Source organism: Schistocerca nitens, chromosome 1, assembly GCF_023898315.1.
Source record: "Schistocerca nitens isolate TAMUIC-IGC-003100 chromosome 1, iqSchNite1.1, whole genome shotgun sequence".
Taxonomy (NCBI): domain Eukaryota; kingdom Metazoa; phylum Arthropoda; class Insecta; order Orthoptera; family Acrididae; genus Schistocerca; species Schistocerca nitens.
The window spans coordinates 515,406,820-515,695,177 of record NC_064614.1 but is presented as its reverse complement, the minus strand read 5'-3'; the positions used below and the strand labels follow the sequence as shown (position 1 = coordinate 515,695,177).

The window sequence follows — 288,358 nt, the reverse complement described above, 5'->3', positions numbered from 1 at the left end:
TGCCTGGCGGCCGATCCATCGCCTCGGGTAGTTGACGTTCAGGTAGTTACGGACAGATAAGTGCCAATGTGGTGGCGCTCCATCCTGCTGAAATATGAATTATTGTGCTTCTTGTTCGAGCTGAGGGAACAGCCAATTCTCTAACATCTCCAGATACTGTAGTCCAGTTACAGTTGCACCTTCGAAGAAAAAGGGACCAAAAACTTTTCCCTTTGCACAAACACCCATTCTCTGTAAACTGTTTATACCAACGTTTAATACACCACCTATCAGGAGGTTTAACACCATACTTCGTTCGAAATGCACGCTGAACAACTGTCGTCGATTCACTTCTGCCGTACTCAATAACACAAAAAGCTTTCTGTTGAGCGGTCGCCATCTTAGCATCAACTGACGCTGACGCCTATTCAACTGCGCCTCAAGCGAACAAATGTACAACTAAATGAAACTTTATAGCTTCCTTAATTCGCCGACAGATAGTGCTTAGTTCTGCCTTTTGTCGTTGCAGAGTTTTAAATTCCTAAAGTTGTGGTATTCTTTTTGAATCACCCTGTATATTAGTGTTGTTAATTTACACCTTATTCACAGTTATAGGTAAGTGTAGCACATACATTAGTTCTAATGGAAACAGTTTTGGTAAATTTGTGAAATGATTTTCCATTGCAGTTTTATCTTAGCTCTCTCCAGCATACTGGAGGCCTCGGGTTGTGTGGTGTCACATATCGATAGCACCCCGCAGGCGCCGTAGGAACAGAATTGCAAGTTTCCTTCAGACGCCGATAGCGGTCGTGGAGGATGTGGGGTACCCAGTGATGCGCCACCACTAAGCCATGCCTCCAACGACTCTGGATTATGACCGCGCTCTGAAGTCCTTTGAATGGCCCAAATCTCAAACACCTTGGCAACGTTGTATATGGATCCCTGGAATACACGTTGGCTCATCGCCGTTTACACTTTCAGCAAGTTTACCTTCGTGGCTCTTGTGCACTGTACTATGGCTCGTTTAACAATCCAGGCTTTATCGTTGATCTTCTGCTTCGAGGAATTGCCTGAAGTGAATGTGACTGACAACGGACCTCCACTTTGTTGCCACTGAGTTTGAACAATTTTGCACCGCCATCGGAACCAAGCACATCATCTGTGTACGGTTCCACCCTCAATCCATTGGCGAATCTGATAGCGTTGTAAGGACATTTAGGCAACAGATGGACAAACTCCGTGCCTCCCACACAAGCGATAAAGCCATGTTGCTATTTTTGTCTTCCTGTCGCTCGCAGCCACGCATTGGGTCATCGCCGGCGGAGTTGTTATATGGATGGCGGCACCACACTTTGCTTCGGTTGCTACTCCCTCAACGATTGGTGGCGCCCTCTCCGCCCAGACAGGCAAAGTACACTATGTGATCAGAGTATCTGGACACCCCCAAAAACATACGTTTTTCATATTAGGTGCATTGTGCTGCCACCTATTGCCAGGTGCTACATACCAACGACCTCAGCAGTCATTAAACACCGTGAGAGAGCAGAATGGGGCGCTCCGCAGGACTCACTGACTTCGAACGTGGCCAGGTGATTGGGTGTCACTTGTGTCATACGTCTGTACGCGAGATTTACACACTTCTAAACATCTCTAGGTCCACTGTTTCCGATGTGACAGTGAAGTGGAAGCGTGAAGGGACAGTTACAGTACAAAAGTGTACAGGCCGATCTCGTCTGTTGACTGACAGAGACCAGCGACAGCTGAAGAGGGTCGATATGTATAATAGGCAGACATCTATCCAGACCATCGGACAGGAATTTCAAACTGCATCAGGATCCACTGCAAGTACGATGACAGTTTGGCGGGAGGTGAGAAAACTTGGATTTCATGGTCGAGCGGCTGCTCATAAGCCATACATCACGCCGGTAAATGCCAAACGGCGTCTCGCTTGGTGTAAGGAGCGTTGACATTGGACGATTGAACAGTGGGTAAAAGTTGTGTGGAGTGACGAATCACGGTACACAATGTGGCGATCGGATGGCAGGGTGTGGGTGTGGCGAATGCCCGGCGAACGTGTGTAGTGCCAACAGTAACATTCGTAGGCGGTGGTGTTATGACGTGGTCATGTTTCTCATGGAGGGGGCTTGCACCCCTTGTTGTTTTGCGTGGCACTATCACAGCACATGCCTAATTGATGTTTTAAGCACCTTCTTGCTTCTCACTGTTGAGGATCAATTCGGGGATGGCGATTGCATCTTTCAACACGATCGAGCAGCTGTTCATAATGCACGGCCTGTGGCGGAGTGGTTATACGACAATAACATCCCTGTAATGGACTGACTTGCACAGAGTCCTGACCTGAATCCTATAGAACACCTTTGGAATGTTTTGGAACGCCGACTTCGTGTCAGTCCTCACCGACCGACATCGATACCTCTCCTCAGTGCAGCACTCCGTGAAGAATGATCTGTCATTCCTCAAGAAATCTTCCAGCACCTGATTGAACGTATGCCTGCGAGAGTGGAAGCTGTCATCAAGGCTATTGGTGGGCTATGACCGTACTGAATTCCAGCATTACTGATGGAAGGCGCCACGAAGTTGTAAGTCATTTTCAGTCAGGTATCCGGATACATTTGATAACATAGTACTGCCTGAGTGGAAAAGTGCACAAACCTGTTCTTTATTTGCGGTAACAGAAGGGGACTGAACACGAGTAGATGATGCTCCGATCATTCTATCAGTTCTTTGTAAATAGATTGCCACTGTCTCGCACCGCTACACGTCCAGGCCTCCCTTGTTTTCACGTAGGAACGTTCTGGCAGTCCTGGCTTGGGTGGTTGGCACTAACGCACCTCAACATTTCCGCCAAAGTCTGGGAATAATGTTGTTATTAATCTTATCTCTTACTAGTTTCTCTACATTCTGCTTATTAGTATTTGCCTTAGTTCCTCATTACTGCTACGGTCGCAGGTTCGAATCCTGCCTCGGGCATGGATGTGTGTGATGTCCTTAGGTTAGTTAGGTTTAAGTAGTTCTAAGTTCTAGGGGACTGATGACCACAGCAGTTGAGTCCCGTAGTGCTCAGAGCCATTTTTGAACCTCATTACTCCTCCGCATATGTAATTTTTCTTCTTGTCGGATCATTTCATCAAGTTCCAGGCAGAATATGGGTCTCGCCATTAACAACGCTCGCGAGCTACGACTGGGGAGAATGCTCTCTGGTATACTAATAATAATATCTAACTCAGAAAAGCCTTAAGACAATGCTTGGACAATAGGTGCACTACTCCTAGCATACTGAGGCAAGGATTCTTCTCGTCTTTCACTCTCTTCAAATGCCCATGAACCAACTCTTGTAGCGCCTGAACCGGTCTAACACGAAGTCAGCGGAGAAGCAGTAATTTTTTCGCTTTCGCAACGTGCATACTTCTTTCTAAAGATGAAGACTAATCGTCTAAGCCTGTGTATAACCGGTTCCCCACAGGAAGAGCTGTGGCGGTTGGAGGAGCACAGTTTGTTCGCGGTGCTGCTGGGAGCAGACTGCATCCCACGCGGGCTGGCCGGGAAGGCGGTGGTGCTGCAGTTCGCCATGGGCGACCAGGCCGGCGGCGGGCTCGCCTCCATAGCGACGCAGGCGCCTCTGGGTGAGACACAGTCACCTAATGTTTCCTAAATCATTCTACTGACTGGTTATCGAAATCGGAGGCAGTATGATAGTCAAATATGGAACAAATGAATCTATTGATTGACACATGTAGTCCATCATATTATTTAACTGTTTGGTCTAAATAATACTTTCTCACGATTGTGTTCCTTTCTTCACTGTAAAACGAAATAATTCAGTTAATTAAAGCTTGTACTGTGGTGAAAAGATCTTCGGTTTCCAGCTGGATGGCAGTAATAAAGTAGCGCGGTGCTTTAACACTGCCACCCGAGATCTCTTCACCAATAGGATACTCCGGGAGTGCCTGTATTCACATAGAACTAGTACCGCTTGCCCATTCGTGATGTACATAGTTTCATCATAAAATGTAGAGGAAATTTTTGTTGTTATTTGTGTGACCTTCTCTAAGTATTGGTCCCTTATACGGCGAAGGAACTGATATTTTTTTCATGGTTTGTGGCCCTGTAGCCCTGTTACGTAGTAATATATGCTTGAGCGAGTGAGGAAAATTTGAAATAGAAAAAATATAGCGATGTTTTTTGAGAAAAACATTGTGTATTAAATGTCTCGTGTTCATTTAGTTTATTTATACATAATGGATAAGATCTAAATAGTTTATTCTATTTTATGCAACGGCATTGAGAGTGCTGGATGGCGACGACCCCGTTGGAGGGCGACAGATCAGTAGTAGACTTGTCAGGACAGGTGCTTCGACCTCGTCAACCAAGGCGTACTTTTTCTCCAGAAGGAAGCAACAGCAACAGATACGTACGTACCTCCCACTTGTTCTACACAGGTACCACATGTTGTGCCTCTTGCGTTCCGTTTTGGAAGTGTTGACTCTTGAATTTCTTTGTTGTAACATAGTTCTGACCCTTTTATTTGTTCTTTTCATTTCTGTGAGAAGTCTATGCGGCATCTCGCCTGCTCTCACTATTCACCGCAGAACACGAATCATATGGTAGGAATACGTTACCGTCGCAAGTAAATGTGAGTGAGAGAATATGAATCATGTGACAGGAATACATTACTGTCGCAAGTAAATGTCATGAATAGTGAGAGCAGGCGAGATGCAGCATAGACATCTCACAGAAAGTGAAGGGATTCAAGATTCAAAATGTCTCGTGTTCATTTGAGAGCTGCATCGAACCAGTCTCTGGACTGAAGACCACAACAACAACAACGTGTTCATTTAATTTTTTTATACATAATTGATAAAATCTAAATAGTTTATACGGAACGGAAGCTGCATGAGATATGCTACGTGTCTAGAACAAATAGGGGGTACGTACTTCTGGAGGTCCCTTCATTACATGTCGCCGTTGCAAACTGACATTACGCCACGACACATACACAAATCAGAATACAGTGAACAGACACGTCAATGACCGGACGGAAAGTTTGTCACTTTGTGGGAAAAAAAATTGGACTAAGTGAGATCTGAACTCGGATCTCCCGCTGCCTAGTCCAACGCCATGACCACACAACCACGACACAACGGTCATTTGTGTTGTTCAACAGTGCGTAGATTACATTTGCACCGTTCACTGTTTCTGTTTTTCTTCATTTTTCCACAGTTCAGTACACCTTCTTCCTATTTTCATGCTTGATCTGTGTTCAGTTTTTGACGGGCTATGACATGGGCTAACTTACCACTAAATCTGAAGGGAATGCGATGGGGAGTTTTCCTTGTTAGTTTGGAACTAGTTGTTTTATTTATCTCGTACAGCATACAGGGGTGATTCAATATCCGTGTCCAGGAGATGGGGTTGGGAAGGGGGACTTCGGATATACGGTCTTTGGTGACTGTGTGTTGTATCGTCAGTCCCGGTCGACATGATTCAGTGTGGCAAGAAAGTAGAGCGACCTTGTGAGGTAAGCATTGCTGGTCGGCGACCGTAGTTGAAACACTTGCTGGTGATGCAGTCCGACACAACTTTGCCATAGCAGGGTGTGCGGCGGCCTACCACAGCAGTGATTGGTGTAGCCACTGACATCCTGTAAGTGATAACCAATCCTCAACGATTACCTGGCAGTATCTGCCAGCTGTAGTCGCTAAACGGATCTGTGTGTAGAAGGGTCCTGTTATTTCGACCCTCAGCCCATCAGAGCTAATGCTGGACCGCAAGCCAGGCAGTCCTTAGGGTGACGTACGTTGATGAGTGCACTAGGGTATGGAGTTAGAGTGACTGTGCTTCTCCGGTCCATACACCAGTAGCCTGCTACAACTCAGTCACCGGGACGGCTGGGAGGCCATTACTAAATTCCCCAGACGTCTTGTGCTTCACTTGTCGCTATGCTGGAGGTAAATCCTGGATTTTCGTAACATCGCTAGCTGCTGACAGTGTAGTTGCACCAACTCACTGAGCCCGACTGAGATGGCAGAGTGCTGTTCCAGCTATCTGTTGCAATCGACACGGCTATGGCAGCGGTGGCTTGAGCAAGCCAGCGACGCTTCGTGTATAAGGCAATATAATAACTGTTTTCAAAACATTAATCACTCACTAGGCGAGAGTTGATGTAAGTAAATTCATAATCACTGAGCTGACAGAATAAGATATAAAACTGAAAAGAAGAAATGATTAAGGCATCGAAAATACATATGGACGAACTTTCTTGTGAAATAGTAAAATGAAACGCCGTTGTACTCTTTGTGCAGTTAAAAGCAATGATGTTGTCCTATACCGTTGTGGCATCAGAAAAGTATATAAAGATTAGACTTGCACACTGATTGACGATTTGGACTTACTGTCGTAACTAACCATATAACATATTTGAGTACTTTAAGTACTTTAGAGAGATCGCTGGGTGTAGGCTGACTGATTTATTTCGATCGTAAACTATTTCTGAGCTGTAATGTTGAATTGGTACTTTGAAAAGATTAGCAAGTATTATTAGTTGCTTATTCTTCGCATATAGCAATAGTAGATTCTTTGTTTTTTTGGTCGTCACACTATACTGAATTAGCAGAATACGGAGGCAGATTGCACGCGAAGTGTAATTTAGTGTAATTTATATTTAAGTGTATGTTAAATTTAATTTAAAATATGTTGAGCTTCGCGACACTGTTCCTACACACTGCAGGTGTTCATCGTTGTGTCGTGATAACTGATAGTTAATTATGTTTAAATAAACAGTGTGGAATCGTAATAGAAAACGATGGTCATTCAGAGAGGCAGATAAACATTTGATGAATACACAGTGATCAGCCAGAACATTGTGACCACCTACCTAATAGCCGGTAAATCCACCACGGATAACAGCGGCGACGCGTAGTGGTATGGAAACAATGAGGCCTTGGTAGATCGCTGGAGAGAACTGCACGACATCTGCCCACGCAGGTCGCCTAAATACCGTAAATTACGGGGAGGGGGCGATGAGCTCTGACACCACGTTCAATCACATCCCAGATGTATTCGATCGGGTTCAGAACTGGCAAGCTGCGGGGCCAGCACATCAATTGGAACTCGCCTCTGTGTTCCTCTAAGCACTCCGTTACACTTATGGCCTTGCGACATGGCGCATTATCTTGTTGAAAAATGCCACTGCCATCGGGAAACATGGTAGTCTCAAAGGTGTGTTCGTGGTCTGCAACCAGCCTACGATACTCGTTAGTCGTCATGGTGCCTTGTACGACCTCCACTGGACCCATGGACGCCCACGTGCATGTTTCCCAGAGCATAACAGAGCCGCTAACAGCTTGTTTCCATCCCGCAATACAGATGTCAAGGAGCTGTTTTCCTGGAAGACGACACGTTAGCACCCTCCCATCGGAATGATGAAGAAGGTATCGGGATTCATCAGACCATGTAACACTCTGCCACAGTGCCAACGTGCATGGGTCGTTGCCTGCGGAGGCCCAGTGTTAGGAGTGTTCGATGCACTGTGTCTTCAAACACACTTCTACCCTGCCCAGCATTATAGTCTCATGTTAGTTCCGCCACAGTTCGCTACCTGTCCTGTTTTACCAGTCTGCCCAGCCTACGACGTCTGACATCTGTAATGAGGGATGGACGCCCATCCCCACGACGTCTGGACGTGGTTTCACCTCGGTTTCGCTTCGTGTTGAAGACACTCACTACTGCACAGCAGTTCCGTAAATTCTTGTGCCAAACCTCTGGGCCATCACAGTCGGCCCTCGGTCAAAGTCAAATAGATCGTGCGGCTTCCCCATTCTACACTTGGACAGAAAACTCACTCATACTATGTGCAACGTTCTTGAGTCTTTCTTTCTTTCTTTCGCTTACGGCATAGTCCCGCAGCGATCGCAGGGTCGACGCGGTTAGAACGGATTTGGCAAGGTTAGTTTTAGGGGTGGCCGGATGCCCTTCCTGCCGCCACCCCGTACCCCAGGGATGGAATCAGTGTACCCCAGCTGTCTGCATCTAGTGCAAATTGTGAAATAGTGCGAACGTGTTGTTTCAAATGTCTGCGACGCGTGTAACTGAGGCGGAACGTGGGGATCAGCCCGATATTCACCCAGCGGGATGTGGGAAACCGCCTAAAAACCACATACGTTAATCCGCCGGGCGGATTCGATCCGGGGCCGGCGCGCCTACCCCAGTCCAGGAAGCTCTCGGCTACCCTAGCGGGTGTGCAACGTTCTTGAGTCCGACCAACAGTAATTCCTCGCCAGTTAACACTGCTATCGCCGGGTCGGCTTTATATCGACATTAGGTCACTGGTCATAATGTAATGGCTGATCAATGTATGCAGTACAGGAATTTTGAATATTCATGACTGTCTTTGATCAATTTTGGGCATTTTGAACCCTTATTAGAAGGTTTTATGCAGTTAAAATAATAAGTGGGAATATTTCGATCGAAATAAAACGTAATTCTTGAGAGAATTACTGCTTCTGCCCCCTTGTGACAGAGTTCACCACACGGATCCTTTGTGTAAATTTTTCATCGTCGTTAGTCAAGGCAGCTTAAAGTTTTATTCTCTTTAGATCTCTGCGTAGATGTCTATCCAACACTCCCTGTTTCCATCGAGTTTTACCGTTGTGTCATCTTAAGTGCGCAGAACCTTCTTAGACTGTTTCCTGATATTTGTTCACATATCAGCACAGTACTGAAGCGTTTCCAAATGTCATTATTTTAAACGACACTAACTTTAACCTATATATCTTTGTTTCCATGATGCTTAGTCTAAGGAGGGCCCCAAAATTGGGCGCAGTGGAATGCGACAATGCGGATGAGGCTGCCATTGGGTTTCTACTCCAGATGACGTTTCATGTGACGGTTACAGGTGATGCTAGTTGTTGTTCACATTGGCTACAAAATCCTTGCGTTAATACTGTCACTAATTTGACCATCGTCGTTGATTAATATTTCTAGCGCAAGAGTGTTTAGATAGGGAATATGCGCTCATAAACAATATTACAGTCCGCAGCTCGTGGTCGTGCGGTAGCGTTCTCGCTTCCCACGCCCGGGTTCCCGCGTTCGATTCCCGGCGGGGTCAGGGATTTTCTCTGCCTCGTGATGACTGGGTGTTGTGTGATGTCCTTAGGTTAGTTAGGTTTAAGTAGTTCTAAGTTCTAGGGGACTGATGACCTCAGAAGTTGAGTCCCATAATACTCAGAGCCATTTTTTTTATACAATATTACAGGTAGCTAATGTACTCGTATTGGAGAGAAGAAGCGCTTCTGTCTCCACGGTGAATGAACTATCATGTGTTATGTGACTGGAATGTCATTAGACCTTTAACTGGCCATAGGATTGGCAGCAGAGCGAAGGATGAGATCCGAGCATTTATTTGCAGGTAGATTCTGGGTACACGACGCTTGGTACACTCTATGTCCGATATCTTGCAGGCACTGGGCTCTTACGTGCTGCCGTGAAAGCTGTTCGTCCAGTATCTCCATTCGAGGTAAATTGCTATCTCCAGAGTCAACGGAGGTGGGCAATAACGTATTGATGACAGAGATTGCCATTGACTATTGTGGATTGTTATAGCGAATAGATGAACTACGCTGCAGCTACTTTAATGCTGGATGTGAATTACTAGTGAATAGCCATACCATCCAGAACCACTTCCACCAATGAAGCGCTTTTTTTTTCAAACAATCACGACAGCCCTACAAATTTATCTTATAAGACGTAATTACAATGAGTTTAAACCGGAACGATCACATAGATAATGTTGTGGGGATGGCAAAGCAAAGACTGCGTTTTGTTGGCAAACACTTGAAACATGCAGTGGGTATACGAAAGAGACTGGCTACACTACGCTTGTCGGTCCACTGCTAGAGGATTGCTATGCGATGTGGAATCGTTACCAGATAGGACTGACGGAGGACGTCGAAAAAGTTGAAAGAAGGGCAGTTAGTTTTGTTTTATCTTGAAATAGTGGATACAGTTTCACGGACATGATAAGCGAATAGGGGTGGCATCTAATAACAGAGGCGTTTTTCATTGCGGCGAGACCTTTTCGCGACGTTTCAATCATCAATTTTCTCTTCAGAAAGTGCAGATGTTCTGTTGGCGGCCACCTACGTAGGGTGAAATGATCATCATAATAAAATAAAAGAAATCAGAGCTGGCACGGAAAGATTTAAGTGTTCGTTTTCCCTGCGTGCTTTTCGAGAATGGAACGACGGAGAAATAGCTTGAGGAGGCACTTAATTGTAAATTGCATAGTAATTATGTAGATGTAAGACTCTTGAAGAGGAACACGTTTTTATGTTCTACATATTTTATCTGCGTAGGGTTGGAAGACATTAAAAATCTCGCGAGACACACCAAAGAGTCGCGACACAGCTCTTTAGAAACACTGCAGCGACTTCCTAATACGTGTACCTCTCCGGCGCACAAGCCGCAAGGCACAGAGTTGAACGCACGGCTTAAGGATGACGCATGAAGTAAGCAAAACGTCGTCTGGACTGATGAGTTGCGGTACTTGTGTTATGCACCAAGAGCACCGCACAAGTATGCATGCAGCAGTGCATGCCACAAACCAATATACTGCCGTTCACCTGGTGGAGACATTGTCTTCTGCGAGATTTTACATTGCCATAAATTAATGACGGTGATGATGATTGATTTTTGGGGCGCTCAACTGCGCGGTTACCAGCCCCCGTACAAATTCCCAACCTTTGCTCAGTCCAATCTCGCCACTTACATGAATGATGATGAAATGATGAGGACAACACAAACAGCCAGTCATCTCGAGGCAGGTGAAAATCCCTTACCCCGCCGGGGAATCGAACCCCGGAACCCCGTGCTCGGGAAGCGAGAACGCGACCGCGAGACCACGAGCTGCGGACGCCATGAATTGAGCCTGTGATGTGTTTGTCACTGTCTCTCATCTACGATCAATTCAGAAACACACTGCTTTAAAATATTGTTTGAGAACACCCTAAGAACATAAGAATGCTTACATGACCACCACTCCCAGTCCTCCACCCAGAACATTCGACCTCAATCTTATTGAGCATGTCTGTAACTGCATCGTCGAGTTGTTTTCGTCTTGCACCTCTATCCGGCTACCACACGCCATTGCTACGCGGTACTATTTGGTGTCTCTAGATCGACTTCTCGTGTGTGTATAACTCTTATGGCTGCCCCAAATGCGGTAGAAGTATTTCTAGGGATGTTACGCAGTGAGACTTCAGCGCTGTACTCGTTCAAATGGCGACGCCTTTGCTGGTGCAGAGTCTGTGGTGACGGAGAGCGCCGCCATGTCGAGCCCGCTGCGGGCGGCGCCCTCGCGCGACGGCGACGCTTACTGCAGGCTGCGGCTGGGAAGCCGCAAGCCGTGCGCCGTGGTGCGCCGCCGCTGGCCGCGCTTCCACACCAGGATGGCGCTCTCCAACGCGCTCGCCTCGCTGGCCGCCTCTCTCGTAAGCTGCAGCAATAACACAGTTACACCAATTACGGTGTGCATCACACTACTAACTTCCGAAGACACATCATTCACAGCAATTACGCTTCTCTCTGTCTTCATTTGGTCTTATACGTAGATTGCCTTGGTGATCGTGGGAGCAACGGCTTCTTTAGACGGCAGTATATTTATATCTACGTACACACTCCGTAAGCCACCATATGAAGTATGGACGAGGGTATCCTATACCACTAGTCGCCACTCTCATTCCTCTTCCACTCGCAAATGGAGCGAGGGAAAATTGTCTGTTTACAGTCCAGCCGACCAGCTTTAATTTCTCTTACCTTATCTTTGGGGTGCTTATGCGAGATATACGTTGACGGCAGTAGAATTGTCTGCTGTCAACTGAAAACGCCATTTTCCTAGGTTTTCCGAAGAGTGTTTCGCGGAAAGAACGTCGTCTTCCCTCTACGAATTCCCAATTAAGTTCACGACGCAGCTCCATAATACTCGCGCTTTGAACAAACCCACCGGTAACAAATCTAACATCACGCCTCTGAACTGCTTCGTTGTCTTCCTTTAATCCGACCTAGGAGTGGCGTCCCAAACACTAGAGCAGTACTCAAGAATGGGTCACACTGGTCTCCTATACGCATTCTCCTCTGTAGATAAACCACGCTTTCCTAAAATTCTCTGAATAAACCAAAGTCGACCATTCCCATTCCTTACCGCCGCCATTACGAACTCGTTCGATGTCATATTGCTTTGTAACGTTAGACCCAGATATCTAACCGACTTGACTGAGTCAAGCAGCACATCACTAATACTGTATTATTACACAATTGTTTCTCCTAATCATCTGCATTAACTTACATTTTTCCTAACTTTAGGGGAAACAGCCGTTCATCACACCAAGTAGAAATTCCATCAGTCATCCTACATCCTTCAGCAGTCACTCAACGACGATACTTTTCCGTATACGACAGAGGCATCAGTAAACAGTCGCAGATTGCTGCTCACACTAAGGCAACAGTAAATACACTACTGGCCATTAAAACTGTTACACCACGAAGATGACGTGCTACAGACGCGAAATTTAACCGACACGAAGAAGATGCTGTGATATGCAACTGATTAGCTTTTCAGAGCATTCACACAAGGTCGGCGCCGGTGGCGACACCTACAACGTGCTGACATGAGGAAAGTTTCCAACCGATTTCTCATACACAAACAGCAGTTGATCGGTGTTGCCTGTGAAACGTTGCTGTGATGTCTCGTGTAAGGAGGAGAAATGCGTACCATCACGTTTCCGACTTTGATAAAGGTCGGATTGTAGCCTAACGCGAATGCGGTTTATCGTATCGCGACATTTCTGCTCGAGTTGGTCGACATCCAATGACTGTTGGCAGAATGTGGAATCGGTGGGTTCAGGAGGGTAATACTGAACGCCGTGCTGGATCCCGACGGTCTCGTATCACTAGCAGTCGAGATGACAGGCATGTTATCCGCATGGCTGTAACAGATCGTGCAGCCACGTCTCGATCCCTGAGTCAACAGATGGGGACGTTTGCAAGACAATAACCATCTGCACGAACAGTTCGACAACGTTTGCAGCAGCATGGACTATCAGCTCGGAGACCACGGCTGCGGTTACCCTTGACGCTGCATCACAGACAGGAGCGCCTGCGATGGTGTACTCAACGACGAACCTGCGTGCACGAATAGCAAAATAACATTTTTGCGGATGAATCCAGGTTCTGTTTACAGCATCATGATGGTCGCATCCGTGTTTGGCGCCAATGCGGTGAATGCACATTGGCAGCGTGTATTCATCATCGCCATACTGGCATGTCACCAGGCGTGATGGTATGGGGTGTCATTGGTTACAGGTCTCGGTCACCACTTGTCCGCATTGACGGCACTTTGAGCAGTGGACGTTACATTTGAGATGTGTAACGACCCGTGGCTCTACCATTCATTCGATCCCTGCGAAACCCTACATGTCAGCAGGATAATGCTCGACCGCACGTTGCAGGTCATGTACGGGCCTTTCTGGATACAGAAAATGTTCGACTGCTGCCCTGGCCAGCACATTCTCCAGATCTCTCACCAATTGAAAACGTCTGGTCAATGGTGGCCGAGCAACTGGCTCGTCACAATACGCCAGTCACTACTCCTGATGAACTGTGGTTCGTGTTGAAGCTGCATGGGCAGCTGTACCTGTACACTCCATCCAAGCTGTTTTTGACTCAATGCCCAGGCGTATCAAGGCCGTTATTACGGTCTGAGGTGGTTGTTCTGGGTACTGATTTCTCAGGATCTATGCACCCAAATTGCGTGAAAATGTAATCACACGCCAGTTCTATTATAATATATTTGTCCAATGAATACCCGTTTATCAACTGCATTTCTTCATGGTGTAGCAATTTTAATGGCCATTAGTGTACCAAGAAGGACAGCACGAATGGTCACAGGCGCTTTTTTGACCCATAGGAGAGCGTCTCACGGAAATGATAAAAAACTTAACTGGCAGGCTCTTGAACGTACCTGTAGACTTGAAAGCCTAGATATAAAATTTCGAAAACCAGCTTTATGTAAGGTATCTAGGAACATACTACAAAGCCCTAGTATCACTCTCTTATGGATCGCGAGGGAAAGATTAGACTAATAGCAGGAGCGTACTGAGGCGATTAAGCTATGGTCTTTCCCTTCATTATATAAGCTAATGGAACGAGAAAAAGCCGTAATAACTGGTACAATTTAAATACCCTCTGCCACGCACTTCACAGTGCTTTGCAGAATAGATGCAGATGTAGGTTTCACCTGCTACATATTGGGTGCAGTACATACAGCAATCACTACATCAGTTAGATGTTCGAGTGTGGAGGTCCTGCTTTCCCTTCAGGCAACTCTACATACATATTTCAGTAGGACAGTGTCTGTCCAGTAGTTGAAGGAAAGGTACAAGTCGATAATAAGAGGGGCCGACAGTTTACTCGTCACTATTCTTAAACTTGACGCGAGGTTTCTGTACTTGTATTCATCACCAGGACCAACAATAGGAATTCTGACGGGCGTTCGCAGTTTAGCTACAAGTGATAACATGTATGTTATCAGCCATGTAGGCGAGGCAACATAGAAAGGAAGTAACAAAGCCATCAAACTGGGTTAGCTGTTGTGCCTGACTACAACTGATACCGAGGCAACGGAAAAGAATCACCATGCCGCAACAGCGGCAGTAACACAGGACTGGACGAGCTTCATGAAAAAAAAAAAAACATAATAATAATAAAATGTGAAATCTAGGTGCAATGTTGCATTATGCATTTTCCCTAAGTAGATAATTTCGTTGAAATGGGTGGTATCTGGTGTACGATATGTATGGTTTTAATTATTTTAGCCGGGGCTCGTCAGCAACCGAGTGGTACCGAACCTTAGCCGGAGCAAGAGGGGTAGCCCCAGCACATGGTCCAGGCCGATCGCGTGGCTGGGAATTCCATGTTGACGCTGTGACGAGTACTGGGCTGTGTGTCGATATCAGAGGTTTGCATGCCGGAAGTGCCAAAGATGGAGGACTTTGTGAAACCATAATGGTAGACATTTCACAACTCATGTAGAAATAGCCAGAGGAATCATGATACCGTGAAAAAAAAAACATGTACACTACCATTATTTGCACGATGATTCTGATGGTGTTATCAGATTTTCAATTTCTTTATTAGTTTAAAGTTTAGTATCTGACTGTAAATTATACAAGTAATATGCAACATTAGATTTCCAAAATCTAAACGATTCATCCGATTTCGTCGATCAACATATCTTTAGAAAGCTATTAGTGTAAACCTAAATTGGTATAAAGTACAGACATGTAACTCCAATAGTACATGAGTTATTGGAGGTGAAGGTGACCGATTGCTATTAATCGCGTCAGGCCATAAGTGCTCCACAGTTACACGAAAGAACGGTAGCAGCATGCTTATAAATATATTTATTCGTCTATGGCTTTGTTTATATCTGATATATACTATTCATGAAGAAATTGGTCAAATATCTAGTGTGTTTTAGAAAGGACAGAGACATTAGGCTACTGGCCTACTTTTAGTTTCTATTCCTTTGATATATGTTTATTTGATTTGTTTAAGTATTTAATAATGTGTGTTAGAGAGTGTTTATGGCCCAGCCGTAGAACTATTTATTTAATTTCATGTTATTTAAATGTAAATCCAGTATTTCGTATGTGTTTCAATATGTTTGTGAGTGTACGTTGGCTTGAAGAAATGGCGGGAGCGCTCTAGCCAATCATAGCGTTCGTTAATGGGGAGGCTGTATGAAAGAGGGGGAGGAGGATCGGGTCGCACAGGACACTGGAGTGCTGGACAGGAAGTAGTGATGGACGGTTGCAGAAAAGACTTGGAGAGTGGAGCAGTTTTGCACGTGGTCACGGGAGATAGAAATATTTCGCAGTGCCGACTTGTGCACTTCTGAGAATTCCGTGGCTTCTGCAGTGAAGACGTAGTATGCGTTTAGAAGTTAATATCTCGCGAGCTATGTTGTTGTTCATAGCTAATTACGTGAAGTAGAAATCTATTGTTTCTCTGTTATTCAACTTATATTTTATTTAATTGCTGGACCATCGACACCTATACGTGTTTTGCAGTAATAAACGTCATTCTTAAAGATACTTCTGCTATCGTACTCATCATTTAAAGTCGTTAAAAATTGTACCTGCAGATTTTATTTGATTGCAATCTTTCATTTATAAATTTCTATGTAACATTCAAAATTCGCAATTTCTAAGTGATAGGAACCTTCGACAATTCGATTCATGTGTATATTCATGTTGTATACTGTAAACTCAACAGTATTTGGCTTGTAATGCGACAACTACGTATCCCAGCCAATAGACAACGTAACCAGCCAAATCTTTTAATATTTCAACTCTGAGGGTAGGTCAGATTTCATTCTTTTATATTTGAAAGCCATCAGTATGAATGTAATGGGAAGGTATTCTCACTTCCATATCTCAGGCTCAGAAGGAGAAACGGGTAAAATTTATGACAAAAGCTTTCATGAGTGGAATGGAGAGAGAGCACTGGTGCACAAAGTTAACACTTGTACAAGATTTCATGGCAGGACGACGGTAAGAAAAGAGAGAACGCGGCCGACACCAATAAATATGAATTACTTCTTAGTACAAATAGTGGCTGGTGTAATCGAAAACAAGAAAGACGCCACGAGTTGAACAAGATCATGAAGAGCCAAAAACCAAACAATCTCAATTACCAAAACATGGAATCAAGAGTAGGAGGCGATGTGTAAACAAAACAGTACGATGGATAAATTTTGAGAGCATTGTAAAGAGCAACGTAAACTCAACACAATGCTTCAGTATGTTTAAACGAAGGTAGATGAAGTCGAAAGTATGGTCAGAGAAATACAAAGACGCAGTGAAACTACCATGAATTCGATCATGCAATAGATGAATGCAAAAATAGCCACTGCAGAAGACAAAATAGCATCTGTCTCGCAAGACTTGGATTTCAACAAATCAACCCCAGAACCCTGCTACGCTATTTTTTATTTTGAACATATGCATATTTTTTTTACTTCGAGTATATGGACGAGACAAGGCTGAGACGCAGGTCAGCAAAGGCAAATAGCATTGCTCATGAGAAGAAGTCTACTAGTATCAAATGTAGGTCTTAAACTGGGAAATGAGTTTCTGAGAATGTACATCTGGCATTGTATGGAAACGAAACATGGTATGTGGGAAAACCGTAAAACAAGAGAATCGAAGAGCTTGATTACGCCGTTACGGATCGGTGCAGAAAATCAAATGACCGAACTGAATGAAAGATGAGTATGTTCTCCGCAGAACGTGCGTGGAAAGGAATATGTAGAAAGCTAATTACGAGAAGCAGTCAAATGGAAACGAGACTTATGGAAAAAGCTATGTAAAGTGTTTATTATTTCAAAAGTAATGGGCATAACTGTTAATACATTTATCTGTCTTGTGAGACAAGACTGTCAGGATCTTCATTGCAAAATGTTTCCGGCTTTCTACGGAACCATGATTGTACCCAGGCGCGCAGTTCTTTATCCTAAGCAAATCGGCGACCACAAATGTCTTTCAAAAATGGTTCAAATGGCTCTGAGCACTATGGGACTCAACATCTTAGGTCATAAGTCCCCTAGAACTTAGAACTAATTAAACCGAACTAACCTAAGGACATCACACACACCCATGCCCGAGGCAGGATTCGAACCTGCGACCGTAGCAGTCCCGCGGTTCCGGACTGCAGCGCCAGAACCGCTAGACCACCGCGGCCGGCACACAAATGTCTTTCTTCGGGGCTTCAAAAATATTAAAATCGCAAGGGGAAAGATCGGTGCTGTGTGGAGGATGTGTAAGGGATTCCTAGCGAAAATTCTGCATCATATTCGAAACAACCTTGGAAACATATGGTCGTCCAATATTCTGCAACTATCCAATTATCAATGAGAAAAAAAAGTCATCATGACTTTCTCGGAGCTGGGTGCCTTTTGTTTCGATAACGCTGCAGAAGTTTCGCTGGCTGAGACCAGTGAAGTTTCAATTCTCTGGGAAGCTCTTACACATCCTCCATACAGTCCCGATCTCTTTCCATGTGATTTCCATATTTTTCGAGACCTAAAGAAAGACATTCGTTTTCTTCGATTTGTTTCGGACGATCAGTTGCACGCCTGGGTACTATCATGATTCCGTAGGCAACAGCAAACATTTTTCGATGGAGGTATTGACCGTCTCTTCTCACAGTGGGATGAATGTATTAAAGGCTAAGGCGATTACTTCTGAAATGATAAACAATTTACTTACTTTATTTCCGTCTGTCTAGTTTTCACTTGACTTCCCCTTAAAGAAGAATATGTTGATACGACGTGCGTTAAAACACCAGGGAAAAAATTTTCATAAACTAGAGGTACTCGTAGAGAGCTAAAATTGTTGCATATAAAAAAAATAATTCAAGATGCTGGTTGTACGTATTACTTAGAAATGAAGAAATTGGCACATGAGAGGAAATCGTGGTGGGCTGCAACAATATTTTCTCGGATTTGGAGGTTCAAAAATGGCTCTGAGCACTATGGGACTTAACATCTATGGTCATCAGTCCCCTAGAACTTAGAACTACTTAAACCTAACTAACCGAAAGACGTCACACCACACCCAGTCATCGCCGGCCGGAGTGGCCGTGCGGTTCTAGGCGCTACAGTCTGGAGCCGAGCGACCGCTACGGTCGCAGGTTTGAATCCTGCCTCGGGCGTGGATGTGTGTGATGTCCTTAGGTTAGTTAGGTTTAATTAGTTCTAAGTTCTAGGCGACTGATGACCTCAGAAGTTAAGTCGCATAGTGCTCAGAGCCATTTTGAACACCCAGTCATCAGGAGGCAGAGAAGGATTTGAATGGAAATTAAAATAAAACTGTGATGCGCTAATGTGACCGAGGTGTCAATATTCGTAATCACTAATTCATTGTCAATTTCTGAATCCTAGCCACGCCTCCACTGCTCGTGTCCTAACAACAAGAATCCGGAAAGTTGATAATTGAAAGGATACTCATGGAGTGTATGGAAGGGATTGTTCATGGGGCTCTTCTGAAACTGATGATCGTTACGATGAAACCCTTGGTCAGAAAGTAATTGTATGGCACAGGGCAATCGCATTAACTCTTTTTCCTCCTTCGTCTGGTCTTGGGGTCATATGTCTACGAAGTAAGAAAAGAAGGAGAGAACATTGTTTGCGAAATATGCAAAACTGTTGGAATTTAAGTCGCAGTGGATTAGCTTCGGTGCCTGTTAGATTATTAAGAGAAGCAATTTCGGGTAGTGTCCTGCAGTTGGCCAATGGAATATATCCTATCGAATGCAAGACATGACTTGAACTTTGCGACGTATTCTTGTGCAGGCATCAGCAGAGAAAACATTATTTTATTTTATTTTTTTGAGTCATCAGTCTTCTGACTGGTTTGATTCGGTTCGTCACATATTCCTCTCCTGTGCCAACATCTTCATCTCAAAGTAACACTTGCAGCCTACGTCCTCAATTATTTGCTGGATGTATTCCAATCTCTGTCTTCCTCTACAGCTTTAACCCTCTACAGCTTCCTCCAGTTCCATGGAAATTAATCCCTGATGTCTTAACAGATGTCCTGTTACCCTGTCCCTTGTCCTTTCCATTGTTTTCCACATACTCCTCTCCTCTCCGATTCTACGCAGAACCTCCTCATTCCCTCCATCTAATTTTCAACTTACGTATGTAGCACCACATCTCAAATGCTTCTCTTCTGTTCCTATTTTCCCCAATGTCCATGTTTCACTACCATACAATGCTGTGCTCCAAACGTACATTCTCAGAAATTTCTTCCTCAAATTAAGGCCCATGTTTGATACTAGTAGACTTCTCTTGATCAGGAATGCCGGTTTTGCCAGTGCTAATCTGCTTTTGATGTCTTCTTTGCTCCGTCCGTCATTGATTATTTTGCTGCATGGGTAATAGAATTCCTTAACTTTATCTACTTGTTGACCACTGATCCTGATGTCAAGCTTTTCGCCGTTCTCATTTTGCTACTTCTCATTACTTCCGTCTTTCTTCGATTTACTCTCAATCCATATTCTGTACCCGTTAGGCTGTTCATTCCATTCAGCAGATCGTATAATTATTTTTCACTTTCACTCATGTTTGCAATGGCATCAGCGAATCGTATCATTGATGTCCTTTCACCTTGAATTTTAATTCCACTCCTGAACCTTTCTTTTATTTCCATCATTGCTTCTTCGATGTGAACAGCAGGGCGAAAGACTACATCCCTGTCTACACCCGTTTCAATCCGAGACCTTTGTTGTTGGTCTTCCTAGCTTAATGTTCCCTCTTGACTCTTGTATGTATTGTGTATTACCTGTCTCTGCCTTTACCTTACACCTATTTTTCTTAAAATTTAACATCTTACACCATTTGACACTGTCGAAAGCCTATTCCAAGTCGACAAATCCTATGAACATGTCTTGATTTTTCTCTGTATTTCTTGTATTCATCTCAGAAAAGAGAGGAATCTCGTTTCCAACTACACTCCTGGAAATGGAAAAAAGAACACATTGACACCGGTGTGTCAGACCCACCATACTTGCTCCGGACACTGCGAGAGGGCTGTACAAGCAATGATCACACGCACGGCACAGCGGACACACCAGGAACCGCGGTGTTGGCCGTCGAATGCCGCTAGCTGCGCAGCATTTGTGCACCGCCGCCGTCAGTGTCAGCCAGTTTGCCGTGGCATACGGAGCTCCATCGCAGTCTTTAACACTGGTAGCATGCCGCGACAGCGTGGACGTGAACCGTATGTGCAGTTGACGGACTTTGAGCGAGGGCGTATAGTGGGCATGCGGGAGGCCGGGTGGTCGTACCGCCGAATTGCTCAACACGTGGGGCGTGAGGTCTCCACAGTACATCGATGTTGTCGCCAGTGGTCGGCGGAAGGTGCACGTGCCCGTCGACCTGGGACCGGACCGCAGCGACGCACGGATGCACGCCAAGACCGTAGGATCCTACGCAGTGCCGTAGGGGACCGCACCGCCACTTCCCAGCAAATTAGGGACACTGTTGCTCCTGGGGTATCGGCGAGGACCATTCGCAACCGTCTCCATGAAGCTGGGCTACGGTCCCGCACACCGTTAGGCCGTCTTCCGCTAACGCCCCAACATCGTGCAGCCCGCCTCCAGTGGTGTCGCGACAGGCGTGAATGGAGGGACGAATGGAGACGTGTCGTCTTCAGCGATGAGAGTCGCTTCTGCCTTGGTGCCAATGATGGTCGTATGCGTGTTTGGCGCCGTGCAGGTGAGCGCCACAATCAGGACTGCATACGACCGAGGCACACAGGGCCAACACCCGGCATCATGGTGTGGGGAGCGATCTCCTACACTGGCCGTACACCACTGGTGATCGTCGAGGGGACACTGAATAGTGCACGGTACATCCAAACCGTCATCGAACCCATCGTTCTACCATTCCTAGACCGGCAAGGGAACTTGCTGTTCCAACAGGACAATGCACGTCCGCATGTCCCGTGCCACCCAACGTGCTCTAGAAGGTGTAAGTCAACTACCCTGGCCAGCAAGATCTCCGGATCTGTCCCCCATTGAGCATGTTTGGGACTGGATGAAGCGTCGTCTCACGCGGTCTGCACGTCCAGCACGAACGCTGGTCCAACTGAGGCGCCAGGTGGAAATGGCATGGCAAGCCGTTCCACAGGACTACATCCAGCATCTCTACGATCGTCTCCATGGGAGAATAGCAGCCTGCATTGCTGCGAAAGGTGGATATACACTGTACTAGTGCCGACATTGTGCATGCTCTGTTGCCTGTGTCTATGTGCCTGTGGTTCTGTCAGTGTGATCATGTGATGTATCTGACCCCAGGAATGTGTCAATAAAGTTTCCCCTTCCTGGGACAATGAATTCACGGTGTTCTTATTTCAATTTCCAGGAGTGTATAATCGACTTTATCCAAGTGAATAAGTAAGATAGACTTATCTGTTATTTATGAGGTTCTTTGACTGTTGAAATGCTTTTACTTGCAGGAATCTGGACTTTCAGAACTAGAAAAAGGAAAGAGCAGACCAACAGCCGGCGGTGATGCCGACCAGATATCAACTTTGATTAACGTGGGTGCAAAACTGAGAGAAGATGCCACCAGGCTCATGAAGACCACCGACATCTGGGCGGCAGCCTACACACCACTAGACATCTATAGAGCCAGCAAATGCAAGAAGCTTGTGGTACATTCAGCATCCCATCTTACCGTAATAGTCATAAAATTAGAGTTGGTGCAGATGTTGAGAGTGGAATTTTATTCAGAAAGATCATTCTTCAAATCCTCGACTTGTTATCCATTGGGTTCCTGTACCGAAAATCTGCCAAATATTATTTTAGTTGATACTGTATGCTGCTTTCTATTGGTTCTCAGCAACTCATATGAGCTTTTGCCGTTTCTTCTCTTACAATTTCCCAGATGTTTGTTTTTGGGTTCTGTTGGACAGAGATTTCATATAATTTGCATCTTCATTGTTATTAAGAATAAGTGTAAATCGTTTTGTTACCTAACACCTCGGCTTACAAAATTTACGTTTCTATTCATAATTGCCTTCCAGACGATATCTTTTCTTGTTATGTATAAGGGGTAGTCAAATGATAACGATACAGATATAAAAACATAAATAAACTGTTCATTATTTCAAAAGTAATGGTCATAAGTGTTAATAAGTTTATCTCTCTATGAGACAAGACGGTCAATGCCTTCATGCAAAAATGTTTTCGGTTGCCTACGGAACTATAAGTGACCCAGGCGTGCACCTCGTCGTCCCAAGCTTCCAAAAGTATATAAATCTCATGGGGAGAGATCGGGCCAACATTCCTGACCGTTTGGACTTGATGGTGCGCGTCAGTTTTTGCAAAGTGTCCACGTACCGCCGTGCGTTAGTTGTGGCACCGTGTCCCAGAAAGTCAATGAGCAGCGGGCCCTTTCAGTCAAAGAAAATGGTCATCGAGTCTTTCTCAGAACTGACGTGGCTGTTGTTTCGACAAGGCTGCAGAAGTGTCGCTGGGAAGCCATTACACATCCTCCATAGAATCTCTATCTCTTCCCATACGATTCCCAGATTTTTGGTATCCTGAAGAAAGGCATGCTTTGCTGTCGATTTGCTTCGGACGAAGAAGTGCACTCCACGATGCAGTATGGTTCCGTAGGCTATCACAGACATTTTTCCATGAAGGTACTGACTCTCTTGTTTCGCAATGGCATAAGTATATTAACGGTTATGATGATCACTTCTGAAACAATAAAGAGTTTATTTACTTTTTTCCATCTGTTTTGTTTTCATTTCACTGTCCTTTATATTATCTATTGTGTCTCCTTACGTTACTGTGTCGTTCTTGTTGCCGTTTTCAGTCTGAAAACTGGTATAAGTCAGCTCCACACAATAATCTATCCTGCGGAGGTTTTTTTTTCTAAAAATAGCTCTGAGCACTATGGGTCTTAACATCTGAGGTCATCAGTCTCCTAGAACTTAAAACTACTTAAACCTAACCAACCTAAGGACATCACACACATCCATCCCCGAGGCAGGATTCGAACCTGCGACCGTAGTGGTCGCGCGATTCCAGACTGAAGCGCCTATAACTGCTCGGACACGGTCTTTCCTTCTCTGCATAACTGCTGCTACCTACATTAGTTTCCGTCTATAATTTTTATTGCACACACTTCCATCTGTAACCAAATAAATCATCCATTGATGCCTCATAATATGTCATATAAGTGTATCCCTTCTTTTATTACTGTTTTGAACCTCTTTTCTGCCCATCTCAGTTCAATACATCTTCATTAGTAACTCTATCTATCCACTTAATGGTCAGCATTTTTCTATAGCACCACATTTCAAAAGCTTCTATACTCTTCTTATCTGTATTGTGTATCGTTCAAGTTTTACACAAGGTTACGCTACACACAAATAATTTCATAAAATACATTTTTACGTTTAAATTTATGGTCGATGTTACATATTTTACTTTTCCAGGAACACCTTGCTTGCTATTTCCAGTCTGCGTTTCATGTACTCTCTAATTAGGACATCATCAGCTACTTTGCTGCTCAAATAACAAAACGCATGTACTACTTTTAGTGTCGCGTTTCCTAATATAATTCCTTCACCATCACCTGATTTTAGATTACATTCCATTATTCTTTCTTCATATTTGTCCATATTCCTCTTATAACCTCTTTTCAAGACACTATCCATTGCATTCAGTTGATCTTAAACTTATTTTGTTATCTCTGACAAAATTACAGTGTCACTGGCAAAATTTAAAGTTTTTATTTCCTACTGATGAACTTTAATTTCCTTTCCAGTTATCTCCGTGGATTACTTTAGCACTTGCTGTATTCTTCTACTTTTTTCTGTCTGGCTGCTGAAGGACTCGAAGCTCCAGTGTCGATCTCACCTGTTAACTCCAACTGCTTCTATATTGTGCTACTTCCTGCCAATTACTTATGCCCATCGTCGTGCACATCCTTTTTGATTTCATTTTTCCACGTACTCATCGGTCTCCCCATTACCAAGTGACTCCTCCATGAATATTTTTGAAACCACTTGATCCACTTTCATTCTTATCAGATGGCCTGCCTATTGAAGTCTTCTGGAATTTATTATGATCATTATTGTCGCTTCTTGTGATAGCATTTGGATTTCTTTGTTGTCTCTTCTCTTCCATCTTTGCGATTCATTATGATAGCATGAACCAAAAATTTTCCTACAAACTTTGTTTTCAAATATTTGTGACTAGTGTCCTTCCCTTTTAGTTAAACCTTATGTTTCTGTTCCACGGGTCATGATTGATCTAATGATTGTGCTATATAGCGCGTTTTGTAGTACTTGGCTGTGGTTCTGTTCGCCTATCATTGCGTCCAGAAATTTGAACTCTTCAGTGCATTCGAATTTATGTTTGACGGTTATTAGATGAAATTGGTTGTCTTGTTCATCTCTACATCTTTGAACTAACGTGTATTTTATTTCAGATGGTTTAGTTTTAGTCCAAGTTTGGATGCTTCTTCTACGAGCTCCCCAAATAACTGCCTAATCACTATTTCGCGTCTTCCAATGAACACTACATCACCTGCATACGCAAAAACGTTAACTTTATTTCTTTGGACACTCCCACAAAGTAATAGTTTGAGTTTCCTCACGATTTTCTCCGAGGCTACACTAACGAGAAGATGGGACATAGCATCTCCCTGTGCTAGTCCAGTTTTGTTTTAAAAGTGGTTAGATTTTATTCCATTTAGCAAATCTCTGCTTATATTATCATTCAGGCACATTTTACAAAGATTTATAAGTTCAATTCGAAATACCAAGACCTTCATTAAGTTCCATAGGCTTCGCATGTGAATGGAGTCGTAAGCTTTCATATAATCGATCAGCAAGTAATGTATTTTTTGTTTACATTCTGATACTTTTTGATTTATTATTTTGATTACAAATATACTAGGCGTATTCGGAAAGTAAGATCCGATTAGGCGCGAAATGGAAACAACTTTGAAAATCCTATGGAACTTTGCACAGATGTGTTAGGCAGTGTCTTTAGTGTCCTGTCGAGTTCTTCACGTTGCTCTTTTTTAAGTTGAGAGTGCAAAGTGATCACATGGAAATGCCTAAAACAACAGTGTCTACCGCCAAGTATGTGGATATGGTGAGAGATTTCGCCCGAAGCTATGCAGCCCACAAAACATAAATGTCATGCCTTTCTTTCTTCAAGACAATTTTCAGCGGCATTCTGCAGGGGCAATGGAGGCACTCCTGCAGCGTTTTCGATGGGAAGTGTTTGATCACCCACAATACAGCCCTTAATTCGCTCCCTCCGTTGTTCATCTCCGCTCTCATGAACCGCTGGCTACAAAGACAACATTTTGGCACAAACAATGGAAGGAAGACAAGTGTAGAGAATTGGCGGAAAACACAGGCGGCTGCTTTCTGTGACGAGGGTACTGGGAAGTCTGTACAACGCCACGACAAATGTCTAAGTCGGAGCGGCGACTGTTTAGAGAAGTAGCTGAAGGTGTGGCTAACTGTTGCCAATAAAATATTTTTGATTTTCGCAACCTTACTTTCCAAACAGCCCTCTTATTGTCAGTAGTGCATCCATTTCTCCGAAATCTAGTTTGACAATCCCTGATTATATTTTCTGCGTATGGTTTCAAGCGGTTCAGCAATCAGCAGAATAAATTCTTTCAGGTTCCGTTAACTAATGATATTCCCCTGTAGTATCTGATATCTTTCCTGTTTCCTTTTTTTTATGTTCGGGACTATTGATGATTCTTTCCATTCTCTTGGTATGGTCTCAGTTTTCCAGATTACATGTGGGTCTAGCAAACTTCTGTGCAGCGTTTCTCCTCCATATTTTAGTATCTCACCTGGAATTCCGTTACTCTCAGTTACCGTATCATTTTTCATGTGTCTGATATTCCCAGCACCTCTTCATATGTTTATTCTGGAAGCTGGCAATTATTGTGAATGTTACTGGAATTAGTAATTGATGATTCTGTATCAGAACGGTTCAGTAGATTGTCAAAATATTCCTTGATTTATGATGGAATTGTGCATGGTTCTATGCTCATATTGTCATCTTCATCCTTCATCAACTTACATTGGTAATTAAAGCCTCTTTTATTTTTGATGACTGTACCATACATTTTCCGAATGTTGTTATTTTGGTGATACTCGTGAAGAGATTCAATCTGTTGATTTAGGTAGCGTTTCTTTTTCTTACGAGTTATTTTATTACCTTATTTATGCGCCTGCCGGAGAGTAGCTTCTATTTCAGGAGTTTTACATGCTTGTAGCCATTTCTTGTGTAATTTCATAACCTTGTCTTCAGTTTCCTCACATTCTTCATCGAAGCACGTCTTCCTGTCTTTTTTCACTCTCTCTAATTTATGGCTTGCAGCTGTGAGGATAATTTTTTTTTAATTCTATGCCAGCGCTCATTACTGGTCATTTCATGACTTTCTCGCATACCTATTGGAACATCCAAACGGTTTGAAACTTCAGCTTTATATTTTAGTTTTTCTTCTGTTCCTATTACATTTTCCAGATCATATCTGGTCTTTTTTTGTTTTAGGTGCATCCTTCAACGTGATTCTCACTGTATTTATTACTACACTGTGGTATGACCCCTTTCCTGCTCCTCGGAAGGGTCGTATATATGTAACTGTCTTTCTATGTTATGTAGGGGAACACGGTCAATTTCATATGCTATTTTCTTGTCACTTGAATTCCGTTGTTCTTTATGTTTCCTTTTTTGAGGGAATATAGTGCTGCTAATAACCATATCCGTTGATGTAGCAAAGTTTATCAGCCGAATTGCATTGTCATTACTTTTCTAATGCAAACTTTCCTTTCCAATAATAGGTTTAAAACCACCCTCTTTCGCAATTTTTGCATTAAATCCCTTACTACTATAATGACAGATTTTTTTAGTATTTTGTTCAATAGGTCTGATAAGTTTTCGTTAAGTTATCCTTTTGTGCACCATCTTTATCATTAGTTAGTGCATGGCAGTTTATTAGCGACGGGATGAACCATTTCGATCTTACTCTAATATAGCATAAGCTTTCATCAGCTGCTTCAAATGATATTACTGTGGACAGGAAATCATTTCGTACGCAGAAGACTGCTCCAGATTAATGGGAACCGTATACTGTACCGCTGTTAAAACTGTATACTTATCAATATCTTGTATACTTCTACGCAACAGCCTTGTTTCCTGCAGTGCTGCTATTTTTACATTATAAAGGTTATGCTGTTTACTGTGTTCCCAATCTTACATCCACTTTCCAGCTAAAGATCGACGTATTTTGGGGCCCATGTGTCATCTGAGGCATATGTGAGATATTCATTGTATTTCAGTTTTCACGTACCCGGGTTGTTAGTCCTGCGTACAACCCCCAACCTGGAGGACTGGGTCTTTTCCTGTAGATATAGCCTTTGCTTATCTTTTGCAGATTCCTTTACCCACCGGAAGGCAGTACTTGCTCTATGTGCAGGTTAAATAATATGGGGGATGGACTGCAACCCTGTTTCACTTCCTTCTCAACTCCTGTCCCACTTTCATGTCGTTCGACTCTTATAACTGCAGTTAAGTTCCTGTAAAATTTGAAGTTAACCTTTCACACCCTGAATTTTAACCCTGATAATTGCTCCATCGTGCCAAATCCTGCGTGGCTCATACCTTGGGTGTTATACAATCATTTTTATTTGAGTTCACTCTAATGTCAATTTCAGTTGAATGCCTACACAGAAAGTTAATCCATGATTTTTTTTTCCCTTCAGGAGAAGTTGCGGAACATGGCAGAGGTCTGGCAGTCCGGTGGTCCGATCTTAGGGTTTGACGCCGCGCTCTCCGCGGGAAGTCTACTTCTAGAGGAGCTCCGTGACGCTATTGAAGACGTGAGTTGTTGTCTCTCAACCACGTCGGCTCTAAATTCTATTGATTAGAAGATTGTATTGGTAACTCTAGTCACCTGAGAAGATGCCAGAACAGAAGGAGAAAATTGCAGTAAATCTTTCTTATACAGCCACACATTATAATAATGAAGAAAATCTATCATTGCCGCAATTGCTGATCAGCATATCACCACGATGCATAATTACACACAGTCCCAAGTCCGCGTTTCAGAGTGATTTGACAGCTACTACCGATATTCGTCTCGGTGACTACAATCATGAAACTGTTTAACCACCAGCGGAAAATGCTTCTGTCGGTGCACAAAAAAGGCGAATATGTTCCTCTTTAAAATACCGACAGAGAAGTGGAAAACCAGCTGCTTCAATTTTCATTCCATCTTCCTCATCAACAATTTTGGCATGCCAACATACTCCCGTTCTTTTAACACACAACATACTAAAATATAAATCATTTTATCCAGTCTCTCTTTGTACTCATAGTTAAGGCTTCATATTCAGCATCTCCCTCTCACTGTCACTGCCTACATATAAGTGGTGATCAAGAAGTTTCCTTTTGAGGCCGTTGATACAATGTGTACTCAACCAGGCTCATCTCCGGTGCTAGTATAGAAGCATCGACGTACAGGCATGGGGTTAGTCTGACCTTCGAAAGGAAACATTTGGTCAGCCCCTTATATATCTCCCTCTCAGTGACTCCTTTTTTCTCAATGACTTACAGTATATCCCACTGGCGCTGTCTTCTCTCTCACTTACACTCTCGTTCAACCTGTTTTTCGTACCGCCGCTGTCTCCGCCGTACCTTTGCAGATCAAAAAATCTGGGGGGCCCAACTTATATTTTCCTCTATACCCACGTTTTTAAATCACGATCGAAAATGATCCCTCCCCTACACCTATGTGTTAAAGTTCGCTGGCCTGGGAGAGTCCAGACCCCCAATCGTATGTGTGGTATTCACTTATCTGTCTTTTCATCTCCACTATCTCCTCTCTTTTGCTCCCACTGTTTCTATCTCCATCCATCTGTGTCTCTCTTTTACTGCCACTGTCTCTCACTGACCATCAGTGTCTCCTCTGTCTTTGGCTCCCACCGCAAATGTCTTCACCCACCTCTCTTTCTCTTTCACTGTCACTTGCTCTCTCCATCACTGTTCACTATCTCTGTCTCTCTCATTGGCACTGTCTCCTTTCTCTTCCAGCGTCACTGTCCCTTTGCTACTCTCTTTCAGCACAAAAGATCGCCAAAATTTTTAGTAAGGAAGGTGGAATTAGGATGGAGGCAACCAGTTACCGACTGGTTAAAGTGTAACATATCTGTCTTTTTGTGCTCCAACAGGAACATTTTTCCACTTGTTGTCTTCTTTTGCGTGATGCAGCAGTGTGTGCTGCTTATATAAAACGAGTTTCGACATTTTATTTATATACTTTGACACATTTCTATGCTTTGACACATATAAACAACACAAAAGGACGCATAATGTAAGGTTAACTGAAAATCGCTTGCTTTACATTTCTTCTGGACACTTGGTCATCGATCACTGTTCACTAAAACCGCCTGACTTATGATTTGTGTCTTAACAGGGCGAAAATATTATTCGAAACATTTTACTGAATTTCCAACCTTTCCAGTTTTGCATAGTTTTTATCAGCCATTTTCAGTTCTCTTCAGGCATGTGAAGTTTTTTTTTAGCCCGTTTTTATCACTGCAGTACCACTTTGGCCGTACACAGAGATAGTGCGTCATTAAATTTTATTGGTGAAAAAATTCTGACTGGAAACATATTCTGATGACTTCAGAGCCCTAGAATCTTTGTCATGTGTTTACTACGTCAGCTGAAACTACATTTACGCCTCAGACTGATATTACTTGCATATTTTAATTGCGTAAGTACAGTAACTTTGATCCTCTGGATCCTGATAACGAATGATGATGTTTCAAGGTTCATCGAGAGCATTATCGTAAGAAAAAATGATAAAAATATCAATGATTTGTCATGAATAGGAATTATAGAAGTAGCCATCCTTACAAATGATAGTTTTCGTATCCAAAAATTGTTGTTTTTCGAGGTTTCCTCGGAAAAAATGGTGCTTCTGACTCTCCAGTGTAGTATAGCTACAGTATACCCGTTCTTTCTAAATGGATCGCGAGGCCAAGGCCTACCTGAAACACTTGATCCCTTATCTCCGTGTCAATAGAACCCAAGATCTGACTGCCTGAAAAATCGCGTTTCCGCATGCGAATTTTTGAAATATATTGGTATCGTGCATTGCCTTGCACGAACTGATTAATACAAAATACGTTAATTCATCTTATTTCATTACTACTGCGACTCACAAATGATGAACAGTGTCCATCCACAGCAGGCGAAAGTTGAGGCACTGTTGCGAAGTAATTTCCCAGTGGACTTCAAAAACTTAAAACCTATGAAATGCTCCTTAGTCACACCATCTAAGACTCACCCTCTTAGAAAACTTTAGATAGCTGGTCATTTCTGTTAAATGACAATAGTAAACAACTTAAGAATCGTGTTGCTATCGGGCATCATCCATTTAGCATTATGCTTTAATTTCAGTTTCGTTTGCGACTCATTTTCTAGCAGTTTACGTTTACGAAAGATTGAGATAAATCTGTCAGGCTTGAAACACAACGAATTAAAAATTTAACGTGAAAGTTCATCACCAGTTTCTTAATCATGTCACACGTAAAAGTTCGTGGAGCATGACATACTGTGAATTTTTAATACGGTATAGTTCGCTTACTACGTTTGGTTCTAGTCGTCTGGGTAGCGTTGAAATTATTTTTCTGTCGGAGATGGGATACTGGGCTATAAAAAATCTGTTGGTATCATACACAAGGAAGACTTACTCATCAGATCCTAGAAGACATGAAGCAGATTAAAATCGTTAAAAGACAGTTATTTTGCAGTTGAAAATACTGTGTCGAAACCTGTCAAGCTCTTTTCTCAGTGACCTAGTAGATAGTGTCGGAAGTTCCATGTGGCTTTTCGCGGGTGATGCTGTAGTATAGAAACAAGTTGCAGCATTAGAAAATTGCAGCGAAATGCAGGAAGATCTGCAGCGGATAGGCACTTGGTGCAGGGAGTGGCAACTGATTCTTAACATAGACAAATGTAATGTATTGCGAATACATAGAAAGAAGGATCCTTTATTGTATGATTATATGATAGCGGAACAAACACTGGTAGCAGTTACTTCTGTAAAATATCTGGGAGTATGCGTGCGGAGCGATTTGAAGTGGAATGATCATATAAAATTAATTGTTGGTAAGGCGGGTACCAGGTTGAGATTCATTGGGAGAGTCCTTAGAAAATGTAGTCCATCAACAAATGAGGTGGCTTACAAAACACTCGTTCGACCTATACTTGAGTTTTGCTCAACAGTGTGGGATCCGTACCAGATCGGTTTGACGGAGAAGATAGAGAAGATCCAAAGAAGAGCGGCACGTTTCGCCACAGGGATATTTGGTAACCGTGATAGCGTTACGGAGATGTTTAACAAACTCAAGTGGCAGACTCTGCAAGAGAGGCGCTCTGCATCGCGGTGTAGCTTGCTCGCCAGGTTTCGAGAGGGTGCGTTTCTGGATGAGGTATCGAATATATTGCTTCCCCCTACTTATAACTCGCGAGGAGATCACGAATGTAAAATTAGAGAGATTCGAGCGCGCACGGCGGCTTTCCGGCAGTCGTTCTTCCCGCGAACCATACGCGACTGGAACAGGAAAGGGAGGTAATGACAGTGGCATGTACAGTGCCCTCCGCCACACACCGTTGGGTGGCTTGCGGAGTATAAATGTAGATGTAGATGAAGAATCAGATCACCATTAGAGAACACAGTGTCTTAGTCACGTAGATTGTCAGTTTACTTTCTAATGAGGCCTGGACGGACATCCACAGCCGCAGCCTGCCCTGCCTGACGTGGTGGTGCGGCTGGTGTTGGCGACCGGCGGCAGCGTGGGATACGCCCGCCTCAAGGCGCGTGACCTCTGCTACACGGAAGAGCCGGGCCTCCGTGGCTCCATGTGTGGCAAAGTCTCCACAGCCATACTGAAGGTAGCAACAAATGTCACGATAAAGTCTGTCGCCTGCCATGACTCGCCTTTAGTATTCCTCTATTACAACACAGACATCTTGTATTCAATCGGACGACTGGTTGATACAACTCTCCACTCTAGAACATCTTCTGCAAGACTCTTTATAATTACGGAACCTACATTTAAAATATTTTTTCGAGTCAAGCCTTGGTCCTCTCTACAATTTTTACCCCACACACTTTCTTCCATTACGAAATTGACGATTCCTTGATGCAGATTAAACTGATGTGCCAAAAGTCATCGGATACCTCGTAATATCGTATCGGACCTCCTATTTCCCGGCATAGTGCACCAGCTCAATGTGGCATAATTCAACACGTCCTTGGAAGACCCTCGCAGAAATATGAGCTATGCTGCTCCTATAGCCGTTAGTAATTGCGAAAGCGTTGCCAATGAAGGATTTTGTGCAGAAATTGACCTCTCGATTACGTCCAGTAAATGTTCGATGGGATTTGTGTAGGGCGATCCCGATGGCCAAATCATTCACTCGAACTGTCTAGAATGTTCTTCAAACCAGTCGCAAACAGTTGTGTCCCAGTGACATGACATTGTTGTCTGGGAATATGAAGTTCACGAATGGCTGCGGACGGTCTCCATGTAGCCGAACATAACCATTTCCAGACAACGATCGCTTCAGTTGGACCATAGCATCCAGTCCATTTAATGTAAACACAGCCGACACCGTTATCGAGGCACCAACAGCTAGCACAGGGCCTTGTTGTCAAATTGGGTCCATAATTTCGTGGGGTCTGCGGCACACTCGAACCTTACCCTACCATCAGCTCTTATCATCTAAAATCCGGACTCATTTCACCAGTCGTCTAGGGTCCAACCGATATTGTCACAAGCCCCCAGAAGAGGCACTGCAGACAGTATTGTGAATTAGCAAACCCACTCTGTCGGTCGTCTGCAGCCATAGCCCATTAACGCCAGATTTCGCGGCACTGTCGTAACAGATACGTTCGTCGTACGTCCCACATAGATTTCTGCCGTTATTTCACCCAGTGTTGCTTGTCTGTTAGCACTGACAACTCTACGCAATTGTAATGGCTCTCGTTTGTTTAGTGAAGACTGTCGACCACTGCGTTGTTTGTGGCGAGAGTTAACACCTGATATTTGGTGTTCTCGGCACACACTTGGTACTATGGATCTCAGTATATTGAATTCCCTCACGGTTTCCGAAATGGAATGTCCTATGCGCAGAGCTCCAACTACCATTTGTGTGTTCAAAGTCTGTTCATTCCCGTTGTGCGGAAATAATCACGTCGGAAACCATTTCACATGAATCACACGAACACAAATGACAGCTCCGCCAATGCACTGCCCTTTTATACCTCGCGTATGCAACACTACTGCCATCTAGATATATGCATATCGCTATCCCATGACTTTGGTGACCTCAGTGTCAGCCACACAATGAAGCTGCATGTCCACGGTGAGTGCAACAACGGTTTACTTTCCGCTTGTTTGTTGTCAAATCAGCCAATTATCCAGACTGTTACCCCTCCTCTACTAAATGGCTCCTGCCCCTCTTCGTGAAACGCCCGCAGCTCGTGGTCTAGTGAATAGCGTTGCTACCTCTGGATCACGGGGTCTCGGGTTCGATTGCCGGCCGAGTTGGGGATTTTCTCTGCCCGGGGACTGGATTGTTGTGCTGTCATCATTCGTGACTGTGAAAAAAATTGGATTGTGGAAAAATTGGGACTTTGTACGGGCGCTGATGACCGCGCAGTTGAGCGCCCCACAAACCAAAACATGATCATCCTCATCATCTTCAGGAACCGTAAGTTATTCTAGCTTCTCCACAAATGTTGCTTCTATGTGGTTCAGTCTACGGCACACCTATTTGATTTAGGTACCTTGGAAGCACACACTGAATTCTTCAATCAAAAACAAACTCGACGGTAAATACTTCGAGTCTAGTGCCTTGCTGGAACAAAATTTTTACTGGTCGTAGGTCTTCTGCCACATTTCGTATCAGTGAGAACAGTAGTGTTTTTTGTAAGCATAATGTTTCTATTAAAACCTTAGTATTAGGACATGTACGACTCCAATATTACAAGAGGACCTCTATGGATTCTGTGGTACTAGCAGGAGGCACCCGCAGCCTGAAACTTGGTAAATATCGATGAAGGCTAATCAGATTGCTTAAATGGAAGAGAATATCCTGAGAAAGACAGTTATCTGGTTACAACTAAAAGTTTTGGAGAAATTATATTTCATTTACGAAACTTAGCAACAATGTTGTACTGCTGTAATGTTTGGACAGCACCTCATAGTGGTGATTAACGGGAAAGTAACGAGAAAAGTGGCTCAATGGAATCTGTAAATGTTGAGATGAGGAACAGAGAAAGTGATCGACTTCCTTCCCCACGATTCCTTACTCCCATGGGACCGATGACATCACTGTTTGGTCTCCGCCCCCTAATCAGTCAATTAACCAACCAAATGTGAACATGTATTTCTGAGGAAGTGTTTAAAGTAATCATTTTCTGAAAATACCGTTACTGGATAATCGAGTGAGCTGTTTCGTAGATGGTATTCTTAGTACTGGCATGATTGATTTCGAAATTATGCAATTTCTTCCTCACATGTGCTGATAACAGTGCAGCCGACTGGACTTTCTATCTGCCTTAATCTTAGCTTGTGCTTCGTCTATAATGACCTTGTTCTTGACGGGATGTTAAACACTAATCTTGCTTCCTTTTCTCCGCGACAGTCTAGTTCAGCTGAAACACTGAAGCGGATGAAGTAGCCGAAAAAGCAGCCAGATAAAAAATCTGTGATTTTGATTGGGAATGCGTGGATTTTTGGTTACTTTACGTTTGAGCTTCATATTTGGCGCCTACAAAAACTGACATATTTTATGTAATGATCTTCGGTGTGGTTAATTTTTGATCACTTTGTGTACTTCATTGTTTCTGTTGAACTGGACTGCCACAGTCACGTCCAGAGATGAAATTGTAGTTTCGAAATCGATCGTGTGAACTGAATATCAACAACAAAATAGGTGAATGAATTATCCATTTATAGCATACTAATCAGAAACAGCTGAAGGCCGTAAAGGTTCCACCCGTCATATTGATCCGTCGCTAATTGGTGCAAATCTGTGTGCAGTAACGTACGTGACGATCACGATACTGGTAAATGAGAGTTGAGGACATGACGGAGCACGCCTGCTGTACTGATGCCGGCAGAGCGGGCAAGACGAGTGGTGCGCGGTGACGCTGCTGCTGTGGCTGGGCGCCAGCCGCGACGCGGCCGCCTGCCTGCGCGGCCTGCCGCCGGGCTGCTCCCCCCAGCAGGACGGGGCGCACCCACTGCCCGCCACCGTCACCTGCTCCCAGCAGCAGGTCAGCCCAGTCTGCACGTCCACTCTTGTAATAGCGCGCGATAAGAATGGACACCTGTATCTTCCGGTGCGAGCTCTGATTTCCCTAGTTTATCGTGGTGATCGTTTCTCCCTATGTAGGTCAGTGTCAACAAAATATTTTCGCACTCTGAGGAGAAAGTTGGTGATTGGAATTTCGTGAGAAGATTCCGTCGCAACAAAAAACGCCTTTCTTTTAATTATTTCAAGCCCAAATCCTGTATCATTTCTGTGACACTCTCTCCCATATCTCGCGATAGAACCATACGAGCTGCCTTTCTTTGAACTTTTTCGATGTACTCCGTCAGTCCTATATGGTAAGGATCCCACACCGCGCAGCAGTATTCTAAAAGAGGACGGACAAGCGTAGCGTAGGCTGTCTCCTTAGTAGGTCTGTTACTTTTTCAAAGTGTCCTGCCAATAACACGCAGTCTTTGGTTAGCTTTCCCCACAACATTTTCTATGTGTTCCTTCCAATTTAAGTTGTTCGTAATTGTAATACCTAGGTATTTAGTTGAATTTACGGCTTTTAGATTAGACTGATTTATCTTGTAACCGAAGTTCAACGAGTGGATGACCTTATACTTTTCGTTATTTAGGGTCAAATGCCACTTTTCGCACCATTCAGATATCTGTTCTAAATCGTTTTGCAGTTTGATTTGATCTTCCGATGACTTTATTAGTCGATAAACGACAGCGTCATCTGCAAAAAAACCGAAGACGGCTGCTCAAATTGTCTCCCAAACCGTTTATATATATAAGGAACAGCAAAGGGTCTATAGCAGTACCTTGGGGGATGCCAGAAATCACTTCTGTTTTACTCGATGACATTCCGTCAATTACTACGAACTGTGACCTCCCTGACAGGAAATCACAAATCCAGTCACATAACTGAGACGATATTCCATAAGCACGCAATTTCACTACGAGTTGCTTGTGTGGTATAGTGTCAAAAGCCTTCCGGAAATCCAAAAATACTGAATCGATCTGAAACCCTTATCAATAGCACTCAACACTTCATCTGAATAAAGAGCTGGTTGTGTTTCATAGGAACGATGTTTTCTAAACCCATGTTGACTGTATGTCAATAGACCGTTTCTTCCACGTAATTCATAATCTTCGAACACAATACATGTTCTAAATTCCTGCTGCATATCGACGTTAACGATATGGGCCTGTAATTTAGTGGATTACTCCTACTACCTTCCTTGAATATTGGTGTAACCTGTGCAACTTTCCAGTGTTTGGGCGCACTATGTGACCAAAAGTACCCTAGCACCTGGCTGAAAATGACTTACAAGTTCGTGGCGCCCTCCATCATGCTGCAATTCAGTATGATTTTGGCCCGTTCTTAGCCTTGACGACAGCTTCCACTCTCGCAGGCATACGTTCAGTCAGGTGCTGAAAGGATTCTTGGGGAATCGCACTACATTCTTCACAGAGTGCTGCGCTGAGAAGTATCGATGTTGGTCGGTGAGGCCTGGCACGAAGTAGGCATTCCAAAACGTCCCAAAGGTGTTCTATAGGATTCAGGTCAGGACTCTGTACAGGCCAATCCATTACAGGGATGTTATTGTCGTGGAACCACTCCACCACAGGCCTTGCATTATGAACAGGTGCTCGATCGTGTCGAAAGATGCAATCGCCATCCCAGAATTGCTCTTCGACAGTGGGAAGCAAGAAGGTGCATAAAACACTAATGTAGGCCTGTGCTGTGATAGTGCGACGCAAAACAACAAGGGGTGCAAGCCCCTTCCATAAAAACACGACCACACCATAACACCACTGACTCCGAATTTTTCTGTTGGCACTACAAAAGCTGGCAATGAAGTTCACCACTCATTCGCATTACCCACACCCTGCCATCGGACCGCCACATTGTGTACCGTGTTTCGTCACTCCACACAACGTTTTCCCACTGTTCAATCGTCCAATGTTTACGCTTCTTACACCAAGCGAGGCGTCGTTTGGCATTTACCGGCGTGATGTGTGGCTTTTGAGCAGCTGCTCGACCATGAAATCCAAGTTTTCTCACCTTCCGCCTAACTGTCATAGTACTTGCAGTGGATATTGATGCAGTTTGGAATTCCTGTGTGATGGTCTGAATAGATGTCTGCCTAGTACACATTACGACCCTCTTTAACTGTCAGTGGTCTCTGTCAGTCAACAGACGAGGTCGGCCTGTACGCTTTTGTGCTGTACGTGTCCCTTCATGTTTCCACTTCACTATCACATGGGAAACAGTGGACCTAGGGATGTTTAGAGTGTGGAAATCACGAGTACAGACGTATGACACAAGTGACACCTATTCACCTGACTACGCTCGAAGTCTGTGAGTTCTGTGGAGCGCCCCATTCTGCTCTCTCAGGATGTCTAATGACTACTGAGATTGAAAGGTAACTCTGGTGAGACTATTTAAATGATTTAGAATATAGGCAAAATTTAGTGTAACAACATTTATTTTCCCAAAACAGACATAAATTAAGCTAAACAAGTTATTGATCGAATACCGTAAACAACTAACAGGTGATTCAAGACTACACTGCACAAGGATCCTGGGTGGCAGAGATAGTTTAACTAGTGGAGTGAGTCAAGTACTCCGGCCCTAAAGGTATAGATAACGCAATCTGAATTAATCTGACGCTGAGCAGAGTTTGGCTGATCAAATCTACTGACTGCAGCTGAGAGCAAGTGGCGATTGAGATCTGTACGTCATGCTGGAGTGGCAGTACGTTACCGTCTTTACTTTGTGCGCCGATGTAACTTGCAGCTGGTGAGAAATGTACAGAGGAGGTGAGACGCTGGAGCGGCACCTGTGAGTAGATCGCGATCGCGAAAGAAATACAATAATCTCACGGTCTAGCGATCAAGAAGAAGGATCGCAAATTACGCTCTACCAGAGCCCTGAAAACGCTGTAGATTTCAGTGTGTGACACCCTTTTTGCTGGTCGTACTGAGGAGCAATTTGGCTCACTTATACGACAGAGTGTACAAGGATTCCAAACGTCAAGACTGGTAAACCAGAAACGAATAAGTATGCCCTCGGCAATCGGGTAGTCCGATATGTTTGAAGTCACACTGTCTGGACAGTTAGAACATCACCACAGGCTCCCCACTCTAAACTACTCGCAAATGAAGGTAGTCTCAGGATAGGTCCCAAGTACCAACCACACATGCCAGAGTTGCGACCAGAAGAGCTTACCAGACCAAAGTCCTGCACCCGAGCGCTTCGCAGCTCTCCAGAAAAAAAATCCGTTTTCCTGCAAAGTGCACGAACGACACCGCTTTCACCCCATCTTGAGCCAATCACAGGGCTCTGGAGGTTCTAAATCTCCCCTCTCACACGACAGCACAAACTCATGTCGAAACAGGGCAAGAGTTAAGTTACCTGCGTCTGTGAAAAAAGAAATTGTCAATTACTGGCTTTTTTAAGTTTTTGCATAGGAGGAAGAGATGATTCTTCAAAGTCATGTCACTTACCAGGGCAACAAGCGAACAGATAAAATCTCAAAGATCTTTATCTAAATCGCCTGTTCCTTGGAGCTTGTTAGTCGTAGCTATGAGGTCTAATAAAGATTCTAACTCTAAACGTTTCTGAGACGTCAGTGTTTCTTATACAACCAAGCCAGTCAATGGAAGTGGTTCACTGGCCTATTTGCACTATCAGCAAACATGAAAACATGTGAATTTTTCTTACACGTGGCTCAGCACACACTGCCCGGTTTATGACTCACTGTGTAGACGCGTTCCTTCAGACTGTCGCCCCAGCCCAGGCTTCTGCTGGCGCCACAGCAGGTAGCGTGGCATCGTTCTGCTTTTGTCCTGTCTCGATGAGGGTCTGCCTTGTATGGCTGTGGGCCTGTCCGGCAAGATTTACTAAGGGACAGGCTCGTCGCCAATTGCTTTCAACTCCTGACGAGTTGTTTCTACGAGCTAAGAATCAAAAATACCTCATGCTCGTAGTTTCCTACCAGGCTCCATCAACATCTACTCAGGCCATAACGTTCTCGAGTCTCACTCAAGGTGTATCAGGTTGTAACAAAATCTTTAATAATTTTCCGTATGCGAAAAATAGGTGAGAGAGTAACTTGTCCTTTTTCAAGGTCGCTGATAAGGAGTACCTGCCAGTATGTGGCATCACAATGAACCTAATATGAAAAACTTACGTTTTGCGGGTGTCTGGATACTTTTGATCACTTGGTGTATATATGCAGACTGAAATGACGAATGAAAATTTGCACTAAACAAAACCAGGATTCCAATTCGAGCCTCCCGCTCACTAAGGAGATTTATGAGACTTGAAAAGGTCTCTGCAAACATATAGTTTCATTTGATTACAAAAATGGCCCAAATGGCTCTGAGCACTATGGGACTTAACATCTGAGGTCAACGGTCCCCTAGAACTTTGAACCACTTAAACCTAACTAACCTAAAGACATCACACACATCCATGACCGAGGCAGGATTCGAACCTGCGACCGTAGCAGTCTCGCGGTTCCAGACTGACGCGCCTAGAACCGCTTGGCCACACCGGCCGGCCATTTGATTACAGTACCAACACCTGCGCTTCAGGTTTTATCCCCGTTACATTCGATGCTGAGGTGCTGTTCCAGTACAGATGGAGAGCCTCTGCAATTCTGTTCGAGATTAGGGATACTACCAAGTGGGCTGCGGCGTGAATGAGAATTTGCATTGAGGAGGGAGGCGTGCTCAGGTAGTCTGTGCAGTTGTGCAAAGCCACTGCGCCAGGCTGTCGTAGTGGTTAGCGCATCTGCCTAGCGAGCAGGAGACCCATATTCGAATCCCAGCATTGATATAAATTTTCATTCTATATGTATAACTCGTAGATGTTTGAGACTTGAAAAGGTCTCTGGAACAATATTGTTTCATTTATATTTTCGAATTATTCACTAATTTTCGTTTCAGCCATTAAAAGTTTCAGTTGTTAACTATCGTCACCATCAACCAGTAGACGGCGTCTTTAACAAGTTTCTGCTAAACGTTGGTAAAAACGTGCAGCGTTCGAAAAATTAGGTTGTGTATTGCAAGCTTAGGATGTCCAGTATGTGTGCTGCAGTCTGCAGCTGAGATTCGAATACGGTTCTCACTAGCAATCAGTCACACAACGTTGTTGTCATGCAGAAAAGAAGTTACTTTTTTGTAGATGAGTTTGAAGCCAAAGAATTTATATAACAGAATCGTAGTAAACTCAAAATTGGTTAAGACATGTAGTTAAAGTTATGTGATTGTGGCACAGTCACAAGGAAAATTTTTTGTACATCTTTAAGAACAGGAGGAACTGATTAAACTTAATTTGAATGTCGCACTGTTGCGTTGTTACAAATCAGTTCCTACTGATCTTCAATGTATCTAAAAAAACTAGCTGACAAACCTGGTGTTGACCGGATATTTATTTAAACCAATCTTCTATAAGTCTGTCTCCTACTCCCTCTTCTCTCTGTCAATGTCCTCCTCCTCCTTCTAAATCAATCTTCTCCTCCTTCTCTCTTTGTCAGTCTCCTCCCCACACACTCTGTCCATCTCTTCTCTTCCTTCCCTTTCTCTGTCCATTCGCCCCTCCCTATCTGCCTCATCATCTTCTCCTCCCCCATCTCTATGCCAGTCTCTTCCTCCCCCTATCGCTGTCCATCTCCTCCTTTTTTCTCTGTCCATCTCCTTGTCCCCCCTCTGTATCTATTTCTCCCCTATCGCTGTCCATCTCCTTCTCGTCCTATCTGTGCTTGTCTTCACCTTTCCCTGCTGTCTGTTCATCTCCTCGTCTTTCCTTCTCTCTCCACATAGTCACGCTCACCTTAGTAGGAGGCTATTGATTCTTACCCCTATAGTATTTTAACTAATATGTCGAGCAAATTTGACTGAAATCCTTCCAGGAATTTATGAGGAGCTTCTTACTCGTGGCTTTACTGGCATACGCACATACCGAATGTACACTGACGAAAAAAATCGCAGCACCAAGAAGCAGTTGTGCGACATAAACGAAAGTTGGCAAGCGTGTTTCTACATCTGAAAGATGATGTCTATACATATTTCTCACCAGTTCCATAAGAATGGCGCTAGTAGCACCACTATGAGGATGCAAACCAGGATTCCTTTAAATACACGCTGTAACGCTCGTGAGCGTTAGTTACCTTTGAGATTGGACGTTGTGAGTTGGTGTTAGCCAAGCATGCATCTAAAGTGACAAAGAAGCCATTATGAAAACCTCGCTGAGCTTGAATGGGGCTGCGTAATAGCGCTACTAGAAACTGGATGTTCCTTCTGTGATATTGCATATACACTTGACAGGAATGTAGCCAATATATATGACTGCTGGCAGGGCGCTCACGAGAGTGTACGGTTGCAGGAAGATCGGGCTCCGGACTGCCACATGGTACTACAGAGAGGGAAGATTGTCGTGCTCGGCGTATCGCCCTGCCGCATCGTACTGCATTTGCAGCGGCATCGTACTGCATTTGCAGTTGGCACTACAGTGACAGAACGAACTGTTACAGGTCAGTTACTACGAGGACAGCTCCGAGCCAGACGCTTTGTAGCCTGCATTGCACTGACGCCAAACCACCACCATTCGAGACTTCAGTGGCTAAGCGCGAGAGCTCGCTGGAGAGCGGGATGGAGGTCAGTTGTATGACAGCTGTTTCTGAATCTGTACCAGTGATGGCTGCGTGTTGGTTAGGAGGCGCCCAGTTGATGCCGTGCAACCAGCCTGTCTATGTGCTGGTCACACTGGAACTACACATCATGTTATGATCTGGGGTGCGATTTCATATGACAGCAGGAGCACTCTCATCGTTATCCCATGCACCCTGATTGCAAATTTGTACGTCAGTGTGATGATTCGACCTGTTATGGTGGCATTTTAGAACAGCATTCTAGGGGTGTTTTCCAATACGATAACGCTTGCTGCCGTACCGCTTTTGTAACCCAACAGGCTCCCCAGAGTGCCGACGTGTTGCCTTGGCCTGCTCGATCACCGGATCAGTCCCCAGTCGAGAACATATGGGACATCACCGACGACAACTCCATTGTCATTCACAATGAGCATTAAGCGTCCCTATACTGACCGACCAAGTGCATCAGGCATGGAGATCCATCCCCAAAAACTGATATCCGCCACCTGTAAAGCACAATGCGTGCACGTGTGCATGCTTGCATTCAGCCTTCTAACGGTTACGCCGGTTTTTAATGTACCAGAGTTTCACATTTGCATTGACGTATGACGCACTTACATTAAACTCTGATCTGGCGATGTTAATCACGTAAATATGTTACCTAGACAAGATTATGCCAAGTATTTCATTATTCTGCATTAACTAATTATTGGTGTTGTGATTTTTTTCCGCCAGTGTATTTCACTGATATTTAACATACAGGGTGATTCAAAAAGAATACCACAACTTTAGGAATTTAAAACTCTGCAACGACAAAAGGCAGAGCTAAGCACTATCTGTCGGCGAATTAAGGGAGCTATAAAGTTTCATTTAGTTGTACATTTGTTCGCTTGAGGCGCTGTTGACTAGGCGTCAGCGTCAGTTGATGCTAAGATGGCGACCGCTCAACAGAAAGCTTTTTGTGTTATTGAGTACGGCAGAAGTGAATCGACGACAGTTGTTCAGCGTGCATTTCGAACGAAGTATGGTGTTAAACCTCCTGATAGGTGGTGTATTAAACGTTGGTATAAACAGTTTACAGAGAATGGGTGTTTGTGCAAAGGGAAAAGTTCTGGACGGCCGAGAACGAGTGATGAAAATGTAGCACGCATCCAGCAAGCATTTGTTCGCAGCCCAGGAAAATCGACTCGCAGAGCTAGCAGAGAGCTGCAAATTCCACAATCAACTGTATGGAGAGTCCTACGAAAAAGGTTAGTTATGAAACCTTATCGTCTGAAATTGGTTCAAGCACTGTCTGCAGCTGATAAGATTAAAAGAATCGATTTCTGTGATTTTATCCTTGCTCAAATGGAAAGAGATCAATCTTTCGTTTCAAAGATTGTGTTTAGTGATGAAGCAACTTTCCACACTAACGGGAAAGTCAACCGTCACAATGTCTGTATACGGGGCACTGAGAATCCGCGGGAAACAACTCAGTATGAACGTGACTCGCTTAAGGTGAATGTTTTCTGTGCCATTTCAGCCAATAAAGTTTTTGGTCCCTTTTTCTTCGAAGGTGCTACTGTAACTGGACTACAGTATCTGGAGATGTTAGAGAATGGGCTGTTCCCTCAGCTCGAACAAGAAGCACAACAATTCATATTTCAGGAGGATGGAGCGCCACCACATTGACACTTATCTGTCCGTAACTACCTGAACGTCAACTACCCGAGGCGATGGATCGGCCGCCAGGCAGCCCGTGACAGAGCACTTCATCACTGGCCTCCAAGAAGCCCTGATCTTACCCCCTGCGATTTTTTCTTATGGGTGTATGTTAAGGATATGGTGTTTCGGCCACCTCTCCCAGCCACCATTGATGATTTGAAACGAGAAATAACAGCAGCTATCCAAACTGTTACGCCTGATATGCTACAGAGAGTGTGGAACGAGTTGGAGTATCGGGTTGATATTGCTCGTGTGTCTGGAGGGGGCCATATTGAACATCTCTGAACTTGTTTTTGAGTAAAAAAAAACCTTTTTAAATACTCTTTGTAATGATGTATAACAGAAGGTTATATTATGTTTCTTTCATTAAATACACATTTTTAAAGTTGTGGTATTCTTTTTGAATCACCCTGTATTTTGCGCGTTTTTGTACACATACTTCACCTTTATGTCTAGCGAATTTCCATTTTCACCCTGTTTAGTGTTTATGACATCATATGTCCTGATTTATGTGCTGCGAAGTGATATAATTTTGCAAGTACATCCAGGAGTATATGTGCCTACTGTTTGCGAAATGTGTTGTGAAGAGAGTTAGTAGATTAAAACGTCATGCATGATGCAGCATTTTCTCGGGCACCACATTGTTTATGACGTCGTATCTCCTTAACGATGTGTCTTACAATGATTTACTGTTTTAGTACATTCAGCGGCACGTATGGATACTGTCTCCAAAGTATGTTTTGAGTGGAGTTAGTAGTAAAGAACTAGTAAATTTAAACGTCGTGCTTCATGTGACAGTTTTAATGCATGAGTAGCAGAAATGTAGTAAGCAACGAAATTTTTTACCTTCATCTTTTTGTGGGAATTGTCTGCGAGTAAAGTTTCGCAAAGGTTTGAAATTATGCGTAAAGATTTTTGCAACTGTGTAAGTGCTCTCATTCTCAAATACCGGATACTGGGCAAGTAGGCGTGAATAACAAATTTGTTTGCATGGCCATCATCTGCAGCAAGCACAGTAATATTCCTTTTGCAAATAAAAACCTCCTTTTCTTGCTACAGTGTATTTAATTTCTTCCAGACGCGTTTCCTCTTTAACTTTAAGGCATCTTCAGTGGAAAATAGAATGATACAGTTTTGTTTTGATAGGCGAGATTTGCAGATTATAAAACAGCTCACCACTTATTTCATACGTAAATAAGTTGTTACAGTTACTCGCGTTTTTGGTTGGCATCTGCGTTTCCTCTCACCTGGTCACATTCTGGAGGTCGCATTATAACTTCAATTACGAAACACAAGCGCGTTCATTTTACGAAGTCTTTCCTTCACAATTTAAAATTTGTTGCACTAATTACTGTGGAACAGTATTAGTCTTCTGTCAGTAGTTGTAGATATTTCGTCGGAAACTGTGATTTGAAGTCGTAACTACTGTGTCTTCACTCTGTGTGTCTTCCTGTGCAGTTTGTTTACGTACATGTTACCAGCCTAACTAAGTATGTGCTGGAAACTAAAGGCTGGTCGTTTCTGTTCACTTTATATCTGTGTGTGTGTGTGTGTGTGTGTGTGTGTGTGTGTGTGTGTGTGCGTGCGTGCGTGCGTGCGCGTGTGTGGGTGTGCACGCTCATAGCGCAGCTACTGAAGTGGACAGGAAAGATAGTTGAAGGCAATGGTATAAGCAGTGTGTATTACCAGTTTTGACTTGTGGCAAAAAGAGACCAACTTTTAATGTTAAACCATTCAAAAGTAAGGATTACTGAGCAAGCCATTGAGAAATACAGAATTGGAATACTATGGGAGATATGCAGAAAGAAATGGGTAATGGACCAGATGGATTGGAAGATGTAGTTATAACTGTAATGATATAAAGAAAAGTAAATGGAAGTTGTCGTTGCATAGCCAAGCGGATCAGTGGTCGAAACCGCGCGGATAGCCGCGCGATCTGAGGCGACTTCCCACGGTTCGCGCGGCTCCCCCCGTCGGAGGTTCGAGTCCTCTCTTGCGCATAGGTGTGTGTGCTGTCCTTACAGTAAGTTAGTTTAAGTTAAATTAAGTAGTGTGTAAGTCCAGGGACCGATGACCTCAGCAGTTTGGTACCATAGGAACTTACCACAAATTTCCAAAATCAGTGGTCGATGTGCCAATAAAGTTATTTCCTCCATTCCAGGAGGTAATAAAATACCTAGGTTGTGAATTATTAGAGGTATGAGATGGAAGCGTAGAGCTTAGGACAGTATTCCGTGGAAAAATCTAGATGAAGCGTTGTCCTAAACTGAAAAATCTCTTTAAACTTGTGCAGCTCTTTGGTTGTATCAGAATGAAAATCACGTCTACAACCTGGATATAATTATAGCTGCTATGTTTATAAAGCAAATGGAAGAATTCAATTTACTACGAAACATCCTGAATTACAAACTATCATAATGTAAACAACGCAGGATTAATTAAATTGGTGGCAGGAAAGGGCCGGATCCATATATTCTCGTTGATAGGTTCCAAAAGGCGACGAAAATACATCTGGATCAAATTCGGTTTTATTGGTTATGCGGAAGCAGAAAACTTTTCTGTCTATACTATCCACTGCTTTCTACTCCGGTGTATACGATGTAATATATCTAAGAAGAGGCGTTCGTACATGGAAGGAACTGTGTTCCGTGCTACTACTCACTTCAGTGAAGATGGTTCACCGGAAACTTGGACTTAATGGGAAATCATAACAGCGCAAAACAGTGTTCTTCTGAAAATACGCATTGTTATATTCATGATTTTTTCTCAGTTTGTGGTACTGTCGTTAATGCAGGTTGAGATTATCTTCGTTTCTTTCTTTATTAGCTGAACCACTACTTCGTTTGTTCCTTATTCCTCCGCAGTGGCTAGCACACTGGACTCGCATTCGGGAGGACGACGGTTCAATCCCTTGTCCGGCCATCCTGATTTAGGTTTTACGTGATTTCCCTAAATCGCTCCAGTTAAATGCCGCGATGGTTCCTTTTAAAGGGCACGGCCGACTTCCTTCCCTAATCCGATGAGACCGATGACCTCGCTGTCTGGTCTCCTTCCCCAAGTAACCCAACCCTTATTCCTCCTCTAAAGCGCAAACAAAGTACTTCAAAATTTAAGAAATACGCAGACGTTTATCTAGCAAATCCACTTAGTGTGATGTCTGTGTTGCAGACGCTGTTGGGACTGGCACACGTGTATGGCGGCCGCTTCTTCCCCGGAGATGACGAATCCGGCCTGTGCGACCCTTTTGTCAGGGTTACCATCGCTGGAGGACACACTTTGCAGACTGAGGTACGCCTTGCAACTTCTCATTCGTCACTGCTTATTACACTTATTGGTTTACGAACCACCCGTATGTAACATCGAAAAATCAGTGTGTATCTGCCAGGGCAATAGCTTGTAGTACAATGTACTGCCTACGCCATGACCTTGTACCTATTCTTATGTGTTCCTTGATTCAACCTGAAACACAAAATACTAACATACTGAAGTGATGAAGGATTTTGATTATATCGTTCCGGTCACGAATATATTTACTGATATTTCGGTTTTTGAAGCACCTTTGATTTTAACTATGTGATATTTCGCCATCTTCAGGAATTTGTCATGTATGTACTAAGGAAATAGTAGAGAGTTGCTTTTTGTGAGGTTATAGTATGGTATATGGAATCAAACACAGTTGAAGAATATCGTGAAAAGCTTGATAATTCCAGTCTTTAATCACAAACAACTCCAATTTCTAATACTTTGCTGTAAGAGAGAGAAATAAAAAAGAACACATCCAACAAATATCGACTGCTAACATACTCCACAGTGGCGCTGTTAGTCTTCATCGAGGATGTCATCTGGATTCTAAAAACTTTCTAATTTCTCATTTCTCTTTGAATAGCAACGGGACCCTCAAGCGAATGGATTTTCATCTTTGGCAGTCATATCGCTTCTGCACGAGTGCTTTCATGTATTTATGTGGTGTGTGTAATACTGTCTGAAAATTATCGATCAGTAGGATTTACTTGGTCTTATTAAAAGTCTAATGTATAACAAGACGAGCAAATATCTCACAGTATCTCACAATAAATAGCATATTATTCAACTAAAGACCTTGCAGGGAAGTCTTTTGAGACTGGCTTCTTAAATCAGTTCTTAATGTTTTCTAAGCTCATTTGCGATTTTTCTAAACACTATTCTTTTTGTACCTAAGTCTTATACTATACACAAAATTAAAGCTGTACACTGGACTCGAAACACGTCTTGTTGTGCCTTTCGATATGGCTCTTGTTTTATGATTGATTTTTGGAGCTCTTGATATCTAAAACTGTTCTTGTACAACCAGGTGCAGTTTGGAAAACTGGATCCGGTGTGGGACCAGACGCTGCCCTTCCATGATGTGGTCGTATGCTGCTCTTCCGGAAAATTCATCAAGAAACATCCACCCCTCGTTATTGTGGAAGTGTTCGACTTGGATAAAAGTGTAAGATATTTCCATGGTTAATTTCGGGATAAGATATAAACCTAAGCAAGTTGTCATTTCAAAAGAGGCAGCGCTTGCTTTCTCAATAAACCCCAGAGTGTTACATGTGTACGGGGTGTGTCGTAATTAATAGCGTAAACGCGTACAGTTGAATGAAGACGATACTAGAAGCAAAAAAATCTCAGTACACATGAGCTCTAAAGCGCATACCTTATGAGCTACTAGCACTTCTTCATCTTCGATACTGTGAAAAAAATCTCTTCTTATGAAAGCTCTTACTTTCGATATTTTGAAAGTTGGTAGTATGGAGCCGAACACGAAAAAAAGTCCAGTAACCATGGCCTCCAACCTTAAGAGCTGTGAGAACTTCTTCATCTTCACTACTGTGAAACATATTTATTTTACTGAACAAGTGATTGTAGCTCTTAAGGTATGAAATTCTGAGCCCATGTTCAATGGACATTTTTTCTCATTTTGGTCCATGGAAAGCAAAGAGCTTGCAGTAGATAAGATTAGTTCCACAGTATCGAAGGTTATGAAGTGTTGATAGCTTGTAAGATATGCGGTTTAGGGCCTATATTTACTGAGACGTTTTGCTTCTGTTATCGTGTACTTTCGTCTGTTCGTGTTGACGCTATTACTTATGATATACATTGCGTATGTTTTATGCAAGTATTTTTAGTTGTATTTTAATTTTCTGAGTTGGCACTGGCTGAACAACTTTAGTAGGAATGTCCGTGATACCATGCAGCCACTTGAAGTTTTATTGTTTAATACCGCAGCATGAAGATGGTTTATTTAACAGATTATCTGAGGAAAACAAAATTAGGTTGTTTAGAGCAATCTGTAGAGCGGTTGATATTTCATCAACGCCTTGCAACTTCTCATTCGTCACTGCTCATTACACTCATTGGATTACGAACCACCCCTATGTAACATCTAAAAATCAGTGTGTATTTGCCAATGAAGTCCAATACAGAAAGGAGATGTAATAATCAGACAAATCACCTCGTATTTAATACAGATATCCACAACAACAACAAAAGTTGTTTTGCAAGTCTGAGTGGGCTCATTCCATTTCTCCAACCAAGAACAAATCCTTGGCACTAGTGGCTCGCTAAAATGGCGCGGGTGCCAAGGGGTGAATCATAGCGGACGTCGCCTCCTGACGGAGAAACAGGCCACGGTCTTTGCATGCACAACGCGGGAACCATCTTACGTGTTAGTAGATTTCTATGTGGTCTCTCTGTTCACAATGAGTTCTTCTGGTGGAGTCACTAGAACTCATAAGATCAAAGCTTACATCACAAGGGGTGCCGACTTATAAAAAATATTGGGGGGCGGGGGGCATACTAGCGATCATGCCCCGGGAAATTTTTAAAATTTTAGATGAAAAATAGTGAGTTTTAAGTTTTTTTAAAGAATTTTAGAGTCATATGATCAACCTTAGAACCCCGAAAACTGGACTCTCGATAACTCGACGCTTCGGGAAACTCGACAAGCCTGACATATTTTTTTGGTTTTGAAAAAAGAAACAAAACATAAACACACTCGGTATTTTCGTAAAACGCTAATTTAATTTCCAGTGAAAATCATGCTTATAGACTATTACAGAGCAGTGAATATATAGCTCTGAAAAGACTGAAATTATATTTAAATAAATCCTAAACTATCATTAAAAGATAATCAAAATATCCACGGGTGTACTGCCGGTCTACAGTGTCCAACGGGCACAATATTTCGGCGATCATACATGTCGCCATCATCAGATGACATGTATGATCGCCGAAATATTGTGCCCGTTGGACACTGTAGACCGGCAGTACACCCGTGGATATTTTGATTATCAAATACGCCGGGAGAAACTCAAGAATCACACCATTAAAAGAGTAAAACATAAAATATTGCTGCCGCACATTAATAGCACTTTGATTAATAAGTGAAATAACTAATTTAAAGTTACTTTGAATAAGGCTCAGGGTTCATTAAATAAAACAATATCTCAAAGTTAATGCTTTAATACAGTTAATGAAGTTAATACAGTATGCCTAATACTTTCGGTCAAAACGTATGTAAATAGCGGGTGTTAATTGGGTCTTACACCCTAAAAATATTTAAGTATTTGAAAATAACTAGTACAGTACTATAGTAATACAGTAATAAACTAGCACTAACATTTCTATACTGAAAATTTAACATTATGTATGTCTTTAATTCTCTATTTTATAACGATTTTTAGTATTGTTCTAAATGCCATTATTAGGGATAGAGTGTCTTTACAAAGGTGCAAATGTCGACCGCCTGATTGGATTACTGAATATGAAATCGTTGATGACTAGTCGGATATCCAATTCTCCCAAAACATTTCGGTGGGCATGAAGAACAGCCAAGTTGTTCAATCGCTTCTGTCCCATTGTTGATCGGAGATATGACTTCAGTCGTCTAAGGGCGCCAAATGACCGTTCTGCTGTTGCTGTCGTGATTGGAACTACTTGGAGAAGCTTAATTCACTCCACTACATCACATAACATTTCTCCAACTGCAGGCAATTGTGTAATGTACTTCCTTACATCACGCATGTTTTTTAAGACCAGTTGTTTTTTATTAGCGATATTGCCCAACATATTCAATTGTAAGCGCAGTCTCTCAATGACTAGGTCATTTTTGGAAAACTCAGTTATTTTTCTACATTTGTTTCACCTCTGTTTACTAAAACCAAGCACTCTTGTTCAACTGCGATGACCTGTGTGAGTCCAGATGAAGCAAACAACTCAGTAATGCAAGATTGCACCATTTCACAAACTTCAATGTAAATAGCTTTGTAGTATTCCTTTGGGGCTTTGAAAGTGTGTGGTGAGCTGGCTTCGTTGTTTTCATACTTCTTTGGTATACTTCAATTCCGAGGAATTGAAGGATCATCAACTCTAGTGAAGATTTTTCTTTTAAACACAATTCCCAAAAGTGTTCAAAACTATCAGGCCTTCCATTCAAGCCGGCCGCGGTGGCCGAGCGGTTCTATGCGCTTCAGTACGGAACCGCGTGACCGCTACGATCGCAGGTTCGAATCCTGCCTCGGGCATGGATGTGTGTGATGTCCTTAGTTTAGTTTGGTTTAAGTAGTTCTAAGTTCTAGGGGACTGATGACCTCAGATGTTAAGTCCCATAGTGCTCAGAGCCATTTGAACCTTCCATTCAATGTACAAATGAAGCCCTCATATATTTTCCCAGATCAGCAACACCTAGATGAGGGTATTGAATTTTTTCATTGACATCCTCTACTGGGTTCATTGCATGGCAATAAAGACGAAAAAAGAAGTAAATCTTGAATTGTAACACTGACTCAAGAGAGCCTGCACATTTGTAACCTGCCTCTGTTTTGTCGTCTGCAGAAAATGTTTCCAAAAACTCTAGAAGTTCTTGAAAGTTTTTCAATATTCTCAAAATACTAGAAGCTGGCATAGTCCATCGAGTCGGGCAAAGAGGTCGTAGACCAGCTTGGTCGTTGGCGCTCTCACAACGTATGCTTCTGAAAAGTCCCATCCTTTTGTTGGATTCCCTTAGGTGTTTATTAAGTCCTTGGCTAAAGCCATAATATCCCTCATAGACGTAAGATGGCGGAGACTGTCTACAACTGCCAAGTCTAGAATGTGAGCAGTGCAGTGCACCTAACGTGCTTTTGGTTGTATATCCAAAACTAACTTTTTTTAATCCTTTGAACTTACCCCACATATTCGAGGCACCATCATAGCACTGTCCTCTTAAGTTATCCATTGACAATTCAAGACGAGCAAAAACGTGTTTTAAAATGCTAAATAGAGTTTATGATTCAGTGTTGGGGGTCTCGTATAACCAAATAAAGTCTTCATTGATGATTAAGGAATCATCGACAGTACAAATATAAAATGACACTTGTTCGTGAATCAAAGAATCACTTGTTTCGTCAACCATAACAGAAAAATATTCAGTCTTCTTGACTGAAGCCAATACCTTTCTCAACAAGGACTTTCCTATTAGATCAAAGATCTCGTTTTGAATATCGTGGAACGTCCACTTATACCGCAAACGCCCTAACCAATCTTTAAACTTAGGTGTGCCATTCTTTCGGAGTTCCAACAATTGAAAAAAAAAATTGAGTTTACATCTTCGTTCCTTCTATTATATAGTCCTTGTCGGCATAGAAATTGCACGGTAGTAAAAATTGTCTCAAGAGCTAAACGGCCCTTCTTCATATCACTATCTAACTGTGCATTCAATTGGGAGGCCACACTTCGGTTAGTGACAGAATTTAGTTTCAGAACACTTTATTTATGAGTAAACGTATTTTCATGAATATGGAAATTTTCTGAAGCCTTTTTCCAGTTAGAGAACCCTATGGAAGTAAATGCAACTTCTTTTTTTGAAGAAAATTGTAATAGATTTTCAGCATCTGCCTCTTTGCCAGATTTGCAAAAAACTTTTTTGGTAGATGCTTCATATTCTAACCATGTATATTTGATCATCCAAGACTTCTGAAATTATATTCCCTTACCGGATTGTCCATGTTTCGGCTGTGAACAGTTTTCGCCTCAAGATGACGAAGCAATTGATGAAACAATAATTGTTGAAGGTTGACTTGCAGTATCATCAGCTTCCAAGCTCGCCTTTTTGGTGACAAATTTATCCATTGGAAACTTAATTCACAATACACTAAGAGACTGAAGTAAACGAATAAAATATAGTCATACAAAATAATCCACTAGACATGAAAGTCGGAACACTAAACACGTCTGCAGCATGCACTGAACGAAACTATCCACACTGAATGACTGCGACAGCAGGGTGGGCTTTATATAGCCGCGGCGTCATAATGTCTCGAAGCGTCAAGGCGACGCGAGGCAGAGGGTTCCAGGCGCTTCTGCTCCAGTTATTTTGATGTCGCCGCGGCTGCAGCGCAGACCGCTAGCGCCAGACTTTACCCGAAGGTTTGCGCAGCGGGACAAATTGTAAGTGTGCCCGCAGCACCGTAACACTACCAGGATTCACACCACTCGTTTTCAGTTAAACTGCCTTCTACCGTAATAATTAAATAATTATTTGTTTTAACTCATTACTGAATTTATTTTAAGAGGTAACTATCGTCAAACAAGGAAAATAAAAAAAATCCAACATAATTTGTGATTTTACAAAGCATAATATAACTAATAACTTTATTAAATTATTGGGGGGGGGCTTCACCCACACAAACGAATTTTTGAGGGGGCTTGGGCCCCATGAGGGCCCATGGAGTCGGCGCCTGTGTACATCATACATCTTTTCAAACGTACACTTGACCTCCACTTAATTTTTATTTAACGAACAATATTTTGAAAAAAACTGATGGTGTTGCTACGGGGCGGCCCTTTGTCTCCCCTAGTAGCTAACCTTTCTATAGAAGATTTGGAGGACAAAATTGGAGGCTTTGAAACCTTAATATTTCTGGAGATACCACCTTTGTGGTATGGTCACATAGGACAGTAAGGCTTCCTTAATTTCTGGAACACCATAACTCCTTCCATCCGAGTATCTGTTTCACCAGAAGTGGAGAAAAATCCAGACCTCCCGTCTTGGATGTGATGGTCCATAGAAAAGAAAACTTTTCCTTGGATCACGTGTTCCGACTCATGCTGGCCTATGTCTACGAGCTACGAGCTGCCATCACCCATCCCATTTCGTTCAGAGGGTTTTCTCAGTCCTTGAGAGCTTACCCAACGTCGCTCTGTGTTTGTCCAGAGCGGGTACTCTGAGAAAGAGATTCGAAATTCATTTCAACCTGCGCGCCCTAAAAGTCAAGGACAGCCAGAAGGTACGAAGAACTTTACGGGGATGATATTCCTATCTTTTGCTGATAGCGTGTCCCTTAAGGTCGACAGGCTATTCAAGAAACATCTTCCGTCCTCCAGGGCTAGTGCAAACGATTCTGTGATCTATTAAAGATAACCTAGGTCTAAGGAGACCAGGAAAATACAAAATCATCCACCAGTGTGGGAAACCAAACATTGGCCAAACGAGTCGCGCTGTTAAAGATAGATAAGAAAAATATCGACGTCACACCAAATTAGGTCAGCCAGAAAAGCCTGCTGTTTCTGAACACTGTCTTGACACGGGACATAGCATTAATACGAAAAGACAAAGATCCTTTAGTCCACTTCCAAGTATTGCGACTCCATGATTAAGGAAGCAGTCAAAATAAGTATGAGTAACGGAGAATCAGAAAACAGTCTGGGCGCCAACAATCTGATCTCGCGCTCTGGGCCGCGACTTGCAGCCGCGTTTTTCCCGCGTCGCGCATGCGTAGACCGTTGCTCATTTCTTCGGCGTGGTACTCTGGATTCGACGTCCGCTAGGATTCGTCTACGATGACGTTATATGCCCATTCCTTGGCACCTACGTATATCTAGTGAGTCAGCGCATATATTGGTAAGCCACTCCAGCAACACGTCAGTAAGCACCTGAAAATGAGGGGCAGCTGTCTAGTTGAAATATTGTGCAACTTTCACAACAATATCCGACGCGACGCTCGTGAACCACTGAACCAGTTATTACGTCGGGAAAGTCTGAACAGCACATGTCATTGGCTTTTATTATAACGATAACGAAAAATGCTCCTGTCACAGCACAAAAAAGACGAGTATGTCTTGGGCAGAATTAAGGATGTAAAAGTAGGGAACTAGCTTTAAGACTTAACTGTCAGCTTCGAAAGCATTCAAATTAAAACATTTTGACGTATTCGCACTTTTTTACTTGTTAGTATTAGTATTCATGTCATGTAATATAATGCATCATGTCAATTAAAGTAGTGTGATACATGATATCATGTCGTATAAAAAGACACATGTCATCCTACATGGCATTTGTCATGACGTGCACTATGACACAGCGGGTCATTAAATCTTAGGGTGCATACATCCCCAATTCTGGGGTACTTCCTGTTATAGATGCATCTACACTCTCGGATACTTCCTATTATACACTCCTGGAAATTGAAATAAGAACACCGTGAATTCATTGTCCCAGGAAGGGGAAACTTTATTGACACATTCCTGGGGTCACATACATCACATGATCACACTGACAGAACCACAGGCACATAGACACAGGCAACAGAGCATGCACAATGTCGGCACTAGTACAGTGTATATCCACCTTTCGCAGCAATGCAGGCTGCTATTCTCCCATGGAGACGATCGTAGAGATGCTGGATGTAGTCCTGTGGAACGGCTTGCCATGCCATTTCCACCTGGCGCCTCAGTTGGACCAGCGTTCGTGCTGGACGTGCAGACCGCGTGAGACGACGCTTCATCCAGTCCCAAACATGCTCAATGGGGGACAGATCCGGAGATCTTGCTGGCCAGGGTAGTTGACTTACACCTTCTAGAGCACGTTGGGTGGCCCAGGATACATGCGGACGTGCATTGTCCTGTTGGAACAGCAAGTTCCCTTGCCGGTCTAGGAATGGTAGAACGATGGGTTCGATGACGGTTTGGATGTACCGTGCACTATTCAGTGTCCCCTCGACGATCACCAGTGGTGTACGGCCAGTGTAGGAGATCGTTCCCCACACCATGATGCCGGGTGTTGGCCCTGTGTGCCTCGGTCGTATGCAGTCCTGATTGTGGCGCTCACCTGCACGGCGCCAAACACGCATACGACCATCATTGGCACCAAGGCAGAAGCGACTCTCATCGCTGAAGACGACACGTCTTCATTCGTCCCTCCATTCACGCCTGTCGCGACACCACTGGAGGCGGGCTGCACGATGTTGGGGCGTGAGCGGAAGACGGCCTAACGGTGTGCGGCACCGTAGCCCAGCTTCATGGAGACGGTTGCGAATGGTCCTCGCCGATACCCCAGGAGCAACAGTGTCCCTAATTTGCTGGGAAGTGGCGGTGCGGTCCCCTACGGCACTGCGTAGGATCCTACGGTCTTGGCGTGCATCCGTGCGTCGCTGCGGTCCGGTCCCAGGTCGACGGGCACGTGCACCTTCCGCCGACCACTGGCGACAACATCAATGTACTGTGGAGACCTCACGCCCCACGTGTTGAGCAATTCGGCGGTACGTCCACCCGGCCTCCCGCATGCCCACTATACGCCCTCGCTCAAAGTCCGTTAACTGCACATACGGTTCACGTCCACGCTGTCGCGGCATGCTACCAGTGTTAAAGACTGCGATGGAGCTCCGTATGCCACGGCAAACTGGCTGACACTGACGGCGGCGGTGCACAAATGCTGTGCAGCTAGCGCCATTCGACGGCCAACACCGCGGTTCCTGGTGTGTCCGCTGTGCCGTGCGTGTGATCATTGCTTGTACAGCCCTCTCGCAGTGTCCGGAGCAAGTATGGTGGGTCTGACACACCGGTGTCAATGTGTTCTTTTTTCCATTTCCAGGAGTGTAGATGAATCCCACTCTCCACAAGCACATACATTTTTGTCTATTTGTTATTACATCACACACCATATATGTAATGTGGGAAATAAAAAAAAATTATTTTAGCGCCGTCCCTCCCTCCCTCACCCCCCCCTCCCCCCCCTAGGATCAAATGCACTCTCAGAAATTATATCCCCCATAAAAAGGTCTTTAGCTATGACATGTATGTTCTTGAGCCATATAATATTATATACGATAGCTAGCGAATCATAAGGGTTTTGGACACAGGATCAGGGACTTTAGCCTATAAATCTTATGATAAAGATGTGCCAACAACTTGTAGCTAAGGGAGCTCACTCCTCTGGGAAAGTAGGGTTAACTCGTAAAGCAATGCGAATATGTCAAGATGTTTTGATTTAAACTTTTTTGCAGCTGCCAGATAAGTCGAAAAGCTAGTTCCTGTCTTTTATATCCGTAAATCTGCCCAGGACATATTCACTTTTTTGTGCTATGGTGGGAGAATTTTTCGTTCTAGTTCCCAGCTTTTACTGTGGCATAATTTTGATATTACACGGCCGGCCTCGGTGGCCGAGCGGTTCTACGCGCTTCAGTCCGGAACCGCGCTGCTGCTACGGTCGCAGGTTCGAATCCTGCCTCGGGCATGGATGTGTGTGATGTCCTTAGGTTAGTTAGGTTTAAGTAGTTCTAAGTCTAGGGGACTGATGACCTCAGATGTTAAGTCCCGTAGTGCTTAGAGCCATTTGAACCATTTTTGATATTACACCGTGACAGCTTGGCAACCGATGTAGATTTTTGTTGACTGGGGTACTTTTTACGAGTATTGTCTCCCGAACCATATTCTTATGTCGTGGCATTAACTACATGTATTTGTCTACTTACTAATGTTGTAATAATATGTAATTATAAGAGACACGAATTAACAGTTTTCACGTGTCATATACTCTCATCGTTTCTGTACCAGTCATGGATAATTTGTTGTTCCTCTACTGCAGCAGCTTTACGTAAAACAGTTTAGCTGTTTGCATTTGTAGTGATTATAAGAATCAAAGTAAATCAAAAGGCTCTTTCATCAAGCAAAGAGGAGAGCGTTGCACACGTCATATGACTCCTTTGTTCATGAAGCAAGAAAACGGAATATTTTCGGATAGGAATTTTACTTCCCGCTACAAGTTAGCAGTGGGTGTAATGACGGTTTAAAAACGCTCTCTATAATTCATGATGGCAGAAATAGATTTTTGAGGTATTTACATTCAAAGCCAGTGGACTTGTTTCAATGTTTTTGCAGTGAGTAAAACACATTCCATATTCTTAAAGCGGTAACTTGGAAGATAAGCAACACATCTATATAAGACTACCATAACCTTTTCTATCGGACGCAAAACGCCGTTCAACCACAAATTCGTTTAGAACACCTTTGTGGACAGGTGCATTGTCCCGTGAATATTGGTAGTCCGCTTTACAAGTCCAGGCGTATTCTCAAGTATTTCTTCAAACGTTTGGTCCAGAAGACATGTGTACTTTGCACAATTTTTTATTGTGCTATTTGCAGGTAACTGCTAGGAAGAGAATCAATTTTCTAATCAAGAAAGTACTGGCGTCACTGTTTCCAAGAGATGAAATCGGCACTTTTCTCTACTGTTTCATTTCTGGCGTAACGTGATGAGCTCATGTGTCATCTTCAATGAACAAATGACATACAAAATCAGTTGACTCATTTTTAAAATGATACAGGTATTGCAGAAAAATTCGATGTCGCAGTTACTTTTTATCAGAATTGAATAAATGCTACACACTTTCACAAATTATCTTTTAGCTAATCTTTCACGTAAAAATACAGTACTGTTTCCTCTCATGTGCATATGCACTTATCTGTATCACATGTCCTCCTTGACCCGACGTCGAGTCTGATATTTTGCACACTCTCGAAGTTTTCGTCCGTTATTTACGTGGATGAGAAAGTCACTTACCAATAAATTCAGTCATTCGTTTCGTAAGTGTCAAAAATGAGGGGTCATACTCTTTATGAGCTTTCGCCAACTTTGGATGAATTTTAGATGGTGATAAACCATAAAAAAGAATGAGTCTTATGACGGCGTTCCAATTTATCCAGTTGAACTAAATATATAAACATAACTATTCCGCAGCTCCTGTTCTTAATGATGATATAAAAACTAACCGTCTCTGTACCTAGCGGAGTAATTTCGTGGCACCACACCTGGTCTGCCCCTCCCCCCCCCCCCTCCCCCCCCAACCACGTTTTGGATGTTGTTGGATGTTGTTATATAAACAGACAACCTCAGCAGCCGTCGGATCTAACACCCCGTTGTAAAAAACTTAGAATCAGGTACTTATAATAAGTCAGCTTGACGGTTTCAGACTTCCCTTCTAGATGGATGCCAGAACGAATCTGAACTACTTCAATGAATTCGTTAAATTAACTTTCTACAGGCTCGGAAGTAGAGATAGGCAAAAATTCAATCATTTGCATAGCACCAGCTTCATGAAAGTCCCGTGGCTTTTCATAAGTTGACATTCGGGATACTATCTCAACTCTTGTCTTTAAATATCGATTACTCGTTCACTTCAAGCTTCAATAATTCCAGTATTCTCAACAAAACTCAATCATGAAAAATATCAGTCTCCTCCCATGAAAAATTATTTTTCATAGCTGGAGAAAGTCAGCGATAGCAATTCAGTATTTGAAATTAATTATAAAACAGTGTACATCGTAAGGCACGTTAATGACAAGGTGACCGGTTTTCATCATTACATAATAATAAAACTTATTAACATCGAGTATATATCTAAGTGTCAGGAGGTCGTTTCTCAAAGTATTTGCATGGAGTGTAGCCATGTATGGAAGTGAAACATGGACGATAAATAGTTTGGACAAGAATAGAATAGAAGCTATCGAAATGTGGTGCTACAGAATATTGCTGAAGATTAGATGGGTAGATCACATAACTAATGAGGAGTTACTGAATAGAATTGGTGAGAAGAGAAATTTATGACACAACTTGACCAGAAGAAGGGATCGGTTGGGAGAGCATATTCTGAGGCATCAAGGGATCACCAGTTTAGTATTGGAGGGCAGCGTGGAGGGTAAAATTCGTAGAGGGAGACCAAGAGATGAATACATTAAACAGATTCAGAAGGATGTAGGTTGGAGTAGGTACTGGGAGATGAAGAAGCTTGCAGAGGATAGAGTAGCATGGAGAGCTGCATCAAACCAGTCTCTGGACTGTTATGTAGTGAATTGCAGATTCTCCTGAGGAAATCAGATGCAAATGCCATCTGCTACTTCCACACAGACATTCACTTTAGAATTCTGGAATGATAATAGAATTTCTTCTCATATTCAACGGAATGTTTTATTAGAACGTAGTTTTCCATAACATCGATGTTGACCATAGCCGGCCGGAGTGGCCGAGTGGTTCTAGGCGCTACAGTCTGGAATCGCGCGACCGCTACGGTCGCAGGTTGGAAGCCTGCCTCGGGGCATGGGTGTGTGTGATGTCCTTAGGTTAGTTAGGTTTAAGTACTTCTAAGTTCTAGGGGACTGATGACCTCAGTAGTTAAGTCCCATAGTTCTCAGAGCCATTTGAACCATTTTTGACCATAAGCGGTCAACACAGGCCGACATGAGCTTCTACCGCGCGATGAGTTTCGCTTGGTGGACAATAGCAGTCAGCTCTGGTTTGGCGGCTGCGCGGAAAATGCTGCCTTCGTAGTGTTAATGCGCACTCACGACATGAAACGGATACAAACTAACCTCTTAAATACACAATTACAACTTTACAAAACCACAAATCTTACTAAGTACCTAACATTATGCTCGTAGAATACATAAGACATATGATTAGCAGCAAAATGAGCGGTAGGAGACATGGTGTAACTGTTCAAAATGGTTGAAATGGCTCTGACCACTATGGGTCTTAACTTCTATAGTCATCAGTCCCCTAGAACTTAGAACTACTTAAACCTAACTAACCTAAGGACATCACACACATCCATGCTCGAGGCAGGATTCGAACCTGTGACCGTAGCAGTCCCGCGGTTCCAGACTATAGCGCTTAGAACCGCTCGGCCGCCCTGGTCGGCGGTGTAACTGTCTTGATATTTAGTTACTCTATAGTTCTCACTATGACAGTTGATAAAAGCTCCATATAACGATACATCGATATTTCTCCAATTGTTCTCGATATCTATCTAAGCGATATATCATTGTACATTATGAGTAAATATCTATATCGAATTGGCAATATTTTTATTTTATATTTCTTTCGTCATTTTCGGTAATATTTGAACCTGTTCTTTTGAAATTGTAGTGGATCATAATTTTAGTTTCACTGTGTGAAGGAGTCTTACTACTTTCTGAGCTTTCATCATGTCCAGTGTTTCTCTTTGACTGTGTGAAGCAAGTATACGTGACACAAAGAAGAAGGCCGATTTTACTGGGGGTTGCGGTGTGAATGGAATAACAAGATACCTGATGTGAAGAAATAGCAAAACCGTTCCGTTAAAACAGTGTGCTATTTCTTGATATCATCATTCTTCTAAAACAGTTCCTAAAAATGACGAACAAAAATCTAAATGACAAGATTGGTTTTTGCAGTAAGTAGAGACGTGTGAGGGGAAATGCTGATGTAATCGGTGCTCGGCGCTACCAACAGAAACTCAAACGCTTAACTTCACCGCGCAATTTTGACATTACGACTGCTAGGTCACTGGCATCAAATGTTCTAGACAGATCCAATATGTGACGAAACCGACCGATGGACACCTTTTATTGCACCACTTACTTGCAGTTACCATTATTAGCAAAGTGGTTATCGCCAAGCGTGAATTTGTATCGTTTTCCTTTCAGTTCTTGCTCTAAGGGGGATAGGCAGGCTCCTAGCTTGTTGAAGTACAGAATATCTAGTAAATAATAAATCAGTAATTAAATATGCATCTCTAAAACTGACAATGTGCAGCCGATATTTTCATAAGCTAGTACGTCGGTATGTTTCCATCGATACATCGATACGCTTCTCGATATATCGAGATGTGATAATAACATTATATTAAATATGGCGTCCTCTTGGGTAAAATATTCCGGAGGTAAAATAGTCCCCCATTCGGATCTCCGGGCGGGGACTACTCAAGAGGACGGCGTTATCAGGAGAAAGAAAACTGGCGTTCTACGGATCGGAGCGTGGAATGTCACATCTCTTAATCGGGCAGGTAGGTTAGAAAATTTAAAAAGGGAAATGGATAGGTTAAAGTTAGATATAGTGGGAATCAGTGAAGTTCGGTGGCAGGAGGAACAAGACTTTTGGTCAGGTGAATACAGGGTTATAAATACAAAATCAAATAGAGGTAATGCAGGAGTAGGTTTAATAATGAATAAAAAAATAGGAATGCGGGTAAGCTACTACAAACAGTATAGTGAACGCATTATTGTGGCTAAGATAGACACGAAACCCATGCCTACTACAGTAGTACAAGTTTATATGCCAACTAGCTCTGCAGAGGATGAAGAAATTGATGAAATGTATGATGAGATAAAAGAAATTATTCAGGTAGTGAAGGGAAACGAAAATTTAATAGTCAAGGGTGACTGGAATTCGCGAGTAGGAAAAGGGAGAGAAGGAAACATAGGTGAATATGGATTGGGGGAGAGAAATGAAAGAGGAAGCCGCCTGGTAGAATTTTGCATAGAGCATAACTTAATCATAGCTAACACTTGGTTCAAGAATCATAAAAGAATGTTGTATACATGGAAGAATCCTGGAGATACTAGTAGGTATCAGATAGATTATATAATAGTAAGACAGAGATTTAGGAACCAGGTTTTAAATTGTAAGACATTTCCAGGGGCAGATGTGGACTCTGACCACAATCTATTGGTTATGAACTGTAGATTAAAACTGAAGAAACTGCAAAAAGGTAGGAATTTAAGGAGATGGGAACTGGATAAACTGACTAAACCAGAGGTTGTACAGAGTTTCAGGGAGAGCATAAGGGAACAATTGACAGGAATGGGGGATGAAGTAGTGAAGGCACCAGAGGATCAAGTAGGTAAAAAGACAAGGGCTAGTCGAAATCCTTGGGTAACAGAAGAAATATTGAATTTAATTGATGAAAGGAGAAAATATAAAAATGCAGTAAATGAAGCAGGCAAAAAGGAATACAAACGTCTCAAAAATGAGATCGACAGGAAGTGCAAAAAGGCGAAGCATGGATGGCTAGAGGACAAATGTAAGGATGTAGAGGTTTATCTCACTAGGGGCAAGATAGATACTGCCTACATGAAAATTAAAGAGACCTTTGGAGAAAAGAGAACCACTTGCATGAATATCAAGAGCTCAGATGGAAACCCAGTTCTAAGCAAAGAAGGGAAAGCAGAAAGGTGGAAGGAGTATATAGAGGGTCTATACAAGGGCGATGTACTTCAGGACAATATTATAGAAATGGAAGAGGATGTAGATGAAGATGAAATGGGAGATATGATACTGCGTGAAGAGTTTGACAAAGCACTGAAAGACCTAAGTCGAAACAAGGCCCCGGGAGTAGACAACATTCCATTAGAAGTACTGACGGCCTTGGGAGAGCCAGTCCTGACAAAACTCTACCATCTGGTGAGCAAGATGTATGACACAGCCGAAATTCCCTCAGACTTCAAGAAGAATATAGTAATTCCAATCCCAAAGAAAGCAGGTGTTGACAGATATGAAAATTACTGAACCATCAGTTTAATAAGTCACAGCTGCAAAATACCAACGCAAATTCTTTACAGACAAATGGAAAAACTGGTAGAAGCCGACCTCGGGGAAGATCAGTTTGGATTCCGCAGAAATGTTGGAACACGTGAGGCAATACTGACCCTACGACTTATCTTACAAGAAAGATTAAGGAAAGGAAAACCTACGGTTCTAGCATTTGTAGACTTAGAGAAAGCTTTTGATAATGTTGACTGGAATACTCTCTTTCAAATACTGAAAGTGGCAGGGGTAAAATACAGGGAGCGAAAGGCTATTTACAATTTTTACAGAAACGAGATGGCAGTTATAAGAGTCGATGGACATGAAAGGGAAGCAGTGGTTGGGATGGGAGTGAGACAGGGTTGTTGCCTCTCTCCGATGCTATTCAATCTGTATATTGAGCAAGCAGTAAAGGAAACAAAAGAAAATTTCGGAGTAGGTATTAAAATCCATGGAGAAGGAATAAAAACTTTGAGGTTTGCCGATGACATTGTAATTCTGTCAGAGAAAGCAAAGGACTTGGAAGAGCAGTTGAACGGAATGGACAGTGTCTTGAAAGGAGGATATAAGATGAACATCAACAAAAGCAAAACGAGGATAATGGAATGTAGTCGAATTAAGTCGGGTGATGCTGCGGGAATTAGATGAGGAAACGGGACACTTAAAGTAGTGAAGGAGTTTTGCTATTTGGGGAGCAAAATAACTGATGGTGGTCGAAGTAGAGAGGATATAAAATGTAGACTGGCAATGACAAGGAAAGCGTTTCTGAAGAAGAGAAATTTGTTAACATCGAGTATAGATTTAAGTGTCAGGAAGTCGTTTCTGAAAGTATTTGTATGGAGTGCAACCATGTATGGAAGTGAAACATGGACGATAAATAGTTTGGACAAGAAGAGAATAGAAGCCTTCGAAATGTGGTGCTACAGAAGAATGTTGAAGATGAGATGGGTAGATCACATGACTAATAAGGAGATATTGAATAGAATTGGGGAGAAGAGGAGTTTGTGGCACAACTTGACAAGAAGAAGGGACCGGTTGGTAGGACATGTGCTGAGGCATCAAGGGATCACAAATTTGGCATTGGAGGGCAGTGTGGATGGTAAAAATCGTAGAGGGAGACCCAGAGATGAATACACTAAGCAGATTCAGAAGGATGTTGGTTGCAGTAAGTACTGGGAGATGAAGAAGCTTGCACAGGATAGAGTAGCATGAAGAGCTGCATCAAACCAGTCTCAGGACAACAAATATCGATATAGGTTACCCGACATATTTAAAAATATCTGCAGTTGTAGTTCTCATCTTGCCCTGGCACATTGTTACAGTAAATGGGCAGTCTGAAAGTCAACTGTTGTTGTATGTCTGAGGCTTGCTGCGGTGAAGAGGCGAGACGGTGCCTGTGTGATTGCGTTGCCAGGTGGTGGGGCGGCGACGCGAGGAACTGGTGGGCCGCGCGCTGACGTCAGCGGCGGTGCGCCTGCAGGGCGAGCCCCACCGGCCGCCGCCGCTGCGCTGGCTGGCGCTGCACCGCGCACAGCTGCACGCAGGAGACCTGCTCTTCTCTGCAGAAGTGCTGCAGGTGAGCCGAGCACTACACCTGCAAGTACAGCCGCGGCTAATCAAACGTCAGGCGATAGGACTGCATCTACAACTGTAAAAATTTACGCCTATTCAGCAAACAGAGATTTTCCGCAACTCAGCTTGCTCTGTTCCTTCATCAGATCCGTAGCGCTGTAGACGATTGCCTGGCATTTGACACACTTCCGCACTGCTATTTAGAAAGAAAAAATAAAGAAAAAACGAACTTACCAAATATCGGTAAAGATTTACGACTGGAGACAGGGCTACCTTACAGACAGAACACACCACATCGCTCTTAAATCGACTGATGTAAACGTAATATCCGGAGTACCCAAAGGAAGTGTGATAAGACCGTTACAAACCCCCGTGGTGTTTGTAACATATAGCGTGTGTTTATGTGATTTCCTAATATTTTCTCCACAGTGGAATTTTGACGCAACAAATGATTAAGATGACCCTGCCGTTAAGAACTTATACCTAGAGATTTCCATAAGTATCGTGTTTTAGTTTTCTGCAGTTCAGTTTAGCATGTCATACCCATTATTCCTACCGGAATGCTGCTATAATGAATCACAACGTGGATCCGTAGACTATTTATTTTCAGAAAACATACAGAGAGCGAAGAATTGTATAAATATGAAGCACACAATGTCAGAGTCTACCCCAAATGTCATCTTAAGATTGTCGAAACGTATGTTTGACCTTCTTTAGACCCAACCCCATCTCCTCCCCTCTCTCTTCCTCCCCTTTATTAGTCAAACACAAGTAGGCTTATACTGATTACCGGAGGGAAACCTCCTCGCTGGTATTTTCTGACAGCGCTCAGTGGGCCAGCAAATGGAACTCAACACATTTACTGTGAGTGTTTCACTCTATGCCCAGCCAGAGTGTGCATATCACGTAGTGAAGTACAGACAGAAACTGTACTGCACCGCCGGCCAGTGTGGCCGAGCGGTTCTAGGCACTACAGTCTGGAACCGCGCGACCGCTCCGGTCGCAGGTTCGAATCCTGCCTCGGGCATGGATGTGTGTGATGTCCTTAGGTTAGTTAGGTGTAAGTAGTTCTAAGCTCTAGGTGACTGATGACCTCAGAAGCTAAGTCCATAGTGCTCAGAGCCAATTGCACTGCACCGATGATATGCTCACTGGGGCATTGGCCACTGTGCAGTTCACGTACGTGGCGTACCTGGAATTCTCTGCCTACACAGAGGATACAATATGCCGACCACAATCTCCTAGTGCTGAAATTACGATTCAAGATTTACGTTTGATTACTAACCAGAAACATAAATTCCACTCAAGTATTCTCCCGTTAGGAAGCATTTCAGTGTGTGTCAGGATCCATAGACAGCTAAAGAATCGTCACCCGGGTAACCTGAATAAAAACTCTGTCACAGAGACGCGACTTCACGCGCTCTCAGTGTCGAAAGCAACATTTTGTAAAATATAATCGCCTGATGCCCTCTTCTTTCTCTCACCAGCGAAATCTCTAGGTCGATCCCCAGGGGGAACGGGCCTAGACTGATCGCGGCTGGTAAGTGCCCTCAATCGAACCCCAGAGGGAAGTGTATCTCCATGCCACACCCCACTTTCTCCTGCACACCTTGCGTTTACATTTTCCATCAGGCGATGATTTCCAGAGGCCATTACAAAAACTTCACTTGCCAATAAATGGATCATCAAACTGCCAGCAAGTCACCTGAAGCTCGTACTCCTTTTACAAGATTTTCTGGAAGTTCCTATTTTCCTTCCTATATCCTTAGCACTCCACCAATAAAAAACTCATCTTTGCTTTTCAGCAGGAAGGGCTCCGTGGTGCTTCCCATGAGAAAATTCAACTCGTGACCATCATTTATGATCCCGCCCTTTCCTTCACACTAAAAGGGATATCTTTCGCCTTGTTCCGCTCCCGATGTTATTTCTGCATTTATGATAGTCTGAAATTTTTTGGTCCACCAGATAGGAACCTCCCGCCTGCTCAGTCCACACTACGGGAGGTCTGTCGCCTCCAGCATTGTAAACCTCTGCCTCCAACCTCCGCTCTCCCTAAGGGCAGTAAATGTCCACCTCTGCAGAACACAAGTCTCTCAGCCCAGTAGAGATAACTCTGAAAAAGGAGCTTGATTGCAAAAAATGGAGTAATTTTGATTTTCATGTATCTCACATGTATTACCCCTCTCACGAAAAATTCAAGTTTTAAACCTTCTCCCCCTTGTGTGCTATCCATCAACTTGAAAAAACCGCTAAGAAATGACACATCCTTCAGTCTTTTCTGAGTAGCTCGCTTCAGATGCATTTTAGGCAAAAAATATCAGTATCATTTTTAAAGAGGGTTAAATTTTCTCCATGTTTCGTACAGAACATGTTGCAAAATTTAGAACATCTACTGAGATACGATGCTCTGGAAATCTACAAAAATGTCAAAAAATCGTAAAACATTAGAAATGTCAGTGGTTTCACGTTAGTAAGTTTTTTTAGTGCACGCAATGCGCTGTACTGTAGAAGATTTAATTTGCTTTTAGGTACATACACAATAATTCTAATTACTCCCTATAGATGCGGAGAAATGTTGCGTTAACTATTTTAATAAAAGTGTACTTGAAGCTGAAAATACCATCCACAGTCATAAATCGTATTCCTCGATGTAATATCATCTTTAAGCCATTATGTATCACTTCATTCCCTCTCCAGCATCCCCCCTTCCACTGAACAGCCCTTGGAGTTTTGAAAAGTTTCTGTCAGTTACTATTTAATTGCTGTGAATGCGCTTTCGTGCTGTATTGTAGAATGTGCTCGTTCTTTCGAAATGTCGGACTCATATCGGGCTGCGTGCTTTATCTGTGCTGGAAGTCTTGGTGAAGGTGAAATGTCGTTAGTGAAAGAGAGGGGTGTAAATAGACTACGTGAGACGAGTGCAAGGCGTAAACTTACAGCACGCTCTGATTTTGTAAATAGCTTGAACGAAGTCAAATTTCATTCTTCATAGCTAACGAGATATAATAATGACAAGCTGACAGCAACTTACCTCCGAAGAGAGGCTTCCCAGCCTGCGCCTGGACCGTTACTTACATCGTTGAATGAACATGTTTTTAATTTCAAAGATTACTGCATTCTCTGCATCTAAGGATGTTGAGGAGAAACGGAAAAAACTGTCTTTGCCTAGACGTAATCGAGTGTTTTTGTGTAAAAAAAAAAAAAAAAAAAAAACAACTGTCCATGAAATAATCAGTTCTCAATATTGTCAGTGCACGAAGGAGGGACCAATGGGCACAAGGAATTCTTCAGCGCATTTCCACCTTACGTGAGGGAACTGATGTAGTAGCAGCTGATGCAGCACACCATTAATAATGCTACAAAAAATTGTACAGTACCTAATACGATGGAAAGTAACGCTTATGAAGCCAAGGAATTCATTTTCTCCTATCTGGAAGAGAAGTCTGAAGAGTGGCAGTTCCCATCTCAAGACTTGATTGATCAGACTGAAAGAGAGTTTCGTGCGAACATTAGAGCCATAAAAGCAATACTATAAAAAACCATGGAGATGATATGTTGGCTAACTCACGTTGGCAAACACCATTTTTATCTTTCAAAAAACTAGTTACAAGATTCTCAGTAATAGCTGGTGCAGAAAAAGGAAAAGTAAAATGGAAGAATACCATCTTCGAATTCTCAAGGCTGCAGCCGACAAAATTGTTGAAGATATTCGTTCTCAAGTTCATGACAACACCATGTATACACCTTCAATTGACTTCCTTGAGTGTATGGAATCTGTGATACCACCTTCTTTACTTTGTTTCATGGAGAAGTGTGGATCTGAAACACAAGGAAGGCGAGCTGGATTCTTGGAGGAAAAAGTGTGTGTCATTGTCGCATTCAGTAATATCCATAGTAAGACAACGATCATTTTTGTTTTCACTTCTCACTGGAGTTGGTAGTTATTTATACAAAAGACTTTGATCACAAATTCTCGCAAATATGTTTTCATCTCTGGGATTTTCTCACAGTTATGATGAGGTTTCAAAATTTGAGGTACCCGTTGCGCTTTACCCGGATGCATGCCTAAAGAGGAATGCAGTCTGTCAATTCAGATTTGATAATGCTGACTTCGAGATTAACACCTTGAATGGAGAAGGTACATTTCGAGCATAGAGTAAGATCATGTCCGTTACTCCAAGCATCTCTGTGGTTCGATGTATGTGTTCATTGCAGATTCGAATCATGTGGTAATGCACCAGAGGTTTAATTCAACATGGAAGAAGACGACTTAGTTGATCCACCGCCTACTGGTCGAAGTTGTAAATTGTACACATCAACCACATCTGAGCCAAAACAACAGAAATTGATGATTTTTCAACTTAAAATTTTTTGTATACCATTAAAATAAAATGTAAGCACTATTTTTAAACTGTAGTTTGTTGAAATATAATAAAGTGTCGAAAATTTGTGTTCTTCTTTTTCAGAAATACTTATTCCCCAGAAATATCATGGCTCTCATGAACTACATGTATATATTGTATACATAATGGCTTAAAGATGATATTATATTCAGGAATACTATTTTTGACTGAGGATGATATTTTCAGTTTAGAGTCCACTTTCACAAAAATTGTTGACGCAGCACTTCTCCACATGTATAGAGAGTAATTGGCAACGGCCTTGCAGCAATGGTAACACCGTTTCCCGTCAGATCACCGAAGTTACGCATCGCCAGGCGTAGCCAGAGTTTGGATGAGTTACCGCTCGGGTACATTACGTGCTGTTGACGATTTTCCCTTTGCCGTTTCGGCAAAGCTGTGGAGGGGTGGGGGCGTAAAGTTCCTAATCACCAGACTTTGCGCCGTGTCCTGATTTAAATTTTAAACCTCTTAGCAGTGTCTCATGAACTGAGGACATGTCACAGTGTTGGCGGGTGTCGTCTGTCGGATGGAGACGTCGAGGCCCGGCGGCCCGCTTGCTGCTGTTTAAGAGTAGTCTGTGTGCCGGCACTGCGTTTCATCGTCTCCCTTCTCTCATCATCACGCAACGAAAAGAAGGCACAACGCTACACAGCCGCCCATTACAGTCACCTACAAGAATCAGCTACAATTAACATACAAATCTCAAACATCACGAAAGAAAAGGCCAGTGTGTTTTACGGACAGGAGAAAACGTTCCAGTTAGGCAGCTGAACCTGCCCTTCGGGATCTTCCAGCCATTCCTGTCATATGGCTTTACTTTTTATTGATGTTATCTGGTATGGCTCACACGCATTTCAGAAAATGCTAAGATGGAACGCATACCTGTTTTATAAGCCTCGTCTTTTACAGACTGACTGCATTTTCCTAGTACAAGGTAATGAACCAAAATCTGCCGCCTGCTTTAATTACGATTGAGTTTATGTGAACATTCGAGTTCATATCCACAGAAATTGTTACATCCAGGTCTTTCTATGAGTTCACAGATTCTAATTTTGGCTCATGAATATTGTGGTCATATCACAATACTTCCCTTCATTTTGTGAAGCGCATAATTTTGCTTTCGCGTACATTAAAATTAAGTTGCCAACCTTTGCAACACGTTGAAATCTTATCAGTGCATGAGTGCATATTTGTGCATTTTTTCAGGTGGTGCGTCATTATTGATAACTGCAGGCACTGAGGTGGCAAAACTCATATGGGTACCGATATGCACATATAGAGATGGTGGAACTATCATTGGCACTCAGGTGGTTCATGTGAAAAGGTTTCCGACGTGAATGTGGCCGACGACGGGAATTAATAGACTTTGAACGCAGAATGGTAGTTGGAGCTAAACGCATGGGGCATTCTATTTAGGAAATCATTAGAGCATTCAATATTCCGAGGTCCACAGTATAAATAGTGTACAGAGAATACCAGCGACCGAGAGCAGCGGCGTTTGCGTAGAGTTGTCAGTGCGAAGAGACAAGCAACACTGCGTGAAATAACCGCAGAAATCAGTGTGGAGCGTGCGACAAACGTATCCGTTAGGACAGTGGCACAGACCCTAAGAAGCCATGGAGCCAGGTTGCCAACAAGGCAATCTGAGAGTTAAGTAAAATTATTAATTCGAAAGTTGATGGTGGCTCCATAATGGCGTGGACTTTGTTTACTTGGAATGGAATGGGTCCTCAGGTCCCACTGAACTGATCACTGAATGGGAACGGTTATGTTCGGCTTCTTGGAAGCCATTTGCAGCCATTCATGGACTCCATGTTCCCAAACAACAATGGAGGATGACAATGAGCCGTTCACTAGTCCACAATCGTTCGCAGTTAGTTTGAAGAACGTTCTGGACAATTCGAGCGAATGATTTGGCCATCCAGATTCCCACCGAATGTTAATGGGGTTTAATCGAGAGGTCAGTTCGTGCACAAAATCCTGCACCGGCAACTCTTTCACGGCTTTAGAGGCAGCACGGATCAGTATTTTTGCAGGGGACTTCCAACGATTTTTTGAGTCAGTGCCACGTCGAGTTGCTGCACTGCTACGGGAAAAAGAAGGTCCGATACGATATTAGTAGGTATCCCACGACATTCGTCATCTCAGTTTAATCTGAGGTTGGTATTAATATTGCATCGCTGGTTATTAATATACAAAACGAACGGCAAAGGCTCCATTTCCTGGGAGACGCCTGAACTTACCTCTACTTTTGCTGATCACTCTCCATTCAAAAAAACGTTCTGCATCCTCCCTAGCAAGAAATCCTCAAGGACATAATTTTCTCTGATAATCCATAAGTTCGCACTTCTGTTAATAAGCGTTGGTGTGGTCAGTAATAAAACGTTTTAGAGAATTAAGAAATACAGCATCGAGCTAACTGACTCGATCTGTGTGGTCTTTCAGTATTCCATGAGAAAAGGCACTTATTGGGTTTCGTTTGATCTATGTTTTCGGAATCCATGCTGGCTGGAATGGAAGAGGTAGTTCTGTTCGAGATATCTCACTAAAGGGTTCACCAACAGACTGGTCGTCTGTGAGATCGGACGGTAGTGTTGTGGGTTACTTTTGCTGCCCTTCTTGTAGAGCTACGTGATCCGTGTTTCTTTCGAACCACAGGGCACAGTGTTTCGCGTATTCTGCTTTGAAAACATGCAGTTGGAAACGGAGATCAGCAGTTCTGCTTTTGCTTTTCTACTCTCAGATACGATTCCTGTGCCATCGTTGAGTGCCTAGGCGCTAAGTTTTGTGCCACTAACAGTCTTCATTCGTGCCATAATTTCTGTGATTTCCGTGTGAGTTTTTTTTAATGAGATTCTGCTACGGTGCTTATAGAAGATGCCCCTTTTAAAAGACAAGGGGGTCTCATTCAGGATCCCTCTGTTTACATGGTGATATGTAAGCTTTTGGTTATTTATTCCCTAGTATTGTTATTACAGTATCACAGCAAATAGTAGGTAGTTGTTTTGCATTTGCAATTAGAAATGAGACTTTCTTTAAATATGTAAGTTCCTTTTTAGCTTAACAGTTTCATATGTTAATACACTCCTGGAAATTGAAATAAGAACACCGTGAATTCATTGTCCCAGGAAGGGGAAACTTTATTGACACATTCCTGGGGTCAGATACATCACATGATCACACTGACAGAACCACAGGCACATAGACACAGGCAACATAGCATGCACAATGTCGGCACTAGTACAGTGTATATCCACCTTTCGCAGCAATGCAGGCTGCTATTCTCCCATGGAGACGATCGTAGAGATGCTGGATGTAGTCCTGTGGAACGGCTTGCCATGCCATTTCCACCTGGCGCCTCAGTTGGACCAGCGTTCGTGCTGGACGTGCAGACCGCGTGAGACGACGCTTCATCCAGTCCCAAACATGCTCAATGGGGGACAGATCCGGAGATCTTGCTGGCCAGGGTAGTTGACTTACACCTTCTAGAGCACGTTGGGTGGCACGGGATACATGCGGACGTGCATTGTCCTGTTGGAACAGCAAGTTCCCTTGCCGGTCTAGGAATGGTAGAACGATGGGTTCGATGACGGTTTGGATGTACCGTGCACTATTCAGTGTCCCCTCGACGATCACCAGTGGTGTACGGCCAGTGTAGGAGATCGCTCCCCACACCATGATGCCGGGTGTTGGCCCTGTGTGCCTCGGTCGTATGCAGTCCTGATTGTGGCGCTCACCTGTACGGCTCCAAACACGCATACGACTATCATTGGCACCAAGGCAGAAGCGACTCTCATCGCTGAAGACGACACGTCTCCATTCGTCCCTCCATTCACGCCTGTCGCGACACCACTGGAGGCGGGCTGCACGATGTTGGGGCGTGAGCGGAAGACGGCCTAACGGTGTGCGGGACCGTAGCCCAGCTTCATGGAGACGGTTGCGAATGGTCCTCGCCGATACCCCAGGAGCAACAGTGTCCCTAATTTGCTGGGAAGTGGCGGTGCGGTCCCCTACGGCACTGCGTAGGATCCTACGGTCTTGGCGTGCATCCGTGCGTCGCTGCGGTCCGGTCCCAGGTCGACGGGCACGTGCACCTTCCGCCGACCACTGGCGACAACATCGATGTACTGTGGAGACCTCACGCCCCACGTGTTGAGCAATTCGGCGGTACGTCCACCTGGCCTCCCGCATGCCCACTATACGCCCTCGCTCAAAGTCCGTCAACTGCACATACGGTTGACGTCCACGCTGTCGCGGCATGCTACCAGTGTTAAAGACTGCGATGGAGCTCGGTATGCCATGGCAAACTGGCTGACACTGACGGCGGCGGTGCACAAATGCTGCGCAGTTAGCGCCATTCGACGGCCAACACCGCGGTTCCTGGTGTGTCCGCTGTGCCGTGCGTGTGATCATTGCTTGTACAGCCCTCTCGCAGTGTCCGGAGCAAGTATGGTGGGTCTGACACACCGGTGTCAATGTGTTCTTTTTTCCATTTCCAGGAGTGTATTTAAGTTGAAGGAATACATGTTGTGGGAAACACAACACACTCCTGCAATAATTTATCCGCCTCATGTACTAAAAATTCGAGACATGTCTTTCAAGGCGCAGCCTTTACGCCTGCATCACACGCTACCGTGCAACCTCTGTAGTATGTACGGTTGTTTCTTCGTCGGCGCACAGAGGACGCCAGCGCAGTGCCTTGCTATAGACCAACAGAATTTTTGAATGCACTGGAGTTACCTCAGTGTGAATGTCACTAGGTCGTAAGTCAATTTCTCATTCGTATCAGTGCCCTTTTTTCTGGCAGAAGATGTCTAACGTACGTGCTATTCCCATGCTGTGACATTATTTGCGAGAGTTAGGTTTATAATGAACTACTTCCGTTTCCTGCCCTTCTGCGTATGAGTCTCCAAATCTGCGATAGAAAGGACTGCAATAGTTTGCAAGCGACAGGCAGCGCTCGTTCTTAGTTTGGGCAGTAATAATTTGTTATTGGAGCATTTTTCAAACTTTAGAAAATCCGAATGTCTTGATTATCACATTACTACAAAAATTAAACATGAAGCTGCTCTTTACTTAAGTATGAGATACCACAAGTGCTGATAGGAATACAATCAATCAATACCTCTGACCAATCTGTCAAATTTTAGTACAGCTTGCTGCCATAGTGTACACAGTTGCATGTCTACATGTGCCTCATGCGAACAACTAGTGTAATATATATATATATATATATATATATATATATATATATATGGAAATAGTAAAAGTTCTTGTATTTTGTGAAGTTTACCCGGCAGATTGAATATTTAATCAGTTTGCGGGTGTGCATCTGTGACATCAGTGCCGGCCGAAGTGGCCGCGCGGTTCTGGCGCTGCAGTCTGGAACCGCGAGACCGCTACGGTCGCAGGTTCGAATCCTGCCTCGGGCATGGATGTGTGTGGTGTCCTTAGGTTAGTTAGGTTTAACTAGTTCTAAGTTCTAGGGGACTAATGACCTCAGCAGTTGAGTCCCATAGTGCTCAGAGCCATTTTTTTGTGACATCAGTATTTATATATTAGATGTTTCAGCTGATAAATGTACAGGCATCTTCAGGGCGACTCGACGGCTGAATTAAAACCATTTGAAGATGGTTGTACGAGTAACAGCCGAAACAACGGAAGAAGAAATAAAGAGTGTTTCAAAACGATATTTACAACTTTCATCACAAATATTTCAGAAATGGGTGTAGGTGGAAAGCCACGGGTTGCGGCATAATGATCACACACACTTCAAGTTTTAACACTGTTTAACACCGTTCAATGTAAACGCTATCAGCAGCACGTAGGCTGTCTAAACGATATTCCAGTTCCTTCTATATCGGATCTAGCATGTCATCATTAACGCGTGCAGATGCCGTTCCGATGCGAGCTCGCATTTTCTGCAGATCCCACATCGGGACTGGTAGACTGCGTCCTCCACAATGCCCCAAAGAAGAATGCCTAGTGGGGTTATGCCTGGAGACCTTGTGGGACGGGAAATGAGTCCTCCTCTGAGAATCCAGCGACCTGGAAATGTGTCGTCCAAAGCTTTCCTAACGATCGAGGCCCACTGAGGAGGGTTATCATCTTGCTGCAGCATTATGTAGGGTTTCAGTTCTTCGACCTGTGGAAATGCAAACTGTTTCAACATGTCCAGATAATAAGTCGGGTATTCTCAGAGCCCAATTCCTAACACTTTGTCCATTTACCTTCCTGGGCACATAAAAGCAGGCTTCGTTCGTGAACGTCACCTTTTTCAGTTAGTCTGTGTCATCGACGATGCGACTCAGTCTCTCAGCTGCAGATTGCGCTTTGACTTGTCATCACGTTGAAGTGCATGCAGCAGCTGCACCTCTTAGACCTGAAGCCTTCATTCTTTTTTGGAGCACTCTGTGCACCGTGGTCGGTGATAACTGCAACTGTCGAGACGCTTGACATCCTAGTTTGTTTAGGCTCCGGATAAATGCTTGTTGCACCTGTTCCACATCTGTATCACTCGTACTCGAATACCCAGAACGCGTTCCCTTTATGAATGATACTTCCCGATTCCTTTAGCATTCGCGCACCATTGTCTGATGGTCCAACGTGGTGGTGGCGTGGTTCTGTAACATGTCCGGAAATTTAGCAGGACCTGAATGTCGGCTATAGCCTCTATCAACTATTCCAAACACTGTCGCATCTGCTGCGGGGTAGCCATTGTCTCCAATAACTAACCTGCAAAAACAAAACTGTTTGGGTGTGTGTGTGTGAACATCACGCCGCAAACTTCCTCTTTCTATCTATCCCCATTTCTTGAATATACGTGATTAAAATAGTAGACAATGCGGTCGAGAACAGTATACGTCAGCCCTCCAAGCCGGCCACACATAAAGCTCTATAAGCAAGATTGTACGGCCGTAGTATACTTGGCATTGTATTCCTGGTTCCACGTTCCGTAATGCTTTTATTCATCCCATGACGATCAGATAATTGTTCCTTCTAAAATTTTGTCTTAATGCCATATGTGGGGTATGATTGGACGAATGTTGGTTTTCCACATAAATTTTGAAGTAATTCACAGTTATGATCAATTGTAGAGACGGCTGCACAGCCTGGACCTTTGCTTCTTTTGTGCTTTTATATTTACTCCATTGCCTTACTTTAATCCGCATATGCCTCACTATTGCCATTTCTCACCCATTTTAGGCCAATCTGATGACGCCCAAGAAGGGCGAAACGCGTCATCTCTTGTAAATAAAAATGATTTTGTAACTGAGACTGTCTTATTTGAAGAACTTCATAACCGGTTGCTGTAAAAGGGGTCCAGTTCGGAATGGAACCAATTTTGATAATTCGGAATTATATCGTATATTGTATTGGTAACTAAATTATCGAAAATCAACTTAATCTTTTGGAACTTTAGATAAAGATTCGTTCGTTGTGATGAAAATTTATCGACAGTTTCATCAAATCTGTGCTTTCGAAAGAATTTTTAATTAGCGAAATCCCCTGAAATTTTTTTTTTATCTCTGCAGGCGAACATCATCTGTGGCTGTCATCTTCTTGAGATCAGGAGTTCTGTCGGTGGTCCACGTCTTTTCAACACGATATTTCGACACCGCATATCGATGTCTTCATCAAGTGTTCCCTGACCGTGTCAGCCAGGAAGCCAACCTCAGGGAACGCTTGATGAGGACATCGAGCTATGGCGTCGTAATACCGTGCTGGGAAGACGCGGCCACCGACAGGATACCCAGTTTCAACTAGATAACAATGAACTGCCGGGAAAGTCTAATAGATTGTATCATCTGTCACGATTAAGAAAAACTGTTAATGACCTTTCTTCGTATATAGTGCTTCTCGTTTCCTCTTATTCAATTACAATCATCAGCTGTAGGAGGGTCATTGACCGAAGAGTAACTGTTACTGGGTAGGTCATACTGAAATTACCTAAAAAATCAGAAATCACCGTATATTCTTAAAATTACTTGCCTGTAACGAAAGTAATAACTGTATCCTTAGATTATAAATTCGATTCGTTAAGAATGGCATATGGCATACAAATTATAATGAAATTAATTCATTATCTCAAAACTGTTTATATAAAATGAAATTTGGAAGAACTATTCGGTTAATATTTTTAAGGATCAGATGTCAGCACCTAACGAAAAACGTAATATGCGTCATTTTGAAAGGTCAACAAAATATCATATTTTCTTTTATCAGACATTTTATGTTATTCAGTTTTAGTTATGGAGCGTAATACTTCATTTAGATATGGTACGTTATTTGATCACTTATGGCCTGTGCTCCTCAGTTGTGAGTTGAGAGGTAACTGCATGTTTGTAAAAACTAAAATAAAATTATTATTCGCAGATTGTGAATACAATGACTTAGTTTCAAGTAAAGTGTTAATAATTATGCCCATTATGGAAGAAATTCCGATCAGGGATGCACATCATGGATTAATGGCCAGGAGGTAATTGATTTTCAATGTAAGAAAAGTAATGAATTTTTCATGCATTTGTTTATACGTCCAGAGGCGATTTTGGTGTTTTATTGATTCATTTATCTGATGCTGTTGGGCTGTTCTTTATATGTATTCATATTTCCGTAGGTGGGAGCTAACGAAGACGTGGCGGTAGAGACGTGGTCGACTCGTGAAGGCGTGGTGGTACCCATTCCAGTGGAGATTCGTCCGCGCATCATCACCTACAAGTAAGAACAACGTAAGAACTAACAATGCGTTTGTCAGTCTCTAAACTATAGGAACGAGAGGCAATTCTTAGTGATAATTCACTAAAGAGCCAAAGAAACTGGTACACCTGCCTAATATCGTGTAGGGCACCGCGATCACGAAGAAATGCCGGAAAACGACGTGGCATGGACTAGACTAATGTCCGAAGTAGTTCTGGAGAGAAATGACACCATGAATCCTGCAGGGCTGTTCACAGATCATAGTACGAGGGGGTGGACATCTCTTTTGAACTGCACGTTGGAAGGCGTCCCAGATATGTTCAATAATGTTGATGTGTGGGGACTTTGGTGTCCAGCAGAAGGTTGTGCCTGGCACCACCTGTAGCAATTATGGACATGTGGGGTGTCGCATTGTCGTGCTGGAATTGCCCAAGCACAATGGACATGAGCGGGCGCAGGTGATCAGACAGGATGCTTACGTACGTGTCACCTGTCAGAGTCGTTTCTAGACGTTTCAGCGGCCCATATCACTACATATGCACACGCCCCACACTATTACAGAGCCTGAATCAGCTTGAACAGTTCCCTCTAACATGCAGGCTCCATGGATTCATGGGGTTGTCTCCATACCCGTACACCTCCATCCGCTCGATACAATTTGAAACGCGACTTTCCGACCAGGCAACATGTCATCAACAGTCCAATGTCGGTGTTGACGGGCCCAGCAGAGGCATAAAGATTTGTGTCGTGCAGTTATCAAGGGTACACGAGAGGACCTTCGGCTCCGAAAGCCCATACTGATATTTTGTTGAATTATTTGCACGCTGTCACTTGTTGATGGGCCAGCACTGAAATCTGCAGAAATTTGCTTAAGGGTTGCACTTGTGACACGTTGAACGATTCTCTTGAGTTGTCGTTCGTCCTGTTCTTGCTGGATCTTTTTTCTGGCCGCAGCGATGTCGGACACTTGATGTTTTACCGGATTCCGGAGAGTCACGCTACACGCGCGAAATGGTCGTACGGGAAAATCCCCTCTTCATTGCCACCTCAGAGATGCTGTGTCCCATAGCTCGTGCGCCGACTATAACATCAGGTTCAAAATCGCTTAAACCTTGATAACCTGCCATTGTAGCAGCAGTAAGCGATCTAACAATTGCACGAGACACTTGTATTACACTACTGGCCATTAAAATTGCTACACCATGAAGATGACGTGCTACAGACGCGAAATTTAACCGACACGAAGAAGATGCTGTGGTATGCAAATGATTAGCTTTTCAGAGCATTCACACAAGGTTGGCGCCGGTGGCGACACATACACCATGCTGACATGAGGAAAGTTTCAAACCGATTTCTCATACACAAACAGCAGTTGACCCGCGTTGCCTGGTGAAACGTTGTTGTGATGCCTCGTGTAAGGAGGAGAAATGCGTACCATCACGTTTCCGACTTTGATAAAGGTTGGATTGTAGCCTATCGCGATTGCGGTTTATCGTATCGTGACATTGCTGCTCGCGTTGGTCGTGATCCAATGACTGTTAGCAGAATATGAAATCCGTGGTTTCAGGAGGGTAGTACGGAACGCCGTACTGGATCCCAACGGCCTCGTATCACTATCAGTCGAGATGACAGGCATCTTATCCGCATGGCTGTAACGGATCGTGCAGCCACGTCGCGATCCCTCAGTCAACAGATGGGGACGTTTGCAAGACAACAACCATCTGCACGAACAGTTTATGGAGTTTGATGACGTTTGCAGCAGCATGGACTGTCAACTCGGAGACCGTGGCTGCGATTACCTATGGCGCTGCATCACAGACAGGAGCGCCTACGATGGTGTACTCAATGACGAACCTGCGTGCACGAATGGCAAAACGTCATTATTTTCGGATGAATCCAGGTTTTGTTTACAGCATCATGATGGTCGCATCCGTGTTTGGCGACATCGCAGTGAATGCACATTGGAAGCGTGTATTTCTCATCGCCATACTGGCGTATCACCCGGCGCGATGGTATGGGGTGCCATTGGTTAAACGTCTCGGTCACCTCTTGTTCGCATTGACGGCACTTTGAACAGTGGACGTTACATTTCAGATGTGTTACGACCCGTGGCTCTACCCTTCATTCGATCCCTGCGAAAGCCTACATTTCAGCAGGATAATGCGCGACCGCATGTTGCAGGTCCTGTACGGGCCTTTCTGGATACAGAAAATGTTCGACTGCTGCCCTGGCCAGCACATTCTCCAGATCTCTCACCAATTGAAAACGTCTGGTCAATGGTGGCCGAGCAACTGGCTCGTCACAATACACCAGTCACTACTCTTGATGAACTGTGGTATCATGTTGAAGCTGCATGGGCAGCTGTACCTGTACACGCCATCCAAGCTCTGTTTGACTCAATGCCCAGGCGTATCAAGACCGTTATTACGGCCAGAGGTGGTTGTTGTGGGTACTGATTTCTCAGGATCTATGCACCCAAATTGCGTGAAAATGTAATCGCATGTCAGTTCTAGTATAATATATTTGTCCAACGCATACCCGTTTTTCATCTGCATTTCTTCTTTGTGTAGCACTTTTAATGGCCAGTAGTGTATGTAGGCACTGCCGATGGCAGTGTGGTATTCTGTCTGTTTACTTATCTCTGTATTTGAATACTCATGCCTGTACCAGTTTCTTTGGCGCTTCGCTTTAATTGAGGACTCTGGGAGCAAGTGCTACTCTTGGATGAAGAGAGCGGCACAGGAGACGAAGTGGCGGCTGTGGCCTTGCAGGCTGGAGGCGGTGTTCTGGGGCGTGCGGCGGCTGCGGCGCGTGCAGCTGCTGCCGGTGTCCCGGCCGCGAGTCGCGCTGCAAGTCGCGGGCCGCCGTCTCTGCTCCGCCGTCATCCCGGACACCGCCGCCAACCCCAACTTCCCCAGCCCGCACATGGTCTTCACTCTGGTGCGTTCCTCATTACCCTACAGTGGGCAATTCCGTGTGGCACGAGACAAACTTCTCTATTTCTCTGCAAGAATCACTCTTTATGCCGGATTTTCGCAGAAGCAGGCATTTTGCACTGCCTAGTACGTAATGCACCGCCGTAGTGTGTCGTCCCCTCGACAGTGACAAAACAGTGAAGGCGTTTTCCGACAGAACGTAATGCATGGTCCGCTAGTCCACTACGTCAAGCTGTGCGGCTAGCCCTGGCGGCCGGCCGGTGTGGCCGTGCGGTTCTAGCCGCTTCTGTCTGGAACCGCGTGACCGCTACGGTCGTAGGTTCGAATCCTGCCTCGGGCATGGATGTGTGCGATGTCCTTAGGATAGTTAGGTTTAAGTAGTTCCAAGTTCTAGGGGACTGATGACCACAGATGTTAAGTTCCATAGTGCTCGGAGCTAGTCCTGGCAGAGGTTCGTGTCCTCCCTCGGGCATGGGTGTCTGTGTCTGTCCTTAGGATAATTTCGATTAAGTAGTGTGTAAGCGTAGGGACTGATGACCTTAGCAGTTAAGTCCCATAAGATTTCACACACATTTGAACATTTTGAACACTATGTCAGGCGTGACAGGCCAACTCGTTCTGGACGTGTCTACTGCGTTCTGCGCTACATCCTAAACAAGCACCTGCTGCATTTCAGGTAAAGTTTGAATGGAAAGACCCTACAAAGTTTGCTAGTAAGCTACAAGTGCCGTTCAGATCCAAGGAAAACGAAGTGTTAACTGACGCAGTGTCAAAAACATGTTGCTGACTGCTACTCTGCGCTTGGCATAAAACTGTAGCAAATAATTGTATTCGCCATCGCCCTTTACATGTTTAGCTGTCAGCAAACCCAGAAGTTTCCTAATCTTTTCTCGCACAAAATACTGTACTGTATATCAGCACTTCGTTTACAGTAACATTCTTCCCAGAAAGCACACGCTGACTGAATAGTTAATGTACTCGCGGTTTCATTTTCTGGAAAATCATAAATACGCAACCTATTTAGGTTTTGCGTCCTTGCCGTCGAAAACTCCCTGACCTGTTCACACGGCGCAGAATTCCTGTTCCTAGAAAAACCCGGCATTAGGCACGGTTTTCAGCATTATGTATATCTAAATTACCATTATACCTTTAGAAGGAGGATGAAACATGAAAAGTATTAACGCTACAGCTTTCAAAAATGGTTGAAATGGCTCTGAGCACTATGGGACTTAACTTCTGAGCTCACCAGTCCCCTAAAACTTAGAACTACTTAAACCTAACTAACCTAACGCCATCACACACATCCATGCCCGAGGCAGGATTCGAACTTGCGACCGTAGCGGTCGCGCGGTTCCAGACTGTAGCGCCTAGAACTGCACGGCCACTCCGGCCGGCCTCTTTCCCTTATACTATCACTACTTAAGACTTATGCAGGGATTTCCATTTACACATCTAATGTTTCAAAAATGCTACACTCTAAGTGACTTCGCATATAACTGATTATATGAAAGACTTTTTGCGTTATACACGGTAACCGTGGAATAGTATCTTGGAGATTTTTCGGTATGGCTTCAGTGTTTCATTTCCTGCGTGCGATCTGTTACTCTCTGATTTTTTAGATCCGTAGCTTCATTTAATAATAATCGTTTTCGTAGCCTTCTGTGTTTGCTGGGTGAGCTTGGTAATCAGTTCCAGCCAACGGTGCAATTTTTTAGTACTTCCTCTCTTTGTGAGTGGATGGGTGCTGAAAGAGAGCGTTAATTGTACTCCAAGCTACTTGAATGACGTAAATAACTGAATTTTAAACTTTATGTGTTCACACTTTTTTTAGAAGAACACAGTCGAGTTTACTAAGTGGGTTGACAGATCGTCTTATACATACGTAGCTTGTGCAAAAGCAAGCCAAGAACTAAGTTTTACTTCACCCAATTCGACAGTCATTTTTCTCTGCATCCATCGTAGCCATGATGTTTCCCCTTTTTCTCCTTATCTTCAAAACGTATTCAAAGCATGGCGCCAAAGAACAAGAGGCACCGTACCGTACAGCAGGTGCAGACGCTCACACGCCGTCTCGTCATATAGAAGTGATGAGTTCAAGACGTCGACCATCTGCACATATCGTAATAAACTTTCGCACAGTGAGATGTTCCCATACTTGCTTACTACTGAACGTCACGAGCATCTCTCGTCATCACGGAAGTTTTTAAGTGGGACATGCCGTCCTAAAATGTCATGTCACTGTTCAACCATAACAGCACCGGGAAAATTTCAGAAGTCGTTCACGGATATTTTCGGACTATTTTGATATAAGGAACATGTACTCTCTGGTGTCTCGTTAGAGAGTAATTAGATTTGATTTGATTTCTTACACCACTTTATCTTTTCACCTGTATTGCACTGAAAATGTCGGCCCAACACTGCAAATGTTGACTTATGCGTTGTGTTCCTTGCTTGGAAACAAACTTGTTCCATTCAGTTACAAGACCTGCTTTTGTCAACGGGAGTAGCCACCTTTCTCTTTCACTTCAAGCTGGCATTCGGTACTGCTCGGTTCTGCCTCGGATTTCTTTTCATAAGCAGTAGGATGAATTTTTTACCGATGAAAATATGGAACGGGTGCGCGTCATGTATGAGTGTAGTGAATGCAATGGAAGAGAGTGACGTCATGCTATTCTGACCTGTTCCCGCAGCGACGTTAACTACATCTCTGTGTTTTGGGATATAAGGATTGTTACATTACATTCTGTTCTGAACTGCGCGTGTACATGAATTCATGTTACAGATATTTTCACAGGAGCACAGGAAGAATGAGGTAACAAACCGAATAAATCATCATTGCATTATTTCACTGTACCATGCCACTGGAGCTACAGGTTCTTTGTACCAGAGTATTCACATCATATCCCGGAACAAACGCCGAAAATTTGTCGAGGGAGTTCACTGAGAATAGCAATAGCATCAGCGAGTATTATCACTGATATCCTTTCACTTTGAATTTTAATCCCACTCTTGAACCTCCCATTTTTCCGTCATTGATTTTTCGGTGTATATATAATTTATAAATATTTTTGCACATTGGCTGAAGGATGATAACTTTAAGTCTCCTGCTGTGTTTTTCTGTTTCTCTAGGAATGCTAATCTCAGGATTTACTGTAGTGATTTTGATACGGTTTTCACTCACACAAAGACTGTCAGATGAAGAAGGTCTGTGAGTATAATTTATTAACTCTACACTAGGCAAATCGTCCAGTCGTATATACTTAGTTCTACCCGAGTAAAGGCGGAGCACTTCGCTAGTATCATGACTGATGGAAAAAAAACCGCAGCACCAAGAAAAGAGTTGTGTGACGTAAACGGAAGCTGGTAGGCATACTTCTACATCTGAAAGATGCCTATTGAAACTTCGCACCAGTCTCATACGAGTGGCGCTAGTAGCCTTAGTTACCTTTGAGATTGGACTGATGAGTTGATGTTAGTCAAGAATGCTTTTACAGCGACAAAAATACCATTATCAGCACCTCACTGAGTTTGAACTGGGTCGTATAATAGGGCTATGAAGAGCTGGATGTACCTTCTGCGTTATTGTACAAAGACTTGGTAGAAATGCAGCCACCTTATATGATTGCTAGCAATGGCGGTCACGAAAAAGTACGGTCGCAAGGAGGCCGGTCTCTGGACAACCAAGTGGCACTACTGAGAGGGAAGACCATGGAGTTCGCCATATGCCGCTGACGCATCGTACTGCACCTGCAGTAGCAACCTGGACAGCAGCTGGCACCGCAGTGACACAACGAAGGCTTACTAATCGATTGTTTCAAGGACAGCTCCGAGCCGTACGCCCATAGCCTTCATTCCACTGACCCCAAACCACCGACTTTACGACTTCAGTGGTGTCAAGCGATAGCTTACAGGATGGCTAGGTGGAGGCCTGTTGTATTTTCTGATGGAAGTTGGCTCTCTCTCGGTGCCAGTGATGGCCATATGTTGCTTAGGAGTCAGTTGAGGACCTGCAACGAACCTGTTGGCGTGCTAGAAACCTTGGACCTATCGTGGAGGTATGCTCTGGGATGCGATTCCGTATGACACCAGCAGCACTCCCGTGTTTATTACACGCACAGTGACTACAAGATTGTACGATAATCTGGTGGTTCGACCTTTTGCACTGCCATTCATGAACAACATTATAGAGGGTGTTTTCGAACACGATAACGCTGGACCATTTACCGCTGTTGTAGGCTAACATGTTCTACAGAGTTTTGGCATGTTGCCTTGGCCTGCTCGATCACCAGATCTGTCCCCTATGGAGCACATAATGGACATCATCGAACGACAACTCAAATGTCATCCATAAAGTGCATTAACCGTCCCCGTACTGACAGACCAAGTGCAACAGGGATAGGACTCCATCCCAAAACCGACATGCCGCACTTGTACAACACAATACATGCAGAATGAAATTTTCACTCTACAGCGGAGTGTGCGCTGATATGAAACTTCCTGGCAGATTAAAACTGTGTGCCCCACCGAGACTCGAACTCGGGACCTTTGCCTTTCGCGGGCAAGTGCTCTACCAACTGTTTGTTTGGAAGGTAGGAGACGAGGTACTGGCAGAAGTAAAGCTGTGAGGACGGGGCGTGAGTCGTGCTTGGGTAGCTCAGTTGGTAGAGCACTTGCCAGCGAAAGGCAAAGGTCCCGAGTTCGAGTCTCGGTACGGCACACAGTTTTAATCTGCCAGGAAGTTACAATACATGCACATTTGGATGCTTACATTCAACATTCTGGCGTCTACACTGGTTATTAATGTACCAGAATTTCCATTTGAAATGGCTTATCTCACACTTACATTAATCTGTGATCTTGCGATGTTAATCACTTAAATATGTTACCTAGAAAAATGTATTTCCGGTATTTCATTACTCTACATTGATTATTTTTGGTGGTGCGATTTTTTCCGTCAATGTGTAAACTGAAGCACAAAACTAATATTAACTAACTAATATTAACTAAACTGAATGCACATAATTTTGCTAATGGCGTCACGACAAAGTATAAAAAATTATTTTGCATGTGCTAGTGGGCAGCAGGATGAGTATTCTGTCCTATAATTAGTACTCATCACTTATTTCACTTATTTTTCTACAAAGATAATAATGTAATTTGTTTAAGTGGGTGATATATTTCAGGATGAAAATAACTGATGATGGTCGTAGTAGAGAGGGTATAAAATGTAGACTGGCAATGGCAAGGAAATCGTTTCTGAAGAAGAGAAATTTGTTAACATCGAGTATAGATTTAAGTGTCAGGAAGTCGTTTCTGAAAGTATTTGTATGGAGTGTAGCCATGTATGGAAGTGAAACATGGACGATAACCAGTTTGGACAAGAAGAGAATAGAAACTTTCGAAATGTGGTGCTACAGAAGAATGCTGAAGATAAGGTGGGTAGATCACGTAACTAATGAGGAGGTATTGAATAGGATTGGGGAGAAGAGAAGTTTGTGGCACAACTTGACTAGAAGAAGGGATCGGTTGGTAGGGCATATTCTGAGGCATCAAGGGATCACCAATTTAGTATTGGAGGGCAGCGTGGAGGGTAAAAATCGTAGTGGGAGACTAAGAGATGAATACACTAAACAGATTCAGAAGGATGTAGGTTGCAGTAAGTACTGGGAGATGAAGAAGCTTGCACAGGATAGAGTAGCATGGAGAGCTGCATCAAACCAGTCTCTGGACTGAAGACCACAATATTTCTTTGATGGATACAGTTCAACGCGGTGGAAGCTGGGTTGAGGTGACATGTCATCTCTTTGCTGAAGAGCTCATATAGTTTACCTTAAAAATGTTTCACACAAACTTTAACAATCATTGCACCACTGTACATTTTTTCAAGAGCTCTCGATGCCATTCTCATTTCGGATAAAAGTGTGTATCATTCCAGTTTAAAACACTAACTCTATCTTTTTCTCGGTATATGTTGATAACCTGCGTAACTGTTTCAGTCACTATAATGGGATACGCAGACACCTTTAGAACAGCTTAATCAATATGACGCAAACTTTTTTTCTGTTAAATGGAGTCTCTATTCGTACGTATAGTTTAGTCTGTACTTAATATCCTCATTACAACTGTATGTCTAACGGTCACTAATGCAGTCCGCTGACAGAATAAAAGGACATAACGTAACTAGATGTAGGTCTGGCAGTCTTCGCTTCGGTTATTCGGACTTTGTTAGGATGTTGTAACACAGTTCATTGTCACATGTTTGCCTGTTGATGTTTCAGTAACCACAGAGGTTAATGTATTATCTAGCATCGTAGGGTAGGCAGCAGAAACGCTACGCACGCAGCGGAAGTGTCTTGACGCCGCACTTGGTTGTCGCCAGGAGCTGCCGGAGCAGGAGGAGTACCTGCCTCCGCTGCAGGTGGAGGTGCACGACTGCCGCAGCTTCGGCCGCGAGGTGCTGGCCGGCGTGCACGCACTGCACAGCCTCGCCGACTTCGTCGTGCCGCCTCCGCCTTATCTCACTGATAAACAGGTAAACAACAGTGGACGACTGTGTTCAGTACACGAGGATCTGCATGCCGCGAAACTATGTACGTGTCACACCTGAATGATCAGTTGTATGAGGATATTATTCAGTATTCCTGGCAAAGAATTACATTTCGCGGTTCATCCTGATATGACAGCCGGTGTGACTCTGGACTCCTCCGAAACAATAGACCGATATTGGTATCGATGGTGAGAGGGCTTCAGCCGGCGTTCGGAGATTCATGAATGTTCAGTTGTAGGTGCTGTTTCTCTCCTCCGTGCGTGCGGTTCTTCGATTCACAGGGGAAATCACAGACATTAAAAACAATGTCTTTACAGGCGAAGCACAAGCTTCGATTCGAAAAGGGTGCGAAAGGAGATCGGCAATGCCCTTTAAAGAAACTATATCGAAGTTATTCTTGAACGACTTACGGAAATCATAGAAATCCTAAATCTAGCCCGGCTAGGCGGAGATCTGAACGACCGTCCTCCCCAATAGAGAGTCCATTGCGCCACGTCGCTCGCTGGCCTGCAGTAAAATCTAACGGGACCCAAGCCTCCAACTCTTGCTTCAGAAGAGACATAGTTGCTAGCAGTGTCCGATATTCTCCTGGAGTAGGTAGCATATTTCATAGCTTTCAGTGGCATCCCGACGCAGAGCTGCTACCATACTAGGCCAGGGATACGGTTCTCGTGACTGTACTGCGATAAGGTATATTCTTAATTAGTATGTTACACAGTGATTTTAAAGATGTGTCCATCCTCGCAAGACACCGAGACTCATTTCTGATATATAGTAAGGGAACCTAATATCGTCCCTGTTCCTAATTTCGTACTACAATTTTCCGGTTTCCGGAGTTGGTAACAAATGATTAGTTGCCAGATCATACGTCACCTGACCTCATTATTTTGTCGAAAGAGCCTATTGCGAACAGCACGTTTAGCTTCCATGTACAAGGGAATTCACCATTTTACGCTGACGTAAGCTAGCGCAGCAGTCAAAGTAACAGCTTGATAGTTCTAATGTGAGCACTGATTTGTATTCAAATATTGGCCTTTATTAGAGTCGTCTGTTTTAGCATCTGGTGTGTGTTTACTACAGTCAAGTGTTTGGCCTAGGTTGCTGTAGCGGACGTCATAAGTCTGGGGATGTTCGAAATTTCGTATCTCTTGCAGTTCCGATTTTCGTCCCGGGGACGAAATATGGAACTGTTATTAAAAATTGATTTCATTTTCTGTTTATAGAAATTATTTTATTTTCTTCATATGAGAAGACGGAAGAGGAGAGAAATAGATTCATTACACGAAATGCTTCATTTATTATCACGAACATGCTCTTCGTCTACACCGACAAACGAATTCATATGTGGCAGATGTTTATAAAGGAGAAAGGACTTGGAAACGTTATACATTCATGGCCTTCATGTGATTTATAATAGCGAAAGTGTTTGACAACACCATACTGGAAAAATACATTTAAATTAATTTTACTTTTGAGAATTTTTATAAGGGACGAAATAATGAACACTTTTTTTGTATTTACTTTTCTTCCATGTTAACTTTTACGTCAAATACTGACTTCAGTTTGTTATAACAATTTAACTGCATCTTGCCTAAAGTAGAGAATAAACTGAGGACTGAATTTACCAATTTTTGGCCTTTTCCATAACCTTTCAGGACTGATATCTTCCCTAAACCACAAAGTGACGAAATTTGAACCCCCTACCCTAATTACGTGTGCCTCAAAGGCCTGGTGCAAGTATTCCAGCTGGATGGCACTTCGGCGACTTGAGTATTTCTGATCTACCCCATTTATTCCACCAGGGAAAGGGAACCTATAGTTTAACATGAAATCCGAACCAAGTATCATTGAGTGGTGAATGAAGGCTAAAAACCAGGTTGAAAAATCATTGTTCCGACTGGAATTCGATCCCGCAACCTTTCGGTTCCCATTCACGCAGTTTACCGCTGGAAAATGGGCCCGACATTTATTGTGAGGAGGCTATATTATTTATAAATTACGTTGATGGTAAGACAAACCGGTGAGACTCTATGAATGTTGTACGCCAGGAATAGGACTAACCGTCTGTATTGGAATACAATCATTCGTTGAAATACTATTACAGAAATGACACTGAAGCACATTATGTACAATTAACAATTCAAAAAATGATGCATATGTTGGCACACGAATAATACGCGGTCGTGTCACATTAATGTGAGAACCTGTCAAAAGCCTGAATAACTACCTTTTGCAGCGTGGACGTGCTGGAAGGGAGTCAGTGAGGTTCTGGAAGGGATGCGAGGCCATGCCGACTCCAGTGCTGTGCCCAGCTGAGCTAAGTTTCTCGACTGAGGATCCATGGCACAAACGGCCCGATCGAGGTGGTCCCACAAACAGTCGATTGTGTTTAAATCGGGGAGTTTGGTGGGAACGAGAGTATGGTAAACTCATCCTGGTGCTCTTCGAACCACGCACGTACATCGCGAACTATGTGACACTTTGCATTGTACTGCTGGTAGATGCCATCGTGCTGAGGAAAAACAAACTACAGCTAGGGGTGGACATGATCCTCAAGGGTGGAAGCATACTTGTGTTGATCCATTGTACCTATCAGAAGGAGGAAAACATTCTCCAGAACGCTCCCTCTTCCGTGCTGGACCCTTCTGACGATAAAACGTGATTCATCTGAAAAGGCCACCTAAGCATGGGTGCGTGAACCAGGCACTTGCTGTGGATCCCATACGCAGTAATGTGCGCTGAACGGTCGTTGAGGAGACACTGTTGCTAGCCCCTCAGTTCAACCTCGTGGTCAGTTGCCCAACAGTTGACTGTCTATTCGCCCGCACATCTCCGCAGCCTTCATTTACGCCCCGTTGTGCGCCACAGTTGCCTCGGCACCGGTTTTGAATAGCGCCATTTTTCCATGCACCGTATGCTGTACTTTCACGACGGCGTCAGGCGAACAGTTTACAAACTTAGCCGTATCAGAAATGCTCTCGCCCTAGGCCAGGAAGCGCATGATTATTGCCTTTCGGACGTCAGATAAATCACTGTGCTTCTGCATTACGACGATTGCACTGTCTTCCACGTACTCCGACATGCTTCATATACCGTCCTCTGCTAGTGTTGACACCTACCGTCTGTGAGTGGTTATTGCGCGTTGACGTGAAACAAAGGCGATGCTCACATTAATGTGGGCCGTGTAGGAAAGCAGATTTAGTTCCGTATAGCCATGTTCGTCTAGCACAACCAAGAACAAAATGTTGTTGACTTCGAACTTCAAAGAAGAGATAATATTGTTAACTATCTATTCACGTTGTCAAAACGAAATTCCAATAATTAAGCATCTTAATAGAAAAAAATGTAAACGACAAATACATTCAAGAAACGATGCAGGTAGTAGGTACTATGTGAAATTGAATGTAGCTACGTAGCGTGAGTCGTTGTAGACTAGTCTATTGTCAACAGAGGTGTGATCTGCTGAAATCAATGACACTTCTCAATTATCAATAAGAGAGTACAGAAAAACATCTCCTCTTTACTCAATACCTTTGAGAGTGTAGTTTCTTCTTTTCAGAAAAACTTACCACGTCCAAGTATGCGATAAAATGTGCCGGACAAAAGTTTCTGAATCTGATCGCGCATGAACAAACCCACTCTATAACTTTATCCAATCTGATAATCGTAACGAGAAACTAATATAATCTGTGGTATTAAAACCTACGTTCAAAATCACTCATTTTCTTTCATCACTGAAATCATTTTTATTTCCTGATGCAATCGTGTGTATATTTTTATATTACCGGTTTGAACCGTAAAGAACGATCTTCTTCAGATTTTACTGAGTTTCCTGTGTTTTTTTAGCTGATGCGTTTCATTCCGAACACCATTTGTTGCATGCCACAGCTAGTCAGATGCAGAATTGCACTGATTGTCTTTTGCAGCTAGCAGAGATCCAACAGGGTCTGGAAAAAGGCCGTGATGTAGAGGAACTACCAGCGATTGCTGTGAAGAGAGAGATTCGAAAGACAATGACAGCAGTACGCCATTCGGACATCGAAGATGTTCCCGCCACGCCTGCAACCTACAAAGAAGGTATTGCTATTAAAAAACAATATTAACTTAACATCAAATGTATATTGTGTGTTTCGAAGTTTTGCTTGTGAAAGTATGTCCAGATTCTTTAAAGTAGCAGCCGAGTTAATTTTGTTACTCGATATTGCACCTGCTGTATGGTTCCAGTATGCCGAGCACAGACCTCATCGTCTCGCTAGGGAACGCCAGCGAAGGTGTGAACTGGACAAGCCGTATGCTCCTTTATACGAGGGCTATTGTTGTTTCAACTTCCGATAGATCGCGAAAGTAAAATGCCAACGAAAATATAGTGAAACATTGTGGAGATGTTTTGCGACTTGTCTATCGCGCCATGTCGCACTTTTCAGTTCTGAGTGCACAGTAAGCACGTGAAGATGTGTGTCTCCCGACACGTGTGAAATGCCTGCTGAATGGTTCGCCTAATTTCATGCAGCCCACCTAATGAAACTGTCATGCGTTTCCTGCTTTGTGCCAATTCGGCCGCAGGTGCAACGAAGACGCTCTTGCAGCGTTCTCGATGGGAAGTTTTTCATCGTCCACCATAGAGCCCGAACTTTTCCCTTTAATTTTCATCTCTTAGCTTACATGAACCGCTGACTGTGGGGACAGTATTTTGGCACAAACAAAGACCTGCAGACCAACGTGAGGAACTGGAAGAAGCGCATATGGCTGCCTTCTACGACGAGGGCATTAGCCTGTTTATACATGGCTACGACAATTGTCTAAGTCATATCTAACATTTTTGATGGTTCAAATGGCTCTGAGCACTATGGGACTTAAAATCTGAGGTTATGAGTCCCCTATAACTTAGAACTACACTCCTGGAAATTGAAATAAGAACACCGTGAATTCATTGTCCCAGGAAGGGGAAACTTTATTGACACATTCCTGGGGTCAGATACATCACATGATCACACTGACAGAACCACAGGCACATAGACACAGGCAACAGAGCATGCACAATGTCGGCACTAGTACAGTGTATATCCACCTTTCGCAGCAATGCAGGCTGCTATTCTCCCATGGAGACGATCGTAGAGATGCTGGATGTAGTCCTGTGGAACGGCTTGCCATGCCATTTCCACCTGGCGCCTCAGTTGGACCAGCGTTCGTGCTGGACGTGCAGACCGCGTGAGACGACGCTTCATCCAGTCCCAAACATGCTCAATGGGGGACAGATCCGGAGATCTTGCTGGCCAGGGTAGTTGACTTACACCTTCTAGAGCACGTTGGGTGGCACGGGATACATGCGGACGTGCATTGTCCTGTTGGAACAGCAAGTTCCCTTGCCGGTCTAGGAATGGTAGAACGATGGGTTCGATGACGGTTTGGATGTACCGTGCACTATTCAGTGTCCCCTCGACGATCACCAGTGGTGTACGGCCAGTGTAGGAGATCGCTCCCCACACCATGATGCCGGGTGTTGGCCTTGTGTGCCTCGGTCGTATGCAGTCCTGATTGTGGCTCTCACCTGCACGGCGCCAAACACGCATACGACCATCATTGGCACCAAGGCGGAAGCGACTCTCATCGCTGAAGACGACACGTCTCCATTCGTCCCTCCATTCACGCCTGTCGCGACACCACTGGAGGCGGGCTGCACGATGTTGGGGCGTGAGCGGAAGACGGCCTAACGGTGTGCGGGACCGTAGCCCAGCTTCATGGAGACGGTTGCGAATGGTCCTCGCCGATACCCCAGGAGCAACAGTGTCCCTAATTTGCTGGGAAGTGGCGGTGCGGTCCCCTACGGCACTGCGTAGGATCCTACGGTCTTGGCGTGCATCCGTGCGTCGCTGCGGTCCGGTCCCAGGTCGACGGGCACGTGCACCTTCCGCCGACCACTGGCGACAACATCGATGTACTGTGGAGACCTCACGCCCCACGTGTTGAGCAATTCGGCGGTACGTCCACCCGGCCTCCCGCATGCCCACTATACGCCCTCGCTCAAAGTCCGTCAACTGCACATACGGTTCACGTCCACGCTGTCGCGGCATGCTACCAGTGTTAAAGACTGCGATGGAGCTCCGTATGCCACGGCAAACTGGCTGACACTGACGGCGGCGGTGCACAAATGCTGCGCAGCTAGCGCCATTCGACGGCCAACACCGCGGTTCCTGGTGTGTCCGCTGTGCCGTGCGTGTGAGCATTCCTTGTACAGCCCTCTCGCAGTGTCCGGAGCAAGTATGGTGGGTCTGACACACCGGTGTCAATGTGTTCTTTTTTCCATTTCCAGGAGTGTACTTAAACCTAACTAATCTAAGGACATCACATACATCCATGTCCGAGGAAGGATTCGAACCTGCGACCGTAGTGGTCGCGCGGTTCCAGAATGAAGCGCCTAGAACCGCTCGGTCACGCCGGCCAGCAACAGTTTTGATTTTCACTGTCTTTTCAATTTCGCTACCTATCGTAGCTTGAAAAAGGAAACCGTCATAAGGTACTCGTAGTTTCATAACGCTGCGGAAGCAGATTTGCAAAGAAACATCACTGCCAGGGACGAGAAATAAGCTCTATTATAAATGGCGGCAGGGGGGCTATCTAGAAGACTAGCTACAGTGAGCTACCAAGGTCTGCACATGGGCAATCTGAAGAAGACACTTTTAAAGAAAATGATAATATTAACTCGAATGAAAACTCGGAAATCTAGAAGTAACGGACATATTTGTTGTCCGTATTATATAAGGAAGAAATTCCGCTATAGTGTTCATCACATACCAAGAAATGTAGCCCGGATACCCTCAGGGACGTACAGAGTTCAGTGAACGATCATACCGTGTTAAGACCGTGAGTCTGAGCCTCTTTGTCTAGCATCGGGCCCACGTGTATTGTGCCACCACAGACAGTTAGAAGTTACTATAAAGGGTGAGACAGCTAACATGAGAACCACAATGTTCACAAGCCGCTACATTTCTTGAAACAGCGTTTTAAGGGCACATTAATACACAGTGGGGTGAATGTATTAATGGCTGTAATTATCTACCAAAATAGTCATTACTTACACTTGCAGTCATTGCATTTGCTGAGTCTGCAGTTGAAATTATTGGATATAAGACCGCCTCGTATACAAAACACTGCATTTTTTTTCATGGCCCAAACATATTTCAACAGTTCTGTTTCTTCATTCAAATCTGCGACATGTGAACATATTTTAAGTGATAAATAATATACGACAATTAGGCATAAAGAGAGCTATTGTTAATGATGGCAAAAACAAACAAAAATTGTCTTTAGGCCAAATTTTCGCAGATTAGTTATCACGATATGGGTCTGTAATTTACTGGATTACTCTTACTACCTTTCTTGAATACTGGTGTGACCTGCGCAACTTTCTAGTCTTTGGGTACGGATCTTTCGTCGAGCGAACGGTCGTATATGACTGTTGAGTATGGAGCTAATGCGTGAGCATACTCCGTAAGGAACCTAATTGGTATACAGTCTGGACCAGAAGACTTGCTTTTATTAAGTGATTTAAGTTGCTTCACTGCTCCGAGGACATTTACTTCTACGTTACTCATGTTAGCAGCTGTTCTCGATTCGAATTCTAGAATATTTACTTCCTCTTTTGTGAAGGCATTTCTGAAGGCTGTGTTTAGTAACTCTGCTTTGGCAGCACCGTCTTCGATAGTATCTCCATTGCTATCGCGCAGAGAAGGCATTGGTTATACTTGCCGCTAACATACTTCAAATACGACTAGAATCTCTTTTGATTTTATGCCAGGTTTCGAGACAAAGTTTCGTTATGGGAACTGTTATCAGCATCTTGCATTGAGGTCCGTGCTAAATTTCGAGTTTCTGTTAAAGTTCGCCAATCTTGGGGATTTTTCGTCTGTTTAAATTTGGCATGTTTGTTTCGTTGTTTCTGCAACCGTGTTCTAACCCGTTTTGTGTACCAAGGAGGATCAGCTCCGTCGTTTGTTAATTTATTTGGTATAAATCTCTCAATTGCTGCCGATACTATAAATAAGTACTCTTGATCACGTTGACGGACGACTGCCTCGAATAACTGGTTAGACAACCCACACGCAATGGAGATATTTTAAACCTTGTAGCTACAAACATGCCTGACCTATCAGTGTAGAGACAGCGATAGCGACTGCGGTTACTAAAGTTAATAAATCTATCAAGAACGCTAGGAACTATTTATGGCAGAAAAAAGCAGATAAGCAGGTGTTAGCATCCCCTTAGACAATGAATGGACATAATTTTGCTACAATATGACGGGCGTAGAGGAACTGTGTGCCAAGTTTATATTGATTACTCTCACGCTCTGGATACGTATGTACTAAGTAAGTGGGTTAAGGATGGAAGAGACCCTCTGTGGTTTAATAATCATATTTGGAAAATTCTGAGGAAACAGAAATTGGTGCACTCTCGCTTCGAAAATGGAAGCGTAAATGTCGGCAGAAAAACTTAATAGAAATTCGTTCGTCCAAAAGAAGATCAATGCGTGACTCGTGCAGCTTCCACCATTTTACCTTTGCGAAAGATATTGCCGAGAAACGGAGAAATTTATGATCATACAGAAAGTCACTAATCGGTTAGAAGGCTTCTATCCAGTCACTTGACGATCAATCTTGGGGGGCATTAGAAGACAGCAAAAGGAAAGGTGACGTTCTGAATTTCGCTTTTAATAAATAATTCATGCAGGAGGGTAGTAGAAAGAAAACGCCGTTTGACTGTCGCATAGAGTCCCGAAATTAGCATCCCTGACGTAGAGAAGCAACTGAAGGAGGTGAAAGGAAATAAATCGTTAGATCCAAAAGGAATCCCAAGTCGGTTTTACGGGTAGTACTCTATGGCACTGGCACCTTCCTTACCTTGTATTTATTGTTAATCTCTCGTCCGTCGCAAAGGCCCAAGCTAAGAACGGAGCCGCATAATTACAGGCCAATACTCTTAACATTGGTTTTTCTGCAGAGTTATTGATCACATTGTGTGTTCGAATATAATAAATTTCCGTGAGACAGAAAAGTTTTTGTCCGCATATGAGCACTGATTTAGAAAGCGTCTCGCGTGCGAAATTGAGCTTGCCCTTTCTTTCATGATATCTTGAAACCTTGAATGAAGTGCAACATGCAGATTTAACAGTCATTGATTTTCGGAAAGCGTTCAATACGTTGCTCCACTGCAAACTGTTGACGAAGGACCGAGCAAACGGATTAGGTCCCCAGATAAGAGAATATCTCGGAGGCTTTCTAAATAACCCAGTACGTTTTCCTCGACGGCGAGTGTTCATCTGAGACAAGGCTCTATACATAAATGATCCGACGGACAGGGTGGGCAACAATCGGCAGCTGTTTGCTTATGATGCTGTGGTGTATGGGAAGATGTCGAAGTTGAGTGACTGTGGGATACAAGACGACTTAGACAAATTTCCAGTAGGTGTGATGAGTGGCAGCTTGCTCTAAATGTAGAGAAATGTAAGTTAATGGGGTTGAGTAGGAAGAAAAATCCTTTAACGTTCAAGTACAGCATTAGTAGCGTGCAACTTGACACAGTTACACCGATTAAATATCTAGGCGTGAAGGTGAAAAACGTTAGGAAATGGAATGAGCACCTTAGGTCTGTAGTAGGGAAGGCGAATTCTCGACTTTGTTTTATTGACAGAATTTCGGAAAACTGTAGCTCATCTTAAAAGGCGATGGCATATGTAACGCTGATGTGACCTATTGTTGAGCACTGCTGGAGTGGTTGGGATAACGACCAGGTCGAATTACAAGAAGACATCGACATAATTCAGAGCCGTGCTGCTAGATTTGTTATCGGTAAGTTCGATCAGCAAACAAGTATTAAGGAGATTCTTCGTGAACTCAAATGGGAATCCCTGGAGGGAAGGTGACGTTATTTTCGAGGAACACTATTGAGAAAATTTAGAGAACCGGCATCTGAAGCTGATAGCAGAATGGTTTTACGGCCGCCAACATAGATTTAGTGTAAGGACCACGAAGATAAGATGAGAGAAATTAGGGCTCGTACATAGGCTTTTAGACAATCGTTTTTCCGTCACTCTGTTTGCCTCACATTTGCACTCCATTCTTGTGTATATAAAGCATTTAAGGAGTTTTTCAGTGATATTATGTGGCATTCAAATATCTTTTTTTCCATTGCTTTAGAAAAAAAGAAACTGTGGGACTTCTTTCGGTGTAGAAAAACTCCGCTGGACGATAAGGAGAAACTTCTACAAGAAATACAGGTATTTAATTTTTTACTACGAAGAGACACAACTGTTCCTATCCGTAGAGTATTAAAACAAATTTTCTCTATCCCATCTACAAGTACGCTAATGATATTCTGAAAATGCAATATCTGTAACTCGTTTGGTATGGTCTAATGAAACAGTCACTATCAGAAGTGTTGTACTGAGCAGCCCTTACGTATATCGTACATGAAATATGACAGAGTATTATCTTATTTACATTCATTTCTTACATTACTTAGAATAAACGGTGAATATACCGTTATATTTTCGCTAGTGTGGCAAGACTTTCTGACATCCGTGAAAATGCTCGTGGTACACAACTGATACATAGTCGTCACATATTACAGATTTAGGTATTGTTTTAGAACAAAATATTATTAATAACTACGTTGCTTCGGTGCTGTCGTCGTTGGTACTGAAGTAGTTTATGTCTTTGAGCTCTGGGGTGTTTTTATGAAGGATCGTGTGAACGTGAAACATAACATTTGACTACACGAATACTTTGGCAGTGACTGCACGAATATTTTCGCAATCATGATAATATTTCATGGTGTAACAAATGTAGGAAAGGGCAAAGGAATGCATTTTACGAAACGCGGTCTATATAGTTCCTTCTAACGGCAAGATTAATAAACCTTAACTACAGTTCATTATGTAACAATAAAAGCTTAGTGCCTGAGAATATAAACTAATCGTCACATATTCCAGTCATGCATTCAGCAAGGGTCTGCAGCTTCAGACCTAAGGTTTCTCTTCGAAAAATATATTAGCTTGGATAGATGAATCAGACGAGTCAACGGACTGAAGATCACAGCATCAGCAACGACAATTTAAAAAAGTAAAGATTATTTTATTTGCAAATATTAGGAATAGAAGTAGTTGGTAAAGGTCTCATGTGTTTTCAGAGATTTTCAGAGATTAGATCTCTGTCGAAATGATACAAAAGTTGGTTTACCTGGACACTCTAGACAATTCTGATTTGCAGGATTGATTTTGAGTTCGTTTCTTCAGACCACTGTGAGTAACTATATGTGTTTGGCCACATGCAAAAAAATTCAAGCGTAAAGGTTTACACTGATTCGGCATGAGAAAGAAGCAAGTTATATAACTGTCCACAGAGACGATTTACATGCAAACCGTACGGACGTACACTTAGTGACAAAAGTCGTCGAATAGCGATGTGCATGTATACAGATGCGGTGGTATCACGTACACAAGGTATACAAGGGCAGTGCATTGGCGGAGGTGTAATTTGTACCAGGTGATTCATGTGAAAATGTTTCCAACGTGATGACGGCAGTTAAAGACTTTGAACGCGGAATCGTAGTTGTGACTAGATTCATGGGACATTCCATTTCGGAAATCGCTAGGGAATCAAATATTCTGAGATCCATAGCGTCAAGAGTGTACCGAGAATACCACGTTTCAGGAATTACCTCTCACCACGGAAAAAGCAGTGGCCGATGGCCTTCACTTACCGACCGAGAGCCGCAGCGGGTGAGTGAAGTTGTCAGTGCTAACAGAAAAATAACACTGCGTGAAATAACACCAGAACTCAATGTGGAACATAGGACTAACATTTCTCTTAGGACAGTGCAGCAAAATTTGGTGTTAGTGGGCTATGGCAGCAGACGACCGACGGGAGTACCTTTACTAACAGCATGAGATCTCTTGCAGCACCTCTCCTGCGCTCGAGAGCATATCCGTTGGACCCTAGATACTGGAAAACCGTGGCCTGGTCATATGACTTCCGATTTCAGTTGGTAAGACCTGATGGTAGGGTTCGAGTGTGGCGGAGACCCCATGGACCAAAGTTGTCACCAAGGCACTGTGGAAGCTGGTGGTGGCTCCATAATGATGCTGCGTGGTGTGTTTAAATGGAATGGACTGGGTCCTCTGGCCCAGGTGAGCCGATCATTGACTCAAAATGGTTATATTCGGCAACTTGGATATCATTTCAGCTATTTGTGGACTTCATGTTCCCAGACAACAACTTAATCTTTATGGATAACAAAGCGCCGTGCCACCGGGCCACAATTATTCGCGATTGGTTTCGAGAACATTCTGTACAATTCGAGTGAATCATGTGGCCACGCAGATCGCCCGACATGTATCACGTCGGACATTTATAAGGCGTAATCGTTAGGTCAGTTCGTGCAAAAAACCTGCACTGGCAACAATTTCGCAATTACGCACTGCTATAGAGGCAGTATGGCTCAATATTTTTGTAGGCAACTTACAACGACTTGCTGAGTCCATGCCATGTCGAGTTGCTGCAATACGCCGAGAAAAATGAGGTCCGACACGATATTAGAAAGTATACCATGACGTTTGTCACCTCAGTGTATAGTGTATAGGTATGGCAATTTCCATAATGGCAAAGACTAGAATATTTTAGAATCTGAACAGAGAGAATGAACCTTTGACTCCAACTGATAAAACTACAGTCTGAGACGCGTTGACGTCGCAGCACGTCTGACTTAGTGTGTCTGGTACCAATAACGCAGGCATGAGATCGTGCATTTATTGTTCCATAGGTTGTAACCTCCCCCTCACTTATCGACCTTCATGACAGTGAAACATTAAACCACGTGTACCTAATGGAAATTTGGGAAAAGCAATCGTCACCGAAGTTAATCTGTCGGTAAGGAGGGAGGGAAGGGTTACATCTAAATGAAGGGAAAAATGCAAATGAAATTGGTGAAAATTAATTATGAAAAAGGGTAAAGTTAGTAAAGAAAGTAAATGTGCGGCCGTTACGTTAACAGTTAACTAGCGGTAATTAGATATTTGAGATTTGGGGAAAATTACGGTCGCCAGTCCTATGGACAATTACTATAGTAACTGAAAAAGAAAGGTTATTGCACATATAATTAGCACTAAAAGCGTGGCAACTGAAGGTTGACACGTGTTGCGTGAAAACTGAATGTTTGTCAGAAGTAATAAATTTCGCTACACTCTGACTTAATTTAGCAAAAGAATTAATAAAACCGGAAAATTGAAAGTTAATTTAGTGACTGGAATTAATAGTGAACTTTGTTTCTGAAGCACTACGAAATTCAATAAAATAAGGTTAGTCTTGGGCTACCTCAACAATCATTTCAAAAGCTACTTGAATCTACGCAATTTAGAAATAAGAGATTTAACTTTGAACTTGAATTAAATGATTCTGAACAATTAACAATAGTAAAATTTAGTACGTACCAAGCTGAGCTGCAGTGACAGGTAAGCTAAAATATGGTAACAAAACTCGCACTCTTAATTTGTGCTTGTGTAATCTAAATATTGTAGCCAGCTATGAATACTTTAACTCAACTTTGAAATTAAAGCAGTGAAATGGAATGATATTACTTTAATGCTGGCTTTTGAATTTCAACGAGACTCAGGTTCATTCCGGAAAAAGAAGGGACCTTTCTTGGTAATGCACTTGGGACAATGAGCAACAAATGTTCATGCTAAGTTGCTGTAATTTTAGTTATGGAACAGTTTGAAAAGCTGAGATCTGCCATACAGTTCTAAAACTTTACGTGCTTCCAGTCTTCCTTGTTGGTTGATTGAAGGTTTGAAGCCGTCGATCGAGGAGGTGGCGACAGTCACTCATTGTCGGCCGTCGCTGTTGCAGAAGCTGGATGTTGGCGCGCCTTGTTCTCGACACGGTCTCCGGCCGAAACGGGCTCTTGATGTGTGCCAGCTAACGCTTCCCGTCCGCGACACCATGTCAGAAAGTAACATAGCAAGTCGAGCGCAATTACATGCTGCCAAACCCTGAAAGCGCGGCAACTCGCGGGAGCATCGCTCAACACGCCTGCTCCACTGCCCTACTCCAGCCAGACTCTCTCTACTCGGCTCCACGAGGCAGAATTAACCCTATCAAAGATCCTAAACACTTTGGTTCTCCACACGACCTATCGATGTAATCGTTCGATAGCATAGTTTTCCCTAGGCAAGACCCAGCGTAAAAATACAAGTAATATTTGCAAAACAAACCAATTATACATCGACATAAATGCATAAATATATATATATACAAATAGTAAAACAATTACAATATATAAAGACACAGAAATATCATATCTTCAGGAAACAAATATAGGAAAAGAATTTATAGTACAATAGATGGAAATAGGAGGATATGCATTTCCGGCGTTACACGTGCCCCACATGTTCGTGTAACCTAAACAGACTCAGAAAATGTCCCAAAAAGAAAAAAATAAACAGCGGAAATGCATATGCTCAAAATATCAAGAAAATTTAGCATTAGGCTAATTAACCATAAACCAATTTTTAGACAATAGTAATTGAGTGGAGACCTTCCTAACTTTATTACGCTCTGTCATCTTACACAAAAGAAAACAGATTGAGAATATATCAAAATTCATAGAAAACATAGAAAATGGTTTAGCCATTCTAAAATCATCAAAATGCCTAACAGTATCAAGAAATGGAATACCATATACAAAATTAATCAGAGTACATGGTCATAAAAACAGGTAGATCAAAATACGCAAATTAATAATTAATGACATAGAATACACATTTTTATATAACCTTTTCATAGTTAATTTTCTTGTCATGAGAGCCCACTTAACGCCAAACATAAAAATAATACACAGCAGATCGAAAAAAATATGAGAGCCCACTTAACGCTAAACAAGAAAATAATATACAGCAGATCGAAAAAAAACATGCATATTGACAACAGAATTCTTTCACATCAGCTGTCCGCGAAGAAAAACGACTCCGCCTTCCGTACCCGCAAGTACAAAGAATGCCGACAGCGGCACAAGAGCCGACAGCAGCTCCGCTACGCCAGTACTGTTGCGCCCGCCTGTGCGGCACGCTTGGTCTCACTCGCCTGTATAACGGCATTTCCAGAACGTCCGTTTCACTGAATTCTTTCGGAAAAACTCACTCCCGAGTAATCTCAAGGAGTCTATTAGCACTATACTGATAACTCAACACTGTCCATCATCACACGCATGTACTAGCCTGAAACTTAAAACAGCGTCTAAGTACATGGGCAATGACTAGCAAATCACATATTCATGAAATCTTACAGCTACTTACAAAATCATATTTACATTCCTTAATCTACTGTGACTCAGCTGAAAACTTAAACTAGCAGCTTGGATTTTTCAATTGATTAGTAATCAGTTACTCTTAAATTATTTAGTCAAAATCACTTATTAATTACAACTTCTTTAATGTCCTCTTGGTCAGGCAAAAGCATGACAATCTAGGAAATCGTTAAATCTTACACTCTATATTTGCATACTGTACAAATTACCCATTCTGTGGTATTAATCAATCCTTGGTAGGTACAATTTCAATTCTACAATGTTCTGTATACCTAATAGTTTTCCAGAACTTGGATACTCTAAGCAATAAGCATTTGTGTGAGGTATACCAATGACTTTATATGGTCCTTTATAAACAAACTTAAATTTAGAGATTTCATTGTCTATCTCGCTCAATTTCTCATGAGCTTTTAGTAGTACTAAGTCTCCAATTGCAAACTTAGCAAAAAGCGCTTTAGCGTCATGACGACGTATGCGAGCATCGTCTTTTAGCTTCATTACTTCTCGCAAACGATCTTTTTTCACACCAAAACTAATGTCAATCCGTGGAGGGAATTTGATTATTTCTTCCACTAAACTTTTACTTATGTCATCCAACAGGATTTCCTCTGGAGAAAATCCCGTGGATTCATATCTCAAGGTATTCATAATTCTCTCAAATACTGCTACATATTTGCCCCATGCCCTATTGTTGTGATGGCAATAGGTACGGCAAAGTCGGCCTAGCTCGCGCATATACCTCTCAGCGGGATTTCCAGCCGGCCAGTAAGCTGAAATATGGATCACTTCGTCCCCATTACTTGCCATGCCTTCATTCCACAACTTAGAAGTAAATTGTGCCCCATTGTCTGATAGAATCGCCTTGGGCTTACCAATATGAACAAAATAATCGTTCACAAGCTTGCTATAGACCGCTTTGGCTGTAGCTTTCCTAATCGGGTATAGTTTGATGAACTTGGAAAAAGCTTCTAGCACTACTAAAATGTAGGCAAAGTTTCCTGATGACTTGGGCAAAGGTCCGTACAAGTCCACGCATAGTAATTCAAAGGTGTCGTTAGGCCTTATACTTTGCATAGGACCACGACTCGTACAGTTGGTAACCTTCACCTTTTGACACAAATCGCAAGTTTTCACTCTGTCAGTAACGCGTTTTAACATGTTAAAATGTACTATTTCACTCAGCTTTTCCGTATATTTTTTTTTGGTCCACAGTGACCATACGCCAAATGGTAGTAGTCTATTACTTCCGTGACGTATTTGGTGGGCCAGCATACCCGCCAAATATTACTATCTTCACCCTTACGTATGTACAAGATATGATCGTATATCTTGTAATACTTCCTTAATTTCTCTCCTTCTGGACTGCTTTCGTCGTATCGGGTTTGCACCATATTTAAACAACTGTCCTCGTTCTGATGACGACGTAGATTCTTACAGATGTTCACTATTAATTTACGTCCCTCAACTTCTTTAAAATAGTATAATTTGACCACTCCATCGGCCCATTTTCAATACATCTTGATTAGACTCGGGCAACCGCGACAGCGCATCTGCTACGCAATTGTGGGTCCCTTTTACGTAACAGATGTCATAGTTAAATTGCTGTAAATACAGCGACCACCTAGTCAATCTTTCGTGAAGTAGTTTACAATCCTTCAGATAAGTGAGCGCCTTATGGTCCGTACGAATAATCACCTTACGGTCCCATAGGTAACCCTTGAACTTCTTGAATCCCCACACGATAGTGAGACACTCTTTCTCAGAAATCGTGTAGTTTCGCTCACTTTTTGATAAAGTTCGACTCGCGAACGCTATCGTCCGGTGTTCCTTATCCTCTCCTTTACCAACTTCTTGGAACAGTTCTATTCCCACCCCGGAATTCGACGAATCCGTTCCCAGATGGAAGGGTAGCGATAAATCAGGATGAAATAGTATGTTAGAGCTTAGCAACTCATCTTTTAATCTCTCGAAAGCGGCCTGACACCCGTCAGTCCACACAAACGGAACATTTTTGCGTAAGAGGTTATTCAAATTTTCATCATTAAACACTTGTCCTTTTACAAATTTACTGTAAAATCCTGTGAGCCCTAGAAAACTTTTTAACTGTTTCCTAGACTTGGGTGGAGGACAATTCCTTATTGCCTCTAGTTTCTCTGGGTCTTTCGTAATACCAGCAGTGGTAATTACATGCCCTAAAAATTTCAGTTCCTGCTTCACAAATTCACATTTCTTTAGCTTTAGAGTCATTCCGCCACGGCGCAATGCTCTAAAAACTTCATCTAACAGGTCGCAATGGTCATGCCAAGTGGCATTGGCCAACAATAGGTCGTCAACATATACAGTTAATCTTGAACTCAAAACCGGGCCGAGCACTTTATCTAGGGCCCTGATGAATACGGACACAGATATATTAAGTCCAAACAGCAGTACTCTATACTGATAACACCTGCCCGCAAACAAGAAGGCGGTGTATGGCCTAGATTCTTCTTCAAGTTCTATTTGCCAGTAACTAGCCGTCAGATCGAGGCTAGTCATGAACTTAACGTCATGAAAACGTTGCAAAATCTCCTCCATACTCTCTGGTCTGTCTGTCTCGCGTTGAACGGCCCTATTCAAGTGCGTGCGTTAATCACAATACGCACACTACCATCCCGTTTTGCTACAATGACCAAACCGTTATTGTATGGACTCGTACTTCTTTCAATCACTCCCCATCCGATCATCTTCTCTATCTCCCGTTGCACTGCTTCCTTTTTGGACAGCGGTATAGCATACGGTCTCACGAAGAATGGTTCATGCGGAATTACATGCAACTTGCATTTATATCCTTCCACAAGTCCCGGTTTGTCTGAAAACACACTCTTATTCCTCATTATTACTTCATACAGGCCTCATCTTTGTTCGTGTGTTACGTTTGACACACCGTCTACAATACTTCCCACTTCACCTTCTACACTCTTGTCAATGCCAAGATTCCTCACGTTACAGTAGTTCAAATTCGTACCTACGTCAATGGCATCCGGCCAGTTAACAATGTGTATAGGCTGGTATTGCCTATGCACACCGTCTCCTGCCTCGTCAAAACTAACTATTATTGTTTTATCTTGTGATGTACATGTCAAAGTTTTGCTTTCGCAATTAATCACTGCACGGTACTTTAATAGCCAATCTAACCCGATAATTACTTCCGTAGTTAAGTCTGGCACGACAACAAACTCTTGTTCCAATCGTGCCCCACATATCTCGAAGTTGACAAAAGTCTGTGACCGGTTTACTGGCCTTCCCAGTAGCACCGATAATTTTCACTTCTGTTACTGGCATAACTACGATGCCAGGTCTGTCTTTCAGTAACTCAAATATTTTGCCAGATACAGCACTCAGTTCTGCACCGGTGTCAATCAACACGTTTAGTTGTAGGCCGTGCATATTAATAGACACTACTACCTGTCTACACTTGTCCTCGACTGTTTCTCTATTTTCCCACAGTAAATCCTCGTCTGTATCCAGGTCATTCCAGAAAAAACCATCCGTCTTTGATCCTAAATCCGGCTTATCTGGCGGCTTTTTCAGCCTCTGTTCACATACAGTTTTAATTTCAAAACGTTTGTCCTGAGGCTCAGTCTGTAGCTTCACCTCCAATACCGAAACCTTTTCCTGTAACTCGTCAACTAGTAAGTGTTGCTTTGCTATCACTTCACTAATTGACACCTTCGTTGATTCCTCTTTGGCCAGATTGATCTCATCTGCCAGTCTACCTGGAGGAATGTGCCCAGTAGTATCTGCAATTACTTCCTCTGGATCTGCGCAACCCACACTGCTATCGTTCGACCGCATAACAGCTCTAACCTCATACACGCTGTAATCTACGTGCTTTTCTACCAATCGTGTCCGGCTATCACTAAAATTCTCGTAATCTTTCTCCTTAACACTTTCGCAATGTTTAAATTGGAGTTTTGCGTCGGATGGGTCGGCTACTTCTACCACTATAGCTCTCGGTAAAGTCTGCCGTTTAGGGCCAGAACTTTCCCTTACTACTTCAACATCTAACTCGTGCCGGACGAAACACGACGAATCTTGCTCGTGCTCCCCATTAACATCAACTATTTCTGGTAATGTCTGCCGGTTAGGGCCAGAACTTTCTATCACTTCACAAATACTATCTTCCTGCGGGACGAGACGTGGCAAATCCTGCCCGCGCTCCCCATAAACACTTCTCCCATACAGGCCCCTATAATCTCTTAGTTCGTCGTATAAGCGACCGAACTGCCTTAACCAGACCTCATCCCTCTCTGCATCCCCTCGCTCGATGACGGACGTGTTATCCAACATCTGATCTTCTCTCAACAATTGCGAATCATTCTTAAACTCAATATCCAGTTCCGCTGTGGGTGTTACAGCTGCCACTTTACAATCGATTTCCGAAACACTACTTAAATTGTTCTCACTGACAGTGAATGTATTTTCTGCTGCCGTGTCTACAGCTGATCTACTACTTGTGGGCGCACTCCTTTCTCCTAACACTGGCACACTCTCCCGCCGTTGATTATTCCATACGGAATTTTCATAACGACGACACCTGGGCTTTCTCCTGTTACTGGGCCGCCAAAATTTCTCCACGCCCGGTCGGCCCCTCACCGGCGCGGCTAATGGTTTCCCTGTCTCGTCCCAGCAGATACGCTCCCCGGATGCTGCTGAGGCGGCTGATCACACCCTCTGGCGTTATTACTATTCTGCGAAGCCCGTATCACGCTAGTATGATACTGGTTTTCGTCATTCCTGTTATTATTTGCATTGTACCGATTGTCATTACGGCCCGAACCACTACTGTTATTGCTGCCAAGATTGCGGTATGCGTTATTGCCATAGTTATGATTGTTGTGGTTGCTGTGGTACCCGTTGTTGTTACCACGGCCTCTACCAGTATCGCGATTATTGCGCCAATTGTCCTCGTCCTCAACTCTTTCCAGGAAATCATTGATTGTCCTGTAATTGCTTCCTATGTAGCGTTTTGTATAATCTGGAAGCTTCCCGTAGAGTTCCAAGACTATTTCGGATTCCGTGCGGCGATCACGCAAATATTCCAACTTGCGGATCCAGCCCTCACAAAACTCCTTCATCGAGCCGCGCGAATTCGCATCGAAAGGCCTCGATACGACAAATTCGCGCCAAACACTTTGTTGTTTTTGCTCTGACCAGTATTCAGCCAGAAACAAATTTTTAAAGTCGTCAAAAGTCAGGTTCGTGATGTTGAGGTTTAAGCCCCAACGCTTGGCATCACCAGCCCACACGTCAATAACTGCATTAATTTTTCTCTCATTAGTCCATGATCTGGGTAAAACTCATTCACAATTTTTAATGAAATCCGTCGCGTGTATACCGCCTTTTTTCAAGGGGTCGAACCGCTCCTCTTTCGTCAACAATTCCGAACTATGTGCACAGATTGGCACATAGCTCTGTTTTTCGTCAAGTTTCTTTTCTAATTCCGAACCTCTCGTAATTATATCTTCTTTGATTTTATCAACTTTTGTGTTAACAACTCCAACATTGTTGTTAACAACATTAATAGCTTTGTTCTGATTGTCTAGCTTCTGTTAAATTTTTTCAGACTGAGTTTCTTGCTTGGCAGACTGAGCTTCTTGCTTGGCAGCCTGAGCTTTAATTTCTGCCGATTGAGTTTCTATCTTGCTACACTGAGCCTTGATTTGGTTAATCAAAACATTCAATAAATCAGCTAAATTCCCGGAAACCATCGGTTTTACTTCCGTAGCGGGTGCCTCTTTAATTGTCCCTCCGTATTCGTCATCAAGGGGTTCAGATTTGATTTTCACTTCCGATTCCGAAACATTTTCTAAAGTTTGGAATTCCATTTCTTCTCTTTGTTGCGTTTCGGCGGTCACGTCTTTCATGCTAGCCGCCTGCCCCTGAACAATGGGTTCCGCGGTGTGCGTTTCCCACTGTTCGACTGATTGTTCCGTATCCAAGTCTACCAAATTTTGGTAATTGTTGCCTTCACTCATTTTAATAATTTTGAATATAAATAACAAATCTCAAATCTAATTAGGATTCCTCCCACTACTTAATCTCGCTGACGTAACTATCTGTTCGTAACCAATACTTTGTTACGACATTTGCACCAAACAAAATTCGTGTCCAGAACAACCTCAAATCTGAAGATTTGTCCTGTCACCAGGTCGCCACGTGTAACCTCCCCCTCACTTATCGACCTTAATGACAGTGAAAAATTAAACCGCGTGTACCTAATGGAAATTTGGGAAAAGCAATCGTCACCGAAGTTAATCTGTCGGTAAGGAGGGAGGAAAGGGTTACATCTAAATGAAAGGAAAAATGCAAATGAAATTGGTGAAAATTAATTATGAAAAAGAGTAAAGTTAGTAAAGAAAGTAAATGTGCGGCCGTTACGTTAACAATTAACTAGCGGTAATTAGATATTTGAGATTTGGGGAAAATTACGGTCGCCAGTCCTATGGAAAATTACTATAGTAACTGAAAAAGAAAGGTTATTGCACATATAATTAGCACTAAAAGCGTGGCAACTGAAGGTTGACACGTGTTGCGTGAAAACTGAATGTTTGTCAGAAGTAATAAATTTCGCTACACTCTGACTTAATTTAGCAAAAGAATTAATAAAACCGGAAAATTGAAAGTTAATTTAGTGACTGGAATTAATAGTGAACTTTGTTTCTGAAGCACTACGAAATTCAATAAAATAAGGTTAGTCTTGGGCTACCTCAACAATCATTTCAAAAGCTACTTGAATCTACGCAATTTAGAAATAAGAGATTTAACTTTGAACTTGAATTAAATGATCCATGCTGAGGCGGGATTCGAACCTGCGACCGTAACTTTCACGCGGTTCCAGACTGTAGCGCCTAGAGCCGCTCGGCCACCCCGGCCGGCACCTAATAAAAGCTTCACTATCTCATGGCAATGCTTTCTCACAGTTTAGACAAGAAATTTCTTCGTTGCTTCCTTAAGTACTTCGCAACAGATAATCGAAGAAATTGGCATCGCAATACAACAGTGACAACATATTAATTGTAATTATTGTTAGTAACAGTGCTCAGACGCAAAGCATTGGCAGTCTGAAGTCTTCCAACTGGTACTAGTTCAGAAGCAAGAAATCCAGTGATCAAGTGATTTGCAAACAGCGTTGGGGGGGGGGGGGGGCATAAGTATGATACACACATTTGAATTTGGTTGATTTTAAATATGGGTGTAGGGTATGGGTGAAGAAAGTGTCGTTACAGAGGGGTTCGGTGCAGAGGAATCGTGTTTTGTAACAAATATCTACCCTCAATACGGATAATTAGCTTTCTTTCTTAAGAAGGAATTGTAGGAAGCACTCGTAATGCACTCAGAATGTCTTCCCATTTTAGAAAAACAAAAAAAAAAAAAAAGAAACTAAATATTAATCGTTCGTTGTTTTAAAAATAAGAGTTCCAAGAAAATTATTTTTCTTTTTAAATTTTAGTTAGGTGCTAATATTGACGGCGGTGGTGGTGAGGAAGTGGGTTGTACTAGCTAATATCTGACTGCACACAAAAGGACTTGGAACCGCTGGACCATAGGGGTGGCTGAAATGCCGAAGAAGCAGAACTGATAGACATTGGGGAAAAACTTTATATTTTTCAAAATTCGACAGAGAAAAAGAACTTGAAAACATTTTCTATACACCATAGATAATGAAAATAATGTCAGATAGCTAAGAAAAATGTGCAAGGATTAGCTGAAGGAAGTGTACTACTAAAAGAGATTAATGTAGTGTAAAATATGCAAACGTACAAATTCTTACAGATTCAGTTCCACTGCATGTACAGTTCCATGAAAGCACTCATTTAATCATCTAGTAAATATTCACCTAAACGAATTTCGGAAGGATTAGAAAAAAAGAACATTATAGTACTATATTCATAGAAGCTGCATGACCGATTTGTCTCTGTTTTCCGATCCTCGCTTACTGTTCAGATCAAAACCCTCTACGTTGTAAAATTATGTAGTATTAATCTTGGTAATACAATGAGAATCTACGTTCGAAGTACCTGGAACAACCAAGTACAACGCTTCCGTTTCTTTTGACCACTTACATGCCAAAAACTGAGGAGAAATTATAGAAGAAAAATAAACTGACATGATTAGCGGTCGATTGTTCATCGTTACTCTATTGTCAAGTAGAAGAAGCTAAGATCTGGAAGTCTGTCACTTTTAAGAAACTCCGCAACAGAGTGTAGTTATCAGAATCCGGAAAATTAAATCACGTTATCACTTCTTCATTTTCTCCGTGAGTGGCACATTTTCTATTGTAACTGTGATTGACACTACATTGTTGGTATTATTTCAGACAAGGAGTGTTTCTTACTGCACAAACCATTTCAAACTAAATATATTTATGTTCTGGTACTTTTTACAATTTTTGCCTTAGTTTGTTGCTTTTTGACTATCTGTCACACAAGCATTCTCCAGTTACTAAATTTTCTCTACATTCCTACGTCACTTTAAAACAAAATCTTAAATATATTTTATAGTAGAGTACAGTGAATATTTTTAGCAAACTTCTTGCGAATTTCCATTCGCACTACATTTATAATTGGAAACTCAGCTGAAGAAAACACGTTACAGACACAAAATTATTATAATTCTCTGTTTCCACGTCAGGTCTAGGGGATGTACAAAACTCACTTTTGACTGTGTGGAAACCTCGTGTTCGGATTTACTAATGCCGTAGGAGCCACAGAAAGACGAACCTGAGCGTAATAAGAAGGGTCGCTTCGGAATGGGACTGGCGTGGCGTCGTAAGCACGCAGCTCCCGCCATTGCCGAAGAAGAAATCGAAGCCCCCGACTGGTGGACCAAGTACTACGCCTCACTGCCGCAGGTCAGTCTTTGTTCTAGGCCCAGATGGCGTGGCTCGTTCGGTGGTAACATTTAATTTGTTTCTCTTAAATAGATTTAAACTAAGTGGATCGCGTAACTGTATGAAACTAACAAGGGAACCTCCCCATCGCACCCCCGTCAGATTTAGTTATAAGTTGGCACAGTGGATAGGCCTTGAAAAACTGAACACAGATCAATCGAGAAAACAGGAAGAAGTTGTGTGGAACTATGAAAAAATAAGCAAAATATACAAACTGAGTAGTCCATGTGCAAGATAGGCAACATCAAGGAGTGTGTGAACTCAGGAGCGCTGTGGTCCCGTGGTTAGCGTGAGCAGCTGCGGAACGAGAGCTCCTTGGTTCAAGTCTTCCCTCGAGCGAAAATTTTACTTTCTTTATTTTCGCAAAGTTATGATCTGTCCGTTCGTTCATTGACGTCTCTGTTCACTGTAATAAGTTTAGTGTCTGTGTTTTGCGACCGCACCGCAAAACCGTGCGATTAGTAGACGAAAGGACGTGCCTCTCCAATGGGAACAGAAAACATTTGATCGCAAGGTCATAGGTCAACCGTTTCCTCCACAGGAAAACACGTCTGATATATTCTATACGACACTGGTGACGGCATGTGCGTCACGTGACAGGAATATGTTGTCGACGCACCTAACTTGTACACTTGGCGAATGGGTAAAAAGATTCTTCTACCTTGCCCGATTTAGGTTTTCTTGTGGATGTGATAATCACTCAAAAAAAAGTGATGAAAACATAAGAGTTTGTCACATAAACTGAAAATAAAAAATTAATCTTTTCACTCGAGGGAAGACTTGAACCAAGGACCTCTCGTTCCGCAGCTGCTCACGCTAACCACGGGACCACGGCGCTCCTGAGTTCACATTATCCTTGATGTTGCTTATGTTTCACATAGACTACTCAGTTTGTATATTTTGCTTATTTTTTCATAGTTCCAGACAACTTCTTCCTGTTTTCTTGATTGATCTGTGTTCAGTTTTTCAAGGCCTATCCACTGTGCCATCTTATAACTAAATCTGAGGGGGGTGCGATGGGGAGGTTCCCTTGTAAGTACAAAAGCCATTCACTGCAGAAACAGAGTTCATGTGCATTAGGATTAGAAAATTCTCAGGAGGTTTAACGGTTTTTCAAGCTGGCCAGGAAAAAGAGTGTAATTTCCCTCCGCAGCAACAGTTGCAGGGCACTCTTGCAGCCACGACCAATGCAAACTTCCATAGAACAATTTCGAAAAAATCTTCACTCCTTTCTCTTTGGCTTCCTCGCACACACCTCATCAAAATGCAGAAAATGACCTGTGCAACACTCTGGTGCGCAAAGGCCCTCTCCCTTCTGCACAATTTAATCACCACAGTATTTTGTATTTTATCCGCACGTGGACGGCACCTGATGGCTTCGTAAGACTACAGTCAATTTTAAACGGCTGAGTCAGTTTAGTAGACCCTGGAGAACACCGCCATTTGATGAACTAGGTGTGACCGACTTTAATGTTTAAACCAAAATTCTGCAGTTCGAAAAAGAAAAAAAAATCGTTTCCTACTCTAGAAAAAAGAAGAAAAGAGTGAAATTTTAAAATCGAAAAAGGAATTTCCATCTTCTGGAATTCTGTAGAGTGCAACAAAGCAGTAATACAGTTACGAATTTTGTTATTGTTTCGCCATGGCTATACAAGAAAGTATCGAACTAGGCTATTAAGTGAGTTCTTTAGGCCAATTTTAGCGTGATTTTGGGAGGAGCCCCACATTCATCTAGCTCAATGGTGGATCTGTATTATACTTTATGAAAGCGATCTTAGAATGTAGCTTTCGCAATACAAAATGATCAACTGTAATTTTGCCAGTCAAGATAAAGAAATTGTAGGCATAACATTAAGCCAGTGAATCCGTTAACATGTTCCGATGTATAGTTTTGCATGCAAAGTATTATGGATGGCATCAAAGTTGTATAAACAATTATTTACAGTTTACTTCTTGTTTCTCCAGAGTGTTAATGAAATATTTTTTGTTGCTTATTTTTTTGTACTCAGTTTGCTTTTTCTGACTATCTTTCAATTAACAACATTTCTGACATATGAAATATATTTTGTGTTTACTTGATCTATTCCTAACTTGCAAACAATATACCATCCACACACATTAAAAAAACATTAACAAAAACTGTTAATGTCGTTCTTAATGATTGAGGATGGTCTGTTGTTTGACAGAAACTTGTAGTTTTAACAAAGGAGAAACATCTTGATTGTTTCAAAAGTATGAGATAACTGTATATCACTGCCTGTTCAAAATAATGTGAAATGTGCTTATCTTTTAAGTATCCAAGTAAATTATCTTCAAAAATATTTTTAATACACATTTATGGATCTTTTAAGATAGTGTACGTCTTCTCAAACATAACTCTACTTGCACTAAATGTCTCCTATTTTATCGAAACAATCATGTTGAGAACATGAAAATTTTAGAACAATCATATTATTGATTGGAAGTTCCTATTATCAGTTTTTTCCGCCTTTTAAAATTAAATTTGGGCGTTTTGAACTCCGCCTTCGATAACACAATGTCTCTCTTTTTTTCTATTTACCTAGGTATATCTCGACAACTGAGTGCCTTCTTCTGTGGGTCTCGATTTACTTCTGTAAAAATATCATACAAAACTAATGGTTGTTTTTCTGTTTAAGTCTAAAACTTTTAAGATGTGCGTATTTCATTTTGTTTAGAATGGTCATCTGAAATTACACTAACTGTGAAAACGGATTTATACAGGAAGGCTTGCATATACTCCTTCTTATGATTTTACAAGACGTCGCTGTATTCGAATAATTTGCATGAAGAGTTATTAACTTTGAAAACACTTTTCCCGAGAGTAGTAGTGGTGCATGTCCTATACCTACGTTTTACATCCTCCCTGTTTTGTTGTAATTACATATACTTATTTCTCACTCGTTTCTTCTTTTGTTCTTGTTCAGCGTGACGCTAATTTTTAATGACTGGCGCAAGATTTCATGGTGCGTCGCCAGGGGAGAAACATACCGAAGAAGCAAGGCCTAGAAATATCACACCATACAAACAACACTGTACAGCAAGATCTCAACACCAAGAACAGACAGATTCAACGTAGTTGGAATCAGTCAGCTAACCTGCAGTCCGTGCAAATCTGTCTACATATGTCAAACATGCACGATCTTTAGAACTGGGTATTCTGAGTACATCAGAGCCATAAAAGATGGCGGTAAGCGCTTCACTTTTGCAGATAACCTCTAGAGGAAAACCAACACCAAATCAATACAAAAGCTGATCTCAACATTGTCTCTACCAGAAGACAGCTACCACACACGAAAAGAACATAGACATGGAAAGAGTATTCTGAACGAATACACAATACTATGTAACAAAGCACTATTTGCAACACAACTAATTATATAAGAACACTCTCTTAAAGAAAATGTGGTACATCAAACATCCTCGTTTATCCAAAAACAACAGGTTCTCAACTCACTCCTCCCCCCATCTCTCTCTCTCCCTCTCTCTCTCTCTCTCTCTCTCTCTCACACACACACACACACACACACACACACACACACACACAATCAATCAAATTAGTTTCTCCCTAGCAGACGCATCACGAAAACCTGCACCAAAAATTCAAAATTAACGCCCCACTGGACAAAACGAGAAACAAGTGGAGTGAGCGTCGATAGTAATATAATCGTCTACCGATTAATATGGCGACATAATCTTAAAGCTACCTGCTTCTTTTAATTTTTGATTCTACCAATTTTCACCTGTTCTATATTGCATACTGTCTTAATATTGTTGCTTGACATGGCATTTCTCTTTAAAAATATTCTCAATTTTTAGCTTATTAAGTACTGTCTTGAACTCAGATATAGTTGGTTCTGTATCCTGAATAATACTAATAATTAAAGTAAACAACTGCTCACTGTCGTCGGAGATACCTTCAATATTGGTTTTTTAAGACTGTATTTCTTATTAGACCTGTCTTATCAATGATTGGTTTTAGCAGGAGGCTGTGCTAGTCTCCAACTTTGTGGTAGGAATTAAAGAACCTCACTGATTGCCAGAAATTCATTTCGAAAGAAATATCTCAGAAATATGTGATGAAAACATAATCAACCTCCATTTCATTGTTGTTTTCTGTTAAATATGCCAATAGATTTTTAAGATTGTTTATGATGAGGTTAAAATTTTCTGCAGATGCTCCGTACATATTTAAAATTAGAAAGGACTTGATATGAAATGCTACTATCATCACACATGCTTGCAAGTACTGTCCTGTTGCGAAATTTGTTAATATTTCTAGCTGCGCCCCGCTGTTAAACAATCATTTATATAGAATTTCGAATTTTGGTGGTAATTTCTCATTAGTTATGTGATCTAACCATCTAATCTTCAGCATTCTTCTGTTGCACCACATTTCGAAAGCTTCTATTCTCTTCTTGTCCAAACTATTTACCGTCCATGTTTCACTTCCATACATGGCTACACTCCATACAAATACATTCAGAAATGACTTCCTGACACTTAAATCTATACTCGATGTTAACAAATTTCTCTTCTTCAGAAACGCTTTCCTTGCCATTGCCAGTCTACATTTTATATCCTCTCTACTTCGACCATCATCAGTTATTTTGCTCCCCAAATAGCAAAACTCCTTTACTACTTTAAGTGTCTCATTTCCTAATCTAATACCCTCAACATCACCCGACTTAATTCGACTACATTCCATTATCCTCGTTTTGCTTTTGTTGATGTTCATCTTATATCCTCCCTTCAAGACACCATCCATTCCGTTCAACTGCTCTTCCAAGTCCTTTGCTGTCTCTGACAGAATTGCAATGTCATCGGCGAACCTCAAAGTTTTTATTTCTTCTCCATGGATTTTAATACCTACTCCAAATTTTTCTTTTGTTTCCTTTACTGCTTGCTCAATATACAGATTGAATAACATCGGGGAGAGGCTACAACCCTGTCTTACTCCCTTCCCAACCACTGCTTCCCTTTCATGCCCCTCGACTCTTATAACTGCCATCTGGTTTCTGTACAAATTGTAAATAGCCTTTCGCTCCCTGTATTTTACCCATGCCACCTTTAGAATTTGAAAGAGAGTATTCCAGTCAACATTGTCAAAAGCTTTCTCTAAGTCTACAAATGCTAGAAACGTAGGTTTGCCTTTCCTTAATCTTTCTTCTAAGATAAGTCGTAAGGTCAGTATTGCCTCACGTGTTCCAGGTAGGCTTTTTAAATTAAAATACAGAACGTAGGTACGTTTGAACATTTTATTTCGGTTGTTCCAATGTGATATATGTACGTTTGTGAACTTATCATTTCTGAGAACGAATGCTGTTACAGCGTGATTACCTATAAATACCACATTAATGCAATAAATGCTCAAAATGATGTCCGTCAACCTCAATGCATTTGGCAATACGTGTAACGACATTCCTCTCAACAGCGAGTAGTTCGCCTTCCGTAATGTTCGCACATGCATTGTCAATGCGCTGACGCATGTTGTCAGGCGTTGTCGGTGGATCACGATAGCAAATATCCTTCAACTTTCCCCACAGAAAGAAATCCGGGAACGTCAGATCCGGTGCACGTGCGGGCCATGGTATGGTGCTTCGACGACCAATCCACCTGTCATGAAATATGCTATTCAATACCGCTTCAACCGCACGCGAGCTGTGTGCCGGACATCCATCATGTTGGAAGTACATCGCCATTCTGTCATGCAGTGAAACGTCTTGTAGTAACATCGGTAGAACATTACGTAGGAAATCAGCATACATTGTACCATTTAGATTGCCATCGATAAAATGGGGGCCAATTATCCTTCCTTCCATAATGCCGCACCATACATTAACCCGCCAAGGTCGCTGATGTTCCACTTGTCGCAGCCATCGTGGATTTTCCGTTGCCCAATAGTCCATATTATGCCGGTTTAGGTTACCGCTGTTGGTGAATGACACTTCGTCGCTAAATAGAACGCGTGCAAAAAATCTTTCATCGTCCGGTAATTTCTCCTGTGCCCAGTGGCAGAACTGTACACGACGTTCAATGTCGTCGCCATGCAATTTCTGGTGCATAGAAATATGGTACAGGCGCAAACTATGTTGATGTAGCATTCTCAAGAACGACGTTTTTGAGATTACCGATTCTTGCGCAATTTGTCTGCTATTCATGTGCGGATTAGCCGCGACAGCAGCTAAAACACCTACTTGGGCATCATCATTTGTTGCAGGTCGTGGTTGACGTTTCACATGTGGCTGAACACTTTCTGTTTCCTTAAATAACATAACTATCCGGTGAACGGTCCGGACACCTAGATGATGTCGTCCAGGATACCGAACAGCATGTATAGCAGACGACCGTTGGGCAATTTGTTCACAATAGCCATACAACACGATATCGACCTTTTCTGCAATTGGTGAACGGTCCATTTTAACACGGGTAATGTATAACGAAGCAAATACCGTCCGCACTGGTGGAATGTTACGTGATACCATGTACTTACACGTCTGTGACTATTGCAGGGCCATCCATGACAAAGCGAAAAAAGTGGTCCAACTAAAACATTCATATTTCTTTACGTACTACACCAATATGTAATAAAAAATGTGGGTTCCTATTTAAAAAACCGCAGTTGATATCCGTTTGAGCTATGGCACCACCATCTAGGTGGCCAACCATAGCGCCATCTGGTTTCCCCCCTTCAAGCTAGACAAGTTTCGTTCTTTGTAGTTTTTTCGTTTGACGCTTATTGCGTGAGATATTTGGCCAGATCACGATCAGTGGACCGCCCTGTTTATTCATAGTGCTACACAAGGAGAGCCTGAAATCCCAATACAGCTCAAAAACTAGCGATGCCGTACAGCTTGTGTCATCTTGCTAGGAAAATATTACACAATACCGCTCGAAACTAGGAGCATATGTACTCAAACTCTACGCTTCACCTACAAGCTGGTGGTAAAAATGAAGGAGTGAAAGGTACTATCTTTATTTTTGGAGGGGATTGTGTTCAATATTGATGAGATGCTGGTGTTGGACAGAGAGTAGTTTATTAAATGTATTACCTGTAAGCATACAGCTGAGGACTGCATCTATCACTGCTTGATATCGGAGTTTGCCATGGATGCCTCCCCCTGCATTGCTCGGCAATCAGTCTGTAGGTCAGGTAATTTTAGCCAATACATGCTGCCACACCTGATGGAAAATGCTTCACTGTTCTAACTTCACATCGAAATTGTCGTGAAAAGAAAGACAGCACTTGTGATCAATGGGTAATAACGCAACACATGTACAGAGTAAAATCGTTATCCCAAAAAATTGCAACATTCTCCTTGATGTACCGCCAGTAACTAGAGATATTAGAAGCACTCCTACCTCCCCTCATACCTCCCCCTGCCTCCTCGCTCCCTCCCACCCACATACGGTGGGGACACAGGCTTTTTCAAACAGACAACTGCTACCACGCTCCACACGTTTCTCTGCGGCATACCACTATCCCCCTGCGATCGCTGGCTGCACCCAGACCGCCTTCAGGCAATGGTGCAAGCACTGGCCCTTTGCCAAGACAAAAGCATGTAACGCCAACCAAACAATGTAAGATAAACGATGTTTAACGTCAACACAACTCTTACAAGTAAGCATCTATTAAGAAGGAAAAAAGAATTACGACCACAATAGATGTCCACATTCCACAAAAATAAGTGCAGTCAGTTTTCTTTTAGTTTTATGAGCAGAATCGGTAAGGTTTTTACGTTTGACTGCAGGATACAATTCGCAGGCATTGCTGGTAACTCAATGTATAATAATAAGTAAAACTAATGCGGGAAGTGTGATTGAGGGTACTTACGTTTCCGACTTGAAAAGACATGAACAATCCCTTAGTTTCCTAAGAGACATAACAGCAGTCTCCTGACTTCATTCAGGGGGAGATATACACTGACGATGCCTTCCTAGGACACCAGAATAGTGTAGAATGAGGTAGTTTTATCGTTTTAAAGTTTGTCACCATAGTGACTGGGGTGGGAAACTTGCAGGGTGGTTGTATGACTGATGTTGGACAAATATATCCTGCATTAGGGTATTACGAGCGTTGTATTCTTCACGAATAATACTTCTGAAACAATATGGATTTAAGGCGAGACGGTGGCAGTCTTGCAGTGATATTTTTGTAAATCCATATCTTTGTCATTTTTTGTTCAATCTCATTGAAATTTTGCACACTTATGTATAGAGATCTAATATGATTTTTTTTTTCAAATTCAGAATTTTTAATAACAATATAATGCAGTGAGATAATTTTGAATTTTTTATTGCATTATTATTTTAAGGTACACTTTTTCATATTCTCAAGGCAAATTCGTCAAATTTTTTTAATGGTAAAATAATCTACACTAATAGGTGTACAATTAAGTGCAGTAAATTTTTGGTAAATTAATGCTATTATTTTCTGTGAGATTTTGGATTCGAACATTTTTTACAAGCAAACTTTTCAATATATTATCAACCACAAAACTGTATATAATATCTCTATTAAAATTTTGTTCCACTTAAATATTGCTTCAAAGTAAAAGAATAGGTGTGCCAAATTGTATTGCAATCCTTCCAGTAGTTTCTGATATATGTGTTCCTGAAAGCAGAAAACCTTAAGTTGCAGAAAAATCATTTTAAAGTTTGGATGAAATGTAAAAAAAAAAAAAAAATCTATCATACCTTAGCTAAAACTGCCCATATCGATATTCCATTTCTTCCTCATCATCCACTACAGCTCTTTTAGCTTCTCTGCTCCCTTGCCTAGAAATTTTTTGTATGTTCTGGACTGAAGTCTCTGCCTTCGCAATACTTTGCTTATCGATGATCTGCAGTATCTGCTCAGTGAAGACTCCAGGTGTAAAGCCCAACTTGCTGAGGATGTGAAGTCTTGCCACATTCCCATCATTAAACACTGCTGCAGCTTCCAAAGCAGAAATCTTCACCACCAAATTGGAAACAAACACAGTCTTTGGACATCTTTTCCAAATAAGAGCATTGAAACTTTTATTTGGGTTCTGTGTTTTGCCATGCAGACATTTTTCTAGTAGTTCTGGTGAAGCCAGTGCTCTAAAAGTTGTTTTAATGGCCATTGAAACCTCATAAGCAAGGTTATTTTAATGGGTATAAGCTTCCCCACTTTCCTTACTTTTCAAAAATTTGCACCGTTCATTAGAACAGAGGCCATGCTTTCCTCATATTGTCCAAGCTTGTGAGGTTACTTCTAATTGCAGCACCATAGTAGTCTTCTAGGCTGTCAATTCTCTTCTTTGTTAGTCTGTTTTTACCTCCCAGTGGCTTCCCATCCTCTAGTAGCTTGCCTTTATTGTCTGCAACAAGTCTTCGGAGTTGTCCACCCATCCTCTTCTGAATATGGCCTAAGCACTCCAGTTTCTCAATAGTGCAATCTTTTCCATAGGGCTGACTTTCAACTACATTCTTGAAAGCACTAGAGTCTCCATCTCCCAAATACTGTACGTATCTTTATACATCACCTCTAAGTCTAATACTTTTCCAGTGTCGACACTACTGATTGTTGAAACTCCATGCAGTGAAGTATGCCCCCTCTTCATCCAGGAACTGTGACAGGAAACTGCTATATCGCTGCTATTAGTTGCTTCACAATTTTCTTGAATTGCCCCCAGGACTGCCATTTTCATGCTCTCTTCACTTACTTCTGCAAATGCATTGAGGAGAGCAGTATTCATTGCAGGAAATTTTAGGGGAGGACCAGCATGTTCATAATACCACATAAAAGGTTTCCACCATCTCTTCCAATCCCTATACATCTTAGTCCATAAGCAAATGTCATATTGGCTTCATAGATTCTATTACTGACCTTTGATGTCTTGAATGGTCTGTCAGCATCATAGTTTTGACACAAAATGTGCAATGTGCAAACCAAACCTTCTCTCTTCCCATCATCAACCGAATCCACATTCCCTCCACAAACAGAGCACTTGCAGGCTTTTCTAAGTGCTTCTGCCACCATTTCCAGATCCACAATTCTGAAACCTGTATTTCTGTCATGATTTGTTTCTTCTGACACAATCCCTGTCCCAAGTTTTATTTTAGATGCACTTGGAGACAAGCTAATGTTTGCATCTGCAGGCCCAACCCTAACCTCAATGTCAGTTTTTCGCTTTATATTGGAAATATGGGACTTACTATATTTTTTTAATACTCCACCAGGCCTAGGCATTGTAAAAAAGGATCAACAGATTCAATCTTGCACAAAGAATGGCACAATAAATCAAGCATCACTCAAATTCCACTGAACTGCACAAAACTTGTTTGCAACACTCCACAGCCTTCTAAACTACACTGATTGAACCAGAAAATGGCTCCACAGCCTTCTTTACAACACTGCTGTTATGTATACAAAAACTCAGTGCCTTCTAAAGCTATATTATCTAGGTTCACAGGCCAAATTCTGCAATAAAATTTTTTCTCCATTTGGTACATTGAAAAGCGGGCTTGGCGCATTACACTGCTTAGGGGTTTCATTTTTTTATGCCATTTGTAGTTCGAATTTCAAGGAAAACATTTGGGACAATAATCTCAATTATATTTACTATCAAATAAGCAAATAAAAACCATAGGTGCGTGTGTGTGTGGAGTTTTTCTCACTCCAATGCCTTCCTGGTACTGACTCCAGACTTGTGGAATAATAATTCAGAATTGATAGCACAGTTAATTTATGTGAAATGTATAATACTCCATCCATCTGCAGTTACATCATGTATAAATCACACTTTTTCTCTTAACTGTCTGCTATATCACGGCAACACTCTGGTGTCTACTGCACACGGATAAGGAGTACATCCTCCTCAACATGCATGCATCTATAGAGATCTTGTGCATTTGGAAGCGTTCTTCAGACAGTTGTTTGGAAGTATTCGTCAATGCTGCAGACTCGTCCAATTTCCGTATGCTGTGATGCACTCTACACTTTTCTCCTTTTTTCACCAATCAGATAACAGTACCTCTCTTTATTTCTACTAGCTCATGCATGTTTCGAACAGCAGCATCTGGCGATGGTCAGCACTGGAACAGTAATCATATACATGACTGCACAACGAGGGAACAATGTTCTTCCAAATGGAACACCAAGACATCCGCTATCCAGTCACTGTGGAAGATGAGATTACCTCTATAGGATACAGTGCCGCAAACTCTTCCAGTTTCCATAAGTTGCGATAACTTCCACATTTTTGTCAACGAGAAACATCGCCTCTGAATTTTATTCATCCTGTGTGTTGTGGGAGCTGCAGAATTTACACCATGTGATGTTCAGCTTTCTATGAGAGCCAATGGATTGAAATGTCTTAATGTCGATTTAGCATCTAACACAGACCTCAAAGTCATGGTAGAAAAGTGCATGCTGGTGTACAATGCTGTAGTCATGCAATGCCTGGATGTGTTACAGCTATATAAACAATGAATTAAACTGCTTATGAAGGAACAATGTACGAACCCCTCCCTTTTAATTGATCATTTGTTGATTATGGTCTTCTTCCAATGCAATCGAGAAAACTTTATGCGGGATCTTTGACTAAGCAGTTTGGTCTCTTCCCACCCCATTTTAAACCAACCAACCAAAACTTTATGCAGGTCTGTGTAAGACTTCGACAACTATCCACCTGCTCCAATGGAGTGATTCGTGTATATATAATATGGGCGATGTCAACACGCACATGGTGTTTGGTTTTTTCGATATATCAGAACAGATAGACAGGGTAAAATTTTATAGGAGATTCTATTACAAGAAGTGGTATAAGTGGTTAAAGTTTGGATAGATGTAGTCCTCTCAAAACTATATCGATTTTGCTGACAACATTAATAGAACTTAGCTGTATCTATTCTCATAGAGTCATGACTGTTTTTATTATTATTGTCACAATTCCAAAATGGTTCAAATGGCTCTAAGCACTATGGGACTTAATATCTGAGGTCATGAGTCCCCTAGAATTAGAACTACTGAAACCTAACTAACCTAAGGACATCACACACAGCCATGCCCGAGGCAGGATTCGAACCTGCGCCGTAGCAGCCGCGTGGTTCCGGACTGAAGCGCCTAGAACCGCTCGGCCACAGTGGCCGGCGGAACCCAGGTGATGCAAAACTTTTTTGATGTGTGCACAATTGCACCTTTAAAAATAGGTATTACCACAAGTCCTGTGTTATTTTACATTTTACAACTTCTAATTATAAAGTAGACACCACTTGAATTATAGCTCATTGTGGAACCTAGAAATGATAATGTTTTTCCCGACATATGACTAGCTTGTGTGAAACAGGTTTTGATGATCAAATTGATTACAAAACTAGAACGCAAGAATCTGCTCCTATTGCGACTGATTGTCTGCTGGATGACAGAAACTTTACAGGCTGATGGGTAGAGGGGAGTTATGGAGCAAAAAATGTCAAATGGAAGCATGCAAACGGTGTTTGTTTTTGATGTATCGGAAGAGAGAGATGTGGCAAAATCTTGTAGGAGGTTCTACGATGGTTATCCGGAATTTAACGTTATAAGGCATGTAGCTTTAGCATGGAATGTCCTTTGGGGAAGTTGGTGTCACTGAAATGTAGCGGGAAGCCAGAAAAGGGAACGAGGATTCCCACTACTCAATAGCTCATCGATTAGTTTTGTGTTGACTGTTAGAAATGAGTGTTCTCATTCTGGCTCTCGCGAAGTGCGAAATAGGCGCTGTAATTGCTACCTAAATGCGAAGGTCATGAACGTCCCTGTGATTCATTGTTAAATTCTTTCAGTTTATGGAGAGGACGTCAAGGTAACATGTTGCGAAATGGGTATGGAACTTCAGTTTTGGAAGGACAGAAATTCACGTTGAAGACAGAAGAGGAAGGCCGTCCATTGTGACTGTTGACGTGGTGTATAAAATTGAAGATCATTTTCTCTCTGATCGCCGTTCGACAATTGACAACCTGCATGAAGTTTGTCCAAACATTTCACGAACTGTTGTTCATCAAATCATAATTGATCGCCTAAATTATCACAAGTTGCGTACGCGATGGGTGCCCAAGATGCTTACCGAAGCACACAAAATGAGCAGAGTCAGTGCCACTGGCGAATTTCTTGACCGTTTTGAGACTGAAGGTGGTACTTTTCTCAACTCTGTAGCGACAGGAGATGAAACTTGGGCTTATCACCATACTCCAAGAGCAAATGACAAGCAATGCAGTGGCAACATAGTCATTCTTCTTCAGAAAAAAATTCAATACTCAGCAAACTGCAAGGAAAATCGAGGTGTCAGTATATTGGGACAGAAAAAGGTTTCTACTTGTTGATTTTTTGGAAAGAGTTGTAACAATAAATGCTGCAAGATATTGTGAGACAATGAAGAAACAGAACCATACAAAACAAACGTCGTAGGATGCTTAGAATGGGAGTCTGTCCCCATTCATGATAATGTGCGTCTGCACACAGCTCATGCAACACAAGAGTTGTTGACTTAGTTTGGTTGGGATATTTTAAGCCAACCCTCTCACAGCCCCGATCTCACACCTAATGACTATAATCTGTTCACTAACTTAAAGGAACACCTTCATGGGAAACACTTTCCTAACGACAACGAGTTGAAAATTGAAGTGAAGAACTCGCTGAAAGAGGTGGTGGGAGACGTCTGTGACACAGGAGTTAAAAAACTCGCCCCACAGATGACAAAATGTATTGAGGTAAATGATGATTATGTGGAAAAATAATACAATGCATGCAAATTTTTAACAATAAATTCATTTTTTGTACCTCAAACAATTCTTGTAACCTTACTTTCTAGATTAGCCTTGTGCTACAAGACAGCTCTCGCGATTTGTTTTGTAAATGCCAGTGCGATATAGCATCACACTGGCCAAACGGGATCTGCCATAGTGTAAAAAATAGCAACAACCTCTTGAGTTATTGTTTGCTGTTGTCGAACACAAAACGATTTTGTTTTTTCCGATATGTGAGCAAGTGGGATGAAAGGCTGTATTCTATAATATTATTTCATGTGTCTGAAATATTTTTATCTCATCCGTGCATGACAGTTTATTTACAGACATTGATTTGAACGCGAGAGACGCCCCGAAACCATATAATTTGCCCATCAAGTTGAAAGAAATTGTTTAACATAGATGTGTTTTTTCTTTGGAGTTCAAAATCTCACGTTTTCTTTACTCTCATAATGGTTTCAAAATAATGAGGACATTTTGCTGTGATTGGTAATTTTTGCAGAAAAGTAATGGAAGTTCTTTTTTTCGATTTTACGCTGGTTGGACATTTATAGGGGTACATAGTTCGAACTTAGCAGTTTGGTCATCTGTAATCGGCGGCAGTGCTGAAGTTTTCTTTTTTTCACTTCCTTGGATGTTGCAAAATAACAGGACGCGAGGGGGGAGAGAGAGAGATACGAATTGTATCCTGCAGTTGAACGTAAAAACTATACTGATTTTTCTCATAAATCTAAAAGAAAATGGACTGCGCCTTTCTTAGAAGGAGGACATTTATTAACGTCATGATTGTGTTTTCCATTTTAGTAAATGTTCGCTTATAAGAGATGCATTGACGTTAAACAGAATTGTTGTAGTGAAGATTTTTCATAGCAGAAATGCTGGCTGCTGGAGGTGTTGGGGACAGGCCTACTGTGTGTGGTTGCCCGACACAGCTGTGCTCCGATTAGGGTGTGGCTACATTTTAACATCATTAACCTTACGTTGTTTAGTTGGCGTTACATCCTCTTGTGTTGGCGAAGGGCCGACACCTGGATCGCCCCAAGGCGAGCTGGGTGCATCCGTCCTTTGGGGGGAGATCGTGATATGCCACAGAGAAATGCACGGCGTGGATTAGCAACTGGCTCTTTGAGAAAGCCGTGTGTCCCCGTCCTAGATGGAGGGACGAAGGGAGCGAGGGAGGGGGTAGGAAAGGAGGGGGAAGGGATGAGGGGAGGTAGAAGTGCCTATAATTTCGCTGGTTCCTGGCAGTACATCAAGGAGAATGCATGTTCAACTGCCACTCCTCTCTCCTGTTGCAATCTTTTGAGACGACGATTTTCCCCAGCACATGTATTGTATTATGACCTGTTGATTACAAGTGCGGTTTTTTTCATGACAATTTCAATGTCTAATTAGAACAGGCAAGCATTTTCCATCAGTTGTGGCAGCAAGTGCTGGCTTCAATTACCTGGCCTGCTGGCTGTTTGTCGAGCAATGCAGGAGGAGACATCTGTGGAGAACTCTGACGCCAGTCAGTAACAGATACAGTCCTCAGCTGTATTCTTATAGGTAATACATTTATTGAACTCCTGTCTGTCCAACAACAGCATCTTGTCAGTCGAACACTATTCCCGCCAAAAATGTGGATAGTGCCTTCCGCTCCTTTATTTTTCCCGCCAGCCTGTAGGTGAAGCATCTGCTACTAGTTTCGAGTGGTATTGTGAAATTTTAGTGATTGTAGGCACTTCTTGTTTAGCACTATGCATATAGTTGTGTAATGAGGACCGATCTGTAAGATTGATTAGGTAATTAGGAATGGTCTTTACTTCAGTTTCCCAACCAAAATAAATAAAATACATTTACCTAACCTTCCTCTTCTGCATCTGGTCAGTTTCCATATGTTGGGGAGGGGGAGATTCGATTTTAGTTTAAGTCTAAAATGACCAGGGTTCGATTCCCAGAAAGGGCACTGTAATCTTTAATTTCCCGCCAATTCCCCGGTGGTAGGTGGGGTGGGACGTCAGGAAAGTCCTGGGACAAATAAATTCTCCCTAAAATTCGGAATTCCAGTCAAAATTCGAAATTCCACCAATAGATTAAGTGGGAGAGGGAGAGGGGGAGGGATGGGGTAGGGGAGGGGGAGGGGCCGGGGACCCACATTCCGGCTGAAGAAAACATCTGAAGTCATACGTGGATGGGGTGGGGGTGGATGGTGTTTGGGGGTAATTAATTGATCAATTTAATTTATTTGCATATTAATTTGATATCAAAACTTCAACCAGGCTGCCATCTCCCTGCTACTCCCATGACGGGGTCGATCTGGTTCAGCCTCAATTTTTGTTTTTACCACAGGGGCAAGTGCACCTGTGGCAGGTGGCATTTTTGCCATCAGTGGAATATGTGAAGCATTACACCTCACCAAAACATGCCCTTTCTCTAGGAAGACCATCATCTTTTGCACTTTAACCTTAAAAAGTAACGTTACGATGTCGTGGCGATCTGTCGGTTTCTGCCCATTCATCAGTTCTTTCCTGATACTGATCCAGGCTAGACTGCATGCGAAGGTGTCCAAACATAGTTCCGGATGTAGAAGAACATGTCCGACATGTATCTGTGGAGGTATGTTCACGAACGACGACGGGAGGATGGCCATTTCAGGTGAACGTAATTCTCTGCTCGCAGCTTGCGTTGGTTTCACGGTATGTACCTTAGATGCTCACTCTCCATCTTCATTTACATCTCTACCAAAAACTGGGCCAGAAGTACCCTACAACGCAGCCTTAAGTTGAAGTTCTGTTGGTGGTTTATCACGTGAAATGTGTAGAAATCCATAAACGTCGTATTTTTGATCGGGTTCGGTCACCCAGTCGCCGGATTCCTGTGAGGGATACTGAGATGATATCCTGCTTGCCCTTTCCAGAACATAATCGGATACTGTAGAGTACCATAATAGCAGTGCGTCTCCGTTATCTGGCGAGGAAGTCGTGTTTGCGTAATACGATGTCTCTTGGGCGGTGGAGTCGACGCCTATCACCACAGACACGACCTCGACCACAGCAGGCGCAGTGTAGAAGGGCGCAGGCTGTCCGCTCGGCACGCGATACGCTTGGGCCACCACCTCGCAGCTCTCTTCGCGCATGTTCTCGAGAGCTGTTTCAGACTCATGCACTAACACATTGTGATACACCAGAACTTTTTTATATTTTCAGAACAGTCGCCCATTCAACTCTCTAATTTTACACTCTCTATCAGTCTCTGCCTCGTCGTCTCCCACAAAGTAAACTTGCAGAAATTGTGCTAGGGCATTGAATGGAGGAAAAAGGAATACTATTTTATGGTGCACCAGCCCCTGCACTATAAAGGCCGGTTAAAACCCAGTCATGGCCCGAATTCTATCTGCCCCAAACGAGATCATGTGAAAGCATAAATTATATTTTTTTATGCGGCTCCTTCAAAGGATCGAGTGGCTCTCCTATTGTGGGAATGGATACCTTGCCATTCCCTCCTTCCGTTTCAGTGCCACACAAAATCTACATGCCTTGTTCATATTGTCAGTTTTATGAGCCTGTGCTTAGTTTATTCTGAAGTTGGATCATGGTCAAAAGCACATTCCTTAGACACTCCCCAGGTATTTATTGCAAATATTTGCCGACGTTCAATTTATCGTTCATTCACAACGAGTAGGCGTACCTCTGCCTCTCCGACTGTTTCAGAGGGACGTCCAAAGGCCATGCGTGATGCATTCTCCTGACGCCTAGATGTCGGATCTCCAGCTGTCTCGGAAGCACGCTGAGAGGCCATGCGTTCTGCTGTATACTGTCGTCAAACATATGGCTACTCAGCCGCCTCAGCTGCACGCCGAGACGCAATGCGTTCAACGCTCTGCTGACGTCGTGCATCAGTTTGAGCCGAGGTTTGAGCCCCTCGAGCATTTGTCTGACACTCCGCCATCTCAATTATCTGCTGCTCAGCATGAACTAACGATTGTTGCAGTCTAACCACGTTCATAGCACGAGCTCGTTCTGAGTCCCGTGAAAGATTCGACTTGCATTTGAACAGTAATACCGAAACCGAGGAACTGATGTCGTAAGATATCCGACACGAACAACCCAACCTAGTATCTCACTACACTAACAATAATAAAACCAAATGGAAGAAACAATCGGAAATCCAAAACAAATGCCAATTTGACCAAGGAAAGAAACAACAAACCTAACAGAGAAACGAACCATCGAGATCTTACAGACCAACGAAATTACCAGAAAAATTATGAATCATTGAAATTCAAAGAGAAAAACTAACTCATCGTTCAAGAATCACGATAATATCACAATCCAATGGACTTGCAAAATCCAGGTTCTGAACCATCGAGAAGATAGAAGCAAACTGAATCTACAAAAAAATTATAAATCATTAAGATCCAAATAGAAAAGCAGAGTGACTCTGTTAAGATTTCCAATTATATCACAATTCAATACACTTCTTAAACATTCTACGTGCTGCGAAATATGTTCATGATCATGTGTTACATTGCTATGGAGTTCAGTAATGATTGTATTCTGCAAGAATACTTCTGCTGTCCTAGTTTTGTATACATATTTATTTCATTTTTTGAAACAGCTAAAAAAAAAACTCTGCGCTAAATTTAGTGCATCAATTTGATAGTTAACTTTCGTGGATAACTTTTTAGTCATGTTACTAATTCCATGGGAACAGCAGTCACGTTGACGTTTCATTTTTATTTTTTTATTTTGTTTATTTATTTATTTACTTTTTTTGGAAAAGAACGTAAATTATATGCTCCAAATCAATAAATATCTTGTAATACACACTTCTGAAAGTAGCCTTTGTGTTAATTCAGCATATAAGCTTATTCCATGCCAAATTTCTTCGAAATCCATCAAGCCGTTTCAGAGTGAAGGAGTAACAAACATCCTCACACACAAACTCTCGAAGCTGTAATATAGAGGACCCATATGGTATTTTATTACGTGTATATCAATTTTGTTGAATGTAGCAATTCCTTTTTTTTCTTAACTGCTCTACAGAAGTAAAATCTGTATCAATATACCTACACCGTTTGTTACATGATCTCCAGAGAGGCGAATAATGTCATTCGGGTGTGACAAGTTTTAGTGATCATACAAATACGCAGTTCAGTTGTTTGTCTCCATTGTCCTAGAATATTCTGATGCAATAAGTGTAGCTGACATATTATTATGCTCACTGAATTATAAATGGATGCAAAGATGATTATTTTCTGATCATTTCTGAATGTGTTGAATCACGATCTGTTTGTATGTGTGCAGTATACTAAAGTACTTAATTACTTTTCGAAAGTGAATGTTCGTTCCATTCTTAATTTCTCTTAAACTATTGTTACTTTGACTCTACCTACTGAAAATAAGATCTTATCTGACCCCTATAATCGCTAATATTTTGCCACTCATAAAGTTGCCACCCTTCCCTAAGATATTTGCTACTGCTCTATCCATTTCTCCCTATACTCTTCTGTACAGAATGACCACTATGAGGCACAGTACTCTTCAGAAGCTCCCATTCCAACTTCACGTTATCTCTCGCTACGAAATACCACTTTGATCATCAGAATATACACGAACTACTAATGTGTAATTTCCATGATGAAGCTATATTTACAAGGCTGTATTTATTTAGTATCTCAATGAATAGTTTTGCCCTTCACCTGGCACAGACCAGTTCTACATTTAAAAAAATTGGAAACCTTGTCTTCTAACTATAGTGCGTCCTCCAACATGTGGCCTATGCTTCTAGTATGAGAACTAACCTACGACAAAATTCTCCTTCTTTTTACTGATTTTCTTACATCGCAGTTTTTAAGACTTTTACTAAAATGTTTTTGAGCCCTATTTAAAACTACATCTGCCTGAGGCTCTGTGTATCATCTAACTTGTTTGTCACATAAACAAAAAAAGTTGTCTTAAAAGGTCATATACAGTTTCTCCACCTTTGGTTAACCTTCTCTCTTTAATCTGTTCATATCTTTTGTAGTCTTATCTAATTCACACTGAAGTATAACAAACTTCCGATCCTGTTTCACTATGTTTGTATCTCTATCACACATCCCACATAACCAGTGAAGGGTCTTATTTGTTTCCTGGTTGACCATTCCAATAGAAAACCAACAACAGTCACATCTAACCACGCTAGTAATAATCCTACGGCAAGTCATGGAGATTTCATTAATAGGAATTATAACAATTTAGCAAGAATAATGTTGTACGTTATATGCTTGAATGCAAAACTCGTCCACAAAAGTTATGGCTATACGTAAACAAACTAATATTTCTTTGAATTGATTTATCTGCAAAAGTAGCATTTAAACTATCCTCCATTATCACGTAGTGAGTAAGAATGGTATAGGTTTGACTTAGTTAAACCGCAATGAAAAACAATCAAAACAAATCGTTCCTATTTACTCCATCGAGAATGTAAACGTAGTTTGCACATCGAAACGTGTTTACAGGTTGTTTTTATAATTTTCTAACAATAATGATTAATAATTATAATTAGTATTGATGTGTCAACAGGCAGAACGAGACAGAAAATTGTCTCTAGCTGGCCATGTGGGAGCCGAGGCGACAGAACCGGTGGAAAAGTTGGAGGTAAGTGTAATTGTTCGCTCTATTTTTTTGACGAAACAGTATTCAGAAGTGAGGGACACGAGTTATATATTATTTACTGAAGCAATACAAATTTTCGGTACTTGATTTTCGATACATGTTTTGTTTTTTGGTTAAGGTTACTTTTTCAGGTCATTGGACTTGTATGCAGTCTAGGATAAAATTTGAGGGTGGACGGGGGGAGGTGGTAGGTGGGGAGGGCAGCATGCTGCAGGAAATGTGTAATACAGTTTACTCCCAATAGTACAGCCCTTTAAGCTGTTTTTCAGTTTTTCAATTTTGATTATTGTGGGAACGAATAAGTGGATTTTAATTTTACGTTTGATTTCTTACGGTATCGAGGATGGTGAAAATTTCAGTCACTTTCGATGCATGAACAACTACACGATTGAGAGAAATAAATTAAAATTCAAAACTTCCCGAAATATAACGCTTTCTAACTATACGTGAATTTAATCCTCTTTTAATTGGAGAAGAGTATGTTTCGTAAAAGGACGGAAAACAAGCGTAAAGTGTTAATTCTGCGACTGGTCAGCGTGCTTGTTTCGTGTGTTATAAGGATGGCTTAAGTCTAACTGAATAATGCCTTTCTGATACTCTGGCAGACATTTCCTCAGTCATAATTTTGGAGATGCATAGTTAAAATTTTCGACGGTTCGCTTGTGACGGTAGCTAATGGTTAACGCTGACGAGCTGCTCTTTTAAAAAGTATCCCACAGGAGCAAACCAGTTGCGTCTTTATCTGTGTTACTCGTACCTTAGGTACTTGGACTAGGCACGGCTCTGTTTAAAAGATTGGTTCGGTGTAGTCATCGGGTCAAACCGCGCACGTCTGTCTTCATGTCCTGCACTTTACAGCAAATATTAAACTGTGGCTGTGATCCTGCAGTGAAACAAACGGTACATACATTGACTAGAATTGCGAGTTAGTAAAATACACAGAAATACAAAATAAAAGTTAAATGAATAATTTAGCAACAGGGGCTCTATCCTAACGTTTGTAATTGATGTAGATGGAAGAGAATTACGTTAAATAATGTTTCCTCAAGAAAGACCATCTCAAATAAACAAGAAGTGATCCTATGATCATAAAATGCGGTAAAGTTACGTTGAGAGCATTGCGAGAACGGTAGCAAAATCCCGAATCTAAATGGTCATCAAAGATACGCGAAAACTAAATCCATTCCGTGCTCACAATACACGAAATATTCAGTAGCTCAAAACAGTTCACAGTTGAACACGATGATTCACAAATTAACACATCCGATAGAAAGAGTAGTAAATCACACTCTGTCTATCCCCAGTTCCGTAATACAAGCAGAATAAGTTAGTGTGCTACGCTGGAGCATATTCAGACCTGCCGAAATATAAAGTACCCTAAAAATTTATAGTATTCTAGCAGCCGTTCAGAATCAATCACCTATAAGACTGAATCACTCACGTTACAATAGGCAGACCTGCCTTTTTCCAGCATTAAATACAATGTGTCCAGTATCGTTCCCTAGGGCTGTGCAATCCAAAAGTCCCAGTCTCAACTAGATGCCTTTAGTGTTCTACTGTATCCTGTACCATTGGCTGGAGGCCATCCCCACCAAAAATACATTGTTTTTACCTGCTATAAACATGATTTGACTCAACATGACCACTTTCCCACACTAAACTAATACATTACAACAATATTTAAATAAAATATATGATATAAGCATTTGGTCACACTCAGATCATTTGCAGTAATTATAAATGAAGCAATGTTCATAAATAAATAAGCCTGTGAACTTGCACAAATGCGCTCATGTTAAACGACAACGAATTGTAGTTAAGTATTATTCAAACAATTATTTATGCCTTCTTGCCAGCAGCATCTTTTGGTTCTCTTTTCAGTCATGGTGTCCACTAACACATGCACTGACCACTTTTAAATTTGAACAGCTTTCTAATAGCACTTGCAATCAACTTGTACGTCAAGTTACTGGCAAAATAGTAACCTGTTCATTAAATAAAAGCCCGCATCTCGTGGTCGTGCGGTAGCGTTCTCGCTTCCCACGCCCGGGTTCCCGGGTTCGATTCCCGGCGGGGTCAGGGATTTTCTCTGCCTCGTGATGGCTGGGTGTTGTGTGCTGTCCTTAGGCTAGTTAGGTTTAAGTAGTTCTAAGTTCTAGGGGACTTATGACCACAGCAGTTGAGTCCCATAGTTCTCAGAGCCATTTTGAACCATTAAATAAAAACATAAGTATGACAAAATGACTGCTGATGCTGTATTCATTTTCTGTGCAAATGTGGAGAATACGACGCTCTGAAAAACATTTGCATAATGAAAAAGCTATAAAAGACGTCGTAAATCAATAAATAAAATAGACAAATCTTTAACATATTATATTATATTAAATAAAATAGATATAGATACGCAGCATTCAGGGATTAGCTACCATGGCAATGCTATCATCTGAGATACCGTTTGTTGAAATCGCATGAAACAATTAAATGTCGCTAATTCAGAGGTACATCGAGTAAATATTTATTCACTGTGAAATGTTAACTTACGTTGTTTTCAAGATATTGAGATACTGTTGTGTCATTGGATGTGCCTCATTTTTCTGAGACCACAGATGTATTCAGGTTTGCATTAATATTTAATGTGAGTTGTTGTCGAATCTCAACGAGCTGTAAATTAAGTATCTTTCAGCTCTGTCTGACACCCTGCCATGTCTTGAAGCATTGTCTCCCGCACAAACGCCATGTAAACGACAGTCGTCAAAATTCCTCGTACTGGGATTTTCCCTGTTTTCTGCCACTCTGCTTGTCTTTGAATCTGGATTCGCTCGTACCAGTGACCTAGCCGGAAGCTGAAACTGCCGTGGCGTGTCCTGAGTCCTTGCAATCGCTAGCTTTCAGCTGTGTATTCACCTCACTGCTAGCAACTCTAGGCGGCCCATTAGGTCGCCTACATGCTCGTAACTTTACACACTGAACAAGGAAACTCTATGTAAAAAGTGATAACACTAATATGCGTGTCTTTTCGAAAAGAATTATTCATATCTATTTACTGAAAGGAAGGTTAGGTGAGAAAGAGCAGCTAGAATACCCACCAGAAAAAGTGAAATGCGGTCAGTTTGAGAAACAAACTTGTTAGACAATCATTTTAAATTAAGTCGCAGACTTATTTCATTGTATAAGAAAATTGCCCCTAAACGTTCTATCACAGTAAAGAGAGCTCCCTCCTTGGCTGACTACAAAATTATGCCAGATAATGAAGAAACATGAACTGTACGTAAAAGATTCAGGCTATGAAACAAATAAGCAAAACGTGTGCAACACCAAAATTAGGTTTGTCCTCTCTGTTGTATGCCGCACGTAGAATCATGCAGCCCCTCAGCTTAGGCATAGGAAAGGCAAAATTTGATACTGTTTTTCAAGCGTCTACAGACGAATTAAACGACTTTTTCTCAACAGCAGTCAGTTCTCAAACCGTAATAAATTATCAGCGATAAGATAGCAATTTATCGACGGATGCATTTTCCTTAAAACATCTTTCTACACCCACAGTACGAAAAACAATCATGAGATTCTCTCCTGGGCTGGCCGGTGTGGTCGAGCGGTTCTAGGCCCTTCAGCCTGGAACCGCGCGACCGCTATGGTATCAGGTTCGAATCCTGCCTCGGGCATGGATGTGTGTGATGTCCTTAGGTTAGTTAGGTTTAAGTAGTTCTAAATTCTAGGGGACTGATGACCTCAGATGTTAAGTCCCATAGTGCTCAGAGCCATTTGAACCATTCTCTCCTGAGGCAGTTGGTAATGATCGGATGAGCATGTGTGTAATTTAAAACGTAGTCGATACTACTTCTCCAGTGCTCAAAGACATCTCCAGTCTCTCTCTTGTAAGTGATACATATTCTACTGAGTGAAAGCAAACCTTAATTCTACCAGTATCCAAGAATGATTACCAAAAATCGCCAAGCAACTATAGGCTGATCAGCCTAGGCTGTTATCAAAGCCTTTGTGTTCATTGGTCACAAACAGCAGATGAATTATTTTAAAACTTATATCATCTACAATAAATATCAACCAGGCTTCCGGACACATCATAACACAGTAACTGCATTAATCAAAGTAACTGGTGACATCAAATATGCCATGGACAAATGTCAAGCGACCATTTCAACACTGTTCGATTACAACAAGTTTACGATCTATAGCTAAATGACTATTCTGCAGTTCACAATTAAGTGGCTGTCAGAGGGTTCATCAAACCATCTTCAGACTGTTTCTCTACTGTTCTGTTCTTGAACACCACGCGAGAGAAACGAACACTTCAAATTTTTCCGTGTGAACTCTGATTTCTCTTATTTAACTACGATGATCCTTCCTCCCCACAGAAAGACATCCAGGGACGTCAGATCCGGTGAACGTGCGGGACATGGTATGGTGCTTCGACGACCAATCCACCTGTCATGAAATATGCTATTCAATACCGCTTCAACCGCACGCGAGCCATGTCTTGGACATCCATCATGTTGGAAGTCCATTGCCATTCTGTCATCCAGTGGCCGGCCGCTGGTGGCCGAGCGGTTCTGGCGCTACAGTCTGGAACCGCGCGACCGCTACGGTCGCAGGTTCGAATCCTGCATCGGGCATGGATGTGTGTGTTGTCCTTAGGTTAGTTAGGTTTAAGGAGTTCTAGGTTCTAGGGGACTTATGACCTCAGCAGTTGAGTCCCATAGTGCTCAGAGCCATTTGAACCATTTTTTTGTCATGCAGTGAAACATCTTGTAGTGACATCGGTAGAACATTACGTAGGAAATCAGCATACATTGCACCATTTGGACTGCCATCGATAAAACGGGGGCCAATTATCCTTCCTCCCATAATGCCGCACCATACATTAACCCGCCAAGGTCGCTGATGTTCCACTTGTCGCAGCCATTGTGGATTTTCTGTTGCCCAATAGTGTATATTATGCCGGTTTACGTTACCGCTGTTGGTGAATCACACTTCGTTGCTAAATAGAATGCGTGCAAAAAATCTGTTATCGTCCCGTAATTTCTCTTGTGGCCAGTGGCAGAACTGTACACGACGTTCAAAGTCGTCGCCATGCAATTCCTGGTGCATAGAAGTATGGTACGGGTGCAATCGATGTTGATGTAGCATTCTCAACACCGACGTTTTTGAGATTCCAGATTCTCGCGCAATTTGTCTGCTACTGATGTGTGGATTAGCCGCGACAGCAGCTAAAACACCTACTTGGGCATCATAATTTGTTGCAGGTCGTGGTTGACGTTTCACATGTGGCTGAACACTTCCTGTTTCCCTAAATAACGTAACTACCCGGCGAACGGTCCGGACACCTGGATGATGTCGTCCAGGATACCGAACAGCATAATATACTCCTGGAAATTGAAATAAGAACACCGTGAATTCATTGTCCCAGGAAGGGGAAACTTTATTGACACATTCCTGGGGTCAGATACATCACATGATCACACTGACAGAACCACAGGCACATAGACACAGGCAACAGAGCATGCACAATGTCGGCACTAGTACAGTATATATCCACCTTTCGCAGCAATGCAGGCTGCTATTCTCCCATGGAGACGATCGTAGAGATGCTGGGTGTAGTCCTGTGGAACGGCTTGCCATGCCATTTCCGCCTGGCGCCTCAGTTGGACCAGCGTTCGTGCTGGACGTGCAGACCGCGTGAGACGACGCTTCATCCAGTCCCAAACATGCTCAATGGGGGACAGATCCGGAGATCTTGCTGGCCAGGGTAGTTGACTTACACCTTCTAGAGCACGTTGGGTGGCACGGGATACATGCGGACGTGCATTGTCCTGTTGGAACAGCAAGTTCCCTTGCCGGTCTAGGAATGGTAGAACGATGGGTTCGATGACGGTTTGGATGTACCGTGCACTATTCAGTGTCCCCTCGACGATCACCAGTGGTGTACGGCCAGTGTAGGAGATCGCTCCCCACACCATGATGCCGGCTGTTGGCCCTGTGTGCCTCGGTCGTATGCAGTCCTGATTGTGGCGCTCACCTGCACGGCGCCAAACACGCATACGACCAGCATTGGCACCAAGGCAGAAGCGACTCTCATCGCTCAAGACGACACGTCTCCATTCGTCCCTCCATTCACGCCTGTCGCGACACCACTGGAGGCGGGCTGCACGATGTTGGGGCGTGAGCGGAAGACGGCCTAACGGTGTGCGGGACCGTAGCCCAGCTTCATGGAGACGGTTGCGAATGGTCCTCGCCGATACCCCAGGAGCAACAGTGTCCCTAATTTGCTGGGAAGTGGCGGTGCGGTCCCCTACGGCACTGCGTAGGATCCTACGGTCTTGGCGTGCATCCGTGCGTCGCTGCGGTCCAGTCCCAGGTCGACGGGCACGTGCACCTTCCGCCGACCACTGGCGACAACATCGATGTACTGTGGAGACCTCACGCCCCACGTGTTGAGCAATTCGGCGGTACGTCCACCCGGCCTCCCGCATACCCACTATACGCCCTCGCTCAAACTCCGTCAACTGCACATACGGTTCACGTCCACGCTGTCGCGGCATGCTACCAGTGTTAAAGACTGCGATGGAGCTCCGTATGCCACGGCAAACTGGCTGACACTGACGGCGGCGGTGCACAAATGCTGCGCAGCTAGCGCCATTCGACGACCAACACCGCGGTTCCTGGTGTGTCCGCTGTGCCGTGCGTGTGATCATTGCTTGTACAGCCCTCTCGCAGTGTCCGGAGCAAGTATGGTGGGTCTGACACACCGGTGTCAATGTGTTCTTTTTTTCCATTTCCAGGAGTGTAGCACACGCTCGTTGGGCATTTTGATCACAATAGCCATACATCAACACGATATCGACCTTTTCCGCAATTGATAAACGGTCCATTTTAACACGGGTAATGTATCACGAAGCCAATACCGTCCACACTGGCGGAATGTTACGTGATACCACGTACTTATACGTTTGTGACTATTACAGCGCCATCTATCACAAAGCGAAAAAAGTGGTCGAACTAAAACATTCATATTTCTTTACGTACTACACGAATATATAATAAAAAATGTGGGTTCCTATTTAAAAAAACGCAGTTGATATCCGTTTGATCTAAGGCAGCGCTATGTAGGAGGACAACCATAGCGCCATCTGGTTTCCCCCTTCAAGCTAGACGAGTTTTGTTCTTAGTAGTTTTTTCGTTTTACGCTTATTTCGTGAGATATTTGGCCCGGTCACTATCAATGGACCACTCTGTATATAGATTAGGATTAGCAGGTGGTCTATAACACTTCCTTGGGGGATTCCAGATATCACTTCTGTTTTACTCAGTAGCTTCCTATCAGTTACTAAGAAATGCGACTTTTGTGACAGGAAATCACGAAACCAGTCGTACGACTGAGATGATACTCCACAGAGACGTAATTTGATTACGAGTCACAAGTGAGGAACATGTAAAAAGCCCTCTGGAAATCTAGAGGCAGGGAATCAGTTCGAGATGCCCTATCAACAGCGCTAATTGCATCACGTGAATAAAGTGGTACCTGTGTTTCATAAGAACGGTATTTTCTGAATCCGTGCTAACAATATGTCTACAGAGTGCTTTCTTCGAGGTACTTCGTTATAGTCAAAAACAGTTTACGTTGCGAAATCCTACTGCAAATCGACGTAATTGATATGGATCTGTAATTTAGTGGATTACTACTGTTTCCTTCCTTTCTTGAATATTTACTTTTACAGTCATTAGGTACGAATCTTTCGTCGAGCGAGAGGTTGTATATGGCTGTTAAGTATGGAGCTATTAGATCAGTATAATGTGAAGGGAACTTAATTGGTATATAGTCTGGACCAGCAAACTTGCCTTTATTGAGTGATTTAATTGCTTTATGTCGAATTTCGGAAAACTGTGTTTCGTAACTCTTTTTTAGTGACATTGTCATTAGTAATATTACCATTGCTGTCACTCAGTGAAGGTACTGACTCTAACTTGCCGCTAGTGTACATACGATTAGAATCTCTCTGAGTTTGGCCGGCCGGAGTGGCCGGCGGTTCTAGGCGCTACAGTCTGGAACCGCGCGACCGCTACGGTCGCAAATTCGAATCCTGCCTCGGGCATGGATGTGTGTGATGTCCTTAGGTTAGTTAGGTTTAAGTAGTTCTAAGTTCTAGGGGACTGATGACCTCAGAAGTTAAATCCCATAGTGCTCAGAGCCATTTGAATCATTTCTCTGAGTTTTCTGCCAGATTCTGAGACAGAATTTCGTTGTGAAAACTATTAAAAACATCTCGCTTTGTATTTCGAGCCAAATTTCAAGCTTCTGGCTTCTGTAAACTTCACCAATACTGAAGATTTTGTGTTCTTTTAAGTTTGACATGCTTTTTCGTTGCTTTGCAACAGTGTTATGAGCTTTTTGGTGCACCATTTATTTGGTACATATCTCTCAATTGCCGTCGATACTATTTCATTGAATTTAAACCACATGGCCTACGCTTACATAGTTAGATTGGAAGGAGTGGCGACTGTCTCTCAGAAAGGCGTCAAGTGAACGTCTATCTGCTTCTTTAAATAGATATTTTTGCGTTTACTTTTGATGGATTTGGATGTTATTATATTCAGTCTTGCTACAACGGCCTTGTGCTCACTTATACCTGTTGCTCCTGAACTAACTGTCCAAAAGCCACCACCGACATTAAACATGCGTATTCGTCATGATTTTGTTCATTTCGGTTACTGGGTGTCTCTCCTATGGGTCGTCAGACGTATTTTCTCTGGTGTTTCAGCAGATATTTGCAGTTTCGTTTTTGCAACATGTAAATAAAGTCAGCTCAAACAAATACTGCTCACCACGTCTTTCATACGACGCCCAACTCCGAAGGAAAGCGCCAGTTTTTTCCCGTTATAAACAAATCTGAAAGCTGTAAATTCAACTAAATACTTAGGTATTATAATTACAAATACCCTGAACTGGAACGTACACACAGATAATTTGTGCGTAGAGCCAACCAAATACTGTGATTCATTGGCAGAAAACTTAGAAACTGCAACAGGTCTACTAAAGAGACTGCTTACACCACGCTTGTCCACCCTATTCTGGAGTATTGGTGTGCGGTGTGGGATCCGCATCAGGTGGGACTGACGGATGACATCGAAAAACTACAAAGAAGGGCAGCTAGTTTTGTATTATCGCGAAATAGGGGAGATGGTGCCACAGATATGATACGTGAACTGGAGTGGCAATCATTAAAACAAACGCGCTTTTTATTACGACGGAATCTTCTCATGAAATTTCAATCACCAGTTTTGTCCTCCGATTGCGAAAACATTCTACTGGAACCCACCTACATAGGGTGAAATGGTCATCACGATAAAATAAGTGAAGTCAGGGCTCGCACAGAAAAATATAAGTGCTCGTTTTTCCCGCTCGCCTTTCGGGAGTGGAACGGTAGAGAGAGAGCTCGAAGGCGGTTCACTGAACCCTCTGCCAGGCACTTTACTGTGAATAGCAGAGTAATCATGTAGATGTAAATTTTTAAAGAGGAATTTTACATGACTATTAGACAGTGGGGTCCAAAATTAGTCTTATATTAGTTCAATGTGTTGACAGAGCCAGTAAAACACGAGGCATAATCAGTCCTTCAGCAGCTACTGTGCAGCGCTTCTGCGTAGCTGAAGCAGTTAGCGCGGGCCAGGGCCGTTGTTTCGCCTCTGGAGTACTGGTTATTCTTAGCCTCTTACTGTTCCTGTTAACACACGATGTTGAAACAAATATCGCAATAGACTAACATTGGAGCGCTCTGCGAATGGGCACGTAAAATTCCACTTTAAAAATAATTTTATTTGTAACGGGAAACAGACCGACGCTTCTCATCGACGCTGGACATCGCATAAAAAACGTGATAACAGTACTTTTTTGGGCTGACTCCAGTTACGCGTTGGAAAAACAAAATTTCAAATATCTGCTGAAACACCGTAGAAAATGCACCTCATGATTCTTAGGGAGACACCCTGCATATCTTTCTCCAGCTTCTTCTCCACTTCCTCTACGAATGTGGAACAAAGTACCCAGTAAATTGCGTCTTATCCAAAACCAGTCTGCATTCAGGAGAAGATTAAAGCCTTATCTGTTATCATCGGCGCAGCTTTCTTTTGCGCACAACCCAGCTATTTTCTTTCTGTCTGTAAGAAACCAATCTCTCTGTCACTAAACCTCTTTTTCTCGTTGCTTTCGACTTCCGTTTCCTTCCTTCCCTGTCATCTGCTTTTTTTATCACATTATTTATCTCACTTTTTCTGATCGTACAACCTTATATCCTACTTTGATTCGTTCAGTACTTTTACACTGCGTTTCTAATGGATGACGTTACTCAGATTCGCCACGAACTCAATGAAGGAATTGCTTAATACAATGTTAATACGACTGACATGTCTTTAATTTCATATATTGACTACTGTAAACATTGTCATTATTATTACTGTTATTGTGTTTAACATTATTATTACATATTTCTCCTGTACTATTGAAATTGTAATGTTGATTCACTAACGATGTGTGGTTAGATGTAAGAGAGGATCTGAAGCCACTAATTTTGCCAACTGAAATCAAAAGAAACAAGGTCGGTTTTATTCATTATTCCAATACACCATATTATTTCCCGCTATTTTGGCTACAAAACCTCAGTTTTCAATGTAATCTCCGTTCAATACGACGGCCTTACGCCATGTTGTTGGGAGGGGCTGTATGCCCGCATCGTACCACTCTACTGATCGACGGCGGGCCCAGCACCTTGCTGCAACACTAACCTCCCCATCATCCAAGTATTGCTTCCAACGGAATGCATTCTTCATTTAGCCATGTAGATGGATGTCTGAAGGTGCGAGATCCGGCTGTAGTATTGCAGAGGAACGGTCCAAATAACTTTTATGTGCTTTTCTTGTGTGAAGCCTTGCATTGTCAAGCAGAAGGAGAAGTTCGTTTGCATTTTTGTGGCTTCCTGAGGGTAACACAATACAGTTCCAAGATGATCGTTGAACCATGACGGAGGACATCAAACGGAATATCCCCTTCTCTGTTCCAGAAGACTGTCGCCTTGGCGGTACCGTCTGACGGTGCGGATCTGAACTTTTTCTTCAGAGGAGAGGTAGTGTCGCGCCACTCCACGGAGTGCCATTTTGTTTCCGTTTCGAGATGATGAACCGATGTTTCATCGCCTGCGACGATATTCGACAATCAGCCTCGTAACGTGCGAATAATTCCACACAAATAGTCCTTCGTGGCTTTTGATGGTCATGTGTTAAGCGGGGAGGACCTCAGCTGGCACACCCCTTTGAGTACTCCAACTGGTGGACGAGTGTGGCAGCACTACCGACAGAGACGCCCAGTTGAGCAGCTTGGTGCTTGATTCTGATATGTCACTTCGAATGAGAATGTTCATACGTCCCAACATTGCAAGAGTCACAATTGTATGCGGCCAGCCGGCGCGTGGGAGATCGAACGGGTTTCCGTGAACTTGTTGCGATAATGACAAACGCCTTACCCAACGAATAACCGTGGTTTTGTTCACTTCCATGTCTCCGTAGACATTCTGCAAGAGCCTATGAGTAACTGCGATGCTATTGTTTTCCACCAACAGAAACTCAATGACAGCTCTCTGCTTGGAACGCACGTCCGTTACAGACGCCATTTTGAAGGCCATGGATAGCGCCGTCACCCACTGCAACTTCATAGAACTAAAGAGGCTGAAGCGGGAATATTTCACGATAGCCCACAACAAATTCCGCATTTTTTCAACCGACATTGGCCAAGAAAAAAATATATTGCATTACTTATTGAAGACCCCTAGTGAATAAGGTGACTGTGCATGGACTACGGTTTAAGACTTGATATTTCGAATATTCTCTTTGATTTGGTGAATTAGGTTCTTTACAATCATACTGGCCTGCTTGCAGATATACCCGTGCGAACTGGAGAAGCTGGCCCAGTTCAGCGGCCTGCAAGACTGGCTGCGCTGCTTTTCTCTGCACAGGGGCAAGCGCGCCGGCTCCGGCCGCAGCCCGGTCGTGGGGCACGTCAAGGTGAGAATAAGTCTACAGCTGTAACTTTACACCAGAAACCACTGGGTATCATACTCGAAAAGATCCATCCAATTTTACAAGACTGTATCTTCTACATGAGTTAAGATAGGAACATGGTTAGATTTTAGCATAAGCAGTGAAACAAGTAGTTACCTTGGCGCAAGTTGTAAGTTGCCGATTCATGTGGTTGCCGGTAGCGGCCTCCCAAATGCATGTAGTTCGAACGCTCGCTCTCTCATTCATATCCCAAAATGTGTCGAGTTGAGATGGCAATAGCACATCAACAAAGGCGTTTTGCGTTCTCAGATTCGACAGGTGCAATTAAGTCATAGCAGCGCGCCGGCAGTTTAGTTGACAGTACGGCACTGAGACTCCTACAATTCAAAGAATTCTTCGATGGTAATAGCAGCTTCGAGACACTTGTTGTTTTTGTGAGGAAGAATCCACAGGAGTCGCACTCCTCCTGTGAAGAGGTGGAAGACTTTCAAGAGAGTGTCGCGCGGAGTCCATGCCGTATCTTCAGCTGTCGTCTCCGCCGCAGTTACCGTCTACCAAACCGGTGGACAACCATTGACCCGCGGATCCTGCAATCAGTTTGTTTTATTGCGGCCCGCAGAAGAAATTTGTGGGACAGAAAGTGAGGAACTCGCATGTACTACGCCCGGGGAGCATTTCCCGATATTTTCGCGCAGACACTCGTCTCGTCTCGGGCTTGGAGCTCATGTCACAGACTAGTCGACGTTTCGGGTACTCAGCACATGCGAAATGCTAATTCGACACCGCTGGATTTGAACAACAAAGTAAAACACATTTGCAGTGTGAACGCTTAATTTATTTAGTGTTACAGAAACAGTCCTTGCTTTTGGATGAGACATCAAAAGTATTTTTGGTCAAATATTTAAAAAATGCTCACTAATAATGTTTGTGGATATTTCCTCACTAAATATCAAACACTCGAATGACCTGTCTGTGGCCAAACATCGCAAAATTACTCCTAACTGCGTGTAGACTGCGAATGCGTATCTCATTGCCGTATTTCGTTTTCCTGTTCTTTTTCACATTAACATTAGTACGTTTTACTTGGCCTGTGAGGACGCATTAGAACACTGCAACTGTTGAAACTGGAGGTAATTTACAATGAATTAGCAACAACCAATTACTTTTATAGGCAATTGATTTTTCTTGATGACATTTCAAGATGCCTCAAAACCCATCTTCACATGTTTACATTTGTTTTGGTATCACAATAATTGTGTATTTATTATCGCCGTTGCAGAATTTTTCAATGGAAGATTTTAAGACAGTTACTGCAAAACGTCGTCGGTAAAAAAAAAAAAAAAAAAAAAAAACAGTGTTCACGACACGTAATTAATGTAAACAGTTGAAGATTGGGTGAACATAAATGAATGTACGCACAAAAATGAGTGTTTTAAGACATTATATATTACCGTGTTGTGTTGGGAAGGGGTGCCACCATATCGATGCTTTGCCCCTTAAACATTAACTTCACTAACGGAATAATTTTGACTTTCTGCGCTAGGAGAGCTGCTGTCGCGGATCAGAGCGACACGATCTTCGGACTTAACTAAGTACTTAAGTGGGGCCCTCAGGTCACTAAAGGTTGCCCATGGCTGATCTGCGCAGTGATATGGCTCCGCTATCCTCCGATGGGAAGAGGAATATTGCATATGGCAAGCGCCTTACGATCCAGCCACACGCCATACAACGGAGGTCCACGGGTTGCCGTCGAGTCAAGGCGCCTGCAACACAGAGACAACCCACTCTGCTTGCGACAGCTACTGCATTAGTGGGGATGCCAACTCTGTCGGTTAAAGCACTCTTGAGCCAGCTCTAAGAACCATGTAAGATTAGCCTATAGGCCTTCATATTATGCCGCCTAGCAGTTCGCCAGACAGCATTCTTTCTTATGTTTCACCTTTTAAAAAAATTAAATTCATGGTAAATATGTCTCCTTCTTTTACGTTCAGTTTCTAACTTAGTGACTATCGTCTACTTGTTGAAGAGCAGGTTGGCTGTACAGGTGCCAGCCTCACACCCGCCCACATGGGGAAAGGGAAACGAACACCAGCTCGCCAGTCAGTGTGAGTTTCAGGTTGGAAATCAACGTTCTACTTCGGAAGTGTCGTTATCGGGAGCTAGGACATCGCGAGTGCAGCCCATACCAACCGTGCCGGCCATGCCTATGGCATCTGTGTCCAGCTACATCAATACTCAGCAAGCCACCTGATGGTGTGTTGCAGAGGATACTTCTGATACCACTAACCGATCCCCCCCTCCCTGTTCCACTCGGAAATGGCGCGTGGGAAGGATGATTGTCGCTAAGCACCTATTTTATTACCTCCAATATCTTGAATTTCCTCGTGGTGATTATTTACAAAGATGCATATGGGAGGAAGTAATACGTTGTCTGACCCTTCCCGGAAAGTAGTTTCTCCAAATTTCAGGAGGAACCCTTTGCGTGAAGCGCAACGCCTCTCTTGTAGCGTCTGCCGCTGGAGTTTGTTGAGCATCTCCCTAACGACCTCACGCCGGCCAGTGACAGTGTTTATCGATCGTAACAGATTGAGGCTCAACCTGCACCTTTAAGAACTATTATCGTATTACTGACAATGTTTCATCAGATCAGTATCATTTTATATTGCTTTCACTCGGAAGCATTTCCATTGGCTCAACGTTATCTTGTACTTTCTGTGTCGTAATAAAGTTCTATTGCTGTTTGGCACCTGAGAATCTTTCTTTCCTTGCGCGTACCTCACCCACAACCGGATACTACAGTCCTCATTTTTTGTGTTTGATATCATACAGGATTCAGTTGCTAGAATGGTGGTAAACGAGATTATGTAGCTTTTTGTCAATTCATTCTCTACGTTGCGATGGAAGATGTCAATATCTATCCACGGTTAGTATTCAGTGATGACGCTACGTACCATTTAAGTGGAAAACTGAACCCACATGTAGGGCACAGTAGCCACATACCATTCGAGCACCAGACAGACTCTCCAATTCACGTGTTCTTTTCATTTCCCAACAATCGATGTACTGTATGCTATTTTTTGAGGAAAAGACGATTACAAGAATTACGTCTCTGAGTATGATGGAGATATGGCGCATTCCAGTATTGCGAGAACATTCCGAGAATTTCATTTTTGAATAGGACAGGGCAACACCGCAATTACATCTGCAGCTAAAAGAACTATTTAACAATGACCCACCTCAACGAAGGATTGGCCGCAATGGGCGTAGGGCTCTCGCATTGCACTGTTCGCGTGCAGCTTCCCCTGATCTCACAAAGTGTGATTTTTTTTTGGTGATGGAGGTTCTGTAATACAATGTGTAAAAGATATAGACTTTTGAAGTCGGATGGTTGTTTTGACATTGTTCTCCTATGAGTAAGCTAAAATTTACCCTTAGGCTCGTTAGATGCAGAGGATATAGTCTTGTGAAATAAGATGGACCTTTTCGAAATACCCTGTATACCGCAGTTTACTCCATGATGGCCGACAGACGCTACGCATCACTTATGAAATAAATAGGTGAAATAAAGTTTTAAACCATCTCCATATCCACGAATACGTTTGGACTTCGATTCACAGGCAGCAGAGCGAGAAAGAATAACGGTTATGAAACTAAAGAAAATAAAGTAACTGTGAAATAAGTGTCTCTTCGAAAGTGCACGTCTTTGTACACCTATGAAATCGAAATCTATTTCTGGCCAACATTCGATGCCATATTACTCCACGCTGTACATTAACTGCTGAAAATCATGCTCAGTCGGGTTCAAGTCAGCAGATACCACACATTCATCCCTGTCGCCAGGAGGAAGACGTTGATGACTTGGGTGCGGTATACACTTCTACTGTCCTCTTCATGGCCGAAATTTTATCTGTAGGATTGGACAACAATTTGCAGAATTTGATGTGGAAACTGAGCAGACCTCAAAGTACCTTCTATAGCGTAGTGATCCGTCCAACACCCGTAAATGGTACCGGCTCTAAACATGCCTAACTCACTTTCCAGCTGAACCCGTGGAACAGCATGCGCTGCCATCCTGGAGACTGGCCGTTTCCATACTCTTTTATGACGATCATCAATCCCCTGAAGTAACATGCACTCGTCGATGAAAAGAACCCGAGGCCATTGTCTCATCTTCCACTTTGCGAGTTTCCTTGCCAACCGTCTTCGCGATGGAGACAGTTACAAAATGTTTGGATTGACAAAGCCCACACATTTACTTTCTAAAAGGCAACGCGCAGTTCTTTTGAATTCTCCTTGGAATACCTAAAAGTCATAATTTGTTGGTAACAGATCTTCAATGTTTTACCTTTGAGGCTAGTAGTTAAATGAGTGAAGTCGCTGTGGTTTCCTATGTTAGGACTGTTCTAGCCGTTGTAGGTCTTAGTCAACGACCAGCTAGCGATCTACACAACTACAAATAACCTAACAGACGATAACCAGTCACTACATCTGCCTTAATAACGGTAAGAGATGACCTCAAGCCTGCCATGGATAGACAAGAGACAGCTATCGAGTAGCTTTTTAGATTTCAGCAAAGCATTTGACATTATAATTAAATGTTTCCCTGAGACATTTAAGTCTATTTTTATTATCTACGATAATGATCGAAGCAGACGAAATGAATTAAAATTTGTGCTGTCGCCGGAACTCGAGCCCGAGTCTTCTTGCTTGCTAGGCAGAAATTCTAACCATTACACCACCGCAGTACTATGGCCAGTTTATTACGTCTGCTTCGATCATTATCGTAGATAGTAAAAAGATACTTAAATGTCTCAGGGAAACATTTAATTATAAGATCTATAAGATCACCAATGGTACAAGGACGTCCCATTACGCCCAATGCTGGGGTGCTTGCCAATATCGGAGAGCCCTGGCAGTAGTGACAATATGTAAGGGAAAAATGAATTGAAGTTTGTATTGGGGAGGGCACTCAGCTTAGGTAGTTCGTGCAGCAACGTTGACCATAGTACTGCGGTGGTGTAATGGTTAGCGTTTCTGCTTAGCAAGCAAGAAGACCGGGTCCGAGTCCCGGCCGCAGCACAAATTTTAATTCATTTCGTCTGCATTTGACATTGTTCAGTTTCACATTTTACTTGCTACACTTAGTAGCCTAACTTACTTACCATATGCAGTACAGTGCTTCCCTCATATCTGAAACCTCGCCAATAATGTGTCGTGTCCGGCTGCACAAAGTCACAATTGAGGCAGGTGGAATGAAGCGTTCCTCAGGGATCGTTATTAGATCCTATACTCTTTTCGTTATGTATCAATGATGTGTCATCAATTTTGTCTTGTTGCAAATATCACATTTATGCTGGTGATCCTTAAGTGCAAAATCAGTAAACCTGAAGACAATATCGAGAATTTCAGTACTGACCTCTGTGTACTAACAAAATATATGTACGCAAGTTGTGCTAGTTGGCCAATCTGCACTCATTAGCCCCAAATTCCTACCATATTTAATCCAAAATGGATCAAATATCAATTTCTTTCTTCAGCAAAGAATCTAGGAGTAATAATAGGTGAAAATCTAAATTAGACTTAGGACGTAAATACAATGGGCAAGGAAGCATCAGCATCTCTACAAGCCCTACAAAAATTTGAAAAGCTCTGCCCTATCGGTATAAAAAGGAAACCTTCAAATTACTGATTATAGGGGTGTTATCATGCAAGTTCTTTGTAAGAAAAGCGGCGACTGGAACTGGTTATGAACGCCTCTGTTTTACATATCTGTAACGTCCGACGCTTTGATCACGTTTCACCATCACATGCACTGCTATAGCGATTGCGTGCAGACAAGCGGACATATTTCTATACCCTCTGTCTTCTCTACTGTTTTATCAACGTATATTGCCCTCATATATCTCCTCGAGCTTAATGCTCTTGTTTGAACAACATGACAGAAACACCCGTTCCGATCAGAGCAAAAACATTTGTCTACATCTACATTTATACTCCGCAAGCCACCCAACGGTGTGTGGCGGAGGGCACTTTACGTGCCACTGTCATTACCTCCCTTTCCTGTTCCAGTCGCGTATGGTTCGCGGGAAGAACGACTGCCGGAAAGCCTCCGTGCGCGCTCTAATCTCTCTAATTTTACATTCGTGATCTCCTCGGGAGGTATAAGTAGGGGGAAGCAATATATTCGATACCTCATCCAGAAACGCACCCTCTCGAAACCTGGACAGCAAGCTACACCGCGATGCAGAGCGCCTCTCTTGCAGAGTCTGCCACTTGAGTTTGCTAAACATCTTCGTAACGCTATCACGCTTACCAAATAACCCTGTGACGAAACGCGCCGCTCTTCTTTGGATCGTCTCTATGTCCTCCGTGAACCCGATCTGGTACGGACCCCACACTGATGAGCAATACTCAAGTATAGGTCGAACGAGTGTTTTGTAAGCCACCTCCTTTGTTGATGGACTACATTTTCTAAGGACTCTCCCAATGAATCTCAACCTGGTACCCGCCTTACCAGCAATTAATTTTGTATGATCATTCCACTTCAAATCGTTCCGCACGCATACTCCCAGATATTTTACAGAAGTAACTGCTACCAGTGTTTGTTCCGCTATCATATAATCATACAATAAAGGATCCTTCTTTCTATGTATTCGCAATACATTACATTTGTCACCGTTCTTGTGCACTAGGTAGCGCTATGCCTGTACCCGTCTCCGTTCCCGGAGCGGCCAGCTGTTCGCTTGCTGTCGCGTCACGAGAACAACGTGCCGGTGCGTGTGTGCGTGCGCTGCTACTGCGTGCGGGCCACGGAGCTGCACCCGCGGGACCCGACGGGGCTGTCCGACCCCTACGTGGAGATGCGCGTGGGCGGCCAGGTGGCCGGCTCCAGGGACGACTACGTCCCGCAGCAGATAGAGCCCGTGTTCGGCAGGCAAGTCGCGTGCCACGCATCTTAGCCGCACGAGCATCGACCGGTACCAGGGATAGTCGTAAGTTTCGAAAAAACTCGAGCTGCGGCCGTAAGGTTTGTTGTTAGTCCTTTTTTCATATTCGGCTTTTAATGTCACACGTTTTTCCCAACGATACATAAGCTAGCAGAGACTTCGTTGTAAAAGTTAGTATTTCAGCTGTTCGGGAAACGTTCCACCACTAAAAACACCTTGTCGTCATCCAGCAAATGACTTCGATGCAAAGAACTGTTCATCCGAAAGAAAAGGGGAGAAAGAACTCAATGACTCATATGTCAGGAACATCGTGGAGGGGGGCAATATTGCGAAGTGTGAGAGCTTAAAGAAGCAGCGCATGCTACTGTGTCCTATGCAGAATGAGCTGAACCGCGGAACCCAGCAGACGGTGACTTCCGTCGCGACGCAGGTGTTTAGTTTAAAATGATTTTTTTATATCAATGACACTTTCGCGGGCATAAGTAAATTCTTTGTCACTAAATTTAGAAAAGACGTTCTGCGTGCACTTCAGAAATTGTGTGAGGTTTCCATCCAGCATATGAAGAGAGAAAAGTAAAAATGCCCTAAATGCCAAATCTCACATTTGCCAGGAGAATGAAAAACCAATGTATCTCTCTTTCTAAATAATCGATTTGTATCCAAAAGTTGAGAAGGTATTCTGATACCAAATTCTGTTTACCTCATCACCGCAGAAATAATACGACAAATTGGGACAGGGACTGTGATTGCTATGTTCGGATGAGGGCTGAGTTGGCACCCCTTCGCTCACAGCTGCAGGCGGCGCTGACTTCAGTCGTGCAGCTTGAGGCTATTGCCAATGGGCACCACTGTGGGAAGCCGGACTTGGGTATCACGGGGATGTCAACCTCGTCCCGTCTGTCCCCAGATCGGTCTGCCGCTGTGGTTGCCCCGGTTGCTGCCCGCAGTGGGGCTGAGCCCTCGCCTGTGGTTGATTGGGAGGTCGTTTTAAGGCGTGGGAGGCAGCGAAAGACGTCCCCGGAAGCTGATCAGAAAGCCTCCCCAGTGCGTCTGACAAACAGGTTTCAGGTGCTGTCTCTGGCTGAACCAGATGCAGCAGCCTGCCCTGTTTCAGAGGATGATTCTCAGCCTTCAAGGTCCTGGCAATCGCAGAGGGTGGGCTTATTGGTAGTTGGGAGCTCCAATGTCAGGCGCGTAATGGGGCTCCTTAGGGATATGGCGGCTAAGGAGGGGAAGAAATCCAGTGTGCACTCCATGTGCATTCCGGGTGGAGTCATTCCTGATGTGGAAAGGGTCCTTCCAGATGCCATGAAAAGCACAGGGTGCAGCCAGCTGCAGGTGGTGGCACATGTCGGCACTAATGACATGTGTCGCTTTGGTTCTGAGGAAATTCTCTCTGGATTCCAGCGGCTATCTGATTTGGTGAAGGCTGCCGGTCTTGCTTACGAGCTGAAGGCAGAGCTCACCATCTGCAGCATCGTCGACACAACCGACTGCGGACCTTTGGTGCAGAGCCGGGTGGAGGGTCTGAATCAGAGGCTCAGACGGTTTTGCGACCGTGTTGGCTGCAGATTCCTTGACTTGCGCCATAGGGTGGTGGGGTTTCGGGTTCCGCTGAATAGGTCAGAAGTCCACTACACTCAGCTGGCGGCTACACGGGTAGCGGAGGCTGTGTGGCGTGGACTGGGCGGTTTTTTAGGTTAGAAGGCCTCGGGAAAGTACGGGGTGCATGGAAAATACAGGACGTGCTTGGATCAAAGAACAGTCGGAATTGTAGTTGTAAATTGTTGTAGTTGTGCTGGGAAAGTCCCAGAGCTTCAAGGGCTAATAGAAAGCACACAAGCTCAAATCGTTATAGGTACAGAAAGCTGGCTAAAGCCTGAAATAAGTTCTGCGGAAATTTTTACAAAGTCTCAGATGGTGTTCAGGAAAGATAGATTAGGCAGAATTGGTGGTAGAGTGTTTGTGTCTGTCAGTAGTGGTTTATCTTGTAGTGAAGTCGAAGTAGATACTCCATGCGAATTGGTATGGGTGGAGGTTATACTTAACACCCGAACTAAGTTAATAATTGGCTCCTTCTAACGATCCCCAGACTCCGATGATTTAGTTGCTGAACAGTTCAGAGAAAATTTGAGTCTCGTAACAAATAAATACCCCACTCATATGGTTATAGTTGGTGGGGACTTCAACCTTCCCTCGATATGTTGGCAAAAATACTTGTTCAAAACCGGTAGTAGGCAGAAAACATTTTCCGAGATTGTCCTAAATTCTTTTTCCGAAAATTATTTCGAGCAGTTAGTCCACGAACCCACGCGAATTGTAAATGGTTGCGAAAACACACTTGACCTCTTAGCCACAAACAATCCAGAGCTAGTAGAGAGCATCATGACTGATACAGGGATTAGTGATCACAAGATCGTTGTAGCTAGGCTCAATAACGTTTCTTCTAAATCCACCAGAAACAAACGCAAAATATTTTTTTTATTTAAAAAAGCGGATAAAGTGTCACTAGAAACCTACCTAAGAGACAATCTCCATTCCTTCCGAACTGACTATGTAAATGTAGACGAGATGTGGCTCAAATTCAAAGATATAGTAGCAACAGCAATTGAGAGATTCATACCTCATAAATTGGTAAGAGATGGAACTGATCACCCATGGTACACAAAACAGGTCCGAACGCTGTTGCAGAGGCAACGGAAAAAGCATGCAAAGTCCAGGAGAACGCGAAATCCCGAAGATTGGCTAAAATTTACAGACGCGCGAAATTTGGCACGGACTTCAATGCGAGATGCCTTTAATAGGTTCCACAACGAAACATTGTCTCGAAATTTGGTAGAAAATCCGAAGAAATTCTGGTCGTATGTAAAGAAAGCAAGCGGCAAGACGCAGTCAATACCTTCGCTGCGCAGTGCCGATGGTACTGTTACTGACGACTGTGCCGCTAAAGCGGAGTTATTGTACGCAGATTTCCGAAATCCCTTCGCCAGGGAAGACAAATGGAATATTCCAGAATTTGAAACACGAACAGCTGCTAGCATGAGTTTCTTAGAAGTAGATACCTTAGGGATTGCGAAGCAACTCAAATCGCTTGATACGGACAAGTCTTCAGGTCCAGATTGTATACCGATTAGGGTCCTTTCAGATTACGCTGATACAATAGCTCCCTACTTAGCAATCATATACAACCGCTCGCTCACCGATAGATCTGTACCTGCAGATTGGAAAATTGCGCAGGTCGCACCAGTGTTTAAGAAGGGTAGTAGGAGTAATCCATCGAACTACAGACCTATATCATTGACGTCGGTTTGCAGTAGGGTTTTGGAGCATATACTGTATTCAAACATTATGAATCACCTCGAAGGGAACGGTCTATTGATACGTAATCAGCATGGTTTCAGAAAACATCGTTCTTGTGCAACGCAGCTAGCTCTTTATTCGCACGAAGTAATGGCCGCTATCGACAGGGGATCTCAAGTTGATTCCGTATTTCTAGATTTCCGGAAAGCTTTTGACACCGTTCCTCACAAGCGACTTCTAATCAAGCTGCGGGCCTGTGGGGAATCGTCTCAGTTGTGCGGCTGGATTCGTGATTTCCTGTCAGGAAGGTCGCAGTTCGTAGTAATAGACGGCAAATCATCGAGTAAAACTGAAGTGATATCAGGTGTTCCCCAGGGAAGCGTCCTGGGACCTCTGCTGTTCCTGATCTATATAAATGACCTGGGTGACAATCTGAGCAGTTCTCTTAGGGTGTTCGCAGATGATGCTGTAATTTACCGTCTAGTAAGGTCATCCGAAGACCAGTATCAGTTGCAAAGCGATTTAGAAAAGATTGCTGTATGGTGTGGCAGGTGGCAGTTGACGCTAAATAACGAAAAGTGTGAGGTGATCCACATGATTTCCACAAGAATTCCGTTGGAATTCGATTACTCGATAAATAGTACAATTCTCAAGGCTATCAATTCAACTAAGTACCTGGGTGTTAAATTTACGAACAACTTCAGTTGGAAAGACCACATAGATAACATTGTGGGGAAGGCGAGCCAAAGGTTGCGTTTCATTGGCAGGACACTTAGAAGATGCAACAAGTCCACTAAAGAGACAGCTTACACTACCTCTGTTAGTATATTGCTGCGCGGTGTGGGATCCTTACCAGGTGGGATTGACGGAGGACATCGAAAGGGTGCAAAAAGGGCAGCTCGTTTTATATTATCACGTAATAGGGAAGAGAGTGTGGCAGATATGATACGCGAGTTGGGATGGAAGTCATTAAAGCAAAGACGTTTTTCGTCGCGGCGAGTTCTATTTACGAAATTTCAGTCACCAACTTTCTCTTCCGAATGCGAACATATTTTGTTGAGCGCAACCTACATAGGTAGGAATGATCATCAAAATAAAATAAGAGAAATCAGACCTCGAACAGAAAGGTTTAGGTGTTCGTTTTTCCCGCGCGCTGTTCGGGAGTGGAATGGTAGGGAGATAGTATTATTGTGGTTCGATGAACCCTCTGCGAAGCACTTAAATGTGAATTGCAGAGTAATCATGTAGATGTAGATGTAGATGAATTAGAAAACGATTCATCTTCTTCTGAAAGTTACTGTTGATGTTTTCTATGTGTTTGCGAATTATTATTTTTTAACTCTGTCCTATGCAGAATCATAATGTATTTCTTTATCTATTTACCGAGACATGTTTCGACTCCTGTCTGTCATATTCTGTGATCTCAATTTATTTCTGTAAACAAGAGTGACATATACTATACCGGCCCCTCCACAAAATGTCTAAAAATAAAGTGAAAGAACGCACGGTCGCCTGAGGATAATACTGAATTAAAATCTTACCGGCATTCCTGTCGACTCAGGTGACTACACACCATCTGATCCAAAGTGTTCGCACATCCCTATTCAAAGAGGAATTGACCACTTGATGTCACGAGAAGCAGACCCATCAGTATAAAACTAGGTGGGACCTATTGTCAGTAGAGAAGGAACGGGAGTAACAGGGGACCTCAGTGACTCCGAACGTAGACTAGCCATTCGGTGTCACCTGAGTAACAAATCCATCAGAGACATTTCAAGCCTGAAACTATCCAAGTTGACTATTAGTGATGTGAATACAAACTTAATGGCTTTTTCTGTTTTAGATCTGAAAACTACAACATGTGGATTTTTTATTTTTTTATATTGGTCACCTGAAATTACAAGCCATTTTCACAAGTAATGTAATTTCAGGCGAGCAACGAAAAAACTTTTAAAAATTTCACGTGTTATCGTTTTTAGGCTTAAAATAGGAAAAAGCCCATGAAATTTGCGGAGTTTTGCAATAAATCGAGACTCAAGATAAAGCCACACAGATATCTAAACATGGTCTCGGTAAATAGAAAAAGAAATATTTCATATTTTGCATAAGCCGGACTTAAAGAAAAAACAAGTTTTGAGAATTGATACTTTATTAAGAACGTTTTAAATGTAATACCAGGAAGCTGACTGGCCCCTGTTCCAAGAAAGTTGCATGGAAGAAAACAGCCGTCACCAACAGGCAATTTCGCTATTTCTTTTCAAAAATAGCGCCGCTATAGGTTTCGAATCGACAGGTTCGCCTTCAGACGGCTCTTCACGTTTGTATTATATTTGTCGTTGTTTGCATTACTTGTAGGCTGCTTTCTTTTTTAACACTTATTAGGAATTTTTTGTTTTTATTAGTTGTTCTTCAACCTTGAACCATGTTAATTTCCTCTCTGCTGGTCTATGAAACGATGGCGTATGTATCTATCTCTTGTCTGTGGCACTGTAATTTTATCAGATAAGGCAAATGACTAGGAAGAACGTTGGAACGGATGGTTAGTGTCTTGAAAAGAGGTTATAACATGAATATCAACAAATTTAAAACGAGGGTAATGGAGTGTTGTCTAATTAAATCAGTTAGTTCATCAGACTAGAAAATAAGACGGAGAATGTAGTTGTTAAGTTTTGTTATATGTGCAGGAAAATAATAGACGATGTCCAAAGTGAAGTTGATATAAAATGCAGACCGGCATTGGCAGGAAAAATTTCTCTCATAATGAGAAATGAGTTAATGTCTAACGTGAAGGTGAGTCTTAAGAAGTCTTTTGTGGAAGTATTTGTTGACAGTCTGGGTGTTATATGAATGTCAACCGTGGACGATAAACAGTTCAGACAAGAGAATATAAAGTTTTGAAACGTTATGTTTCAGAATATGACTGTAGATAAGATGGGTAGATAGAATATGCAACAAAGAGGTGCTGGATCGACTCGGAGGGTGAGAGATCTATGATTCAAAATGACTAAAATAAGAAATATGGTGATGGGGCACATTCCGAGGCACCAAAGAATAGTTAAATTGCTAATGGACGGACGTATGTAGAGACAAAAGTCCAGAGAGAGTCAGTAATTACGTTCAAGTCGATGTAGACTGCAGTTGCTATGCATCCAGGAAGGGGCTTTTGCAGGATAGACTAGCGTCTAGAATTACGCAAGACCACTCTTCCAGTTCAAGAACATTCACATCAGCTCTTAAGGTACGGGATGCTGTAAATGTTGTTCTTTACCACATCACTTTCGTAGGGAATGCACTACAGTGCTGCTCAGTACTGACAACAATATAGACAATGGGGTGTTAACAGGAATTTCATTCAATAACTGTTCTTTGATTTCAGATACAAACATTATCACGCGCACTTAACTTGCCTCACAATTGCTTATAAGCATTCCGAGATAAGTATTTATGGTTAGTCTGCGGTTCCCGAGTAATCTTCGTCTACTTCCTGAGTGGTACCGTAGAAAGAAGGAAGGCTATAGTTTAATTTTCCATTGTCATATTTTAGAGACAGAGCGCTACATTAGCTGGAAAATTATGAGGTAAGAAATCAGCAGTGGCCTCACTGAATGCTGTACCCCAGCATTCGCTTGAAGAGATCTAAAGAAAACAAACCTAGATCTAAACAGTCGTAAATAACGTGATTCGGTCGTCCTTAGTCAGTACATCAATTTACGAGCATCGAAAAAGCTGGTAATATGAGAGCCCTAACGGTTTCATACGGCGGAAGTCCTACCAAAATGCTTCCATTCTTTACACCGAAATAAATGATGTCCGCAGCTCGTGGTCTTGCGGTAGCCTCTTCGCTTCCCGCGCACGGGCTCCCGCGTTCGATTCTCAGCGGGGTCGAGAATTTTGCCTCGAGATGACTGGGTGTTGTTGTGTCGGCTTCATGATCATCGTCATTCGTCCCCATTGCGGTCGGAGGAAGGCAATGGCAAACCACCTCCGCTAGGACCTTGCCTAGTACGGCGGTGCGGGTCTCCTGTATCGTCCCTCGCTCCTCGGAGTATGGGACCTCATCATCTTAAGGATCCTCTGTAGAGAGCAACCTTTCAGTTCCTCTGCGGGAGTCAGATAACTATTGAGTTTGAAAAGAACGAGTCTATATTACTGCATAGGTCAGTAAGGTCATTTAATTTACATACTTGACTAATTCTGAGTGTATGCGGCCGGTTGCATCAAGAGTTTGCAGTGGTGACAAAGATCTACTCCTGGCGGTAGAAGAGGAAGCTGCCGCCGCCTTGCGATGCCGCACAACCAGTTTCTCTGTTGTGTGGCTGCAGATTTGGATGTGCTATTTCTCATGGATGAAGTGTTGTAAACACTTGCTTCATCCACTGGGGAGCACGGTGCTCAGAGTCTTCACGTATAGCATTAGGTTGTTTGTACTTACTATAGACCACACACTCGATTTATGTTTCGGTAGTATTTGGTAGATCGCGCCGTCAGTTTCTTCTTTGGTACATTTCACCACAGCTGGAGCATACGAGGTAACCGACTTTGTTTCACTTTTCCTAAGGGTTTCCTTCGTTGAATGCATTCTGAATAGTCAAATTTGTCGGATTTGCTAAAGCTTGATATACGACAGTAATAGTACTACAGTGGCGCTGGCAGCAGTCCACATACGCTGCGGTGTGTTGGTGCATGTCAGAGTACGGTGCAGCGAGTAAGTGGGCAGACGTTTTCAGACGTGCTAATGGTGACTGTGAGTTGACAATGGCTCAAAGAACACATATTGATGACGTTATGAGGGGTAGAATACTAGGGCGACTGGAGGCTGGTCAAACACAGCAGGTCGTAGCACGGACCCTCCGTGTGCCACAAAGTGTGATCTCAAGATTATGGCAACGAATCCAGCAGACAGAAAACGTGTCCAGGCGCTACAGTACGGGACGTCCACAGTGTACAACACCACAAGAAGACCGATATCTCACCATCAGTGCCTGCAGACGGCCACAGAGTACTAGAGATAGCATTGCTCGGGACCTTAAGCAGCCACTAGAACAGTTGTCTCCAGACACACAGCCTACAGACGACTGAACGGACATGGTTTACTCCCCTGGAGACCTGCAAGGTGCTTTCCACTGACCGTGGTAACAGGAGAGGCCGTAAATCCTGGTGTCAAGAACACAGTACATGGTCATGGAAACAGTGGTTCCAGGTTATGCTCACGGACGACTCCAGGTATAGTTTGAGCAGTGATCCTCGCCGGGTTTTCATCTAGCGTGAACCAGAAACCAAATACCAACCCCTTAATGTCCTTGAAAGGGACCTGTATGGAGGTCGTGGTTTGATGGTGTGGGGTGGGATTATGATTGGTGCACGTACACCCCTGTATGTCTTTGACAGAGGAACTGTAACATTCAGGTGTATCGGGACGTCATTTTGCACCAGTATGTCCACCTTTTCAGGGGTACAGTGGGTCCCACCTTCCTCCTGGTGGATGATAACACACGGCCCCACTGAGCTGCCATCGTGGAGAAGTACCTTGAAACAGAAGATGTCAGGCGAATGGATTGACTTGCCTGTTCTCCAGACCTGAACCCCATAGAGCACGTCTGGGATGCTCTCGATCGATGTATCGCTTCCCGTCTTCAAACCCCTACGACACATCAGGAACTCCGACAGGCAGAGGTGCAAGAATGGGAGGCTATACCCCAGCAGCTGCTCGTCCACCTGATCCAGAGTATGCCAACCCGTTGTGCTGCCTGTGTATGTGTGCATGGTAACCATATCCCATACTGATGTCGGGGTACATGCGCAGGAAACAGTGGCGTTTTGTAGCACATGTGGTTCGGGACGGTTTTCTAAACTTATCATCAATATCGTGGACTTACAGATCTGTGTCGTGTGTGTTCCCCACGTGCCTATGATATTAGCGCCAGTTTTGTTTAGTGCCATGTTTTGTGGCACCACATTCTGCAGTTATCCTTAATATATGAGCACGAGTGTAATTCGTGTGTTGAAACAAAATACCTGCGTATTACTGCTTGCGGATTGCTTAGCGTTAACTGTTGTAAATCGCTAATTATGAGCTTGGGGAACTATGGAAGGAAAGATGTCGAAAATTATTGCTCTGGGTTGCAAAAACGGTTAAACAATTTTGTGTAAATCACCATAATGTAAGCAAAATTATCAAAAGCAATGGGGCTTCTAATTAAAGATGTTAACAAATGTACATGGCCAAAAGTTGAAGCTATATAATGCTTGACCACGTGTTAGAATCCACAAAAAGTCATGCACCAAATGTACTTAGAAGATGCACTGAGAAGACACACATTTCAGCAGTGTAGCTTCACGTGCTTCCTGTGATGCGACTGGAATAAGTCTTTAGTGACTGCGTGTTCCTGCTCTATGAAAATGCAACACATACATCATCCTGTTAAACGAGAGGTAGGCTGAAGACCATTAGAAACATACGTAATATAGACGGTCCAGTCACATTAATGTAACCACTGCCAATGGTCGACGTCATCCTTCAATAACCACACACACACGGCACGTAGCGGCACTAACATTGGTTAGTGTATAAAGCGTTTCGGGAGACTCGGTAAACAGTGTGTTGCCGTAGTCGTAATGCAGAAACGGAGCTACACTCCTGGAAATGGAAAAAAGAACACATTGACACCGGTGTGTCAGACCCACCATACTTGCTCCGGACACTGCGAGAGGGCTGTACAAGCAATGATCACACGCACAGCACAGCGGACACACCAGGAACCGCGGTGTTGGCCGTCGAATGGCGCTAGCTGCGCAGCATTTGTGCACCGCCGCCGTCAGTGTCAGCCAGTTTGCCGTGGCATACGGAGCTCCATCGCAGTCTTTAACACTGGTAGCATGCCGCGACAGCATGGACGTGAACCGTATGTGCGGTTGACGGACTTTGAGCGAGGGCATATAGTGGGCATGTGGGAGGCCGGGTGGACGTACCGCCGAATTGCTCAACACGTGGGGCGTGAGGTCTCCACAGTACATCGATGTTGTCGCCAGTGGTCGGCGGAAGGTGCACGTGCCCGTCGACCTGGGACCGGACCGCAGCGACGCACGGATGCACGCCAAGACCGTAGGATCCTACACAGTGCCGTAGGGGACCGCACCGCCACTTCCCAGCAAATTAGGGACACTGTTGCTCCTGGGGTATCGGCGAGGACCATTCGCAACCGTCTCCATGAAGCTGGGCTACGGTCCCGCACACCGTTACGCCGTCTTCCGCTCACGCCCCAACATCGTGCAGCCCGCCTCCAGTGGTGTCGCGACAGGCGTGAATGGAGGGACGAATGGAGACGTGTCGTCTTCAGCGATGAGAGTCGCTTCTGCCTTGGTGCCAATGATGGTCGTATGCGTGTTTGGCGCCGTGCAGATGAGCGCCACAATCAGGACTGCATACGACCGAGGCACACAGGGCCAACACCAGGCATCATGGTGTGGGGAGCGATCTCCTACACTGGCCGTACACCACTGGTGATCGTCGAGGGGACACTGAATAGTGCACGGTACATCCAAACCGTCACCGAACCCATCGATCTACCATTCCTAGACCGGCAAGGGAACTTGCTGTTCCAACAGGACAATGCACGTCCGCATGTATCCCGTGCCACCCAACGTGCTCTAGAAGGTGTAAGTCAACTACCCTGGCCAGCAAGATCTCCGGATCTGTCCCCCATTGAGCATGTTTGGGACTGGATGAAGCGTCGTCTCACGCGGTCTGCACGTCCAGCACGAACGCTGGTCCAACTGAGGCGCCAGGTGGAAATGGCATGGCAAGCCGTTCCACAGGACTACATCCAGCATCTGTACGATCGTCTCCATGGGAGAATAGCAGCCTGAATTGCTGCGAAATGTGGATATACACTGTACTAGTGCCGACATTGTGCATGCTCTGTTGCCTGTGTCTATGTGCCTGTGGTTCTGTCAGTGTGATCATGTGATGTATCTGACCCCAGGAATGTGTCAATAAAGTTTCCCCTTCCTGGGACAATGAATTCACGGTGTTCTTATTTCAATTTCCAGGAGTGTACTTATTTGACGTCCAAGAGGGCATGATAACTGGCTTTCGCCAAGGGCGGAAGAATTTCCGAAACGGCTAAGTTTGTAAACTGTTGGCGTGCCACCGCGATTAAAACATACCGTACATGCCAAAAAGTGCGCGATCCAAAACTGTCGCCGAGGGAACCGTGGTGCATTACGGGCCATAGGCGACAAGCGTGAACGACGGCTGCGACCTCAGATGAACCAAGGGGCTAGCAACAGTGACTCCTCAACGACCGTTTAGCAAACCTTACTGCGTGTGGGCTTCCGCAGCCGGCGTCTGGTGCATGCATCTGTGCTGACTGCTGTTCAACGGTGATGAAGGCTGGAATTTGCACGTCAATACTGCAACTGGACATTCACTGGGCAGCGACAGGTGGCCATTTCGGACGAGTCACGTTTTATGCTCCAACAGACAAATGGTGATTGTCATTTGAGGCTGAATCGTCTGAAAGGCGGGAGCGTTATATGGTCTGGAGAATGTTTTCGTGGCATTCACTGGGTGATCTCGTTCACCGGACAACGCAACAAAATGTTCAAATGTTAAAATGTGTGTGAAATCTTATGGGACTTAATGCTAAGGTCATCAGTCCCTAAGCTTACACACTACTTAACCTAAATTATCCTAAGGACAGACGCACACACCTCCGTGCCCGAGGGAGGACTCGAACGTCCGCCGGGATCAGCCGCACGGTCCATGACTGCAGAACAACGCAACGTATCACACAGCTCGCATTGTACGTGCGTGGTTCGAAGAGCACCAGGATGAGTTTCCCTGGCCCCCAAACTCCCCGGATTTAAATCCCCCGAGATCGGACTGTTCAAACCATCGATTCTCAACCGAGAAATCTTGCGCAGCTGGCCACGGCAAGGGAATTGGCATGGCTCCACATCCCTGCTGGTACCTTGCAGCCCCTCACTGAGTCTCTTCCCGCAAATCTCACAGCGGTCTGCACTGCAAAAGGTAGTTATTTAGGTTTTTGACAGATAGTGACAGTAATGTGATTGGACACTGCATAATGAAGGTTTCCGTTACCGACACTGCAGCTCTCAGCGCGATCCAGTTCAAGTCCCCGGAACACGTCTTCTTTCTATCGTGGTAGGCAAAAGGGCGGTGCCTGTTCAGACAAGGCCTTTACCGGCGTTTTCCGGAAGGGAAATTGGCATCACGTTCCTTGAAAAACTTTACAGAAGAATAAGGTCTAATGCAAGTATGGCGTGAACCCAAAGACTTTCGTGCTTCATGTACACTGGTAGTTATCTAACATCTCCGAGTTTTGCCACATTTCGTCTGCTGATGTAGTAAGAGCAGTGTGAGGAAAATTTATTGTCGTACATATAGCCGGCCGGAGTGGCCGAGGGTTCTAGGCGCTTCAGTGTGGAACCGCGCGACCGCTACGGTCGGAGGTTCGAATCCTGCCTCGGGTATGGATGTGTGTGATGTCCTAAGGTTGGTTAGATTTAAGTAGTTCTAAATTCTAGGGGACTGATAGCCTCAGATGTTAAGTCCCATAGTGCTGAGAGCCATTTCCATTTCGTATATATAGCCACTTTTAAATATATGTTAATAGGCTTGAGATGCTATGGAATTTGATGCATTATGTGTAGCAGCTTACGGCACATGTATTTCTTATATTGTGTATGTATATACATAGCTACGACCGTTTGCATTACCATCGGCTATTCTTCGTCGCGACTACCATACCTTAGCATAAGACCACAAGGTTCAGCCTGAGACGAGTCTGTGGACAGTGTTGTTGGGCGGGCAGGCTGCTGCAGCTGGAGTGCGTGCTGCCGAGGGACTGGCAGTTGTCGGTGCGCGTCATGGACTGGGACCGCACCACGCGCGACGACCTCATCGGCGAGACCAGGATCGACTTGGAGCAGCGCCTCTACAGCGACCACCGGGCCCACTGCGGGCTCCCGCGCTCCTACCACACGTTGGTAACACGCCCTCACTTGCTTTCCCTCTCTCTGCGATACAATAGTCACTTGCTTTCGGTACCTTCCACAAAACTGTTTCGTTTATTTAAATTTAATTTACTTTTTTAGGAGTGCACAAATCAGAAAATTCATCGTCTGGAAAGACAGTTATGTTCCGGGCCACAGGTATATTTGTCAGAGTCATTCTTACGATTTTCATCTTTACACGTGTTGAAGCAGCTTTCCTCTCCAGTTCATTTTGGTTGTGGGCTGATTTAGTACGTAGTTATGTAGCCAACCACCAAAACTTTGTGCAATCTGGCAGCGGGCTCTTCTGTTTCTAATACGAATAACTTAAGCCAGAGACGAATAACACAGGCCAACGACGGAGAAACGTTTTTGCTGAAAATACCATATTCTTGTGTTTTTTAGGGTGAGAAATCCAAATATGATACTTAAAAAATTGTATCACCCACCATTTATTCACATTTTACGGATAAATTTATTAAATTAAGCGATTTTTAAAGAATTTAACAGCTTTTATATAGTTAAAATAATTTTAAAAGGAGGTGTAATGAATGTATATGACGTTGGTAGCACTGCTGAAAAACATTTGATGGCAAAAAAAGTCGAGTCTATTTTTGTGTTAACACGTGGTGTTTTGTTTACTGTCCACCTAACCTCACTTTCCCGTTTCCTGTACATGTGCTCAGTACAATGTCTATTCGTAGTTATAAAAACTCTGCTTACAGTTTTTGTTATATTTGTGGTGAATTTTGATTAAAAATCACCAAAGAAACATTGCAGACTTTGTAGAAAAGGTTTATCTACCATACTTTGGATCTAAACTTGGTGATCAAGATAAATCTTGGGCGCCGTATAAGGTATGTTATGTGTGTGTTGAAGATCTGAGATAATGGTCCAAAAAGGATAAGAAAAAAGCCTTTAGAATTGCTGTTCCTAAGATATGGAGGGAGCCAAGGAATCATTCCGATGATTGCTACTTTTGCAGTGTTGATATTACTGGTCATAATTCGAAAAACAAGACGGTAATAAGCTACCCTAACCTTCCGTCCGCCATCCGACCAGTAGACCAGTAGAGCATGGTGTAGATTTGCCGGTTCCTGAACCACCACATGATTTAAATTCTATTCCAACAGAAGTATTTTCTGATGTACAATCTGATTTAGATGAACCAGATGATAATGAATTCCACTGTAATGCAGAAAGTTTGGAGCCCAAATTGTTCACTCAGACCGAGCTTAACGATTTGGTTAGGGATCTGGACTTAACGAAAGAAAGAGCTCAATTGCTTGGTTCTAGATTAAAAGAAAAGAACTTTTGGTAGTTGGAACCAGCATGTACATGTATAGAAAGAGAAAGCAGCAGTTTTCCAAGTTTTTTCAACAAGAAGGTGACTTAGTGCGCTGCTCAGACATTCCTAGTCTGATGAATGAGTTTGGTATTGAATACAAAAAGGAAGACTCGAGGCTGTTTATTGATTCATCCAAAACTAGTGATGGAGAAACGCCACCAAGGCCGCTGGAACACCAACATGATGGGGGACTACTGTTGGTCAGTTCACCCAGAAGTTCAGAAATCAACTCATAGTAGAAAAAGTTACACAAGAAGCTTCAAAGGAAAAAGAGAAAGAAAATACAAGCCGATTCCAGTTGACAAGTGAAACGTCTATTAACACATATCATTGTTTTAAGTAACTTGAAGTAAATACAAACCATGCTTATGTTGTAACAAAGCGTTTCATTAATTTCCCCGTTTACCGTATAGCATAGGATTTTTATACTATGTAATAAAAAGCATATTACTCAAAACTATGGGTGATAAAAAAACTAAGGCTAGATTTGGATTCAGCTCATAAAAAGCAATAAAGATCAGCTATCAAAGTAAAAATGCTTTCAAAAATAATTGTTTCGTTGGCCTGTGTAATTCTGCTAATTGAACGTGAAAGATTTTCCTCGCGGGAAGTTTTTTCCTATTTAATATAAGTGTCATGGTCTGTTCAGCACCGGCTGCAAATGCTTGTATCTAAACTTCGTATGTGTTCATTGTCAATTACTAAAAACAACAATTCATTTTCGAGATTTCATATGTATTGCTGTTGCCTATTACGGTACCTAGTATCTTTGTGTAAAATTTCATGGTCATATTTTAAAGGAGGCACTTGACTCATATGTGTGTATCAATCATATCAGCTCAGTTACAACAGTGCGAGGACACGTTGAGATTCAGACCTTCTGTTTCAGCAATAAGCTGACGTAGAATATCTAGGAATAATAAATAGAAAAACTGTGATTAGGAACGAGGCCTTAACTGCATTGAAAACTGTGGGTTGTCAGTTCATTTGTCCAATGGAAGGAAACATCAAAATTAACATTCTGCACTTTGCTTTCTGACATATTTTTTCTGTACTTTGCCAGTCAATACGCTTCCTTTCTTACCTACGTTTCCTCCCTGAAGTATCACAGAAACAACAGTTAATGTATACGTACACAACTTGTAACACGCGCTGTACAGCTATACAACAGAACGAAGTCCAAAGGCTGGTATGAGGTTCCTTCTGTTATCACTAATTGTAAATTGAAAAGTGATACACTAAATAAGCAGAGAAACAAAATATGTTGTTATCCCCTGATCGGAACTGAGGGAGTCGTTAGAAGAAAGTATTAACCGACAATACTAACTCTCAGCTTCGGAAGCATTAGTTTGATCGCGCAAAATGAAGCCACAACATGCTGTTAATAAGTAGTTCCATTTTGCCGCTGAAAAGAACTCTCTACAGCACAAATAGCTTTTCGTAATTGCGTTTTATGTTATTCACTTTGAATTTAACCAACATGTAACATGCAGTAACACAAAATGAAGGTCACCCTTTCAATTAATCACCCCTCACACACTGCACTTGGTGACTACACTTTCATGAATAAATATAAAATAAAAAAGAAACAAAGCCATAAATATCGAGTCTGAAGGATGCTCTCTTACTCTGAAAAGTAATTTATGTAGTAGTTTTAATAAATGAATCGACCTAGTCGTGTGACATAATCCGTCTGATAAAATTGATACAATCGAATTTTCCTGTCATTTCTTGTTTCTAATTTGTTAATATCCCTTATAAGGTCGTGGTCTTGCCGCCATTGGACTTAACACACACCACAGAGTCCATCCCACTAGCGCTCCAAAAATAGTTATTTACATTCGCGTGGTTGAAAAGCGGAAACATTTAGAAATGAATTAAATTCACTGAAACGAAACGAATATATCGATGACGATGAACTTAGTAAAAATGCAGTTTCACGAAACGAAATCAGTGCTATGCGTTCAGAAGTGTGGAACTTGCAATGTTTGGAATATGTGGTGACATTTGAAAATTCGTCCCGGTCGGATGCTAATTTTCAGTACCTACCAGATCTTCAAAACATTAACTAACATCATATTATACGTCCTTTCCCTAGTCAACGAGTTCAAACTTCCGTCACTGAATTCTAATATACCGGTTCTAATTTATTCGAACTAAAAATTTAATCTATTGATCAAAATTAGGTCTTCAAACATTTCAAGGTTATTGTCAGAGAGATAATGGTAAATAATTTATACGAGTAATATGCCATGACAACATTGTTTCATTAGCTGCAGCATTTATCCACTAAATGTGAGGTTATTAGCCGGCCGGTGTGGCCGAGCGGTTCTAGGCGCTTCAGTCTGGAACCGCACGACCGCTACGGTCGCAGGCTCGAATTCTACCTCGGGCATGGATGTGTGTGATGTCCTTAGGTTAGTTAGGTTTAAGTAGTTCTAAGTTCTAGGGGACTGATGACGTCAGAAGTTAAGTCCCATAGTGCTCTGAGCCATTTGAACCATTTTTTTGTTTTGTTTTGAGGTTATTATACTGTATAAGCAAATAAATCATTCCAAGAGCTTAACATCGAACGCATACCCATACCCATCATGTTACAAACATATATTGCCAACTGTTGGTAGCGGATGAGACGTTGAGCACTGAAGGAGCACTCGGGATGCAGGAAGGGCTACAACGCGTGGCGCGACGCAGAACGGCCGACGCATATCCTGGAGGGCCTGTGCAGGAAGCAGGGGCTGCGTCTTCCTGAGTACCTGGCCGACGACACGCTCAGTGTTGCCGGAGCCACGTACTCCCTGCCGTTGACCGACCAGTCCGCCGGTAATTCACAGCAGCACCTTGCACCCTGCTCACTTCCATAATGCAGTGTGTTTTACAGCGCCAGGTGGGAGATACAATATAAACACAAACTGAGCTGGCTGATTACCACGTACAAACAATTGTTACGAAAGAAATATGCAATTTTTTGCGTCATGATGACAAACGAAAACTTTATAGCTCCAGACGTAGATGAGACATGCGGTTACTGGAATCGTTTACTAACCTACGTGTGTGTAGTTATACACTGAAGAGCCAAAGAAGCTGGTACACCAGCCTAATATCGTGTAGGGTCCCCGCGAGCACGCAGAAGTGCCGCAACACGACCTGGCATGGACTAATGTCTGAAGTAGTGCTGGAGGGAATTGACACCATGAATCCTGCAGGAATGTCCATAAATCCGTAAGAGTACCAAGGGTGGAGTCTCTTCTGAACAGCACGTTGCAAGGCATCCAAGATATGCTCAGTAATGTTTGTGTCTGGGGAGTCTATTGACCAGTGGAAGTGTTTCGACTCAAAAGAGTGTTCCTGGAGCCACTGTGTAGCAATTCTGGAGGTGTGGGGTGTCGCATTGCCCTGCTTGAATTGCCCAAGTCCATCAAAATGCACAACGGACATGAATGGATTCAGGTGATTTGTCAAAGACGTATCTAGACATATCACGGGTCCCAAATCACTTCAACTGCACACGCGCCACACCATTACAGTGCCTCCACCAGCTAGAACAGTCCCCTGCTGACATACAGGCTCCATGAATTCATGAGGTTGTCTCCATGTCCGTAGACGTCCATCCACTGGATACAATTTGAAACTAGACTTTTTCGACGAGGCAACGTGTTTGCAGTCATAAACAGTCCAATGTCGGTGTTGACGGTCCCAGGCGAAGCGTAAAGCTTTGTGTCGTGCACTCACCAAGGGTGGGCGAGTGGGCCTTCGGCTCCGAAAGCCCATATCGATGATGTTCCGTTGAATGGTTCGCATGCTGACAGTTTCTGATGGCCCAGCATTGAAATATGTAGCAATTTGCGGAAGGGTTGCACTTCTGTCATGTTGAAGGATTCTCTTCAGTTGTCGTTGGTCCCGGACTTGCAGGATCTTTTCCCGGCCGCAGCGATGTCGGAGGTTTGATGTTTTACGGGATTCCTGATGTTCACGGCACACTTGCAAAATAGTCGTATGGGAAAATCCCCACTTCCTGTTTACATCAGAGATGCTGTGTCCCATCGCTCGTGCGCCGACTATAACACCACGTGTTGTTTTACGTAGGCGTTGCCGACCGCAGTGCCGTAATCTGTCTGTTTACATATCTCTGTATTTGAATACGCATGCCTATACCAGTTTCTTTGGCACTTCAGTGTGAAAAGAGATAACTGCAAATTTGGTTCTTACGGACATTCTACAAAAATATAGGTGGAGCAAAAGAACAAGACAGTATAGTACAGAGGGGCCGAGCAGACACACCTCTGCACTTACCATACCTACTGGGAACCTACGAAGCATCTTCGATGCCAGTAAAACATTATTAGAGTTCAGTCATTTATTCACAGTGTTTACAAGCCGTTGTTCTTCCGCACCGCCCGCAGCTGTTGCACATTCAGCTACGTGTAGTAGTGTAACTGAGGTTTCTCCAGTCATGTCGGTAGTTGCACTCCCAGGAGAAGCGTTGGCGAGCCCGGGCTGTGGGGGTTTCCGGCGAGCAGGGGCGGCCTTTGCCCAGCACGAAGCGATCTCGCGGTATCTGCTGGAAAGACTTCAGTCCCACTCCAAATTCTACGATGACCGTTGATGATCCATCTGTGATTTACCTGTGTCGGTATTCGAGTGGTAAGTTGATCTCTCCCTAGCACGTGGTAGGTTTGAGCACCTCAAGGTGCAGGAGTGTTGAACAGGAACATGAAACTCAAGAAGCCCTATTGCTGGCTTCCACGTAGAAGTTCAGTGCTGATATCTCCCTGCAATGTGATGATGTCGAAAAATAGTCAGTTTTTCCTTCAGTAGGTCAATACTCTTCAGTTGGCTATACTCGCTTAACAGGCTGTTAACTGCTGTGTCAGCCGCGCAGGGTAGCCGCGCGGTCTGGGCGTCTTGTCACGGTCCGCGCGGCTCCACCCTTCGGAGGTTCGAGCCCAACCTCGGGCATGGGTGTGCGTGTCGTCCTTAGAATAAGTTACTTTAAGTTAAGTTAGGTAATGTGTAAGCTTAGGGACCGATGACCTCAGCAGTTTGGTCCCGTAAGCCCTTACCACAAATTTCCAAATTCCCATACTGTTGTGTCAGTTCCTCGCTGTGTGCTCTTGTGTAAGAGAGAGCGTCTTTCACCTTGTCCTACGAGCTTACACATATGCTTGTCTCACTTTCTTTGGTTTTCTGTCACAGTCGCTGAATGCGTATTGTCACTCGGCAGACAGTGTTGTAACGCGTTGAAGGTCTGACCCATTTGCGATATAAAGGCTGGCTCCTTGCTTCTACCTCTGTCTCTGATATGACTTGAATTTGCCTTTGGCAATGTTAGTGAGTTTTAATATAAAAAAATTAATGCTTTCAACCCATTTCCATTCAGTGCCACAACAATATTATTTGTTTTGTTATTTGCCATTCACAGTTTTCAAATAACGTAAACGAATTCTGTCTGTAGAAGAATGGTTACTACGTAATGGCTAATAGCAGTCGCATCAAATGCTAATGTCGTCATTACAGTGCAGAATGGGATATGTCAAATTTTCTTTGATTGCCGTTTTTCCTAGAGGCTTGCTTATTTTTAATATCGTGTCTTATCTTTCAACTTTTATTCGGATTCCATCTGAGATGTCTGGACATGATCCTAATTTCTCTAATGTCTTTCATTCATTCTCAGTTTTAGAAGATGTTTATACATTTTTGGTAGACGTTTCATTTATTAGTTGATTCTGAATCCTATCAGAATGTTTGTTACTGAGCATTTGCGATTGTTACATTGGTCAATCTTCTTTAAATAAATATTATGGCAAGTAAACTCTTGTGAGACAGAGTTACCTGGACCTGCAGAGTTTCAACGGGCGCTAACTGTGGGACTCCATTTAGCCAGCTGGTTGAATCCTGCAGTATCCAGGTCTGTAAGTCATTTGGATAGTACTGTGGCCTGGTGTTGGACTGCGTAGGACCATAAGGACAGGCATACTTGCCAAGGTTCCAGACGACCGTGTCGGGCGACCACAAGTGTATTGTGCACCAAGGCCATGGTAACCCCTTTACATGTTCGTCTGCGATCCGAGAACGAGCAATGAATCCGCTACAACATTCTGCATCATACCACACTATTTTTCAGGGACTAACAGCTGTGGCGCTAGTGCATTACTATCCAATGCCTTGGCTATCGTGCCGGCCGGTGTGGCCGAGCTGTTCTAGGCGCTCCAGTCTGGAACCGCGCGACCGCTACGGTCGCAGGTTCGAATCCTGCCTCGGGCATGGATGTGTGTGATGTCCTTAGGTTAGTTAGGTTTAAGTAGTTCTAAGTTCTAGGGGACTGATGACCTTAGATTTTAAGTCCCATAGTGCTTAGAGCCATTTGAACCATTTGAACCTTGGCTATCGTTAACACCACTACACAAACATCTTAGATTGGAAAGTTGCCATGGCTGATAAGCTTGGCCTGTTGGTGAATGGTATCACATAGTATATAGTGACGAATTACGGTTCTACACTACCTTGGATTGAACACTGTCGCCGAGTCTTGCAGCGACCTGAACAAAGGATCCATTCTTCTTGACTTGGAGGGCACATCTGTCTTGGTCCTGGCGTCACTGTTTGGGTACCAGCTCGTGTGACTTCAGGTCACTGCTTGTAGTGACTGAGGGAACTCTGACGGCACAACGATTAGTCACAGACATCCGGCGTCCTCTCGTGTTAGCTGTTGTGTGACAGTATTGTGAAACCTTTTTTCAACAGGACAATGCTCACCCACACGTGGTACGTGCCCCTGTGAACTGTCTGCGATATGGTGATGTTTTACTCCCGTGGATAGCAAGATCCCCAAACCTGCCCCCGATAGAACTTGTGTGGGACCAGCTCAGACGTGAACTTCGTCCAAGTTCCAGTATCAAGGATGTCGAGAAGAGCTGTGGGCTAGCTTACCTCGGGCGAGGATACAACGACTTTATGACAACACCTTTCCTAACCGCATTAGTGCTTGCATCCGGACCAGGGGGGGAGCCGTGTCGTATTGACAAGTGGATTCATACTAACGCGTTTTTCTAAATTTGACTCGATATTGTAAGCACTGAAATAACTTCACCTACCTTCTTAATTCGTGAAGTTTCATTTCATGTCCTCCTCCCCTTCTTGGTACTTAACTTCTTTTTGTCAGGCAGTGTATCCACTTTTTGTTGCTGGTGTGCCTGTTATGAAACTTATTTTTCTGCCAAACTGTTCGCTGAATGCACTTTTCACAATTTTTATATGTTTATATGGAATTTTCTGTTGTGGATACTTGTAACAGTTATCAAGAGCCTTCTAAGTTTTTTTATTATTCTAGGTATTTTCCGGTGCTTGTGACTCGATTCCCGAGTTGCTTTTATTTCCTGAGTTCAGTGATTACGCTTTATCTTTGCTGTTGCTTGAACTTGGAGCCATGTGCGATGTTCTGTAGTTCTATTGCTTTGACAAGAGTGTGGAGACACTGAGAATGACTGACACTTCAAATGCACTGTAATGAAGTATTCTTAAATCATGTCTCTTACTTGTCCCCCCCCCCCCCCCCCCCCATGAACCATGGACCTTGCCGTTGGTGGGGAGGCTTGCGTGCCTCCGCGATACAGATAGCCGTACCGTAGGTGCAACCACAACGGAGGGGTATCTGTTGAGAGGCCAGACAAACGTGTGGTTCCTGAAGAGGGGCAGCAGCCTTTTCAGTAGTTGCAAGGGCAACAGTCTGGATGATTGACTGATGTGGCCTTGTAACAATAACCAAAACGGCCTTACTGTGCTGGTACTGCGAACGGCTGAAAGCAAGGGGAAACTACAGCCGTAATTTTTCCCGAGGACATGCAGCTTTACTGTATGATTAAATGATGATGGCGTCCTCTTGGGTAAAATATTCCGGAGGTAAAATAGTCCCCCATTCGGATCTCCGGGCGGGGACTACTCAAGAGGATGTCGTTATCAAGAGAAAGAAAACTGGCGTTCTACGGATCGGAGCGTGGAATGTCAGATCCCTTAATGGGGCAGGTAGGTTAGAAAATTTAAAAAGGGAAATGGATAGGTTGAAGTTAGATATAGTGGGAATTAGTGAAGTTCGGTGGCAGGAGGAACAAGACTCCTGGTCAGGTGACTACGGGGTTATAAATACAAAATCAAATAGGGGTAATGCAGGAGTAGGTTTAATAATGAATAGGAAAATAGGAATGCGGGTAAGCTACTACAAACAGCATAGTGAACGCATTATTGTGGCCAAGATAGATACGAAGCCCACACCTACTACAGTATTACAAATTTATATGCCAACTAGCTCTGCAGATGACGAAGAAATTGAAGAAATGTATGATGAAATAAAAGAAATTATTCAGATAGTGAAGGGAGACGAAAATTTAATAGTCATGGGTGACTGGAATTCGAGTGTAGGAAACGGGAGAGAAGGAAACATAGTAGGTGAATATGGATTGGAGCTAAGAAATGAAAGAGGAAGCCGCCTGGTAGAATTTTGCACAGAGCACAACATAATCATAGCTAACACTTGGTTTAAGAATCATGAAAGAAGGTTGTATACATGGAAGAACCCTGGAGATACTAAAAGGTAGATTTAGGAACCAGGTTTTAAATTGTAAGACATTTCCAGGGGCAGATGTGGACTCTGACCACAATCTATTGGTTATGACCTGTAGATTAAAACTGAAGAAACTGCAAAAGTGTGGGAATTTAAGGAGATGGGACCTGGATAAACTGAAAGAACCAGAGGTTGTACAGAGTTTCAGAGAGCATAAGGGAACAATTGAGAGGAATGGGGGAAAGAACTACAGTAGAAGAAGAATGGGTAGCTTTGAGGGATGAAGTAGCGAAGGCAGCAGAGGATCAAGTAGGTAAAAAGACGAGGGCTAGTAGAAATCCTTGGGTAACAGAAGAAATATTGAATTTAATTGATGAAAGGAGAAAATATAAAAATGCAGTAAATGAAGCAGGCAAAAAGGAATACAAACGTCTCAAAAATGAGATGGACAGGAAGTGCAAAATGGCTAAGCAGGGATGGCTAGAGGACAAATGTAAGGATGTAGAGGCCTATCTCACTAGGGGTAAGATAGATACTGCCTACAGGAAAATTAAAGAGATCTTTGGAGATAAGAGAACGACTTGTATGAATATCAAGAGCTCAGATGGAAACCCAGTTCTGAGCAAAGAAGGGAAAGCAGAAAGGTGGAAGGAGTATATAGAGGGTCTATACAAGGGCGATGTACTTGAGGACAATATTATGGAAATGGAAGAGGATGTAGATGAAGATGAAATGGGAGATATGATACTGCGTGAAGAGTTTGACAGAGCACTGAAAGACCTGAGTAGAAACAAGGCCCCCGGAGTAGACAACATTCCATTGGAACTACTGACGGCCTTGGGAGAGCCAGTCCTGACAAAACTCTACCATCTGGTGAGCAAGATGTATGAAACAGGCGAAATACCCTCAGACTTCAAGAAGAATATAATAATTCCAATCCCAAAGAAAGCAGGTGTTGACAGATGTGAAAATTACCGAACTATCAGTTTAATAAGTCACAGCTGCAAAATACTAACACGAATACTTTACAGACGAATGGAAAAACTAGTAGAAGCCGACCTCGGGGAAGATCAGTTTGGATTCCGTAGAAATACTGGAACACGTGAGGCAATACTGACCTTACGACTTATCTTAGAAGAAAGATTAAGGAAAGGCAAACCTACGTTTCTAGCATTTGTAGACTTAGAGAAAGCTTTTGACAATGTTGACTGGAATACTCTCTTTCAAATTCTAAAGGTGGCAGGGGTAAAATACAGGGAGCGAAAGGCTATTTACAATTTGTACAGAAACGAGATGGCAGTTATAAGAGTCGAGGGACATGAAAGCGAAGCAGTGGTTGGGAAGGGAGTAAGACAGGGTTGTAGCCTCTCCCCGATGTTGTTCAATCTGTATATTGAGCAAGCAGTAAAGGAAACAAAAGAAAAATTCGGAGTAGGTATTAAAATTCATGGAGAAGAAATAAAAACTTCGAGGTTTGCCGATGACATTGTAATTCTGTCAGAGACAGCAAAGGACTTGGAAGAGCAGTTGAACGGAATGGACGGTGTCTTGAAAGGAATATGTAAGATGAACATCAACAAAAGCAGAACTGGAATGTAGTCGAATTAAGTCGGGTGATGCTGAGGGGATTAGATTAGGAAATGAGACACTTAATGTAGTAAAGGAGTTTTGCTATTTGGGGAGCAAAATAACTGATGATGGTCGAAGTAGAGAGGGTATAAAATGTAGACTGGCAATGGCAAGGAAAGCGTTTCTGAAGAAGAGAAATTTGTTAACATCAAGTATAGATTTAAATGTCAGGAAGTCATTTCTGAAAGTATTTGTATGGAGTGTAGCCATGTATGGAAGTGAAACATGGACGATAAATAGTTTGGACGAGAAGAGAATAGAAGCTTTTGAAATGTGGTGCTACAGAAGAATGCTGAAGATTAGATGGGTAGATCACATAACTAATGAGGAAGTATTGAATAGGATTGGGGAGAAGAGAAGTTTGTGGCACAACTTGACCAGAAGAAGGGATCGGTTGGCAGGACATGTTCTGAGGCATCAAGGGATCACCAATTTAGTATTGGAGGGCAGCGTGGAGGGTAAAAATCGTAGAGGGAGACCAAGAGATGAATACACTAAGCAGATTCAGAAGGATGTAGGTTGCAGTAGGTACTCGGAGATGAAAAAGCTTGCACAGGTTAGAGTAGCATGGAGAGCTGCATCAAACCAGTCTCAGGACTGACGACCACAACAACAACAACTTGTGTCCCGTCTGTGTATCAATCTCAGGATCAGTCCACTGGTAGAAATGGCACATAGATGTGATTTTGAATAGCTACGTTATTACTGTGTCTTTACAAAAAAATTACTAAAAAATGTAGTTTACATATTTAAAAAAATATTTCAATCACTATAACTGAAGCTTATATCGTTGAAATGTCTTCGTTACTTGTGAGGAAAGAGTCTCTTTTCCAGAACAACCTTGATTCCGACGACGACAACAACGAACCTGACGTTAAAATGATTCTTATGTAATGCCATGATTATATCAATGACCAGATTCGGCTTGTCCTTGATTCTGAACTGTAGTATGATGATGAAATAGTTGTCTGCTTTTCATGTTAAGCAAATGACAGATCCTACATCCAAAGTAATATTACAAATGCCTGTTATCATTTCACGGCTAAACTGCTGAACCGATTTCAATGAAATATGATATGGCGATAGTTTGAAACCTGAGGAAGAACGTAAGATACTTTAGAAAGTGTGTAGTAGCAGGCATTTATTGATTTGAAGAGTATTATACAGGATACATACATACTGAAACTTACTGGCAGGAAGTTTCATACCAGCACACACTTCGTTGCAGAGTGAAAATTTCATTCTGGAAATATATATGATTTCTGTTTACTCTTTGTAGGGTAATGTTTACGTTCAGAGGCTCCAGTTCTGTAAATAGTTTTTGTTTGTGTTGTCTTTATTTTTATTTGAAAACAAATTACATTCTGAAATGCAGAGAGACGGAGTAAGAGGTCTAGACATCAGTTGTTTTGTTTGAGTGTGTGATATTTGTGCCCAAACAACATTTAGAATTTAAAATACTCTGTTTTGTGATTAATTGTACAACAGGACCAACAAGTGGTGACCCCAATGTGATCCAAACAAAAAATATTCTCTAAGGTTGATGTCCTCAAAGCATCTTACCAAATCCCACTAGCTAAAAGTGATAAGGAAAAGAGTGCTGTGATTGCACGCTTTGAAGTTTATGGATTCAGTTTCATGCCGTTTGGCCTCAGGTATGCACCCAGTACCTTTCGGAGATTTACTAAAATTTTGAGAGATTAAGATTTCTGTTGTGAATATTTAGATGATATACTGATAGTTTCTAGCTCTCCAGAACAACATACTTAACATTTAACTATCCTGTTTGAACGATTCAACAATGTTGGTTTAAGAATTAATATGGCAGATTCTGTGTTTTGAGTTCACGAAGTTACTTAAATCACCTAATAAAAGCAAGTCTTCTGGTCCAGATCGTATACTAATTAGGATCCTTTCAGAGTATGCTGATGTAATTGCTCCATACTTAACAATGATACGCAACTGTTCATTCGACGAAATATCCGTACCCAAAAACTTGAAAGACTGGAAAGTTGCAGAGGTGACTCCAATACTCAAGAAAGGTAGTAATCCACTAAATTATAGGTCCATATCATAACTTCAATATGCAGCAGGATTTTGGAACATATATTGAGTTCGAACATTATGAATTACCTCGAAGAAAACGGTCTATAGACACACAGTCAACATGGATTTACAAAACATTGTTCTTGTGAAACACAACCAACTCTTTAATAGCATGAAGTGTTGATGCTATTGACAAGGAATTTCAAATTGATTCCGTATTCCTCGATTTCCGGAAAGATTTTGACACTGTACCACACAAGCGGCTTGTAGTAAAATTGCGTACTTATGGAATATCGTCTCAGTTATGTGACTGGATTCGTGATTTCCTGTCAGAGAGGTCACAGTTCGTAGTAATTGACGGATAGGCATTGAGTAAAACAGAAGTGATTTTTGGCGTTCCCCAAGGTAGTATTACAAGCTCTTTGCTGTTCCTTATCTATATAAACGATTTGGGCAGCCGTCTTAGGTTGTTTGCGGATGACACTGTCGTTTATCGACTAAAAAAGTCCTCAGAAGATAAAAAAAATTGCAAACTATTTATAAAAAATATCTGTATGGTGCAAAAATTGGCGTTGGACCCTAAATAACGAAAAGTGTAAGGTCAAGTGCGAGGTCATCCAGTGCTAAAAGGAAATCGTTAGACTTCGGTTACATGATAAATCAGTCAAATCTAAACGCCGTAAATTCAACTAAATACCTAGAAATTACTATTACGAGCAACTTAAATTCGAACGAGCACATAGAAAATGTTGTGGGGAAGGCTAATCAAAGACTTCGTTTTACTGGCAGGACACTTAGAAAATGTAACAGATCTACTAAGGACACTGCCTACACTACGATTGTCCGTCCTCTTTTAGAATACTGCTGCACGGTGTGGGATCCTTACCAGATAGGACTGACGGAGTACATCGAAAAAGTTCAAAGAAAGGCAGCACGTTTTGTATTATCGCGAAATATGGGAGAGAGTGTCACAGAAATGATACAGGATTTGGGCTGGAAAACATTAAAAGCAAGACGTTTTTCGTTGCGACGGAATCTTCTCACGAAATTCCAATCACCAACTTTCTCCTCCGAATGCGAAAATATTTTGTTGACACCGACCTACACAGGTACAAACGAACACCATGATAAAATATGGAACTCAGAGCTCGTGCGGAAAAATATAGGTGTTCGTTGTTTCCACGCGCTATAGGAGATTTGAATGATAGAGAATTGTGAAGATGGTTCGATTAGCCCCCTGCCAGGCACTTAAATGTGATTTTCAGAGTATCCATGTAGATGTAGATGCACAGTAGATGTGGATGAACACAGAAGGTACCAAAGAAACCCAAAACTAGTAAAGTCGATAACTAATTGCAAATTTCCAGGAACCGTGTCGGAAATGCGTCGTTTCCTTGACACAGTGAATTTTTACCGAAGACATTTGGAAGAGATCGCCGAACATCAAGCTGTTCTAAATGATTACTTGAAGAATACCAAGAAAAACGACAAAAGAAGTATACAGAAGGTAGAGGATGCATTAAAGCAGTTCGAGAAGTGCAAATGGATCTTACAAACGCAGCACCTTTAACATTCCCGAATTTAAACAATGAACTTGTATTACTTGTAGATAATACTGTGGCTGACAACCTATTCAGACTGGAAGAATTAGTACCAACTAGTAACGAAAAGATAGCAGACTCTCAAGTGAATGATCAAGAATTCGAGAAACTTCACTCTAGTTCTCAAACGTCATCGAAATTTAAACAGCAGGAAATCGCTTGTAGAAGATTATTATGGAGTGATGTATCAAAGAGTAACATTCGTCCTTTATATTCCTCAGCAATTTAGATATTATGTTTCTTCAGTATTACCACAGTATGATGAAAAATGTTATTACGCCTTTCTGAAATTAGTAACGAGCAGATTCATTTGGCCAAGCATCGAACAAGACATCCAAAAAATGGGCGAAATCATGCACAGAACGCCAAAACAACGAAGTGACTAGACATACTAAATCTCCTATTGGCCAGTTTCCAGCCACAGAGGGACTATTTAAGGTGGTACACGTCGATCCAGTCGACCTACCTTTGAAATTACATTAGTCGGTTCCGTAACTGGACAGAAATTCTATTATGTGATGGTCGAGCAGAACAGTGACGCGAGCGTTTTATAACTCCAGGATCACTAGATTTGGAGCAACTAACCAAGTAGTAACTGACCAAAGAAGACAGTTCCAACCAGAGCTGTTCCTTGCATTTGGTAAGATTTGAGATTCTAAATTATCACAAACTACGGCATATCATCCACGATTAACTGTGAAAATAAAGAGACACCATCGAACATTCAAGGCAGCCATTAGAGCACATGGTAAAAATAAATGAAGTGACATCATTCCAGAGCAAATGGTGAAAATCAGTGGAATGACATCATTTTTAAAATTCTCCTAGGAATGCGTTGATTTGTGAGAAAAGAAAATAATTCAAGAGCTCCTGAGACACTGTATGGCACAACTCTAACGTTGCCTGGTGATTTCATTGTGAGGTCGGAAAACAAACCAGAAGTAGATCTTCCAGTATTCACTTCTCAGTTACGTTAGTAAGTGGATAAACTACGCCGTTCAGAATGTTCACACAAGGTAAAGGAAATAGCATTCCGTAGTAAGGATCCGCATAATACAACTCCTGAATTTGTGAGGAATGACAAAGTGAAGGCCAAGCCTCCTTGCGAAGGCTCCTATGAAGTCCTGGAGTAAAAACACAATATTTCACTCTAAAAATTAAGTATGTGCCAACTGACATCTCATTTGACGGACTGAAACCTGCCAACATCCTTGTGAACACGAATACCAGTGGCCGACAGGATAACCTACAGAGCACTTCACCTGAGAATGAGTTACCCATACCTCCAAGAGGCTCACTAAAGAAATTTACTCGATTTGGTCGAGTTGTGAAATTCTCGAGAACTGCAAGCAACTGCCTTACATTGATTGAATGTTCCGTCGGTTCTTGCTAGAATATTTTATACATAATGAATTAAACACGAACAACAATGGTGTAATATTCTACAGTATATATTGTATAATATTACACCAATGTGTGTGTTTTATTTGTTAAGCAATTGACTTAGATACTGAGGGGGGATGATGTAGGGTTACGTCTCTGTTTATAACCTACAGTTCAGTGATCAGTTCTTCTTTATATTGACTTTTTCTCCTCTTTGAAAACAAACGAAATTTTGAAATGCACGCAGTAAGAAGTCGTCATATCAATGGTTTGTTTGACTGTGTGATATTTGTCTTGTAACGAATGGAAGTTTCTAAATAATAATTTCGAATTTAAATATTCTGTGATTAATTGTACAACAGAACTAACAGTCTTTACCTTGTGAACCTTATCATACTTGTGAAAATGTTGAATAAGGACAGCTGCGACTGTAAAAAATCTTTATTCAAAGACACGAACGGTTTCGCAAACTATATTTGCATTACCAGGTGTTTACCTGTACACAAATACATAAAACGACTTACTAGAATTTTGGCAGTGGCAGGTAATGGGAAATAAAAGCGTTGAGGTTTGTGTCTACTTACAGTCAATCCATAGAAGTGATCTAGTGGAAATCTGAAAAAAGTACACTTCCCAACATTCTCATCAAACTATTTAATACGTCTCGCTTGAAAACATGCAAACGTCCATAAATAGGAAAAATGGTTAAGGCCATCCTGAAACCTAAAAAGGAATCGTTAAAAAAGAGAAAAGCGGGAACTTAGTGGATATTAATTAATAATATATAAGGATATTCCGAAGAAGAACAGCATTTGAAACTTTGATGGAGCAAGAACTGTTTCATCGACAGTTCCGTAGTAATATTACAAATGAGAAAGTAACTTTGTCTGAAATTTGGTATGGAGAGAGCTGGAAACCTAATTAAGAACTTAGGCTTTTTCAGAAAACAAAAAAATCGATTCTAAGAGGGTCAAATAGTGATTGAACGTCTTTTTTACGTTAGTGAACATATACCGTGTTAAAAAATCCTTGTACTTGTTGTATGATATACACAGTGTATAGTGTGTAGATACTTCAGTAGCACAATGCATAGATGCGCACTCTTGCCCCTATGTGTGTGGAGATGCCCCGGGCGGTCAGGAATACCAACTTGACTGTCGCCCGACATACGGCCGACAACTAGGAGTGACGGTTTGGGACGCCATTTCTTTTCGTAGCAGGATCCCTATGGTGGTCATCCGCGGCACACTTACAGTACAGCGGTACGTCGATGACATTTCACGTCCCGTTTTGTCTCCCCTCATGGCCAGCCTCCCTTGGCTTAACATTTCAGCAAAATAATGTCCATCCGAACACGGCGAGAGTTTCTACTGCTTGCCTTCGTGATTCCCGAACGCTGCCTTGGCGAGCAAGGTCACTGGAACTCCCACCAACCATCTCGGGATTTTGACGATCTGTCGCACCAATTGGACAGAATTTGGTACGATATCAGTCAGGAGGACATCTAACAACTCTGTTAATCAATGCCAAACCCAATAACTGTTTGCATAACGATCAGGAGTGGACCAACGCGTTATTGACTTGCTCAATTTGTGAAACTGTTTCTCTTGAACAAATAATTGAATTTTTGTGGTATTGTAGTCATTTGCTTGTCTATACCTGTGCGTCACATCTACCGGTTTCCATCCCATTCGGATAATTCCTTCGCACTTTGTTTTTGTGTCTTAGAGTATATTTTTAAAATGATTACGTTTTGACTGAGACTAAGAGAAAATTGTGGAGCAAAAAACAAAATGTTTAAAAAGGTCGATTTTTCCGTCGACCCCCTAGTTGTGACTTGGCACATACATAAGTCAAAGAACTAGTTAACCGGGATCTGTATACTACATTGTTGCAATGCGTATTAAGTCTGAATGAGACGATAAAAAACGTCTGAATAGAGTTTTGAGAGAAACTGGCGGTGTTTTTCGCGTCGCAGCGGAGCGCCGGAGTTCGGAGTGGCGCGAGCAGCTGGCGCTGGAGGCGCTGCGGGCGTGGCGGCCGCGGCTGGTGGCGGAGCACGTGGAGCGCCGGCCGCTGCAGCACGCCGCCTTCCCGGGGCTGGCGCAGGGCTTCCTGCACCTCTGGCTGGACCTCTTCCCGCTGCCGTCCGCCGCCGCGCTACCGCCGCCGCCCGTCGACATCTCGCCGCGGAAGCCGCGGGACCTCGAGCTGCGCGTCGTCGTCGTCGGCACCGAGGAAGTCCCGCTCGACGAGAAGGACTTCTTCGGCGGCGGCCGCTGCTCCGACGTCTACATCAAGGGGTACGGGGGTCTCGCATTACAGCGCATACGGTTCTCGCAGCTGACAGTTACAAACACGAAAGCATTTCTTTGCGATGAGCAACCGGCGTGCTCGAACGTTCGGAATGCGGTGACCGTGATCTAAAGCAGTGGTCGTCAGCCTTCCCTGGTCAAGAGCCGATTCTGATATTGCGGGGTGGTAATAATCCACATAAAGTAGTGTTTTATGAGCCCCTAATAGACTACCTTTAGCACGGGCGCGGTAAGTTGGCCGCCGGCCCCGAGTATTGATCCTTAAATGTACGAACTATTAGTCACACTTCATGTCGACTGTTCTCTGTTGCCGATTGTTTCCAACATCAGTGACGCGAAAGTTGTGACACTGTAATTGCCTTACGAAGTGTTGTTGTGTTGTCTGTGTGAGCAAACATTTAATTGATTAATAATGGTAATTGCACTTTCATTCAAATGCGTGAAATGTTTTCAGTGTCATTTCTCTTTGTGCTATAACAGCTGTAATGCAATTACATATTTCTTACTACAAATATGTACTGTCCTTTAAGGTGACCATCTCTGTAATGCACATTCGCGAATCCATCGTACCTCCGTCTCAAAATATATACCATAGCAACTCATCGGTAGAGTCGCTCTCGCCCGTGAGTTGTCACCACTGGAAGACAAACGATATGACATTCTCCCTCCCACATTCCCTAACCCTGCAGTGGTCGTGCTACTTAGCCCTCTGGCCGTAAGGTAACCGACCAACTTTACTTAACTCACGGTCGAATTCGCCAACATCAAATTAAAATCAAACACATTTTGAAATATTATTATCTCTGTTAGTATTTTTGTTTATTACTGAGAAAGAAGAGTACGCCGGTCGGAGTGGCTGTGCGGTTCTAGGCCCTACAGTCTGGAGCCGAGCGACCGCTACGGTCGCAGGTTCGAATCATGCCTCGGACATGGATATGTGTGATGTCCTTAGGATAGTTAGGTTTAATTAGTTCTAAGTTCTAGGCGACTGATGACCTCAGAAGATAAGTCGCAAAGTGCTCAGAGCCCAAAGAAAAGTACGCTCTTAACATCCTCGTAACGCTGTTTGACGTTTTTGGTTCAAATGGCTCTGAGCACTATGGGACTCATCTTCTGAGGTCATTAGTCCCCTAGAACTTAGAACTACTTCAACCTAACTAACCTAAGGACATCACACACATCCATGCCCGAGGCAGGATTCGAACCTGCGATCGTAGCGGTCTCGCGGTTCGAGACTGCAGCGCCTAGAACCGCACGGCCACTTCGTCCGGCTTGACGTTTTTGGAATTGGCTGTTAGTTGCTAGATGCTTGTTGTTATAAAATGCAGCTCAGAACCGCGTAAGGCACGAACGTTGGCTTTATGTAGCATGCTACCTGCTGGCCGCAGTTCGACGAGCACTGTTCTAGTGGACTACAGCTGTTGGTCCTCACTCGGTGACAATGCGGAGAGGGAGGGACAGAGGGAGGGAGGAGGGAGAGAGGGGGGAAGAGAATAATCTTGCACAGCTTGGTGGAAGTTGAAAAACAAAAGCGACACTGCCCCGGCTAAAGTAAATTGTCAGCTTCCTTCACTCACCATTACACCTTGGGCTCCGTTGGGACTTAGCTAGCTGCCGTGTATCTTTAGTAGGGCCACGCGCCTGTTTGGTCTCAATCGCTGGGTGCTCGTCCATGTGAAGGCAAGTGACGGAACAGCCTGCCATATGAAGCTGAGAAGTGTATAAGCGAGTCATAGCGAACGACTGCTGCAAATACAACTTCGCGACGCAGGTGCGATGTTCTACAAGCGTCCTACGGTAATCAGTGCTCGGCCCCGTGTTATAGAGGGTAATTTTAAATAATGGGACAAAGTTTTTGAAATATCTCCTGAGTTGGTGAGAAACAATGTAGGTATAACGAACATATGTCTAGACACGCATCGCTTCCACGCCAGTAAATTTCCATGCGCAGTAAATTTCAGTGGACGACGCCAATCTCAGCATCTGTAAGTGGACTAATCAGAATATCCACTACACAACGGCCACGGACAATCAATATCAGTTGAGCCTCAGTGTGTGGGCAGAAACTTTTGACGACCAGCTCACTGAGCCAATAGATCTGCTCTGAAATCTCAACACGTTGGTGTACTAGATTGCCAGACAGGGAAGCGCGCTGGTCGCGGTGGTATAAGTTGTGAGCAATGGTAGAGTGTGTATTATGCCGTTACCGAGCTGTGCTAGTGCTTATGGATTCAATCACCTTCGGATTCCAACACAACGAGATCTACTTTGCACTGCTGCAGCACAACTGTACCCAACGTTATACTTTCACCTCTATTCCCCGTCGCACAAAGGACGCACTCAATATTCTGCATAGGGCCAACAATATCAGCACAGATTATTAAACCGTCGAGGTCGCCACCCGTTCCCAACTTCAAAAAAATAAACCGAAGTGAACATAAGGCATTTACAACACTATACTGCATTGTTTTCATGTAGCACACGTTAAATCATATACTAACCATTCACGTTAAAACTGCCGAGCCACAAACTGATCCTTGAGAGGGAGACACTAAGCCAATCCAACAAAGTAATGCATGTACACCATCTCACAAATGTTCTACATCACTACATATAAACCTATCGATGGCGTAGTACGCCAGCCTCTTAAGATGACCCAGGATCAAATGTCGTTTTCCTGTCTCTGTCTTATGTAGACAGGCTTGTACAGCTTGTGTTTCTTTAAGCCATCAGGAGCCGGTATATCCCTTCACGCTATTTTAATGTTTAACATAATTTTCATATTAACTGCGGCATTGTAAATGTAGTAAATTTCCCCTCTGCTCATACGACTTTATGAAAAATAGATTCTCTTTGCCTTTGTGTGCTGAATGTGAAAATCATTCATTATAGTAATCAGGGCGTACAAAAATCAGATGCCAGACTGTGATACGTCAGTTTTGCATCTCGGCGGTTACTGGCGTTGTCAGCAGGCAAGCAAGGATGGTCCACTGCCGGCTGATAGTCTCAACACCAAGGGATGTTTCCGGCTCTCACCAGCGCCACCCCGGCTTTGGAATTCCTTCAAGTAGCCTATTTTTCGCCACTTGACAACAGACCGTTGTGTCCTATCATCCCAGCACAGCCTGATGGCCGTTTCAGCTGCATTTGACTGTCTGATGTTTGAACGATTTCACTGCATCTGTCTGTGTCTGTATTCTTTTGCTTCGTTACACTGGATGATTCAACGACCGTTGTTCTGGTACAAATTTGCCAAATCATGGACACATCAGAACCCGTACAACTGGATAAAAAGTGGGAGAGAGAGAGAGAGAGACGGAGGGGTGGGGTAGGGCAGGGGGGGGGGTGAGGTTGTAGAGGCACCTCGGCAACGCATGCTCCCCACAGTAATTCACCAAAAGAAACCGCTTTGTATAACCTACTCAGTCGCCAAACCACAACGATCTGTACTTGTCCTTGTGGGAGAATGTGCCAGGTGACCTACATAAATATACCCCAGATGAATGTAAGACACAAATATGCTGCCCGTGACACAGTGACCGCACCCATGTGAACTGAGGTACAAATTCCTGTCCAGCTATCAAGATAATTTTTCATGTTGTTCCTTAAATAGTGCAATGGTTTCTTCACAGTCGATACATTAACCTTCCCCGTCCTGTCTTAACCAGGATTTTTCTCCGTCTGTAATGACCTCAGTTAGTCTTCCTTGTCCGCGACGCCATTTCATGGCGAACATGAGTGAGAGTTCATATTTCTACGAATGTACGGACGCACATGGCAGTCACTCTAAACAACTCTTTTTCGCCCATCACAGCCGTTAGCAGGAATGTAGTGTATGTTATATGGTTCAAATGACTCTGAGCACTATGGGACTCAACTTCTGCGGTCATTAGTCCCCTAGAACTTAGAACTAGTTAAACCTAACTAACCTAAGGACATCACACACATCCATGCCCGAGGCAGGATTCGAACCTGCGACCGTAGCGGTCTCGCGGTTCCAGACTGCAGCGCCTAGAACCGCACGGCCACTTCGGCCGGCAGTGCATGTTATACATAATATGAGTTATTTCATATATAATGACTAAAATGTTGACTTGTGCTGCATAGGTTTTATTTTAAATTTATTGTGCCGGACCGGTATCTGGCCACATCCCACACTTCAGAGGCATACCAATACTGTTATGCCACATGGTAGTTATCAAAAATGGTTCAAATGGCTCTGAGCACTATGGGACTTAACATCTGTGGTCATCAGTCCCCTAGAACTTAGAACTACGTAAACCTAACTAACCTAAGGACATCACACACATCCATGCCCGAGGCAGGATTCGAACCTGCGACCGTAGCAGTCGCGCGGTTCCGGACTGAGCGCCTAGAGCCGCTAGACCACCGCGGCCGGCTGGTAGTATTATGAAAAAGAAGCTGATGGGCGAGGAACACATGAATAAGCACTATCTGCATTCTTTATTTCCACCAGTAAATTATCCACCTGTTTTTCTTGATGAGTGGGTATTTGGTTGACCTTACCACATATAAATTTGGCACAGCATACATCATGTTGCTGAAAATGAGCGATGACCAACTGCACAAACGTTCACAGAAATTCTGAGAATACATGAAGTGGTCCCTAGAAGCAGAAATATCCATTTACAGACATATGTTCTTAGGACCTGAAATGTTTGTTATCCTCCCCGAAATCGACTTTCTTCTACCGGTGACAGTTATATAGAAGTTTTATATGTGTAAAGTCATATCATGTCATAAAACGCCTGTTGTTAAACGGATAAAACTGACGTTATGCTCAATGTAGCCGTGATCGAAATATCGATTTTATTCATTTATGACAGAAAAATTCGTAATAAAAACAACCTTCGTCAATTCTTTTAGTTTTCTGATTTCAGCGCAGTCTTGTAGTCATCCCCGAGATTCACACTTTGTTCTAACCAGATAAGGCAGATAATCTCTTGTCGTGATTTATTACAGCTTAACAACATGATGGGTCTACAAAAACAGCCTCTGCCAAAATAACTTCTGACGAAATCAACCTTTGTCATTTGACAAGAGCTATTTTGTGTGAAAGCAGACAACAAAGCACCCTCAGTGTTCATTTGACCTTCGTGGTTTCCACCCCCGGTTGCTGAGTGGTCAGCCCGACAGAATGTCAATCCTAAGGGCCCGGGTTCGATTCTCTGCTGGGTCGGAGGTTTTCTCCGCTCAGGGACTGGGTGTTGTGTTGTCCTAATCATGATCGTTTCATCCCCATCGACGCGCAAGTCGCCGAAGTGGCATCAAATCGAAAGACTTGCACCCGACGAACGGTCTACCCGACGGGAGGCCCTAGTCACACGACCTTCGTGGTACTTGTTGGATTATTTCAGTTTACTCTTTCGTAAATGACGGTTCAATGTCTGTAGTTCTGTAATGAGTCTCTAAGATAGTATGTAATGGCCTAAAAAGCAGTAACGTCAAAAAGAAAGAAAAATGTATTATGAAAAAGAAGCTGATGGGCGAGGAACACATGAATAAGCACTATCTGCATTCTTTATTTCCACCAGTAAATTATCTACCTGTTTTTCTTGATGAGTGGGTATTTGGTTGACCTTACCACCGCTTCCTTTGGCTGCAGATGCAAAAGACTGCGCTGCTTTCAAACGACAGCACTGACAAAGGCAACAGTTTTTCTCAGAGTTCTATAGAATGGAGACAAAAATGCACGAGGTTCCTATTTGGCTGGTCTTATCACTTTTGATAGTGTGAAACAAAAATGGTCGCACAAAATAATGCATGAAGAGCGAGCAAGTGGTGGTGATGGCACCGGTTCAGGTTCGTTGTCCAGAACCTCTTTTGCACACAGTATTTATAACAAAAAGGAAGGCCGAGTGACTGCAGATGCTACTATAACAGACTAATCGGTATGCAGAGAGGCATTCATGGCTTTTCATACAATCTGTCGACATCGATTATGCACTATCCCACAGCATCTGATCTCAGACAACGGTTCCGCAAAGGGTATGAGAGGCAAGCACAATAATAGACTTCGTGCACTTCGGCCACTCAGAGACCCTGTCGAATATCACCTATCTTTATGTAAACCAAGAGGTTTCCCTTCCGTAAGAATTTGTCCAAAAGGTATCTGCCCGAAACTCCAACTGTGAAAAAATTCACTGAGTTTTTCTGGATAAATATCAAATTAATGTGCCGTACAAACTCTACTGGGAAGTTTTCAGTACCTTCAGTATATCATTTGGATATCCTCGATTTGAGGCTTGTTTTACCTGCAACGCTTTAGTGAAACGGATATCTGCTACTAGCGTCAGTGACGATTCAGGAAGTTCACTTAAGAAAAGCGGAAGCGTTTTATTAATTAAAAAGACGCTTCAAAAGAATTCTCCACAGGGGTTGATGACAATTGTATCTACGATGACATTCAAAGAACCTTCCTGTGCCTCAGCTAACAACTAACGCAACATTTTATGTGAGACAGCTATGGCATTATGTATTTTGCGTTTACGGCCTTGCCAGTGATGAAACAGTTACGTTACATATCATGAAGCCGTTTCAAAGACGGGGCAGAATGAAGTGACCTCTTTACTGTTTCACTGCTTGAAAAGTAGGCAACATCTGAAGAGAAATATAGTTCTGGTGGAAACGCTGGTCACAATAATAATTCGGCATGATATATTTTCTGTATATGCTATTGCATAGTCTGAAAATGTTCAAGAATGACTTGCATCTTTTCCATGAGAGGCCATACTTTTTGGCCCAATGAGCAAGACTTTATCTTAGAAGAAAGATTAAGGAAAGGCAAACCTACTTTTCTAGCATTTGTTGACTTAGAGAAAGCTTTTGACAATGTTGACTGGAATACTCTCTTTCAAATTCTGAAGGTGGCAGGGGTAAAATACAGGGAGCGAAAGGCTATTTACAATTTTTACAGAAAGCAGATGGCAGTTACGAAAGTCGAGGGGCATGAAAGGGAAGCAGTGGTTGGGAAGGGAGTGAGACAGGGTTGTACCCTCTCCCCGATGTTATTCAATCTGTTTATTGAGCAAGCAGTAAAGGAAACAAAAGAAAAATTCGAGTAGGTATTAAAATCCATGGAGAAGAAATAAAAACTTTAAGGTTCGCCGATGACATTGTAATTCTATCAGAGACAGCAAAGAACTTGGAAGAGCAGCTGAACGGAATGGACAGTGTCTTGAAAGGAGGATATAAGATGGAAATCAACAAAAGCAAAACGAGGATAATGGAATGTAGTCGAATTAAGTCGGGTGATGCTGAGGGAATTAGATTAGGAAATGAGACAAAGTAGTAGATGAGTTTTGCTATTTGGGGAGCAAAATAACTGATGATGGTCGAAGTAGAGAGGATATAAAATGTAGACTGGCAATGGGAAGGAAAGCGTTTCTGAAGAAGAGAAATTTGTTAACATCGCGTATAGATTTAAGTGTCAGGAAGTCGTTTCTGAAAGTATTTGTATGGAGTGTAGCCATGTATGGAAGTGAAACATGGACGATAACTGGTTTGGACAAGAAGAGAATAAAAGCTTTCGAAATGTGGTGCTACAGAAGAATTCTGAAGATTAGATGGGTAGATGACATAACAGATGAGGAGGTATTGAAAAGAAATTTGTGGCGCAACTTGACTAGAAGAAGGGATCGGTTGGTAGTACATGTTCTGAGACATCGAGGGATCACCAATTTAGTATTGGAGGGCAACGTGGAGGGTAAAAATCGTAGACGGAGACCAAGAGATGAATACACTAAGCAGATTCAGAAGGATGTAGGCTGCAGTAGGTACTGGGAGATGAAGAAGCTTGCACAGGATAGAGTAGCATGGAGAGCTGCATCAAACCAGTCTCAGGACTGAAGACCACAACAACAACAACAACGAGCAAGACGTCTCCTGAGTTTCATGTAAGAAACAGAATCAGGTCATTGAAGTATCTGATGGTTAGGACACAGTCATTACCTCCTCTCGAAAACATCGAACACCTTTCCACATCTGCAAAGCAGACTAGCTATCGATAGACCTTGGCCTACGGTTGCACTTCGGAGAAAGGTGAAGCTTCCACATGAGTTGACTTTGAGTCAGATTTATCAGAATGTAGTCAAAATTAGGAAATCGAAAACTCAAGACGTTACAACGCCTTTTGCTTATTTGACGAGTGACAGCGAAAACATATTTAAAACATAGATTCTCTATGAGGAGGAAGAAGATGGGCCCAACATGGATACGGTTGAATGTCATGAATTCTATGTATCGTTAATGTAACTTAATCTTCTGTTCTGAAAAAGATTAGCGTATTATGAGCTTTATGAAGTACAATTAGTGCACCTATCGAGTCATTCTCTCATACATCCAACTACATTTTCTGAAAAAAAAAACAGCCATGTCAGTGAGGACTGTAATTTGAAAAAAAAAAAAATACTTTGACTATACTGAAGGTACGTTAGTACAGTGTCATAAAAATGTCTTAGACATTGGCAAGAAGCTACATAAAAATATAATTGACGTCAAGATGTTATACAACTATGAAGAGTGCTTTTTCACTCTCCTTAAAAATGTAATTTTTTTGTAAGGGTCGTTTTTGTTACAAAGTTTTTTATTATTTTATGTGATGTCACTACCTCCAGAAAACTTTTACGTTCAGTCTGTGCATTGTTTACACAAACGACATACCCAAATTTACAAATGGCTCTGAGCACTATGGGACTTAACATCTGAGGTCAGCAGTCCCCTAGACGTAGAACTACTTAAACCTAACTAACCTAAGAACATCACACACATCCATGCCCGAGGCAGGATTCGAACCTGCGATCGTAGCAGCCGCGCGCTTCTGGACTGAAGCGCCTAGAACCGCTCGACCACAGCGGCCGGCCCAAACTTTACAGATGGTGAAGTGATTGTGTACGCCAATGACATGTTTTTATTTAAAAGTAGTTGAAAAGTTAACTATATAAATAGGAAGCTTCAGTAACTTCTATAAAATTCAATGTCTGGGAAGCCAAACATGTCTTGTAATGCAGTCTCTGTTGACAACTGAAATTTGTTATGGGGTGTTTAGAAACACAGGTAGATAGGATGTTAAATTTTTGCGTCAACGTTATCAGAAAATTAATTTCTTGTAATATGGGCCCACAGCTTCTACAATCTTTTAAGTGAACTCATATTCACTTTTAGCTGTTACTATTTCTATTTCACTTAGCAGTTTCGGCCTTGTGTCATTTCCAAAGATAATATTCCATGTTATGTTACGTTACAGAAATAGATTAAACGTAACGTTATTGTACGATTGAGTTACTCTTGATGGTAGTATAATCATTTAGTGTTATTAATGACGTAATTTTTATTGGCATGTAGGTTAATGTAAGTAATCGTGGGCAGAGATGGCTTCCACTTACATATCAATAATAAATCTGTTGATGTCATTAACAACAACCAATGTTGATCATCAAGAGTAACACAGTACTACAACAACGTTATTTCAACGTATTTCTGTGACATAATATAACGTTAAATCTCATGCTTGAAAGTGTCACAAATTCCGAAATTGCAGTGATGGAATAAAAACAGTAACAGCTAAATGAGGATATGACGTAATTTAAAAATTATCAGGAAATGTAGTCGTACCTTATGTCTTATGTAGCCGTTGTATGAGAGGGGAGGTGGAGGAGAGGGACGATGGTTATCAATAAGAGTTAAGTTACAAGTCCAAAGACCATCGATTTCTTAAAAGCATGAATCAGGGGACAATAGGCGACCATGACAGATACACTCCGAACAATGTAGTCCCGTGGTAGGGATCCCAAACTCACCCCTCCCCCCCACCTCTGCGTAAACCACCTATGAGATGATCTAAAACAAATAATGGAATATCAATGCCACATGAACTCATTCTTTCGGATCGCAATACCTCGACACTTCAGATAAAAACCTCTTTACACCCAGCAGACGATTTAGACACGCCAACTTTGTTACAAAAATGACAGAAGCTGAGACTTAAGGCTATATTGGCGTTTCCTATTTACCCACGATTATTACTCGTACTTCAGCCGGCCGCGGTGGTCTCGCGGTTCTAGGCGCGCAGTCCGGAACCGTGCGACTGCTACGGTCGCAGGTTCGAATCCTGCCTCGGGCATGGATGTGTGTGATGTCCTTAGGTTAGTTAGGTTTAAGTAGTTCTAAGTTTTAGGGGACTGATGACCACAGCAGTTGAGTCCCATAGTGCTCAGAGCCATTTGAACCATTTTTTTTCGTACTTCTGCCTGTCGGAAGCAATCCGTCTTTTCCCGTAAACACGCTCCTTCCCATCTCTTCAGCTGAGGTCCAGCTGACCAAGCTAATACTCTGAAAATTTAGCACCTAATGCCATGTAGAGTGCATTGCAGATTTGGTAACTGTAAATTTGTATTGTCAGTGTCAAACTGTAAATTTGTATTGCCAGTGTCAAAATACTGTCCGACTTCTTGTGCTTTGTGAAAACTTTCTCCATCAGAAAACATGAGATATTCAGTGAAACTAACTACCTCTATAGTAGTATCGAAGAAATTAATTCCGATCATTGTCAGGCGTCTTGCGCTTTGTGCAAAGTTTTTTAATCACAAGACGTGAGATATTCAATGAGACTAGCTACTTCCCGTGACATCGAAGTAAATACAGAGAAAATACAGGACTACGGTGTGGTGGGACAGAATACCTTCTGTAGCTCAGAACAGCTCACAGTAACACGGAACAGAGCATTTTCATAGCGTGCCGCCCCTCCCCTCTACACTGGAGAAGTTCTATGACTGCAACTCTCACGCTTTTGCGGAGATTCCGTACTCCTTCACGCAAACATCACATATCGGTATTATGTTTATCTCTGTTTTCGTTCTCCTGAACATTTTTCAGCTATCGTTTTTCTCCGAAGTGTCAGCAGAGATGGTATGTACTGCTAAACTCTTCAAGTGAGAGACGCGTGAAAACTCTGTGGCCGTTTCTGTTACCATATAATTGCTAGTTACCGGTAACACCTTTCGCTGAGACAATGCCCTTAAATGTGATGGTGTAGACAGTCCCACATGCAGTACTTCACGTTGATGAGAGAGTGTGCGTCTTTGAGGGGGGGGGGGGAGGGGAGGCAGCGATTCGTAGTATAATGGCGCCCAACAAGTCCTAATATAACTTGGGAAATCCAGCCAGATTGTATTATGCAGGCAGCCGCAGGCGGTTAACGTACAGTGCCTTATTACAGCAGACAGTGACATTTCAGTTTATTGTTGCTATTTTAGATCACTGGGCTCACATTGGATTCTTGTAAGGCAGGGCAGCTAATGTAACTATCCTCTTGATAATAACAAAAAAGCGGAAAACTAGATCGCCCGGAAGCTCGATGTGGCCCATACGACAAACGTGAGCATGACTTCGGAGAGGAACCCGCTTTTCACGTTACCGATGCATTCACTAAACATCGCTTATCACCTATTGCCAAGGTCCACGATGAAAACGACACTCTGTGTCGTTCTCATATCGGCAGAAACGTGATTTACTTTATGAGATGTCCCATCACAGTTTCACGTTTCTGCATTGTCGATGTCTGTCTGCCGACTGTATCTGAGAACTTTGTGCGCAGGGGTGAACAAAAGGCTTCTGTGGGAAATCTTGCTTAAAAATTACATATTCTGCAATTATCTTCATAACATTCGTTGGGAAACAGGTCAGGAGGTGCCATAGTTAATGTTCTGTAACAATTCATGCTCCGTAGCGAAGTGAATTTTAGCTACAAGCCGCTATATGCGCTGGATTCTGGTTATGCTATGACATAATGCCCATCACTTACTGCGAAACTTTCTGATGTATTAAAACTATGAGCCTGTTTGGTCTTCAACCAGAGCTTTTACACTTAGTTAAGACAAGTCTTGTCATCGAGTGAGTCGAGAGTTAACTATAACTGATGCGTGAGCGTGTTGAGTATGTGACGGCTACGTTCTGTTACATGACACAAAGGATCCTATTGCTTCAAGGTCGCGCAGAGTTTTGCTATAACAACGTACAGAGTTTTGTGAATTCATTCTGGGTATAGAAATTAAAAATAACAATTTTCTTTTACGTTTAATATTTAATGATCAGACTACGTTCCATTTACGTGGTAAGTAAACCATCATAATGTAACAAAATGGGGAACACAGCAGTGACTTTCCGCAGCTAAATACGAGAGAGACTTTCCAAGGTTTCATATGTTTTGTAGTGTTTCTCCTGAAAGAGTTCTTTTTTGCGGAAAATGTGGTTACAGTAATAGCGCACGAGGATGTGTTAGAGATATAATTTTTCCCATAATTGCAAAGACATTCCGAAAATTTCATGTTTCAGCACGGTGGAACACTGCATGTGAGAGAACTTGTTAATAGTGAGATGCAGCAATGACCGATCAGCCGTAATGGCGATACTGATCTCTCATTGCCCAATTGGCGCCACAGGTCCGCCATCTAGCGGGATAACTTTTTTTGTGGGCTGTATGAAAGAATCCGTCCTCGTGGCTTTCCTTACAAAATTTTGGCTGAAGTACGACGCGTTTTAACAACAACTGTCACTACAGACAATCTCGCCAAAGCTTGGGAAAAGTTTGATCATCGTCTAGTTGTTCCAATTGTGTCCGGTGCAGGTCACAGAGAATATTTGTGAAACTTAAATGAAAACGATGATGTGCAAAGGAATTGTAAAAAGTTCCCCTAGGTTTATATGTATGCATGCAAAAGTATGCCGTTGTAAAATGGGATGAACCTTGTGATAATAAAAGCGTTGTAGTCCTATACACAAGCTAACATTCATCTGAGTTTTCTATCATATATATTATTTCGCAAGTCAACACCCATTTATCTCATCATATACTAATCGCACAGTGATAAAGGGTTTTTTAACCGGCTGCTTAGCTAAAACTTACTATTTGTAGAAAATTTTAATATAAAGAGGATGTTAACTATCATAGGCAAAACGGCATACCTGTATGCTACGAAGCTAGGTTATTAATCACGAATAAGAGACTCCCTTTTCAATTTATGTTATTACAAATACTATTTTACTTGTTTTGAATTACTTATTAACTTTATAATTTCTATACAGCATTGTCATAGATAATAACCGTGATCATTGCGGTAATCCATTATTTCTGTCCGTCGTACAAGCTGATTTTTCTGAACGAATATACTTTCCGAAACGACATTTGTCATCGTTGCCTTGAACTGTGATTCACCTATTATTACTACGGCCTAACGTGCTTCCTGTAATTGAACTTTGTTCAAAATTATGTGCATGGAAATGTATATACAGGGACGCATCATAAATTCATGATTATTATTTCGTGTCGATCGGTTCATTTTTAAATATTTTTCTCTTCATTCCCTCAACTACCCTTATCTCAACTACTACACTTAGCCGGCTAGAGTGGTCGAGCGGTTCTAGGCGCTTCAGTCTGGAACCGCGCGACAGCTACGGTCGCAGGTTCGAATCGTGCCTCGGGCGTGGATGTGTTTGATGTCCTTAGGTTAGTTAGGTTTAAGTAGTTCTAAGTTCTCAGATATTAAGTCCCATAGTGCTCAGAGCCATTTGAACCATTTTTGATTACACTTATTGGAAACACTGTCATTATTTACAGATATAAAGCTGGGAAAGTTTCGCACGAGTTCCCTATTCACAGTTAATGCTGACGTGACTGACTCTGGGGAAATTGTTGTAATACCACGAATAAAGTTAAGACCATCTGAAACAAGCATGTTTGACAAGAGGGCAGTTGCCTATTAAGATTGCATTTGCAACAACTATAAAAAAGCCATAGGGAAAAATGCTTCAAAGAGCAGGTTTACATTTACGAAATCCCGTCTTTATTCGCATTTTCAAGAGCAAATAAATTAACTGCCATTTGTGTATCTCTTAAAGAAAATTGGAAACAAAAAGTACAGGAAGATTACATTCTTACGTTATTTATAGTTTACACCGAAGTATGTAATGGTACGTAAAGAATTTTTTTCAAAATTATGTGCATCGAAGTGTAATTACAAGGACGCATCATAAATTCATGGTTATTATTTGACATCGTTCGGTTCATTTTTAAAGATGTTTTCTCTCCCTTTTTTTTATCCCAGCGACTACACTTATGCCAGATACTGTTATGATTTCCAACTATTAAACTGCAAAAATTCCGCACTGGTCCCCTGCTTTTAATTAGTGTGAAAGATGCAGGCTTGTGCAATCGAATGGCTCGTGTAGAGACATCCTATATTTTACGAGGCCCACGAGAAAGATAGGCCGGAGCGCGTACGTCACAGCACGTGATACTGGAGGTCTCTCGGCTGCCAGCAGCCGTCTCTGGAGGGGAGCGAGTAACCATTTGAGACAAGTTTAATGATTCTTAACTGCGTGTTTCAATGCATGCAGGCTCTCTACAGCACACGACAAAGTTAAGATCTTTGGTGGGTACCTTTTCAATTACATATTGATTTCCCGTGGGCTCTACACGGGGCTGAGCTTCCGCGAAGTGTGGCGGGCAAGCTGAATAGTATGACGTAACAAGTTCGTTGCGGGACCCGTATTTCTTGTGGGCAAGCCGCGTGCAGGACTTATACTAGATGGATGCAATGGAAATTTTCTACTACCAAAATGCTTTCGTAATATTACTCATTCTAGATTACGACTGAGAGGCTGGGGAACCGCCACTTACCATCCGGCGGCAGCTCCTGCTGCTGCGCCAGGCTTGTAAGTTTCTTGCAGCTCCCACCTCACCTGCTCACCATATTGTTGCTCATCCACCTCTGGACCGCCTTTTTTCCCACCTTCCCCGGGCTACGTTGCCGTTTGGGATCCGTGTGCAACGTGTGCTAGAGTCCCTCGGTGTGGAGTTTGTACAACCCCAAATCCTGGGTTTTAACCGCCTGCCACCCTGGTTATTGAAGAGGCCCGGAGTGATTTTAGATTTATTGCAGTACAAGAGAGATAGCACCCCTGCCACCGTTTTTAATGCAGCATTACCTGCCATTTTATCTGAGCACCACGACTATGTAGCTGTTTTTACGGATGGGTAGAAACAGGGGGATTCCGATGGTTGCTCTGTTGTTTTTCCGGATCGTGTCCTCAGGGTCCGACTGCCTCAGCCTTTTACTGTCTTTGATACAGAATTGTATGCGATCTTGCGGGCGCTGGAGCAGATGAGACGTTCTTCCTGTCCTAAATTTCTTGTCTGTTCCGGTTCACTCAGTGCCCTTCACTCATTGCAACGTTTGCATCCAGCAGATAAAATAGTCCAGACCATCCAAGACGCCCTCCTCCAACTACAGCGACTGGGGAAGGTTGTGGCTTTCTGCTGGGTTCGGGGCATGTCGGCATTGCTGGGAATGAAAGGGCAGATCTCGCAGCCAAGCAGGAGTGTCTCGATCCACAAGTATCTCAGTTGCTATCCCCCTGCACGCACTCACCTCGCTGTTGAGCTCACGAGTCATGCGTCGGTGGGAGGATGAGTGGCTCGAAGTGGCTGACAATAAGCTCCGTATAGTCAAGCCCACAACGCGTGTGTCGTGTACTTCCTTTCAGCCCCGTCGACGGGACGAGGTTCTCCTCACTCGGCTTCGGATAGGCCACAGCCCTATGACGCATGGCTTCCTGCTCCGGCGAGAGGACCCTCCAATGTGTGGTGCTTGTGGCGTCCAGGTCACTGTGCGCCACGTTTTATTGGATTGCGTTTTATTTTCTGACCAGCGGGCCGCGGCTGACTTGCCAGCGGACCTGCCATCTCTTTTAGGCAACATTCGGACGAATGTGGTTAAAGTTTTAAAGTTCTGTGCCATGTCAAATGTTTTTACAAACATTTTAGGGAGAGGATCTTAATTTGCTCACTGTGTGACAAGCTCGCCCATATTTTATGTAAGTGGCCAGCCAATGACAATTTCCTGTGGCATTCCTGTTGCTACGTTTTCCCTTTCCTTACGTTTTACTTTCTTATGTAGCATTTTCCTTCTTTTCCTGCCTTCTTTGCATGTGTGCTTAAGTTTTATTAGGTCTGTCCACATTCGTTCCTTTTAATGTGAGTCAGGGCGCTGATGACCTTGACGTTGAGCGCCCATAAGCCCCAACACACACACACACACACACACACACACACACACACACACACACACACGACTGAAAGTCAATTTGTAACCTTCTATTAGTACTATATGAGATTGATACTTCAGTAACATTGCTGTAAATTAAATAAATATTTATCAAGTAGCTTTGTGGAATTATGAGCTATTAACTCGTTTCTGAATCATTTAAGGCGAATAAAAACAGCAGATCAATTCCTGTATGCCCGTCTGACCTGTTAAAATTAATCAAATCTGTCTTTGAATCAAAATGTAAAAAGTCACACTAGATAAAATTAGCTTTCCAATTTGCCCCTCCCTCCCCCTCCCCATCTTCTCCCCGAAAAATAATGCTGTGTGCGAGTCTGCTCAGGGCCCCATTACTTTATTCAATGTGCACACAATATGCAGCATAGTGGTGTTGTATTGCCCAACAGCTGCAAAGGTCAGTCAAAAGTCGCATACGAACTCACGGGCGTCGCCGTGGACCACCTACTGCCATTCTTAAACTAGCCAAGTTACATGCTGCAGTGACGATTTTCTCTGCGTGAACGCTGTCCAGGTGGGTGCCGGAGCAGAAGGCGCAGTCGACGGACGTGCACTACCGGTCGCTGAACGGCGAGGCGATGTTCAACTGGCGGTTCGTGTTCCCGCTGTGCTACCTGCCGGGCGAGCGCCGGCTGCTGGTGCAGCAGCGCTCCGGACCGATGCTGGGCCGCTCCACCCGGCGCACGGCGCCGCCCCGGCTGCACCTCCAGGTCTGGGACAGCGACCACTTCTCGCCCGACGACTTCCTCGGTGCGTCGCAACAAGTAGCAACGCCTCATTGTAGCCTGTAAAACAGCGCAGGTCACTTTTGTTTGCAGTAGTGATAGAAAGCATACATAGCAGTACATTCCTGATGGGAAGAACACTCTATGGTATCATCATCAGTTATCTGCTATATTAGCAGGTCCTTTGCCTCTCCATTTTCTGCGATCCATTGCTTCCTTCTTAAGGCTGCTGTATGTTGTACCGTCCATCAAGTCATCCAGTATCTGGAATCTCTTCCTTCCTCGCTTCCTTTTCCCTTCTACATAACCTTCTAAAACTGTTTTCATCAGTCCGTCATACTTTCTTAATATATGCCCAATCCAATTTCTTTTTCTTTTCTTTATTACATCTAGTAACTGTCTTTTCTCTCCCACTCTTCTCAGTACCTCTTCATTTTTTACTCTGTCCATCCAACTTATTCTTTCCATCCTCCGCCATGTCCAGATCTCAAAAGCCTCCAGCCTTTCTCTGTCTTTTTTTCCTCATAGTCCATGTTTCAGCGCCATATAGAAGAACACTCCATACAAGACATTTTATGAGTCTCTTTCTGAGTTATCTGTACAGACCGCTGCAGAAAATTCTCCTTTTCTTATAAAACGCCTCTTTTGCCATTGCTATCCTTGTTTTAATTTCTGTGGTGCACTTCCAGTCGGTGTCTATCCTGCTTCCAAGATTCTTAAAATTTTGCACCTGTTCTAGTATTTTTCCATTCAGCATAATTTTTATTTCCTTATTTCCTCCTAGTGCCAATACTTTTGGTTATTTGTGTTAATTTTCATTCCATATTTTTTTCCGTTAGTTGCAATGGTGTCCACCAAATCCTGTAATTCTTTTTCCCCCGTGGCTAGAAGGACCATGTCATCAACAAACCTCAAAAATCCTACTCTTCTTCCTCCAATTTCTACTTCTTTTGTCATCTAATGAGCATTGGTCAATCATATTTTCCACGTAGAGGTTGAAAAGAGTAGGTGATAGACAGCACCCTTGTCTTACTCCTTTTCCTAGTCTGATCCACTTTGTACTTTCTCATCTCACTTTAACTGAAACTTTTTGATTAAGATATAATGAGTTTATAAGTCTTCTGGTTTTCCAGTCAACTCTATTTTCCCTATGATATATAGTCCCTATGATATACAGACTGTATAAAGAAACGTCTAAAGAAGCGATGACTAAGTCACAATAGGTATGAAACACAGCATAGTGCAATAGATAAAGGGATCCTAATTTAACGCACTTGACTGTCAAAATTACTATACGTAATTCTTTCAATCACTACTGTACCAGAATCAAATCGCAAAATGTCTGAAGAAACCCAAACAAAAAACCCAAGGTCACATACAGGGTGCCCGAGGAGAAATGGCCAATATTCAGCGATATGACAGCAACGATATTTCGAAGCAAAAAATCTGGGAACATTGCCTCTAAAGTGCATATCTTAAGAGGTATGAACGATCGTTCATCGTCACTAATGTGAAACCCATCTCCTCTACCGAACAAGTTGCTCATAGCTCTTGAGGTATACGTTTTACAGCCCATATCTACCCGACGATTTTTCCTTCTTCTGGGACATAATACCTCCTCCCAAACTACGGAAAGCAAAAATCTTGTAGTGGAAGAGATTTGTTTCTCAATATTGAATGTGAATAAGTGGTCATAGCTCTTCCGGTACGAATTTTAGAGCCCATGTGTATCAGACTTCCTTGCTTCGAATGATACTGCCTGTTATATCCCTGAATGTGGTCCATTCCTCATCCTGAAAGGCTATCAGTGGCGCCAAAGACTCACAGATCACGTACGATCTGAAATTGAGGGTAGAAAAGCAAAACCACCGATGCTGATCTCTGTTTACAAATGTTCTTTTACGAAGGAAGGCACAGGAGTACTTCACCAGTTTAATCCTCACACCACCCCAAAGATGGCGACATAGATGATTGTGTCAGTCTATGACATTTTACAAGAAGTCAATTCCAGTAACTGCAAAGTAATTTTTATGTGCTTGTATCTAGACATTTCTGCCCAACAATCTTACTGTTTTTATAGATTACATTTCTCCTTATGTGTATGTGGAGATGACGTTCATATGGGATCCATGGGCCAAATGTGAGCTTTGTGTTGTGACATATTGTTATTATAATCGCGTAGCTCCAATCCCTACTCACAAAAGAATGCTGATATAGATGTCTCACACAAACAGCTGAAATCCCTAAAACTGAACAAATCTCCAGGGCCCGATGGAATCTCTACCACATTCCATACAGAATTTGAGGCTGCATTAGCTCTCCTTTTAATCTTACGAAACCGTCCATTGCCCAACTTCTAAAAGAAAATCTCGACCAGTTGTTTGAAGAAACGATAGATCATATCCGTCTGCAAGAAGAATGGCAGAAGAGATCCATGAAACTATCATCGAACATCTTTGGCATCCGTTTACTGTAGTATCTCAGACCAAATTCCGAGTACAAACGTAGTGAGGTTCTTCGAACAGAATGACCTTCTCCATGGCAGTGAGCATTAATTTTGCAAATATCGATCATGCGAAACCCAATCCGCACTTTTCTCACGCTACGTACTGAAAGCTAGGTATCGAAGCAGTCAGGTATCTGCAGTATGTCTTAACTTCCGAAAAGCATTTTACACAGTACCACACCTAGACTTATTATGGAAATTACGGACATTTGAGATATTAAACGAAAATTGTGGATATCATGCTAGAGAGGATGAAGCGTGTTCTGTCGTATGGAATCACCAGCAGATAGCGTGTATTAGGGAAACGCATTTGGATTTTTCCTGTTCCTGTTGCATGTTAATAGCCTCGTAGGTAGTATAAATAGTAAATAAAACGTTCTCGGTTTTCAAGCAGCGTCAATTCGAATAAAATCCTCGAGCTTTCGATGACCATCTCCGCCATCGTCGTCAGGAGTTCACTGACTGCCGGGGCTGCTACGGTTCCTCGCTTATATAGGCATGAAGACATCATCAGCAGCCAATCAGATAGACCCAATGTGGCGCGCGCGTGTAAGTCGACCCAGGAAGCTAGCGGAGCTGGGGAGCTTGACAAGTCGGCCATAGCCGATCATTGCCTAGAAAACGGACGTAAAATACAGTTCTAAAGTACAAAAGTGTTGGTTCATGCATCTACATATTGGGACTCAGTTATAAAGGAAGCGGCCGAGATTCGTTTAAACAACAACAAACAGAGACCACGGGTACACATTCAGCAGGCCATGGGGGCGGGCGTTGGCCATCGAAAGAAAGCAAAGACAGATGCGCGACGCGGGAGCGGCGGTTTCAAACGTAGCGCCTCCCCCTGGCGTCACCTGACCTTACCGGTGCTGCCACGGGCAATAGCTCCGCTAGCTGCCAGGATCGACTTAAACGCGCACGCCACATTGGGTCGATCTGATTGGCTGCTGATGATGTCATCATGCCTCTATAAGCGAGAAACCGTAGAAGCCCCGGCAGTCAGTGAACTCCTGACAACGATGGTGGAGATGATCATAGAAAGCTTGAGGATTTTATTCGAGTTGACGCGGACTGAAAACCGAGAACGTTTCATTCATTTATGCAGCCGCTAAAGACTCCGAGGGCAAATACAAATAGTAAACTGAGATGCCACAATGATTTAAAATGAAATACCTTCTGGAAAAAGGCTACAAAAATATTCATTAATGCCTTAATAAGATTTGAAGGTTGTACAAAGATTGAGAATTTGCCTGAAATGTTCAGAAGTGTCAAAGAGTTGACTTCACAAAATGAAAGTAATCTAACATCCTGTGACTACAACATAAAGGAATTATGATACAGTCGGTCAGTTCACTCAAAAACCTGATTACATAGGCTCAGACGTTCGTAAAATAGGGATAGTCTTTGGCTCATCCGTAGGATACTAGGAAAATGTCGTCAGTCAATGACGGATTTTTGTCACAAAAGAAGACTGCTTCTTCAATTGATGAACGAAGGGATCGCGTTGTTGAAAGGGAGGCCTACGGGTACCAATTATTTAATGATGGCCCCTATTTCTTCTGCAAATGCGGTCAGTTTCCTCCCGCTCGTTGGTGAGCGTGCCTGAAGATGACGTACAGAAACTGGTCGCATAAATAAATTACGGCTGAAGTTTTTTTCAGTGTTACACGTTACAGCCTATAATAATTTTTGGGACCCAGGAGCAGGACTAATGGTAACATGTTTGTTTGATCCACGGAAGAGCGACTCGCAGATATTGAAAAACCTGAAATGGCAGATGCTTGATGATATGCGCGACTGTCCCGTAAAAGTCTATCTACAAAGTGTAAAGAACCAGCATTAAGTGAGGAACCTAGAAATATACTACAGCTTCTTATTTTATCGATCTCGTAGGTATTGTGAGGATAAGATACTAATTACAACGCGCACAGATGCGTTTATGCAATCATTCTTGCGCGCTCTATACGCGAATCGAACGGGGAGATGTCCTAATAACTGATGAAATCGGAAGTACCCTCTGCGGTACACTTCACCGTTGACCGTAATGCCCGTCTGTTGATGCATATTATAAAGTCGAACATTCTGATATTCCCACAGGAAAAGAATCTTCTCCTAAGAAATGAGAAATTTTTCAGTAAACACGGCTCATTTGAAACACAGGTTTTTATTTGAAAAACAATATCATAAGATTAGGAGACTCAGTTAAATTGATAAATTGCGTCGTCTCAGATAGCCAAAAGGCTTTGTGTACTGGACCCCAGTGACAAACTGCGTGCCTTGAGATACTCTACCACATAAAAAGTATTCGGACACCTATTAGCGGACATTAATATTGGATGTATCCATCCTTCGCCTTTGTCACGGCCTGAACTCTGTTGAGGATACTGTCGAGGAATTGTAGCCCATTCTTCCTCAAGAGCCGAAGCCAGAGAAGATAGTGATGGCGGACGCTGCGGTTTGGGGTGAAGTCGACGTTCTAACAAATCGCAGGGGTCTTCCGTTGGGTATGGACTCTTGGCAGACCAGTCCATTTGAGTAATACTCTTGTCCACAAACCGTTGCCTCACAGATGCTACTTAATGACAGGCTACATTGTCATGCTGATAGAACGATCGTCGTCTCTGAAGTGTTCCTCCACTGCATGCTATACACACTGTTGTAAAATGTGTTGACATCTTTCCAAGTTCTCTGAAACATCATGAGGTGACCACACTCTGACCCCGAAAAACAACCCCGTACTGTATCACCAACTTCTTCACTGTTGGCACCACACGTGATGGCAAGTAATGTTCCCCAGGCATTCTACAAACCGAAACCTTTCCATCGGATTACCAAAGGGCATAACGGGATTCATTACTTGAAATCATTCGTTTCCAGTCATCCAGATTACAGAAACGTGTGGCTTATGATGAACTGCTCGACCATTGCATCCCATTCTTTTGAACTCCCTATGCACAGTCCTTGTACAAATTGGACTGCCAGTACCACTTTGGAGATTACGAGTGATTTATTTTGCTGATTTTATGGGATATTTTACAACCACCCTCCACAATGTTCGACTGTCCCTGTCCATCAATAAATGAGGTCCGCATGGTCTTTGTTTAGCTGCGGTTGTTTCTTCGCTTTGTAACTTGACAATTACATCACCAACTGTCGACCAGGGCAGCTTTAGAAGGATTAAAATGACTCAGATAGAAGATGGATTTGGTGCTCAGATGACATCCATTCACTAGTTCACTTTCTAAGTCGCTGAGCTCTCTTGCTGCGCGGGATTAGCCGAGCGGTCTTGGGCGCTGCAGTAGTGGACTGTGCGGCTGATCCCAGCGGAGGTTCGAGTCCTCCCTCAGGCATGGGTGCGTGTGTTTGTCCTTAGGATAATTTAGGTTAAGTAGTGTGTAAGCTTAGGGACTGATGACCTTAGCAGTTAGGTCCCACAAGATTTCACACACATTTGAACATTTTTTTGCTGAGCTCTCTTGAGGGCTCCTTTCTGTTGTTGTTTCTTCTCTACCGACGACACAGTGTTCCCCGCCTCCATTTATTTTGGTGGGTCCGCCTCTCGTGATATCTACTGGTCATTTTATAATTAGGTACGGATGTCCGGATATTTTTGATTAGCTAATGTATGTGTGACTTGCTTGAAGCATACTTCCATTCTACAGCAGAAACCAGGCACAGGAGAGTGTGTGTTCTGTGGCTGAGGACAAGATTTTATCCTGTCCGTTCTTTTTCGAAACATCGGGAACGGAACGTATTTTACGCAAATACTCACTTACCGTGTCACACGGCGTCAGACAGGAAGGTTTCAAGAAGATAGGTGCTGACCACCTTTTATTACGAATGACTAAATGAACTGCGTCAGCTTCCGTATATTGATTCAGCACTCAGTCAAGGGTAGACTTGTAGCTTTTTAGTGGTGCTGCACCGTAGTCGCTAATGAAGCTTACGGCAGTTACGGTTTACAGACGTATTTCATATGTTCAGCACAGTTCAGGACAGTGGCAGTAAATGTGTGATAATGCTAGTACACTCCTGGAAATGGAAAAAAGAACACATTGACACCAGTGTGTCAGACCCACCATACTTTTTCCGGACACTGCGAGAGGGCTGTACAAGCAATGATCACACGCACGGCACAGCGGACACACCAGGAACCGCGGTGTTGGCCGTCGAATGGCGCTAGCTGCGCAGCATTTGTGCACCGCCGCCGTCAGTGTCAGCCAGTTTGCCGTGGCATACGGAGCTCCATCGCAGTCTTGAACACTGGTAGCATGCCGCGACAGCGTGGACGTGAACCGTATGTGCAGTTGACGGACTTTGAGCGAGGGCGTATAGTGGGCATGCGGGAGGCCAGGTGGACGTACCGCCGAATTGCTCAACACGTGGGGCGTGAGGTCTCCACAGTACATCGATGTTGTCGCCAGTGGTCGGCGGAAGGTGCACGTGCCCGTCGACCTGGGACCGGACCGCAGCGACGCACGGATGCACGCCAAGACCGTAGGATCCTACGCAGTGCCGTAGGGGACCGCACCGCCACTTCCCAGCAAATTAGGGACACTGTTGCTCCTGGGGTATCGGCGAGGACCATTCGCAACCGTCTCCATGAAGCTGGGCTACGGTCCCGCACACCGTTAGGCCGCCTTCAGCTCACGCCCCAACATCGTGCAGCCCGCCTCCAGTGGTGTCGCGACAGGCGTGAATGGAGGGACGAATGGAGACGTGTCGTCTTCAGCGATGAGAGTCGCTTCTGCCTTGGTGCCAATGATGGTCGTATGCGTGTTTGGCGCCGTGCAGGTGAGCGCCACAATCAGGACTGCATACGACCGAGGCACACAGGGCCAACACCCGGCATCATGGTGTGGGGAGCGATCTCCTACACTGGCCGTACACCACTGGTGATCGTCGAGGGGACACTGAATAGTGCACGGTACATCCAAACCGTCATCGAACCCATCGTTCTACCATTCCTAGACCGGCAAGGGAACTTGCTGTTCCAACAGGACAATGCACGTCCGCATGTACCCCGTGCCACCCAACGTGCTCTAGAAGGTGTAAGTCAACTACCCTGGCCAGCAAGATCTCCGGATCTGTCCCCCATTGAGCATGTTTGGGACTGGATGAAGCGTCGTCTCACGCGGTCTGCACGTCCAGCACGAACGCTGGTCCAATTGAGGCGCCAGGTGGAAATGGCATGGCAAGCCGTTCCACAGGACTACATCCATCATCTCTACGATCGTCTCCATGGGAGAATAGCAGCCTGCATTGCTGCGAAAGGTGGATATACACTGTACTAGTGCCGACATTGTGCATGCTCTGTTGCCTGTGTCTATGTGCCTGTGGTTCTGTCAGTGTGATCATGTGATGTATCTGACCCCAGGAATGTGTCAATAAAGTTTCCCCTTCCTGGGACAATGAATTCACGGTGTTCTTATTTCAATTTCCAGGAGTGTATTTTGCCGTCTCTTATAATTAAATATTCAGTATTTTACAAACAGGGAAATTAATTACCATACGAGTACCAAACTTGGTAGCGTTAATGTCCAGAGTATGCGGTGCATGATTTCCATGCGTCACAGCGCCGCCGTCAAGTTCCAACTATGGCCACCAGGTGCCAAGATCAGTCATCGTGATTTATAGACCCACACACCTGACCAGTCGCAGTGCACTTGTTGACGTGTCGACATGAGCGTGGACAAAAAGAGCAGGGTATTATTGGTGAACCTATATTATCAAAATAACAGTAGTACTGCAGCTCTACTTCGAAAATATCGCCGGCTGAAAGGATTACGGAAGGATCCTCTTCCTCCACCTGCTGTGCGGAGCATGATGAAGAAGTTCGAATCAACTGGAGAACTGGGCGTCGCTTCGGGAAGAGGCCAACGATCGGTTGTACCACAGGTGGTTGATGAAATCGCTGTCGCTCGTGCTGTGTCACGACAATTGAACGTCGTGTGGTCCAATGTACGGAAGGTGCTTCGAGCAATTCCCAAATGGTATCCATACAAGATCCATTCGTACAGCAGCTTGCACCACAGGACGTACAACGACGTGTTGACATCGCTCTCCACTTTCTCGCAAGGACTGAAGTTGACGAGGGATGGCCCTGGGCCATCCTATCGAAAGAGATAGCTCGTTTTTCTCTGACGGGTGAGGTGAGCATACAGAATTACCGAGGGTGGGATCTTCATCTCCAATCACTGCGCATGAAGTTCCTCTGTATGGTGAACGTGTCACCGTATAGTGTGGCTTCACGGCTGCATTCATCATTGGCCCATTCTTTTTTGAACAGGTTGGCGCTCAAGGACCAAAGAAGTGCAGGATGACTGTCTAGAGTTACTGCGATATGCTTCGCCAGCATGTCATACCCGCTCTACAGGATAGAGATTCATTGAACTCAACAGTTTCATGCAAGATGTGCCCCCACCGCAAATCGCTCGTGAGGTTCACCTGCTTCTCCGAAACACATTTGGAAACGATCGAATCATCATGTGGTGTCACCGCCAGACACCACACTTGCTAGGCGGTAGCCTTTAAATCGTCCGCGGTCCGTTAGTATACGTCGGCCCCGTGTGTCGCCACTATCAGTGATTGCAAATCGAGCGCCGCCACACGGCAGGTCTAGTCTAGAGACTCCCTAGCACTCGCGCCAGTTGTACAGACGACTTTGCTAACGATGGTTCATTGTCTACCTACGCTCTTATTTGGAGAGACGACAGTTTAGCGTAACCTTCAGCTACGTCATTTGCTACGACCTAGCAAGGCGCCATATTCATCTTCAAGAATGTATTCTGAACAGATGATATTGTGAATCATGTACTGTCAAGAGCGACGTTCATCTTTAATGGATTAAAGTTAAGTATGAAACTAATTACGTCCGCTTTCTGAATTCTCATTCCTTGTCATGTTCCAGACCTCACGTCGGTATAGTTCTTCCCTCCTCACGCCAGCCTGCGTGAGCTAAAACGCGTGCATTTCGGCCTCCATTCGTAACACGGTGTTGGCTCTTCTGCTAACACAAAACATGAGCCGATCGTTTATTGCTTGGCATGCACGATCACCTAGTGTCACTCCCTGTGAGTTGTGGGTCTAGCTGAAGGACAGGGGTTACCAGGAGAACATTCACATATGTGCTGACCTGCAGCGCAGCGTATCAAGAGAGGTCGCCAGCATACCAACGGACATGCCTCATTCTGCTGTGCAGAATGCAGTCCTGCCCTTTCAGACTCCTCTGGACACTGATGGGCGTGAGGCGTAGCGCCTTTGCATCGCTCTTGTCACTTGTTAGGACGATATCGTTATAGGCATGATTCATCGACAGATGTCACCAGCTGACATGGACCTAAGTTTCAGAGCTGCACGTAGTTGTACTAGTAGGCGTCAGAGGTCAGCAGTTGACGGACAGTACTAGCAGTCGCAGTCAAAACAATGTTGTAAAGTTATGTTTGATTAATATTTAATGTATTTGCATAATTATAATTGTTTTATATGTGTAGTAATTAGCAGTATGAGTGTTGTAAGAGTGAAGAAGAACAAAAGTAAATGAAAATTGTTTTGTTTATTTACGAAGTACCAGTTAAACTATACAGGGGATTTACTATAATTAAATGTGCAGTCAGTTTATGGTACTAATAAATCGTGAGTAGAACACAAATTAATCGGTAATTTCAGAAGGAGTAATTTTATTTGATACTTTTCTAAATTTATTTATTTAGCAATTACCATAGAAAGAAATGTTTTACTATGATTGGTCATTGAAGTAAAGCGCGGGTTAGCGCGGGATAATACTGCAACCTGATTGGCTGTTTGTGATATCAGCCAATCAGAAAAATGCAGGCTCGCGCCAATCTATGCTGGGAACAAAGCCTTTGGTGTGATGTAGTCAAGTCGGGACTGAGGGTTCGAACTAGTAAGATCTTATTTAAAGCAGCTCCGACGAAAGTACTATAAAATCGCGGAAAAATGCTAATTACGAGTTCGCGAAGTAGTACAAAGTGTATTTAAGTGAACGATATAGTGGAAGTTGTGTGGAATTTCGGACGGAATATCAAAATTATTGCTTTTCACTGTTAGTTAAAACCGCGTGGCGTGTTGTGCGATCTAAGACTGGAACAGGTATTACGTGTAGAGCAGAGTGCACAACATTTGAGCGAGCATTTTCTTAACTAAACGTTCCAGTGAACTCTATTAACTTCCGTAAAGGGTGTAAATACGATAAACTGGCTACGTGTGTGAGTGTGGCGTGCGTGTGAACTTTACATTGTGTAGACACTTAGTACGGACTTGGCAGTATTAACTGTGATCTTTATCGTAAAAATACACCTGAAAATTTACATTGCCAAGTTAAAACTTTTATTTCAGTACTAGCCACATCCCGTTTACCGGATAATTCTATGTATGTTGCGACCTGAAGTAGACAGTAGTGGTCTAGTATTTTCTACTACAGCTTTTAGCTAGACAAATGAGCATTGCTGGATACTGGCAGGGCGGTAAAAAGTAACGTGCCGCGCCGCAGGCTGCACATTGCGCCCCTTGTGTGGCAGTAATGGTATCATGTCCATTATAATTATCCGGGCTGTTATGCCGTGGTCGGTTGATGAATTCTGAGGTGATGGTATCGGTAGGTAATGGTACGATGTACCTATCAGCACATTAAAAGTGTTTCAATTGAACTGATTCTGCATTATTTCTCTTCCGCATGTCCTTGACATTAATGCTACCAAGATTCGGACTCGTACAGTAATTAGTTTCCGTGTTATAATGTGTTAAATAGTAAAATTTTAATTATAACCACCTGGTATATATGTAACTACACGTAAGTTAGTCAGCGTTTAGGAACGTGTCTGAAGAGTGTGGCGTGTGGCGGCAGGCGCGGTGACGCTGAACCTGTGGCAGCTGCCTGTGGGCGCCCCCTCTGCCAAGCAGTGCTCGCTGGCCATGCTGGAGCGCGGCGCGCCCACCCTCAACCTGTTCAGAGCGCGCAGGGCGCACGGCTGGTGGCCCTTCAGGACACGCGAGGAAAACGAGTACAAAATCGCCGTAAGTCTACGTACAACACGCTTCAAATGTATGCAACTGCTTTTCCTCTTCCAGTTTACGGCATTCTTTCTTAGTTAACATTCATATGTTTATTCGTTCACAGTGTTTCTCGAGTCTGAAGATCCGTGCTGGCCTCAAAGACCGCATCCAATAAATGCGTTTGTCCGCTTTATTCATCCATATATCCTTGACATTCAACAGCCGTAGACCTCTTTGGACTTAACCACCCGCTGCTTGTCGGATTTGCCGAACAGAAGTGTTCTCTCTGGCCTTTCCACTTAACAGCTTTATGATCGAAGGTGTCCAGTCATCAAGACCCATGTGTTGTACTTTGAAATCTTTTCAGTACCATGTCAGGTTCTAGCATCACTTTTCAGCATTTTTTAATGTTTTTATTTCGCCAGTAAGTCGTATACAAACAAAGATCTTCCTCTAGATTCTCGAGCAGAAATTATTATTTATTATCGTCTGCTGCTGTTGTACTCAAGGCCTCAGTCCCATACGGCAGCAGTTAGAACTGCTATGTGCGTTATTCAGGGTGAACATTGATAAAACTGACAAATTGCAGGGACGGATTCCTGATTGGAAATGGAGGGATAAAGGTCCTGTGAATACGTGTCCGGAAATGCATCGTTGCCACGGTACACGGCGCTGACGAATGACAGTTGCTCTGACGACGTGCTGTGTGTTCCTTGTGTGCTGCAGGCAGTGTGATTGACGCAGCGTACTGTGGTCCGTTATTCATGTTGGGAACAAATAGAGATGGTGTTCGTGCACGGCGAAGTAGATGGAAACGGTCGAGAGTCAGCACGGCTGTACCAAAACAAGTACCCTCGTAGAAACTAACTACATCACACAACATTTCAAGCCCTTTTTGGGCATTTGGGTGATCACGCTTCCTTTCAGACAGATGATCGTTCAGAGAGGACCAGGTTCTACAAGATACTGAGACGAACCCTAGTACAAGCTCCAGGGAAGTGGCCCGCTAACTTGGTGTTAACCAAATTACGATTATGTGTATCCCACGTGACAACCGCTACTACCCTTTCACCTGCAATCCCATGGAGGCCACTTTGAACATCTCTTGTCACGTGCATGCTGTGCAGCTCTGTACTCTGTTGTGGGACGATTTGTTGTCGTTGCACGCAAACAATCCATTTCCGGATACATGTTCATCGGACCTTTGTTCTTCCCTTTCCGTTCTCGAATCCGTATCTACAGTTTATTAATGTTCACGCTTCATGCATTTATTTTAATTTTAATGAATGTGTTGCTGAGATCATAACCTGTCTCCTACTGAAACAAGTTTTGCATACATTAATAATCCATAGTGTTATCTATAGCTTCCCAAAGGAATTAAATGTGCATTAAGAAAATTTCCTTTAGTCACAGGCCTCTTCTGGTTTGGTCTATATTTTCATTACTTAACATTTTGTCCGTCTTTCAGTTTGACTTTCGAACACAGTCCTCTCCAGAGTCATGTGCAATTTAATAATAATGAACTGCTGGAAGCTCTAAATAACAATAACTTGCCTATAAATATATTATGTAACCTTGACAAGGACTATGATTTGGTGGCCCATGAAATTAAACTTGGAAACTAAAACATTATAGCATTAATAGCATTGCTGTAGCGTGGGTGGAATCTTCCCTCTCAACAGTAAGCGAAGGGTCACACTGCATAAAAAATTACGATGTTCTACACGGTTGATTATTATATTCACACCTGTTCGTAATGTACGTAAGTTACCTTTGAGTGCGTTAAATGTTTGTTCAAACACTGAAATGTTTGCTCGTTAGGGAAGCACACTAATCAACGACTCAAGCTTAACAGCACGGACGGTAGTTGAACAGACTTACAAGTGACAGATAACGAACAGTTTTTGGTTCTAATTTCAAATAAACGAAAATGATGTACTGGTAGCTGCAACTGACATGAATGATGACACGTTAAACGATAGCGATGGATAATAAGCTGTCAACGCATAGAAAAGGAAATGAAAAAGCCCCGTTGAACAAAATATGTAGTTAGAAATATCTCTCGTTGCGTAGACTTGAAGACGCTTTTTTGCATACCTTTTCTTCTTTTTGTTTCGTGGAATAATTCCTCTGCAGATAAAGTAAACAAAATACTACTTCAGTAAAAATGAGCAGCAAAAATACTGTGTAAGTCAGGTAAGAGGATATATCGTAGAATCCTCTTTAAGTGTCTAGGTATTCACACGCACATTTTTAATGCACCACTTGTGTTATCGGATTCGCTTCACCTTTTTGTTGTACACAAATGAAACCAGTAGAAAAGAATGGTTCAAATGGCTCTGAGCACTATGGGACTTAACATCTATGGTCATCAGTCCCCTAGAACTTAGAACTACTTAAACCTAACTAACCTAAGGACATCACACAACACCCAGTAAACCAGTAGATATTGCAAAATATACTGATGTTCCTCCAACAAATACACCGTGGTATAAATTGAGAATCTGGTGGCAATTCGTGTAAGAGACAATGAAATGGGGCGCGGTAAGTTTTAACGGGCCGCCGGGATTTTAAGCAGATAACCTACGCAGTATTCGCCCGTGCAGCGCGTCGCTAACTTTCCTATTAGCAGGGAGTCCCCGATTTGTTGGATACTGGGAAATGTGAGAGGATATCACAGCTCTAATAAGAAAGAATAAGGTGTAAAAAATTTTTTATATTTTCTAAAATTAGAATTGAGCAAAAAACGATATTTGGCCGAGGGCTGGCGCCTCTGGTTTGCGAGCCCAGCGAACGAGACAGCGTGAGTGTCTGAGCGAGATTGCTGGAATCTGATCAAGCCGATGAACATCGGAACTGCTACTAACAATAAGGCGGTAAATGCCTGTAGTATGGCGCGTGTGCGACGGTGACGAAGCTGTAGCTGCTGGTAGGCCTCGAAGCTCAAACTGAAAGGGTGGGAAGTGGCGACGGCCTGATATTTTGCGGCTTCCTGTAAGATTCCGACTTGAAAGTAGAGCCACTGCATCTACTTGAGTGGTATTTAATGGTTGTCGCCATTTTGAGTAAATTTTCAGCTCCTCTCAAAATGACGACAGGCGAAATCTTATTATGTTAGGAATCATTATCATGAAGGTTCTTTTCTCTTGAACATTTCGTTAATGATTTATATCGCGACTGAATTTCAAGGAACTGGAAATAAAATTTACGGTCGAAGTATGTCTATACCAAAGTGTCCCGGATCTGGCATCTGCAGTACAAATTCTAATTCATTTCTTCTCCTTCGATCATTATCGTACATTGCTTATTAGTTTCCACTACAATCTTTCTTAGTTTGCGGGTGGCCATGGGAAGGTATGTTCGTGTTACAGTTTATATAAAGTATGGTAAAAACATGCAAAATTAGATAACTTGGCTAATATGAGGTGCATTCAAGTTCCAAGTCCTCCGATTTTTTTTCTCTGGACTGGAAAGAGATAGAAACATGCGCATTGTTTTTTTTAAATGAGGCCGCATTCATTGTCAATACGTCCCAGAGATGGAATTTTACCGCCAGCGGCGAGAATGAGAACTGTTTTAAATACTTAAAATGGCGACGTTTTCCTTACTTGAACAGTGTGCAATCATTCGTTTTCTGAATTTGCGTGGTGTGAAACCAATTGAAATTCATCGACAGTTGAAGGAGACATGTGGTGATGGAGTTATGGATGTGTCGAAAGTGCGTTCGTGGGTGCGACAGTTTAATGAAGGCAGAACATCATGTGACAACAAACCGAAACAACCTCGGGCTCGCACAAGCCGGTCTGACGACACGATCGAGAAAGTGGAGAGAATTGTTTTGGGGGATCGCCGAATGACTGTTGAACAGATCGCCTCCAGAGTAGGCATTTCTGTGGGTTCTGTGCACACAACCCTGCATGACGACCTGAAAATGCGAAAAGTGTCATCCAGGTGGGTGCCACGAATGCTGATGGACGACCACATAGCTGCCCGTGTGGCATGTTGCCAAGCAATGTTGACGCGCAACGACAGCATGAATGGGACTTTCTTTTCATCGGTTGTGACAGTGGATGAGACGTGGATGCCATTTTTCAATCCAGAAACAAAGCGCCAGTCAGCTCAATGGAAGCACACAGATTCACCGCCACCAAAAAAATTTCGGGTAACCGCCAGTGCTGAAAAAATGATGGTGTCCATGTTCTGGGACAGCGAGGGCGTAATCCTTACCCATTGCGTTCCAAAGGGCGCTACGGTAACAGGTGCTTCCTACGAAAATGTTTTGAAGAACAAATTCCTTCCTGCACTGCAACAAAAACGTCCGGGAAGGGCTGCGCGTGTGCTGTTTCACCAAGACAACGCACCCGCACATCGAGCTAACGTTACGCAACAGTTTCTTCGTGATAACAACTTTGAAGTGATTCCTCATGCTCCCTACTCACCTGACCGGGCTCCTAGTGACTTTTGGCTTTTTCCAACAATGAAAGACACTCTCCGTGGCCGCACATTCACCAGCCGTGCTGCTATTGCCTCAGCGATTTTCCAGTGGTCAAAACAGACTCCTAAAGAAGCCTTCGCCGCTGCCATGGAATCATGGCGTCAGCCTTGTGAAAAATGTGTACGTCTGCAGGGCGATTACGTCGAGAAGTAACGCCAGTTTCATCGATTTCGGGTGAGTAGTTAATTAGAAAAAAAAATCGGAGGCCTTAGAACTTGAATGCACCTCGTATAGGGGACAGTCTCGAAAGACTCGTCCTATACTGAAAAGGAAAATGATACTGCACATATTTCCCAGTACTCTGACTCGTTAATGATATTTGTTGTTATTAATCAAAATAATTTTCCATTCATTTGTGATTTATACAGCCATAATATAATAGAGGAAAGAAATTGCACTTAAATTTTACTACGTTGTCTAGGGTTTTGTATTCTGCTTGGGATGTCTTTAAGAATCTTTCATCCAAAATAAAGCAAGAAATTAATGGACGCCTATAAATACCAAATAAAAATAGAAACCTATCTTATTAAACTCTCTAACAAATAATATAATCACGTTGATTAAATGATCTAAGATCTCTGTTCGCAGCATCACAAATAGTTGTACACATTGTGAACAAGCATCTATTCTTCTAACATTCCGATAACTGTCTCTTTCTTGAATATTAATATCGCTGTATTGAAATTATGGTAGTAGAGTGTACAGGCAGCAGCTGTGAAATGTAACTGAGGAAGCAGTAGCGTTTTAAGAAGTATTCTCTCTTCCATGAATTGCTAGGTTAAGGTCAGCCTGAGTAAGCACAGTTACTAGTTTACACCAATTTAACAGAAACTTACATATTTACAGAATTAACAAATGTTACATTGTGTAACATATGACCGAAACTTGGCCAGTTCTAGTGCATTCTCCGACGGGTGACACAACTCATCTTTCGTGCTGGATTGGATTGGATTGGATTGTTTGGGGGAAGAGACCAAACAGCGAGGTCATCGGTCCCATCGGATTAGGGAAGGACGGGGAGGGAAGTCGGCCGTGCCCTTTCAAAGGAACCATCCCGGAATTTGCCTGGCACGATTTAGGGAAATCACGGAAAACCTAAATCAGGATTGCCGGACGCGGGATTGAACCGTCGTCCTCCCGAATGCGACTTCGTCCTGGAGTTTGGACATAGTCAACACTGAAGCATATAAGTGACTGTCTGATTTTTCCACAGTCGCACTTGACGTTGTCTTTTTTGTCTTAGCTTCATCTTGACAAATTAAACCAGGACCTACCCCCCTCCTGACCACAATCTATTCAAGAACTTCCATGTCAGCCATACCTCATCACAACCTGGTCATACAAATTGAGATACTATTTTCCAGCTAGAGGGAACAGAGTGCTTAGATTTATGCAGTTGTAACTTGGCTATTCTATCTGTGGTTATGAGTATGTTTGATGTTCTGACAAAGCTCTTCCTGGATTTCAGTCTTTGCTAGTGCATTACTCTTCTAACCTAAAATGGATCTGGTCTGCGAGGTTGTAAAACCACACTGTTGGAGTAGATTTTAAAAAAGCCTATTATAAGTCTGTATGAGTCATTGATTGCTGCATCAACTTGTTTGGTGACTTGAGTTACACCAAATATGAGAGGCGTACTCTGCAGCGGAATAACGCAGTATGACTGCAACAGTCGAATAGTTTCATCTTGACAACCATGCTGTGAACTAACTAGTTTCTGAGGAGCTTGTTCTCTGGCGCGGACTTTAAAATTCGTTTCCGTGAAATGCTTCTTGTATGTAAGAGATATGTCGAGTGTCACTCTCAGATATTTAGGTGCCTCACATAATTCATGTGCCCCCTTCCCGATTTCTCAAATGGAAAGCACATATTTGTGTTTTAGATGGATGTGTTTTAAGCTGGTTTGCTCTGCAGTATCTTGACAGTACTTCAGGAGCATCAGTTAAGGTGATTTTCAAATATTCAAAATGTGTGTTCTATGTTGCAACAGAGAGATCATCTTCACATAATGAAGACCTGGTGTTGCTCATTTGTGTGCATATTGACCTGGACAGAGAACTGTACACTTCCTTGACGGAGAACAATCTTCTGTAACCTCCATCGGCCGCACTATCCTTGAAACTCGAAGTAGAACCTACGATTGTGAAGAAGAATAGCGATGAATCTGGTTAGGCTGAGGTCCTTGGTCAGGTTATGGAGCTTAGGTAACACAAGCTAATGGTTGATGGTGTAGTAAACTAATAATAAGACGACAGATACTACTCCATTCACCTTACGAGATTCTAAACCATCTTCTATGAAGTGTGTGGAATTTGGGAGTTTGCCTGTGAAACTTTTCTCAGGACGAAATCCAGCTCACTGAGGTATAAGAATGGGGTCAATTACAGGCAGCAGACAATTTAAGATCAGTCTTATCTTTAAATCTGTTTGTAGAAGTGTCAAAGTAACTCAGCTTGTCTAAAGTTTTTGGGTTATCTCTGTCTTTGCCATTTTTTATCAGGGCAACTACTCGGCTCTTCCACTACATCTTTGGAAATTGGTAACTGCACGAACAGTTGTTGAACAGCTGGAGCACCCATTTCTTTGCTGTTAGGTCAAAATACTGAACCTGATCTGTTCAAATATCATCGAATCCAGCTGTTTTTCCATTTTCAATCTGTTTGGTAGCCTTCTCCAGATCAGTCGCGCACAATGTTAGTGTAAGATTATCACTCCCCTCTTGGACTTTCGTACTGATTTGTAAATGTTCCTTTGACTCTGTCCACAGTACTGAAGTTTCTTCTGGATAATGCGTCCTACGAAATGCGACGAATGATTGAATGGACGAATATGTGAGCCAATATTAAATCCCCAGCTTTCAGCATGGAGCTCTACGCTGGCCCTCTGGAGAGGGCAGTCACTTCTGTCTTCTCAGTACTGATATTCAGGCCAGCTATGTTAGCATTTTGGTCAGATACCTCACTTCCTCAACCACCTCAGTTTCCGACTCCGAGAGGCTTGCAACGACGTACGCATCTCTTAAAATATAGGTTTTGCCGTACAGGTTAATAGATTTCGCATTCATTTGTCAGTTACTATTGCAAGTACAATGATAAAATAACGTCTAATATACGCTCTAAAATGAGTTTAACAGTAAGTTTTATTTGGAAACCTCTAGTTCCGGAATTAACCTTTTCTGAAATTAACCTTTATCTAAGAGATTACTATCATTTGCAGAAATGAAGATGGTTTATTTTCCGCGTTTGGTTTACTCGGTTTTGCACCACTGGTCTCGAGGTGTGCCCTGGTGAATCAGTTATTGCAGCGTTGACCACAACTATCTTAAAGAGTTAAAGCAAATGTTTGTCTCACTTTCTTGGTTCTTCATTCCCTTGTCAAGTTATAATACCTTTAATTTACAAAACATAAATTGTGTTGAACAGAACTTCTGAAGTTTATGACTGTCCATTAAGCGTTAAATTCTGAGTGTTCCTTCTAGTGTGTGTCAGGGAAGTCCCCATAGCGTTTGCCTGGGAAACACGGTACAGTATTAAACACTTATTTGCTTCAGAAATGAATACTGCATGAAGAATTTTTGAATCCTGTGAGGATAAGTAGCAAGCGGTGCCTAAGTAGTTTTCATTCGAGCCAGATAATACCGGTATGCTTTTTTTTTATTTTTCCATTTGTTACTTCCCTGATGTGGGGTTCGCTACTTACCACGGCCGTTTGCAGGGTGACTGTGAGACTCCTCGCAGTGTTCCTATTTTCTTCAGTGTATCTCTGCTCTCGGAAACAGTGCTGATACCTGGAAATTTCATTGTTAGCGCCAGTGAGCTCCAGGAAACAAAAGTCAGCTCGTACAATACTCGAAGGTGTGATCAATCGCAATGCAATGGAGGAGCGGCAGGTGGTGCAGAACTTGCCCACCAACGAGCACGGTCACAATATACCGTAATGAAGAGGGACAAGTTCATTTACAGGTTTTTCAATGAGACGGAATTTAATATGTAGGTGCATCGGGTCAGTTTAAAATGTCTGTATACGAATAAAGTTGCACTAAGAAGAGACAGGAGAAAAAGGAGTTTAATAGGAAAACAGCCGGTTGGATTGAAGGAACAGGCCTCGACTCATTCCGTATTAGCTGGATTGCGTTTTAGAATAGAAACACTAGATATGTTGCGAGATGTACAGTCAGGAGCGTGAGGAACATATTGTTGATGGCGGTAGCACTAGAGTCACGTGAGTTGCATAATGTAGCAAGCAGTGGAGAATTAAGAAAAAGTTTAAGTACACACGAAAGTAAGTATATCAGTTATGGACCTGTGTGTAACAGTTTTTCGGTAATTATTAAGTATTGTGGTGTTTAACATGACATCATTACCTTAGCGTCCATACTTTCGTGTGCCGCCTCTGTGAGCTGACAGATTGCGGGATTAATTATTTCCACGGTATTAGGTAGTTTTCAAGCTGTAGGAAGTGTAAGGAAACTAGAGAATAATCAGTGTTACATGTTTCTAAGAGAGAAGGTGTGGTATCAATGTATGGTATCAGTGTAACTGAAATGTTGTTGGTTAAAGAGCGATACTTTCGTCTCTGCATTCTTTCCAATTATTACAACGGTGTAGGAGATGTAGTAGCACCCACTCCTGAAGCAATGTCTTTTAGAACCAAATATAATGAACATATGTTGTTGTATCGGTATGTAATCGTACGAAGTTTTATACACACATCAAAAAAAATTTTGCATCACCCCGGTTCCAAGAACTCCTGAAGATAGACGTTGACTGTGGATATTGTATCACAGACACAGTCCCTTTGACTGTTCAGAGATGTCATTAAACCCGCCAAAAGATGTAAAGAACCATGTATGAGCAGTGCCTATTAGACGGAGGGGATCCGACAACCGATCAGTTCCAGTCATTCCACCAGGAAGGGGGTACACGGTTCATGGTGTCTGTGGTTCAACCATGCCTAGACGGTCAATACCGCGGTTCTAATGCGTCCGCATTGTTACTTTGTGCCAGGAAGGGCTCTCAACAAGGGAAGTGTCCAGGAGTCTTGGAGTGAACCAAAGCGATGTTGTTCGGACATGCAGGACCTGTCGATGACTTGCCTCGCTCAGGCCACCCTATGGCTGCTACTGCGGTGGATGACCGTTACGTACGGATTTTGGCTCGGAGGAACCCTGAAAGCAACACCTCCATGTTCAATAACACTTTTCGTGCAGCCACAAGACGTCGTGTTACGACTCAAACTGTGCGCAATAGGCTGCATGATGTGCAACTTCACTCTCGCCGTCCATGGCGAGGTCCATCTTTGCAACCACTACACCATGCAGCGCGGTAGAGGTGGGCCCAACGACATTCCGAATGGACCGCTCACGATTAGCATCACGTTCTCTTCACCGATGAGTGTAGCATATCCATTGAACCAGACAATCGTCGGAGACGTGCTTGGAGGCAACCTGGTCAGGCTGAACGTCTTAGACTCACCGTCCAGTGAGTGCAGCTAGGTGGAGGTTCCCTGCTGTTTTTGGGTGGCATTATGTGGGGCCGACGTACGCCGCTGGTTGTCATGGAAGGCGCCGTAACGGCTGTACGATACGTGATTGCGATCCTCCGACCGATAGTGCAACCATATCGGCAGCATATTGGCGAGGCATTCGTCCTCATGGACGACAATTCACGGTCCCATTGTGCACATCTTGTGAATGACTTCCTTCAGGATAACTACATCGCTTGACTAGAGTGGCCAGCATGTTCTCCAGACATGAACCCTATCGAATATGCCTGGAATAGATTGAAAAGGCCTGTTAATGGACGACGTGAACCACCAACCACTCTGAGGAATCTACGCCGAATTGCCGTTTAGGAGTCCAAAAATCTGCACCAATAGTGCTTTGATGAACTTGTGGATAGTACGCCACGACTAATAAAGCCAAGCATCAATTCAAGACGACGTGCTACTGGGTTTTAGAGGTACCGATGTGTACAGCAATCTGGACCACCACCTCTGTAAGTGTCGCTGTATGGTGGTACAAAATGCAATGTGTGGTTTTCATGAGCAATAAAAAGGGCGGAAATGATGTTTATGTTGATCACTATTCGATTTTCTGTACAGGTTCCGGAACTCTCCGAACCGAGGAGACGCAAAACTTTTGTTGATGTGTGTATAAATCTGTATTTTTTATTCACTTAGAAAATGTTGTCAAACTGTTCCTAAGTAGAACATTCCACCTTTGTAATATATTTTCGTTCCAAATATTCATAATATATGATGTTAACAATACCTTCACCACGAGTTTTCACCAGTAGAAAAGAAGTACATCTATGGTCGCTGTTGTAGGGAAAAGTGGAGCTGGTACTGGAGGTGCTGACCAGCTTGGAGGCGGAAGCGAGGCCTGCGGGCAAGGGCCGACAAGAACCGGACGCGCTCGAGAAGCCCAAGTGAGTTACCGTATCAGCAGCGGCTCCTGGCTGCGCACACAGCCTCTCAAACACCGTAATACACGCACGCTAGGAATTAAACTGGACAATACTGCTTCCATCGATGCTGTGAATGGAAGAGTCCAGCGAGCCACGTGTCCACAATACCTCGAGGCTTTGTTTTGCACTTCGTTGTAGCAGTCTAGAGCAGGACGGCAATGCACTCCAAACTGGCCCCTTTGATCGCGTCCAGATCGCGGTTGCCCGACGCGTGCGGTACTCCATCTTCGATGTCGTCTAGGCACCGGACGTCCATGTACCGGTGCTTTATGCACGTATTGCGAATACCTCGACGAGGTGAGAACCCCCCCTCCCCCGCCTGACACAGTCAAGTGCCGTGACAAAGAACGCGTGGCGTGGTGGTAGCCGTCCAGTATCGTGGATTCAATAGGTGGACGGGCCACGGTGCATATATCACCCACCATTTCAAAAGACGAAAACAGTGACAGGCGACCAATCATATCATCCAAATCCATCTTTTTTTTGTCTGAGAGAAGCGTCAATAAATTCGTAAGTAAATTCGTAACCGCGGGATGCTAACAAACTTTAATACAATATGGTTGTACGTTTGTAAGTACTTATAAGGTCTAGAATGAGATTGTCACTCTGCAGCGGAGTGTGCGCTGATATGGAACTTCCTGGCAGATTAAAACTGTGTGCCGGACCGAGACTCGAACTCGGGACCTTTGCCTTTCGCGGGCAAGTGCTCTGCCAACTGAGCTACCCAAGCACGACTCACGCCCCGTCCTCACAGCTTTACTTCTGCCAGTATCTCGTCTCCTACCTTCCAAACTTTACAGAAGCTCTCCTGCGAACCATGCAGAACTAGCACTCCTGAAAGAAAGGATATTGCGGAGACATGGCTGAGCCACAGCCTTGAGGATGTTTCCAGTTTTAATCTGCCAGGAAGTTTCATATCACGCACACTCCGCTGCAGAGTGAAAATCTCATTCTGGAAACATCCCCCAGGCTGTGGCTAAGCCATGTCTCCGCAATATCCTTTCTTTCAGGAGTGCTAGTTCTGCAAGGTTCGCAGGAGAGCTTCTGTAAAGTTTGGAAGGTAGGAGAGGAGGTACTTATAAGGTCTGTCTGTAATTAGAAAAACGATATGTGTTAATTCATACAGGTGCCAGCTCAATGCACCAAAGATATATTAATTCGTATTACAAACTGCCTATTGGCTTCTGTCTCGGGTTCTTCGGCCGACGTTCATCTAATGATTTTTCTGACGTTTCGCCAGCACGAGTGGCTGGCATTGTCAAAGCTTCACCCTCCATTGCCGGTGGTGAACTGGAGCCGAGCTCGCGGGCGCAGACTATATGTACCTGGCGCGCCAACGTCCGAGGGCTTCTCCGCGGTCATTTCCGGTGCGGTTCTCCTCTTGCTACCTGCGACGGTCGTTCGCTGCAGTACGGGAAGCCAGGATCCGTTTACCTTAAGGCTTTCCTCTTTCTTGTTCAAACTGTTCGCGTGTTTTTGTATTTCTACAGCTTCTCTGAACAAGCGCGTGTGATAGTGGTTCTCTACAGCCAGAACTTCCGTGTCGGCGAATTTTATTACGTGGTCGGTCTCATTCAGTGCGTGTTCTGCCACGGCCGATTTCTCCACCTGCCCCAACCTGCAATGTCGCTTATGCTCCTTGATCCTGGTGTTAATGGATCGTCCAGTCATCCCGACATAAACTTTTCCGCATGTGCATGGTATGCGGTATATTCCCGACATTGCAAGTGGGTCTCTTTTCTCCTTCGCCGATCTAAGACACTCTTTGATCTTCCTTGTCGGTTTGAAGATCGTCTTTACGCCATGTTTGCGCAATATACGGCCGATTCTGTCCGTCACTCTGGGAATGTATGGCAGAAAGGCCGTACCCGACATTTCTTTTTCTGGTTCCTTACTTCGCCGAGTGTTTGGCTCAGTTACACTTCTAATATAATTTGTGGAGTACCCATTGCTCCTCAGGACTGTTTCCAGGTGTTGCATTTCTCGTTTGAGGTGTTGCGGCTCACATATTCGTCCTGCTCTCGTTACGAGCGTACTAATCATGCCCCTTTTCTGGCTAGGGTGGTGGTTTGACAGTTTGTGCAGGTATCGGTCCGTGTGAGTCGGTTTCCGATACACGCTGTGTCCCAGGTTTTCGCCGTCCCTTGTGACGAGCACATCTAGAAATGGCAGTTTCTTGTCCTTTTCTACTTCCATGGTAAATGTTATGTTGGCATGGAGGCTGTTCAAGTGTCTTAGGAAGTCACCGAGCTGTTCTTCACCATGGCTCCACACCACGAAAGTATCATCGATGTACCTGTACCACACCTTAGGTTTGCAAGTCGCCGAGTCCAGTGCCTGTGCTTCGAATTGTTCCATGAAGAAGTTGGCCACCACTGGACTGAGAGGACTACCCATGGCGACGCCTTCCAGCTGTTCGTAGAAGTCGCCATTCCACGTGAAATAGCTCGTGGTGAGACATGCATGGAAGAGCTTTCTGATGTCTAGCGGGAAAATGGAACCGATGTGCTCCAGAGCGTCACTGAGTGGCACTTTCGTAAATAACGAAACAACATCAAAGCTGACCAGGATGTCGTTTGGTGCAAGTTTCAGTTTCTTCAGCTTCTCAATGAAATGTCCTGAGTCCTTAATGTATGTGTCGGTCTTCCCCACGTGTGGTTGGAGCAGAGAGGCCAAGTGTTTTGCCAGTTTATATGTCGGTGATCCAGGAGCGCTAACGATCGGTCTCAGTGGAACGTTGTTCTTATGGATCTTGGGTAATCCATACAGCCGAGGTGGTAGGGCTTCTGTGTTGCGCAGGTTTCTCTGTATGTCCGCCGGCAGAGAAGACGCCTTGATCAATCGATTCGTATTCCGTGTGATACGCTGCGTCGGATCTGCGCTTAGTTTTCGGTACGTCGTCGGATCTAATAGGTCTCGGATCTTTTGCTCATAATCTTCGGTCTTCATTACGACGGTCGCATTCCCCTTATCGGCAGGCAGTACCAATATACTCTTGTCGACGTTGAGATTCTTAATGGCTTGTACCTCTTCTTTCTTCAGGTTGCAAGCTGGCGGTTTTGCTCGGCGCAGTATCCTGGCTGTTTCCGTGCGTATTTCCTCTGCCCTTTCACAAGGAAGGGCACGAATGGCTGCTTCGGTGTTGGCAATGATGTCCTCCATAGGTATGGTTCTCGGGATGATAGCGAAATTCCCTCCTTTTTGAAGAACAGACACTTCCTCTTCGGTCAATTGTCGTTCAGTGAGGTTGACCACTGTGTGTGACATGTCGGGAGTCGCCTTGTCGGGCTGCTTCCAGCATCTTTCAAACTTTTTCTTCTGTCGCTCGGTGCAGCGCTCGAGTTCGTTCTGCATGCTCCTGTGAGTGATGCTGTCGATCTTGTCCCAGTCGTCTCGATGCATTCTGCTACTTAGTTGATAGAAAATGTCCAGAAGTTCCTGATCCGTTCTTGCCAAGTCTCTCCGTATTGTATGTATTCGCTCACGAAGAAAAGCTCGTTCCATTCTGTCGTAGATACGATGTGCTTGGGCGGTGGTGAATAGGCGCTTGCATCTCAAGAACTTCGGTATAGCACATTCATCTCGGCACCGTGACAGAAAGGCGAGAGAGGACATCAGTCGCGCTTTCTTCTTCCGTCGTTGGTCAAGGCGTCGGTACAATCTGCAAATCTCCTCCCCGTAGAGGCGTAATACAAAATTGTTGAGGCTTTCGTGGCCACTTGTTGACAAACTGCCTATTGGCTTCTGTCTCGGGTTCTTCGGCCGACGTTCATCTAATGATTTTTCTGACGTTTCGCCAGCACGAGTGGCTGGCATTGTCAAAGCTTCACCCTCCATTGCCGGTGGTGAACTGGAGCCGAGCTCGCGGGCGCAGACTATATGTACCTGGCGCGCCAACGTCCGAGGGCTTCTCCGCGGTCATTTCCGGTGCGGTTCTCCTCTTGCTACCTGCGACGGTCGTTCGCTGCAGTACGGGAAGCCAGGATCCGTTTACCTTAAGGCTTTCCTCTTTCTTGTTCAAACTGTTCGCGTGTTTTTGTATTTCTACAGCTTCTCTGAACAAGCGCGTGTGATAGTGGTTCTCTACAGCCAGAACTTCCGTGTCGGCGAATTTTATTACGTGGTCGGTCTCATTCAGTGCGTGTTCTGCCACGGCCGATTTCTCCACCTGCCCCAACCTGCAATGTCGCTTATGCTCCTTGATCCTGGTGTTAATGGATCGTCCAGTCATCCCGACATAAACTTTTCCGCATGTGCATGGTATGCGGTATATTCCCGACATTGCAAGTGGCAGAACACGCACTGAATGAGACCGACCACGTAATAAAATTCGCCGACACGGAAGTTCTGGCTGTAGAGAACCACTATCACACGCGCTTGTTCAGAGAAGCTGTAGAAATACAAAAACACGCGAACAGTTTGAACAAGAAAGAGGAAAGCCTTAAGGTAAACGGATCCTGGCTTCCCGTACTGCAGCGAACGACCGTCGCAGGTAGCAAGAGGAGAACCGCACCGGAAATGACCGCGGAGAAGCCCTCGGACGTTGGCGCGCCAGGTACATATAGTCTGCGCCCGCGAGCTCGGCTCCAGTTCACCACCGGCAATGGAGGGTGAAGCTTTGACAATGCCAGCCACTCGTGCTGGCGAAACGTCAGAAAAATCATTAGATGAACGTCGGCCGAAGAACCCGAGACAGAAGCCAATAGGCAGTTTGTCAACAAGTGGCCACGAAAGCCTCAACAATTTTGTAATTCGTATTACGCTGCATTAACGCAAACTCAAAGGGTGGCGGAAAAATTAAAAAAAAAACCTCTTTACCTTCAAACTTTTTAACACCACTTCTCGTGTTTTAATGCTTGTAACATAGCTCTTCTTTTCTCCTCTGCCATGGTGTTCGGACACATCTTGTTCTATACGTGCCTAACAAATAAAGTGCGGGAAGCTTGTGGAAGACAAGTTTTTTATTTCCACAAGCATCAAGTACACCTTTTCTCCTGTAAACGCATCATGAACACTTAGGTGAAATCTTCGGGTTCACGGGAATAATCTTCGAGAAGATGACCGCCGGATAGTCATCGGCACTGTCGTACTACGAAAGAAAATACGTAATTATCATTAACAGGAACAAAACTTTCAAAGTTAATTATGCTAGTTCATGTTGCAGAAGACTGAAAGCAGTACCTATCGTCATGTAAAGAAAAAACTTTCGACAGGAGTTATTGATTACGGTGTTATCGTCATACCTCTCTCTTTCGCCAAATTAGTTGAATTTTTATACAGTGGCGACCGCTCATTGGACGGTGCCATAGAGAGCAAGTATCACGTTAGTGTTTGAATGTTATGTAATTGCATGTTTAGTAATCTTTCATTATATTAATTGTCATTGTCCTTTTACGTTACTTGCTTGGAATATTGTTGTTATCACAACAGAGGAGAGACAGACATGCGATATGCATGAACCAGAGAGGATTAACTGGAGAATTAATATCTAGAAGACCGAAAAGAATGCCTTGAAGGCAGAAAATTTACGACATATTGCTTGCATGACTGGCTTTAGTAGAGCCTCTTCCAAAAGTAGTCACAACAAATTTTCTAACTTATATCCGAATTTGAAGCAATCTTTTCAAAAAAGTTGATGTTTATGTTAAGAAATCACACTGAAGCGCCAAAGAAACTGGCTTAGGCATGCGTATTCAAATACAGAGATATGCAAACAGGCAAAATACAGCGCCTGCGGTCGGCAACGACTGTATAAGACGACAAGTGTCTGGTGCAGTTGTTAGATCGGTTAGTGCTGCTACAATAGTAGGTTATCAAGATTTAAGTGAGCCTGAACGTGGTGCTACAGTTGGCGCACGTGCAATGGGGCACAGCATCTCCGAGGTGGCGATGAAGTGGGGATTTTCCCGTAGGACGATTTCACGAATGAACCGTGAATATCAGGAATCCGGTAAAACATCAAATCTCCGACATCGCTGGGGCCAGAAAATATCCTGCAAGAACGGGACCAACGTCGACTGAAAAGAATCGTTCAGCGTGACATAAGTGCAACCCTCCCGCAAACTGCTGCAGATTTCAATGCTGGGCCATCAACAATTGTCAGCGTGTGAACCATTCAACGAAACATCGATATGGTCTTTCTGAGCCGAAGGTCCACTCGTGTAGCCTTGATGACTGCACGGCACAAAGCTTTACGCCGTCAACACCCACATTGGACTGTTGAGCCCGCATCTCGTGGTCGTGCGGTAGCGTTCTCGCTTCCCACGCCCGGGTTCCCGGGTTCGATTCCCGGCGGGGTCAGGGATTTTCTCTGCCTCGTGATGGCTGGGTGTTGTGTGATGTCCTTAGGTTAGTTAGGTTTAAGTAGCTCTTTAAGTTCTAGGGGACTGATGACCATAGATGTTAAGTCCCATAGTGCTCAGAGCCATTTGAACCATTTGGACTGTTGATAACTGAAATCATATTACCTGGTCGGACGAGTCTCGTTTCAGATTGTATCGAGCGAATGGACGTGTACGGGTATGGAGACAAGCTCAGGAACCCATGGGCCCTGCATGTCAGCAGGGGACTGTTAAAACTTGGTGCAGGCCCTGTAATGGTGTGGGGCGTGTGCAGTTTGAGTGATATGGGACTCCTGATACGTCTAGACGTGAATGTGACATGTGACACGTACGTAAGCATCCTGTCTGATCACTTGCATCCATTCACGGCCATTGACGGACTTGGGCAATTCCAGCAGGCACAATTTTCTGAGTTTAAACACTTCCGCTGGCCACCAAACTCCTTAGACATGAACATTATTGAGTATATCTGGGATGCCTTGCAATGTGCTGTTCAGAGGAGATCTGCATCCTCTTGAACTCTTACGGATTTATGGACAGCCCCGCAGGATTCGTGGTGTCAATTCCCTCCAGCACTACTTCACACATTAGTCGTGTCCATGCCACGTCGTGTTGCGACACTTCTGCGTGCTCGCGGGGGTCCTACTCGATATTAGGCAGGTGTACCAGTGTCTTTGGCACTTCAGTGTATTTTGATGTTGAGAAGTATGTGCGTCCAGTTAGGTCAAGCTAACAAGGAGTTATAGTATACGTCAATGACTTACTGCAGATTACGTTGTGATGTGGTATCATCACAATTAAGAAAAAAATATTTTATTTCACAATTTTCATTTGTTTAATTACTTCATTGAAAGTAGGAAAAGTAGTCCACTAGCAAATATGCGGACATGAGATGTCGCCGACGCGGACGTAACAACATATGATTGTGAAGTTGAAAATGTCGGTCGCTGTGATGACGGTCAACTACACACTTTAAGTGCTATGGGCAGACGACAGAAATGTTGTATCCGTGATGTTACCATGAGTACGGTAGAAGAAACGGTCGCTTCTTTTTAGCCGGGAAGCACTTTCTCCCACGGTGGGAGCGCAAATTCGTTAAATTATACTTTTCCTGTGACACAGACACCCACCGGGAATAAAACTGAACAGAACATGTTTGGAACATCCAGTACCCCGAACATGACGCAATTAATACAAGAGATAACGAGATACTTTGATGCGAAATTCAGTATACAAGCACAACAATTCAATGATTTGAAAATGATTCTAAGGGACAAAAGCAAACGTTTGGCAAATTCACTAGAAAACAAACACAAAACTTTAACGCTCTTAACGATGAACAAAAGTAAACTTTTGACGAAGTTCATTTAACATAGCAGTTCGATGACCTTAGAATTTACGTACTGACTTGTCCAGTGAGTTATAGTGTAAGCTCGTAAACATCGGAAAGCATTTGAAAACAAAGTTGCTCACCGACTTATCCCAGTACGTAAATAACTTGAGTCAAAGACTGTCGTCGGTAGACGAGGAACGAGAACAATTGACAGGTTAGTTAAAAGGTGTGAGTGATGTACAGAATAAAATTCAACATACACAATCGCAAATATATAATAATGTGGACACCCTGGCAGATGCCGTAAACAAGTTGCAGTCGGTATGTAAAGGTTTACCAGTAGAGATACACGAATTGCACATTGCAACTACATCATTTAAATTTAAACATTCAGTTTGTACAAAAAAAGCAGAAAGAATCTATTCTAGAACAAAGTAGCACCCTGGCGCAAAAGGTAGTTCAGGAACATGGAAGTAGTCGAGTAGGTGATGAAGGAAAAAGAGAATGGACCGATACTAAAATGTAGACTTTCACGGCCGGAAATATCATGTCCATTAAAATTATCCGGGCTGTTATGCCGTGGTCGGTTGATGAATTTTGTGTCAATTCCCAACGTTTCGTCTCCGACTGCGGGAGACATCTTCAAGAGGGTCCGTAGCTCGATGGAAGGTCCAACACACCCACTGGCTCGCTACTGATTGCCGCTAAATTCCGTGTCCGCGCTCTCCCGCGCCGCGGCGTGACGTCACGTGTTTTGAAAACGTCAGTGCAATTGGCCGCTGTCCGTTGCCGTCGATCGCCGTTGCCATCACCCAGTAGTGGACGGGTGGTACACATCTTCTTTAACACCGGCATCCATATGCCGTTTAATTTCACGCCCTCCTCCTTTCGGTTGAAATTACACTCCTGGAAATTGAAATAAGAACACCGTGAATTCATTGTCCCAGGAAGGGGAAACTTTATTGACACATTCCTGGGGTCAGATACATCACATGATCACACTGACAGAACCACAGGCACATAGACACAGGCAACAGAGCATGCACAATGTCGGCACTAGTACAGTGTATATCCACCTTTCGCAGCAATGCAGGCTGCTATTCTCCCATGGAGACGATCGTAGAGATGCTGGATGTAGTCCTGTGGAACGGCTTGCCATGCCATTTCCACCTGGCGCCTCAGTTGGACCAGCGTTCGTGCTGGACGTGCAGACCGCGTGAGACGACGCTTCATCCAGTCCCAAACATGCTCAATGGGGGACAGATCCGGAGATCTTGCTGGCCAGGGTAGTTGACTTACACCTTCTAGAGCACGTTGGGTGGCACGGGATACATGCGGACGTGCATTGTCCTGTTGGAACAGCAAGTTCCCTTGCCGGTCTAGGAATGGTAGAACGATGGGTTCGATGACGGTTTGGATGTACCGTGCACTATTCAGTGTCCCCTCGACGATCACCAGTGGTGTACGGCCAGTGTAGGAGATCGCTCCCCACACCATGATGCCGGGTGTTGGCCGTGTGTGCCTCGGTCGTATGCAGTCCTGATTGTGGCGCTCACCTGCACGGCGCCAAACACGCATACGACCATCATTGGCACCAAGGCAGAAGCGACTCTCATCGCTGAAGACGACACGTCTCCATTCGTCCCTCCATTCACGCCTGTCGCGACACCACTGGAGGCGGGCTGCACGATGTTGGGGCGTGAGCGGAAGACGGCCTAACGGTGTGCGGGACCGTAGCCCAGCTTCATGGAGACGGTTGCGAATGGTCCTCGCCGATACCCCAGGAGCAACAGTGTCCCTAATTTGCTGGGAAGTGGCGGTGCGGTCCCCTACGGCACAGCGTAGGATCCTACGGTATTGGCGTGCATCCGTGCGTCGCTGCGGTCCGGTCCCAGGTCGACGGGCACGTGCACCTTCCGCCGACCACTGGCGACAACATCGATGTACTGTGGAGACCTCACGCCCCACGTGTTGAGCAATTCGGCGGTACGTCCACCCGGCCTCCCGCATGCCCACTATACGCCCTCGCTCAAAGTCCGTCAACTGCACATACGGTTCACGTCCACGCTGTCGCGGCATGCTACCAGTGTTAAAGACTGCGATGGAGCTCCGTATGCCACGGCAAACTGGCTGACACTGACGGCGGCGGTGCACAAATGCTGCGCAGCTAGCGCCATTCGACGGCCAACACCGCGTTTCCTGGTGTGTCCGCTGTGCCGTGCGTGTGATCATTGCTTGTACAGCCCTCTCGCAGTGTCCGGAGCAAGTATGGTGGGTCTGACACACCGGTGTCAATGTGTTCTTTTTTCCATTTCCAGGAGTGTATTTGGGTGTTTAGCGATTTCGATTGCCTCCCTGTAGAGCCTTTCGTAGTATCCGCTTGTGGCCGCTAGTACTTGCGTCTCCTCGAAACGAATAATGTGGTTCCCTGGCTGGAAAGCATGCTCCGCAACAGCTGATCGTTCCGTTTCTCCTCTTCTACAATTTCCCTTGTGCTCTTCCAAACGTTTAGAAACAGTTCTTTTAGTGGTACCCACATAAACATCACCACAGCTGCATGGGATCCTATAACCTCCAGCTTTTTCCAAAGGTTTGCGAGCGTCCTTGGCAGGCTTAAAGTATTCCTGTATCTTCCTGGTGGGCTTGTAAATTACGGTAATATTCCGCTTCGTCAAGATCCTCCCTATTCTTTCCGTTACATTTTTATCAAACGGCAGGAAAACCTTAGATTTTGCCGTAGCCTGTACGTCAGTATGATTTCTGCGTGGGTGCCTCAACGCACGTTTTATTTTTCGGCGGACGAATATCCGTTCTTCATTAGTGCATTGTGGAGATGTTCCATCTCAGCGTCGAGCAACTCAGGTTCACAAATATTTTTAGCTCTGTCCGCTAATGTCTTGATAACACTCCGCTTCTGTTATGGGTGTTGGTTCGAATTCCGGTGCAAATAACGGTCCGTGTGCGTGGGTTTGCGGTATGCTGATGCGAGCCGAGTTGGTGACACTTCGCTTTCAGCTTCAGGCTGTAATGGCTTCGGTTACACAGCTTGGGGCTGCACTGGATGGGCACCACTGTTGTGGGCCGGCCGTGGGGATCCAACGGACGTCCAGCACGGCCGAGTCTTCCGATCGGTCTTCACTGGTGGCCAACCCAGTTACTGCTCGCACTGAGGTTGACCCCTCACCTGTGGTCGAGTGGGAGGTCGCTCCGGGGCGTAGCAGGCGGCGAAAGACTTCTTAGTCGGCCGCACATATGGCCTCCCCGGTTTGTGTGTCAAACAGATCCCAGGTTCTGTCAGTGGCTGACGCTGTCACTGAGCCAGATGCTGTCGCCTGTCCTGTTTCAGAGGAAACCAATCAGCCTACAAGATCCGGGCAATCGCAGAGGGTGGGATTATTGGTAGTTGGGAGCTCCAACGTTAGTCGCGTCATGGGGACCATTAGGGACATGGCTGCCGAGAAGGGTAAGAAAACCAATGTGCACTCCGTTCCATACCGGGTAGAGTCATTCCAGATGTGCAAAGGGTCCTCCCGGATGTCATTAAGAGCACAGGGTGCAGCCAACTTCAGGTGGTTGCTCACGTCGGTACCAATGATGTGTGTCACTTTGGATCAGAAGAGATTCTCTCTGGTTTCGAGAGGAAAATAGAAGTGGTAAAGGCTGCCAGTCTCGCTTGCAAGATGAAAGCAGAGCTGACCATTTGCAGTATAGTCGACAGGACCGACTGCGGACCTCTGGTACAGAGCCGAGTGGAGGGTCTGAATCAGAGGCTCAGACGGTCCTGCGACCGTGTAGGCTGCAGATTCCTCGACTTGCGCCAAGAGGTGGTTTGGTTTCGGGTTCCGCTGAATAGATCAGATATCCACTATACACAGGAGGCGGCTGCACGGGTAGCACGGTCTGTGTGGCGTGGACTGGGTGATTTTTTAGGTTGAAGGGTCTCGGGAAAACACAAGAAGGGCTTCAGCCACAAAGGGTGCACGCCGCACACAGGAAGAACTTAGATACAGGAACCATTGGTAAATTGTCGTAGCTGTGTTGGGAAAGTACCAGAGCTCCAAGCGCTAATAGAAAGCACTGATGCTCAAATCGTTATAGGCACTGAAAGCTGACTAAAGCCGGAGATCAGCTCAGCCGAAATTTTTGTGAAGAACCTAACGGTGTTCCCAAAGGATAGGCTAAACACGGTTGGCGGTGGCGTGTTTGTTGCTGTTAGAACCAGTTTATCTTGTCGCGAAATTGAAGTAGATAGCTCCTGTCAGTTAGTATGGGCAGAGGTCATTGCTGGCAAACGGAATAAAATAATAATTGGATCCTTTTACCGACCTCCCAATTCAGATGATACAGTTGCTGAAAGGTTCAAAGAAAACTTGAGTTTGATTTCAAACACGTACCCGATTCATACGATTATTGTTTGTGGTGACGTTAATTTAGCTTCTATATCTTGGCGAAAATACATGTTTAATTCCGGAGGTACGCATAAAACATCATCCAAAATTGTGCTAAACGCATTCTCTGAAAATTAGTGAAAACAAGGTTGTCGTAGCGAGACTGAATATTGTAACCTCCAAATCCTCCAAAAATAAACGAAAAATATACCTATCAAAAAAAAGCAGATAAAAATTCACTTGACACCCTCCTGAGAAACGATCTCCATTCCTTCCAAATTAATGGTATAAGTGTAGACCAGATGTGGCTTGCAATCAGAGAAATAGTATCGGTAGCAATTAAGAGATTTATACCAAATAAATTAACAAACGACGGAGCTGATCTTCCTTGGCACACAAAACGGGTCAGAACACTGTTGCAGAAACAACGAAACAAACTTGCCAAATTTAAACAGACGCAAAATCCCCAAGATTGGAGATCTTTTACAGAAGCTCCAAATTTAGCGCAGACTTCAATGCGAGGTGCTTGTAACAGTTTCTACAACGAAACTTTGTCTCGAAACCTGGCAGAAAATCCAAAGAGATTCTGGTCGTATGTGAAGTAAGTTAGCGGCAAGAAACCATCAATGCCTTTTCTGCGCGATATCAATGGAGATACTGTCGAGGACAGTGACGCCAAAGCACAGTCGCTAAACACAACCTTCCGAAATGCCTTCATAAAAGAAGACGAAGTAAATATTCCAGAATTCGAATCAAGAACAGCTGCGAAAATGAGTAACGTAGAAGTAAATATTCTCGGAGTAGTGAAGCAACTTAAATCACTTAATAAAAGCAAGTCTTCTTCTCCAGACTGTATACCAATTAGGTTCGTTTCAGAGTATGCTGATGCATTAGCTCCATAATTTACAATCATATACAACCGTTCGCTCGACGTAAGATCCGTACGCAAGGACTGGAACGTCGTACAGGTCACACCAATATTCAAGAACGGTTGTAGGAGTAATCCACTTAATTACAGGCCCATATCATTAAATTCGATATGCAGCAGGATTCGGAAACATATATTGTGTTCGAACATTATGAATTACCTCGAAGAAAACGGTCTATTGACGCACAGTCAACATGGGTTTAGAAAACATCGTTCCTGTGAACACAACTAGCTCAATAGCACTCAACACATGAAGTGTTGAGTGCTATTGACAAGGGATTTCAGTTCGATTCCGTATTTCTGGATTTCCGGAAGGCTTTTGACACTGTGCCATACAAGCGGCTTATAGTGAAATTGCGTACTTATGGAATATCGTCTCAGTTATGCAATTGGATTTGTGACTTCCTGTCAGAGAGGTCATAGTTCGTAGTAACTGACGGAAAGTCATCGAGTAAAATAGAAGTGATTTATGGCGTTCCCCAAGGTTGCGTTATAGGCCCTTTTCTGTCCCTTGTCTATATAAACGATTTTGGAGACAATCTGAGCAGCAGTCTTAGGTTGTTTGCAGATGAAGCTGCCGTTTATCGAATAATGAAGTCATCGGAAGATCAAAACAAATTGTAAAATGATTTAGAAAAGATATCTGAATCGTGCGAAAATTGTCAGCTGACACTAAATAACGGAAAGCGTGAGGTCATCCACGTGAGTGCTAAAAAAAATCCGTTAAACTTCAGTTACACGGCGAATCAGTCAAATCTAAAGGCCGTAAATTCAACTAAATACTTAGGAATTACAATTATGAACAAATTAAATTGGAAGGAACACACAGAAAATGTTGTGGGGAAGGCTAACCAAAGACTGCGTTTTATTGGCAGGGCACTTAGAAAATGTAACAGATCTACTAAGGGCACTGCCTACACTACACTTGTCCGTCCTCTTTCAGAATACTGCTGCGCGATGTGGGATCCTTACCAGATAAGATTGACGGAGTACATTCGAAAAGCCTAAAGAAGGGCAGCACTTTTTGTATTATCGCGAAACAGGGGAGACAGTCACTGAAATGATACAGGATTTGGGCTGGACACAATTAAAACAAAGGCGTTTCCCTTTGCGGCGGAATCTTCTCACGAAAGTCCAATCACCAGCTCTCTCTTCCGAATGCGAAAATATTTTGTTGACACCGACTTACATAGGGAGGAACGATCACCAAAATAAAATAAGGGAAATCAGAGCTCGTACGGAAAGAAATAGGTGTTCATTCTTCCCGCGCGCTATACGAGAGTGGAATAATATAGAATTGTGAAGGTGGTTCGATGAACCCTCTGCCAGGAATTTAAATGCCAGAGTATCCATGTAGATGTAGATGTAGAAGGCAATGGGACGAACCCTATGATGTTCATAAGGGCCTTTCGTAATGTATTGCCTAGAAATTGGAAAGAGACTTAAAAGATCGGTTTTGTTGTAGGATACACGCAAGGCGATTTCTTGCTACGAGCTACGGACATGGCAGAAGGATGCCATACTTGTGAACATTTCGAGAGAGCATTTTTGGACAAGTTTTGGCCTCCTACGGTACAGGAGAGGCTGCGCCGTGAAGTTTTTTAACCGTCATCATTCAATAGTAAATAAATGGGAGGGGGGGGGGGGGTTAACAAAATATTTTGATAAGTACTTGAATAAAACTCGATACTGGACGAACCCGATGTGGATGTGTTGAAGATTTCGAAAAGCCATCTGCCTGCCCACATCCGTGAAAAATTAGTTACCATTCCACAACATGACAGAGTATTTATCAATACTTGATTCCATTGACCTTATTTATGAGAAATGGCAAGTTCAAACGCAAAATGTTAACGCTCAGGTAAGCCCCCCCCCCCCCCCCCCAAGATTTAGCGAATAGCAATATGGAAATGGTTAGAATAACCAACACAGTTGGCAACCGTGCCTACCTCGCAAAAATGGTAATAGGAATCACTTTGTCAACGGGAAACGCCAAAAATATAAACAGGATTACAAGAACCATCAAGGACAAAATTTCAACCGATAGGATTATACTGATCAGAGCGGGTACAGGCAGCTGGTACACAATACATCGCCGACTGGAGGCAATAACCAGTGCTGCAGTTGGCAGAGACAAAACGCAAATAGGCAATCAAACAATCCGCCGACAGCTAACTGTAGTCAGCATAACCAAAATTACATTTCAAATAGTGGGAAACGCTATCGAAATTTCGATTCAAGAGCTGCACAAGACACCAATTGGAGAAACCAAACCCACAACGAACATTTAGTGGACATCATCTCAAATGAGGCGGGTAGCCGCGCGGGCTAACGCGCTGCTTCCTGAGCGGGAGGGTGTGCCGGTCCCCAGCACAAATCCGCCCGGCCGATTAGTGTCGAGGTACGGTATGCCGGCCAGCCTGTGGATGGTTTTTAAGGCGGTTTTCCTTCATCCTCGGCGAATGAGGGCTGGTTCCCCAGTTACACTATGTCGGCGACTGCTGCGGAAAGCCGGCCGAAGTGGCCGTGCGGTTAAAGGCGCTGCAGTCTGGAACCGCCAGACCGCTACGGTCGCAGGTTCGAATCCTGCCTCGGGCATGGATGTTTGTGATGTCCTTAGGTTAGTTAGGTTTAAGTAGTTCTAAGTTCTAGGGGACTAATGACCTCAGCAGTTGAGTCCCATAGTGCTCAGAGCCATTTGAACCATTTTTTTTGCTGCGGAAACACTGCCTCCACGTTCGCATTCTCCATAATTACTCTACCACGCAAACATTTGCTGTTACACTCGTCTGGTATGAGACGTTCCATGGTGGGGGGGGGGGGGGGGGGGAGGGTCCAATGGGTGCCGAACCACACAACCCTGGGATCGGTGTGAGGCGGCGGTGAGGTGGTGGACTACTGTGGCCTGTTGTGGGGCTGTGAACCACTGCGGCCTACGGCGGGACGCAGCCTCTCCGTCGTTTCTAGGTCCCCGGTTCAATACACAATACACACCCCGGTTTGGTTAGCCAGAAAAACTTAAACACGTCTCGATAGGCCTCCGTTAGACAACGAATGAAGCGGGTCGGGGACAGGGAGGGGGGGGGGGGATAAAGCTAATTAAAGCTGTTTTATTGGATATGATCAGAGAGGAGATATCAAAGATGAATTTGCCATGTAGATAACAATATTCATTAAAGGGGAGGTGAGGGAAGAGTGCAAGCAACAGTTATCGCCAAAATATTCGGCCTAAATGTTCCTATGGTACTAGATACCGGCGCCACAACTAACGTGTAACCTCAGGAACTTTTTGATAAATTGGAAAAGCGACGCTGCATAGCAATACTTCCAGTCTGGAACTGCAAAATACAGACCCCTGTAGGAAGCAAGTCTAATGGAGTCAAATTGCAAGCATTAATCCCTGTTGAAATTGATAATTTATCTTTACAGTGTAGTTTCCTACTGTTTGAGAAATTAATGGTAAATTGCCTTATTGGTATGGCCACTTTTATAAATCTAAACACAGAGAAGAGGTATTTCCGAATCCGCCGAGGCTGTCAGAACAGGAATTTCTCAACATTCGCCACAAGAATAATACTGTAGTGGCCTTTCAACGACACAACTGTAGCTTTCTAACTACATCCAGGATAAAACTGAGCTATGTTTCGGATTCCAGGTGAATTGTCAATGACGGAACACAAAGTCATTAAGAAAGGGAAATACAGTGCTTTTCGTAATCACACGCAAATCATGAATGAAATGTATTCTGATGAAAATTTCAGAAATAACTTGCGTTGATTTGCGTTTTTTATAAGGAAATGTCTTTAGCACACCGCCAGTCTCACATATCTTGGCTGCCGAGAATTACATTACAGTTCCTTCCTCATAACGAAGTTAGCTGCACATGTATTAATTAATACAACTTAAAGTATTATTAACAGACAACAGTTCCCATCAGAGCAAAATCCTTTCTGTCACACTCCGTCGTTCAGCCACATTCCAGAAGTCCTTCTCAGTAGCAGGAGCACGACTTTGGAACAACCTCCTGCGTTATTTTAGAGAACTACATAACATCTGCAGCTTCAGAAGATAGTTAATGACACATCTACTAAAGAAATAGCAATGATAACCATTGTCCATGTACGCACTCATTACCCTCGTACATCCTTCTTTCCAACCTGATCTTCTTCATTTCCCAGTATTCTTAGCAGATATAGTCTCCCTTTTCGAGAAGTCTTTGAATCACAAAACATTTATTTTGTAGATGTATAATTTCTTCTTTTATCTGCCACTATTATTATGCTTATTATTGTCAAAATTACCGTCATTCTTATTATTATTATTATTATTATTATTAGGTTATTATTATTATTATCACTATAAATGTCTGCAGTTGCAGTAGTATAAGTAATGCCAGTATTAACTTTATTACTTCATAGTCAATCTTATTTACTCACAGCGCCACAGAAGACACTCAAATAATTTTAATAATATTTGTCATACTGAAATCGTTATTTTCTTATGTAACTATGATATAATATATACTGTATGTGTGAAACCCTGATGGGATGTAAGAGAGGGCCTGATGGCCCTAATCATATCAGCTTTAATTAATCAATTAATTAAACATGAGATGTCATCTAGGCACGGAAGCTCTTGCTTTACTTTTTACTATCAAGATCAGCGGACCGTTAAACTTTCCGGCCACGAAGTATCACAGATATTTCCTAGACATAATATGTTTCAGTACCCATCAAAATTATTAGTTTTCAAACCTGAGCGAATTTTTCACAAGACCTATGGAATCCTTCACGGGTTCCACAGAGTACACTTTGGTAATCTGTGAAGCGAAGCACAGACAAATCTCCATATATATCCATAATGTTACAACGTAAGTATAAAAATACAATTAATTTGGCGAAAGAGAGAGGTATGACGATAACATAACCAACAGCATCTGTCTAAAATTTGTTCTTTTACACAAGCACCTTGCTGGACATGAAGAAAGGTACTCCTTTCAGTCTTCTTGAGCATAAACTAGGAATAATTAACTTTGAAAGTTTTCTTCCTATTAATGATAATTACCTCTTCTCTCTCGTAGAATGACAATGCTGGTAACGATGTCGCGGTCGTCTTCTCGAAGATTATTGCCGTGTATTCGAAGATTTGACCTAATGGTTCATGATGCGCATAGAGGAGAACAGGTGTACTTCAAGCTCGCAGAAATACAATACTTGCCTTCCACGAACTACCCACTTTTTATTTGTTAGGCACATACAGAACGACATATGTCTGTGCACCACGGCGGACGAGAGCGGAAGAGTTATGTTACAAGCATTAAAACTAGAGAGTTGGTGTTAAAAGATTTGAAGGTATAGAATTCTCTTTTTTTTAATTTTCCCGCTGCCCTCTCAGATTATATTAATACGGCGTAATATGGATTAATATATCTTTGGCGCATTCAGCTGGCGCCTGTATGAATTAATACATCTCGTTTTGTTATAGGATAAATGTTATAGATACCTACAACAACTGCCCCCCCCCCCCTCTCTACTGTATATTGACGTTTCACTGTCAACAGACGACAATATGCAGTAGCGGTCCAATCTATCCTCTTCGTTTTTCTGTCTTTAAGCATTTTAAATTATGATTTCTGGCCTGTATGGGTACGAAAGAACTTTATTGGTGGCGGAATTCTTAATTTGTTCCTTGCCCAGGACTTGTCAGCGTTATGATATGTACATTTATGCTTACAAATAATTTACAATAAGCGCATTTGAAAGTCAAAGTTTTTATTCCTCTTATTGGAGTATAATCATTGCCGACTACCGGCATGGTTAAGCACATGCGCATCACGTGGTGTACACTGCAAGCGTACTTCGTGAGTTGATTGGTACCACAGCTACAGATAGGCTCTCCGAATTTGTAATACCATTTCGGTTTTTATCACGAAGTTTGCTGGGAAAGTGTTCATCACGTTGCTTCAAAGTGTTATGCTGTGGCGTGTGTATACTTGTATTATCGTGCTTCGACGGGTAGGCTCATCACTTAAGGCTCAGGGCAGAGGTACCTTGTCGTAATTCACATCTTTCAGTGAACGATCCCAACTCGTGCGTTCAGCACTACGTCGAGACTTGATGGAGGTTAAGGTAAGTTTACATTGTTTTCTACTTCATTCCGAGCCCTCTCTTTTGTAAAATGTCTGTCGTCCCTCGACGCTAACGAGGGTAGAAATGTTTTGCTTTTGGTAAGCACTCGCACTTATTTTTCACTTTGGACACATGGGTACACTAGTTTGCTGTATTTGTTAAGCTTTCGTATAACTTCAAAGTCCTTTTTTGTGATTCGATCTTTGAACATAGTCCTGGCCTTACAATGGATTACATACAAATGAATTTCACAATACATCATTATTCTCTTAACCTAGACATCTAACGATTTATTCGCTTCACTACTCGTTCGAACTGATACTACTATGGACATCATTTTCTATGATCTTCGTCCCAGGGACCTTTTCAGCATCACTTTACGATTTGCGATCACTTCGAGCTACGGAAACTAAGATATGTGGATTATATGCCCGACATTTACCACAACCCAGAACTTAATCTCATATGACAATACTTGGTGTCTCATATGGTATTGAACGCGATGATTAACGCCCAAATTTCTTACAAACAAAAATATTTGAAATTCGAGCTGTGTGCTGTGTTGTAGCGCGCCGTTATTGCTGCGTGTGTTAGTGTCAACAGTGCAGTGATTGCCAGATCGAGCGGAGCAGCTAATTAAGGAAGCCATCAGCATGCTGCAGCGAGTGTTTAGCTTTGCCCCCCTGTTAACACAGCCGCCTACCGTTACTCGGCGCCGCCCAGAGTGTCAATAACGCGGGCGAAAGCCACGCTCATTCCGGGGAATGTGCTAGCTGATATACAGACTCTCACGTTGTCTTCAACATCTATTCCTCATTACAAGGCTTATCTTATCGCAAATTCCTGTTACAAAACACTTACAGAATGTAAAAATAACAGTACAGCCGAACTTCACACATTAGATACCGCATGAACGTCGTTTTAGGTAGACTAACACTGCAATTCGAGCTGACTGTACAACTCGACCAACAAGGAGGAATGAAATAGGCTGCCTGACAAAACAGAAGACATGGTCGGATGTCAGTGTAGCTTCATACACGTACACATCATTGGCAGGTATGTAAATTATTAGATTTACAATTCCCTCTTATGACAGACAGCGTTATCTGCACCTGAGGCGATATGAAAGTGATCTGATTGTTGGGCTCCATTTGGTCGCTGGCTGGTCGAATCGTGCCGTATGCAGATTTTTTGGGGCATTCAGTAGTAACAATGACCATACGTTATAAGTCCTACTGCACGCGAACTCGTCGTCAAGGTTCCAGTTGACCACATCTGACCACAACAAATGGGTATTGCTGTATTGCGCACCAAGCATACTGAAACCCCTTCACTTACGTACATGGCATCAGAGAACAAGTAATGGACTCCCTGCACCAATATGTGTCATCCCACACTGTTGGTGGGACACTAGCATCACCTGGACTAGGGAATTCACGTCTCACTCAAAGGCTGCTGTTAACACCACAACAGAAATGGCTATGTTTGGAATGGTGCAGTGTGCAGGAAGAATGGACTGCTGACGAATGGCGCCACATTGTGTTCAACGATGAATAGCGTTTCCCCACTACCTCAGATGACCATCGAAGGCGTGTATGGCGGCAGCGTGGGGTAGGTCCCATTCTTCCACTGTTTTGGACTGGCATAGCGCTGTTATTCCATGGTATGGGGAACTTCCAAGAACTACTGAAGGTCTTGGCTGGTAGTGCTTGAAGGAACACAGACGGCACAACAGTATGTAAAGTAGTTATGCATTCTTATATGATACCTGTCCTGTAACAGTAACATGGTGCCATTTTTCAACAGAGCACTGCTCGTCCACAGATGGCACGCGTGTCTCTATGAAATGTCTGTGTGATGTTGATGTTCTACTGTGGTCAGATACCCTGATACATCCCCAATAGAACATATGTGGGACCAACTCAGACGTCACCTCTGTCCCAGTGGTAGTATCGATGCTATCAAGGACCAGTTGGAAGAGTTATGGGCCAGCTAGGCACACGGGAGGATACAACAGGCTTATGACTTAGTCCCTACCTAACCGAATCAGTGTATGCATCTATAGCTGGGTCGGCGTAAGTTGATGCCTGACAGATGCAGTGGGCTGGGCGCGGCAGCTTCTCACGCCTCCCTCGCCCAAAACCGTGTTCACACAGCTCTGTAGACGTCCATTGTTCCACCTGCAACCGTTAGCCCTACGCAGTTGAACGCTGGCAACAGCGCTACCGGCTGGCGGTAACATTCTTATGCTGTCTCGACTATAGACCAGAGGGAGTGGAACGTCATACGAATAAGTGGGTATATAGCACCGAATTCTTTGTAAATTTGACTCAGTTTTGTAGTCGCTACAACAAAATGATGTACCCTCTCAAGCCGTGAAGTTTCATTTCTTTTCCTCCTCCTCTTCTGGGTTTATTATTTTTGTCAAGCTGTGTATTAATGTTTTACTGTATGGCATAGCATGTCTGATTAATTCTACCAACCAAATTTTCTTCTTTAATACACTGCCGTACGGCAGATGTGGACTGGCTGCTCTCCAGTTTCCCCTGCCCTGTGCCTGATCCTGAGTCTGCTGGTAACTTCGCCCCTTTTTAGTGACATCTGGCATTACCTGTTGCCTCCTTACTCTTTCCTGTCCCTTGAAATCTTCCCTTCAATGACTCTTCGTTGCAGGCAGTTTCTTCGTATTATATGTCCAATCCAAGTTTTTTCCTCATTCTTATTATTTGCACTAGTTCTCTTTCCTCTCAAGTACTTCTTCAGTTGTCATTCTGTCAGTTTATATAATTTTCAGCAATTTTCTCCGCCACATTTCAAATTGAACCATGTATTTTCGTTCATTCTTTTTGCTTGTCCATAATCCACTGTCAGACTATATCACACCCTAGATAAAACACTTCACGAAATTATGTTGGTATGTGAGTTTATTCCATCTCTATGCACGCCGACCGCACACTGTTCTTTTTTATTTATGGTTGTTGGGTGACAACAGCAACGAGAGATGCGGTGGCCAACAAAGAACAGAATTAGCAGCTACTAGTGATAGTACCGAGAATGCACTATGTTTTGGAGGATTTCATCTTCTTAGCTCTGAAAATTAATACGTGATACAACCGAAACTCGTGCAGGTAATATGAAATTTTTATTTTAATTTCATCCGATATAATGTGCCGTTTCGTGTGGCACTCGCTCATTCGAGACTCCCTTACGTAAGCCTGTTGTGTTGTTATCCATCGCAGTCCGGAACCGCGCGACTGCTACGGTTGCAGGTTCGAATCCTGCCTCGGGCATGGATGTGTGTGATGTCCTTAGGTTAGTTAGGTTTAAGTAGTTCTAAGTTCTAGGGGACTGATGACCTCAGAAGTTAAGTCCCATAGTGCTCAGAGCCATTTGAACCATTTTTTTTTTTGTTATCCATGGTTGAAGCTAGTTTCGTGTACAACTATAACGAGATTTCTCAAAGTGGAGATATACAAGATATCTCTCCAACGAAACTCTTCCGGCAACGATTACACGTAGAGAGATCCAGAGAACAAACAAAATTGTGCAGAATTTATCGCTTGAGGGCATCACTTGGTTACCACGTAGATCTGGCGGAAATAGATTTATTGTTTAATTATCAGGTGAATAAATATTATTTAGCTTCCGATCATTGACTGACTGTTTAATTAGATTTAGTGTCGTGTCTCGAGAACTGGAGGTATTTGAAGAACATGAAAAGACGTTGAAAACATATGGTACCCACTTGAAACAGAAATATTAAGATTTATTATTACAGTCATGCCCGGAACATGAGAACACGTCTATGGATTTCTGCACGTGGGGACATGTTGCTTTACACCACTTTCTCGCGTGCAGGTAAGTGATATGTCTTAGTGCGTTGATCTCTTACCTCAGTGGCGGTGGTCTGTGGTGCCACTGAAAGTGGCGACACGCGTGCTCTTTGAAATGATTATGGCAGCAGTTCCCGTCCGACCACGATCTCTGTGTATGTGCTGTCTGTGAAGACTGGCGGCCTACATGTGTCCGCCAGGGCGTTTTCACATTTTGGGGACGACGATTTGCACCAAGAAAGTTGTCCAGGCGCTTCTGAGTCCCACACACGTGACACCGACTCCTTCAAACAATGGCTTAAGAGAAAAGCTCTTCTTCCCAAGATACTGGCACTTATCAGGCATTTGTTTTAGTCCACTCTGAACGTTCTCTGGATCTGGAGTCTGCATTTCATCATTATTACACAGGGATATTCAGTTCCTCTGCCAATCGTGAGTGTTGTGATGCCTGCTTTCTATAACCATTATTGGTGATTTACTCTCGTCCCTCATTTAGACACAAAGGGCCCACAGAGTCTGCGAAAGTTCTAAGTAGATGTAACTTAGCTAACAGATGAAACTTCCTGGAAGATTAAAATTGTGTCCCGGACCGAAACTCAAAACTGAGATCGTTGCCCTCCGTGTGCAAGTGCTCCGCCGACTGAGCTATCCAAGCACCACTCACGACCCACAGTCGCAGCTTTACTTCTACCAGCATCTCATCTCATACTTTATAAACTTCACAGATGTTCTGCTCCATACCTTAAGGGACCAACATTCATGGAAGAAATGATGTTGCCGAGCAGAGACATTGCTTAGCCACACCCTAGGGAATTATTTGCAGAATGAATTTTGATTCTGCAACGGAGTGTGCAGTAATTCTAAACTTCCTGGAAGATTAAAATTGTGTACCTGAGTAGGGCTCGAAACTGGGGTCTTTGCCTTTCGCGACCAAGTGCTCTATCGACAGAGCTACCCAAGCATAACTCAGGAGTAACCCTCACAGCTGTACCTCTGCCAGTGACTCGTCTCCTGTGCTCCAAACTTAACAAAATTTAACACAGATACCTTGCGTGAGGGCGGATATGAGTCGCGCTTGAACAGCGGCATTCCACCGCGAAAGGCAAATGACCCAGGCCCGAGTATTAGTCGGGTACACAGTTTTAATCAGCCACTAAGTTTGAAATCAGCGCAAACTCCGATGCAGAGTGAAAATCCATTCTGTTAGCTAAGAAATATCTGGTAGTGGCACGTAGGCCATCAACTCATCACATTTGTTCTGTATATGACACATGCAACCTTTCGGCCGATCTATTAATGCCCTCCAATGCTGATTACATGTTAACACCAGCAGACTCGTACTTTAATCTTAGCGAATTGAGGCTGCTTTGCATGCACACGGCAACAAATATGGTACTGAGAAACAACGTCTTGAGATTCATTTCTGATAATGTCAAACCCTGCATCGGATTGTCGATAAATCTGCTTTGACAGCGCATCAGCGAGTTCCAGTATATAGGCTTTATGTATCAGGTAATCGCTTTCTGAGGCTGTGGGCCGCCGGGAGTCCAGCCATCGGCGAATATTTCCATCGATTGTGAATCTCATCCCACGGCTGGAGGCAAACACTGCAAGCTGTCCCAGTTGAAAATAATCATGTCTGTGTTCTTGAATTAGTACTAGCATTATTGGAATCTGGGTCAGTGAACGATTCTTACGACAGTGTGTGGCTCTGTAGTCGGACGCTGATCAAACATCTGAAATCCAGCGCATATTCCAGCAGTAAATAAAGAGTAAAAGAAGTTAAATATAATGAGTGGAGTCAAAATACTAAATAATATTGTCAACACAGTGACGAGATTGAGTTGAATATTGAATAGTGTAACTAACTTAATTAAACTCCATCCGAACAGGCCATGAAGACCCCAAAGGTACCGACCGGCCGCCGTATCACACTCATCCTAAAGGCGTCTCTGGATGCGTATATGGAGGGGTATGTGGTCAGCACACCGCTCTCCCAGCCATATGTCAATTTCCGATACTACTTCTCAATCAAGTAGCTCATAGGTTTGCCTCACAAGGGCTGAGTGCACCCCGCTTGCCAACAGCGCTCGGCAGACCGGATGGTGACCCATCCAAGTGCTAGCCCAGCCCAACAGCGCTTAACTTCTCTGATCTGATGGGAACCGGGGTGAGCACTGCGGCAAGGCCGTTGGCACTGAATTCATAAGCCTGGGAATATTTTCTTCCATTGCTGTGAGCTTTCAGATGTTGACTACATGTTTGTTACCTAGTATTCAGCTGTTTCCTATGGTGATAACGTACCTTGTATGGTTTTTTATCTGAGAAAAGAAATGCTGAGAGATAGTTCATCAGTTTTAAGAGAAGGTCTGAAGGACCTGAAAGAAGGAAAACTGTGAATGTAAGGAAAACAATATTAAGTTTGTATCTACAATAAAAACACAAAGAAAGATAATGTTTTTAAATGAAATTACGAAATGCGTGTCGGTCTCCACTTGGATACGGCCGGGTCTGCTGATATTTACCGTGTGATGATGTCTGAAACGTCGAAACCACAGCAGACGGCCCCCTCATGGTGTCGAGATATAGATCAACGTCTTGCTGCAGCTGTGGCTGCCCCATGCAATCGCGCATGTCCAAAACTAATGTCCGGGCTGCCGGACGAAATACAAAACTCCGTCGCACAGACTGGAGCAGAAGCGACCGCTTCCCTTCGAAGAAAAACGCGAGAGTTGTTAATTTCTGTAGCTATCAGACGGACTTGGCGCCCCGCACCAGGGCGCGTCCAATAGTAACAATTTTCTTATGAACTACCAATCACCGTCACTCTTGCTCACTGTCTGGACGGCCAGCGGCTGTCCAATCAGCGTTGCTTTTGGGAGGCGCCCGTTGTCTGAGGCCACTGGCCCGAGCGCCAGAATTCGCGGAATGTTCCTCTGCTGCCCGGCGACCGTGCCTCCTTTGTCTGGTACGGGCGTCTGATCGAGGGTAAGATCAAAGGGACGCTTATGCACAGGATGCCGACTTGGGCGACCCTCTCTGTGGATGTTAAATCTCCCCCCGGCTGCTCAGCACCGAGCCCACTTGCAGTGGTTTCCGGTAGAGAACTTTGCCACGGAAAAGTTCTTCATAATATGTGATTTTTTCTGCCATGCAGCTTCTGGTCATTGCGCATTTTAATAGACCTATGGCAGTTATTATAATGCGGAACACTTAACTTGATCTCCGCACTTTTGCTGGTTTCCATGGCAACCCTCAATGCAGTAATAAAAATGCAAATTGGCAAGTACGTGGGCCTTGCACTTGCTGTGCATTTCCCAGATAGGACGCCACCTTACAAGGTAAAGAATTAAAATCGTAGTTAAGTGTAGCTAAGACTGAGTAAAGAGTAAACAATATCTGACAGCACAGCACAACCGAAGTCCAACTTCTGACTATACGATACTGTAAAAGTTCATCTACGCTGCTGCTTCACTGTCCTCTAAAGTTCATCACGAAGTAAACTAACACTCTCGCCACGCTAACGTTCTCGAGTTCTGCAAGTATGCATCTGTGGAATGCAGCGTGAAATCGTCTGTGTCCTCAGGTGCTACTCAAACTTTATCACCCGAAAAATTGCGAAGTGTTGAAATAGCGTAGCCGTACTTCCACCCAGGAAACTAAGTTCAACTTGCGGCAGAACGCTACCCAGACTCATCACCACTGTCCACGTGAACAGCCTGCGGCTCACGAACGACTGACCACGAGGCGCAGCGGCGCTGCCTATTTAACACTTCAGTAACCATAAGAAGCTCGTCACATTGATGACGTGTTAAAAAATTAAAGTGGTCGCCAAACTTATTTTAAAAAAGCATCTTACCACGATGGTCACTTTCCAACTTTACAGAATATTCTAATGTACAGATTATAGCGAATGTTAATTAAAAAATAATACGGTGCCATCATGGACAACTTACAACTTTTAAAATAACACCATAAAAGCAAATATTCATATATACTGACGCGTGTCCTATCAAACTGTGCGGAGTTCCCTCCTCTTTAATGTGGTGCTTTTGGTTTTTATGTAGCACGCACCAAACTTGAATTGCGGTATAAAAATGGTTCAAATGGCTCTGAGCACTATGGGACTGAACATCTGAGGTCATCAGTCCCCTAGAACTTAGAACTACTTAAACCTAACTAACCTAAGGACATTATACACATCCATGCCCGAGGCAGGATTCGAACCTGCGACCGTAGCAGTCGCGCGGTTCCGGACTGAGCGCCTAGAACCGCTCGGCCACCCCGGCCGGCAATTGCGGTAGATATATGTAAAGTTGTACGGATGCTAACGTGCCAGGAAGAGGGTTATAATTGTTACATCCCACTTCTGACACCAATTGTAAAGTTAGGGGAAATTTACGAGGGACTTCTGCAACCGATGTTAATGTATAGCTTGGCAGGAAAGGGGGAAGAAGGCTGTTAAATATGCCTTGTGGCGGCAGTGTGCAGGAGGTCGAGCGGTCAGGATTTGATAGTGGGCATCCAGGGCTGCCGTTAAATGAGAAAACAGGAAATTAGGTACAATGAACAGGATATATTTCAATATACGGAATACAAAGGGCGCGCCTAGGGTCGGCAGTTAGCAGGTTTAGGCCAGTCTAGGAGGTCGAATAATTAATTAAAATAGGCAACGGAAGGGGAAGTGGTCGATGTTAACTTACGTTGGTGGCCGGTCGCGAAAGGCACAGCCGGAGGCTCTGCCTTCCAAGAAGACGTCTGTTCTGCTCGAGGTCTAGATTACAAGAGAGAGCAGCACGTGTGTTCTGCTCCGCAGGACGCTCCGGCGTCCACACACGTGATCGGTATCCCGCGCACGCTATTGACTAAAATCAATGGCGTGAATTCGCTAGCAATTTCAGCAGAGGGCTCAGGGTGTCTCCTGTCAGAAGCTTTAACTGGACAGAACTGCCTCGATTTTGAAAAGCAAGCGACTTGTGTCAAGTAGACACGGCGTGAATTACTCTGGGAGAAAACTTGTAGAGATTCCACTGGGCCTTTGAAATAAATTTCTTAAACCAATTCCCTAAAATATTCCTTGACTGGCTGCCATCCTGTACAATTTAGCAGATGGCTAGTTTCAACCAAATTAAATAACATTTATTAGGCATACGTTCTGGAATCTCATTGACTGGAGCAGAGAATATGTGTCTGGAGACGCCCTTGACAGCCATGGGATAGCAACCTGACTAACGCCCGCTTACGGCCCAACAACCAGGAATGATGGTCTGGCGTGCTATTTCCTTTCACTGCAGAACCCCTTTGGTTGTCACACGCGGCTCCCTTACAGCACAGCGGAACGTCGACGATATTCTACGCCGTTTTGTGGCCTTTCGTGGCAATCCATCCTGGGCTTTCATTTCAGCAAGATAATGCCCGCCCGCACACGGCGTGCTTGCCATACCCCGTCTTGGCGAGCAAGTCCGCTGAATCTCTCCCCAACTGAGAGCGTTTGGTGCATTATGGGCACGGCTCTCTAATCAACTCGGGATTTCTACTATCTAACGCGCCAGTTGGACAGAATTTGGCACGTTATTTCTCAGGAGGACATCCAACAACTCTATCAATCAGTGCGAAGCCGAGCAAGTGTTTACGCAGGGGCCAGAGGTGGACCAACGCACTATAGAGTTGATGAATTTCTGAACCTCTCTCTCTTGAATAAATTAGTCAATTTTTCTGAAATTTCAATCATTTGTTTGTCTGTACATGTACATCACATCTATCGATCTCCGTCCCTGTCGAATAATTCCTTCGTGGGGCACCTTTTTTGTCTCACAGTGTACGTATGTTTTCCCTTTTTTACGTTAGCAATATACTACGAACGTAATGGAAGTCAATGAAATTGCAACTAAATCTAGCTACGGTCAAAAAAAAAAAAGAACAGTCTTTTGATTTTTCTTTGATGATAATGGACAGCACGAGATTCATTACTCAGTTAGTAAATACATGCGCTGTAAACGAATTCCACTGCGCAACCCGCAATCCTAATAATTCGCTAGTCCTACAGTATTAATTGTTTACCACCACCAAGTTTGCCCTCCCCATTGTTATCCCAAAGTCTGAATGCGGAAGATTGTGGAAACTCGATTCAGCGTGACTACAACCGCATTTCTCTGATCACCAATGGTTCCGTACATTCAAAGAAAGAAGGCTAATTTGAACAAACAAAAGGAATCCAATCGTCAGTCTGAAATTCAACCTAGCCGGTACTAAATAGCATCCCCTGTTACTTCCACATAAATTACTTGAGACTATAACTAACCATCATTGTAAAATTACGCAATTCCAAAACCATAAGACAAGTAGACACCAATCTTTTTAGATGAGGCTCTGCAGTGCAAACTACCATGAGCTGGATAAAAATCGCATATTCCTCCGATTTCAGTTAATCTTCCCTCGAGCCAGTCTAAAATCCAGTAATGAATGCTCCAAAAATTATACATGATCATTAATGTTTACATCAACCTACATTCCTTACCCAGTCCATGGTTTAAATGCCACAGTCTGGCGAATTTGGTTACTTTACTCTTTCGTACAGTTACCAGATTTATCTACTATTGGAACACCGTGAAATAATAACTGAAAGTAATCCAAAGAACAGAAATTATCTCTGCTCAATTACAATATTAAAGAACCCTCTGAAGTCCACTCACCCCTTAGATTTTCATGCTTGATTCAAATCTAGATCAAAAGCTCAACTACATTGGAAAAAAGGAATCTCCGCGCCAGCAGAGTGAGACAAGTCCGCTTTTTGCTATGTGACTTCTTTTCTTTGAATTCATAAAAAACTAAACTCCACCCGAGCAGGTCATGAAGGCCGAACTGTACCAACCGGCCGCCGTACCATCCTCAACCGACAGTCGTCACTGGATGCGGATATGGAGGGCCATGTGGTCAGCACACCGCTCTCCCGGCCATATGTCACTTTACGAGATTGCTTCACATGGCGTGAGGGAACCCGGCTTTCCAACAGCGCTTGGTAGACCAAATGCGAGCCCAGCACGACAGCGCTTCATTTCGATGATCTGGCGGAACGGGTGATGCCACTGCGGCAAGGCCGTTGGCTACATTGATGCTAAGCTCATACTAAAACACAATAGAACCATTTACAGTCGACAAAAGAATTACATTTTTAGCACTTTTAACAATTATTCAGTTTTAGCGGCTGGCTGTCCTTGCACCGCCTGGCAGCCAGCGTCTCTGCTGCACATGATGATTTTCCACCAAGGTGCTATTGCATTTGATCAACTTTTACCTTCCTGTGAAATTTAAAACTTTCCAGGCGAACTAAATATTCAAAAAGATTTCGGGCTTGCAGCCGGTCGTCGTTAGCTTCCATCCACGATATTCTGACTGGACAGTTGCCAGCCATCCTCAGGTGAGTCATCGAAGACTGACGAAGACGCCCTCCGTTCTGCAATATATAGCGTGCAGCGAGTATTCCGCGCATGCGTCAAAATCATATTGACAGACCAACCACACCGCCCGCCAGCAGCTTCCTCGCTGGTGGACCTGCAGAACTCAGCTGTCTTCGGCGTTGTCAATTGCCTCGGCCATCGGAGTACTCTGACGTCTTCGTCTGGAGCAGATCTTAGAGATGACGGGGTTCCACGCATTATCTAGCTGGTAGCCATTGTCACGGTTCATAAGATTGTCTGTCATGCGAATTTCCACTGATTCTTTTATGACGGAGTCCCAAAAGGATGTTGCTGTGGCCAAAATTGTTGTCTTGTCATACTCCATTGAGTGTCCAGTGGAAATGCAATGCTCAGTAATTGCAGACTTGCTAGGTTACAAAAGGCAAGTACAACGTTGACGTTCAGTGCAACGTTCTTCCACTGTTCGCAATGTTTGTCCTATATATAACATGCCACACTGACAAGGTATTTTATAAATTCCCGCCTTCCGCAATACCACACAGTCTTTCACTGATCGCAGCAGGTCGGAAATCTTCGATGGTGGACGGAAAATGACTTTCACTTCGAAACCGTGGAGGATTCTTGCAATTTTGAAGGAAATATTGGCAAAAAATGGAAGAAAAGCTAAAGATTTAGTAGGCGTGCTCTCTTCTTTCTCCACTCCCTGTTTCTTTGGCCTTGCTAGTTTGCCGGGTAGAATATCCATTCTCTTTGAAAACCCTCTTCAGGTGGGCAAGCTCTTCAAGCAAACTATCTGCATCTGACACTACATGAGCTCTGTGTAGAAGTGTTTTAAGTACACTCATTGTTTGTGATGGGTGATGGCAGCTGGACGAATTTAAATACAAATCAGTATGTATGGGCTTTCGATGAACTGAATGCCCCTGAGAGCCATCACTCTTCTGTCTAACTAGCACATCCTAGAAAGGCAGCGAACCATTTTTTTCTAATTCCATGGTAAACGGAATGTTCTCATGAATGGAGTTGAGGTGATCTAAAAACTCCATTAATTTTTCTTCTCCATGAGGCCACACGACGAAAGTTTCATCCACGTACCTCCAAAAAACAGTTGGTTTGCGGGCTACTGAGTCAAGTGCTCTCTCCTCAAAATCCTCCATAAAAAGTTTGGCCACCAAGTGAGACAAGGGGCTACCCATGGCGACGCCGTCAATCTGTTCAAAATATTCTTGGTTGAACATAAAGTATGTTGAGGAGAGTGCGTGGCGAAACAAAGTAGTGATTCCTACCTGAAACGTATTGCCAATCAGTGCCAAGGATTCTGCGAGGGGTACCTTTGTAATAAGAGACACCACATCAAAACTAACTAAAAGATCAGAAGTATTTAGGCGGAGAGCCCCCAGTCTATTGATAAAATCGGCCGAGTTAGATATGTGATGTGGACATTTGCCCACAAATGGCCTCAGCAAGGATGCAAGATGTTTGGCTAAATCGTAAGTGGGGGCCCCAGTATTGCTCACTATTGGCCGTAAGGATAGTCCGTCTTTATGTACCTTCGGAAGGCCATACAGTCTTGGAGGTACGCGGCTATGAGGTCTCAAGCGCTTGATCGTCTCTGGAGGCAACGAGGAAGAATTCAGGAGTGTAGATGTCTTCCCTTGCACACGTCCTGTAGGATAGTTATCAATCTTCCTGTAGGCAGAATCACTTAGTAGACCATACATCTTATCCAGATACAAACTGCGAGGTGACAGTACAGTTAAATTGCCTTTATCGGCCTTCAGTACCACAACGTCCGGATCTTCTCGGAGATTTCGCAGTGCAGCCCTTTCTGCGGAGGTTATGTTACTGTGTTGAGGAGGATCTTTCAGAAGAGCACGGCAAGTTTCCCTCCTTACTTCTTCTGCAGTTTCCATAGGAAGATGTCGTGTGGATTCTACAACACCACTCACAAAACTTATCAAGGGTGGTGCTCTAGGTGTAGGTGCAAAATTCAAACCCTTACTTACTACCGACCGCGTCGCGTCGTCCAAATCCTCCACCCGGGCTTCCCCTATCCCCCATACCTTAATTACTCCCCACATCTCCTCTGCCACTGGCATCTCCTCTCTCCCCTCTCCCTCCCCCCCCCCCCCCCCGCACCTTTTTCCCCTCTTGGCAGGTCCCCAGATTCGCACACGTTAAGTGGACATTCGTGCGCCGGAGATCATCGCCATCAGTTTAGTGTGTGTGCCGTCGTGTTTGTGTTTCAGTGTTTTCGCCGACCACGCTCCATCGTTCACGTGTCATCTCCATCATCAGTGTTCGTGTTCAGTGCTAACAGTTTCTTTAGTTTTCGTCGCGTGTGAACGGCTTCGTGTTTTTTCGTTACTTTGTCTACTGTTTTTTTGTACCCCGTTATGTTATGTTCATTCTGTATCTCCATTGTTTTCTGTTGTGCTACCTGTGGCTGAAGAGCGGCGTACTGTTGCCGCTGCCAGCCCACCTTGTGTAAGGTGTGAAATAACAATAAAGAAAAAAAAAGCGTCTTCGTCAGTCTTCGATGGCTCACCTGAGGATGGCTGGCAGTTGTCCAGTCGAATTATCGTGGATGGAATTAACGACGACCGGCTGCAAGCCCGAAGTCTTTTTGAATATTTCTACCTTCCTTTACAAATTTACATTTTTGCTTTAATTTTTATGTTTGCGACATAAATACATTAACAAATTAGCACGAAATTAATCGGTTACTATCGGTCTGTAATTAAGATCATGCGACTATTTTCCTCGCGACAACACACTACGTTGAAACGATACAGTGCAATGCTGCATTTAACTCGAGATGCACAATTTTATATCCTCATTTTTTTCGTAGTTCCACTGGATGCAATTTTAGTATTTTTCTACGTAATATTTGCTGTAAAGAGGCACTTTTAACTGTCAGCTTTTCCGGGATTTCCATCGCCTACGTATGGCTAGTCGATAACGTATCTGTGTGTACTCGTGAAAGTAACAAATTTGATACTTGCATGAAACTTTCGTATTCAAACAAGAAGGAAATTACGAATACCAGTTACGTTGACACTGCTCACGTGACAAACATGGTACAGAGTCGCCGCTTTATCGGTAATGAAGACACATATCTAAAATTAACCACTATTTTAGCATGACATAGTGGAAGACATTATTTGTTTTCTACTCTGTAATGTTAAAATAGTGATTAATTTTAAATATGTGTCCTCATGCCCGAAAAAGCGAAACTTCATTATCACCTATATTATGTTATTACTGCCGACATGAATGCTCTATTTGCCGTACTGCTTAAATGTCGAAGTTTCATGTACCATAATTTGAAATTTCTTACGTTTCTGCATGTTAGTGAAGTGTAATCTTCAGACAAATCGTGTTGCTATGTCTGACTTCTGCAATCATATACACTTTGTTAGTTGTAGGTGGTTCTTAATGATTTTGATGAGCTTTTACAAATACGATATACGTAAATCAATGCCTGTAAAAATGGCAATTTTAATAAGTGAAAAACAGTGTAGCGCTTTTGTTCTATAGGATTAATTTATTTCGTTAACTGGTATTCGTCTTACAAGGCCGAAAACCGGTTAACTCAACAAATTAATCCTGAAAAACATAAGCAATATACTGTTTCCCATTTATTATAGCCTTATTCTACCAAGAACCGACGGAAGAATCAGGTAAAGGCAATTTTTCTTTCTTTTTTTATGTTAATCTGAAAGGTATTTATAACCAGTTGTGAAACTTACAAGTGTGTTCATGTCCGTAAGAGCGGCGTGTCTTTATCATGTATATGACGTCAGCAGTGACAACATAAATGGCCTTCTCAATTGTCGTCTTATTAAAATACGAAGTTTACACGCAGTTTTAAATCTGTTTCTTCACGACTGTACGCAAATACATTTCTGTACCAAGTATGTATGTTGCAAATATTCCACTCCAATAGGTGCATACGTAATAGAAATCATGTCACCATGTCTGAATGGCGATATGTTTAACGTACGCTGCTATAGGTCAGTTTTAATGACATTAATAACATGTTACACATGACACATGTTATTAATGACAGTAAAAGTGGCAATTATAATTTCAATTTGTCTTTTTAAATTATTTTAATAGCGAAGTATGTTTTTTAGAGTGGCCTCTGTGAACTCCCAAAGTGCGACTGATATTTGCTATGGTTCAGTGGTATTCGTGCTTTTGGTGTTACATTGTTTTACATAAGGCTTCATGAGATAGTTTTAACCAAAGCGCCTTTGGATAGGGCTTTGATTTGCTCGGCAATAAATATGTCTTACTGTTTAATGTTAGAATGTTGTTGTCTAGAGTGTTTAAGTTAACTGTACACAACCAATTTACTATACTCGAACTATGATGATGACGTTATACTCAAGTCGATATGTGTAATGTAAGTTATCATGTTATAAGATGAATCAGTGAGTTTATTTTATTGTGTGATGGTGAAACACATTGTATTTCCACAGTTCTGACGACGCTCTTGTTGGTCGAATGAAACATGTCACAATAAAGAAAGGCACATTCAACTTGTCCTCTGCAGTTTTAATTCCTAACGGTCTTTGTTTTCCCTGCACTACATAACTTTATTATGGGCATTCTATCGCTAAAAGAAATTTATCAAAAGTCCTTGAAGGTGTAGCGGTGAGCGCACAAGACGAGACTTCTTGTCAAAAGCCGCACGCTTGCCAACACCCGCGGCTCTACATCCGCGACCCAGGCGCTGGTGCCACGGGCAGCGTTTCGAGACATTTCTACGTCGCTCGACGGTCCGTACGTGATCTCAGCCGTAACTAGTCCTGCCCGGGCGTGTATAAGGCTGACCATCCGGTCAAGGTCGGCATGTCGACACAGCCAAGTTACGAATAGGGGCCCACTATGCGTTTGCTTCCGCCAATGTCCGTCCGTCAAGTCGTCAGGGTTTAATGATGGCGTCCAGCTGCTACTTGATGGCCCGCGGGTCGAGCTAACGTCCTCTCAACTCCAAGCACTGGGACCCGTCTAGGCCTACCTCCGCCTCCAAGTTACTGGTCCTGGATCCGACCCTGGGCCACCGCCTTCCACAGGCCAGCCTGTTCTGACTTCTGACTGCATTTACGAGAGCAGAAATGCGCCTCCTGCCGCTGCGCGGCGCCGAACTACGCGCTGCTATTAATATCGCTGCCGTGCCATATGACGTAAACTCTGACAGCGCCACCACGTCGCATGCTCATGTGTCTCTGCTAACACGCGCTCCCTGTAGTCACTGTACCTATGACTGTCCAACTTAGATGTCAACATATTTCTTGTTACCACTGGATACCTAGATCCTCTGTACCAACCCACCGCCTGAACTAAAGAAACACTGACCCACACCAAGCCTGCGTACCCTTACAAATGCTAAAGAAGTACTGTGTGTAAAGGACTTCTCAGAAATGCTACTATGGAGAAAAATAATGAAACAGTTGACAATATTGCTTTGTATGCTACACGATTAAAGTCCACTAGCTTACCAGAAAAAAGAACGCAGCACATTTTACATGCAGAGCTAGCTACGAGAACGTCTTTTATAGTAAAAAAAAAAAAAAAAAGGCGATGCTGATTTTATCTCCCAACAAGGCTACTCACAATGTATTCTGAGATGCAATCGTCCAGAGAAGAAGTTCAGAGGATACCATGCAAATCTTTTTAATTATCCGCGTGAAATAATGTGCATGAGAAAAGTATTTTACTACAAAAACAACATCTGGTGTTGTCAAACCATTGTATCTGCCCATGAAGGAGCTTTGCTAAAGGGAAACCTGAGAGATTTAATTGAAATACAAGTATAATTACGGCTCGCCACACTTACCACCATCAGTGTCCCAGTATTCTCAAATATAAAGCGTTCAGTTTGGTATACTTATTAGCAAGTTCCAACGATCATCATTGCGACTTTTCACTATGACGTAGAATGAGTAACTTTCCCAGCTATGAGTTTTTCAGTAAACGGAGAACAACATGCTGACCAATCCAATGTTTTATGCTGAACCATTTCTCTCTCTCCCCTCCCCCCCCTCTCTCTTGGACAACACCCACCCACCCACCCACCCACCCACCCACCCACCCAAACACACACACACACACATACACACACACCGTATTATAACGCACACACTTCTCCGAAGTAGAAGCAGTTGTGAAGCTGAAGTGTTTGCCTTTTTGAGTTTGAGGTTTATTTTATCTGTTTAATTTCTTTGTCACACTCTGGCTGAATGATGGATAGTGTAAGTCATCTCTCTTTCTAGAAATGTATTTAAGAATGTTGTTCTGAATTTATGATTGACTGTTGTCAACAAACTTTATAGAAGAATAAATGTCCTGTGAGCATGTGCCGGACTGCCCCTGTGTTAAGAGATGTCCACAACAGGTTCTAGAGTTAACACCACATACTATCCTTATAACACCCTTGTGTGCAAGAGATACTTTTTTTCTCAGTGACGAATTGCTCCACAATATGATTCATTCAGACATTAATGAAGGAAAATAAGTAAACTAAATCAACTTTCTGATATTTTTTCCAAATCTCTGAAATGTTTAAAAAAGATTTATGATATGTGACTCCCAGTTCAGCTTTTATCTATATAAAATACTTAAGAATTTAGAAACCTCTGTTCCGTTATTTATTTACCATCATGCATCATTTCTGATACTGTTTTGGGCTTTGTTCAGTAAGAATGGTATGTATTGCATTTTATCGAAGTTCAGTAACAGTCTATTTGCTAAGAACCATTAATTAAGGGCACGTGGTATCTTCAAAATAAAAAAATCAGATTTTTTTAAAAATTGGTGGTTATGGTGGATAGACACGTTCTTTGTGCGAAAATATAAGTACTTTATAACAAATTATTAGTTAAAGTTTGTAAATGTCAGTATAAATTGCAGCCTGCAGAGTGAGACACGTCTGCTTTTTGCTATGTGCCTTCTTTTCATTGAATTCATAAAAAAGCCGAAGCCCGAAGAGGCCATGAAGGCCAAACGATACCGATCGGCTGCCGTGTCATCCTCAGCCCACAGGCGTCACTGGACGCGGATTGGAGGGGCATGTGGTTAGCACACCACTCTCCCAGCCGTGTGTCAGTTTCCGAGACCGGAGCCGCTTCTTCTCAATCAAGTAGCTCCTCAATTTGCCCCACAAGGGCTGAGTGCAACCCACTTTCCAACAGCGCTTGGTAGACCAAATGCTAACCCAGCTTGATAGCGCTTAATGTCGGTGATCTGACAGGAACTGGTGCTACCACTGCGGCAAAGTCGTTGGCTTTGATTTCATAAGCCTGGGAATATTTTGTTCTCTTGCTGTGAACTTACAGATATTGACTACATTGTTACCTTGTATTCAACTGTTTTCCTATGATAATAAAATAACCATGTATGGTTTTTTATCTGAGAAAAGAAATGCTAAGACAGACTTCTTCAGTTTTCAAGAGAAGGTCTGAAGGACCTGAAAGAAGGAAAATTGTGAGTATATTGAAAACAATATTAAGTCTGCATATGGCATGCGTACTATTGGAAAGGGGTTAACAGGGCGGACTTTTTTGCACGTAATTACGAACATATCAAGCCCACCTACAAAATCTAAGAAACATAATTCCTGGTGCATCCTGTTTGCAAATCAGTGGCAATGGAATCTAAGGCAGCTACAGTGAAACAAGTTGCGAATTTAAAAGATGAGGGCATAGAGAATACATTAAAGAGACTGTAAGTGCCATAAAATTTTAAACTAAGTTTCCCACAATTTTTTTTATTATAGCCTAATGCACTTTTTCTCTGAAAGCATTTATCCTAGAGCAATGAAATTCTAACAGGAATATGTCTGGGTACAAGTGCATGGAGCGACTTTTTTTGAGGTATGTAGTTATACTGAAAAGGACCCTAAGACTGCTTTTATTTTAACAATTTGCCTGGATGACATGTCGTTATTAAAATGTAATCAATTTTACAATAGCAAATAGAGTAAATATAAGTGTAGAAAGTCATCTGAATTGTGAATTGTGCTTTATTTGTCTCATAACGTACATAATCTAAATCATTTCATTCAAGTATAGCAGACACATTAAAATTGCAGTAAAATTTCACCTTAGACAAAGAACAGCTGATGCTAACAAACAGCACCATATAATAATACAATTATGCTATATATGTATACATACATACAGTAATATTTAACACTTAATTACCCTTGTTTCAAATTATCATTTCATCCTCTATGAATTCTTATATTCATTAGTAGCTTTTCTCCCAGAGAATACTCTGTAGCCTCGTTTTTAAATTTTCTGGCTTCATATTTAATATGTTTTTGCGCATTAACTTGTTATATATTGTCATCCACATATACTGTGGAGTCTGTGCATACAATTTCAACTGGTGTGTGAGTAGAATAAAATTATTTTTATTTTTATGTTATATGTGTGTTTAAAATGATTCTCCTCAAGTAATTTTTGTCTGCTGTGAATAGGAACAGGGTTGACCCCAAAATGGAGCCTTGAGGCACACATTATTTAGAATAATAAATCACTGAATCTGATGTGATAGTTACCCTTTGTTTTCAGTTGTGTAAGTATGATGTTAGCCAATTTAGAACATTGTCCTTAGTCCCATATTTGTCTAATTTGTAGATAAGCAACTCATGGTTCATGGAGTCAAATGCTTTTGTGAGATCACAGAAGATACCTGCAACTTTACTCTTTTGATCCAATGATTTGCTTATCTTTTCAGTAATCTTATTCATTGCATCCAGAGTGTTTTTTTCTGATCGAAATCCAAATTGGTTACTTATAATAATATAATTTCTTACAATAAAACTTTATATCTGGTTTGCAGCTACTTGCTCCAACACTTTTGACAAGACTGGAAGAATGGAAATAGGCCGATAATTTCCCATGTTTCCAGAATGAGATTTTCACTCTGCAGCGGAGTGTGCGCTGATATGAAACTACCTGGCAGATTAAAACTGTGTGTCCGACCGAGACTCGAACTTGGGACCTTTGCCTTTCGCGGGCAAGTGCTCTACCAACTGAGTTAGCGAAGCACGACTCACGCCCGGTACTCACAGCTTCACTTCTATCAGTACCTCGTCTCCTACCTTCCAAACTTTACAGAAGCTCTCCTGCGAACCTTGCAGAACTAGCACTCCTGAAAGAAAGGATATTACGGAGACATGGCTTAGCCACAGCCTGGGGGATGTTTCCAGAATGAGATTTTCACTCTGCAGCGGAGTGTGCGCTGATATGAAACTTCCTGGCAGATTAAAACTGTGTGCCCGACCGAGACTCGAACTCGGGACCTTTACCTTTCGCGGGCAAGTGCTCTACCAACTGAGCTACCGAAGCACGACTCACGCCCGGTACTCACAGCTTCACTTTTGCCAGTACCTCGTCTCCTACCTTCCAAACTTTACAGAAGCTCTCCTGCGAACCTTGCAGAACTAGCACTCCTGAAAGAAAGGATATAGCGGAGACATGGCTTAGCCACAGCCTGGGGGATGTTTCCAGAATGAGATTTTCACTCTGCAGCGGAGTGTGCGCTGATATGAAACTTCCTGGCAGATTAATGCTGTGTGCCCGACCGAGACTCGAACTCGGGACCTTTGCCTTTCGCGGGCAAGTGCTCTACCAACTGAGCTACCGAAGCACGACTCACGCCCGGTACTCACAGCTTCACTTCTACCAGTACCTCGTCTCCTACCTTCCAAACTTTACAGAAGCTCTCCTGCGAACCTTGCAGAACTAGCACTCCTGAAAGAAAGGATATAGCGGAGACATGGCTTAGCCACAGCCTGGGGGATGTTTCCAGAATGAGATTTTCACTCTGCAGCGGAGTGTGCGCTGATATGAAACTTCCTGGCAGATTAAAACTGTGTGCCCGACCGAGACTCGAACTTGGGACCTTTGCCTTTCGCGGGCAAGTGCTCTAACAACTGAGCTACCGAAGCACGACTCACGCCCGATACTCAAACAGCTTCACTTCTGCCAGTACCTCGTCTCCTACCTTCCAAACTTTACAGAAGCTCTCCTCCGAACCTTGCAAAACTAGCACTCCTGAAAGAAAGGAGCACTTGCCCGCGAAAGGCAAAGGTCCCGAGTTCGAGTCTCGGTCGGGCACACAGTTTTAATCTGCCAGGAAGTTTCAATTTCCCATGTCTTCCCTCAAACGGTTATTGAACAGAGGTCTGACTTTTGCATACTTCAAAATGTCAGGAAAGCATCCATGTTCAAAAGACTGGTTGAATATTTTAGTTAGGGGAGGTGCCATGATGCCACACATTGCTTTAATCACTGTAGTGTGGGTCTCCCATATCACCCAGCAGAGTTTTTATTTTTTAGTGATAATATAACATTTTCCACATCCTTTATTGTGACTTTTTTAAAATCCGTAAGATACTCAGCTACTTGGTGGATTACAATCTCTACTTTACTCTGATACTCTGCTATATCAACGTCTCACTTTGCCACACTTATCAAGAATTCATTTAAACACTCTGATATTTGAGCTGGGTTTACAATAAAGCTATCATATATTATATTCATAGATATTTCATTACTACTAACTCTAACACCCAACTCTGGTTTGACAACAGACCACACTGCTTTTGTCTTACTTTTATGTTGTACAGTGAACTTCTTCTTTACCATTTATTTGGCTACCTTCACAACTTTTTAAAATATAGCTTCATAATGGGGAACATACTCAGTAAAACGTCTATTTTTATTATATTTCAGTTCATTGTGGAGTTTTCTCTTCCTATCACTTGAAATTTTTATACTTCGAGTTATCCATGTAGGTTTATTAGTTATTTTGTTGCATGTGGATCTAAGTGGAAAAGTTTCATTAAGTATTTCAAGAAACCTACTTTAAAATGCTTAAACTTACTATTACTCGAAATACAGCTGTTTTAAGGCCATTAACCTCTCTTAACTTATTTATAAATGTCATTAAATTTTTTCATTGAAGTTCCTTTTCATATGGCTCTAGTTATGTGAAATTTCTTCCTTAGTTTTTGGTAGTTCAGTGAATACTGCAGACTGGTCAAAGATCCCTAAATCTATGCAAACTTTATAAACATGTTCAAATACATAATTTGTTAGAATATTATCAACACAGGTAGCTAAATAAAATGTCGTGTGATTAGGGCCTGCTTTCGGGTAGATCATTTGTCGGGTGCAAGTCTTTCGATTTGACGCCAATACAGGTAGCTGACTGCACGTTTACTCTAGTGGGTTGTGTGAAGTTTATTTTGAAGCCAAAGTTTTTTTTTTATTAAGTCAGTGAATTTGGACACATCGTTGCTTTCAACTATGATATTAACGTTGAAGTCAGCAGCTACTACTATTTCTTTCCTTTTTTTCTTTACTGAGTGTTATGTGCTTAATATTTCCTGAGAAAAATTATACTGAAAACGGTTAATTTAACATGGCAGAGATACAAGGTACCTTATCCACTTAATTTTCAAGAAAATTTTCAAACCCTATATGGATCCGTGCGGTATAGCTTTAGTGACTGGAGAAACTGGTTCGTTGTGTACTTTCCTTGGGTTTCTTAATGATTCTCTCTGCATCGTTATAGCTACATAGGACGATAATCAGTTACGAGCAATATTCATGATATAACATTTGTGGTTCTCTTGGAGAATTCTGCGAACTCGTCAATCAAACGCTTTTGAAAAGTCGCAGAACATATCAGTTGGCAGTGTTTTGTGACATAAAGTTTGCATAATCTGTTAACTGAATTGAAAAATAGTGTTTCCTGTGGGGAGACCTCTTTGAAATCCAAATTGAGACTGACTTAACATATTAATTTTAAGAAGGTGTGTTATGTTTCTTATGTTCATAGTCTTGCAACGTATATTTGAAGCAGAGGTAAGTAGTGATACTAGTCAGTAATTACAGACAGCTATGTAAATGTCTTTGTCGTACTTATACAAGGGGCTGACTGTAGCATATTTCAGTCTGTCTCAAAATATCCCTATGATAGTCATGTATGAACTAAGTGGCCGTGTGTGTGTGTGTGTGTGTGTGTGAAAAAGGATTTTAGTAATTTATTTGATATATAATCAAAGTTTGGTTTTGAAGGAGTAGTTTATTTGACAGAGCATAAAACAACTATGATTTGCTGTTTGTATGTGGCATCTGTTGTACATGTATTCTGTTGATTTAACCCTTGACCAGTCAATGCCGGTCTTCTCAGATTCTTCACGGAAGTGATACGTTGACTATCTGAGTGCTATCATTTATTTCTTCGCTCGTTTCTTTAATAACTAACTTCTCACATTCCTTAGGTGATACAGATGCTGGATGCAGATACAGGTGCTAGCCATGCGTGAAAGTTGTGCTGTTGTATTTGACAAGGAACGCTACCTATGCAATGTGCACAGTACCAATCGGGATCAGAACAGTTTTTATTTTCACGTATTATTACGTACAGAGAACAGTTTTCTCTGTAGTTGTACGTGCACTACGTCGGAGGTAAGTGAATTCTAACTAGGACAATTGGTGTGCTTAGGTGGATGCTTCCGTAATCAAAGCAACCGAAATGTTTGATATGATCTTTCAAAAGGAACCGTATTGGAGATGTATACCGCATGATGATACAGCGGAAAAATATCCGCTAAGTCACAACGCGGGGGAACGTGTGTGTTGATTCATAATAACAGACGGCCACTGAGGAGTATTGTGACAAAAAATAAGGGGACAACAGCTGAGAATCTCAGTGCAGAACTGAATGTCACACTCACGAACTCTGTCACCGTCAAAACAACAAGAAGGGAGTTCCATAGGCTGCGAATTGCAGGGCGAGCAGGAATTCCAAAACTCTTCATCAGTGATGCAAATGCCTCTAACAGGAAAACTTGGTACCGAAGTCATAAGACCTGGACTATAGAACAATGGGAGAAATTCTCTTGGTCAGATGACTTTTGTTCCAGGCTGTTTCCAACGTCAGGCAGAGTTTACGACCCAAGAGTAAAAAATGGCGAGGGTTCGGTGACGATTTGGGCAGCCATATCGTGGTATTCCGTGGACCCATGGTTGCTCTATAATCTCGCTTTACTGCCAAGGATTACGTCACCGCCGGCCGTTGTGGCCGAGCAGTTCTAGGCGCTGCAGTCTGGAACCACGCGACCGCTACGGTCGCAGGTTCGAATCCTGCCTCGGGGATGGATGTATGTGATGTCCTTAAGTCTAGGGGACTGATGACCTCAGATGTTAAGTCCCATAGTGCTTAGAGCCATTTGAACAATTTAATTACGTCACCACTTCGGTTGATCAGTTCTATTCCATGGTACAGCATTTGTTCCCCAATGCTGTGTTCAAGACGACAGGGCCCCTGTTCACACAGTCGTCATCGTCCACGACTGTCTTTGTGAGCAGGAGAATAAACTGTCGCACATGCTCTGGCCATGACAGCCACCAGATCTCAGTTTTATTGAGCCTTTATGGTCTAACTTGAGGAGACGGGTGCGTGATCGCTATCTACCTTCATCATCGTTACCCCAACTTGCCACTATTTTGTGGGAAGTATGGTATATGGGTCCCTTGAAAAGCATACAGGACCTAAATTTGTCCGGTACGACTACATGGGATTGAGTTGTATCACGCCTTGAGGTACGGATTCGGTGCACTTTTCTTAATCGTTTCTTTGAAAGTAGGGGTTAACTTAGATTAACAGATTTTTCCCATTTCCTCTTTCTTTAATTGAACGCGAGCCTCGCTGACGGTGGTCTGATGTGGCAGGCGGCCCGACACGTCGTTCTCGTTCTTCGTGAACCCGCTGCGCGCCCTGTACTTCGGCGTGTGGCGGCCGAACCGGCTGCGGCTGCTGATGCTGGTGCTGACGCTGCTGGGCGTGCTCTTCCTGCTGGCCGCCCTGTACTCCGTGCCCGGCTACGCGGTCAAACGGCTGCTGGGCGCCTAACGTCGTCTCGTGCTGGCTGTTTGTGTTGGAACAGAAACCACTGTGTCTTCTTACGTGTTGTACTGTGCTGTCTTAGACATTACAGATACAGAAGTAGAGCATTTCACAGTACAGCATTTGACTTTTACGCCGATCAGAACTCGTGGTGGTACTTTCACATTGGATTTAATATCATGAAGCGCCTTTACAGTCCCTGTATGCCCTCCTATTACATGAATGACGTACCATAGCTATGAATGAACTCAATGTGGCATGCGATAGACGAGGGCATGCTGAAAAGTAGTCTCCGAACTTTTTATTCTGTTATCAATATCGGTTGAGATACTATGCCGCTTCGCTGACGCAAGTTGAAACCCTTTGCCACTAGAGGGCTCCGAAATGTAGCGTGCAAGGTGGTGGTGTGTAATGTGCGTGCAGAACAGCGTGCTATAATCGAGTTTGAAATTCGAAGAGTTCACCCACGTATGGAGCACCCTTCCAATCACCATGTCAATACCAGACCAATACACACGAGCGCTGCAACTTCAACAACAATCTAACGCCGTGGCCTCATTGTCATCGCTCATCCTCCATATAGTCCCGACTGGGCCTCATCCGATTTTCACGTGTTTCAAAAAGTTAAACAACACTTTCTGGAACTTATAAGGGTCAACCACCCCTTACGTATTGATAACATTATGTCTTTGCCTCACCCAGTTCGCAGTAAGTACAATCGACAGTCGAGCGCCCAGTGCGCCAGAGAGTAGTCAGTGTTGAGACTTCGAGCAAATACACTACTGGCCATTAAAATGGCTACACGACAAAGATGACGTGCTACAGACGCGAAATTTAACCGACAGGAAGATGATGATGTGATGTGCAAATGATTAGCTTTTCAGAGCATTCACACAAGGTTGGCGCCGGTGGCGACACCTACAACGTGCTGACATGAGGAAAGTTTCCAACCGATTTCTCTTACATAAACAGCAGTTGACCGGCGTTGCCTGGTGAAACGTTGTTGTGATGCCTCGTGAAACGAGGAGAAATGCGTACCATCACGTTTCCGACTTGGACAAAGGTCGGATTGTAGCCTATCGCGATTGCGGTTTATCGTATCGCGACATGGCTGCTCGCGTTAGTCGAGATACAATGACTGTTAGCAGAATATGGAATCCGTGGGTTCAGGAGGGTAATACGGAACGCCGTGCTGGATCCCAACGGCCTCGTATCACTAGCAGTCGAGATGACAGGCATCTTATCTGCATGGCTGTAACGGATCGTGCAGCCACGTCTCGATCCCTGAGTCAACAGATGGGGACGTTTGCAAGACAACAACCATCTGCACGAACCGTTTGACGAAATTTGAAGCAGCATGGACTATCAACTCGGAGACCATGGCTGCGGTTACCCTTGACGCTGCATCACAGACAGGAGCGTCTGCAATGGTGTACTCAACGACGAACCCGTGTGCACGAATTGCATAACATCATTTTTCGGGAGAATCCAGGTTCTGTTTACAGCATCAACATGGTCGCATCCGTGTTTGCCGACGCCGCTGTGAACGCACATTGGAAGCATGTATTCGTCATCGCCATACTGGCGTATCACCCGGCGTGATGGTATGGGGTGCCATTGGTTAGACGTTTCGGTCACCTCTTGTTCGCACAGACGGCATTTTGAACAGTGGACGTTACATTTCAGATGTGTTACGACCCGTGGCTCCACCCTTCATTCGATCCCTGCGAAACCCTACATTTCAGTTGGATAATGCAAGGCCGCATGTTGCAGGTCCTATAGGGGCTTTTCTGGATACAGAAAATGTTCGACTGCTGCCCTGGCCAGCACATTCTCCAGATCTCTCACCAATTGTAAACGTCTGGTCAATGGTGGCCGAGCAAATGGCTCGTCACAATACGCCAGTCACTACTCTTGATGAACTGTGGTGTCGTGTTTAGGTTGCATGGGCAGCTGTACCTGTACACGCCATCCAAGCTCTGTTTGACACAATGCCCAGGCGTATCAAGGCCGTTATTACGGCCAGAGGTTGTTATTCTGGGTACTGATTTCTCAGGATTTATGCACCCAAACTGCGTGAAAATGTAATCACATGTCAGTTCTAGTATAATATATTTGTCCAATGAATACCCGTTTATCATCTGCATTTCTTCTTGGTGTAGCAATTTTAATAACCGGTAGTGTAAGTTGTAAGCGAGAGGGCAGATTTCGGCAGGACGGCCGACCGCGTTTACAATTGCTTAACGGCTGTGTGTGTCACACAAAACCGTGGGAGTGACCTCTAGCAAATACGTAAATGGCTTTAACTGAGTGATTTACTTGATGTGTTTAAGTGTTCATTTGTGCACCGCAATTACGCGACAACCGCGCCGACAACCACGATTTAGATTGCAGTGAGGATCGTCTATTCAGTGCCACATGAATAATACTGGCGTATGGCGACATTAGTAGGCGACCTGTGGTGAGTTAGCCGTTATTAGTTTGTCAGACGAAGGGTGTAACTACCTCAGTCGTGCTGTTTAGGAAAAAGATATAGATCATTAACAACAATGTATGTACCGATTATTGCTACCTGACCTCCTAATTAGCTTTGTTGGATTTGATACGAAACAACTCCCGTGCAAATATTAACCGATCAGCCTTTGTCAGCTGCACACGGTCAAACTATTTTGAACTGTTAGGCTATAATCCACTAGTCAATAACGGTGGGTTTAATAGGGAGTGTTTCAGACTTCACTTTGATTGTGATGAAGCGGTGGAAGTAAAGGCGAGGGTGTGACTACGTCAACAGAGTCAAACATTCTACTGCGACGATATCAACAAACTGGTCTCTCCTTGGGAAAAATATGTTCGTTTCAAGGGTGACTATGTTGGGAAATAAATATATATACAAGTAGAATAAAGGTGTGGAATATTTATAAAGTTCATTTTATTTAAATAGTTGGAACAGCTTTCACATAAAAATTTCGGAGGCATTTCTTTACTGCATGCCCTCGTTCAAGAGATGAACAATTTAATGTGATATAAACAGTAAGTACTTTTTCACACTTGTTCTGCAACATACTTGCAAATGTTGTGAGTCTCAGTAAGTCTACACTGGTTGTCGTATTGTGTCTGTCTATGTCACAACGCATCTTGTACGCAATCAAAGAGAGGAAACTGTCTGCGCCCTGTATGTTGATTCATCTGTGATCATAGACTTCATCTGGAGGTCACTAAGATTGCTGTATCCAGTGAAATAAGAGCGTGAGTAACTTATGGGAGTAATTTATATGTTAACCTTTCTTGTAGACAAAGGCCAAAATGAGAGTCCTTGCCTCCAATGAGACAACCACTCCCACCAAAAAAATTAACAAACGAATTTTTTGTGAGTCTGGTAACACAATATCAATGGAATCAGTTTGTTACAACTCGTGTAAATTCGATTAATCTAAAGAAACTATTCCATTACTATTGGCTGATGAAAACATGTAACTACTTCCGATGAACCTACGTTGAATAATTTTCGATAGAAAGAGGTACAGACGTATATTGTAGACTGACTTCAACCAACAATGAAGCATGGTGGAGGTTCTGTAATGGGTCGGACCGCAATGTCATTTTAAGAAATAAAATATAACTGGTAATGTACATGAAACAATTTTAGGCTACCTTGTTCATTAAATGCTCCTTCTTACAAGAATCTAAATTGAACTGATGAAACATATCTTCACAGAGCTTCAAAATCACGAAATTTAAACATTACCGAGCCAATATGGTCTGTAAAAAAAAGAAGTATCTGTCGAGGTACTGGAGCACTGTCTTCTCAAACAATTATATAAAAATTCATAGATTATCGTTTATGATTTGCTGATATCAACTAGCCGGAAGATTTGCACAGTTTCGGATTCCACAGGCTACCTTAGATCACATTACCCTGTTCACCCTAAAAAATAATTAGTTTAAAAAAATAATTGGATTCCGTCGATGCCTTGTACAGCCAAAGGTCGACTGTCCTTAGTGTTAGCGATCCTGTCCTACTTACTTTTATTGCAATGAAGCAGCGCAATGAGCGAACAGGTAATTAACAACTACATCATAGTAGTAAATACAATAGTAATGTGAACATAAAGCATGCTAATTTCAGGTTAACAATATGGACAAGGAATGGAAAAAACGATGACCAAGCCGAGTTATTATCATTTATTGTAGAATAACATAGAAAAATATTTGCATATCTTCGTGAATCACCCTGAAGATTCAGGGGCCGTAGAATAGTGTAATGGTGAAAACTGCTGCCTTCAAATCCTTGAAATCTTGAGTGTGTGCTTTCCTTAAGACAGTCTCACCTATCTTAAATTCAAAAATTTGTTAGGATATAAAACAGCTTAGGAGTTACGTGAATCTTTCATTCATAAATGACTGGTATATATTAGGAATACAAATGGTTCAAGTTCGAAATCGTCTGGGACGCTCTAGGTTACAGAGTACCACTCAGTTGCAAGTTTAGTTTCTTTTAAGTGACATTACAACGCGAATTTCTGTTTCCTACCGTATAAATACGGAATAAACTCATAGTATTTCCCAAACTTCAACATGCTATAATTTGTTTACCAGTAGAGACCGTTCTAAATTTTCAATAGCAATTATTAAGTCAAGAAAATGAACCATTTTCTGTAACGTTTTATGAAAACTTTATCGTCTTTCATGGAGGAAAGAGCACATCTCTTTATAGTGGGATGAGACATCCCTGAAATGGGACTGCCTTTGTGTATTTCCAATATGTTATGGTTGTAAGAAGCAAACCGGGGTTCAATAGCATGATACAGAAATCTCCTGCCGAAGTTATAGGGGGTTGTGAAGACGAAGCGTCGCAGGGAGCTGACCAAGATGGTGTTTGCTGTCCACTGCAACGCACTCGCTAGGTCTGCACACATACTGATTCTATGGACTGGCAGGGTTTCCCTCAGCCCAATATTCTGCTGAACAACACCCAGTGATTTCTTCTTATTATCTCAGATGAGGAAACCAGTGAGCAGCATTCCAAAATGACGACGAGGTGATTGTCGAGATGCAATGTTTCCTGAATAGCAAATTTACACCACTACAACTGCCATCCATTGCTTAGATAAATGTGTCAAATTGCAGGATTTAAGTATAGAGAAGGACCGTCACTATCTCCATGGTTCCTGGTCGTACCCTGAGTTTTTGGAGGTAATGTAGAAACCTTCTGGCTATCCCTGTGTGTTTCGAGTTCCAGTTGTATGTGAATAGATCAAAAACTTTAGCCTGAGAAATCATGAATAAACACTTATTTTAAGAATAAATGTTTAAATTTTTGATTTCATCATATTTTTACTGTTAAGGTTGTCCACCACAAACGAGTCCTTTAAGTAATAAAATTGAAACATAAGTTACCTTTGTAGTGATTCTGTCCTGAGATTTCAATCCGTTCCGAGAAAGAGCAGCTAACTCAAAGGAAGATTGTTGCGATTTATTTTTTATCTCTACTACGCAAAACTGTCAAGCTTTTCCTTTTATTTATTTATTTTTTTTCTTGCTACCGTATATCACATTTTGGTAAAATAGGTGTTACGTAATGCTCAACGGAGCTAATTAACAAGTCTTATTTCTTTTGTGGTAATTTTCTCCAGTCAATCCAGAAAAACGATTAACGATAACTCTTTGGTCTGCGCGGCAGGCGCAACTGCAGTCAGTCTGTGTTAAGCAGTAAACGAATTCCAGTCGGCCTCACCGCTTGCTCGCTTCACACGTGATAAAAAAAAAAAATACAAATAAGTTAAAATAATAAACTGTAGGAACAATATCCTTTGAAATAATTAAATAAATGTGTTGAATAATAGTCCATTAGAACAAAGTGTAGCCAAATTAGACATCTCCTGTGATTGCACACAAATGGCATGAGTATGAACACTGGTGTCAGTTCCGTGACACTACACCTTGTTAACATAACCGGCTAAATATTCTGACACGACTTTAAATCTTAAGTTTTTGTAATCATGCCTCACTAGTAAAATGTAGAGAATATGGCTACATGGTTCAAAGAACTGAGCTCATTTGTAGAGGCCAATACACTTGACCGGCAGTGGGAAGGAACAAGATTGGAATTCCTGTGCAATAACCTTTATTTCCATTTCCGTGCTTTATGAGAAGCGGTTAAGATGAGTGGCGTGATGCTTCTCTGGAAAAATACACTGCCAAATTATATTCCTTTCGTGTCCAACCCTAGGCTGTGCTACGTCTCTAATGGCTTTTGACTTTACTAAACACAAATAGCAATTCATTTTTTTCCTTAACGGAGGAAACATTCATCACAATTACTAATCACAGAAGAGGCCAGATGAGGTGAAGAAAAATTTGTGGTTACCATATTGTGTAGCAAAGCTCTGGCTGAATTTCTATATGTCTAGTAAATGCTTTGCCAAGAACATGTGCTGTGTCAAAACGCACGGGTTACGTTGGCCTTTACAATTGATGAGCATCCGACCCGATAAATGTCTAATAACACTTGGTGGTTACTATAAATATACGTGTACGATGTATTAAGGGTGAAAAAACATGTTGTACATGATCCGAGAGGATCAACGGAAAAAAAAACAGGTGGTGAGCGCGCGCGACTCAGCGATGCAACAACTCGTCATTGCTGGGTCCAGAGATGCTGCCTGAGCGACGCGCAGCAGCCGGCCGCTGTCGTAGAAAACCGACAGCATCGACGAATAATTAATTAGTTGTCAAAAGTTGGCGTGGCGCTGCGCGTTTGTTCGTGTATATGGTTCCTATTGTATGACGTAAGAAGGTAGTTAATTCCCGAGTAGACCTCTTACGGACTAAGTTGACATATCGGGGTATGTCTAGGTCGGATAGGATACCGACCCACTGCGTGGTGTATTGAGGCACCGCAGTTGGTGTTTAAGGCTTGGGAGACGGAAAGAAATTTTTCTGGTAGAACCAGTATCTTATTTTGGTGCAGTTCACGGACGCAGCATGGATACTGTGTCTTTTAGGCCCTTGTTCACATACGTGGCTGTGACGGTAGTTTCCTCACAAAGCTGAGCTACGGAATGTACGTAGGGTCTGTGTGATTTTATAATTAGTCGCGGATGAGACACTGGTTTTGGTGAATTTATGTGCGAGGGCGATCGATTTATTGTCGACCTCTAGACAGTTCGGTAGTAAGGAATAGTTTGTTGTGATAGATACAGCATGAGCCGGATTATAGAGAAGGAGATTAGCAATTGATGAGTTTTTGGAAAACGCTGGAACCGATCTCCTGTCCGTGGTGTACGATTAGTGGTCGCGGCTCGTCCAGAGGTAATTGGGTTGTTAGCTGTTTTGTTGGAGTAGTTTGGTAGTGATGTGTGTGTCGAGAAGGGAAAGCCACGAACACATGTTTCTTGTTGTTGTTTAAATACCACGATCATACAGCGGACCAAGAATTGGCTCGTATAGATTCGAAGTGTTTCACTGTAATATGATAGATCGCACCAGTACGTGAGTTGATAAGCGACGAGAAAAAAAAGAACCATTTACAAACAACACGCAACTAAATAAAAACTTTGTTAGTCAAAGTGACAAGTGGCTTATTTCAATTTAGGGGACTTAGCGCGTCGCGTTTTGGTAACGCCTGAAGAGGCTCAGAATTGGGTTAAATTGTTACTTCACGTTAGGGTTAAAGAGACGGTGGCGCCTAGGATGTTTGTTTATTTTTTTATTACTGAATTTCTGTTTTTGTGGGTTGTGTTAGTCCTTGCTGGCACTCGCTCACTTACGTGAATTGAATTGTATTCAGATACCTAGACCCAATAAATACCAGTTTTCTTGGGTTAAAAGAAACCTTCACATATGTTCCATTAGCAGATATTGTGTTTAGCTATATTTTATGAGAAAAGCAAAGGTTTAGTTTTAGAGATATTAATAACGCTTTGCATAACACAATTTTACGATGGTGTTTGTAAGTTTTGCCAGATCAAAAAGTTCATTAATTGAGTTGGTCCACGCTAAATACACAGAGGGTAGATATGCTCAATTAGAGTTGAAGTTGTAGAAAGTTATCACGGGAAAGTCAGCGATTATACTAATAACAATGATTGGTAAATCTGTGGAATACGTTTCGTCGTATTATTTACATAGCAACGCTGGACTAAACAGAAAGAGATTTAATGGTAGCATAAATTATATCAATCGTTATAGATATCGGTGAAAGCAACTTAAACTGAGTTGGTCATAACACGACGATATATTGGATATAAATATTGTAAGTAATGAAAAGATTCTGAGACTTTTCCAGAGATAGTGTGCTGCGTTGTGAGAATTTTGTGGTGTGTGAGAACAATTTCAAGCTAGAGGTAACATTTAGCTTGATACTGTAACGTCCCCTTAGAAAAATTAATGAATTACTATGCAGATAAACCTCTTACATTATTTTCTTTTCAAACAGCTGAGCAGAACTGAACGTACTCAGACATTTCTCACTTTACTTATTCTGATCATCACTAAATTGACACACAATATTTTTAGCGCAACGCAATCTGACTTTTAATAATCCCTGACTGACAATAACCTATACCTTTCGTCAATCACCTACCTCACAAAAATCTTCGTTACTCAAACCACTGCAATACAGCGAGCGCCAATACTGCCAGCTAAACAAAAGATTCTAACTACTGAAGTCACTAACTACTGATAGGCATTGTTAGCAAATGAAAGATTTTGATAAAGAACAAACAATGTATTTACCTTCATTAATATTGTTCAAAACTCATATTATATATATATATATATATATATATATATATATATATATAATTCATGACATCCAGTCTTACAAATTTACTGTCTCTGTCCAGATCATCCGCTCTCAAAACTCTGCTATCTCTCTCTCCACATCCACCACTGCTGGAGGCTCACCTCCAACTGTGCAATGCTACGGGCTGTTAAGAGCCAACTGCCGAACACTACAATAGCCAACAACAATGCAAACCAGCCACAGACTGCACACAGCACAGCCAGTGATTTTCATACAGAGCGCTACGTGGCGTTACCATTACAAAAACCTAAACAGCCTACTTACATAGCCCCCATGCACCCCACAAAAAATTTTACAAATTGTTTTGGGCAGTGGCCAATACAGATTTGAAAAATGTTTCATAATTACAGTAACAAAGAAATCAAATGCACACACTTATCGATACAATGTTGGTCAAAAGCTAAAATTTTCTCACAGTTCATAAAGACAGTCCTGATCGTTCATCATAGTAAAATTGCAGTGTTTTTCTCAAAGTCTGAGCAGTAAAAGAAAATGCACACGGAAGTAGTGGATTTCCATGCAGTCTTGAAGAAGTAGTGTTGTCCTTCCAACAGAAAGACAATGCTGACTCTTGACATGCAGACAGGTAATGGCATCACAACAGAGCAAACTCACAGCAGAGTCAGTCGAAGTTGAAGAATATTGGTAGGTAGGTCATCACAGAGCAGACCCACTGTAGTCCTGGTACAGAGTACGGTATTGGTGGGCCACCAGAGGTGCAGACCCACTGCAGTCCTTGTAGAGATAATGGTATTGGTGGGCTATCAAAGATGCAGACTCACTGCAGTTCTTGTAGAGACGACCAGCAACCATCTGTTGCGACTGTGAAGGTGCACAATCACCATCAAAGAATTTTGTGGACAATATAGCAAGTCCATAAACCACGTCTGGAGCACTCACAAAGTTTTTGGAATTGTCCTTAGAACCAGCAGTGCTGTTAACCAGTCCCTTGCTGAATTATTAACACTTGTGCAAGCACTACAGTCCCAACGTCTCACATACTGTGCAGTGAAATGTAACTTACAAGTTACTTAATTTGATGAACTGGTGTCAATTACAACTTTATAACATAAGAATACAATAACAAAGGTACAAAATGCATCATTCAAGAACATAACAATACAGATAACATTTGTAGTAAAATAGGTTTTACAAAAGAATAGAAATAAACATGTACATCAGTGTTACAAGAATTATGACATAAGTACATACATAAAAGATCAGAATAACTTTTGAAACATCAACTTCACATATGAGCATTAAAACAAAACAGAATAAATAATGTCTAAACATCTTTACTAAGTACATAACGTATTATCAGAAAAATTCTACAATGTAAATCTTATTAGCTAAACTCATAAAGACAGGAAAAATACAAATTTACATAGTGTAATAACACAAAAGTACAGGACAGGGTTTGTTTTCATTGTGACCTTTGGTACTGCAGTCCACCCAAAACTTCATTCCATAGATCTTTCGTCTTATTTCAACATTTGTTTCCACCAAAAAAATCCAATTGAAGCATGCTTTCTGTATTTATATGTTCACATATTTCTTACCTCATTATTTATTTTCCGTTATCTTACCTCATCATTTATTTCCAAGAAAATCCTACCTAAACCTATTGTCCCTAAACCCTACTTTTTTGTTCATATCCTCTTTCAAAATACTTTTTTTGCCAAACCATTGTCTTATAGCTTCTCAATGCATTTCTTCCAATTCATCACAACTCGTTCTCTCATATAGCTACCCCATCTTAAGCTAACTTAAATCTACTGGGCTCAGATGCTAAACTAAGGGACGAGGCAATGCAGCAGCACAAAACAATTAACACAAACAGCAATGACAAAAAATTCAAATTGGCACAGCAAGCAGCAATATATATAAGTTAGCACAGCAAATGCAACATTATCACTAATATGAGCCAATGTGCAGCAAAAAGAAAAATAAATCAGTAGTAAAACTGGCTTAACAGAGTAATACAAAGTGAAATTTAATAGCACTATGCCTGGCAAGCAGCAGCAGCAAATGCAATAACTTATATCTAATCATGAGAAAGCTCAAGCAGAAAAAATATTACAGTAAAGATGGCCATGTCTAATACCTATGTCACATCTTAATATTAGAGTGATGCATCACCTTGATTTACTCTAGCAGACAAGTTACCAAACTGTTAAAAAATTATTTTTGCAATTCCTGTGAAGGGAAATGTCTATTTGTGCTCTCTTTTCTACGAAAGTACATCATAAAATTATTCTTTACATGGTCTGTAGACAGAAAATAGTGATATTAGTACATCTATTAAATTTTATTTTAACCAATGCTGCAGTGCAGCTAGAAACTAGATATTAAACAAAATAAGCAAATATGTACAAAGGAAGGCATGAAACATCATTCACTAGCCATATGGCATTTCATAAGGCAGTAAAAAAATCTCTCAACTAGAAAGACAGTAGTCATAATCAGGTGTATAGACATAAAATATTTCTCGTCATTTCATTAGGCATTTCAGTAAATATCATAAACTAAGAGCTCCACAGTAAAATCATATGTTTTCAAGTTTGAGCGTGTCGTATTTGCGATGCTTTCTACAAAGAAATGTCAATAGCGAGGATAATGGCCTTTTTTTTTTTTACCTAAAGGCTTTTTCTCCAGGCGACTGGTACACCTGGGCGCCACCTGGGTCACTTAGCTTCCTTACCGAAATATTTATGACAGCTGTTTCCGCTACAGTGACAATCTCATACAAAAAATTACACAGGTCGAGAATTTGCGTTACAAATGTGTAGAAACAAAATGCTATAAATATAACAGTGTCCAAAAAATTTTCGCCGGCATTATGAAACATTCATGCATGTACATACATTTCATAACTCTTAAAGTACGATTCTTGGTTTCCAACAACCTTTTTCACAAACCAGAGTCCATAACCACTACTCATTATTCCTTACCTTATTGCACACGTACATATTCGTCGAAATTTCTGCACTATTTCATCATAACAGATACGTAGCATAATCAAATTCCTCATATAGCATCAGCTTATTGATCATAAACATACCTCAGCAGCATAATACACATCGTCATCGTAATAATAACATCGTAACACCTCAGTCAAATCTCAAAATCGTTGTAGCTTCCTCCAATAATTTCAAAACCTAAAGAAAATTCTCTGCTCATTTCAATAGTGTCATCTACCTCAAATGTACTTTAAAAATCATCATCCAATACCGAATACGTCATTCAAAGCTCTCATAGTATCACAATGGTTCCGAAAAAATATGAACAGTTCACAAAGTACAGACAAAATACAATTTCATAAGTGTGAAGTTATCCAACGGTGTGATTATGTAAACATCTGTCACTGATGTAGTAAAATAAATGTTTTTCTCTCTCAGTTAAATGATCAGATAGCTGTGTAATTTATGTGTTAGAGAAATATGGTACCGATATGTAAAGTTGTATAAGCAAATACCATATTAGCTAGGCTCCTTGTGCTTACCAGACACATGGTACACAAAGTAAGCGTGTACCCCCCTGAGGATTAATGTAATTATACCATCAAATGTTACAAATTACAGCAATGGAATGAAATGTATCACGGAAAACCTTTGTATCTTTGTGATTCAAAAATCTTTAAAAATAAATGTTTTAAGTACAAAATTAATCACTCAAATACGTGTACTGTAGCGCTAAACTGTGCGTCTTGTTGTAAGATAATCTCTGTCACTACTTAAGGGTAAAAAATGTGCCAAGTGTCGTAATTATCGTCGTCCGTAAGCAAAGTTCTGTGGAAGTCAATGTACTTACCTCGTAATAAACAAAAGCGAAATGCTATGCGTATAGATATTGTAGTTATTACGTACAGTACTGTATCAAGAAAGTACTATACTGTAACGTATTGTTGTGCTACGAAAAAGGCTGTCTCACTGTAGCTATACCACAAAAGTTACTACTAAAACATGTTTTTCTTTCCAGAAGAATTCAGAAAAACTGTGCAGGTATAAAACAGATACACCGCAAAAGCAACAATGTAAATTGTGTCACACATTAGTAGCGTCGTGATATAATCGTGTAGCTGTCAAAGAAACCAAATGCTAAGTCATCTTTAATCTCACAGAAAGTACTTTAAATCCAGAATGTATTCTCAAGTAAACCAAAATTTTGCATTAAAATCTCGTCAGTAGTACTGGTATATGCTCTAAGTATGTGAGCCTTATAGTCGTTACGTAATCATACAACTAACAAGCAAGAATGTACACACACAATAACACTGTGTTATCTGTTCACTATAACAATGCATTCGTAATTACTGTCTAAATATGTTCCCTAGGTTCTAGACTGGATAGTTAACTTTAAAACATAGCTGCATGTTAACAGTTTCTAAGTCTGACGAAGCGTACTAGTAACGTGAAGTGAAAAATTTTATAGCAAAGACTAAGATAAAAAGCAGATTATCTTTCAATAAACGGTTTTACATGTGAAATGTGGTGTAAACCTTTACTCTTCCTAGTACGCAGAGTTTCAACTTCAACGCAGTTATCATGTGGTATACATCGGTAAGGAATGCTAAAATTTTTCTAAAGGTTAGCGTCTATGTAATTTTTCCCTGAGCCAACCGGCGCACGTGGCTGCCTGCGGTGCGAATCATTGTCTGTCTCTTTGTTGGCGCGCGTCGTTATTAGGATTAGGTGACCTAACTTCTATAAATTCACCTTGTCGAGAGGGCCCCGCCCTGTTTGAATCTCGCCAGTTCTGATGAAATTAAGGTCTGTCGTTATGATTATATCGTCTGTCGTCATGTCGGTAATTTCTGTAATTAATTTCTTGTTGGTCACGTGGTGGAGAAGTTCTTCCTGAGTCATAACTGCAAGGAGGACCGTTGTGTCTGAAGTTATTCTGTCTCCCTTGATAATAATTGTTTTGGATCCCATATTGTCTGTTTCTATGTTTGTCTCTGTCACATTCATTACTATGGAAATGCGATCTTTCTCTGTAATTATTACTACTCTGCCAACGGTTGTCATACGGGTGGTATCTGTTTTGGTCACGATTTGCGTTGTAAGAATAGCCTTGTCGTGTCCAGTTATTATTTCTTTCATCGCGGAACTGTGACAGATGTGACCTGTAATTGTTGTGTTCCTGTTTTCGCGTCCCGCGATTGTCAGTGTCAATTTCCAATTCTTGTAACAGTCGCTGAAAAGCTTCAATGTCGTCTTTGCAACGTCCTTCCAAAATAATATGTTGTAAATGTTCAGGCAATTTGATTAAGCAAATGCGGATGAGTTCTGAGGGGCTGTATGGGTTTGACAGGTACTGATTCTTGTGCAACATGTCTTCGAAATATTTGACAAGACTAGAAAATTCCGATTGCTCGAAATGTTTCATCATTATGATGCTATGTTTTACTCGGTCTTGTGTAGCTTGAGACCAATATGGTGAGAGGAAGGCATGATAAAATTCTCCTTCACCGTGACAATCGTGAATGACGGATCGCATTCTTACAGCTGGTTCATTCTCTAAGTATCCACACATAAATTCTAACCTGTGCTCCAGTGACCAGTTGGGAAGAAAACAATGAGAGAATTGATGAAGCCATGCTTGTGGATGAATGTCGTTGCCAGAATTCTTAAATGTTTTGAATTTACGTGTAGTAATGAACAACTTATAGTCAAAATCATCATGTCGGCGAGTCGCATATCGGTCATTGTTACTCCGTTTCGGCGGTTCAATCTCAAAATTCAGTGCGCCTTGCGAACTTCTTTCATGATTTTCGAAATGCCCTGTGTTATTATTTTGTGACTTTTCCGTATTTCTAAGTCCCTCTTCCCTTGTTGGAGCGCGAATCTCCTCTGAAATATGTAATTCTTGTATTACCTGTGTCAACTGATCTTGTACTTCCCGGATTTCTCTTTTGTACTGTGTATTGATTTGATTTTGATGTTGTTTGAATTTTCTAATTTGTACAAACTCTTCTGTGTCAGTGAAGGCTACGGGTCTTGTGTCTTTCAGATCATCATCTACCATTGTAGATAAGTTAGTGAACTGATCCGAAAGTTCGGCTACTTTCTCCGATAGTGAACTGATTTCCTCAGTGTGTTTTTCTGAACCAAGTTTCAGAGTGTTCATTTGTGTTGAAATCGTATCTACTGTGTCCTTTAAGTTTTCCTGAGTTTTTGCAAGTTGCGTAACCGAATCGGTAGATGCAACTGAGTCAATTTTAGCTTGCAAGGTGTCGTGATTTTCATGAACAATAGTTTGCAGTTCTTTTATGGCTGCTTCGTGATTCTGTAATGCATTTTCATGACGCGAAAAAATAGGTTGGAAATGCTCACAAATTTGTGTTTTCACGTCATTACAGACTTTTTGACATTTCGATTCGATGTTATGTAACTCAGCAGTTAAACCTTCACGTGATTGTTCAAGCGTGGTGTCTAACTTTTGAAGCTGTTGCTGTGTTTGTCTCTGATTTTGTTTCATTTGTTGCATTAATTGCAATAATACTGTATTGGTGTCTGGAATCTGTTCCTCTATGCTTTTCGGCAGTGCATTTGCACCAGCAACATTCACATTTTGACGAGCAGAAAATGTGTCTTGACTTATTTGAGAAAACGGTGAGGACGCAAAACCTGAATCTACAGTATTTTCAAGATTGTGTCCTGTCATTTCGGATTCCTGAGGCGAACTGTTGCCGACCGATCGATCGATAATGCTTCCCTGTTCACTAATTGTTTCACTGTCTACACCATTATTTGCCACCCGCTCCATTTCCATATGCACAATTACCAAATTACTACTTTGAACATTAGTTAATTCATCACTCGGTGGCGCTAACACACTGCTTTCGTCTTCACTGTCATTTCTCAGTTTACTTTGGAGCGTAGTATTTCGTTTTTCACACGCCATAATTGTGACAATGTTTCAGACGATAACACAGAAAAGCACAATTGGAAGAGTAAAATAAGAAAACACATTAACATAGCACTGAAAATACTAATTATTTGCATGCGCAGCTGCAAAATACTTGGTGCAAATCTACATGCATGCCACAACTGTTTTACTGTACAACAATGAAATACTACAACTACAAAGGAAATTCTCTCTATAATTACGCGCTAGCAATAATCAATAGCTACACTAATTACACAAACTACAAGAAAAAATCAGAAGGTTCCAGTGAGGTATCCTCGGCTAATGGTCGACATATGTAACGTCGCCTTAGAAAAATTAATGAGTTACTATGCAGATAAACCTCTTACATTATTTTCTTTTCAAACAGCTGAGCAGAATTGAACGTACTCAGACATTTCTCACTTTACTTATTCTGATCATCACTAAATTGACACACAATATTTTTAGCGCAACGCAATCTGACTTTTAATAATCCCTACAAAAGAATGGCCCTGACTGACAATAACCTATACCTTTCGTCAATCACTTACCTCACAAAAATCTTCGTTACTCAAACTACTGCAATACAGCGAGCGCCAATACTGCCAGCTAAATAAAAGATTCTAACTACTGAAGTCACTAACTACTGATAGGCATTGTTAGCAAATGAAAGATTTTGATAAAGAACAAACAATGTATTTACCTTAATTAATATTGTTCAAAACTCATATATATATCATCAGTTCATGACATTCAGTCTTACAAATTTACTGTCTCTGTCCAGATCATCCGCTCTCAAAACTCTGATATCTCTCTCTCCACATCCACCACTGCTGGCGGCTCACCTCCAACTGGGCAACACTAACGCGCTGTTAAGAACCAACTGCCCAACACTACAATAGCCAACAACAATGCAAACCAGCCACAGACTGCACACAGCACAGCCAGTGATGTTCATACAGAGCGCTACGTGGCGTTACCAATATAAAAACCTAAACAGCCTACTTACAACATAAATAAACAGGTATTGTATTTAAAGTGGTTTGGTGTTTTGTTTTGTCCGATAGTACGATAACGGGAGTTGTTATCGAAATCTGCCTGTCTAGTAATTGCTGCTCGATATTGTTTGTCAGTGTCAATGGAATGTTTTAGCGTGTCTAGTCGTAGTGTAATAGTGTCACTGTACGATTACGACGTTGTGTATAGTAAAGGTGCTGTTTATTATTATTTGACATTTGAGTCTGCCGTCTCGTCAATCTTTATAATTGCAGTATTAATTATCCGGGGGTTGATCTGTTTTCAATTTGTCCTTTAAGAGTGCAACTACGGTACGAGCTAGACTTCGAGTATTTGCCAGGCGCTCCGCTACGACTGGAATCTTCTGAAAACTGATAGCGAACCACAGTCATAACATCGACTGGAAACTTAAAACTGTACCAAATTCATGCTGTAGTGGCCGACTGGTTCGCTCAAGCAATTTTGCGCCGCAGGAAGCTATATATCAGCGGCATAGCGACGTTGGTACAGTACGATCCGTTGTTATTGTGAGTTCGATGTTGAGTACCGCCAGTTGGCATGCTACAAACACATGAAGCTTATAACGACACACGATCCGGCGGACGTATTCGATACGTATCATCGTCCTTTATATACTATTCTAAAGAAATGTGCTATAGATTGTTGTCAAATTTCAGTCTTTACCTTCCATTACTTTTGCACCAGCAACACGAGTAAGACATACACATCAAGAAAAGTTTTGCATCACCCCGGTTCCCAGAAATCCTGAAGATAGACGTTGACTGTGGATATTGTCTCACAGACACAGACCTTTTGATTGTTCAGAGATGTCACTAAACACACCCAAAGATGTAAACAACCGCTATGTACACACATTTGTGTAATGGAGTTAAAACGTACCATGCAATCTCAGCACAAAGCAATAAAGGGTGCTGTGAACGCAGGAAAGCCTCTTGCGCACACTGCTCCGTCTGAGCGTCACCTCAAACGTAGAGATGCGGCGCTGTGCCACTTTATGGACCGGAGGTTTATCGACGGGGGAAGATTCCCGCCAAATTGTCATACACCACAGTTACGTCATTCGCGCATTGAACGGCTGTCGTGAAAAACAGACATTCAAGATTACGTCACAGTGGTGGCTCGCTGTCTGCAACATCGTCCGATTACCGTCACCTACAAATTATGGATTGTAGGTGCCCCAACGACAACGCAACAAAATTGTGCTCTGTTCTCTTGAACGCAAAGGGAGAGCGATATTGATCCACACGTTACACAACTGTCTCCACATGATTTCTCTGGCCTCTGGATGTCCCTTACGAAGGACAGTGCAACCCCCTCCCCCCCCCACCCCCCACGCCCTTCTGTGGAGTACGAGGAAGGCGGGTTGGCGCACACCTGGGGTGGAACGTGGATCAGTGTCATCGGGTCCTCTTCAATGACGAGCAGACGACTTGTCTGACATCTGAGGAACGTCTTAGAACAGTACATAAACGAGGTTTGAAACAGTTGGTTTCTCACTGCAGTTTGTCTAGTGTAATGTATATAACTGATGATATTTATTCGGAACAGGACTTGATAGTCGGAAAGCTTTCAGAAACCACAGCAGATTTTATACCATGTTTTGCTGCCATCAAAGAAACGGGATCTAACAGATATTTCACATATGCATAGTAGGCAGGTGGTGTCAAGAATGTAAAATTTTATGCAACATAACAAGACAGAACAACCAGTCTCACAAAAATGCGTGGAAATTGAAAATAAATTACAACTACTTCGACAGAGGAAATGACTCGTCACACTAAAAGTAGATAAATGTAAGGTATACGCTCTCTCTCTCTCTCTCTTTCCTTCTCTCTCTCTCTCTCTCTTTCTCTCTCTCTCTCTCTCTATCTCTCTCTAGTATTTGCGCGCAGACAACAGTAAAAACGAGATAGTCTGCAACTAGAATGTGGGTGATACACTCATGCATATAGTCGCAACAGTTAAACATTTGTTAATAGTCAGATGGAGTAGGATGGTGGACTGAACACACAAAAACTATCTCATGAAAAGTAGATGATAAAATGTGAATCACGAGAACAATTTCAAAAAGGGTTGGAGTTCGCTGTCTCGTTGAAATCGGCGTCATTACCGCCGTACCTGTACATTTATTTGATTTGCAGTGTAAGCTGAGTCGACCGTGACCTGCGTGTAGAATCAGTATGGTATTAGCCTGAAGTTATTTATGTCAACTATGGAATACCTAACTCAGAATTGCGTGAACTGAATTCGAACCCTTTCGAGTCGCTGGAAAAACAGCAAAGTGACTTTGTGAATTTGCTGTAGTGTGCTGTAACTTTCCTTTGGCGCGTCGTACACTTCCTAAACGCTACCGGCTCCTCTGGAGACACCACTGACTGGTATCAAACACAAAGCGAGCAAATTATGCTAAAGCTGTTTGGCACTTCTCGATATCACAGACTGGATATTAGAGTTGCCAGCTTTATTTTACATTGAAATCCTGTGTGGCGAGGACTGACAACCTACTACTCCTTCTTAAGCCCTCTGACTACTTCATTCTCGAAGATGTAGGGTTCGTTGGCTTGAAGAAACACAGGAAGATTATTAAGAAAATATCTTGGCAGCAAGAAAGCAAATAAAATCAATTAATAAAAACAAAAATACAGACTTATTACAGTGAAGGAAACACAGGGTTAGAAATAGAACCACAAAATGACATTTATTTACTTTAACACAATAGACCCATTTACTAAAATCAAGTTTTCGGCACGCTTACGAACGCCAGCCCAGATCTGGACTCTTACTTATGTTGTAGCGCATCCTTCTTTAGTCTGCCATCGAAAATGCCACAATTCGGCCACGTCTTACTGCGTTCTTCCGTACACTGAAATGGCCCAGTATTTTCTGCCCAGCTACACTCGTCTGATGCGGATAAAAGTACATTACCTTTGTTTCGATCGGAGAACAGCTGCGGTCCAAGCTTGCTGTCGTTCATCACTCGTCCATTGCTGTCCCTCACTCACTGTCCCCGTTCAATTGTCACTTTTGCTCTGCCGTCCAACTCTTCTCTCCGCTTCCGGTGGTTTTTCCCTCTCAGTGAACCGTCTTCTGCTTCACATTCTCTACTGCAGAATAACCTGATGGGCTGCCTCTGAATTACTAATCACAATCTACTTGGATTGGTGTGCAAGCTCCTCCATAAAAAACTTTGGGGACGCCATCCTTGGGCCATATCTTGGCTATGCGCTTGTTGCGGCCTTTCCGACCATGAAATTCTCACTGAAGTGGGAAAATTCGGAAGCAACAGTAAGTGTGCTATCCTGGCTACCTGTAATTGTATGAGCGGTCGTAGTATTCCCCTCACTGCAGTAAGCTGTCTGGACACACCCAAATGTCCTCTTGCTCAGATTATCGTCAAGTTCCTGTGAAGAGTCTCACACTGGCAGCCAAGTGCAAAAAATACACCCGCCAAGTCTTTTCCATTTCCGGTCGATCGTTTCCTTGTGAATTCTGAAGGCACGTAGTGCTTCGTCTCCTATATAGTGAGATTTATGGATTACAATTATGAGTGACTGCTGACAAAGCTCTGGCGAGGCTCGTTGCAGGACACGCATTCACTGCATATATCTCTTATGAAGAGAGTCTAAAGGAACACATCCTATGAATTCGAAAATTCGCTGCTGTAACTGGAACAGGTCAGTGAGTACTGCCCAGAAGAATATTATCTAACAACCTGTTAGCCACGGCTGTGCTCGCATGGCAGTAGTTCTGTTGTGATGGTGACAGCAACTGAGCTACTGAACGTGCAATGACATCAGCTGCCCTGACGTGTCTGCCTGCTGGGGTAAGCATAACTCGTGATGTGCTCGCCGCTGTCCCTCTCTCCCCCCTCCCAGGCTGTCCCACAGTGAGTACTGTCAAAGGAAACTTCCCATCGCTTCCCCCCCCCCCCCCTCCCACAGATTTAGGGGTAAGAGTGCCCAGTGGATAGCCTATCCA

The 288,358-nt window shown here is 43.0% G+C and overlaps 1 protein-coding gene across 1 annotated transcript; it reads left to right on the top strand.

The window, feature by feature from the left end:
* Window positions 1-69,161: 69,161 nt before the first annotated feature.
* On the top strand, window positions 69,162-267,651 carry LOC126258318 (otoferlin). Its single transcript, XM_049955637.1, has 16 exons — window positions 69,162-69,371; window positions 78,532-78,632; window positions 81,383-81,551; window positions 87,927-88,079; window positions 112,192-112,341; window positions 132,696-132,770; window positions 144,729-144,854; window positions 151,544-151,785; window positions 164,935-165,105; window positions 165,218-165,274; window positions 169,129-169,286; window positions 183,658-183,826; window positions 200,648-200,883; window positions 212,228-212,397; window positions 223,199-223,299; window positions 267,471-267,651. The coding sequence occupies exons 1-16, from the start codon at window positions 69,162-69,164 to the stop codon at window positions 267,649-267,651; spliced, it is 2,469 nt and encodes an 822-aa protein (XP_049811594.1).
* Window positions 267,652-288,358: the final 20,707 nt, after the last annotated feature.

Bases quoted from the DNA above. Each gene is read 5' to 3' on its own strand.
- LOC126258318 (XM_049955637.1), top strand. From the start codon at position 69,162: ATGGAAGAATACCATCTTCGAATTCTCAAGGCTGCAGCCGACAAAATT. The intron at 69,372-78,531 runs GTGTGTGTCATT...ATATTTCCGTAG, and splicing joins CTGGATTCTTGGAGGAAAAA to GTGGGAGCTAACGAAGACGT. The intron at 81,552-87,926 runs GTGCGTTCCTCA...GGTTGTCGCCAG, and splicing joins CGCACATGGTCTTCACTCTG to GAGCTGCCGGAGCAGGAGGA.